The sequence below is a fragment of the Nomascus leucogenys genome, chromosome 22a (assembly GCF_006542625.1).
Source record: "Nomascus leucogenys isolate Asia chromosome 22a, Asia_NLE_v1, whole genome shotgun sequence".
In the NCBI taxonomy this organism is placed as follows: Eukaryota; Metazoa; Chordata; class Mammalia; order Primates; family Hylobatidae; genus Nomascus; species Nomascus leucogenys.
Window position 1 is genome coordinate 49277214 of NC_044402.1, and position 287986 is coordinate 49565199.

Consider the following 287986-nt stretch of genomic DNA (forward strand, 5'->3'; position numbering starts at 1 on the left):
TTTTTAAAATGGAGTCTTTAGGGTGTTCTCTATATAAGGCCATGCAATCAATTAATTGATTTTTGTATGTGAAGCATCTTTGCATCCAAAGGATAAATTCCACTTGTTCATAGTGTATGATTCTTTTAATGTGCTGTTGAATACAGTAATACAGTTTGTTAATATTCTGTTGAAGATTTTTGCATCTATGTTCACCAGGGATACTGGCTTGTAGTTTTCTTGCTAATGTATCTGTCTTTGATATCAGGGTATTTCTAGCCTCATAAAATGAGTTTGAGGCCGGGCGCAGTGGCTCACGCCTGTAATCCCAGCAATTTGGGAGGCCTAGGCGGTTGGATCACCTGAGGTCAGGAGTTGGAGACCAGCCTGACCAATATAGTGAAACCCGGTCTCTACTAAAAATACAAATATTAGCCAGGCGTGCTGGCGGGCGCCTGTAGTCCCAGCTACTCGGGAGGCCGAGACAGGAGAATTGCTTGAATCCTGGAGGCAGAGGTTGCAGTGAGCCGAGATCATGCCACTGCACTCCAGCCTGGTGACAGAGAATGACTCTGTCTCAAAAAAAAAAAAAGTTTATTATTTCCTCCCTTCTGCTAATTTTGGACTTAATTTGTTCTTCTACTTCTTTGAGGTATAAAAATTAGATTGTTTAGCCGGGCACAGTGGCTCATGCCTGTAATCCCAGCACTTTGGGAGGCCGAGGCGGGCGGATCACCTGAGGTTGGGAGTTCAAGACTAGCCTGACCAACATAGAGAAACCCTGTCTCTACTAACAATACAGTATTAGCTGGGCGTGGTGGCGGGCGCCTGTAATCCCAGCAACTTGGGAGGCTGAGGCAAGAGAATTGCTTGAACCTGGGAGGCAGAGGTTGCGGTGAGCCGAGATTGTGCCATTGTACTCCAGCCTGGGCAACAAGAGTCAAACTCCGTCTCAGAAAAAAAAAAAAAAAAATTAGCCGGGTGTGGTGGTGCACACCTGTAATCCCAACTACTGGAGAGGCTGAAGCATGAGAATTGTTTGAACCTGGGAGGTTGCAGTGAGCTGAGATTGTGCCACTGCACTCTAGCCTGGATGACAGAGCGAGACCTTGTATCCAAAAAAAAAAAAAAAAGAAAGGAAGAAAAAGAAACTTGGTATAATTTTGATCTTCTTAATTTTTTAAAGACATGCTTTGTAACCTAATGTGATCTATCCTGGAAAATGTTCTGTGTACACTTGAGAAGAATGTATGTTCTGCTGCTATTGGGTGGAATGTTCCGAATAGGTCTGTTAGGGCCATTTAATTTTCTTCTGATTTTTAACATATGGCTAGTATATGGGGACTATGACCTCCCTAGACAGGTAATTCAGGGAATTTTTTCTACTTTTAATTATCATGACCTCTAGTGTTTATTTCAGTTAACATCCGTAACTTTAGTTAAAAAGGACAAATCTCAAAACACCAAGGGGGCAACAGAGACTTGAAATTCCAGTAGGACTGTAGTTTTTGTTCCTAGTGGACCAAGAGGACTTACATGATTCTTCTGATTTTATGAATTCTCTCAGATTCTTGGAAGTAAATGTAATAGGCTGTCCCTTAGATAAAATCAGACCATATTGCAGATTCTGTATATTCTGAGATGATAAAGGGTAGAGGAGGCCATTATTAAAATGGCCTGAAATGTCATGCATGCTAGACCTTTAACTACTTCTCTAGTCTTATTTAAAATCATACCTTTTTTTGCTTTACGCTTTCTACACTGGCCCTAGTGTATTAATTCCTCTTATTTATAAGGTTATCTCCCACCACAGGGCCTTTTTACATGCCATTTCCTATTCTTGGAAAACTCTTCTTTCTCCAATGCATTCTCTAGACTCCAAAACAATAATTTTCTAGGGACTTTCCTAAACATTTAAGTGTGTGACACCTGCATTACTCATAGCAAAATGTATCTCTCCTCGTAGCAAGTTTTACATTAGTTTGTAAGGCAACTTGATTAATGTGTTTCTCCCTCAATGGAATGTAAGTTCTATTAAGGCAGGTACAATGTCTGTTCTTGTTCACCAATGAAGCCCTACTGTCTAACATATAGCCTAGTTTATAATAGGCACTCAATAAATATTAGTGAAAGAAATGTGTCACCTTTGCGCGGTGGCTCATGCCTGTAATCCCAGCACTTTGGGAGGCCGAGGTGGGCGGATCAGCTCAGGTCAGGGGTTCCAGACCAGCCTGGCCCATATAAGAAGCAGCTACCACCCCTAGGGCTGAGGGCTGAGATCGAGGACACAAAGAAGTATTCTCTTCCCCACCAGGGCTGAGATCTAGACCTGCATCCAGGTTGGGAGGGTAGAAAAAAAGTGCTCCAGCGGAAGGTGCAGGTCATGTGCCATCTAGAGTACCAAGGAAAACTGTTCATGGGGAAGTCTGTTACCAGAGATGCTCTAAAGGAGGTTCCCATGCACTGCAGGAGGTTCCTACTAGGGAAACTGCTCAGGCTGTGGGAGCCAGGCCACTGTGCACAGTAACGCGAGAGATTATTTCCTCCAGCAATGTCTCTCCATCGCCCTCTATTGACAAAACTTAACATTGAGCTAAACTGGGAAAGAAAATACTTAAAGGGCCCAGCTCCGTTCCATTGTTATGGAGCAAGGAAAAGTGATTTTGGAGCTGAGAGGTAATAAATAGATAACCGGACAGAAGAGAAAAATGCTGAATTTCTTTTGATTGGTTCGAATTCAAACACACTTTTATATCCTTGTTCAAGTGCACAATCCATGGTGAAAGTTTAAGAGCTGTCAAAAATTCTGTTTTGGCTGGGCGCGGAGGCTCACACCTGTAATCCCAGCACTTTGGGAGGCCGAAGGGGGTGGATCACCTGAGGTCAGGAGTTCGAGACAAGCCTGGCCAACACGGCGAAACCCCATCTCTACTAAAAATACAAAAATTAGCCGAGCGTGGTGGTAATCCCAGCTACTCGGGAGGCTGAGGCAGGAGAATCGCTTGAACCAGGGAGGCGGGGGTTGCAGTGAGCCGAGATCGTGCCACTGCACTCCAGCCTGGGCAACAAGAGCGAAAATCTGTCTCAAAAAAAAAAAAAGTGTTTCCTCTCTGTGCTTCAGCAAAAAAAGAGCAAGTCCAATTCCCCGAAGGGCTCAAAGCGAAGCGCTGTTCCTTAGAAATCCCCGAGGAAACTCCCTCCACGAAAAACCCGCAAGTGCTGCTCTCTGGATTCCAAGAAAGCCAGTCTCACCTGCGAGGTGCAGGCGGGTGGAGTTCTGGGACCGCGGTGCCTATTGGGATTGACACCACCGGGGCCACTCAGATGGAGATCAGAAAAGGAGGATGAGGGTGAGGATTCGGCGTGGGGTAGAGAAAGGTGTGACGCGCGATTCAGCGCCACGTCGCTGGGTGACGGAAGGAGTACAGAAGTTGAGGGTTCACGTGCTCGGCAAAACGCAAAGATTCTATTGGTTCAAATGAAAATACTCAAAAGCACAACTAGCGGTGGAATAAAAAGCTACACCCCTTGTTTCCGCCCGGTTTCGAACCGGGGACCTTTCGCGTGTTAGGCGAACGTGATAACCACTACACTACGGAAACCGCCTGTGGCAGCCGCTGTTCTTTCTCACTTAAAAGACTAGTCATGAATTCTCCCCCCCTTCCCTCCACCCACCCCCCCAATAATTTTTTTTGATTATGGTGAATTGCACACTTTTACATTTGCTATTTATAATATAAAAACTCGATGTCCTAATTTAAGTTGAGGAACATTTGATAAATAATTGGTTTGTACTTTTTTGTATAATAAACTATTTCCTAGTAGTTACTTATATAAAGAAGAGGCATAGAATTAATTTTGGAAAGGTAATTTGTTAAGATTTATGCATCTATGAATCTATGAACTAATTTTTAAACCTATTTCTAGTATTTAGATGTTCTTCTCAATGTTTTATACTTTAAAAAATACTGATTGCGAAGCATTTGGATGGTAGTATAGAGAGGAGGCATCTCCTTAGTCCTTATGAACTGGCAGGGCAGATCTGGCAGGGATCTTTGGAGCCAAAATATCTGAGTACAGTTCCTTCCTCTGCCACTTTCTCATCATGTGTAGGGTTTCAGGCAAGTTATTTGGCTTCTTCATGACTCTGTCTGTGCTAGTAAAATGGATATGGATACAGTATCTACCTCATAGAATTATCATAAACTCAATTAAGAAAAACTCCCTGAAATGTTTCAGACAGTGCTCAACTTACAGAAGTAGCTACTGCTTTTATTTTTAGTATTACTTTTAGCCTTGTCAAGCCTCCTGAGTCAAGATCTATCCTTGTCATTTCGGGTTTACATTTGAGCAAGTTAAGGCTTGAACAATGTGCTGAGGTTATGCTAGCTGGGAAGGGACACCACCAGGTGTGTTTGTCTCCAGAACTGGTGTTCTTGACCACCATGCTATACTAGGTAGTTTTATAAACCCCTGTTTATGACAAAAAAGGATTATAGAGAATATTATGGACCTCCTTATTTCCACGATCCTACTTCAACAATTAGTCTCTCCTCCCTCTGCCAAGCCCCCATGATAATCTAAAGCAAATTTTGACATTTTCATCTAGCAACAGCTTTTTGTGGCATTTTCATAGCATATGCTTCCATTTAACTTTGCAGTTAATGAGGAAATGTGTTGAGCTGTTCTCCACTGGGTGGGAGAGATGCCATGCAGGGAGTCCTAAGCTTCCCATTGTCCCTCAGAGCAGTAAAGAAGACCAGCCCTAAGCTGCTGACCACAGGTTCATGGGACTCTTCTGAGGGAATGTGAGGCCCAGAACTTATGCTAGTGATTCTCCAGGTGGACTATTCCTAAGATTCCCTGCCATACCCCCTTCTAGTGCAGAGGGTCTCTGGTATGGCCCACAAGTCTTAATTTTTAGAAGCTTCCAGGTGATTCAGAAGCTGAGGACCTTTGAGAAGTAAGATTTTGACAATGCTTTCATTAATGACAAATTTGTTTCATCTTAAAAAACAAAACTTCACCCTGGTATGTGTGGAGGAGGACACTATAGTGAAATTAAAGAAAAAAAAAGTCAAATGATCTGCTCCCTCCATCTACCTGAGGTTTTCTTGCTTGGCATTTGCAAAGAAATTGGGCGCATGGGTGAATACTTTGATTGCTATAAATAGTAGAGTTTGGCCGTTGATTTTAGTACAATAAAAGTGCAAGGGCAAGAAACATACCACCACCTTGACAGTTTCTGGGAAGAAACTTAACGGCACCTTCTGGACCCAATCTGCGTGGCGCAGTGGCCTAAAGAGGCGACCGAACCTGCATCCCCAGCTCCGCCTTTCCGGTCCCTGCACACCCCGGCAGCCTCCGCGCGATTCTTCCCTCCCCAGACACCCGCCGCCACACAAAGGCGCTGCGTCCTGGCGGCCAGCGGTGGCTTAGTCTAGGCCCGGCAGGGTTTTCTGGAAGACCAGACGGCCACCAGGTCACGAGGTGGGAAGGGAAGAGAGGTTCGACGCTGCCTCAGGCCTGGGCCTGGCCGGTGGGAGACACAGCAAGGACTCTGGGAGCCTGCAGAGCAGAGGCCGCCGCGGGGCCGGGCCCGCGCCTCCTCCTCAGGTCCAGGATCAGAGGGTCTGCAGGGCCCCAGAGCAGCTGGCCGCGCTCCGCTTCCCGCTGCGCTCTCTGCCGGAACTCATGTGGTTGTTTATCATTGTTTAGCTGAATTTATTTGCTGTAACAGTGTGTGTGTGTGTGTGTGTGTGTGGTGTGTGTGTAATTTTCAGGGTTTTCTATATATAAAAATCGTGTCACGGCTGGGCTTGGTGGCTCACACCGGTAATCCCAGCACTTTGGGAGGCCAAGGCAGGAGGATCGCCTGAGTCCAGGAGTTCGAGACCAGCCTGGGCAACATAGCGAGACCCTAGTCTCTAAAATTTTTTTTATTAGCCGGGCGTGGTGGCAGGCCCCTGTGGTCCCAGCTACTCCGGAGGATGATGCAGGGTAATCGCTTGAACCAGGGAAGTCGAGGCTGCAGCGAGGCATAATTGCTCTGCTGCACCCCAGCCTGGGTGACAAAAAGAGATCCCATCTCTCAAAAAAAAGTCATGTTATCTGTGAACATAGATAATTTTACTTTTTCCTTGCCAATATTGTGCTAAATAACATGGTGAAAGTGGGCACCCATTATTCCTGATTGTAGGAGAAAAATTTTCAGTCTTTCGCTGTTGAGAATGATATTAGTTGTATGTTTTTCATAATTGGGCATTATCATGTTGAGGAAGTTTCCTTCTATTCCTGGTTTAAATTGTGTGTGTGTGTGTGTGTGTGTGTGTGTGTGTGTGTGTGTGTGTGTGTTTTGTTTGTTTTGACAGGGTCTTGCTCTTGTCACCCAAGCTGGAGTGCAGTGGCCGCGATCTCGGCTCACTACAGCTTGGACCTCCAGGGCTCAAGCAATCCTTCGACTTCATCCTGCCAAGTAGCGAGGATCATAGGCGTACAACACCACATTTAGAAGTCCCTGAGAAAATTATCTTGGAGGAAAACTTGCAAGTCCGACTATTGGTTTTCCAAGGAAGCCAGTCTCGCCTGTGAGGGGGATCCTGCTCGCCCTGGGCGCCTACTCAGACACCATGGGGAATGGGGGGTGGGGCTCAGAGTGGGCAGGCTTGGTTTTTTTCCCCCTCCGAACTCCTGAGTTCCAGTGATCTGCCTGACTCAGCCTCCCACAGTGCTGGGATTACAGGTGTGAGCCACTGCACCTGGCAAAAACGTGCTGAATTTTGTCAAGTACTTTTTCTGTATCAGTTAAGATTATTATAGTTTTTTTTTTCCCTTCATTCAGTTAATGTGGTATATATTTCATTGACTTTTGTATGCTGAATCATCCTCACATTCCAGGAACAAATCCTACTTGGTTATGGTGTATAAACCTTTCAATATTTTGCTAAATTCAGTTTGCTAGTATTTTGTTGAGGAATTTTGCGTGAATATTCATAAGGGATATTGGTCAGTAGTTTTCATTTTCTGTAATGTCTCTGTCTAGCTTTAGTATCAGGATAATGCTAGCCTCATAAAATGAGTTGGAAATATTCCCTCCTCTTTGATTTTGTGGAAGAATGTGAGAAAGATGGGTGTTAATTCTTTAAATTTGAAAGATGGGTGTTAATTCTTTAAATTTGGTAGAATTCAATAGTGAAGCCATCTGGTTCTGGACTTTTCTTTGTTGGGATATTACAGATTACTTCTTCAATATTTTTACCAGTTATAGGTCTATGCAGATTTCTGCTTATTTATGATTAAATTTTGGTAGATTGTGTGCTTTTAGAAGGTTGTCCACTTCATCTAGGTTATCCAATTTGCTGGCATATAATTGTCCATAGTATTCTTTAATAATCCTTTCTTATTTCTGCAAAATTGGTAGTAATGTCTCCACTTTAATTTCTGAGTTTAGTAATCTGAGTCTTCTTTTCCCCTTAGTCAATCTTGCTAAATGTTTGTCAATTTCAGTGAACTTTTCAAAGAGCCAACTTTTGGTTTCATTGGTTTTCTTTATTGTTTCCAGTCTGTCCTTCCTGATGGCCTGCCTTTTCTAACAGCCTGTCCTATGGATTTAGCACTTACTAGGCAGCCCACAGTTGCATAAGCCAATTCCTTGTTCAAAAAATCAATCTCTCCCTCATATAAATATCTATCTTGATGATTCTACTTAAACTGAACATACCCACCTAACCAGCACATGGCTCAACAGCATCTCCAGTTCTTTTCTAGTCACTACCCACTCTTCCCAGAGGGAACCACTGTTCTGACTTCTAACAGCTGAAGGGAGTCTTGCTAGCTTTGTAATTTAAATCAATGGAACCACAGAGTGCGTCCCTTTTTGTGTCTGTTTTATTTTTGTCAAGTTTGTGAGGTTCATACATATAGCTGTAGATTGTTCTTTCTTATTGGAACTGATTATTCTGTGCAAACTTATTCATGTGATGGCTGGCACTTGGGATGTCTCTAGTTCTTTTGGGTGTGATGAATAGGTTGCCGGGCAATCTAGCAAATATATTTGGTGAACACAGCTACTCATTTGTGGTAGGCAAATATCAATCAGGATGTGATATTGTTGATTTTAATAAGTGAAAAGTCTGAGAGATATGAAAGGATTACAGGCAAATAAAAAAAATGTGAACAGGAAATGTTTCCAAACATGGATTATCCAGACATACACATACCATCCTCCACTTGGAGGGAATTCTACCCACATGTTTCCTTGGTATAGTAGTTATTACACTTGCCTAACACACAAAAGGCCCTTAGTTCAGAACTGGGTGGAAACATTGTACTTTTTTCTCACTCCTAGATATCAAACACATAAAACAACTTATATTCTCCCTCCTTCGTCCAGAGCCATCTCAAGAACCTCTGTTCTCCTTCCTTTGTCCTGAGCAAGCTGAAGCACTCATCATCAGCGTCCTCCTCTCCGGCCATGCTCTGCAATTGCCTGCCTGCTCTGAGCCCCACCCCACTTTCCCATGGTGTCTATCTAAGTAGGCACCTGGGGCATGCAGGACCCCGCCTCGCCAATGAGACTGGCTTCCTTAAAACACCAAAAGTTGGACTTGTGAGTTTTCGTCCAAGATAATTTTCTCAGGGATTTCTAAGAAGGAAGAGGGTTCCGCTTTCAGCAAAGCAGAGAATTGGATAATCTATTGTCTGCTCTTTACCCCTAAGCACAGAGAGGATTTTCATAAAATAGGTGAGTGGACACTTAGAAACAAATCAATTTCTCTTCTCTTTCACAATTTAAGATTGTGTCATTTAAAATTTGTCATTTAAAGTTTCACTGTAGGAAAGAAGACAATTCTGTAACTTTCTTTTTCCCTCTATAATCAACATGTAACTCCTCACCCAATTGTTTCAATAAACTCTCCATCCAAATTATTGTCGTTTCTGTATGTACTTATGAAAGAATGAATGAATGAATGAGAAAGAGCCTTGCTTGGTCACCCAGGTTGGAGTGCAGTGGCACGATCTTAGCTCACTGTAGCCTCGAACTCCTGGACTCAGTCTTCTTGCCTCAGCTTCCCAAGTAGCTGGGGCTTCAGGCATGCACAACCATGAGTACCACCACGCTGGTCTCTATTTTTTTGTAGTAGAGATGAGGTCTCACTATGTTGCCCAGGCTCTGATGACTTTTTTTTTTTTTTTTTTGAGATGATGTCTCACTCTGTTGCCCAGCTTGGAGTGCAGCTGTGTGATCTCGGCTCACTGCAACCTCTGCCTCCCGCATTCAAGCAATTCTTCTGCCCCAGCCTCCCAAGTAGCTGGGATCACAGGAGCCCACTACCATGCCTGGCTAATTTTTTTGTATTTTTAGTAGAGACGGAGTTTCAGGCCAGGCTGGTTTCGAACTCCTGACCTCAGGTGATCCGCCCTCCTTGGCCTCCCAAAGTGCTAGGATTACAGGTGTGATCCACTGTGCCTGGCCTATTACTTGTTTTAATAATAACAAAAAACAGCAAAATCTTGCAGAAGGTTGGAATGTAACCAAGCAGCTTAGCTTCAAACCACGTTTTAAAAACTTTGTTTCTTTCCTTCTTTCTCCCCAGTTTCTAGACATAGCTTTGAGACAAACTGCAGATGTGTTTTCTTTTGTCTTGAATTACTGCCTTGGAATGGGCATTAAAACTGCCTTCCCTTTCACATCTTATGCCTCCATGCCTTATGCTCATTTATTTACCTGGATGCTTGTTAAGCTCATACCATGCCCACTTATCTGGTCATATATTTCCTTAGAAGCTTCAGGGGCTGAATCCTGATGCAGACCAGGCTTCTCCAGAATTCTCTCTCCAGTAGGAGATTAATTCAAGGACAATATTCACTCTTGGCTAGAGATTATCTGCAAGATTGACCGTCATTAATTTGTAACTTGATTGGGCCTACAATGTCACTGGCCCCTTCACCAGGTGAAACAATAAGATAAGCCATCAGAATGAGACACCCACTGGGCACCTCCTGCCTCTTGCCCCTCTGCATTACAAGCTCCTCTTCTTGAAATGCTTGGCCTCTCTCCAGAAATTGGAGAGTGGCAAATTTTGGCCGGCCACTCTCCCCATTGCTAGCATGGATAATGAAACTCACTCTATTTTTAATTACACCTCATTCTTTTTTTTTTTCTTTTTTTTTGAGACGGAGTCTCACTCTGTCGCCCAGGCTAGAGTGCAGTGGCATGATCTCAGTTCACTGCAGCCCCGCCTCCTGGGTTCAAGCGATTCTTCTGCCTCAGCCTCCCGAGTAGCTGGGTGTACAGGCGCACGCCTGCACACCCAGCTAGTTTTTGTATTTTTAGTAGAGACAGGGTTTCACCATATAGGCCAGGCTGGTCTCGAACTCCTGAGTTCGTGATCCATCCGCCTCAGCCTCCCAAAGTCCTGGGATTACAGGCATGAGCCACCACACCCGGCCTCATTCTTGTTCTTTTGGCTTTTTTCTACAAGTGACAATCAGCCAGACCCTCTTTCAGCTACAGGAAGAGTTTGATAAAGAGAATGCCTGAGCTCAATCTTGTGTGTTTTAAGGAAACAGAAAAAAAAGGGAAAAGAAAAAGTCTTTTCCTGCCTCGTACCTCTGTCTAAATAAAAAGAGAGGCAGCTTCCTCACAGAAAAATATCACTGATCTTAAAACTGAATTCAAAGAACTGAAGAAGGAAGTTTCTGGTGTTTCACTTCTGTGGATTTGGCCCAGAAAAATCCACAGAGAAGGTGTTAAAGTCAGAGAATTTATCCTGCATCCCTTAGGAAGCCCTAGAGCCAATCAAAACTCTCCCCAAAGGGCTGAAATCAGGCCATGAGGGTTGTGGGAGTGACAGAGCCATGTAAGCTCTCTGGATTCACAGGTTTAGGTCACTGCTGACAGATTCAATTACTAAGGGAGGACATTTCATGCATGTCTAATTTTCATTCATTTGGATGATTCTCCCAAATCCTTCATTCTTTACCATAAGTTTACTCATTATTTTAGATTTACCTCAAGGCACTTTCCCCTGGGAATTTTTCTGAGACCAGTGTGAGTTAGGTGTACTTCCTGTGTTTTGATTTGTCATACTAAAAATCTTACAAGTATGAATTTCTACATGAAATAAACGTACGATCTTAATCTTAACAATCTAGGTCTTAGATTTCACTGTATGGGCATTAAACAAGTGTTTATTTCTGTATAGCCTTTTTGATGAGTACCCAGCAATCCCACTTCTACGAATGTCTCTGAATGAAATTCCAGCTTAGCTCTGTAGTGGCTTCATAGAATCTAGTCATTGCAGCAATTTCAGGAAGCAGAGAGTTGGGGCAACCTGCATGTCCATCACCAGAATGAGTAAGTACTGCAGTGAATAAAAGTTTGTGTGAAGTTTCATGCTCTGCAGGAGTCACAACTAATGAAGCAGAGATATATATATACCAAAAACAGGTGGATTTTTCAGTGCAAAGTAAAATCTAAGAAACAAAATGTATATCAGGATGTATAGTACAATACCAAAATTAAAATTGCAGAGTTACACAAAATAAGTGGGTGAGGCAGTAGCTGAATGACTAACGCCAGAGGGAATGGTGGCAAATTGTGTGAGGAGGGGAAGAAACTAAGTTAAATTATATGATTGGCACACTTGCCACCTCTTGGAAGACACCTGATTACACTCAGTCCCCTGCCCTCTTGCTGGCCAGGAAGATAATGATCACAGGTGGCCCCCTCGCCCCACCTCACTCCACAGTCTCTTATGGCAAAGCGTCTCCTTGACAGAAAATGCTAAAGGTCTCCAAAGCCCCTCCCTTGGGGTCCTGGTTTCTAAAAAGTCTTTTTTTCTATAATCAAGAGGTTAATGTTTGAGTGTGTTGGAAGGATACAGAAAAAGGCATAGCACAGAATGGATAATGGTCTTGAAATAAAATTCCTCCTTATTCTGCCTGAAGTTTCTTGACGTGATGACACGGTATTTGTGAGGATGTGGGTCACTGGGTGAAAGCCCTCCTTGGTTTTGAATCATGGATTTTGGGTATTGTTGGTTTTGGTGGATGGAATATATAAGGAAAGAAAAAAAGGGCCACAAATATGAAAATGCTCTAAAAGAAAAAATAATTTCACAATACTGAACGTGAGCCATTCAGGAAATGTCCATTTTAAATTTTAAAGATAGCTCTTGGGTGAATGGTGGTTTTTGTAATGCAGTGGTTGTCACGTGTGCCACCCACGCGAAATGGAAACTGGGCAGAAATATCTGCTTACGGGTCTCTCTCTCTCCCTCTCTCGCTCTCTACTTCAGCTTGGGTAATTTGTTTCACTAAACTCAACTCAAGGTCTCTTAAACCCAGGTCTGGTGCTTAAAACAATATGTCTTTATTCCCTTACAGGTCTAGGGGTCAGAAATCTGCAATCAGTTTCGGTGGAAATGAAAATGTCAAACGGTGTCTGACACCCTCCAGAAGCACCAGAGGAGAAGCAGCTTTCCTTGGACTTTCCAGGTTCTACAGGGACATTCCTTGGCTCATAGTTCTCCCTCCCATTTTCTTTCTTTTCTTTTCTTTTCTATTTTTTTTTTTTTTTGAGACGGAGTCTCGCTCTGTCGCCCAGGCTGGAGTGCAGTGGCGCGATCTCGGCTCACTGCAAGCTCCGCCTCCCGAGTTCACCCCATTCTCCTGCCTCAGCCTCCCGTAGCTGGGATTACAGGCACCCGCCACCACGCCCGGCTAATTTTTTGTATTTTTAGTAGAGACGGGGTTTCACCGTGTTAGCCAGGATGGTCTCGATCTCCTGTCCTCGTGATCCGCCCGCCTCGGCCTCCCAAAGTGCTGGGATTACAGGCGTGAGGCACCGCGCCCGGCCTCCTCCTCCCATTTTCCAAGTCACCAGCCTAGCATCCTGAGTCAAGATCACATTGTCTTCTTTTTCTTTGTAGCCAAATCTCCCTCTGCCTCTCTCCCCCGGTGACGACAATGGCTGGGGTCTTGACTTGCCGAGGTAACTGTCGTTGGGGAGCAGAGAGTGGGATCCGCAGTGTTCTGGTGACTGTTGGGATCTGGGCGCGAGGAAGCAGAGTGGCTCTCATGATTCTCTGCATTCTCAGTGCCGCGTGGCCCCTGCTGGTCACCTGGATATAGCTTTACTGAATTTCGCAGATCTGGAAACGGAGAAGCGACTGGGTCTCCAAACTTGGACTGCCTTGGACTGCCCCGGCCTGGAAGGTCTGGGCTCAGGACTCCGAGCTCAAGTCAGTCTGTTCCTCCAACCCCTAACCCACTGCATCCGGGTGAGGAGTTGGGCCCAAGCGCCACAGCGCAGGTAGGGTTGTTAGGAGCGAAAGACTGGAGACCCAGGGACTGTGGGGCTGGGCTGGTGGGGCCACTGCTACCGACTAAGCAGTACTGGCTGCCTGGAAGACCGAAGGCGGAGTTCGCTGATGCGGAAGCCAAGGCACAAGGCAGTAAGGATCCGCGCCATTTCTTGTGACGTCACCTGAACCCTTGGCGGGTAGGTGCCTCTCATCCATTCGGAGGACAGGCAGCTCTGAAAGAGTTTGAAGAATGTATTGTTCATAGATGGTATTTAAATGGACTTATTTCTAAAAGTCACATTCCTTTATTACCTATTTGTTATTAGAAGTACCCATTTTCATATGTGTTTAAAACTATTTGTGTCTCAAATACTCAGGAGATTGATGCCTCCCAGTTTACTCTTTTTGGCATATGTTTTTACTCATAAATTAGTTTAAATTTCATACTTGTTTAATAAAATTTAGTTATTTGGTTACATTAAAATATTTGTATCCAGATAAGAAGTCTCTTCCTTCTCCTATGCTTTTTTGGAATTTAAAGCATATCTGAAATAAAATTAATTTACTTTTTATTACTAATTGGTTATATGCCATCAATTCATATTATTTCAACTGTCCATTACTGTAAGCCAATTAGATTATACCTTTTTTCTTTAGTGTTTTTTGATTTATTAGAATTGATTCATGGTGTTCTGTTGTGTTTTTTAAAGAAAAAATTATTCATGACACTAGCTAAACATGGTAAGGCAGATTTTATTCAAGGGGACTACTATAATGGAGTTTTGCAGTAGGGCAGATCGGGCTCAACTCCAAATACAAAAGAACAAGTGGAGATTCATAGCAAAGGATCAGCTCAGGGGTTAGTGGCTGAAAAATTACTAAGAAGTAGGGTAATTCTTTGCTAAACCGATCCAACAGTTTGTTTGTTTTTTTTTTTCTAAAGACAGGCCAGGAAGGCCGGGCACAGTGGCTCACGCCTGTAATCCCAGCACTTTGGGAGGCCGAGGTGGGTGGATCACCTGAGGTTGTGAGTTCGAAACCAGCCTGACCAACATGGAGAAACCGTTTCTCTACTAAAAATACAAAGTTAGCCAGGAGTGGTGGCGTATGCCTGTAATCCCAGCTCCTCGAGAGGCTGAGGCAGGAGAGTCACTTGAACCTGGGAGGCGGAGGTTGCGGTGAGCCGAGATTGCGCCATTGCACTCCAGCCTGGGCAACAAGAGCAAAACTCCATCTCAAAAACAAACAAGCAAACAACAACAACAACAACAACACACACACACACACACACACACACACACACACACACATACATACAAAAGACAGGCCAGGAGGCCAGGGTAATAAGATATCGAGGTGAGACATAAGGAATTTGATAAAATATCTAGGGTGATCAGACCAAGGGTGGAGAATTTTCACTAAACTTAGCAGGATTCTTGCTAAAACTGGAATAAGTGAATCAAAGAAAAAACCCAAGGTCTGGGCTTTCAATACTTATAAAGGAGGCTGACTAGAGTTGGGTCAAGAAGGTCTTTGTCACTTTAGGCAAGTAACTGAGTTTCCTTTAATGGTGGCAATCTCAACATTCCCTTGGAAAATAAATCCACGTCCGAAATGTGAGTGAATTTGGATAAATCATATTCAGATATCAGACACCCATCGACTCGCAGCTGCTCCAGTATGTGAGAGCTGTTCAACAAAGACATGTGAAAGTGGTGTTATCCCCTCCTCTTAGGCCTAATCTCCCAGTGAGGTTGGGGATGAACAGGGGCCCAGTCATCTGTTTGCAGAAATGAAACCCTAGGGTGCAGTCAGAGAGACTTTTCCTCCACTCTTTTGTGGTACTTTGCGCCATTATCATTCTGTGGGTTCGGTCCTCCAGGCTATGCCTGAATATAAGATTCTCACCTGCTTGGCCCTCATCTGATTAAGGACAGAAGTACAGGGTCCTTCTTCCTGATCCACCCAGGTCTTTAAAGTTCAAGCTAAAAACCCTTTCCCGGAGAAAGCCTCCAAGTGCCCCCCAGCATGGGGGCAAGGAGGATTTTAATGTACAAGGGGTGAGACAGAGGGGAGAGGAGAAATTGCCTCCCCCAATCTCTCCTTCCCCATGGGTCCCTTCTGCATCCTCACTCCTGGCATCGGAGACCAAGGGTACAGAAGCTGAGATAGGGCCCTGGATTGCCTTCCCTAAAAAGATGTCCTTCAAAGCTTTGCCCAGCATATCTTGTTGCCCCTGAGGTATATAACCCAGGGTGGGTTACCTTTCAGGGTCCCTTAGCTGTGGTGCAAATGGGGAGCACGCAGTGGAGACTCCATCCACCCTGGCAGTTTTCTTGAACCTTGGGGGACTGGCTTGCTGTGCATCTTAGGCTTCTGTTGTCTCTTACTGCCTATCTGTGAACAATAAACCTGATTCATATAATTTGTGGCAGGTGAATGTATTCTGTCTCATCTGACTGAGGCAATTAGTAAAACTGCAGCCCAGGATGCTGTGGGTGGAAATGTTCTGATTCCTGGTGGTTAGCATAATGATGATTTTTGCTATTCTTCACGCAGTGAGAGTTCTCCTTTGGGATTGGTAATTAGTGAACCTGCTTCATAAAATTGGCATAGCAGCATGGTCTGGTCTGACAGAACCACGACTTATGGGCTAAGAGGGAGGGGCAATGCCCTTCAGTACCCAGTCCAGGGAAGAGAGGTCAGTCTGGGGGTGCAGGAGCCAGACTTGCTGCAGGATATTTTATGGGGAAGGAGGAATGATAAGTGGGACATATGTCACCTCCCCACAGATGTGAATGCGCTGGCTGCATGGATTGAGGCAGAGAGAAAGGAATGTGGAAACAGAGGAGAGTGAAACTCTGTCCCCTAGCTTTGGGACACATATGTGATTGCTCATTCTCCAGGATGGAGATCTTGGGAAATGGATACTCAGATGCTAAGACACCCAAGAGGTTATAAGAAAAGTCTCTGAGGCACTTAAGAAGGAATGAATGGACATGATGCAGCCCGTCTTTACCCAGCAGTGCAAGAATGTTGGGGTAGCTCAGCAAGAAACCATCAAAATGCCCTCCTTCACAGAAAGACAAATTAGTGATCTCAAGGACAGCTATGGGCAAAAACCAAGAGAAGACATGTTTTCTTGGCTATCTCAGGTAGTTGATGAGGAGTGGCAGAACATTCTGCTGTCATGAAAAGAATGGCACAGCCTGGGTAGATTGGCTCACAACCCAGTGTTGCAGCAGAAGTTCAGGGTGATCCAACAAGCTACGGCTGTAGATCGCCACGCCCACAAGCTGGAATCTTTCCTTATTTGGTTGGTGTCTAGCATTCTAGGCTCTTTTCCCATCCAGGGTGGTTTGCCTAAGCTTCCATTGTGCCCTTGGCAATCAGGACATAAGGCTGTCACAGCCTTGTGCAGGGTGGCCCCAGGCTCATGGCTATCCAACCTCCGGAAGGGGGAATTGGATGATACAATACTGTTTAGATGCAATATTGATGATTTCATAGAGCAGGGCCCTTGGCCCTGGCATAACCAATTGATTTTACTTCTTCCCCTTGGAATAGCCTTTGGCGAGGCCATCGAAAAGCTTTATCATACTCTCCTAGCCTGGCAGCAGAATGGGGATCAAATTTGACAAATTTAATCTGACAATTAAATACAAAAGGCTAACTTGGTAGGGGGCAATCCAAGGGCTGGTAGTGGGGCAGCCTCCAAGTGCCCCCACTCCACAGACTGTGGATCTGACCGATGCAGCAGGGGGTTCCTAAATAAGAGATTGATGGCCTCCCCCCATCTGATACATGCTATCAGAACCAATCAGAGGGAGGCCCTTGCAGTTCACAGAATCAACAGGTGCCAACCATGCAGGAGAAGCACTGGGAAAGGGAAGTCTATAGACAAGTGGAAACACTGGCACCCCCTTTAGCCTCTCTGGGAGAGTCATCTTCCCAGGCCCTAACACAAGTTCTCTGTACCCACACATTTTTAAACTGAAACAGGTGTGGAACCAAGGTCTCCACTGGCCTCAGCCTGGCCCTCTGACCCTGCCCTGAGACTGGAGGCATTATGTACCTGTTAGAGTGGACATGGAGGCAGATTTTAATTTACATGGAACTGCTAGACACTGAGGCCCAAGCCATTGTAGTTCCTAACCCTGAAGAATGGCATGAATTCCAGATGGCTTCTGGAATTTTGTGGGGTGGGGAATTAAGGAAATGCTAGGTAGGGAGGTGCTTTCTCACTTATGAGTGTGGCCATTTAGCAGATATGACAGGCTGGTGGTTGGGTTTCCATTAGCTGAGCATATTATAGGGATTGACCTAATGCAGTGCACAACCTCATGGTGCTTACTGGGCTATGCCCCAACTAAAAGAAACATTTTAGCCATCACAGTAAGGTAAGTCCATAGGCAAGCACCACCATGTCGCCCCAAACCTTAGAAGAGGGTACAACAAAGACAATATAATATCCCTGAGGGAAAGAAGGACATCAAACTCCTCATCCAATATTTAGTTCAAGCAGAAGTGTGTGGGCAACCAGTTCCACTTTTAACAGTCTGGTTTAGCCTGTTAAGAAAGCCAGTGGAGCCTAGAGTCTGACAATTAACTATTGAGAGCTAAATGCTGTAGTAGACATATTGACACTCATGGCCCAGATATCATCACAGTAACTGAACACAACATGGAGGCTTCCAACAAGTGGTATGATGCAGTTATTGATCTGGCTACTGGATTCTTCTCAATCCCTTTGAGGGATGAGGGCAGAGATCAATTTGTATTCACATGGCAAAGTATACAATATACATTTATAGTGCTGCCACAGGAGTATTTGAACTCCCCTGCCGTATGCCACCAGTGGGTGGGATGGGATTTCGCCGCTGTGCTTTTGCCTAAAGCGGTCAGGTGCATTCATTACATAGATGACATTGTTATTGTGGCCCTTGATGATCAGATCACACAAGAGGCCTGGGACTTGATGGTCACAGGGATGTGACAAGCAGGCTGGGAAGTTAACCCTAACAGTCCAGGGATCAGCCAAACTGGTGACCTTTTTAGGATCTACCTGGGCTAGAGCTCAGCACTAGATTCCAGATCTGTCCATCAAAATCTGTTAGCATTAACTGGCCAACTATGAAAAAGGAGGCCCAACACCTGATTGGTGGACTTTCTGGGTATTGGAGACAGCACATAACTTACCTGTTCATTCTGTTGGCTTCACTCCACCAGATACCTAGGAAATCTGCTACTTTGCATTGAGGGCCCAGGGAGGATGAAGCAGTCTAGGTTTTACAACAAGCTGTTAGGCAGGCCATGGCCCTGGGGCAGTTAGAGCACACCTCTCCATTTGAATTGCAAGTCTCTGTGTTAGGAAATGATGCAGACTGCAGCTTTTGGCAAAAAGAAGAGGCCACTGTGGTTTAAAGGCCTTTAGGGTTCTGGATTAACCACTCCCTACACCCCATTTGAAAAGCAGTTTTTAGCTTATTGGACCTTAGTGAAAACTGAAAGGCTGACCCAGTACACTAAGGTTGTACTCCAACCAGAAATCTCCATCTTGTCCTGGGTTAACAGGCAGCCTAGATATTAGAACAGGGTTAGCCTAGCACAGAGGCATCATCGGTTGGAAGTGGTATATTCAAGACTGAGCCTGATTAGGAGAAGAGGTAGTAAGTAAGCTACAAGTAAAGATGGCCAGCTATCTGGCAGGTGGAATGGTGCCTACACCACCTAGGAATCCCCATAGCCAAATGGGGACCATGATTACAGGATGCAGACTCTGACACCTTTTGCTAGTTCACAGATGGCTCAGCAAAGCTGAAGCCTTGAGGGGTAAAATGGGCTGCAGCCACTCAACATGAAAACAGGGGACATTATCACTGACTGTGGAGGAGGTCACAGTGCCCAATGGGCTGAGTTACTCACCATTTGGCTGACAGTGTTCTGGAGATGGGGAGTGAGGCACCAATCTGTCACTTTGTTCTTTCTGTGGAGCATGGCAGCAGAGGCCTGGAAGCATAATGCCTTTGCTAGGCTTTCTCAAGCTGTGTCCGCTGTGGGAAACCTGGTGAAAAGTTGGATTGCCATCCTGGACCTCAATCTGTGAACAACCAGAGTGACCCCCTGTCCTACCAGTCGTCAAGTATGCCAGCATTTCTAATGGCACAGTGTACACTAACAGAACTCTGACCCTGGCTTACCATGTGAGGATCTGGTACCCATCACATTGGAGGGAGCTGAAAGTGCCCTGCTTTAGTTTAATTGATTTAAGGTTGCAAAATGTCACAACCAGAACTAACAAAGCCATAGAGAGCTGGTATTTGGGTGCACCAGACTCCTTTCATTACTTGGATGAGAAGTGCCCTGCCAGTGATCCAGTTTTTCCCCTCTCCTTGTCTGTAGTTCTCAGAATACTGTAGGATGTGCTAGAAATGCAATATACTGAGATAGGGAAGAACTGTCCTGGACAGTCCTGACTTTGTTCCTTTCTCCTTTACAAGGATGTCCTTCAAACCTTTGCCCGATGCATTCCATTGCTCCTCAGGTATATAATCCACGGTGGGCTACCTTTCAGGGATTCTAGCTGCAGTATAAGTGGGGAATGTGCAGTTAAGACTCCATCCTCCTCAGAAGCTTTCTTAAGCCTTGGGGGACTAGCTTGTTATGAATCTTAGGCTTCTGTTGTCTCTTACTGCCTATCTGTAAGTAACAAACTGATTTATATAACTTGTGGTGTGTGAGTATGTGCTGTCTCACCTGACTCAAGCAATTGGTAGGACTGTAGCCCAGGATGCAGTGGGTGGAAGCGTTCTGACTCCTATTCCTGATGGTCCACATAGTGATGATTTTTGCTAATGACCTCATTTTTGAATCCTTTTGATATCCTTTGGTCTTCATTTTACTTGCCTTCTTGATATTTACACTTCGTAAAACACTTCCCGTGGCATCAATAACACCAAATCCTTTTTTCCTTATAAATTCCCTCCTGTGAGGCCAACCCCAAGCTTTAAAAGATGACATTTTTGGCCAGGCGCGGTGGCTCCCGCCTGTAATCCCAGCACTTTAGGAGGCCGAGGTGGGCGGATCACGAGGTCAGGAGATCGAGACCATCCTGGCTAACATGGTGAAACCCCGTCACTACTAAAAATACAAAAATTCGCCAGGCATGGTGGCGGGCGCCTGTAGTCCCAGTTACTCGGGAGGCTGAGGCAGGAGAATGGCGGGAACGCAGGAGGTGGAGCTTGCAGTGAGCGGAGATCGCGCCACTGCACTCCAGCCTGGGCGACAGAGCGAGACTCCGTCTCAAAATAAATAAATAAATAAATAAATAATAAACGATGCCATTTTTCAGGGCTGGGCATGGTGGCTCATGCCTGTAATCCCAGCTTTGGGAGCCTGAGGTGGGCAGATGACGGGGTCAGGAGTTCGAGACCAGCCTAGCCAATGTAGTGAAACCCCATCTGTATTAAAAATACAAAAATTAGCCCCATTGCACTCCAGCCTAGGCGACAGAGTGAGACTCCGTCTCAAAAAAAAAAAAAAAAAAAAAAGCCATTTTTCAAGTGTTAGTCTTGGCCCTCTAGCCCCTCTCAGTTTCCTATATAATACCTCAATATAATAATTCCTTATTGGCCTTTCAGTTTTATACTATCTCCTCTCATATCTGCAGAACTTGCCTGAGGCTATTCCTTATATTGTTATACCCAAGCGAGTTAGAGAAAACGCCACACTTTGAGACGAATTAAGAGTACTTTATTTAAGCCGGCGGCCGAGAGAGGGCTTGACGCTCCAAAATTCTCTCAGCCCCGAGGAAGGGGCTTGATTTATTTTTATACTTTGGTTTAGGAAGGGGAGGGGAGCTCAAATGCAATAATTCTACAGAAGTAAAAACATGCAAGAATCAAAAAAAACAAATGGTTACAGGGAAATAAACAATTTAAAAGACAAATGGTCACAAAAAAAGCAACGGAACCAGGTGCGGGGCTCTAAATCCTTCATAAGAGTTAGATATGGATGCTATGCCGGACACAGACTCAAGGTTTTATGTTGTTTTTTTTTTTTTTGAGCAAAATCCTGGGAACTTCATACATTGTTCCAGTACCTTATCAGTTAATTGGGCTCCTTTGAAATGCTGAGGATCTGCTTACACAGGTTAACTCCCTGAGGAAGGGGGTTGGGTAAGGAGCCATTAATGTCTTGTAAATCAAGGGGCCAGATGGAGTTCCTCCGGCTTTCCCAGCTAGGGGAGAGTCTATTCATATGGGAAACAAGGCTAGGTAATTAAAGAGACAAAAAGGGAAAATCTAAAAATAGGGTTAGTAAATACAAGGTTAGGCATTACAATATCCTATTATCCTACTCAAGCATCCCTACTTGAGCATATTTGAAACTGAGTACTTAATTCCCCTACCCCCAAAAAGGATGGAAAAAATGTTGCCCTCTCACTATTGTTTTTTATTTCTCCACTTATATATTGCTGCGTTACAAACCACCAAGACCATAGTGGCTTAAAACAATAATAACATCATTTTGCTCCCCGATTTGCAGTTTGGGCAGAGTCGGCTTGTCTTTTCTCCACAGGGTGTCAGCTGGGGAATCCACTTTTAAGCTGGCTCACTTGTGTGGTGGGCAAAGTGGAAGTGGCTTTTGCATGGGAGCTCAGCCAGTGCCACGTACTAAGGGCTTTGGTTCTTTTCTGTGGAGGTGGATGACCTGACGGTACACAACCTAGGCTGCTGCACTGGTGTTTATTACGGTCATTCACTATGAAGGAACAGTGGGAGGCGTGCATATCTTTCAGAACTGCACATTGATGCCTGGAGAGGGATCTTGGGTTGTGGGACTTCTAGCTACATGATTAGGGAAACACAAGCCACAGTGTAATGGGGCATGAAAAAAGGCATATTATGCTAACATTAGTCAAAAGAAAGCTTGGAGTAATTTTAATTTCAGACAATGTAGACTTCAGAGCAAGGAAAATTACCAGGAATAAAGAGTGGCATTATATAATAATAAAAGGGTCAATTCTTCAGGAAGATATAACAATCCTTAAAGCGTATACGTTTGTGATGGGCTAAACTGTGTGTCCCCCTGCCCTGGCCCCCGTAAATTCGTATGTTGAAGTTCTAACCCCCAATATATCAGAATGTGAACATGTTTGGTGACAGAGTCTTTATAGGGGTGATTAAATTAAAATGAGGTCATAAGAGTAGGCTCCTTCCTCCGTCTCCCCCTCTCCCATCCTTTTGGATTGGGGTCTCACCGTTTTGACCTCATTTAACCTTAATCACCTCCTTAAATGCCCTATCTCCAAATACAGTCACTTTGAGATTAGGGGTTTGGCACAGGAATTTTGATGGACACAGTTCAGTCCACAACAACCTCCATCCCTAAATTTACTTAGCTTTAGAACAGATACAACCGGCAAGACAACACAACATGAAGTGATTAGCTGACAATGTGGTGCAACCTCTGGATGCTTAAGGTGATGAAAATATAATTAAGCCTGTCTGCATAGGTTCGAACCTGCCGGCTACAATCCTGTCCCACGTATTGACAGTTGTGAATCGCCCGCGGTGCATTTTCAGACGAGATCAGGCGCGTTCAGAGTGGTATGACCGTAGACCCGCAGTGCATTTTCAGCCTCCCTCTTGGCCTATACCCGTCATGCAGACAACTAAGCAATCCTTAACCAACCTCATCCTGGCCTCTTGATTTGTAGAATCTTCGCTGAGGGGAGGAGGGCCTTACTCGTGATGTGTAGGAAGAGCAGCAACCAAAGGCTAACGCGAGAGTCACTTTTTTTTTTAATTAATTTTTTGCACACAAAAACAATAAACATTTTCTAAAAATACATACAAACAAAAAGATGCGTATCAAACATATTAGGAAGGTTGCACATGGGAAGTCGGGGAATAGAAATGGGGGGTGGGAGTTAAAATAAGGTAGAGAGGGACATTATGTGGATCAGTGATAATAACTCAATCCTCTATTTGACAAAGAAGACGGAGAAGGAAGAGGAAGAAAAAGAAAGTGGGATAAAGGATCAGAAAGGGAGGAAAATAGAAAAAATTAGAGTATGACTCCAGGGTAGACCTGTTTTGTTGTCACTGAGTTGGTTGGTTGGTTTGTCTGTTGTATTTTTCATGTTTCGCCAAGTTGGCCAGACTGGTCTCGAACTCCTAGCCCGAAGTGATCAACCCGCCTCGCCCCCCAGAGTGCCGGGACCACAGGCGTGAGCCACCACGTCCAGCCCCCACATTGCTTCTGGCCTCCATGGTAGACCTCCCAGACGGAGCGGCCGGGCAGAGGCGCTCCTCACTTCTTCCCAGACACGTGGCGGCCGGGCAGAGGCGCTCCTCACTTCCCAGACGGGGCGGCCAGGCAGAGACGCTCCTCACTTCTTCCCAGACGATAGGTGGCCGGGCAGAGGCACCCCTCACTTCCCAGACAATGGGTGGCCGGGCAGAGGCGCCCCTCACTTCCCAGACGATGGGTGGCCGGGCAGAGGTGCTCCTCACTTCCCAGACGGGGCGGCCAGGCAGAGGCGCTCCTCACTTCTTCCCAGATGGGGCGGCCAGGCAGAGGCGCTCCTCACTTCCCAGACGATGGGTGGCCAGACAGAAGCGCTCCTCACCTCCCAGACGATGGGTGGCCGGGCAGAGGCGCTCCTCATCTCCCAGACGGTGGGTGGCCGTGCAGCCAAACGAGAAAAAGCAGGCAGCGGCGGCGCGCGGCGGCAGTCCCAGGTCGCCTGCCTGCCTGCCTGCCTGCCTGCCTGCCTGCCTGCCTGCCTTCCTTCCTTCCTTCTTTCCTTCCTTTTCTTTCTTTCTTTCTTTTTCCCTCTGTGGCCCAGGCTGCAATCTACTCAGCTCGCTGCTGCCCGCGCCGAGAGTCACTTTTCAAAGCCATTTTCAAAGCACCTTTTCAGCAAACGAGAACCAGCTGTCGAGTTACCAGCTCATGTGGCTCCTTCCCCGCAGTCTCCACCAGGCGGCGCGCCCCAGAAAGCCGAACGACTGCTACCGCGGGTCGCGTTTCTTTGTGCAAACTCAGCAAGGCCTGGCAGCCTTGGATAGCAGGACCTTAGCAAGCCGCGAAAACGCAATTGGGTGCCAGGGTTACTCGTTGCATTTGTGGTGGGCAGAGCTTTCTCTAAGCAGTCAGAGGAAAGCTCTCCGAAGGTGTGTAATTTCGTTTGGTAATTAGCATATAATTAGGTCTTGGGTAGGGCATGGGTCCAATCCAGCGCCATGTTGGACTCAGACGGTTTCAGACAGCTTAGCCCCCATCCTGTTTATTAGGGTCTTATCAGCCCAAGCTCTTCCTTGTCCTTGTAGCTAATTTTAACAGCTCCTTTAGGAGCTGTTAGGAGCTTAGGAAAGCTCTCTACCTGCTTGGAGGAAAGGTCTGCCCATGAGACTGCTCGGAGGAAAGCTCTGTCCACCACTACAGCGCTAAGGATATCGCCCAAGCTCTTTGCTAAATATCTCTTGGGAAAAACCTCCTCATGAAGCAGGTAAGACTGATTTGTAGTTTAATGACCTGCGGGTCCCCACATGAACACGAGGAAAGGGACGTGCAAGGCAGTGGTGAAGAAACATCAGCAGGTCCATTTGAGATTCTCACCAGGTATCTTTCCTGATGGTGGGATGGGAACTTGGGGCCCTGTTGTAATTCCAGATCTGGGAAACTACTGATTCCTCTCTCCCCCCAACTCTCCATACCATCTCCTCACCACTCTCGTTATGATAATTGTCCCATGGTGCATTAATTCTTTTCCAGCCTTGTCATTCAAACACTTATGTTTCCTGTAAGTACCATTAAGAGCTTCTCTTGAACTGGTTTCTCTAAAAATTCCTCCTTTACCTTTCTTCTAAAGTGTCGGATCCTTTACCTTTTAAAAACGAGGGCTGGCCGGGCGCGGTGGCTCACGCCTGTAATCCCAGCACTTTGGGAGGCCGAGGCGGGCGGATCACGAGGTCAGGAGATTGAGACCATCCTGGCTAACACGGTGAAACCCCGTCTCTACTAAAAAAAAATACAAAAAATTAGCCGGGCGAGGTGGCGGGCGCCTGTAGTCCCAGGTACTCGGGAGGCTGAGGCAGGAGAATGGCGTGAACCCCGGGGGGCAGAGCCTGCAGTGAGCGGAGATCGAGCTACTGCACTCCAACCTGGGCGACAGCGAAACTTTGTCTCGAAAAAAAAAACAAACAAACGAGGGCTAGGTCTGGTGGCTCATGCCTAGCAAGACCTCATCTCTACAAAAAATAATAATAATAAAAATTAGCCAGGTGTGATGGTGTGGGCCTGTAGTCCTAGTTACTGGGGAGGCTGAGGTGGGAGGATCACTTAAGCCCAGGAGGTCAAGGTTATAGTGAATTATGATCGTGCCACTGCACTGCAGCCTGGGTGGCAGAGCAAGACCCTGTTCCCCACCCTCTGCAAAAAAAAAAAAAAAAAAAGCATCCTGATAAACATAGACATGAAATTGAAACATATGGGTGAAGGATCACAGATTTATGCCTCAGTCTTCTCATCTGTAAGACAAAGACAGCCTCATCACTTTTAATGAGGTGAGCAAATGAGGGAGGAGACCACCCCCATATTGTCTTATGCCCAATTTCTGCCTCCAAAGAAAGAAGTAAAAACTAAAAGGCAGAAATGAAATCCACAGGCAGACAGCCCAGCACCATGTCCTGGGCCTGGTAGTTAAAGATCAACCCCTGACCTAACTGGTTATGTTATCTATAGGTTCCAGACATTGTATGGAAAAGCATTGTAAAAATCCCTGTCCTGTTCTGTTCCGTTCTGATTACCGGTGCATGCAGCCCCCAAACATGCACCCCTTGCTTGCTCAATTGATCACGACCCTTTCATGCGGACCCCCTTAGAGTTGTGAGCCCTTAAAAGGGACAGGAATTGCTCACTCAGGGAGCTTGGTTCTTGAGACAGGAGTCTTGCCGATGCTCCGGGCCAAATAAACCCCTTCCTTCTTTAACTCTGTGTCTGAGGGGTTTTGTCTGCGGCTCTTCCTGCTACACAATAAGTGAGGTACACCACTGCATATTACATGGCAGGTGCTCAGTCTCCTCCTTCCACTTCTTCACTGGTTTTCCAGTGAAGAGAAGAGGCCCATGCAACACAGACCTAAACCCCTTTGAGAGGAAAAGTGGGCATTTGGTGGAGGGGAGGGGAGGAGTCCTGGCTTGTGGGTATAAAAATGTTTTTCCACTCAGATTATTTTCTGAAAGAGGCTGAGATCAGGCACCTAGTTTGCAGCCTCCTGAGTTACTGGAGGGTTCATGCTAGTGAAGTGAGAGGGCCAGGGGAACAAGGAAGGTGATAAATCTCATCTCTATTTGATAGGAATGCTGGGTGGTCACAGGAGAAACATCAAGCAGTAATTTCACATAACAGCAAAAAAGGAGCTGTTAAAATTAGCTACAAGGACAAGGAAGAACTTGGGCTGATAAGACCCTAACAAACAGGATGGCAGCTAAGCTGTCTGAAACCGTCTGGGTGCGACATGGCGCTGGATTTGACCCATGCCCTACCCAAGACCTAATTATATGCTAATTACCATACGAAATTACACAGCCACCAGTGCTCTGACAGATCAAGCATGCCCGTATTTAATATAAAAATGGGTGGCATCTCAATTTTATGAAATCTTCGCCTTTCCCCCAGAAAACCTCATGATTAGTCCACCCTCTAATTACAAGAGCCCATAAAAATAGAAAACTCAAACTCTGTTGGGCACGACTCATTCTCATGAGCTCACCCGCACTTCCCTAAGTGTGTACTTTTGCTTAACAATAAAAGCTTCTTGCTTTTGGCTTCATTCTGACTCCTCCCTGAATTCTTTCTTATGAAGGTGTCAAGAACCTGGAAACTGGGGCTGGGGTCTCACTGGCTTCTGGAAACCCTTCTGAGCCCTCTGGCAACACCTGCAGTGTAAGCAGAAATTCAGTGCTGTGATGCCTTGGTCCCAGACCTTTTTGGTACCAGGGACTGGTTTCATGGAAGACAGTTTTTCCATGGACAGGGGTTGGGGGAGAGGGGAATGGTTTCAGGATTATTCAAATACATAACATTTATTGTGCACTTTATTTCTATTATTACATTGTGATATATAATAATTATACAACTCACCATAATGTAGAATCAGAGGGAGCCCTGAGCTTGTTTTCCTGCAACTAGATGGTCCCATCAGGGGGATATGGGAAACAGTGACAGATCATCAGGCATTAGATTTTCGTAAAGAGTGGGCAACGGCCAGGCGTGGTGGCTCACGCCTGTAATCCCAGCACTTTGGGAGTCTGAGGCCGGTGGATCACGACGTCAGGAGATCGAGACCATCCTGGCTAACACGGTGAAACCCCCATCTCTACTAAAAATGCAAAAAATTAGCTGGGCATGGTGGCGGGCGCCTCTAGTCCCAGCTACTCAGGAGGCTGAGGCAGGAGAATCGCTTGAACCCGGGAGGCGGAGCTTGCAGTGAGCCGAGATCGTGCCACTGCACTCCAGCCTGGGCGACAGAGCGAGACTCTGTCTCAAAAAAAAAAAAAAAAAAAAAAAAGAGTGGGCAACATAGATCCCTCAAATGGGCAGTTTACAATTGGGTTAGAACTCCTATAAGAATCTAATGCCTCAGATGATCTGACAGGAGGTGGAGTTCAGGCGGTAATGACAGTGATGGGGAGCAGCTGTAAATACAGATGAAGCTTCACTGGCTGTCCTGCTGCTCACTTTCTGCCGTGTGGTCCGGTTTCTAACAGGCTACCAGTACCACTGACCAGTACCGGGTCAGTGGCCCAGGGGTTGGGGCTCCCTGCTGTGATAGTTAATACCCATGCCTCCAAATCTAGTGGCCCCAGGTCAGGTCCTGGTGGGACCTGGTTCAGTTTTGCTTAGGACTCATCTTGTCCACATGAACCATTCCAGCCTGCTTTCTCATGCTCTTATTCTGGGACATCTTCCTAACCCCAGTATATCTGCCTCAGTGTCTCAGCCTGTCTTTTTAGAAAAGAAAAAAAAAAAAAAAAAGAAAGAAAACATAAATGAAATTGCTGGAGAGTAATGGCCACCAATCCTATGCCTGACCTGGAACTGGAAACACAAGGCTTTCCTGAAGACAGAGAAACTCTGAAAAAACGGGAAAAGCAAGTTGGTGAAAAGAGCAAAATAAAAGTTTCAGAAGGGACTTTGTTGACATAGCACAGGATGAAGGAGCATCAAAGGTCTCTGTTTGGGCCCTTGGCTGGGAAAGCCCAGATTCGCTGAGAGTGAAAGCTGTCCGCAAACATAACACCAAAGGGTTGGGGTAGGAAGCCCCTTTTCATGAATTCAACGGCAGGGATAGGGGTGGGGGTAAGGTGGGGCTGCGCTGGTACACCAGGTGCCCGGAAAGCTGCAAAGGGCGTTAGGTCAATATGCAAAAATACTTATAGTGTTGGGAAAGAAATTTTATTGGGGACAGGAAACAAGCGAACTGGCTAATATACTTTCTCTCTAAGGAGAGTAAGCCTGACTTAATGTCTTCTTCGATTCTAAGGGCTTCTGAGGGCTTTGTTCGACTTTCTCCTGTTTCTGCTCCTGAGCCCGAAGCAGCTCTTGAAGAAAGAAATGTCAGGTTTTGAAGCATGTTTGGTAGATTTGGGAAGACCAACTCGCAACTTGAAGGGGATTGTTGGAATCAACTGGTTCTAGAGTGAGCTGATCTTAAGAGGCCAAGAAGAAAAAAGAAAAACCGGGAAAGAAACAGTGAAAGAAAAACAGAAAGATGTAAAGCGGTGTAACAAAAATGGCTGATCACTTACATGATAAATACGAAGAGTGAGAACTCCTTTTCGCCAGCAGAGTGGCGCAGCGGAAGCGTGCTGGGCCCATAACCCAGAGGTCGATGGATCGAAACCATCCTCTGCTAACGAGGTGTGCTTTACTTTTTCTTGAGGAATTATCTTCCACAGTTGTGGGGAGAAGATGGCCTCTAAATATGTATTATATATATTATCTCTCTCCCTCTGTTAAAAGTCTTTTCAGGGGCTGTATCTCACTTTTAGATATGTCTTCAGCATTTTCCTTCTCCTTTCTCCAAATGTTTGCATAATTCCTTTCTCACTCATTTCAGAGGAAAGGCATATCTTACTTAGGAAGAGGAGGTGACAATTCCCATGTTTACTCCCAACAAATTACCTATCTTCCAGTGAAGAGAAAATACACTGAGGTTGAATATAATTTTATATTTTCTTGCACTCGAAGGCAAAACACTGTTACTGACTTTTGCCTGAGACCATTGGTTATTGTAAATCGTTATTGTCTTTTTGCTTCTATGGGAGCCCTCCTGCTTCTTTCGCTCTTTTGTTCATTTCTATGCATGATTTATTAAATTCATTTAGTGTACTGTGAATTCTTCTCTAAAGCTGTCTGTTACAATGGCCAAAAGACATCTTTTATACCCTCCTCCTTCCATACTTATGGAAACTAGACACATGGAATATTATAAGAAAGAGAAGCAACAATGAAGTTAAATGTAAAATGGTTGATTCTACTTGGATAGATTTTTTAAAAAAATGTAAATGGTGGAAAACATAGGGGTACATTTAAAGCATTTTGTGAATCAGAATTCCATGGGCAAACTCAGAAGACCAATAATCTTTATTTTGTCTGCTTACCTTCTAGAAGCATTTTAACTAACTTTAAATGTCCAGGCATAAGAGATTGGTTGAATAAACTGTAACATGGACTCAAAGAGGAAGCGCTATGGGGCTGCAAAAAAGATATAATTTCTAGGAGATAGAGTTAAGTAAAGAAAGTGCAAATGAATGTTATAGTAGGCTACCTTTTTTCAAGAAGGAAGGGGAATTAAGAAAACATACACATACCTGTTTTTCTTTCTGAAAAGAAAACATAGTGAAGATAAACCAGAAAACAGTGAATCTGGTTACCTAAAATGGTGGTAAGAGACTTGAGGGAAATGGAGTGTAAGGGATATGGGAGGCCACGTCTCTGAGTTTACCTTTTGTTATACCTTTAAGTTTTTAAACCATATGAATGTTTTACATTTTTTTTTAACAGAAGAGGTTCTCTGTGTGAACATGCTGACTAAATTCAAAAGGGTTATAAAAGGTTTTTCCTTCTTTAAAATTTCTGAGTCATCATTTTGGCAAAATAAATAACTTATGGTAATCTGGAATCCCCAAAATCAAACATCGGTTTCAAAAATCTCTTCCCTGGAACCTGGCTTTTTGAATACTTCAGCGGGCCCCTAAAGTGTCCAGAAAAGAGAGGTAAACAGGATTATTTGACATGTTTAGGTACATGGGATTGCCAAAATGATGCTCAATCTTCTTTAGGCTATATTTTTGTGAATAATACTAATATATATTTCATAATTGTATGGGATTTCTAAAATAGTATAAGCTATTAATTATAGTTATGTTAAGTTATTGTAAACTGCAGAAACAACCAAATTTTCTTGTATAAAGCTACTAACCCAAGTAAAACAAACAATTAAATATCAAGAAAATAATTTCATGTTAAACCAGCTAATACTGAAATTGTTTAAAATAGTTTATAACCAATGCTTGATGCCATATTCCTGGGAAAACAAAGCTTCAGATACATTTGGTCACGTGGTCACCCATTTAAACATTTTATAAAGGAATTTTATTCATTTGTTATTTTCTTTTTCTGTTTATTTTTTCTTTTTAAACGGTTTTATTTTATGTGCAAATAATGAACAGATGTTATACCCATAAATTCTACTTTCCAAAAACAGGAGCTTTTTAAAAGAAAACCATATAATAACTTTTAAAAGGCACTGGGATTCCTCTGCTTCTAGAACATTGCTAGGCTAGAAAAATAAAGTTTGTTCTACCGGGAATCACAAGTTAGAACTGAGTATTCTCCAAAATGGAAATTCTAGAGTGTAGTGTCACTCCAGGCAAAGATTATTCAGTTCTCATCCCCAACATCCACAACTACCTATCAGAAGGGTTAAACCAGGTCAAAACAGTCCAGAATAATTAGGCTTCATCAAACAATGTCATTATGCTCTTCTAAGATGCAAATAAACCAAAACAGGAAATCCTAAAATCAAAATAACATTTGACACTGTCATACAAATTGTTAGTTCCTTGTTGTATCCCCCCTGCTATAACATTAATAAAGGGAATATTTTATTGCAAAGAATATTTTATTTTATATGTCACTAGCCATGAATTTTTGCCATTAGTTGTTATACAAATGCTGCCTAGTGCCATTATCCAAATAGCATAACCATTTTACATTCACAATTCACTTCTATACTTAGAAGTAGAATTTTCATGATTTACATACGTACATCTATCAGTGAAGATTTAACACTGAGATGCAATCTAACATTTGTAATATCTGATGTTTTTCAGATGGCAATGTAGGAAAGATATGTTTTAATCACTTTTCATTTAAGTGACCTTATGTAAAAAATAAGCTAATAATTTAGCAGTTCCAAGTCTGTAAAGGACATTTTCAAATGTACATAAAAGAAATGGTTACAGAGATTTTTAAGAAGCATTTTCCATGTCTACATCCTCTTGTAACTGCTGTACCATTTTCTCTTCCAACTACTTCTCTTTGCCTGCAAGAGGGGCTTGAATAAGACGGATGTTTTGCTTGACTTATTTGGTATCCTGAACTTTCTGTAGCTCTTTATTTTTATTCAATCTGTTCATTATAAATTTAGCTTGGCATTTCTGTTTCATTTCTTCAATTTGCTTCATTGCATCAATAGTTTTATTCCATAGCTTCGCTGGTATTTGCTAGGTTCATTTCTACGTTTTTCAAATTCAAATGAATTATCCACTATAAGCTCTTTACCAGCTGCATTCTGGAATGCTTTGATCCACCTAGCTTTGCGAGGACTGCACTTCTGTTTAAAGTTTTTATGACATTTAGATTTACAAAATCTGAACACCTTGCAATTGTTGTGGACGAACATCATGCTGTGACCAGAGTAGATGGGCCCTGAACAGAAATAACACTTTCCGATACACATGTTGAACCTACGTGGTCCCCACCAACCAAACACCAAGCTTGAGAGCTCATTTGTTATTTTCATTGCATGTTTTCTGGTTGTATAAAAGGTTTCCTATGCAAGAGGGCTGATGTTATAACAGTAGATTACTACAGTGTATTTTCAACAGGCAAAGAAAGCTTTTTATGATTTGAATCTTCTAGAAGCATCAGAGAAAGACTGTTCTTGCCATTCACACTACAACAAAACTTTGGGACCTTGAACTTTGAGTTCATAATCTCACAACTGAGAAGGGTCCCTCCAAGCTCTTAGAGCTGTGTACCCACTGGAACCCTTAAGGTAAAACTAACCAGAGAAATTTCTCCCAAGAAGAGAATGGCATCCTTACTGTGAACAGCTTTTCTCAAGTTCACAGATTAAGACTTCTACTGTCGTGAAACTTATTTTTGAATATTTTTTCTTGCTTATGCCTCTACAAAAAAATAGAAGTGGAAAAGGTGTCTGTTATGTGCACTTATGGTGTATACTCTTACTTGTGAAGGAGTTTGTAACCAGCTTTTTAAATGGGTAAACTTATACTTTGATAGATAAAAGATGAAGGCCCAATGTAGGTAAGAAACTTTAAAGGTACATGCTTTGCCTCATAATCAAAAACAAAACATTGGTTCACTCCTCTTAACCCACATCATGGGTTAAAGAGAACATTGCCAGAAGGCCTTCATTCTTCTAAAAAGGCATCATTTGTTAGGTCCTTTTTCCATGGTTTAAAGAAAAAGAAACAATGATTAGAAATATATCCCTCACAATAGGTTCTATAGAAAATTGTACTGTAAAGGCTATAGTTACACAATAGACTCTAAATTCTCTTGTGAAAGTTATGATAGAATTGGCTAAACAGAGAAGTATCTGTGCAGCTGCTGGCACTTGTGGCCTGTGGAGAAATACATCAAATGAAGATTACAGAAATTCAGTGGTAGAGGATTGACAAAGAAATTGCTAAATGAGTAAATTCTTTATCTAGCTTATCCTTTGATGTGTTTCATTTTAAGAGGTTTGGTTTATGGGGACCTTGGGTAAGGAGCACACTCCAAACTCTTGGTATCATCCTCCCAATAGTCATAATAATAGTCTCCCTGGTGCACTGCACTCCCTCAAAAGTTTTAAATGCTTACACGTAGCCATCTCTAGAATGTCAAATGGTCTCTCTTCAGCTGGAATAACAAGAGCTGAAGGAAATGTGCAACCATGAGGACCCCTTAACCTATGAATGATGTGCTGAGACCAGAAGCCCAAAATGATGGTAACTGAGAGTGGCACTAAGGCCCTAATTTTGGTTACACTCTCACCTAACTGAGACCCTGACCAAAAAGGGGAAATTTTTTAACAAAATTCTGGAAGGCCATTGTTTTGGACTAGGCTCATGCACTAGGCCCCAGCAAACCAAGCCAAACCAAAATGGAGTCACTTCTGCTAAGACTTTTAGGAAACACATAGATTCTAGAACAAACCAGGTTTTGTTTTTTCTCCTGCAAATCTCTATAACAAACATTCCTGAGAGCATAGGCATCCCCCCCCCGAAGTTCCCATTAAATCTTTTAACCAAATTCATTTCCTCTTGCTTAGAAACCATCAAGCTTCAGATGATCATGAAACAAAGGTTCCAGCCACCTCCATGTGAAGACACCACCCCTGGCCATCAAGAAGCTACCTTGCCTCCACTAGACAGAACAGAGAGAGAGTTCCATGATCCACAATAGGTAGGGACTACGCCCCAAGGTAGCATGAAGCAGTTACAGAAAAAAGACCATCAGTCCCTCTGCCTCCCATAAAGATTTACGAGGATCACATCTCTCAAGGAGGAAATGAGACAGGAAAATAAGGTCTGGAGGCAGGGAACATAAGGCCAATTCCTACTTCAGCTATAACAGGAAATATCCTCTCCATAGGGCATATGCTGTAAATGACTTTGTAACTTTACCTCATCCTCTCCGTTTACATAGGGTCTTCTGAAGTAACAAATAGAATTCTCTAGGGGTTAAACTCCCTAAAATTCTGTAATGGGGTCTTTGAGCCCCTAGGTTCAGGCCCACTCCCACACTGTGGAGTGTACTTTCATTTTCAATAAAACCCTTAATTCCTTCATTGCTTTGTTTGCGAGTTTTGTCCAATTCTTCGGTTAAGACGCCAGAACCTGCACACCCTCCACCGTTAACAGTTACCTAAAATGGTGGTGGTGGTAGAAGACTTGGGGGAAACAGAGTGCAAGGGATATGGGAGGCCACTTCCCTGAGTTTACCTTTTGTTAGGCCTTTAACTTTTGAAAGCGTGTGAATGTTTTACTTTTTCTTTTTCTTTTTTTTGAGACAGAGTCTGACTGTGTCACCCATGCTGGAGTGCAGTGGAGTGATACGGGCTCACTGCAAACTCCGCCTCTCAGGTTCAAATGATTCTCTTGCCTCAGCCTCCAGAGCAGCTGGGATCACAGGCACGTGCCACCTCACCCGGCTAGTTTTTGTATTTTTAATACAGATGAGGTGTCACCATATTGGCCAGGCTGGTCTTGAACTCCTGACCTCAGGTGATCCACCCACCTCAGCCTCCCAAAGTGCTGGGATTACAGGCATGAGCCACCGTGCCCGGCCAACCTACATTTTCAAAAACTAATGTTAAGTAAGGATGGGGAGTGGAGAAAACTAAGGTTGAAAGCAAGTTAAAGCAAATGAACTCAATTTTATTCCATAGTATGACTACATGGAACGGAAAAGAACATAATTTGTGGACAGGGCATTTGACAGTACACCTTCACTCTTTGGCCAAGAGAGTGAGGATGGTAAGGAGACAGGGGTGTGTGTATGGAGAAATGCAAACAAATCTTTAACTCTATTTATTTATTTGGTTAGTTGTTACAACCACCTACTGAACCTCTTTTAACGGATAGTTTTTGTTAGTAGACGGGCAAAGCAATTCCAAAACTATTGTACATGTATTATATGATAAAGCAGGTGAGTAAATATGCTAATCTTGTTGGAATTAGGGGTCTCAATGTGGAAAAAGGGACACATACAAATATAGAATGGGAGAATGTAAGAAAGAATCCTGAAGAGATGAATGGATTGAAATGGGAGGTATGGATGTGAGCTCATGATTTTTTTATTTTTATTTTTTTAAATTATTTTATTATTATTATTATTTTTTTTTGGAGACAGAGTCTCTGTCCCCCAGGCTGGAGTGCAATGGCGCGATCTCGGCTCACTGCAACCCCCGCCTCCCAGGTTCAAGCGATTATCCTGCCTCAGCCTCCCGAGTAGCTGGAATTACAGGCACATGCCACCGTGCTCACCTAATTTTTTGTATTTTAGTAGAGGCGAGGTTTCACCGTGTTGCCTAGGCTGGTCTTGAGCTCCTGAGCTCAGGTGATCCATCTGCCTTGGCTTCCCAAAGTGCTGAGATTAAAGGCGTAAGCCACCTCGCCCAGCCGAGCTCATGATTTCTAAAATATGTATATGTATTTGTATGGGCATGAATACATGCACATATGTATATATATGCACATGCACATGTGTAAGTACATATGATTATATGTGTACACATGCACATGTATTTCCTAGGTGTTTCCATTAAAAGGACCAAGAAGCAGATATCATAGAAGCAGTTAGTACACTATGCCACCGGATATTCCTCTCTAATACTCTTCCCCACTGAAAGAAATCAGGAAATTACTGAGAAATGGCTGAATTTTGGGCTGGGGCAGGGTAGATGCAAATTAAGTCTGGAACAACTTGTTATGCAGAAAATAAGAACATGTTCAAAAGAATGATTGTGGCACTTTGGGGGACCGAGGCAGGTGGATCACAAGGTCAGGAGATCGTGACCATCCTGGTCAACATGGTGAAAACCCACCTCAACTAAAAATACAAAAAAAATTAGCTGGGTGTGGTGGCATGCGCCTGTAATCCCAGCTACTCAAGAGGCTGAGGCAGGAGAATCCCTTGAACCAGGGAGGCGGAGATTGTAGTGAGCCAAGATGGCACCACTGCACTCCAGCCTGGCGACAGAGTGAGACTCCGTCTCAATAAAAAATAAAAAAATAAAAAAAAAATAAAAAAAGTAAAATGATGGTAGCAAGCTACAAGGATCCAGAAGCCACTCGAATGGTTTTCCACTATGAGCAGGTATAGGCAAAGCAACCTCCAAAGGCCCAGGGAGCTGAGAGGCCAAAGTTTGACAAATCCAATTTCTCAGAAAGAAACATTTAATAAAGACTTACAAACAGAAACCACATCTTGGGCTGCAGCCTGAGAGGGTGGATCCCTGCAATCACCCTGCAGAAAGTATCCTTTCTATAGCAAGCTTTTAGGGTAAAATATGAACAGCTGATCACACCTCAGACTGTCTTGCAAAACCCATGGCCACTGGGGAAGTTAGATAAGCATCCTTATGAGGGGTTATTCATGCTACACACATTGTTTTTGACCTTGCTGCAGAATGCCTCGGTATGCGGGAGTCAAATATTAGTCATTATGATTGTTTTGCTTCAAGATGGCTTTGCTCCTGCAAGGCAAGAGGCTATTTTCCCAAAAAGGGGCTCTCCCTAATTAAATATGGGTAAAGTTGAACATCAATATAATTAAGGACAATAATGAGTTATAAACCACTGGGGGAAAAAGATTCCATGAGTCCATATCAATGATAGACAATTTAAGTAAAATGGAGAAAAGGGAGGACTCTTGCTTAAAATAGAATGTTGTGTGCAGACTAGTAAATAAGTGGGGAAGGCTCCAGGGAGCACTTTATGCTTTGATGATGCTCCCCTAACCTGCTGCATCTCCACCCTCAGTCCTCACACTTGACTTCCAAGCATGAGCTATGGTGAATTTTTTTTTTCTGCCCAAACTCCACTTCCCACAACACTCTTTAGCCCTCTCCTCTGCCCTCACTTTATTTGCTTTAGTTCAGTACTCATTCCTCTGATCTCAACTTGACTTTACTGAGGCTTCTCTGGTTTCCATTATCTCAGCTTAGCTGCCTCCATCTATGATTTCTCAGCACCCAAACTGCCCTCATCATAACACCACATGTTTTAGTTTCTTTTTAATATCTCCCTCTTACCCTCTAGCAAGCTCCCCCAGTGCAGGGACCAGTCTTGAGATCTTGTTCCCTTTAGAGTCCACATTGCTTAACACAGTGCCTAGATCAGGATAAGAGTTCATCAACACTTTGCTGGGGGTAAGACTTTCACCCAGTTATGATCTTCACCAGAACCCAGGATGGCTCAGTTTTACATTTTGTCCCAAGGCTGTCTGCGGTGGTTGTTCCCAAATTTCTTCTCTCCACTCTTCCTTCTTCACTAATCCCAACCCTGCTTGCTTTTAAAGGGCGTGTGTTTAACCATGATTAAAATAGAAGAGCTTGTGGAGTCACTGAAAGATGGGAACCTGTTTGCATGGTAAGGATTGAATTCATGATGGAAAAAGGTTCTCGTTCACATCATTTTTGGCCAGTGGCCTCTGGAGAAAGTGATCCACACGTGTGATTCTATATTTAGTTGTATACATTTAGTCGTTAATTGCAGAGGCCTCATCTTCTGCTTCAGTGACCAGCACCTGGAGGAGTTATCAAAAGTTTGTAGAAATGAATGGAACATTTTGAGGCCTCACCCACAGTAAGCAAAGACTTGCAAGGAACCTGTTTTCCATTCTCCAGCCATTTCATTCCCAAGGCTTCACAAAGGAGAGCTTGTCCTCTCAGTAATCCTGGCTCCTTTCCACTTCTCAGAAAGACTACATTCTGCTGCCCGCATCGCTGCTTTGCTCAAGGGAAAGTCTGGCCAGGGGCTGGTTGGTGCAAGGCCCTGGTAGCGCAAGTAGACATCTCTCTGAAAAGCTGTCATTGTCACATTGCAGGTCATGCGTTCTCGCATGCGCTGCAGTTGGGAAACTGACCTTTACTTCCCCAGGTCACACCAGCTGGGATGATTTTCACCTTTGGTGTTGGAAAAGATTTTTCGTGTCTTGTTAGTTTTAGATGAGAAATATAATGAAGTCTCCCCATAAAAGTCTGAAATCTTCCCATTTGTTAGGGTCATTCCCTTGCCACCTCCAGGGTTTTAGTTTGGAATTCCAGGAGGAGAAATTCAGTCTCTCTCCTGCCTCCGTGCTTGCAAGTCATGAACAATTCTTAGCCACCCTCGTTCTGGGTTTGTTTTGCAGAGAAACTCAATGACGGAAGCAAATTCTCACCTGTGCTGTTCAGAGGAGGCTAAAATCAAAGACTTTCTCAAGTGTGTGTTTCTATTTAGGGCAAACTTCACGCAGAAAGTCTGAATTCTGCAGGGAGTGTTTTTGTTTTGTTTTGTTTTTGCCTGCTAACCATCTGAGTTCACGAGGCGGTGAGCCTTCTTACAAATGAACTGCATTTCCCAGCATCCAGGTTTTACGTTTAGTTTTTAATGAGAAAGCAGAGGTAATATAAAATCAGAAAAAACTCTCTCTTTAGGAAATAAATCAGCTTATAATTAAATGTAAACCATGATGCAACCTCAAAAGACCTAAATGCTTTTGAAAACCAGTTATGGTGGTGTCAATTTCATTTGAATGCTTATAAGCAAAAGGAATGTAGGAACTAGAAAACTGATTAGCAAATTACTAATACTGTTGAAATAGCCGTCCCAAGTAAAGTTACTTTGATTGAGCTCGGTGATAATTTTTTTTTTTTTTTGATACGGAATCTCGCTCTGTCACTCAGGCTGGAGTGCAGTGGCGCGAGTTCGGCTCACTGCAAGTTCCGCCTCCCGGGTTCACCCCATTCTCCTGCCTCAGCCTCCCGAGTAGCTGGGACTACAGGCTTCCGCCACCACGCTCGGCTAATTTTTTGTATTTTTAGTAGAGACGGGGGTTTCACGGTGTTAGCCAGGATGGTCTCTATCTCCTGATCTCGTGATCCGCCCCCCTTAGCCTCCTAAAGTGCTGGGATTACAGGCGTGAGCCACCTCGTCCGGCCGTCGGTGATAATTTTTTCTGCTGCGTTTTCTTGCCATTCATTGTAAAGTTAGAGGAATTATCTTGTCAAATTGTTTCTGTGAGATTGTTTTATCAATCAGAATCATATAGGTTTCCTTTTTTTTTTTTTTTTTTTTTTTGACAGATTCTCACTCTGTTGCCCAGGCTGGAGTGCAGTGGTGCGATCTTGGCTCACTGCAAGCTCGGCCTCCCGGGTTCAAGCTATCCTCCTGTCTCAGCCTCCTGAGTAGATGGGATTACAGGTGCCTGCCACCACACCTGGCTAATTTTTGTATTTTGGCAGAGACAGGGTTTTGCCACGTAGCCCAGGCTGGTCTTGAATTCCTGAGCTGAGGTGATCCACCTGCCTCAACCTCCCAAAGTGTTAGGGCATGAGCCACTGCTCCTGGCCTCACAATCATATAGGTTTCCAAATGGCATCAAGATTTATAAAACTTGGGCCGAGCGCGGCGGCTCACGCCTATAGTCCCAGCACTTTGGGAAGCTGAGGCGGGCCGATCACGAGGTCAAGAGATCGAGACTATCCTGGCCAATATGGTAAAACCCCATTTCTACTAAAAATACAAAAATTAGCTGGGCATGGTGGCACGCGTCTGTAGTCCCAGCTACTCGGGAGTCTGTGGCAGGAGAATCGCTTGAACCCGGGAGGCAGAGGTTGCAGTGAGCCGAGATCGAGCCACTGCACTCCAGCCGGGTGACAGAGCGAGACTCTGTCTCAAACAAACAAACTTGTCTGATAACTGTGCATAATTATAAAATTGGTGGTGTTCAGCTTTGGCTCTGGCTGAAAATTTTTTTAAAAAACACAGTAGTGAAAGCAATGGGTATCATTAATTGATTAATTTTACTTGTCATCCTTTCAGATGTATCACTGCTTAGAATGAAATTTACCCACACAAATTCTTAGATTCATGCATAGTATAAACACATCCATGTAACTTTAGGATTTGAAACTGCCATTTAATCTTTAGGTCTTTAGCTACAAGTTATAAACTAACTTGCTGTAATTCTAGTGCTTCTGACAGTTTCAAACCTTAAATGTAGTCCTCAATATATCTTAAAAAGAGCACAGAGACAATATTTTATCATTGGTTTAGTTTGTGCATAGGCGGGAAAGGAAATAAAGAAAACAAAACAGGGCTAATGGAAGAAATAGAGAAGGAAAAGGGAATAGTGGGATAAGGAAGAAGAAAAATAGGAAGGCCAGACTGCTCTTGAGGTGTGGATCATGAAAATCAAAAGATGCCATTGAGAGATTAACCCTTGTTTTCAAATTAACCATTGTTTTCAAAATTAACCTTTGTTATACAAACTTGAGCTTTATCATGTTTCAAAATACCTGTTTTTCTTTTAAGAAAATTTTTATCTTTTAGCTTGGCCCAACTTTGGGACATATTCCAAATATCTCAAATGAATGCCAAAGTCACCAAGGTCTGTTTGTGACCTGTTGTTGTTTTCTGGATGTCTTCAAAGCCTGCAGGGTTCCCAAGGAAACTCTGCTGTGCTTAATGGCACCAACATCTTCATTATGAATAAGGTAACTAACCACTGGGCCAAAGCACTGGAATCCGACTCCTAGGGTTTCTGCACTCCAGACTACTGGTTCATATGTAAGCTCATCAACAGCCTAATGGGTTCTTACTTCTTTACCAGCAGCTGGAAACTACAAAACGGAATATTTGAGTCTTCAACCTCTACCTCTTTATCTCTTTATTCCCACGTGCCTGAAAATGTTGAATACCATAGAGGAAGAATGTTTTGGGGATATAAAATGAATTAAAAAAACTAATCAAAAGATCCCAGGCTGCAGTGCATTGGCAAGATGTTGGCTCACTGCAGCCTTCGCCTCCCAGGTTCAAGCGATTCTCCCGCCTCAGCCTCCCGAGTAGCTGGGATTACAGGTGCTTGCACCACACCCGGCTAATTTTTTTTTTTTATTTTTAGTAGAGACGGTGTTTCACCGTGTTAGCCAGGGTGGTCTCGGTGTACTGACCTCGTGATCCGCCCGCCTTGGCCTCCCAAAGAGCTGAGATTACAGGCTTGAGCCACCGCGCCCGGCCCAAAGGTGATTTTAAAATAAATTGTGATGGTGCAGCTAACTTTACCTATGAAGGAAAACAAAGGTAGACCTCTCAAGTGTGTAAGAAATTAAGTTTCAGATAGATTACTGATTTAAATACAAAACGTAAAACAACAACACATGCAGAGGAAATTAATAAGAGAACTCAGAAGAAAAAAATATTGACTTGGAAACTGTTACACAAGACATATTTGAGCAAGAATGGCTTAATAAAAATATGCTTCTATGAATGCCTTCAAAATCATGATAAAAATACAAACCATCTTAAATCAAATGTACACAAATAGGAAATTTACAGGAAAAAAATGCACTTGAAAAATAGAAATGAAAGAGTCTGAGCATGGGATGACAAGGGAGTTGCTTTGTCCTATTATGGTATTATTTTCATCAAAACACTGTCTTCAAGCTATTTTAATCCCTTGGAATCTTTAAGAATTGTAAAAATATTTTTGTGCTTTCACACATTGTTTTCCAGTGGTGTTCTAAAATGTTTCTTTACAAATTTAAATCATTCTAAAGAATGTAATTGCCAGCATCTGATGAAATACAAATTAGAAGTGTTTAATGACTCAGTGAATTTTGTGTATTGGAACCTAAAAGCTAACAACTTGGCATGTACTAGAATTCTTTAAAAATATACTTAGCATAATTAAATTTAACAGTTGAAAACGTGCATAAATTATTTTTCTATCTTTAAAAGATATTTCTATTCCATATCTGCCATAGAATTTTAAGCCCACTATATTACACGTTTATGCTTAAAGGCTATGACTGACTGATCACTCCATCATAGCATTCTGAAACAGATTTAAAATTGATATATAATTTTTAGTCACTACCAGTAGTTATCTGTATTTTAAGTGTTTTTCCTCTGGCTTTAGTTGTTTTTAAATTTAATGGTGGTAGTATGCAATCAATAAAAATTAAGTATATAATATTTGATAAGTACTTATAAATATATAAAAAATAGGCCGGGCGCGGTGGCTCACACTTGGAATCCCAGCACTTTGGGAGGCCGAGGCGGGTGGATCACGAGGTCAGGAGATCGAGACCACGGTGAAACCCCGTCTCTACTAAAAATACAAAAAAATTAGCCGGGCGTGGTGGCGGGCGCCTGTAGTCCCAGCTACTCGGAGAGGCTGAGGCAGGAGAATGGCGTGAACCCGGGAGGCGGAGCTTGCAGTGAGCCGAGATTGAGCCATTGCACTCCAGCCTGGGTGACAGAGCGAGACTCTGTCTCAAAATAAATAAATAAATAAAATAAAATAAAATTGTGTTGAAAATATATCATTAATGATGCCTTACAAAAAAAGAAAGGAAAGAAAATATATCACTTAACAAAAGGGATAAAACTTCCCACACTGCATTTAACTCGTGTGTTTGTGAATAAAAGCTCCAAGATGGAATGAGAATGGTGTGTAGAAATTGCATGATTGCCTGTATATCACAGGGAAGTCGTAGGACTGAAACTTAAAGCTTCAGATGAGGTCCCACCGAGATTTGGACTCGGATCGCTGGATTCAGTGTCCAGAGTGCTGACCATTACACCATGGGGCCAAGGTGTTAACAACTCTCCCTGAAGTCTTTCATGACCTAGTTCTTCCTTTCTAAGGTCTGATGTGGTTTTCCAATGTCAGCACACCCCACCCTTCGCACCCGAGACCTTTTCTTCCAAGGGATTCAGAAACTTGGCGCTCCCTCGGGCCTCTGTTTCTTCACTGGAAAAAAAGTGAAGTCGTCGAACAAAACCGAGCCCTTATCGTGTGCCAGGTTTTGTGACTAGTGTTCTGTATTGTTACCTCATCGAACGCTCACAGTAACCTGGTGAGATGCGAACTATTGTCTTTATTTTACAGGTGAGGAGCCTGTGAGAGACCTGAGATCTTTCATTCTGCTTTGTTATCAGATCCTATTGCTTTCACAAAAAACGTCGTTTATTAGGGTGGTGTATGGCGCGTTTGAGGACGTGCGTAGAAAGATTTTCCCAAGTTGCAGAGGAGACGTTGGTGTTTACGGAAAACTGAAATAAGTGAACTTACAAGACTAGACTGGAGGAAAATCCCAGCATTCCTGGGAGCTCAACTGAGGGGGCGAAGGGAAGGGGGAAAGGAAAGCCCCTCGGGAGATTCCCGGGACAGCGCGTGGCCCCACGGGCTTCCTACTGCCGGCTCACCAACGGGAAATATGCGCAGGGGAGACTCCCAAACGGACACAAAAAAGATTCCCCATCCCTGCTTCGCATACCCCCTTTTTCGCACATACACAGGAGCCCATACTGTGAAAATCCACCCCCTACACCACAGCTGATTGCTGTGATGGGTCTCTGGGGATGTTCTCAGTCGGCCCTACCCTAGCATCTTTATAAACGCCTCCTGGTGGGTTTTAGCTGACTAGGAGCGACATGATATTCAGTACACATTTAGAAGCGAGCGCTTCAGCAATTTCCTTAGTGGTAGAGAGGAATGCAGCTCTGCTCCAAGTAGTTTAACCTGGATTCGACGCCTGTTCATGGACAGCGTGCTTAGTGCAAATTGAATGTAATAGTTTGCAGGTTGGGGTTGGTTTCCGGGATTTCAGATTTTTCAGCGGACACACGGACATTCTGGAAGTGGTCTTCGAGGACCGCACGCGCCCTCTTGTGGATGACAACAGTCCCCAACGCCAAACAAACAAGAAAACCACAACCCAGTAACTCTCCCTGCAAATACAGGGTTCTTTTTATCAGGATTCCTGCTGGATTTTTTTGCAACGGAATTTTTGCAACTGGCTGTCATTAGGCAAAATCTTTAAATTCAGTGTTTTCTGGAAAGCTGGGTTGGGAGTGTTCCTCAATCCTAGACTAGGTCTATGAGAAACAAATTCACTGTCCAAACCCAAAGAATGGACTCAGAGACCCGGAGAACAGCAAAAGCGAGAGTTTGACGACGGTCTTGCAAGATCGGTTGTCTGATGAGCAGGCACACCCAGCACACTTTGAACAACCGATTTATCCCCTGGTGCGCAGGTCCCTCCCCGGCTTCCTCACAGGGTGAGTACTATGGGGTCACAACCTTCCCGGATGTCGCCTATTGATTGTTGGTTAGAGGCTTTAGGTGTTTCTTTAGGGTTGTCTTGCTGCATTTTGTTGCAGCCCACAATGCATTGCCATCCTAGTTAGCTCGGGGGCTCTTCAAGTATTTGACTTATGACCTAAGTAGCTGGGCAGGCTGATAAGAACAGACAAAACGAGCTATTTCGCAGGCTAGTAAACTTTCATCTTAGGCTGAACTTTGGTTCGGATGAGGGCAATTAAGGGGCGGGGAAAGAGAGGGGAGCCGACAAGCAGGCATCGCTATCCAAGCAGGGGCCTAGTATATCCTGTTTCTTCTGTAATTTGCTTACCTAAGACGATTTAAGGCACTTTGTCTTGGAAATGGACCACTGTATACATGATTTCCTTTAGGTCGAAGATGGTCAAGGACAGTCCCGTTTGCACAGAGGTGGCAGAAAACTCTCAGGAGAGAGGGTAAAAATCCTCCAAGGGAGATTCCAAACTTTCAAACCGTGGTGGACACAAGAAAAGTTCCTTAAAAAAAAAAAAGTCCTTACAAAAAGGACGATTTCAAACCTGAGTGGAGAAAGCCACATAGATTTCTTGTCTCTGGGCGTAACCAGCCAGACATGAATATACTAGTTCAATCACATTTTCCAATGCCAAAGAGGAAAATAGTTCCTTTTTTATTTTGAGACAATCTCCCTCTGTCAGCCAGGCTGGAGTGCAGTGGCGCGATCTCGGCTCACTGCACTACAACCTCCATCTCCTGGGTTCAAGCTATTCTTGTGCCTCAGCTTCCCAAGTAGCTGGAATTACAGCTACCACACTCAGCTAATTTTTGTATTTTTAGTAGAGACAGGGTTTCATCATGTTGGCCAGGCTGGTCTCGAACTCCTGACCTCAAGTGATCCACTGGCCTTGGCCTCCCAAAATGTTGGGATTACAGGTATGAGCCACTGCACCCCGCCCCAATGTTCTTGACCGTGTGGGGTACCTGATAGGTTTTAAAAAAAAAAAGTGCACCACGTGTACAACAGTGCCTGTGTCATGAGCAGCGACTTCTGGGTTAGCATAAAGAATACATCTGTGCTTTTCCTGGGCCATCTCCTATATCCTCAGACGCTCATTCTCAGGCCAACTGTGATGAGAGCAGCAAGTTGAAACTCTATTGACCATGGTGAGAGTAAGTGCTGGGTTCAGAGCTTACAGTCTCCTCCCTGTATTCTCAGAAAGCACACAGGATTTATTAGCTTAAATCTTTGCTTATAGGTAGCAATTAAAAATCTTCAATTTAACCCAGAATGTTTAGTTACTACCTTCCAGAGGCTAGGCTGGTGTCAGGCCCTGGGCTCCCTACAACGGATAAGAACCCAAACTAGGCATGTATGGACTTCTGGACCACTGGCCAAGAATGTAATGAAAGGAACCTTTCTTCCAAGGTGAATTCTCTTCCAAAAATGTGGAAAATATAGTGATCTAATCACATACCTCCCATCCCTACTTTAACTATTAACTGAAAGCCCTCATTAAGATACTGTCATAATTGAAATTCATCCCCAGGGAGACCTCTGCTCCAGTCTTGGGCGAAGACTTGTTCTTAGAGTGGATGTAGACTTGGGATCAGTGAAGGAAAAAGAGTGAAAAGAAACTTGTGAAGAAGCAGAGCAGAAAGATATGCAACCAAATGGAGACAGGCTACCCTGGGTTCCAGGATAATCAAATCATATTAGATAAAAGTTTATGCACTCAGCAAGTATTTTTGAACTAACATGAGCCAGGCAAAATGAAACTGAAAAATGAAAGGTGAAAAAGACCACAGTACTGGTCTCTCCCCTAGGGGAACCTGCTGTCCAGAGTAAGAGGGAGAGCTTATTAAATGAGAATTAAATTGTGAAGTGGTGTGAGAAGGAGATTTAGGGTGTTGAGGAGACATAGATGGGGCAACTAAGCTCCTATAAAGGGAGCCCAGTGAAGGCCTCAGTAAGAAGGTCTGGAAGGTCTAACTTAATATTTGAAGAATGAGTAAAAGAACTAGCTCTCATAACGTGAGGGTAGAGGGGAAGACAAAAATGTTTTGCAAGTAGAAAATGAGAAGAGAGGGAAAAATTGAAGAATAGAAATAATTTTACCGTGGCCGGTGACTAGAAGCTAATTTTGGGCTCTGTGTGTGGCAGGAATGGTGACGGATGAGGCTGGAGATGTGTGCAAGTTAGGGTAGCAATCACTAAAATGTAAAAAATCTGTCTCAAGCAAAAGGGAAAGGACTTGTGTGAGAGTCTCTAAGACGACAGCAAGGCCTGTGCACTGATGAGCTGCTACCAGCAGTTTGACAGTACCATGCCTATCAACTTAATCAAAGTGCAGAGGCTTTACCAAAAATAAGTCTAAGAAAGAACTTGAGAAATTTGCAACCAGGATAGGATGAGGTGGCCTGACCATTTTCTAATCCAGTACACTTTTCATGTGTGGGCTTGAATCCCATCCTCACTGAAAAGTGTTCCATGGAAAGAGTGAAGCCTGGAGGGAGAACAGTACCACTACAAGTTTCTTGACCTCAAATCAGATATTTATCACTTCTCACGTTAGACACTTTTTTTCTCCAGTGATAGAGTAATGTGGTCATTCTTTTAAAAACCGGCATTTCTGTATTATGCACACATACATTCCTTTCTAGGAATCAAGACATGGGGAGACATTTCAGACAGGCGCCTCTCTCCCATCCGTGTCTGGGCACAGGTTACAGAATTAGGGAGTTGTTCCTGGTAGTGTTGATTGTGCGCATGGGCTTGCTTTCACAGGTGGTCTCACACTTCTGAGGACTGACATAGATACTACTGCTAAGCAGATACTGTGATGTATGGTGGACTGGGTTACGAGGAATCACTCTAGTTTTAAGAGACAAGATAACTGGGAGAAGTGAAAAAAGAAGAAGGGCCAAGAAGGTCCCACCGAGACTTGAACTCGGATCGCTGGATTCAAAGTCCAGAGTGCTAACCATTACACCATGGGGCCACGTATAAGCCTTCCTATGAAGCGTTTCTTCTGACAAATATTTATCCCTGAGTCACTAGCTCTTAACTGTTGAATATAAAACAATGTGTTTTTAAACAAAACTGTACTGCCCTCTACAGGAGTATTTTGGAAATGCCTGAGTGTTTTGCTTGTTTCAATGACTGGGGCACAACTGGCTTTCACAGGTCAGAACCAGAGATACTGGAAATCTTGCAATGCTCAGGACAATACCGCATAAAGAATTAACCGTAGGAGTGCACAATTTTTGCAAAACGACCTTGGATCTTTCATCTAGGTTTTCTGGGGCCTTTTCTAACAGTAAAATCCGTGCTCCCATCCTTGTTTGTACTCTCCCACCGAATCATCCTCTCACATACAATTGCAATGCTGTGTAGGACCTTGTTAGGATTTTGACTTTTATTCCGAAATGAGAAGTCACAGCTTCTGGTTGGATGTCCTGAGAGACTCACCTTCAGAATCTTGAGCTACTCTATGTCAAGTCTGACCATCTGAAGCCACCATACTGTTAGGTAGTTCAGGCCACACATGTAGATGCTCTGGCTGGTAGTCCCATGCCACAGCCAGCATCATTTACCAGCTATGTGAGTGAAGAGGCTTCCAAATGATCCCAGCCCTCAGCGGTTATCCCAAGAATCACCCTAAGCTGGTGAGTTTACACCTGATGCTCCAGACATCTTGGAGCAGAGGTAGCAATCCCTGCTGTGCTCTGTCCTATTTCCTGACGACAGAATCCATGAATATAATAATATGCTTGTTTTATGCCATCAAGTTTGCGGCTAGCTTGTTATGCGGTAATAATAACCAGAATAACTCCAGAAACAGGAATTGTATCTATCTACTGTGAAAAGAAAATAAATCTCAGGACCCCAAATCACTAAGATAAAGGGAAAAGTCAAGCTGGGAACTGTGACAGGCAAAGCTGCCTCCCATTTTACTCCTAAATAAGATAGCTACAGCCGGGCGCGGTGGCTCAAGCCTGTAATCCCAGAACTTTGGGAGGCCGAGGCGGGCGGATCACGAGGTCAGGAGATCGAGACCATCCAGGCTAACACGGTGAAACCCCGTCTCTACTAAAAATACAAAAAATTAGCCGGGCGTGTTGGCGGGCGCCTGTAGTCCCAGCTACTTGGGAGGCTGAGGCAGGAGAATGGCTTGAACCTGGGAGGCGGAGCTTGCAGTGAGCCGAGATCGCGCCACTGCACTCCACCCTGGGGGACAGAGCAAGACTCCGTCTCAAAAAAAAAAAAAAAAAAAAAAAAAAAAAAAAAAAAAGATAGCTACAAAGTTTTGTTTTGTTTTATCTTATTTTATTTTATTTTATTTAAAGCTACATACCTCCCTCACAATTTGCCCACGACGAAATTCTTTGTGGACCTCAAGATCTTTACCCTAAAACAGTTCTGTTGAATTTCACCCTGGTAATGTAAGTTGATAGCTTATCTTCACAGAGGCGGGACAGAAAGTCATCTTTCTGTTCACCTGAGACAAATGCATATCTGATTGCTTCTTCTGCCCTATTGTTTATGTAAAAATGCAGATTCACTAAGTGGACTAAGGAATAAGTGATTATTTCTCTATCCATCCTCACATGTAAATTGTGTATTAAGGGAAAGGCTAATCGGAGACTTGAAAGAATGCAACCTTTTGTCTCTTATCTACCTATGACCTGGAACCTTCCCCCTACCCCACATTTTGAGTTGTCCCTTTCCAGACCGAACCAATGTACCTCTTACACATACTGATTGAAGTCTCATGTCTCCCTGTATAAAACCAAGCTGTGCCCCTACCACCTTGGGCACATGTCATCAGGAGCCCCTGAGGCTGTGTCATGGATACGTCCTTAACCTTGGCAAAATAAACTTTCTAAATTGATTGAGACCTGTTTCAGATACTTTAGGTTCACACTACTCTCTCACTGTTGCCCAACAAGCCTATCTTGAATTTTTTGCCACCATAAATAATGCCTTAGTGAATATCAGTGTTCATGTTTCCTTTGTTATGTATCTTCAAAAATGGTGTTTACAAAATTGTTGGCCTGGGAGTCTGAAAGAATGGGATAAAATGTGGAAAAGTAAAAAACTGTAAGTCAATGATTAAAGAAAATACCCCCAAAGATACTCTCTATATGCTATGTACTGTTATTATATGAAGCAATAAGAAGACATTTTTTGGGTATCCTTCACTCAGTATGCATTTCAGGCACTGGTCTTGGTGATGGGGTACAGCTGAGACCAAGACTCCTTTGTTAGCATTTATCCCTTTATGCATCATTGTACAAGAATATCATTTGCTTTCCTAGATCTAGATCTTAGCAGGGGCAGAGCCATTTTCTCTTTCTTATTTTGTGGTGCATTTTTTCAGCAGCTATTTAGAAAACGTGCAGATTTTTGAGGCTCTATGCAGCAATCATTTTGGGCTAAGAGCCAAAAAGGTGGACGACGAAGCTCAAAACTTCTTACCCACCCCATGGCTGTCTTTGCTCCAACCACTATGGCCTAACCTGCTGTTTCCAGAACATGCTAAGCAGAGGCCTGCCTCTGGTACTTTGTGCTCATAGTTCCTTCTGCCCCAAACAGCTTCGCCCAGGTAGCAATATACTCTCTCACCAGTTGATGCCAATGACAGTTCAATGAGACCTCATTTGTATGCCCTCCTTAAATATGCAATCTCCAGTTCCCTATCCCCTTTCCTGCTGTATTTTTATCTAAACCACTTATCAAGGTGATGACATGTTATGGAATTTAATCCCACCTCAAAGTACCATAAGAACTTTAGCAGGCTATTTTCAGCATATATTCTCAATGCTAATATATTGTCTCTCATATATTAAGTGCTCAATAAATGTTTTTTGGTTAAGTAAGTTAATTTCCTTTAAGCTGGCTGATGGGGTCATATAGAGGTAAAATTACTGGCTCTAAGTGATTTTCCTCACTTATAAATATAATTTGTAGTAATTTCTATATTATTCTTTTCCTCTTAATGCATGGTGATAATTATTTCCCTGTTACATATGTCTTTTTTGTTTGTTTGTTTGAGACAGAGCCTCATTCTGTTGCCCAGGCTGGAGTTCAGTGGCACAGTCTTGGCTCACTGCAACCTCTCCCTCCCAGGTTCAAGTGATTCTCCTGCCTTAGCCTTCTGAGTAGCTGGGATTACAGGCATGTGCCACCATGCCCAGCTAATTTTTGTAATTTTAGTAGAGACGGGGTTTCACCATGTTGGCCAGGCTGGTCCTGAACTCTTGACCTCAAGTGATCTGCCCACCTCGGCCTCCCAAAGTATTGGGATTACGGGCATGAGCCACCATGCCTGGCCTACATATATCTTATTCATTGTCTTATTCAATCATACAACTTCCTGATAAAATGAGGCTGATTTTCACCCCTATTTTGCTGTTAAGGAAACTGGTATAATGAATGTCACTGACTTGTTTGTGATCACACAGTGGCCAAAATGGCATTTGTTTCTTTGTGGTGATCTCACAAAGGTCAAGATGACCTTAGATCCTCAGTTTTGGCTGTTTTTTTTTTTAAACCAAGGAACCAGGTTCTAGCTCCTGTTTGTTCATTGCATGGAGAGGAACAGGAAGATCTGGGGGCCACTGAATGGAAGTTTAGATCCATTTTCTTGGTTAAGCTTGTAGGTTTTCTCATCTCTTTTCCTTCCTGCAGCACCACTCTTATGAATGGCAAAATCTTCTTTTAAAATTCTCAGTCTGTAGTCTTCTTGTCCATACAGAAAATAGATTCCAGGTCAACACATTTGATAGTTTGGATGGTGCTAACTGCTCCAATATTTGAGTACATCTTTTGGGGATGTGGGAATTTAGTGTTGTAGGCCTCAAGTGGGGTTCGTTCCCAGAATTTGGAGAGACTATAGAAATATAACCTGGTTGGCCAGGTACGGTGACTCATGCCTGTAACCCCATCAATGTGGGAGGCCGAGGCAGGTGGATCACCTGAGGTCAGGAGTTCGAGACCAGCCTGGCCAACATGGAGACACTCTGTCTTTACTAAAAACTTTTAAAAAATTAGGCAGGCATGGTGGTATGTGCCTGTAATCCCAGCTACTTGGGAGGCTGAAGTAGGAGAATCACTTGAATCCAGGAGGTGGAGGTTGCAATGAGCCGAGATCACACCATTGCACTCCAGGGCGACAGAGTGAGACTCCATCTCGAAAAAAAAAGAAATATAACCTGGCCATAATATAAGCATAAATAAAATAGATGACATTCTTTCAAAGCTTTTCTTAGCCTCTTATGTTTCTCAGATATTAAATAATCGGGCCAGGTGCAGTGGTTCACACATGTAATCCTAGCACTTTGGGAGGCCGAGGCAGGCGGATTAAAAGAGGTCAGGAGTTCAAGACCAGCCTGGCCAACATGGTGAAACTCCATCTCTACTAAAAATACAAAAAATTAGCCGAGTGCAGTGGCACGCGCCTGTAATCCCAGCTACTCGGGAGGCTGAGGCAGAAGAATCTCTTGAATGTGGGAGGCGGAGGTTGTGGTGAGCAGAGATTGTGCCACTGCACTCCAGCGTGGGCGACAGAACGAGACGTCATCTCAAAAAAAAAAAAAAAAGTCGAATGCAAAATAATACAAAATAAAGTAAAATTCCAGCAATTTAATGATAGATATTGAAGCCACCTTTGCAAAATTATGACTGAGACAGTGAAAGAGATGGAATTTAACCAACTCCATCTTGCTTCTAACCTCCAAGCCGTCCTTGTTCATTCCTGGGTGTAGGCTGAACTAATTTAGGGAGAAACTTAGTTTGTAGTTTATAGTTTAAACAAAGATGGTAACAGCCCTTTCCCAAAGCAGACCTCCTTCTTGCCTTGGGACTGGATTGCCTTTGTAGGACTAACATTAGCCACAAGATTAAAAATTATGGCAGCTGGAGGCTACAAGATTCTAACCCTCCCTAACTGCTCCTAAGATCAGTGCTTGAGATATTTTGCAGATGCTGCACTCAAGATGGGTCAGATAGCACCACCCAGATCTATTAACTGGCTCATCTGATCCTGTGGCCCCCACCCAGGAACTGACTCAGCACAAGAAGAGAGCTTCAACTCCCTAAGATTTAATCTCTGACCATTCAGCACTCCTGGCTCACTGGCTTCCCCCCATCCACCAAGTTATCCTTAAAAACTCTGCTCCCCAAATGCCCGGGGAAACTGATTTGAGTAATAAAACTCCAGTCTCCTGCACAGCCAGCTCTGTGTGAATTACTCTTTCTCTATTGCAATTCCCCTGTCTTGGTGAATCAACTCTGTCTAGGCAGCGGTCAAAGTTAACCCCTTGGGCGGTTACAATATGTACATGGGAAAGTGGTTGGCCTGCTTGGAATTAGAACAAAGGCAAACTAAGCATGATGATTATCAATGAGTTGTAGCCCAAAAGCAACCAAGGAAGGACTATTAGTTCATGCTAGATTACCTGTGTGGCTGTTTAAGACAGGATTCCACCAACAGTAAGAGAGACAAGTTTTAATCCCATTCAAAATTATGAAACTATTCCTTAGTAAGCAGGCTGTTTCATTTACTTTGATTTGTTACTTACTAAAGCAATTTCTGATTAACAATTTGTGGTCAGTTCTAAGGCACATCTTCCACTATAATTAACACAATGAGTTCTAGTTTTACTATTTTCTTATAAGTTTTGTTATTGTGAATATATCCTTCAGATGCAAACATCCCAATAAAATCTCTGCTTGAAAAGGCCGGGTGCAATGGCTCACGCCTGTAATCCCATCACTTTGGGAAGCCGAGGCAGGCAGATCACCTGAGCTCAGGAGTTTGAGATCAGGCCTGGCCAACATGGTGGAACCCCGTCTCTACTAAAAATACAAAAATTAGCTGGGTGTGGTGGTGTGCACCTGTAGTCCCAGCTACTTGGGAGAATGAGGCATGAGAATTGCTTGAACCTGGGAGGCGGAGGTTGCAGTGAGCGGAGATTGCACCACTGCACTCCAGCCTGGGTGACAGAGCGAGACTCCCTCTCAAATAAATGAATGAATGAATGAATAAATAAATAAATAAATAAAATCCCTGCTTGAAGCATTCCATCAGTACATCCAGGTTATAACAACCGAGGCTCATGGAAACATTGCAGAGGAAGACAGGCTAGGGGAGAATGTCAGGTTTGCAGGACCTTGTTTGGTATGGTACGAATGTGTCCCCCAAAATTAATGTGTTGGAAACTTAAGCCCCAGTGCAACAAGGTTGGGAGGTGGAATCTTTTGGAAAATGTTTAAGTCATGAGGGCTCTGCTTTCAGGAATGAATTAACGCTGTTATAAAAGGGCTTGACAGAGGAAGGGAGTTCATCCCTTTTTGTCCTTCTGCCATAGGAAGACATAGTATTACTCCCCACAACCTTCCCCCAAAGACACAGGACTCAAGGTGCCAATTTGGAAGCAGAGACCTGGCCTTCACCAGCCATGGAACCTTCTGGGACCTGAATCTTGTACTCCCAGCCTCCAGAACTCTGAGAAAAATAAATTTCTTTATAAATTACTCAGTCTCAGATATTCCGTTATAGCAGCACAAATGAACTGATGTTGCTTAAGGTTTTCTAGCCTTAAATGCTATCATTATTCAATTATAGCTCATATCTTGTAAATATGTTGTGAGACAGACTGAAGAGTAAGTTCTTATAGGGGAACATGAGGTTGTAATGAAAAAAATCAATTTAGAAACAAGCTTTTATGAAAGAAATTGAGGACCGTACCTACGTTAAGCATGAAAATAACAAAAACAAAAAAATACCCTTATTCCTGACAATAAGCCAAAATGTTCATTTGAAAGAAGGATCACCTAGAGGCTAGACAATAAAGCCCTGTTGAAGGATACGTATGCTCTCTTATTCTCCTGTTATGAAATAAAATCCTCTTCCAGTGTTTTTATATTTCTTCATGTCAAATATCCATTCAAGCCTACTACTTCTTATAATTTAATACCTACTAATAAAATTTCAGAACATGGCCTTGCAAATAATTTTTTTTTTTTTTTGAGACAGGATCTCACTCTGTCGCCCAGGCTAGAGTACAGTGGCTCGATTTCAGCCCACTGCAACCTCCACCTCCCGGGTTCAAGCAATTCTCCTGCCTCAGCCTCCCAAGTAGCTGGGATTATAGGCTCACGCCACCATGCCTGCCTAATTAAAAAAAATCTTTTAGTAGAGACGGGGTTTTACCATGTTGTGTTGAGCAAGCTGGTCTCGAACTCCTAGCCTCAAGTGATCTGCCTGCCTCGGCCTCCCAAAGTGCTGGGAATACAGACATGAGCCACCGCGCCTGGCTATAAATTTTTTTTTTTTTTTTTGAGATGGACTTTCACTCTTGTTGCCCAGGCTGGAGTGCAATGGCGCCATCTCGGCTCACTGCAACCTCCACCTCCCTGGTTCAAGGGATTCTCCTGACTTAGCCTCCCGAGTAGCTGGGATTACAGGCATGCGCCACCACGCCCAGCTAATTTTGCATTTTAAGTAGAGACAGGGTTTCCCATGTTGGTCAGGCTGGTTTCAGACTCCCAACCTCAGGTGATCTGCCCGCCTTGGCCTCCCAAAATGCTGGGATTACAGGCAGGAGCCACCATGCTTGGCCCTGTAAAATCCTAAATAACAAAATCATACACACACACACACACATACACACAAATGTAAGGGCATGGTCTCTCTCCCTTGAAGCTAGGGAATTACAATTCTCCTTCACAAAGATAGTCAAAGGATGTGATCTGATGTGTTAGATTTTCTCTCTCCTGTTCAATATGGAGTTTTGCATCTTAGTTTGTTTGGGCCACTGTAAAAAAATACACTAAACTAGGTGACTAACAAATAACAGGATTTTACTTCTTACAGTTCTAAAGGCTAGGAAGTCTAAGATCAAGGAGACACCATATTCTATGTCTAATGAGGCTCACTCTCTGCTTCATAGATAGCATCTTCTTGCTGCAACTTCATATGGTATAGGGGGTGAACAAGCTCCCTCTTTTATAGGGGTACTAATCCCATTCATGAGGACGCCATCCTTACGACCTATTCACCTCCCAAAGGCCCCACCTCTTAATACCACCACATTGGGGATTATGCTTCAACACAAGTATTTGTTTTTTGTTTTTGTTTTCAACATAAATATTTAGAGGGTAACCATTCAGATCATAGTAGTACCAGTATCCAAAACTGCCACCAAATAGTTTGTTCTAAGTTAATTGCAGAGCATTACTTAACTTGAAAAGCGTTTTCTAAAATGTCCAAATATTAGACACTGTTGAATATCCCATAGATATATATCTATTCACTGTGCAATTTTGATTCATTGGCTTATTTAGTTATATATTGTGATGGTAACAATGCTCTACTTGGGCCGGGCGCCATGGATCACGCCTGTAATCCCAGCATTTTGGGAGGCTGAGGTGGGCAGATCACCTGAGGTCAGGAGTTCAAGACGAGCCTGGCCAACATGACGAAACCTTGTCTCTACTAAAAGTATAAAAATTAGCCGGGTGTGGTGGGGCGTGCCTGTAATCCCAGCTACTCAGGAGGCTGAGGCAGGAGAATTGCTTGAACCCAGCGGAGCTTGCAATGAGCCCAGATCACGCCATTGCACTCCAGCCTAGGCAACAAGAGTGAGACTCTGTCTCAAAAAAACAAAACAAAACAAACAACAATGCTCTATTTGACATATCTCTTTTTAACTGGTGATAAATACTTGTAAGAGTCTAAAAGAGACTAATAGTATTTTCTTTTGCTTTTTCTCCCACATGGTCTGACCAACAGAGAAAACTCTATGACTGCTAGATTAACAAATAACTTTAGAGTCTGCTCATTTAAATAAATGTTATTTAAGTAACATTTAAATAAATAGTGTTAAATTGGCATCTGGAATTATGTGTATAGTATTTCAGAATCTCACTTAGTAAGACCTTCTCAGATTGTATCTAGTTAGTTTTATCCTGAAGTCCTCATTTTAAGAAGCCTGCCGTGATACAGAAGGAGGCCACTGGTGTAGCACAGTCACAGACTACTTGCTCAGCCCCGTGGGTGCTCCCTTCTGCCTACCCCTGACTTTAGCCACACCACAATATTTCTGCTTTTTTGAAGGTGACACCCATTTTCTTATTGCCTAGCATGCTATTTGGCACTCTTCCCACTCCCACCCATAATATTATTTATTCTGTGCTCCTTAGGCTTTTTATTCATATCTCTACTGTAGCATTTATCATCTTATAATGTGGATTTTACTGATAATCAAGTGAAGTGATTCTTTACACTATTTTTTTTTTTATGGATGGACAATACACACCTGGGATTAAAAATTCAAAGACCGTAAGAAGGTTACAATGAAAAGATCCTCCATCCATCCCTGTCGGTAGGACATCCAACTTTCTGTTTCCTCAGAGGCCACCACTGTTAGCAATTTATCCAGTATCATTCCAAAAATATTTTACATTTATACACACACACAAACACACACAAAATTCTACTGCACATTATCCTGTATCTTGCTTTTTTTGCATTTGACAGCAAATTTTGGAGATCATTCCATTATTAGTACCTGGAGAAGCTGTATAGTATACACTGGTTATAAATAGGGATTCTGAAACCAGACTCTGGTTTTGAATCATGTTTTCACTACTCATTACCTGTTACCAACCTAAGTAACAAACATACAGGCTCTCTAAAGAAAAATACATTTATTTGGGAATAAAGCATTGTAATGGGAATCCATATGCTATAAAGTACATGTGTATTCAAGGAGGTAAAGGAAGACAAAGATTTTTAAAGAAAAAAACGAGGAGGGTTACAATAATAAGGGCAATGCCAGTCCAAGGTTGGGAAGGCAGTTGTTGGGCAAATGGTCTTGTAGAAGTATTTTTTTTGTGTAAGGTTTTGATGGCCTGTGTTTATGGTTGTGGCTCTTACCATCTTTTGTGATACTTTTTGTTATTAGGCATACAAGCATGAGAACCTTCTCTTTATGGCCTTTCTTGGCTCTATGTGTCAGGATTTTCTTAACATTAGTGATTTCATTTTGATTGATAACTTTCCCACTGTACAATTTCACACTTTAGGCAATTTACTCAAGCTCTCTGAACCCCCATTTTATGATCTGTAAAACAGGTATAAAAATAGTAATTTATCACAAAGTTGTTATGAAAGCTAAATGATTTAACGTATGTAGAGAGCTTTTTAGGACATTATCTGGCACATAATAAGCAGTAAATAATTATGAAAAAGAGCCTTCTTATTTTTTACTAAATAGAATGATGTACTGTAATTTATTGCTAATCAAATTGCTTCAGTCTTATACTACAAACAGTGCTGCTGAAAACCCCTGCATATATTATTTTGCATATTTTCAAAAATAGTAAATTCCTAGGGGTGAAATTTCTGATGTAAAGATAGGTGCATTTTAAAATTTTGACAAGTATTACCAAATTTTCCTTTATGAAAGCACTACCAATTTGTGGGGCCACCAGCAGTGATTGAGAATTAAGGTCTGGCAGGCTTATTCAGGATTTTCCATTCCTATAGCAGAATACTATGACTGGCCTATGGTGAATAGTAGATGCTTAATAAACGTTAGTAAATTGGATGATAAATAGTACACGAAAAACAGTTGGGTTTGGGTGAAAGCAAGAAAAACTTTAAAAAATCTGCTTTGGCATCTTTTGCTGGCAGGCATTGACAATTAGAAGAAGGCAAGGTGTTAACTTTTACTGATCCCCCACTTTTTTTTTTCTGAGACAAGGCCTGGCTTTATCGCCCAGGCTGGAGTGCAGTGGTGCGATCTCAGCTCACTGTAACCTCCACCTACCAGGCTCAAGCCATCCTCCAACATCAGCCTCCTAAGTAGCTGGGACAACAGGGGCGCGCCACTACTCCTGGCTAATTTTTGTACTTTTTGCAGAGACGGGGTTTTGCTATGCTGCCCAGGCTGGTTGCGAACTCCTGGGCTCAAGGGATCCGCCCGCCTCCACCTCCCAAAGTGCTGGGATTACAGGCATGAGCCACCGTGCCCAGCCCTCTAGTTTCCAATTTAGTCAGAAAGATTAAAAACGCCAGCCTTGTTTCCCTAGTGCTGTTTTTGGTTTTTACCTCGGGTCTTTTTCGTGCCTTAAAATCATGTCTGGTTGCGCAAGTGAGGGAAAGGATTGGGTAAAGGGGGCGCCACCGCAAGTTGCTGTGCAACATCCAGGCATCACCAAACCCACCATCTGGAGCCTGGCCCGGCGGTGTCAAACGCGTCTCTGGTCTCATCTTTTTAGAAACCCGTGGATGCTCAAGGAATTTCCGGATAACGTGATCCCGGATGCACTTGACATACACGGAACGAACAAAGCGCAAGGCAGTCCCTGCTAAGGACTTAGTTTATGCCCTCAAGCGCAAAGGTGGGACCCTCTATGGTGTTGGCAGCTATATGCACATACCTCGTACATTTCACCCTTAAAGGCTTTCAAAGAGCTAGATTAATTTAGTGGATAGATCAACAAAATGATTTATGACCCCTCCCCCCAGTGATAGGAAGAGCGAACCAACTCTTCTTTAGATAATAGTGAGTGGCTCTGAAAAGAGCCTTTGGGTTTGACAAAAGAGCTTGAGAATTTACTTGGAGCTGGTGTACTTGGTGACGGCCTTGGTGCCCTCCGACACCGCGTGCTTGGCCAGCTCCCCCGGAAGCAGCAGGCGCACGGCGGTCTGGATCTCCCTAGAGGTGATGGTCGAGCGCTTGTTGTAGTGCGCCAGGCGGGAAGCCTCGCTTGCGATGCGCTCGAAGATGTCGTTGACGAAGGAATTCATGATTCCCATGGCCTTAGAAGAGATGCCGGTGTCGGGGTGGACCTGCTTCAGCACCTTGTACACGTACACGGAGTAGCTCTCCTTGCGGCTGCGCTTACGCTTCTTGCTGTCCTTCTTCTGGGCCTTTGTCACTGCCTTCTTAGAGCCCTTCTTCGGGGCGGGAGCAGACTTGGCCGGCTCGGGCATAATGAAACAATACTGGCAAAACCAAAACAAGAGCTTGGTCTCCTGTTTTTATATAGTTTATGCGGCCGAGGTAGGGGGAAGGTCTCTGCTGATTGGTGATTATCCGTGGATGACGTCAGATGGCAGTTTTGCCCAATCAAAATAAGTATCCTGCATAATCGAGTCCTATTGGTCTAAATAAAAATACAACGTTAGCCAATCGCACAGCTTTCTTTTCGCGCCCGGTAGAGGCTATAAAATGTACGTTTTTCTACTTTCCTCTCAGTCTTTCTTGACTGTATAGATACAGTCCTTTTGTCATGTCTGGGCGTGGTAAGCAGGGAGGGAAAGCTCGCGCCAAGGCCAAGACCCGCTCTTCTCGGGCCGGGCTTCAGTTTCCCGTAGGCCGAGTGCACCGCCTGCTCCGCAAGGGCAACTATGCCGAACGGGTCGGGGCTGGAGCGCCGGTGTACCTGGCGGCGGTGCTGGAGTACCTGACCGCTGAGATCCTGGAGCTGGCTGGCAACGCGGCCCGCGACAACAAGAAGACTCGCATCATCCCGCGTCATCTCCAGCTGGCCATCCGCAACGACGAGGAGCTCAACAAGCTTCTGGGCAAAGTGACCATCGCACAGGGTGGCGTCCTGCCCAACATCCAGGCCGTGCTACTGCCCAAAAAGACCGAGAGCCACCACAAGGCGAAGGGCAAGTAGAAGCCTGGATTAGTTTGCAGCAACTCAATTCCAAAGGAACCAAAGGCTCTTTTCAGAGCCACCTACAATTTCGTGGAAGAACTGAGCACTATGTTTCACATGATTTCTCGTCTTTGCCTACTTCTAAACCACTCCAAAGGCTACGTAGATCAGTCTTCGGTGTCTTGGTTAGGTAGTGACAATCTCGTTAGCTTTTTAAAAAGCCTGGATAACATTAAAAGTATTAAACAGCCTTCATCTTAAGCTTAGTGGAAGAAAATTTAGTTTTTCTTAAGTTGGCATTATCTAAGTATGTTGAATTCTATATGGTTCACTGTCGGGTTTTACTTTTAGTCTGTTGAGAAGCAAACATGTCTGCTTTGGGGCCAGATGTTTTCTGGGTCTTGGTAAATGACAAACCGAGTATTCGACGTTCAATCCAAATCTAGATCAACGACTTGGATTCTTCATTTCTGAGAAATATCTCTCGAATCAGTATAATTAATTGCATTTGAACATTAATGATTGAGTTGAGAATAATTATTAGATTTTTTTTGTTATACTTTAGGTTTTAGGGTACATGTGCACAATGTGCAGGTTTGTTACATATGTATCCATGTGCCATGTTGATTTCCTGCACCCATTAACTCGTCATTTAGCATTAGGTATATCTCCTAATGCTGTCCCTCCCCCCTCACCCCACTCCACAACAGTCCCGGGAATGTGATGTTCCCCTTCCTGTGTCCATGAGTTATTGTTCAATTCCCACCTATGAGTGAGAACATGCGGTGTTTGGTTTTTTGTCCTTGCGATAGTTTACTGAGAATGATGTTTTCCAGTTTCATCCATGTCCCTACAAAGGACACGAACTCATCATTTTTTATGGCTGCATAGTATTCCATGGTGTAGGTGTGCCACATTTTCTTAATCCAGTCTATCGTTGTTGGACATTTGGGTTGGTTCCAACTCTTTGCTATTGTGAATAGTGCCGCAATAAACATACGTGTGCATGTGTCTTTATAGCAGCATGATTTATAGTCCTTTGGGTATATACCCAGTAATGGGATGGCTGGGTCAAATGGTATTTCTAGTTCTAGATCCCTGAGGAATCGCCACACTGACTTCCACAATGGTTGAACTAGTTTACAGTCCCACCAACAGTGTAAATGTGTTCCTATTTCTCCACATCCTCTCCAGCACCTGTTGTTTCCTGCTTTTTTAATGATGGCCATTCTAACTGGTGTGAGATGGTATCTCATTGTGGTTTTGATTTGCATTTCTCTGATGGCCAGTGATGATGAGCATTTCTTCATGTGTTTTTTGGCTGCATAAATGTCTTCTTTTGAGAAGTGTCTGTTCATGTCCTTTGAGAATAATTATTAGATTAATTAGAACAGTTACTTTATGGTGCCAGGTAGTTAGTTCTCTTTGAAGCATTTTCTGGAAATTCATTGACATTAGGATTTCCCGAGCTTTCTCACCCCCAGCCACACAAATTGATTTCTCAGTATAGAGATGACTGTTTGAGCATGGTAAATTCCACTTTTAAAATATCTGACTTAATGTTTTTAATCCGACTTAATCAGATCTGGATGTACGAATGGAATAGATTCTTAAGAGAAAATGGATTACGTTTCTAGAGTATTAGAAAAATAAGCTGCAATGGAATTACTTTAATCTGAAAGTGAAAAGTTCACATAAGGTTGTTTCTTTGACATTTTTAGGCCTTGAATTTCTCATGCGAACCAGTTTTCTTGGTTATAAAAATACAAGTTTTTAAAATTTAAGTGGTCAAAAGATAGGAAATTGAGGGGACAGTAGTATATGGCTGTCCTGTCCAGTATTGTAGCCACTAGCCAATCGTGGATAGTGATCATTGGAAATTCCATAACATGAATTTTATATAAAATACACATTGCATTTGGAAAAGTCAGTGCCAAAAGGTGTAAAATACCTAACAATTTTAATTTCGATAACATATTGAAATATGTTTGCTATATTGGATTAAGCAAAATATTAAAAATTAAGTTTTTCTTGTTTTGTTACAATGTTGCTCCTAGAGAAGTGTAAATTACTTATATTGCTGTCATTTATTTCCACTGGAAATCGCTAGTATAGTGAACAACTGTATAGCGAAAATAGAAAGTAAAATATGGAGACCATGAACTGCTAAGACTGTCAGAGGAATTGGTGAGCAACAAAAATTTGAGTCCTTGGCCAATCCGGTTACTGTTGGGTAGGCCTTCAGCATACTTTTGTCCAATCAGCTTCAGACTCTAACTATAAATAAGCGGCTAGCTTTCTCTTTCTCCTTAAGCAAATCTAGCTCTGGAGGCATGGCGCGTACGAAGCAGACTGCTCGCAAGTCCACCGGCGGCAAGGCTCCGCGCAAGCAGCTGGCCACCAAGGCGGCTCGGAAGAGCGCTCCGGCCACCGGCGGTGTCAAGAAGCCCCATCGCTATCGGCCTGGTACAGTGGCTCTCCGCGAGATTCGCCGCTACCAGAAGTCCACCGAGCTGCTGATCAGAAAACTGCCTTTTCAGCGTCTGGTGCGTGAGATCGCGCAGGACTTCAAGACCGACCTGCGCTTCCAGAGCTCCGCGGTGATGGCGCTGCAAGAGGCGTGCGAGGCCTACCTGGTGGGGCTCTTTGAGGACACCAACCTGTGCGCCATCCACGCCAAGCGGGTGACTATCATGCCCAAGGACATCCAGCTCGCACGTCGTATCCGCGGCGAGAGGGCTTGAGACTCAAGGAGTCACCTATTACATACCCAAAGGCTCTTTTCAGAGCCACCCACGTGCGCGCTCAAAAGATCTGTTTCTCTGAGAAATTCTTCTTGGTACTTGTTTTGCCTGTAGTAGATAGGTCCATTTCCAGACGTTGTACAATCTGTTCGTAAAACAGCCTATCGCTGTTTAAATGCTAATTTTGGGAGTCTTAACATCTAATAATATCCGGCATTTTTCCGTAAGCATTGGGTGTAGCCAAAAGTTCCTTCGTGTATTGCCCGCCCATGTCCGCAGCCCGGTTTTGACCGGATGGTGCTTCTAATTTTCTGCTAACCTGTACTGTGGTGTGTGTATATTTCTTGCCAACATGCCAGGAATAAAACTAAGGTTGTATTGAAGTTGGAAAAATTCAGGTTAATGTAGCTTATTGCTGGCTAAAGTGAAAACATTCTCCCCCTGCCCCCCGTTCCTAAGCAGTGTTAAGTGTTCTTTGAATTTTTTCAAGCCGGATTTTGGGCCTGCTTAAACCACTTAAATGTAGTTAATGATAGATGGTTTGGGGATTAAAAGTCGTCTGGAGAAAGCCCACCAGAGAAAATTCCCTTTGAAGCCCTATGTAAAAATACGTGTGTGTGAGAGAAAGTTTTCTCTGACGTCTGCTGACAGTGGCTAAAACTTTAAACTGTCAGGAGTATTCAAAATAAGACTGCCTTGTAGGTAAGCCTGTGGTAGATTTTTTGAGCACAGGATAAAATACTTGAGTCTTTGCTTAAATGTTACCATCTCATTGAGGCTTTGTATGACTAAATAAAATCTGTATAATCCCCACCTATTTTTTTCACCCTAGAATTTGTCACTATATGCTGTACCATAGTTTGCTGATGTATTGCTTGTGTGTTCCTAAATACAGGCTCATGAGAGGAGGAGCTTTTGTTTACTCGCATATCTACAGTAACGTAGGAGCTTTTGATCAGTATTTGTTGGATAAATGAATGAATGCATGGGTATATAATAGTAAGGAAACATACCTACATGGAAAATCTCAAATGAAAGAAATACATCAGCTTGGTAGATGTGCTCAAATCAGCTTCTTGTGGGCCATGAAAGCCCTTACCTCATCCATTCTTGTATTCAGAATGCTAGGTTTCTATAACTTTTCTTCTGTGAGCTCTCTAGCATTCTTATAAATATTCAAGATTTTCCCTGGCAAATTGGCTTGTGTATGTGTGTTATCATCTCTGTCTTTCCTTAGCTTAGCTTCTAAGGATGTAAGTGGAAAGATCATAGTAGTTTTACAGTGAGTTTTAAAAAGCAGTTTTAATTCTCTATCTTGTTTCAGTTGGCTATTTATGTATCTTCAGTTATTAGAATTGGTTACATTCTTTTTTTTTTTTTTTGAGACGGAGTCTCCCTCTGTCGCCCAGGCTGGAGTGCAGTGGCAGGATCTCGGCTCACTGCAAGCTCCGCCTCCCGGGTTCATGCCATTCTCTCTTGCCTCAGCCTCTCGAGTAGCTGGGACTACAGGCTCCCGCCACCATGTCCGGCCAATTTTGTTTTATATTTTTAGTAGAGATGGGGTTTCGCCATGTTGGCCAGGCTTGTCTCGATCTCTTGACCTCGTGATCCGCCCGCCTTGGCCTCCCAAAGTGCTGGGATTACAGGCGTGAGCCACTGCGCCAGGCCTGGTTACATTCTTAATACACTTTTTTGGAAATTTGATATCAAGATCACTACTGCAACATTCACAATCTGCTCATCTTCATATTCTTGTGTGTGGGTTCATGACTTCATTATTTCCACATATATGGAATTTAGGAATATAAATAATTTATGATTAATATTTTACAAATTAAAATAATGCTTTAATACTTTTAATTGGAATCAACACCCTAAGCAAAACAAAACAGAGTTTTTCCCCTCTCAGAAATTAGCTTTCTTCTGGAAAGGAAGATACACTATTTTGGAGGGAAGCAATGCCTCTAGGACACTTAGGGGCCCAAATGCTAAACCTATGGGTATTGTTGAGTGCCTAAGTAGTGCATTCCTTCTTTCTGTGCTGGAAAACTAAAAGCTAGTAATAAATCAGGAAGGGCTCACACAGAGACTGCCTGGTATGTACTAATCAATACTCTTGCTGTCTGGGTAGGGCATCCTCTCCCAGAGATATGCAGCCAATATACTCCCAGTTAAATTTCCAGTTATGATTACATGAGGAATTATTTATTTAGGGGACAGTGAGTAGTTCTAGTTATGTGGAAATGAATACTCTATGTCTTTTCAAAACACTCCATGTACTGAATTACAATTGTCTGGTAACCATCCAACTCAGCTCATTTGTCAGGAGTTCATGACCAGCCTGACCAACATGGTAAAACCCCGTCTTTACTAAAAATACAAAAAATTTAACCAGGTGTGGTGGCATGTGCCTGTAGTCCCAGCTGCTCGGGTGGCTGAGGCAGGAGAATCGCTTGAACTCGGGAGGTGGAGGTTGCTGTGAGCCGAGATCGCGCCACTGCAGTTCAGCCTGGGTGACAGAGGGAGACTCCATCTCAAAAACACAAAACAAACAAAAAATAAATTTTTAAAAAAGGACATAATTCTTGTGTCTGAATTTCCTGAGATGGCAAAACTCATAAGTGGCATAATAATCCTTTTCAAGGCCCAAAATAAAAGGACCTTGACATGCCCATACAGAAATATGGACAACAGGCCGGGCGCGGTGGCTCATGCCTGTAATCCAAGCACTTTGGGAGGCCGAGGTGGTTGAGTCCAGGAGTTGGAAACCAGCCTGGGCAATGTGGCGAAACCCCATCTCTCCAAAAAATAAAAAAAAATTAGCCAAACGTGGTGGCATGCGCCTGTGGTCCCAGATAGTCAGGAGGCTGCGTTGGGAGAATCGCTTGTGTCTAGAAGTTGGAGGTTGCAATGAGCCGAGATCGTACCAGTGTCCTCCAGCCTGGGTGACAAAGCGAGATCCTGTCTCAAAAAAAAAAAGGATAACATGAGGAACTGACCTCACTATTCTCAAAATAGCCTTTGGATTTTTTCAGAAGAGATATTTTTTTTTCCGACTGTAGGTATTCACCCATTAGTGCTCTTGGAATCAACTTAATAAATATTCAGAACCATCCTTACCATCGAATATCACCAGCTTGGACTACTATGCTTGGCCATCTACTTATCCAGCAGTTACTAGGTATTTAACTCACTTACTAATTGTGTTTACAGGATACATTTGTAACATAACACCCAGGTATAAAAAGGTTAATTACACACAGAATTAAACAGAAAAATATCAGAACACATACAATGAAGTTAACTATTATTAACATATGATTTCAGCAGTACACTAACATATATACATGTGATTATTGGGTCACTGCAGAACATGTATGTGTTTGAAAGACCCTTAACTGGAAGACTTCCAAGGCCAATTTTCTTTTTTATTCCAAACTCTTGTAAGTGCAAAAATTAAAAATAGAAAACAACACATGACCAATGTATACATTGGTAAACATGAAACTGCCTGGTTTTGTGGGGGTTTTTTTGTTGTTGTTTTTTTGAGACGTAGTCTCCCTCTCTCACCCAGGCTGGAGTGCAGTGGCGCGATCTCGGCTCGCTGCAAGCTCCGCCTCCCGGGTTCACGCCATTCTCCTGCCTCAGCCTCTCCGAGTAGCTGGGACTACAGGCGCCCACCACCACGCCCGGCCAATTTTTTGTATTTTTAGTAGAGACGAGGTTTCACCGTGGTCTCGATCTCCTGACCTCGTGATTCGCCCGCCTTGGCCTCCCAAAGTGCTGGGATTACAAGCGTGATCCACCGCACACGGCCTTCTGGTTTTGTTTAAACATACCCATTGAGCAGCTCCTTTCCTACAGGCCAGGAAATAGGGCTGAGGACTCTACCCTCAGTTTTCAATCCAGAGACTGTAAAACTGTAGAGAAATATACTGTCTAGTAGCAATCCATATACTTTTTCTAGTAAGCATATTAAAAACCGAATACTATGCTATATTCCTTACAGCCCAGTGAGTTTCCTAGAATCATAAACAAAACCCACCAGTATCTATGTAACTCCCAGTAAGATGCTTTAACTTTTGTCAAAGTTGTGTCCCAGTAAAATGCCTTCAAGATACCAGACTGGCCTGGCGCAGTGGCTCACGCCTATAATCCCAGCACTTTGGGAGGCCTAGTGTGAAACCAGCCTGGCCACCAAGGGAAAACCCCTGAAAATACGCGTTACCAAACGTACCTTGTTAATATCTACATTAAGAACTTAAAAAAAAAAAAAAAACCTTAAAATTCTGGCAACGTACGCAGGTTGAAGACTAAAACCGAAACATCCTGAGTGTATTGTGGAGTGGTGAAGCAGCTGAATACGGACTCGTGTCATCTTTTTATGATTGTTGAAGTGGCTCTGAAAAGAGCCTTTGTTTTTATGCGCTTATCAACTCGGTCTTTACTTAGTCTTGTGGTGGCTCTCAGTTTTCTTTGGCAGCAGCACGGCCTGGATGTTGGGCAGGACGCCACCCTGTGCGATGGTCACTTTGCCCAGAAGCTTGTTGAGCTCCTCATCGTTGCGGATGGCTAGTTGGAGGTGACGCGGGATGATGCGAGTCTTCTTGTTGTCGCGGGCCGCGTTGCCAGCCAGCTCCAGGATCTCAGCGGTCAGGTACTCCAGCACCGCCGCCAGATACACCGGCGCTCCAGCCCCGACCCGTTCGGCATAGTTGCCCTTGCGGAGCAGGCGGTGCACTCGGCCTACGGGAAACTGAAGGCCGGCCCGAGAAGAGCGGGTCTTGGCCTTGGCGCGAGCTTTGCCTCCCTGCTTACCACGCCCAGACATGGCAAAACGCCTGTATCTATACAGCCAAGAAGAACTGAGAGGAAAGTGGAATAAACGTACTTTTTATAGCCTCTACTGGGCGCGAAACGGAAGCTGTGCGATTGGCTAACATTTTACTTTTATTTAGACCAATAGGACTCGATTATGCAGGATACCTATTTTGACTGGGCAAAACTGGCGTCTGACGTCATCCAAGGATAACCACCAATAAGCACTGACCTATTCTACTCCTAATTTGCATAATAGCGCTTAAATAAAGAGGACGAAACAGCTACAGGGTTGTTATCTTTCATTTCGTTTTTCACTATGCCTGAACCAGTCAAATCTGCTCCAGTCCCTAAAAAGGGCTCCAAGAAGGCCATTAACAAGGCTCAGAAGAAGGATGGAAAGAAGCGCAAACGCAGCCGCAAGGAGAGCTACTCTGTGTATGTGTACAAGGTGCTGAAGCAGGTCCACCCCGACACCGGCATCTCCTCCAAGGCTATGGGGATCATGAACTCCTTCGTCAACGACATCTTTGAGCGTATCGCTGGAGAAGCGTCACGCCTGGCGCATTACAACAAACGCTCGACCATCACTTCGAGGGAGATCCAGACGGCCGTGCGCCTACTACTGCCCGGGGAATTGGCCAAACATGCCGTGTCCGAGGGCACCAAGGCTGTCACCAAGTATACCAGCTCCAAGTGAGCCTCTGGCTGCAGTCACAGGTCCGCTCTGACCCACACCCCAAAGGCTCTTTTCAGAGCCGTCCACGTTTCTCAAGAAAGAGCCAGTTCACTGTTAAGTTTGTCTCCCGTTAGGTACCCTTTGGGACTCGCTTCGTACATAAAAATGTACGTAGACATGTGTTTTGTTTGTTTTTTCTTTGAGGTGTAGTCTCACTTTGTTGCCCACCCTGGAGTGCAATGGCACGATCTCGGTTCCCTGCAATCTCCACCTTCCGGGTTCAAGCGATTCTTCTGCCTCAGCCTCTCGAGTAGCTGGGACCACAGGCGTGTGGCACCAGGCCCTGCTAATTTTTGTATTTTTAGTAGATACGGGGTTTCACCATGTTGGCCAGACTGGTCTCGAACTCCTGACCTTAGGTGATCCACTTGCCTTGGCCTCCCAAAGTGTTGGGATCACAGGTGTGAGCCACTGCGCCCGGCCCAAAATATTTTAAAGAGAATTATTAGCAAGTATGAGTGACCGTAGCTTAGGGAAGATAAAACCCCCGAGACCATGAGGAAGTGGTTCTAAGGCAGTCAGAATGCAATTGTTCCATACATTTTAGGGAAGCAGAAGTTATAGGTAAAGTCATAAATAAATATATGGAGGGTTAGGCCAGGTGCGGTGGCTCACGCCTGTAATCCCAGCACTTTAGGAGTCAGAGGCGGGCGGATCACTTGAGATCAGGAGTTTGAGACCAGCCTGGCCAACGTGGTGAAACCCCGTCTGTACTAAAAATACAAAAAATTAAACGGATGCAGTGGCACGTGCCTGTAACACCAGCTTCTCAGGAGGCTGAGGCAGGAGAATCGCTTGAACCTGGGAGGCAGAGGTTGCAGTGGGTGAAAATGAACTGGAAAAAATAATTGCTCTTAATATCACTGTAAATACCTAGAGAGTGTTCTCTAGATGTGTTATAGTTAAATTGCCAGAAATATTCTAGTTATGTTTAAATCAATTTTTAAAATTGTGAGAAAACTCAGATACCTGGAAGGATTCAAAAGGCATCTGCACTGAGATTGCTTTTCCAGAGCCTTTGAATCCTCACACTTCTATAAAGAAACCCAACCTGAAAAATATTTTCTAAAACGTGTGTGATTTATGTTAGGAATTTCCAATTTAGGATTCCATTCAATAAATTATAATGTTAGCAAAGATTTAATAGATGTTAAATAGATTTAACATGTTAATAGATTAAGTAAGAATAACACATTCAAAGAGTGAAGCATATTTAAATAATTCCCAACTTTAACTTTAACTTTTTGTTGTCTATTGAAACTGTAGAATCCAAAGGAAAACTTCCCCTTTGTCCTCTGAAGGTTTGGTGAAAAATCAACTCACAAAAGGCAGATTAACAGGAGAAAAGGCATACAAATGTATTAATGTGCATGGGGGAGAAATAGTGATTACTGCCTCTCCCTCCCCCACCACGCCCCATGCAATAGAATACAGAGGATTACATACCCTTCTTCTTAGGGAAAAGGGAGTTGGGGAAGTATGGATGATTTTAGAGGGGTATTAAGTGATTTTTAGGGGAATTCAATAGGCTTGAATAACATAACAGCCTAGGACAAAGTCTGTTTGGCCCACAGACCAGACAATGGTTTGTGACAAAGGTTTGTCTCAGTGTGTTGACAGACTTCAGTCTTCTTGCGATATGAGTTTTCAGTTAATGAAGACTCAGAGAAGGGACCAGAGGTAATTGTTTTCTTCTTTGGCAGGTCTACACTTTAGAGAGATAAGGGAATTTCAGAGAACAACTTCATTCTGTGCTTTCAGATAGAGAAATGAGAGACAGGAATGGGGGAAGGTCCGAAAGACCTTGAGTATTCTTCTTCAGTATGTCAAAGCTCCATATTTTGGGGAATCGGTTTCTGAGCCCGAACAATACAATCTCATTAGATGAAGCATCTATTCTTGATACATGAGTATCATGTTAGAAACAAATTAAAACTCAAAAAAATTTTTTAAAAAATTAGGCTGACTGCGGTGGCTCATGCCTGTAATCCCAGAAATTTGGGAGGCCAAGGCAAGTGGATTACTTGAGGTCAGAAGTTTGAGACTAGCTTGGCTAACATGGTGAAACCTCATCTCTACAAAAATACAAAAATTACCGGGGTGTGGTGGCGTGCGCCTGTAATCCCAGCTTCTTGGGAGGCTGAGGCAGGAGAATTGCTTTAATCCAGGAGGCAGAGGTTGCAGTGAGCTGAGATCACACCACCACACTCCAACCTGGTGACAGAGCAAGACTACATCTAAAAGAAAAAAAATTAGGAAAATACTATCCAGAAATCTTGGCAAAATTGTTTATGATTATTATTTTGAGACAAGGTCTCACTCTGTTGCCCAGGCTGGAGTGCAGTGGCACAATCTCGGCTCACTGCACCTTGGCTTCCCCAAGCTCAAACAATCCTCCCACCTTAGCCTCCTGGGTTGCTTGGACTACAGGCACAGGCCACCACACCGGGCTAATTTTTGTATTTTTTGGTGGAGACAGTGTTTCACCATGTTGCCCAGGCTGTCCTCAAATTTCTGTGCTCAAGTGATCCTCCTGCCTTGGCCTTCCAAAATGTTGGGATTACAGGTGTGAACCACTGTGCCCTGCCCATTTTTAATTTTTAATAGAACAAAACAGAATTTTGGAGTTGACACAGTCTTTATATGTATGTACAGTCATTTTAGAAGAGATAAAATTCACATTTTGGTCACAGAATACTTAGCAAAACAATATTTAAAAGTTCTTTCTTGAGTTGTTTTACCCATACACTAATTGATTTTGCTTTCACCATACACTTGGAGAACTCTAACCCACTGTTACAGCATGAAACTCTATAAGCCAATATTGGATGTGTTGATGACTATATCTTGTTTTTACAAGTCATGTGGAGTGCAGACTGGGTTTCATTCTTTTTTTTTCCCCTGTAGTGCCTAGATCAATGGTGACCCTACAAAATAAGGTGGATATAATGTGTCAATGTAATGTAACATATATCTTTATGAGGGAAATTAAAAAATGGATATAAAAATGAAAAAAGAAGCTTTAATTAATTAATTAATTACTTTTTGAGACAAAGTCTTGCTCTGTTGCCCAAGCTGGAGTGCAGTGGTATGATCTTGGCTCACTGCAACCTCCGCCTCCTGGGTTCAAGCAATTCTCTTGCCTCAGCTTCCCAAGTAGCTGAGATTACAGGTGCCTGCCACCACGTCCGGCTAATTTTTTCATATTTTTAGCAGAGACAGGGTTTCACCATGTTGACCAGGCTGGTTTTGAGCTTCTGACCTCAAGTGATCTACCTGCCTCGACTTCCCAAACTGCTAGGATTGCAGGCGTGAGCCACTGCACCTGGCCAAGAAGCTTAAAATTTAAATGAGACAGAAATAGCACAGAGGCCTTTGGGCTTTTGGAGAAAAAGTAGAGGCCGTTCAATGCAATGGGTGCATTCAAGCTATGACTTGGAGGTTCATGGTCATGTTTGGGTGGATTCTTCCCAGGAGTGCTATGTTTGTTAGCAACTTCACACTTAAATCCAAATGTCACAGCTGATTATTATTGAGCAAGGGTTAAATTCTTTGAAAAGAAAAAAAAATCTAGTTTTCTGTCTTTAGGCTTGTAAGTACAGTGAAGTGTCTCAAAAAGACTAATTCCTACCAGAGATGGTTATGGGCTTGGATTTATTGTGAGACAATAAAAGAGTAACACTCGAATAAGTTTTGAGTCTCACGTTTTGAATAAAGGCAGGCACACTAGGCAAGGGGTAAGAGCAGATACTTAGGGTCTCCTTTTAGGGGAAGGATTCTGTCTCTCTCTTTTTTTTTTTTTTTTCTTGAGACGGAATCTTGCTCTGTCAGCCAGGCTGGAGCACAGTGGCACGATCTTGGCTCATTGCAAGCTTCACCTCCTGAGTTCAAGCCATTCTCCTGCCTCAGCCTCCCAAGTAGCTGGGACTACAGGGGCCCGCCACCATGCCCGGCTAATTTTTTGTATTTTTAGTAGAGACAGGGTTTCACCGTGTTAGTCAGGATGGTCTCGATCTCCTGACCTCGTGATCCGCCCGCCTCAGCCTCCCAAAGTACTGGGATTACAGGTGTGAGCCACCGCCGGATTCTCTTTTTGGGTAGAGATTAGCTTTTTTTGAGTGAAGGGTGGCATGACACACCACCCCAAAATATACCACATTGACATAAAGAATATTTGAGTTGAGGGCAACTAACAAGAAGCAGATACAAGAAAACTCTCTGCCCTCTCCCTATTTGCCTAAAAGCAGGACATAAATGTACAGAGGTGTCTCTCCTCCCCTCTCTACCAGAAAGGACAAAAATTAATCACCAAAGATGACATCAGACTCTCATCAGCCTGGAGAGGGTACCAGAGCAATCTGCATAACAACTTTACTAACCAGCCTTTAATACCATTAGTTTCCTATATATTTGCCTTCTCACAATTTGTTACTCCTGGAAACTCAAAATCCTTTTCCTTTGTCTTCTAATTTCTCTAAAAACTTATTGATCTTATTAAAGATGCTGTATATAAACTGGAGTTTTAAGTCGCATTTTTTAGTTACTCTTTTCTGGGTACTCCCACCTGTGACATGTGCTGTACACATGTTAATAAACTTGTTTGTTTTTCTCTTCTTAATCTGTCTTTTGTCACAAGTGCTCTAGCTGAGAACTCAGAAGTGTAGAGGGAAAATATTTTTTTTCCTCCCCTACATGAGGCTTCCAGGAAAACCAGGTTTTCCTGACAAAATTAATGACAAACTTTGACAAACTTTCTACTCTCTTAGGTAGCTTCTTGGTTTTCCAATGTTTTTCTTTCATATCTTAAATCTATTTACTATGTATGTCTTGATTTTAACTGTATGTATAAACATATTCTCTTTATTGATATTGTGATGATGTTTGAAGTGGAAAATGAAGAACAGGCCTCAAAAAGAGTCTTCAGCTGGGCTCAGTGGCTCACGCTTGTAATCCTAGCACTTTGGGAAGCCGAGGTGGGTGGATCACGAGGTCAGGAGTTTGAGACCAACCTGACCAACATGGTGAAACACCATCTCTACTAAAAATCCAAAAAATTAGCCAGGCCTGGTGGCACAGCTACTTAGGAGGCTGAGGCAGGAAAATCGCTTGCACCAAGGAGGTGGAGGTTGCAGTGAGCTGAGATTGAGCCACTGCACACCAGCCTGGGTGACAGAGCGAGACTCTGTCTCAAAAAAAAAAAAACAGTCTTCATTTGATTATATTTGATTTTTATTTTAGCTATTAATATATTCTAATAGCTGTTTAGAAGTTATATCAAAACATAAAACTCCAAGCATTTATTCAAATATATTAGAAATTTAAATGACATAAAAATTGTTAAGTACTTTATTTTGACTAGTGCAAATAGCATAAATGTGAATTTAAATCTATACAAAAAGTTAAGTAATTGAATATCAATAAAATATTAATAGTAAATATAAATTTTATATATATGACTAGTGAGATCTACTAAGCTAGTCTAGCCAGTTTTCTCAATTATCTCCATTATTTCCTAAAGTATCCTGTGGAGTAACTCTTATTGCCTTCACTTTCATTAAAAAGATGAGGAAATTAAGACAAAAACAGCAAAAGTGTCTGCAACAAAGCCGCAATTTAAGTCTAGGTTTGTTTGATTGCAGAGGCTCAGCTCCTCACTATTCTCCAAAGTAAATATTTACACGGAAACACTGAAAAACAAAGAAATTACATTTTAAATTGTGTCAAGATTACACTTTGTTTAGAGTTAAAAGAATTTCACAGTGTATCCATGCATGTAAAAAATATTAAATGTACGAAAAGATAACTATTGCAATAGATAGATATCATAAAGTTAATAGGATAATCTTTGGACTGTGATTTATAGATATTTTTTCAGTTTGCCTAATCTGAATTTCCTAGATTTTTAACTACATACATGAATTGCTTTGTAGTTATTTGGCCACCAACTGATGTACCTCAATTCAGTTCAGGCACTGATTATTTGGAGTTAGCCGAACCTCACCAGTTAAAGGGCACATTTCCTAACAAGACTGTCCCAACTTCAGACGCCAGCTGCAAGTAGGGTTCCCAGACCACTTGCTCTTCTGAGCAACTGGCTTCAAATCCAGGGATTCCCACTACCCCTTCATGTTCAATAATTTGCTAGAATGACTCATAGAATATAGAAAGTGCTATCCTTATGATTATAGTTTTATCATAAGGAATACAAATCAGGACTAGTCAGATGAAGAGACACATAGGGCAAGGCTTGGAAGGGTCCTCAAAGCAAAGCTTCTGTGCCATCTCTATGTGGAACCAGGAGTCACCTCCCTAGGATATCTATGTGTTCACAAACCAATAAACTCCCTGACCTTGGTATCCAGAGCTTTAATGAGGGTTTTATTATGTAGGCAGGATTGATTGAATCATTGACCATATGACTGAACTTGTTGGGGCCCAGGGAAAGCTTCCCCTTTGCACTCTGAAGCTTCACTGAAAATCACTGTCAAGAGGCAGATTAATAGAAGAAAAGGCATACACATTTATTTAACATGTACACAGGAGCCTTCAGAATGAAGACCTAAAGATACAGGGGAAATTGTCCATTTTTATGCTTAGGTTCAACAAAGTATGGACAGCTATGTAGAAATATGATTGGACATAGGAGTATGTTCTAATGCTAACAGACTGAGTGGGGAAACCCAATCAGGCCTGTCTAGATTCTTCTTGGGCACTCTGTATAGTATTTCTTTTGTGTATGGGGCAGGGCCCTCTCTGGAACGGCGGTCTTACACCTTATAGTCAAACAAGGTAAGTCAAATAATTTCTTTGTGGCTGGTTTTTACAGGAAAAAATAAAGTTTTTAGGTTTCTTGTTTTTTTCTTTTCTTTTTTTTTCTTTTTCTTTTTGAGATGGAGTCTCACTCAGTTGTCCAGCCTGGAGTGCCGTGGTGTGATTTCGGCTCACTGTAACCGCCGCTTCCCAGGTTCAAGAGATTCTCCTGCCTCAGCCTCCTGAGTAGCTGATATTACAGGCGTGTGACACCACACCCAGTTAATTTTTTGTATTTTTAGTAAAGACGGGGTTTCACCATGTTGGCCAGGTTAGTCTCCAAGTCCTGACCTTATTAAGTGACGTGCCTGCCTCAGCCTCCCTAAGTGCTGGGATTACAGGCATGAGCCACTGAGCCTGGCCTAAATAAGCTTATATTAAAGATGACAATTTATTACTTATAAACAAATTAATAAATCTTGCTGGGAAACTAGTTCATTAACTCAAGACTCAATCAACAAAACTAAAAGTAAATTCTGAATGTAACATTGAATTTAAAAACCATAATACTCAATGCTGGTAAACATACATAGCAGTTACTGCTGGCAAAAGTGAATGGAATAAAACTTTTGAGGAAAATGTAACAGTCCTCAAAATACCTTAAAATCTGCATCTTTTGTGACAAAGCGCTTCAATTCTACATTTTCCTCAGGAAGTAAATTTTGTATGGTTCTCCTTTTAATTAGGAAAAGAAAATTAGAAAGCACATTATTGCTAAATACTAGAAGTACTGTGAAAGTGGACCTAGAAAATTCTTATGATGGAATATTAAGCAGATATAAATTACTGCTTTTAAAATTTTTCCTAATGTGAATTTTCTAAATTTTTAACCGTAAACATAGATTCCCTTTGGCAAGCCACCTTGATTAAATTATAGACAGAATAGAATTTTGGTAATAGTTCTGAGTATGTACAATGTTAAAGGTGGTACTTAATTAGCAGGGAAAAGATGAATTATTTAAAAAATCTGGTTGATTAATAAATTCCTAAGGAATTGGTTAACACTGTAGTAGGGAGAATTCAGGAGAAGAAATAATAAGCAGACATTAAAAACACTTTTTGTAAACTCTTTAAATAAGGGAAATTGATTAAAACAGCGCGAAGTTGTAAAATGCCATATACTGCATACATTTTGTAGGAAAAAATGTGTATTTTTCTGCTCACCAAATTATCTTATTAGCTAGCAGTAGAGCTCTTTGTGTGATGGGAAAATGGGATAACAGGCTGTTGTTACTCTACTGGTTTTTTTTTTTTTTAATATATTTTAAAAAAGAGTGTCTCCTAAAGTGTAAGCGCTATCATGCTGGACTAATGTTTTAATTTAATTGAGTTGTTTTCTTGGTAGAGATGGGGTCTCGCTATTTTGCTCACACAGATCTCAAACTCCTGACGCCCAGGTACACTCCCACCTCGGCCTCCTAAAATGGTGGGATCACAGACGTAAGCCACCGAGCCCGGTCACTTTTTGGTATTCCCCACAGTATTGATGTATATCTTCTGCATTCAAAAGCAATTTTTTAAAGCCTTATAACGTGGTAACAAAATACTTTGCGCATTACAAAATTCAGCACACGGAAACAAGAAGCTCGCTTTTTTTTTCCCCTATTTCGGTTTGACCCTTTAGATTTCCCCTCCCCCACCGGGGCGGGACTTCTCGCCGACTTCTTTCAGGTTCTCAGTTCGGTCCGCCAACTGTCGTATAAAGGCGCTGCCTCAGGCCAGAGTCCTCACAAGGCGTTGTGTGAGGCTCGTTTTGCTCATCATGTCTGGCCGCGGCAAAGGCGGGAAGGGTCTCGGCAAAGGCGGCGCTAAGCGCCACCGTAAGGTGCTGCGCGACAATATCCAGGGCATCACCAAGCCGGCCATCCGGCGCCTTGCTCGCCGTGGCGGCGTGAAGCGTATCTCCGGCCTCATCTACGAGGAGACCCGCGGGGTGCTGAAGGTGTTCCTGGAGAACGTGATCCGGGACGCCGTCACCTATACAGAGCACGCCAAGCGCAAGACGGTCACCGCCATGGATGTGGTCTACGCGCTCAAGCGCCAGGGCCGCACCCTCTACGGTTTCGGCGGCTGAACGTCTTTTTCTATCAATAAAAGGCCCTTTTCAGGGCCACCCTACTTGCTCAGTTGAGGAGTGGTAACACTGGTTTTCGTAGGTCCGGAATTTTGCTTGCTTCTGAGTCAGTTTTGGGGCGAGCAGTTTTCTGAACACAGCGGCACACATGTGGCCATTCACCCGCGGTCACTATTGGCAGGACTAATTACGAGATGTAATGTGGTCTAAACTTGCTCCAAATTCGTAAGCTTGTTTACGTAATGGGGAAAATACACAAAATGTGCAGTACCGGAAACATTCTTGTAACCCCCGTAGCGAGCTTGACAGTGGTAATAGGAAATCGTTTTTGAAAAGCCCCCAAATCCATAAGTATTTGGTTTTTTTGTTTTGTCTTTGCGAGTTGGAGTGCAGTGTCGCGATCTCGGCTCACTGCAACCTCCATCTCCTGGGTTCAAGCGATTCTCCTGCCTCAGCCTGCGGAGTAGCTGGTATTACAGGTTTGCGCCACTACACTCAGCTAATTTTTATACTTAGAGATGGGGTTTCATCATGTTGGCCAGGATGGTCTCGATCTGACCTCGCGATCCGCCCGCCTTGGCCTCAAAATGCGGCCTCTTAAAGGATTTTAAGAGAATTTTTTTACTTTCCTCCACCCTCATTAAGGTATGACAAATTACAACATGTACAATCTGATCTGACATATATTCATTGCGGAATGATTACATCGAACTTAACATCCACCTCACTTTCTGTGGTGAGAACATTTAAGGCCTATCAGCAATTTTCCAGTATAAAGTACATTAACTATTGTCACCATGCTTTAAAATAGATCTCCAGTATTTATACCTCCCGAGTCCCATTATACCTCCATCCTTGTTCTCTGGCAATGATCATTTTACTCTGAGTTCAACATTTTTAGATTCCTCATGTAAGTGAGATCATGCAGTTTTTTTCTGTGCCTAGTTTGTTTTACTTTGCATAATGGTCTCCAGTTTCATCTGTGTCAAAAGAAATGACAAGATTCATTTTAAGGCTGAGTAGTATTTCATTGTATATAAGCCCCATTTTCTGTATCCATTCATCTGGCATTGGACACTTGATTTGAGTTTAGATTCATAAATGGAATCTAGTGAGTAAAGCTATTTTTTGTTTTTTTTTGGTGAGGCTCAGTCACTCGTTATGATGATGAAAATGAGGGATGTGTGTCATTGGTGATATCAAAAGATCTGGAAGGACAATAATAGTCGCATTGATTCAGTTGAAGCAAAAGTACAAAACTCTGTTGTCCAAGTAATTACCACAAAGGAATTGTAATCATACCTTTTATTTGAATTTTTGTTAAGGGAAAAACATTGTATTTTACATGAAAAACAGTTTTAAATCCTCAAAAGTTGTCAGATCTGGAATTGCTAAGTGGGCCTAAATAAAATTTTTTGGATATAAATGATAATGTTTCTCTTTAAGATGTAAAAAATAATATATATATTTTAACTATGTATATCTGTATATGTGTGCATATTTTTTTTTTCTTCTTCTTTTTTTTTTTTTTTTTTTTTGAGACAGAGCCTTACTCTGTCACCCAGGCTGGAGAGCAGTGGTGGGATCTCGGCTCATTGCAACCTCTGCCTCCTGGGTTCTCGTGCCTCAGCCTCCCAAGTAGCTGAGATTATATACGCAGGCCACCAGGTCCAGCTAATTTTTGTGTATTTTTAGTAGAGAAGGGGTCTCACCATGTTGTCCAGACTGGTCTCAAAGTCCTGGCCTTAAGCAATCTGACTGCCTCATCCTCCCAAAGTGCTAGGATTATGGGTGTGAGACATCGCGCCAGGCCAAAAACACATTTTTAAAGTTAAGATGTAAATATTGTTTTATAATTTTACACCACCAAAGTGATGTGACATGGTGAAAAATTTAAGCACAATCATAAGAAGCAGATTATTTGCAATCAAATCTATAACAATAATATTCTAGTTGTGGGATCTTGGGTTGAGGTGCATATGCTCTCTAAGCCTCTATTTATTTTTTGTAAACAATTATGTGATGACGATAAAAATAGTTCCCAGCTCTAAGGGTTGTTGTAAGGATTAAATGAGTAGGGCCGGGTGGCTCATGCCTGTAATCTCAGCTTTTGGGGAGGCAGAAGTGGGAGGACAGCTTGAGCCCAGGAGCTGGAGACCTCAAAAAAAAAAAGACAAACAACAAGTGTAAATGAATTGGTAAATAAAAAACACTTAGAACACTGACAACAGTATGTGCAGTGTGAAACACTTAGCATTACTCATTTATGCCAGGCTCATAACCTGTGATTGCATCTGACCATCATCACTGGGTAAGAGCAATCTTTTTTTTTTTTAGAGCAGAGGCGTGATCTCGGCTTACTGGAACCTGTGTCCCAGGTTTAAGCGATTCTCAGCCTCAGCCTCTGGAGTAACGGGGATTACAGGTGTGTGCCCGGCTAATTTTTTGTATTCCTAGTAGAGAGGGAGTTTCACCATATAGGCCACAATGGTCTCCAACTCCTGGCCTAAAGCTGTCTGCCAGCCTTGCCCTCCCAAAGTGCTGAGATATTACAGGCATGAGCTACTGCACCAGGCCCGGAGAGCAACCTTTCCTAACAGCCACATTTTAGTACTCTAGATTCAGCCAGGAGTTGTGTAATTAAATCTTTGTCCATTATGAAACCATAGAAGATACCTGTGTTAAGTGCATTTTTCACACAATTTTTGCAAATGGAGACATCTTCATTATTCCTATAGTATCATATCTTTTTAAAGTTTGTACTCACACTTTGGATGGTAAATGAAGGGCAAGATCCTTCCCTATCCTTGTGAGGATGACTACAGCATGACTGGATAGGATTGCTATGATTTTTATCTTTCCCTGTGTTCTCACTACCGTTTTATTAATCTCAGTTCTTTTTCACAGGGTAGCACAGAATTTAACTAGCAGAAAGAGATCCAGCCATGTAGACCAGAGATTTGTCTAAGTGGCAGCATGTAAGAATCAGGAAGGAAAGTTTTTTGTTTAAATACCAACAGGTTCTTTCCTTAAAGCAATTATTTTTTAAATCTAACCTACAAGGTGATAGTATCCTTAAACCAATTAAATCAGAATCTCGGGTTGGATAACCTCAAATATGACTTATTAGCACTTCCCATTAATCACTGGTACTTCAGGCCTTTAAGTTTATTTACTAGGAATCTCACTTTTAATACCATCTTATCAACTTCAGTTGTAAATAAGAGAACACTCAAAGGCCGAGGAATCCTCAGCGGTAAAGCTCTGCCCACGTTAAGTAACAAAGGATGAGTTAGTCTTTGTCGTGATCATTCTTTGTTGTACTGATAAGCTACATAGTTCTACTCAAGGATTCAGATTCTCACCTTTCTGAAAAATTGGGCCAAAACCGATAAACTAAACTTATTTATGACCCGCGGATTAAAGGTTGTTGCATAAGAAGTTCTTGCTATGATCAGCAGTTGGATTCAGTGCCAGAAACCTTTAACTGCTTGACTTTCCTCCCCAGCTACACTGCGAAAATTGCCCCTTAAGTGTAACTAACTCTAAAACCTCAACAAGAGTATCGTGGCCAGGCGTGGTGGCTCACTCCTGTAATGCCAACATTAGGTATAGGCAAGATTATTTGAGGCCAGGATATCGAAACTAGCCTGAGAAAGCTACGGAGACCCGGTCTTTGGAAAAACAATTAGCCTTGCGTGGTGGCGCGCCCGAGGTTCCAGCTAATCCGGAGACTAGTGAGCCATGATGACACTGCACAACAGTCTGCGCGACAGCCCATGTCAGTAAGCCCTGGAGCACCTGAAACAAGCTGTATTGGGTATTTTGTTTACTGGAGAGCGATTAGTGACTAACGCCTACTTACAGCGACTAGAGACGCATGCTCCGATAGCAGCACAAACTCAGCAGGCGCGAACAAATGGTAAAGAGCTCCTGGGCAAACATGCGTCACGGCTCCTCAGCTGAGAAAGTGGGGGTCCTGAAAAGGGCCTTTTATTGATAGAAAAGGACGTTCAACCGCCGAGATCCTGGGCAAACATGCGTCACGGCTCCTCAGCTGAGGAAGTAGGGGCCCTGAAAAGGGCCTTTTATTGATAGAAAAGGACGTTCAACCGCCGAAACCGTAGAGGGTGCGGCCCTGACGCTTGAGCGCGTAGACCACATCCATGGCGGTGACCGTCTTGCGCTTGGCGTGCTCTGTATAGGTGACGGCGTCCCGGATCACGTTCTCCAGGAACACCTTCAGCACCCCGCGGGTCTCCTCGTAGATGAGGCCGGAAATGCGCTTCACGCCGCCACGGCGAGCAAGGCGCCGGATGGCCGGCTTGGTGATGCCCTGGATATTGTCGCGCAGCACCTTACGGTGGCGCTTAGCGCCGCCTTTGCCGAGACCCTTCCCGCCTTTGCCGCGGCCAGACATAATGAGCAAAACGAGCCTCACACAACGCCTTGTGAGGACTCTGGCCTGGGGCAGCGCCTTTATACGACAGTTGACGGACCGAACTGAGAACCTGAAAGAAGTCGGCGAGAAGTCCCGCCCCGGTGGGGGAGGGGAAATCTAAAGGGTCAAACCGAAATAGGGAAAAAAAAAAGCAAGCTTCTTGTTTCCGTGTTCTGAATTTTGTAATGCGCAAAGTATTTTGTTACCACGTTATAAGGCTTTAAAAAATTGCTTTTGAATGCAGAAGATATACATCAGTACTGTGGGAAATACAAGAAAGGACAAGAAATTAAGAAACTACAATCTGTTATCCCATCACACAGGCTAGTTAATAACGTATTTTGCAGAGCACTTGCACATATTTTTCCAAGAAAATGTATACAATGTTGTATATGGAGTTTTGTAACCTCCTTGTATTGATTATAGTTTAATCAATTTCTATTAAAGAGATAGAAGTGATTTTTTAGTGTCTATGTTTCTTAGGAATTATCAATAGTTTTAATCAGTTCCCCAGCAATTTTTTAATCGGCTGTATTTTAAAAATAATGTTTTCCACATTCAACATAAATTTACTTTTTCTCTATACTTGGGACCAATATTGAAATTTATGATTTTTTATTACACCAAAATTTAAATTTTTATTAATATTTAAAATTGTATTAGAGGTCTCATGATTTGGTACTGCGGGTCTCCTCATTATTTCCTTTCCAAATTTCCTAATCTGTTTCACCAAGGTTTCTGGACAACTTTAGAGACCTTTTGTGAAGTTTGAATAAAATCTCTTCGAGATTTTGATAATTGCGTTAGCCTTAGAACTTAATTGGAATAGAATTAAAATCCTTAAAACAAGTTCTTATAACTAGAAAATTGGTGTTTGTAGGTTTTGTGTGTGGGTGTTTTTTTTTTTTTGGATGGAGTCTCGCTGTGTCGTCAGGCTGGAGTGCAGTGGTGCAATCTCGGCTCACTGCAACTTCCGCCTCCCGGGTTCAAGCCATTCTCATGCCTCAACCTCCGAATTAGCGCGGACTACAGGCATGCGCCACCACGCCCAGCTAATTTTTTGTATTTTTCGTAGAGACCAGGTTTCACCATGTTGGACAGGATGGTCTTGATCTCTTGACATCGTGATCTGCCCGCCTCAGCCTCCCAAACTGCTGGGATTACAGGTGTGAGCCACTTCGCTTGGACGCTTGTAGGTTTTTAAAAAGACACTTTTATATGATCCAACTAAAGATTTGTTATCAACCATTATGGAGCAACTTTGATTCCGTATATTTGATTTTCTTTCTTATTAATAAATACAGGGTTATACTCTGAATTTTTTTTTGGTGGAGACGGTGTCTCGCCCTTTCGCTCAGGCTGGAGTGCAATGGCCTGATCTTGGCTCACTGCAACCTCCACCTCCCAGGTTCAAGCGATTCTCCCACCTCGGCCTCCCCCGAGCAGCTGGGATTACAGGCACTCACCACCACGCCCAGCTAATTTTTTTGTATCTTCACTAGAGACGGGGTTTCACCGTGTTGGCCAGGCTAGTCTCCAACTCCTGACCTCGTGATCCACATGCCTCCCAAAGTGCTGGGATTACAGGCTTGAGCCACTGCGCCCGGCCACTCTGAAATTGTTTTAACATCAATAAAAATTATAAAACTCCTGTAACTATTCCAATATAATCTCTTAGTATTCAATTCTTTGTTTAGAAAGTGGTTAAGAGCTGAAACTCTGGAATTAGAAAACTTTGGTTTTAGATTAAATGTTTACCTATCACACTCGAGCTGACTTGTTACCGACCAGACACGAGGTGACTTGTTTATTCTTTTTAAATCTTTGCTCATCTACAAAGTTAGAATAGGATAGTGACGGTACTGTTGGGGTGCAGAATGATTCCCCAGAATGTGGTTCTTGGGCATGCTGAGTGCTTTTGAACATTGAAAGGCCTCAGAAATAAGCTTCAGAATCAAAGCCCCTCTAACCTCGTCTTCTCTTTCCCATACATGCGAAGGGACTCTGACATTTCCTAATCGGACCAAGAAAATTTCTTACCAAAAGTAACAGAATTGCCTTCTGTCCCCTCCCTGTTATTTCATTATTGCAGAAAAGAAGACTGAATATAGATTTTTCAAGATAATGTCTGCCTCTGGGTCTCATTTAAATTACCAAGACATACTAGGTGCTGTGGCTCCTCCCTGTAATCCCAGCACTGTGGGAGGTCGAGGCAGGTGGATCCCTTGAGCTCAGGAGTTCGAGACCAGCCTGGCCAACACGGTGAATCCCCGACTCTACAAAATATATAAAAAATTAGCCAGTTGGTGTCGCATGCCTGTAATCCCAGCTACTTGGAAGGCTGAGGCAGGAGAATCACTTGAACCTGGGAGGCGAAGGTTGCAGTGAGCTGAGATTGCACCATTGCACTCCAATCTGGGCAACAAGAGTGAAACTCCGTCTCAAAAAAAAAAAAAATTAGCCAGGTGTAGTGGTGCATGCCTGTGGTCGAAGCTACTAGGGAGCCTGAGGTAGGAGGATCACTTGAATCCCAGAGGTGGAGGTTACAGTGAGTGGAGACTGTGCCACTGCACTCCAGCCTGGGTGACAGCCTTGGTGATGGAGTAAGACCCCATCTCAAAAAATCAATAAATAATGAAGACAGTTATTTACAAGCTAATTTCTTTCTGTGGTCCATTTATTCTCCATAACAATCCTTTATTGCCCCTCAAAGGAATTGTCTACCTTTCCCATCTCCTCCTAACCCTATGAAAAAAGTTACATAAGCTTCTGTACGCCTTTAGGGACTGGGGTAATCACTTTGTAATTCTCCCTTGTGCACATTATTAAATTTCTATGCCATTTCTCCCATTATTCTGCCTTTTGTCAGTTGATTATCTGTGAAACTTCCCTTAGCCCCTACAGTATTTACCTCTTTGAGGTAGTTTAAGAATTAATGGAGGCCAGTCTCAGTGGCCTGCCTGTAGTCCCAGCTACTCTGGAGGCTGAGGTGGGGGGATTGCATGAGTTCAGGAGTGAGAGGACTGTGCAAGCTCAGGAGTCAGAGATCAGCCTGGGCAACATCACAAGACCTTCATCTAAAAAATAAAAAAATTAAAAAAAAAACAATGGAGATAATGTACATAAAATATCGAGCAGAATGCCAACCTGTATTTAATATAAGTAATTTTTTTCTTTACAACTAATTTACAAATATTTTATGTTTATATTATACTTCAGATATGTTAATACATCATAAATTAATCTAATTATGCATAACACATTAAGTAGCTAATTTAAATAACAAATATTTATTTTTAGTACATATTGTCAATGTCAGGGCTCAGAAACCAATACCCCAAACTATGGCATGGTGACAAGCTGAACTGCAGAAGCCTCAAAGTCTCTTTGACCTTCTCCCGCTCCCCAACCTTTGTCTGCCTGTTATCTGGACTCACCAAAAATGAGTCCCTGTATGACAAATGTAATCACACCTGAACAGCTCATTTCACAAGATAAGGTACAAGTTTAATTTCTTTTCCCTGATCCATTCATTCTTCCTAGTAATCCCCTCAAATGAATTCCTCTTCTCCCTCCCTCAAACTGTTTTTTAAGGATGGTATATAAACTCTGAACCACATTCTGGGGTGGGCAATCACTCTGATTCTCCCCATGCACATTGTAAATTTGTCTGCCTTTTTTTCTATTAATCTACCTCATGTCTGATTTTTCAACAAACCTTCAGAGGGCATCAAATCAGTAAGGACATTCATTTAATTCAATATTTCACAGATGATATAATACCATGAAGTGATAAGGCACTATAAATCTTCCTAATTGCTCCTCGCCCTTTGGATCCCTCTGATCTTTAGGTTGCCTCCTCTAGTTTACTTACTTTGAAGCTACTCATTTAACAGCTGCTCCATTTTCCTTTATATGTGTATGTGGAATTATAAACAATGATATATCACACTTGTATATTTTATTTTGCTTAATACATAAGTTTGCATTTGTCAGTGTTTTGATTATGAGTACATTGATTTGAGTTTGCATAAATAACACCAAAAATTATCATAATTATAAAGCAAAAGTTACTTTACAAGCTGTTTAGCTTAAAGAATTTTACTTCTGGAACTCATGAACTGTGAAAAATATTACTTAGCTAGCTTTCATGATTAGATGGTGGTTCTTGGGAGAAACAGAAACAATGGAATAATTTTATCATCAACTTCAATGATCGTACAGCATATTTTATTTAAAAACTTATTTTAATTTCAAAAATCTGACAGGCCTTCTATGGAGCTGTATCATTTACTTTATATTGATGGTTGTAACAGAAACAATTATTGAAAATTTATACACATAAATAACGCAGATGACATTTTAAAAGGGAACAAATGAATTAATTCATTGAAATCAGGATGGAGTCCTCAACATCAAATAATCATAAATTTTTTTAAACAATGTAATATTAATGATTTTTTTGATTGCTGTTTTATTCCAAAAAATACTAGTTGTATGTGACTGCAATTAAGACTTAAATCTAGGAAATAAAAATGTGTGGAGACTCAAAAATTAATGTATTTCAATGGACTAGAGATCCTGTAGAAATTCATTTTCATTAACATGTCTTTAAGAGGAAAACAGTAGCTTATATAAGTTTAGATGGAGAGCAATAGAAGGCCCTCTCTAGCTAGGAGGACTTGGTGATCTGAGAAGGAAAGGAGTGATCTTGGTGAAAGAAAGGAAGCAGGAAAAACTGACAGGAACAGGACTATATGACCATGATATATAAGAAAACCTGACTTACAATGTCCTTGATTCATACTGTTTTTAAATAACACGTTCTAAAGTAATCTCACACCCTAACCCCAAGGCTTTCCCATCATTTATATAAACAGTCCATTACGACATGTATTCTTTGACCAAGCCAACTTGAAGCTCCTTTTGGATATAGACTTTATGTATCTGGATTAATATTGTATTCCCATTTAGGAGAGTGCCTGGCACACCACAGATGCTCAGAAAGATTCAATTGAACTCGAATAGGTAGGCCAAACACACACGGGACGGGGTCCTAAATTCTGCAGAAGGGTCAGATACCCAAATTTTGCCTCCATGGTCTTATGAAGTATAAACTAAAAGCCCAAGCAAGGAGCAAAGGTTAGTTTACCAATTATATCTCTGGAACCCAGGTACACTGAAAAGTATTATTTAGCTAGCTTTCAGTCCTCTGTAATACAGAAAGTAAGTATCTGACACTAGGTTCATTTGAAACAGTCTTGCTCTGTCACACAAGCTGGACTGCAGTGGTGCAATCATAGCTCATTGCAGCCTCGAACTCCTGGGCTCAAGTGATCCTTCTGGTCTCAGCCTCCCGAGTAGCTAGGACTACAGGCTATGAGACGCCAGGCACGGTTAGTTATTTTACTTTTGTAAAGATCAGCCTGGCTTCGAACTTCAAGGCTCTAGCGGTCCTTCCGCCTCGGCTTCTCAAAGCCGTTGTGTTACCGGATGGTGCCAAGCAGTTCCAGGCTCTTGGTGCCCGGTACAAATTGGACGACACACATACAGATAGCAAAGCAAAGCAGCAAAAGTTTAGTAAGCAGAGTATTACACTCTCGGGGGCAGGGGTGGGGGGGAGAGCGGACTGACCTCTGCGAGATGAGATCAGCGTCAGCTTGCTGTAGTTTGAGTCATTTTATGTGTGTGCGTGTTTTTTTTTTCTGTTCCCAGTGCTGCCTAATCCATAGCCAGCATTTGCCCTTTTATTGATAGGTTTGTTGCTTACTTTGTCCTCTGTGGCTTGTGCCTCTATCTCATAATCTTAAATATATGCATGATATGTAGCCCATATGCATGAACCTTATGTAGCTGATTATCATACGGGCTTTTGTTAAGGATACTTTTCCTCTCTAATACGCATGCCCATCTCTGAAGAGCTGCCTCTTAAACTGGTTTTTTCCAGATCTTGCCGGCCACGACGTCCTTGCTCACATTATCTCTTTTGTTTCGGCTGCAAAAGGTTCACTGCTTGTTATCTCGCTTCTTGTTCACCCGCGCATCTACCTTACTTCTGCCCTTTGCTTTTACTTATTCTGCCCTCTAACCAACTTTCAGCTCCCTTTGTTATTCTGTTGCCTCACTTTTCCTTATTGTCTCAGCTGTATTGCAGGCGCGAGCTGCCGCGCCTAAATTTCTTGATGTACCGTGAACATTTCAATGTCTACTTTCTATCTCAAAACAATGTGGTGTAAAAGCCGTTTGGTTTTGCTTCATCTCTATACAGCATGCCAGTGCCATTGCAAAATGACTCGCCTATCGGATAAAACTGTTGAACACAGCTCTACTTGGTGAAAAAATTGGTGGCTCTGAAAAGAACCTCTTTGGTTTGGACCGAGGTATGAATAATGAACTGCTCCAGACCCGCTACTTGCCCTTGGCCTTGTGGTGGCTCTCAGTTTTCTTAGGCAGCAGCACGGCCTGGATATTGGGCAGGACACCACCCTGGGCGATGGTCACTTTACCAAGCAGCTTGTTGAGCTCCTCGTCGTTGCGGATGGCCAGCTGCAAGTGGCGAGGGATGATGCGGGTCTTCTTGTTGTCGCGGGCCGCATTGCCAGCCAGTTCCAGGATCTCGGCGGTTAGGTACTCCAGCACCGCTGCCAGGTACACCGGCGTTATGGCACCGACCCGCTCAGCATAGTTGCCCTTGCGGAGGAGTCGGTGCACTCGGCCCACTGGGAACTGAAGATCCGCCCTAGAAGAGCGGGTCTTAGCCTTGGCGCGAGCTTTGCCGCGCTGCTTGCCACGTCCCGACATGACGAAAAAATCTCAATCAGTAGCATTCCTGAGACTGACGTAACGCTAAAGCTCCGCTACTTATAGTCAACACAGGCATGAAAACTAAGCCGTGCTATTGGCTAACATTACAGTTTCCTTTAGCCAATGGGATTGCGGTTTTTAAAAACACTTATTTTGATTGGACAAAGTTAATACACGTTTCCAGGACTCACCACTAGTTAAACGCACAACTTCATTCTCTGCCCCATTTGCGTTAAGAAGCAGTGAATAAGCGGTAGGTTGACAGAGATACCGTCTTTCTTCCAGTTTTTTTCTCCAATTTTCCGGCAGTTACTCCCAGCCATGCCTGAGCCCTCAAAGTCCGCTCCTGCCCCGAAGAAAGGCTCCAAGAAGGCAGTGACAAAGGCCCAGAAGAAGGACGGCAAGAAGCGCAAGCGCAGCCGCAAGGAGAGCTACTCTGTGTACGTGTACAAGGTGCTGAAGCAGGTCCACCCCGACACCGGTATCTCGTCCAAGGCCATGGGCATCATGAACTCCTTCGTCAATGACATCTTCGAGCGCATCGCCGGCGAGGCTTCCCGCCTGGCGCATTACAACAAACGCTCGACCATCACCTCCAGGGAGATCCAGACGGCCGTGCGCCTGCTGCTCCCCGGGGAGCTGGCCAAGCACGCGGTGTCGGAGGGCACCAAGGCCGTCACCAAGTACACCAGCTCCAAGTGAGCCCACCCACCGCCGAACGTTCGGTCAGTCTCGGCCCACACCCCAAAGGCTCTTTTCAGAGCCACCCAGTCTTCCCAAAGAGAACTGGCACTCACTGTTCTTACAGCAGGTATTTCTTAATTGCTACAAAGACGATTTCCAAGATTCTTTACTTTAGCCTTGTTAGAAACTAATTTTGGCTCAAGCCTCTAATCCCAGCACTCTGGGAAGCCGAAGCGGGTGGCTCACCTGAGGTTAGAAGTTCGAGACGAGCCTGGCCAACATGGTGAAACCCCGTCTCTACTAAAAATACAAAAAAATTAGCTGGGCGTGGTGGCGGACGCCTGTAATCCCAGCTACTCGGGAAGCTGAGGCAGGAGAGTCGCTTGAACCCGGGAGGTGGAGGTTGCAGTGAGCCGAGATCGGGCCATTGCACTCCATCCTGGGCAATAAGAGCGAAACTGTCTCAAAATAGAAAGAAAAAGAAAAGAAATTAATTAGCACTGCAGTGTACTGCATATTGCAGCAACGCTTGAGACAATTTTATATCTGAAGAAGGATCAGGTTTATCATCAGACAAACCTAGTAAAGGGAAAATTCAATTCCTGTTGACCCCAAAGAAAATATAATATTTAAGTGTCAACTGGTAAAATATCCACAGTGCTTCCGGTGCTCTGTCCCTAAACTTCATGTGTACTCTAGTAATGAAGCAGTTGGCACACACAGAAACGTACAAATCGACTTAACTTGTTTGTTTTGAGAGTGGTGCTGTTACTCCTCCCTTGTCCCCCGTTTGGATTTGCTAAATATTAAGATAGAAATGCAGTAGAAAAAAATTTGAACCCAGTTTACAGCACCGTACACGTCAATCGGGCCGAGTTGATGTCAATGGCCAATCCCGACACTGCGCGGGCAGTTTGAAACTTGGCCACCTTTTTCTCTGGTGAGTGTTCTAATTGGGAAAATTCTTGGCAGTGCGGGTTTTTTGGAGGAATCTTGCTGTTTTACTCATTCCCATAATTCTCTTGTGTGGAATTCCTATTTTTTTTTTTTTTTTTTTTTTTTTTTTTTTTTTTTTTTTTTTTTTTAGTGAAAAATTTTAAAAAAAAAAAATAGAGAAACTGTTTCCATTGTTTTATCTCATGTTTTTTTTTTTATTTTTTTTTTTTGGATTTGGATTTTTATCTTTTTTGCTTTTTTATTTTTTTTCCAGTAATTCCCAGTGAATTTGATTCCTACTTTCGTGAGAGAATATTTTGCACACATGCAACAGGAGACATATGAGAATGGAAAAAATGCTATTTTTAATAGATAAAAACACTAGAGGTAACTACATGTTCATGGTCAAAATAATGCATTTATTGAGGTACACACAGTACCTGGTTGAATTTTAGAAACATAAGCCTCAGAAGGTTCATATATAATAACATTTTTTTAAAACTCAGAAGTAAAACCATGGCTGGGCATGGTGGCTCATGCCTGTAATCCTAGCACTTTGGGAAGCTGAGATGGGAGGATTGCTTAAGCTCAGGAGTTCAAGACCAGCCTGGGCAATACGGTGAGACCCTACCTCTTTAAATAAATAAATAAATAAATAAATAAATAAATAAATAAATTAAATTAAATTAAAATAAAACCAACTTATACATTGTTGAAGTGTATATAGACAGAATAAGTATACAGAAGTGTGTGATAATGAAAACTTTTAAGAGAGTTTTTTAAATACCTGGCAGTGGCTATCTTAGTGATAAAGGCAAGACATGGGATGGGGAAAAACACAAAGGTAAATACAAGTTGTCGTCAATATTCCAGTTTTGGGTTAGATGTTTTATCATGGGTTTTGATATAATTTGATTTAAACTTTATTTTTATTTTTATTTTTATTTTTTTGAGATGGAGTGTCACCGTGTCACCCAGGCTGGAGTGCAGTGGCACGATCTCGGCTTACTACAACCCTCGCCTCCCAGGTTTAAGCGATTCTCCTGCCTCAGCCTCCCGAGTAGCTGGGTTTACAGGAGCCCGCCACCACGCCCAGCTAATTTTTTGTATCTTTAGTAGAGATGGGGTTTCACCATGTTGGTCAGGCTGGTCTCGAACTCCTGACCTCATGATCCACCCGCCTGGGCCTCCCAAAGTGCTAGTATTACAGGCATGAGCCACCATGCCCAGCCTGATTTACACTTTAAGTATATGTTACATATATTAAATTTGTGTATCAAATACTATACTGGAAAATATAATAGGAAAAAAACCCCTGTGTAAAAACAAGTTACAAGTATCACATGGTTTGTCATAAAGGAAAACTTATAGGTGAGAAACTCAAACTGAATAGTGTTTCTGTAAATATTATTCATTTTCTAAATATTATTCATTCCTTCTCCTCTCTTAAGAAAGAGAAAAAGAAGATTCACAGAGATATTAAGAAGGCCCATGAATTCAGAAAGCTCAAGATTTTGGCTAAAATTAAAAGAGTCAGCAACCAATCTCCAGGTACCCTTGCTTCTTAATCTGTAGGCTAAAGACCCTAGACCAAAAATCCTGATTCCTAGGAAGTGCTTGGAGGATCTTGATGGTGCTTCATTACAGTTGGTTTCTTTACATTATTTGATGTATTGAATCTGCATTTGGCACAGAATTGATACAATTCAGACTTCACGAAACCCATTTAATTAAATGTTCTTTCTCCCTGCTTCTCCATCTATCTAAATCCTAACTTATCCTCCAAAGTTCACACAAGTCTCACAGAGACTCACTCACAGAGTGCCACAAGTCTCACTCTCTGAAGCCCTCTCTATTAGAGCCTAGCTGATCTCTGTCTTCCTTTAGCTCTTCTAGCTCTTATAAATCTCTACTTAACTTCCCACAAAATCTTTGTAACATCTCTCTGGAGGCTGTGTGTGTGTAGCTATATGTGTATTTTGTATATATGTTATGTATGTGTATGTGTGTATACTCCTCTCTCTGTTAGAACAGAGATTATACTTTTTGCATTTATGTATCTCCTCTCCTCCCACCATTTCACACCAAAATACTTGAGGACAGTAAATTCATCATACATTTGAGTTTTTTCATCACAACTTTTCATAGCACAGGTGCCTTTGAGCCTCTCCATTAATACAGATAATCAGCAGGAAATTCTGATATTGGTTTGTTTTATGGAATGGAGGAATCTGTAGTTAAAATCCAGAAGAGAAAGTGAGAAGCGGATTTAGAAGGATTAAGGTACCTAAACACATTCTCCAGGCCAGAATAAAGAATAGTGAAGTGACTCCTTATTAAACATACAGAGAATATAGATAGATGTCTATATTTCTGCATCTATATGTCTATATGAAGTTTGGGCCATCAGGGACTACTTGAATAACTTGGAATTGTCAGCAGGGAAGAAGATGTCTAGAAGAATATTGTGTGTGGGGTGGCTAAAATCTGTGTGGAGAATGGAGAGAAGCATTCAGAAAAAAATCGAACACTTCCTTACGAAGTTCACATATCAGGCCCATTACTCTCAGTTATTAAGAAGGTTAAAATTTCTAAAACAGAGAGATAAAGAGAAATTAGGACTCAAAGATAGATCTTTTAAGTTATTTGCACCTGGTAGCCAAGCATGGTACCCTCTGTTGCTGAAACAATCTTGATTAATTTATGACATTGCTAATCAGCCTTGGGGAATTGATTAGAGCTAATCCAAACCAGGATGTCACGTTAGTGCTTTACACTGGAACTTTTATATGGTAGCTTCAAGAAAGCACATGATTCATGTTTTGCCCCAAATAACTTTTTGTCTATATATATATATGTTTTTGTTTTTTTTTTCTGAAGAACAATTTATAGGGCAAAAAGGAACAGATTGGAACATAGAATTATATGAGAGTATCTGGTCCTAAAGGACTTTTTTTTTTTTTTTTTACAGCTATGTCTTGAAAAAACAACTATTTACCTGAATAAATGGTCTTTGGCCAGACTAGAAAAATTTATATTTTCCTCATTGGAAACAGAGCACTCCCTTCCATGGAGATTGCAAGAAACATACTGACAAAGCCTAATTCTTTTTCACTCATTTATAGATTTCATGCAGTTTACCATTCTTCAGTTATGACATAGTACTGGACATGCTCCCTATTTTATTTATTTTTATTTTTATTTTTTTGTTTATTTCATTACAGCAAACATTGCCTGATAAAGGGCATGTTAAATTAATGTGATCACAACTTATCTGAGGTCCATTTCCTATTACATGATGTGGAAAACATGGTGTGAATTTAATCATCCATCCATTTCTAAACCATCTCAAATATCTGTTACTTCTGCAGATGGCCAAGTTATTCATTTCCCAATTCCTTTTAACTTGTATTTCAGAGCCTCTCCTTTTCTGATACTGTCACCATATCATAAAGGTTGGGAGACTGCATGAGGTAAAGCAGATGCGTGGTACTAAAAAACAGGAGAAAATTTTTCCATACTTGAATAATGATAAAAATGTCTGTCCAGGTGTGGCGGCTCATGCCTGTAATCCCAGCACTGTGGGAGGCTGAGGTGGGTGGATCACCTGAGGTCAGGAGTTCAAGACCAGCCTGGCCAACATGGTGAAACCCCATCTCTACTAAAAATACAAAAATTAGCCAGGCATTGTGGCATGCACCTGTAATCCCAGGTACTCGGGAGGTTGAGGCAGGAGAATCGCTTGAACCCGGGAGGTGGAGGTTGCAGTGAGCCAAGATTGCACCACTGCACTCCAGCCTGGGTGGCAGAGCAAGATTCCATCTAGGAAGGAAAAAAAACTTCTATCAATTTCCAGAGTTGAACACGCACATAAGTATCTCTAGGGGGTTGGTAAATGTGAGTGACGAAACTTAACAAGGTTTTATTGAGGGTCAGAAAATGGAAAGAACAATAGGGATAGACTGTGAGAACAAATAACCTCATCCCCTGACAGTAAGAATTCCCACTGATATAAGGAAAAATAAAAGAAGTGCCTCAGCCATAGTTCTATAATTATACTAGAGAAAAGGAATTATTTTTGATGGAGACATTAAGAAAAACTGTAAGAAAACACTGGGATTCTAAGCATATTAATTTGGGAAGAGCCTTAAAATCCCAAGGCACAAGGGCAGCAACTCAGGCTTTGAAATCATATAGTCAGGTCCTGGTGCAACCATCTGGAGTAGCAGTGAGGGTTGTGACCTCTATTTATTGACCTTCTGTGAGGTTGGTGCTTGTGTAGCTCATTAAACAGGGCTTACAAATGAGAATATATAAAAAGCAGTGGTTCTCACACCTGTCAGGCCTAGGCTCCCTTTTTATGTCTAATATTTTTATGGTCCTTTTTACAGCCTGAAATTAAATTCTTAGGTAGTACTATTTAACTTAATTTTTCAAAAATTGCTAAAGCAACTTAATATGATTTAAAAGCTAAATAAGGGATGGTCTTTTAATAATAAAGATGATACTTTCAACCTATAAATGCTTGGGCCCTATACTAGAAAACAAAATGAAGTAGTTGGATATTCTAGCTCTGTATGGAACTATCCTGAATGCAACAGGACCAAACCAGCTGACTCAGGTAACTCAAATACCGCAAGGGACATTACTCTCAGTAATGTGATTTTTTTCTTTTTGAAAAGGTCAGTAATGCTGAGTGACATTTGAACACAATAAAATGAAGTCTTCTCTTAATTTGTAAAGTGATTGCATTCTTGGAAAATTCGGTGCACATTAAACTATGCACACACACAGACATTTCATGCTTATGTGTAAAAGGAATTCTGTTTTAGCCTCAAATAATCAGGTTTTTCACCTTCGGATTGATTTTGAGATACCTGGAAGTCATGCATGAGTTGAGGCTTCTGCACAGGACATCTAGCATCTCTGGTCCTTCCCTAAATGTCAGTAGTGTGCCCTTTCCCAATCACTGGGACAGCAAAAAAAAAAAAAACAAAAAAAAAACCAGCAACAAAAACAATAAAGTCCCAACTTATTTAATTTCCCAAATGCTCCCTAAGAACCAGTACTGCTCTACGAGAACCCTCATAAGCAGAGGGTCTTGATGCTGAGAAGAGGTGGACAGCCTGTGATGGCAAAGGATCATTAACTCGGAAGTCCTCCACATTGATTATCATTGAATGTGTCCTTGGAGAAACAGTCAATACAAAAGAACATGGTCACTGTCCTAAAGGACATACATCCTAAAGGACAACTAAAGAAGCCTTAATGATATATACAATTTATATATCAGGATTTAGTGTGGTGTGTCCTAAGTCAGAGAGATGGGACAGAATGGGCAAATTCTTCAACAAAACAGATACCATCTTCCAGGGCTCAAGAAACACAGTGCCCAGGCTGATTAGTTTAGATTCATTTGTGTGGAAAGGAAAGCATTGTTTTGAAAAATGTTTTTGCTGGGCGCGGTGGCTCACGCCTGTAATCCCAACGCTTTGGGAGGCCGAGGTGGGCAGATCACGAGGTCAGGAGATTGAGGCCATCCTGGCTAACAAAGTGAAACCCTGTATCTACTAAAAATACAAAAAATTAGCTGGGTGTGGTGGTGGGCACCTGTAGTCCCAGCTACTCGGGAGGCTGAGGCAGGAGAATGGTGTGAACCCGGAAGGCGGAACTTGCAGTGAGCTGAGATTGCGCCACTGCACTCCAGCCTGGGCAGCAGAGCGAGATTCGTCTCAAAAAAAAAAAAAAAAGAAAAGTGTTTTTAACAAGAAAAAAAAGTTACATTTGGAGGTTTTAATTGGGCAGAAATGAACAGAGTAATAAGACTAGGAAAGAAGACTCCTTTGGCAGTAATCTAGGGATAAGTAATCCATACTGGGAGCCCTTTACTTTCCATTGCCAGTGCTGACCTACTCTGCACCCACCTTCTCTCTCCTGGTTATTACATAGCTTCTACCTGGTGTACCTGCTCCTATCTCTGTGCCTCTCCAGTCTGTGCTCCCCTCAGCATCCTGAAAGCCTTCTAAAAGTTTCAGTCAGATTACCTGCTCCTTGACTCAGAAACTTCCAAAGCCCTTACCTTGCCCTATGAGGTTTTGCATACTCTGGCCCCAGTGATGTATTTGGCCTCAACTCCTAGGGCTGTCTCACTTGTTTCCTCTACTCTAGCTACCCTGGCCCCCTTGATGTTCCTCAAACTGCTGAGCATTGTGTCCCTGTGAGCCCCTCTACTTTATTTTACCTCTGACTGGAACACACTTCCATCATTTGTCCCTCACTTGCTGCAAGTTGCTGTCTAAAGGTGACTCTTCCACAATTTTGTTATGATAGGGGGTCCTTATGGGTACCATGTGAGAAATTACCTTGATGCCCTGGTAGGCTCCAAGTATGGTCCCATGCAAGCTCTCCCAGAGGACACAGCACAAATAGGTTTGCAGACTATACAGTGAAATGCTCAAATCACAGCTTCATTAAAAAACATAACAAGCAGCAAGGGGAAAAAGAAGACCAAGTTAACGGTTTAGTGTGTAAGTGAATTGGAAGAACCACACTATCTGAATCAAGTGTGAGCAGTTTCCATATATCTGATCTCTCTTACATCGCTGAATCAGCCTGTAGGATAGACAAAGAGATATATATGCCTGGACCCAACCAATTAGTTGGTTGAAGAGCCATGGATTTTATTTTTGTTTCTGAAGTAGAGGACTTATGGTGTCTCCAATGTGTGGCTGACTCAAGGCCTCATGAATAATGAGTTAGTGCTTTGATGTCTCATATTATCTGTGAATTCTGAATGTGTGGCTCCTTTTGTATATTTTGTTCCTCATGAACATTAGGTATCTTTTGACCCTTCCATCCCTTATATCTATATTTAACAACATATGCTCTATTTACTAACTACTTATGTCTACTTAAAACATCTTAAACATTTTTGCCTACATTTTACTAACTAAAAGCATATTTATCTTTTATAATAGAATTGCTCATTTACAAAAGTAAATATGTGTTACAATCCATATCATTTATTGGTGTATCCCTGACATATAGTAGGCACTCAATACATATATGGAATGAGAGAATTGTGCTTTCTCTTTCCCTTTTCTCCTTCCCCTCCTCCTGCTTTTTCTCCTACTCTCTCTGTCTTTCACACACACACACACACACACACACACACACACAGAAACACACACACACACAGACACACGTTGGACAGGAATCCCAGCAATCTGGGTTCTGGTGTGACAACATGCTTTTCACAAATACTTCTTGGTTTCCATTCCTTCAAGTGTAAATAAAGGTAGGGTTTAGTAAGATGATCTTTGAGTTTCCTTCCAGGATTCAGAGTTTCATCAATAATTTCTTTATTCCTTTGCTCTACAAGGTTTCTTTGTGCTGTGGCTTTAATGTAGCCTATCAAACACATTTCAACAAAATCAAAAGCCTTTTGTTTTTGCCCATCACCATTGCTAGGAGGATCACTGCCAAGATCCCAAAGTAGAGGAAATTTTTCCTATAGAACATAATTGAATTTTGTATTAAGCAAGCTAAAACCAGAGAAAGATTAGATTTTAAAACCTTTAAAAGTGAAGCTAGGAGAGGTGCCTCATGTCTATAGTCCCAGCTACTTGGGAGGCTGGAGTAGGAAGATAGCTTGAGCCCAGAAGTTCAAGGCTGCAGTAAGCTAGGATGGCCCCACTGCATTTCAGCCTGGGTGACTAGCTGGACCACATTACTTAAAAAAACAAAATGTACACAATCTTTAAAAGTGATATGAAATCAAAACAATAACAGATTTATAGGTAAGTCTATGGAAGTTTTCAGAGCTCTCTTTTCAATTACCAGAAAAACTAGAATAACATTCTTATGAAAGGATTAAACGACAATTAAATAACATTATGGATTGCCATCATTGTAAAAAACAAGAATTAAAAGGCAATATAGGCTGGACACAGTGGCTCACACCTGTAATCGCAGCACTTTGTGAGGCCAAGGCGGGCGGATCACCTGAGGTCGGGAGTTTGAGACCAGCTTGACCAACATGGAGAAACCATGTCTCTACTAAAAATACAAAATTAGCCAAGTGTGGTGGCGCATGCCTGTAACCCCACCTACTCGGGAGGCTGAGGCAAGAGAATCACTTGAACCCGGGAGGTGGAGCTTGCAGTGAGCTGAGATCGCGCCATTGCACTCCAGCCTGGGGTACAAAGCGAGACTCCGTCTCAAAAAAAAAAAAGGGGGTGGGGGCAATATATAGTTGTTTATGTATTTCTTATCTATTTAGTTACTAAACTTCTGAAAAACATCTTATTACTCACGAACAAAAAAATACACTATTTGACCAATTAACCACTTACTGCAGTATTTGCCTTTTGTTCAAATTGCATATGAAGATACATATTGGTGACCTAATTTGTTTAATTTGCAATATTCCTAAGATAAAAACTAGTGGTTGCCCATTAAAAGTGTCTCAGGCTGTGGTCTTGAGATATGGAAAGGAGAGACACTTTGAATTTTTGCTTAAAGCCTCGCATTCAAAGCTAAATAGGTATGGACTATATATTTCTGGAAGCCATATTATATTAGACACTACTTTAAAAATAATAATTTTAGTTTAATATGTTATACTAAAACATAGATACAAACTATTTCCCAGAGGATTTCTTCAGATGCTCAGAATGAAGAAAAGTATCCATTAATATATTACGGGATTTTTTTGTGTGTGTTTTAATTTCTTAAGGCTATGTTTTATATCATGTTTGCTTTAATAGTAGAATTAATACAGAATATAAAACTGAGAGTATAGACATGGCCTATTCATGCAGAAATTCAAGTTTTACATAGAACTAGGATGTCCTGAAATTATAACTTCTAAAGTCTCTGCACTTTTCAAAGAAAAAAAAACCTGTAAATTTACATCTCAATTACCTTAATTAATATTAGAAGTTTGTACATGTGATGTGAATATATATGTGGAGTTGCACCTAAAATACATTATAACCCAAGTATACTAGTATCGTTTACTAGTTGGTTCTTGTGAAATGATGTTTCAAGAATATTGAACTATATAAACAATTGCACTAAAATTTTGGAGATAGCATTGTAAATATTACACTGGACTTTAAAAAATAATTCTAGATATTAATTTTAGTGCTTCGTAGCTTGATCATAATTTAATTATTTTTTCCAGCATTTTAAATTGACATCTTGAAAATAAACTGTAGAATATCAAGAAATTCTGTATATATTAAGGTATTTATATGTGGCCACATTATTGTGTGCTCATGAAGCGCATCTCAGCAGCGAGATGGAGAATACAGATATGTCCAATCTTTTGATGCTTTAGCTACATATTCCATGAGCCAAATGACACACTTTATACATACATACACTCAATATATTATTCATATTATATTTAATGGAGTTAATGGAATAATAATAAACTGAACATCAATGATACCTTTGTAATTTTGTTGTTCTCTTGGAGTAAGAGTGTTAGAAATTTAAAATCCCATTTCATTTTCTTTGTAAACAACTGCTATACACATAATAAAAACTGGGAGAACTTTAGAACTATAAAGTACAAAAGAAAAACACCGTAACTACATGCATTCATTAGCTGTGGAGTATATTAATTGTCCTAAAAGCTCAATGTAGAATGTTAAAGTCACTACTGTGACTTTAATAATACGTGGATAAAAGTCCATTGTGTGCGTTCTAAAATTTTAAATAATATTGTTCTTTAAACACATTATTTAAATTAACAACGCACAATATAGTAAATTAACCTTGGTAAGGGAATTTTTTTTTATGACAGAGAAGAATGAAGCTTTTTGATCGTGAAGAAAAGTGAGTTAGATTTAAAAAGGAAAACTTTTTAGGAAGGATAAAGGACATTCAGTGAAAGGAGTAACACGCACTCATCCTCTAAAAACAGTGTTCTTTGATATGTGAGAGAGGAGGAAATAAAAGAAAAAAAGTCAGTGTTTTAAATCTGTCACTAAATATCATCTAAAAGTCCCACAAGTCAACCAGGTGCATCAATGCACACAGAAAACAATCTAACATAAACCGTAGTGTAGAGATTTTTAGTGTCTAGTCAAGAACCCAAAGTTCTTGAAGAGGATCCAATTACAAGTTTTGGGGAATAGGAAATCCTAATGAGTGTAGGACATCATGCTGATGGAAGGTGAGGATAATCTCAGATGTCTGGAGAAGCAATAAAAAGTAAGTTAGGGCAGGAGAGAGGCAAGAAAGCCTGAAAGAATCACCACTAATAATTAGTATTGCTAACTCAAGAATTTTAGTTAAACAGAACAGTTACAGTTGTCAATTGGAATAGATTCAGCATGTAAAATGCCAGCAATCCATGATGATAATCAATTGGAACAAACAGTATGATGAGCTGAATAAGAAGCTTACACTGTGGTCTAGGATTTGTCTTCTCCTAGGTCATTGTGCCCTACATGTCTGAGATGAGCATCATGCTCTCCAGGAGGGTCCCATCCTTCCATTTGTAAGGTTCTATTGTATTTACCTTGGGGAAAACTCCACCTCCTACCAAGCTGTAGATCCAGGTTCAAAAGAGAGCTCCCTGGAAAACTCCTTGGTGCTTTTTTCACTGAAATGTTATGTTAGGAGAGCATATTTCATCTTAGTGGCTGTCATTGCTGGGAATCCAAACTGTAATTCCCAAGGCATTCTCAAATTATCATCTGCATCAGCATCTGCCACCAGTGTCACCAACAATATTGTTACTAAGAAAATGATTTTCAAAAAATGTTTGCTTTTTTTTTGTCCTAAGGACAGTGATTTCTATGATGGCAACAATTGCAGTTATTTTCAAAATGTGGTCTGGGGACCCCTGAGAACCTTTTAGTGGGTCTGTGGGCTAATATTATTTCATACTAATTCTGACACTAATTTTCCTTTTTCATTATTATTTTCAGATGACATTTATATTGCAAGAGATTGAGTGCAGAAAGAATTCAGCTTTCTTTTATTAAACAAGACATTAGAGAGATTTGCAAAAATGTAAAACAGTGTCACTCTTTTTATTTTAAAAATATAGCTATTTTTCATAAAATATGTATGCTAACATAAAATGGGTTTATTACTATTATTTTTAAATAAATTAACCAAATTTTTTTGTTTTACTATATAATATGGTAAATGTCAATTGTTATAACCTACAGAAACACAAATTCTTTGGATTGCAAAACTCCACCACCTAACATGCTATAGATCAAGGTTCAAAAGAGAGCTCCCTGGAAAACCCCTTGGTGTTTTGTTCACTGAAATGTTATTTAAGGAGAGCATATTTTATTTTAATGACTGTCATTGCTGGCATCTGAACTCTAATTCCCAAGGCATCCTCAAATTATCATCTGCATCACTTCATTACTTTTTAAGAGTGTTACCGGGTCATGAGAAAAGAAGGTTCAAGAACTGCTGCCTTAGGGTATATACCACACTAGTAATATTCATTTATGTTCAAATGACTATTTTTCAAAGTATTTGGAGTATTCCTTCCTGCACGTTTATGTTATGATCTAGATATACAGATCCATTTACTTCATTTTGCTGTTGATGTCTAGGGATTGGACTTTTTAATATTTGGTTCTACCGTTACATAAAATATTTTTACATAGTCCCAAAGTCAAATCAAATTATATCCAAAGAAATCTTTCTCCTTCATCCTGATAGCCTCTCTTACCATAGAGTAATAATTTTAAATGTTATGATATATCCTTCTGTTGTTTATTATAAGCATATATGTATGTATTCTTAATATCCTTCTATTAAACAATAATGTATTACATAACAGTTTTCTCTATCTTGCTTATTTCACATATATATCTTAAAGATCATTTATAATATGTGGAGATTTCCTTCCTTTATTATTTCCCAGCTGCAAAATACTCTGGGTTTTCTTCCTTTTCAGATTCTTGCTCTGTAGTTCTTCCTTGTCTTCATAGCTGCCTGACAGTTTTGAAGAAGTTTACAAAACGCCACCTCAAAATATGTCACTGGGGGCACTTAGGGAACAGCAAATGCAAGGTGGGGCTTTCTCTGAATTCCTCGTATTTGCCTATAGACTGTCCCTCTAAAAGGAACTCAAGTGTCATCAGTCCCCTCCCCATCAATCTCATCACCTAGGGAAGATTAACTCGTATCACAGGAGAGGAGACTGGAAGTTGATACTATGCAAGATAAATTTCGTCACAGACAGTCACCTCTTCTTTGGAGGGCCCATTCATCTTTCCCAAAAATAATTTCCTCTCCCCTACATTGCCTACATCCCCCTTCCTGTCTTCCCTATGAAGACAGTATATAAGCTTCTAGATCTCACTGGGTTTGGGGGCATTCACTTCTTTTTCATGTGATACCTCCATGCACAAAATAAATTTCTTTTTTTTTTGAGACGGAGTCTTGCTGTGTCTCCCAGGCTGGAGTGCAGTGGCGTGATCTCGGGTCACTGCAAGCTCTGCCTCCCGGGTTCAGGCCATTCTCCTGCCCCAGCCTCCTGAGTAGCTGTGAATACAGGCGCCTGCCACCACGCCCGGCTAATTTTTTTGTATTTTCAGTTCAGACGGGGTTTCACTGTGTTAGCTAGGATAGTCTCGATCTCCTGACCTCGTGATCTGCCTGCCTTGGCCTCCCAAAGTGCTGGGATTACAGGCGTGAGCCACCACGCCTGGCCACAAAATAAATTTTTATATCTTTCTCTTATTAATCTGCCTGCTGTCAATTTATTTCATATACTTAATTATCAAACCCTCAGAGGGCAGAGGGAGTCTTCCCTCCCCTACAGTTCCAATCAGATTGTTTTCTAGTTAAGCATGAGGGTTGATCTAAGATGTCTGGTCTACCATTACTGAAAATAATTACTAAAAATAGAATCAGTAGTATAGTATTTGTTAACATGTTTTAAAATATCAATAAATTATTCTAGGACTTCCAATTCTTAAAATCTTCAAAATGCAGTTGTATAAAATGATATAGATCAGTGCCATCATACTCTCTGGTCCAGGGATGGATTTCCCATATAATAATTCAAATTCTCACTAACGATGTTTAAGTTAGCAAATTAGTTGCCATGTTGGTTCAGTTGTGTATCACCACCAAAGAAGTGAGTTGCTAAATTAAATATAAATAAATACTTAGCCATAGAACTAGAGGAAGAGATTAAATAATGTATTGTTGGATCAAGAAATCATGTTTCAAAATTTAAACAAATCAATGACTTTTATAGTTCAAGTGTCTGTGAAGTCCAAAATAAATATACAGACATTAATTGCACTACCTTATTGGTAGAAGAAATAGCAAGTACCTTAAAAAGTGCATGTCATATTGGGATCAAATCTCTTGAAGGCTAGGCTAGTGGTAAAAGAAATAGTAGGTACCTTAGAAACTACATGTCATATTTCAATCAAATCTCTTGAAGGCTAGGCAATTCATCTTGACTATATTTCTCTCACCAAAGAGCTTAACATTGAACCATCAAAATATATTCACTTTACCATCTGGGACATTTTAATCAAACCTCTCATCTGTTCAATCACATCTTTCACTTCAGAAATAACTTTCACTTCTGCCTTGTTTTTCAGAACTATCTATAGCCACCACTTTTCACATTAAGATGATCCTTCTCAAGCCATCAGAGAACTAAGTGACATCTGCAATGAAATGGCTCCACCACCTCTGTCCTCGGGTAATTCTGCGATCTATTTTTGCTGGATCCAATCCCTGAAGACCATCTTGCCTTTCTAAGGGATTCTTCTCTCTTTCAGCTACCTTCATGTTTTTTAATGCAATTGTTGCTTCTTTCTGTCCTGGTGTTGTACTTTGGCAGTGGTCGCACCCATGGAACATAGACTTCTACAAGGCACAAGGCATGACTTTGATTTTTCTGTTGTAATTTGATGGAACTGGCCAGGCGTGGTGGCTCACGCCTGTAATCCCAGCACTTTGGGAAGCCAAGGCAGGCGGATCACCTGAGGTCAGGGGTTCGAGACTAGCCTGGCCACATGGCAAAACCCTGTCTCTACTAAAAATACAAAAATTAGCCGGGCATGGTGGTGGGCACCTGTAATCTCAGCTATTCGGGAGGCTGAGGCAGGAGAATCACTTGAACCAGGAGGTGGAGGTTGCAATGAGCCGAGATTGTGCCATTGCACTCCAGCCTGGGTGGCAGAATGAGACTCTGTCTCAAAAAAAAAAAAAAAAAAAAAGATGGAATTAAGAAATATTGAAAAATATATACCATTCACTGTGAGAAAAAAGTTCGACTCCTCAAACTGGGAATCTCAGTCCATTTTATGTATGAAGGTGATGGCCTGCAATAACTTTTCGAGGCGGCTATCATCCCGTGCCTATTTTATGGGTGAAAAAATTGATGGACAGAGAAAGGGAGTATTTTCAGTATATCACCTAGAGAATCAGTGAGTCAGTCTATGACGCTTGTGGTGGTGGGTGGCCTTCACTGTAGAAAGGATAGATTCCATGATCTTTTGTACCATCAAATAAAATACTTACAAACAAATGAGAATTAGCCATTTGTATTTGTTTTGATTTAATAGCGCAAATAAGATGTCATTCTAGACCTAAAAAAATGTTTTTCTCCCTTTTGTTTCCAAATTTTAGGACAAAAGGCAAATAGAAATCTGTTCTTAGAGAACGCTGGACAAATTCTTTTTGTGAGGGAGGCTCAAGCAATTTCACCATATCATCATCACACAATAACTTTTGCCTTTCCTGTGGGAAACAAGCATGTATAGCAGTCTGCCTATTGAGTATTGTACTGAAATTAAGACACATTAAAATCTGTATGAAACTTTTTCAAAAGAGACTATTGAAAAATTGCAACTTATAAGTCACATAATGCCTGCAGACGCCCTCTATGTCATTTGTTTAAAATGTCTGCCAACTTGCAGCTGACCATTATCGCTGTCTTGAAAGCAGTTTTGAAGTAACATGAAGTAACTTTAGATAGGGAATTATGAGCACTCTCTGTCTAAAGTAGTAGCCCCAGTAGAAAGAACCCCTTTGCTCACTCTCCTAGAGGGTGGACAGTTTAGATCTGCCCAAGTAAAGAGCTGAAAAATCTCATTGTGGAAAAGACATAAATGTTTAATTATTTGCAATAAATGTTTTTTAAATGTAGCAGTTTAAACATTAACATATCCTCATTCTTAGTTTTTGTTTGTTTTGTTTTGTTTTGTTTTTGTCTGCCTTATTGCTTATTATCAAATAACCAAACTTAGGCCTAGCCCAAAGAAGGGAGTCACCCATCTCTGACTCTTGTGGACTGTTGTCCATGTAGGAAGGCAGTTATTAAGGGCTAAATTGTGTGCCTCCCCATCCCCAATAAATGAAGTCCTAATCCCCAGTACCTCAGAATGTAGTCGTAATTGTTGAGAGAGTCTTTTTTTTTTTTTTTTTGAGACGGAGTCTCGCTCTGTTGCCCAGGCTGGAGTGCAGTGGCGCGATCTCGGCTCACTGCAAGCTCCACCTCCTGGGTTCACGCTATTCTCCTGCCTCAGCCTCCTGAGTAGCTGGGATTACAGGCGCCCGCCACCATGCCCGGCTAATTTTTTGTATTTTTAGTAGAGACGGGGTTTCATCGTGTTAGCCAGGATGGTCTCAATCTCCCGACTTCGTGATCCGCCCGCCTCGGACTCTCAAAGTGTTGGGATTACAGGCGTAAACCACCGCGTGTTGATAGAATCTTTAAAGAGGCAATTAAATGAAAACGAGGTAATTAGAGTAGGCCCTAATCCAGTATGACTGGTTTCCTTTTAAGAAGAGGAAATTTGGGGCCAGGCATGGTGACTGAGGCCTGTAATCCCAATACTCTGGAATGGTGAGGTGGGAGGATAGCTTGAGACCAGGAGTTAAGACTCCATCTCTTAAAAAAAATTTAAAAACTATAAAATAAGAAGAGGAAATTTGAACACAGACATGCACAGAGGAAAGATGTCCTGGAGACACAGGGAGAAGATGCCATCTACAAGCTAAGGAGAGAAGAAAGAAGGAGGAGGAGGAGGAAAAGGAGGAGAAGAAGGAGAAGAAGAGAAGAAGGAAGGAGAAGAAGAAGAAACCAACACTGCTATGTCTCAAAAAACAAAGAAACCAACACCTTGATCTCAGACTTCCAGCCTCCAGAACTGTGAAAAAATTAATTTCTGTTGTTTAAGCCACCCAGTCTGTGGTACCTTGTTATGGCAGTCCTAGCAAACTAATACAATATAATGCTACATGTCCAATCCTTTGTCTCCTTATCCTTAGATCATAGATACCACTAGCACTTACCTCCCAGGCCTGGAAAAATAAATTAAGCAATGCATGATATCTAGAAGATAGTACACACTCAATAAATGGCAGCTGATGACTAATGTTATTTTTTTCCCCAATATGGCAAAAGCAAGATGTAAGTATCATATGGTTTAATCCTTGTGGGCAGATCATTAAATGCAGAGCCATAATGTAAATTCTGACATTCAGGAGTCCCTAACAGAGTATTAGAGCAAACTAAATCATGAATTTTCAGATGTACAGGGAAATAAGTGAGATAAATATGTGAATAACAAAATACTGAAAATAGAAAAAGTGGATGTGGCACCGAAGCAGATTGTTCTGATATTCGACATTAGTGAAGAACCTACCAAGCTGCCTAAACAGAGGGAAGGAGCATAGCCCTGGAAGCCCCTTGGAGATTGATATCCTATTCCATATTTGCTAGCCTGGTAACTTAAATACCTCAATGAGTGTGTAATTCTCTTGATTGTCTGCAAAATGGAGATAATAATAAAATCCCACTTTTCTTACAAGGACTTTATGAGATGATGTCTCTGCTTCCAAGCACGTTCTTGGAACCTGGATGAGGTGTATACATGAAAGTTACTGTGAAACAGTCATTACAATTTACTTTTCCTTTCAACAAAATAAGCTTGGGAAATAAAAGTAAGTATAATTTTGTAAATGTTCCACCACAATGTAAGCTTCTCCAGGTCATATATTTTTATATTTCTTGAGTTGGGCATACAATAGTGGCTCAAATAAATAATACATTAGTGAAACCAGTGTTTTCTCAGATCTGTATCAAGTACCACTAAGTTATGGAAAATGTTTATAAGTAGTTTATGAACTTTGCTTTTTTAAATGTTGGAACAGAGAATAAGAATATCATTCTCTTTTCTATTCTCTTTAAATCTTTCTGATTAAGTGGCTGGAAAAGTGTCAATTTGGTGCTAGTAGATGTTTAAGGCCTCTCTAACACTTGTTAATCTTTCCTCTCTCTCTTTTTTATTTTTCAATTTTATAACAAAGAACAGTTTTTAGGCTCCAAGTAGTAGATAGCAAACAGCATATAACTATAATTGAATATTATTGTTTTATTTTATGCTGTTTTATAGTTACCTTCTCTTTATGATCAGAGGTAGAAATTTTCCACTAGAATAGTGATGTAAAGCTTTTAAAATAAATTGATTTCATTTTCTACATAGTGTAGCTTGTATCCAAATACAGGGAAAAGAAAAAAATTTTTAAAGTGGTACTCACATAACTGAAGTTTGAACAATACTAAATAAAATAATATAACCAATGTCATAAAACAGGAAATGGCAAAAGATACTATGGTTATACATCCAGCCTTCTGTATATGTGCATTCTGCTTCCATGGTTTCAACCAACCAAGGATCCAAATATTTAGGGGAATACATCAAAAATAACAACAATAAAAAAGTGATATGAAAAAACCACAATATAACAACTATTTATATATTATTTGCATGTTTTAAGTATTATACGTAATCTAGAGATGATTTAAAATATAGGGAAGATATATGTAGGTTATATGCAAATACTACACCATTTTATACAAAGGATTTGAATATCCAGGGCTTTTGGCATGCTAGAAGAACCAATTCCCCATGACGCTAAAGACTACAGTATTTTATATTATCTTTATAAATTATATGTCTATTTATGTTATATGAAATATAAATTATACTGTAATATTAACTGTAACTGCTATAGGAATTCAGAAAGGGTAAATATTCTGGAATGCTGTAATTTGGGAAAATTTTTTGGAAGAGATATAACAAGGTTCAACCTTGAAAGAAAGGGTTGTATTATCCATTACAGTGTAACACATTATCCCCCAAATATAGCAGCTTATGACAGTAAAAAGTTATTACCTCTCAGAGCTTCTGAGGGTCAGGAATCTGGGAGCAGCTTAGCTGGATGGTTTTTACTCAGTGTCTGTCTCTCATGAGGTTTCAGTCAACGACTGTGATTACCTAAAAGCTTGACTGGGACTGTAGCTTCCAAGTTGCAAGAAGAGGTTCACTTATGTCACTGTTGGCTAGAGGACTCATTTTCTTCCCACACGTCTCTAGAGGGCTACTCTTAAGAAGGGCTGGCTTCCTTCCTCTGGAGTGAGTGATCCAAGAGAGATGGGCAATGATGAAGATGGAAATCTTTTATCTAATCTTGGATGTGACATACCATCGCTTCTGCCATATTCTGTTGACCAACCCTGGTGCAATGTGGAAAGGGCTACACAAAGGTGCAAATATCAGAAACCATCTTTTAGGCTGTTTCCACAGCACACACTGAAAAATGTGTCTCTCAGCCCTTACAGGCATAATATCACCCGGGGAGTTTCAAATATACCAGATGCGGGCAGGTGCGGTGGCTCACGCCTGTAATGCCGGCACTTTGGGAGGCTAAGGCAGGCGGATCACTTGAGGCCAGGAGTTCAAGACCAGCCTGACCAACATAGTGAAACCCCGTCTCTACTAAAAAAAAAAAAAAGTTAGCTGGGCATGGTGGTGGACGCTTGTAATTCCAGCTACTCGGGAGGCTGAGGCAGGAGAATTGCTTGAACCTGGGAGATGGAGGTTGTTATCAGCCAAGATTGGGCCACTGCACTCCAGCCTGGGCAATAGAGCAAGACTCCGTCTCGAAAAAGAAATGTGTGCATGTACCCGATACTCAGGCCCCTCTCCTGATCAGTTAAATCAGAATCACTGCAGTAGGGTCTAGTTAATGGTATTTTTCCCCCACAAAGTTCTACCAACGATTGTGATGTATGATTAAAGTTGAGGGCCATTTGGTGAAAGAAGAATGAGAAATTGGCAATATAAAACTGATACATAGGCTGGGCATGGTGGCTCACACCTGCAATCCCAGAGTTTGGGAGGTCCAGGCAGGTGGACACCTGAGGTCGGGAGTTCTCAAGACCAGCCTGACCAACATGGAGAAGCCCCATTTTGACTAAAAATATGAAATTAGCTGGGCGTGGTGGTGCATGCCTATAATCCCAGCTACTTTGGAGGCTGAGGCAGGAGAATCGCTTGAACCCAGGAGGCAGAGGTTGCAATGAGCCGAGATTGCGCCATTGCACTTCAGCCTGGGCAACAAGAGCTAAACTCCATCTCAAACAAACAAACAACAACAAAAGACAAAAACAAAAAAACTGATGTATAATTGAAAGGGCCATTTGATTATTACCTAATTATGTGGATAATGTACTACATACACAAGGAAATATGAGAGATTTTGCTGTCTTGCTCTGAGACAGGTAGAAATAAGGTACTGATCTAAAGAAGTTGCAGAACACTGAAATTCAGAAGTAGGGACATGTATCACATGGCGGGCATGGCTTTAATGTTTGAAACAGTCTTATTTGTCACAGGCCCATGTTTGTGGTGTTTCTGATGCTCCCAAACTGGACACAGATTCAAAATTCATGATTCTCCCACCAGCATTTGTTTAGTGCAGGAAGCTGTGAGGAAAGGGTACTATTACGGGGAAAAAAAGGCAACTGTTGAGAGTGAAAGACCTTGAGTTCCCATATCTTTAGGGAAGGGTCTGGCACTTATTTGGGATTCTTCATACCCCGACTCACCCTGGGAGGTTTTCCGTCCTTATATCCTTTCTGAGAGGTTGAACAAAGAAGTAATGACATATGTGGAGTGCCTTGCATGTTGTCCCTTTAAAGTCCAGGATCAGGGGGTTAAGATGAGTACAGCTGGTCACACAAAACCCACAGCTTCTACAGCTATTAAAAATTTGAAATGTAGGACAATACTATCCAAAGATACTATAGTGTCATATAAGTTCCTACACATTCTTGAAGTTGCTTCCCCATTTCTGTTACTCCACTTCCAGCCACTTTTCTCCTTGTTCCCTCTGTTCCAGCCACATCGACCACTTTGCTGTTCCTTGACTAATACCAAGTATCTCTCCTTCCCACAAACACCTCAGGGCCTCTTTACTTATTCATTTTTTATTCTGCCTACAGTCCCCAAAGGCCCACTCCCTCATCTCCTCATCTTTTTAAAAATTTCACCTTCTTGATGAACATTCTGTGATTATGTTATTTAAAATGAGAAATACAAAGCCTATCTTTCTTTTCTGCTTTATTTTCCTCCCCAACATTTAATATTATCTTACATCATAAAAGATATATATATTTTTTTGTTCCCTTATTAGAAAATAAACTGTGAGTGCATAAGTTTTTGTCTGTTTAGTTCACTATAATATTTCTGGTCTAGAAGAATTTCTGGCACACAGCATGTGCTCAAAAAGTATCTACTGAAAGTAAAAAAAGAACTGGAAAGCAGCACTGCCTGGGTGGAGTTTTGTGATTCAGTTTGATAGATAGGTGAGGGTGCCCTAAGCCTTTCAAATGCTGAATAAATATATAAGATTCCTCTTTAATATATATGAAATATGTGTATAATCATAATTCACAAAGTATTCTCACTGATCCTTACAACAGTCACATGACTATGAATTGCTGTTATCTCCAACTTACAAATATAGAAGCTGGGTGTCAAAGAAACCAAAATCTTGACCTCTTGAAGTGGTCATTTGTTTTAGGAGTTGGTCTCCTAATTTCAAAACTGAGTACCAGTGTAAGTCCCATAGGCCAACCATAAAAGAGAAGACAGGTAGTGTGGGTTAGTAATAGATTACAAAAAATTAAAAAACAGAAAAAATGGATTACAAAACAAAAATGTTAAAGACAAATAGAAGACTATGTAGAAACAAATTGTATTTCTGAGATTATTGGTTCTAAAGGAACTGAAATTATAAAGATACAGGAAAGACAAGAAGGTCTCTGCTTGCTCATAGGCAGGGTGTATATGTGTGGGAATGGCTCGAACAGGAAGGAACTCTAGAGAAGCTTCAAGACAGAAAAACAATGCAAATTTTAATAGACATAAAAAAGGTTTCAGGGGAAGTCAGACTTGGGATTGGCCTCAAAGTGTGGACAGAATTTGAATGGTGGACCAACAGTGACTACAGAAATGGAGGACAGCTATAAGAAACATTTTGGGAAATAATAATTGTACTTTGTGAGCCTAATATTATTTCATTCCTTGACTGTATCAGTAACAGTACTAATTTCAGATTGAATAATGTTGGTGGATCTAGTAGAGCAATAGACTTCTTTCTTTCTTTTTTTTTTTTTTAGTTGGAGTCTTGTTCTGTTGCCCAGGCTGGAGTAGAGTGGTGTCATCTTGGCCGACTACAACCTCCACCTCCCAGGTTCAAGTGATTGTCATGCCTCAGCCTCCCGAGTTTCTGGGATTACAGGTGCATGCCCACCAGGCCTGGCTAATGTTTTTGTATTTTTATTTTTATTTTTTTTGAGACGGAGTCTCGCTCTGTCACCCAGGCTGGAGTGCAGTGGCGCAATCTCGGCTCACTGCAAGCTCCGCCTCCCGGGTTCACGCCATTCTCCTGCCTCAGCCTCTCTGCGTAGCTGGGACTACAGGCGCCCGCCACCAGGCCCGGCTAATTTTTTGTATTTTTAGTAGAGACGGGGTTTCACCGTGGTCTCGATCTCCTGACCTCGTGATTCGCCCGCCTCGGCCTCCCAAAGTGCTGGGATTACAAGCGTGAGCCACCGCGCCCGGCCCTGTTTTTGTATTTTTAGTAGAGACGAGGTTTCACCATGTTGGTCAGGCTGGTCTTGAACTCCTGATCTGAAGTGATCTGCCCACGTTGGCTTCCCAGCAGGCTGGGATTACAGGCATGAGCCACAGCGCCGGCCTAGCAATAGACTTCTGCAAATGTTTCTAGCAACATTTTGGAAGTTGGAGAGAAGACAGTCACTGGCTTTGTCTGCAGACTTGGCTCCTTAACTGTCCTTGGCGCCTTAACTGTCCTTGGCTCTCTGAGCTCATAAATTCAGCCTAGATTTTGTGCTTTTCATTCACATAGGCCCTTCTAAGGCCTCCAGCTTTTTAATGAGAAAAGATTGACTAATACCTAGAAAAACAACAAAGGTGTTAGGTTTCATGATCCTGGTATCTGACAGTCTGTAGAACAATTGGGACTTGTATTTCCACACTAATTCCTGGAAAAGGCAAAATGGCTTTCCCAGCCTAAACACTGGGAGACTGCACTTCTCTCTTGGAGAAAAGGCCTTCCCAAGACTCTCCCACCTTCAGATTTCAAAAAGATTGCCTTTTTGTTTAGAATTTCCCCCTTATTACAGAAAAAAACAGTAAGGAGAATATAGAGTGAGATGAAATGTGGAGCTGACTCAGAAAAGAAACTGACCTACATTCTAAACTCTTAACCAAGAAAAATTTTGATCATGTTAAAATTATGGTAAACAAATGCCATTCCTTATAGTGGTGAGACATTAAAGGTGAGGAAAACATGAAGCATAATCAAGTTACATCTTAAATTAGAGGAACTTCATAGGACAGGTGTGAAAGTGGGGAGAAGCATGGAGTACTTTGGTCTACTTAGGACAAATGTAAAAAAAAGTAATTAGTAGAAAAATTCCATCTGCCAGCATGGCAACTGGATTAGCAAGGAAGGATCCAAACCTCATTTCTAACTGGTGGGAAGAGGTAATGTATATTGGTTCTAATTTCTTTCCTTCCTCTTTCTCCATTTTAATCTCAACACCTTTAGGTCATTTTGTGCAAATTAGGCCTAAAGTGGAGGTAGCAAGAAAGCACATTCCCAGCATTCATGTTACAAAGAAAAATTGAAAGAGAATGCCACCTGGATTACATGGTAGTCACTGAGTATCCTGCCAGGAGGCCTGAAAATTGTGGTGTAACCTGCAAAACGTCCAATATTTCAGTAAAGGTTGATAGGACATTTACTTTAAATACTTGGTTTTCTAGACAATAACTTACTCAACAGGGGTCCTCAGTGTTGAAATTGAGCCAGGATAAGTGAAATTCGCACAATAAAACTCCCGTTTTGTGTATTTGATGTTTGTAACATAAAATACTTAGTAGCAGATAATATTGGAAATATCATAAGGCCACAATGTATCTTTTGCATAAATTAAGAAGCATTTATGAAAGGCTTTAGGTTAAAGCTAACTGAACGTTTGAAAACTAGGGATAAACGAGCGTCAGTTCTATTTAGGAAGTGTGGATATCTCTGAAAAGAGTCCTTAGGGTGTGGGTCAGGAAGAACCTAGTGAAGTGTGGGTCAGGAAGAACCTAGTGGAGTTCCAAGTGGACAAACCAGCAAGGAGCTCACTTGGAGCTGGTGTACTTGGTTATCGCCTTGGTGCTCTCGGACACAGCATGCGTGACAGGCGAACAGCCGTCTGGATCTCCCTGGAGGTGATGGTCGAACGCTTGTTGTAACGCGCCAGGCGGGAAGCCTCGCCCGCAATACGCTGGAAGATGTCATAACGAAGGTGTTCAAGATCACCGTTGCTTTGGACGAGATGCCGGTGTTGGTGGACCTGCTTCAGCAAGTACACGGAGTAGCTCTCCTTGCGGCTGCTCTTTCGCTTCTTGCCTTAGTAATAGCCTTCTTGGAACCCTTTTTCGGGGCTGTGGCCGACTTGGTGGGGTCAGGCGTGTTGTAGTTTGACTGCAGAAAGGGTACAAGGCATAGGAAAAAGCGGCCGGGCGCAGCGGCGCACGCCTGTAATTCCAGTACTTTGGGAGGCGGAGGCGGGCGGATCACTTGAGGTTAGGAGTTCGAGAGCAGCCTGAACAACATGGCGATACCATGACTCTTCAAACAAATGTAAAAAATTAGCTGGGCGTGTGACGCACTCCTGTAATCCCAGCTACTGGGGAGGCTGAGGGAGGAGGATCGCTTCAGCCAGGAAGGCGGCGGAGGTTGCCAGGATCGCGCCACTGCGCTTCAACCTGGGCGGCAAAGCCAGACCCTGTCTCAAGGAAAAAAAAAAAAAAGTTGCCGGGCGCGGTGGCTCACGCCTATAATCCCAGCATTTGGGGAGGCTGAGGCAGGTGGCTCACCTGAGCTCAGGGGTTCGAGACCAGGATGACCAATATGGTGAAACCCCAGCTTTACTAAATAATACAAAAATTAGCCGGGCTGCCGTGGCTGGCGCTTGTAATCTCAGCTACTCAGGAGGCCGAGGCAGGAGAAACACTTGAACCCAGGAGCGGACGTTGCAGCGAGCGGAGATCGTACCACCGCACTCTAGCCCGGGCGACAGAGGGAGACCCTGTCTTAAAAAAACAAAAAAAGAAGAAGAAAAAGCTGTGTGTTGTAACATCCTGTATACGAATTCTTATGCAAATGAGGTGATTAATAAAATAGTGTGTAGGACTGGTGGCGATTCTAGATGACGTCATATACACTTTTGTCCAATCCAAAGAAGCATATTTCATAACAGCGATTCCATTGGTTGAAATAAAACTGTAATTTGAGCCAATGGCACAGCTTTATTTTCGCGCCCAGTATTGACTATAAGTAGTCGGAGCTCTGGCGAATTTCTCTAAGCTGTTCTCAGATCCTCCACTTATCGTTTCTTCGTCATGTCGGGGCGCGGCAAGCAGGGAGGCAAAGCTCGCGCCAAGGCCAAGACCCGCTCTTCTCGGGCCGGTCTCCAGTTCCCCGTGGGCCGAGTGCACCGACTGCTCCGTAAGGGCAACTATGCTGAGCGGGTCGGGGCCGGCGCGCCGGTGTACCTGGCGGCGGTACTGGAGTACCTGACTGCCGAGATCCTGGAGCTGGCGGGTAACGCCGCCCGCGACAACAAGAAGACCCGCATTATCCCGCGTCATCTGCAGCTGGCCATCCGCAACGACGAGGAGCTCAACAAGCTGCTGGGGAAAGTGACCATCGCTCAGGGTGGTGTCCTGCCCAACATCCAGGCCGTGCTATTGCCCAAGAAGACCGAGAGTCACCACAAGGCCAAAGGCAAATAATGCCTTCATGGAATCACTTTCCAATACAACGGCTCTTTTCAGAGCCAACTACTATTTCTGCGGGAGAGCTGGGCCACTGGTTAAACATTTGGAACGTTTGTTATGAAAAGCATTTTTCATCTAGAGATTAGGAATGACTTTTAGGAAAAACCTTACAGGATTCAGGTGACATGTTTAAGTCAGAATGTGAACAAGTCATTTAATGTAGGGCTTACAAGAATGTTCGCTGTGTTTATTCATTTCCTGTTATATGAACTAGAGCCAATAAAAAAAAAAATCGAGGGCCAGGCTCTGGCTCACGCCTGTAATCCCAGCACTTTTGGAAGCTGAGGCGGGAAGATCGCTGGAGCTCATGAATTCGAGATCTGCCTGGGCATTATAGCGAATACAAAAATTAGCCGGGCGGGGTGGTGCACGCCTTTAGTCCTAGCACTTCAGAGGCTGAAGTGGGACGATCGCTTGAGCCGGGGAGGCAGAGGCTGCAGTGAGCCGAGACCATACCACTGCACGCCAGCCTGGGTGACACAGCGAGAACCTGACTTGAGGAAAAAAAACATCCAGTACAGAATTAAACGGTCACATCAAATTTGCATGTAATAGACCCCATCTTGAAACTTGCTACTATCTTGTCTTGTGCGTTGATAGCGTATTATATTAATGCCGAACACATTAGTGACGCCGAAGTAGCTGGCGCCTAAATGGCTTAAACGCGGAAAAATCACGTACTGAGGATGGAACAAAAACTGGCCAACCAGATTATAGAGCGGGCTTTTTAAAACTTAAGAAGCTTTATAGCTAGGCGTCAGACAAAAAGCTTGGCACAAACTTCTCAAAAACCAACGGGTGTAATTCATACTTTAATAAAAAACTGCATACGTGGGGAGTCCAACACCCAGGACTCCTGATTGCCTTGCGATACTCGATTAGGGCTGAGGGAGAACTGCACGAGACTTTTCGAATGCAAGGAATCTTGCTGCCTGATGTAACGTGTTGTGCACAGCAATTTTTTAGAGATCTCTGGGTGGCTCTGAAAAGAGCCTTTGGGGCTTTGTTGCGGTTTTCACACGCCAGCTTCCTACTTCTTTTTGGCAGCCGCCTTCTTGGCCTTAGCAGCTTTAGGTTTTGCTGCTTTGGGCTTACCGGCTTTGGGCTTTGCCGCCTTCGGCTTAACTGCCTTGGGCTTGGCAGGACTCTTGGTTGCCTTTTTCGGTTTGGCAGCGGCCTTGGCCTTCTTAGGGCTCTTCGCGACCTTTTTGACGCCAGCCGCCGCGGGCTTCTTCGCCTTCTTCGGAGTCTTCTTCACTGCCTTTTTCGCCCCTGCAGCCTTCTTGGGCTTCTTAGGCGTGGCCCCCGCGGGCTTCTTAGCTTTAGCGGCGCCTGCCTTCTTGGCTTTGGGCTTGGCTTCCCCGGAGGCCGCCTTCTTGTTGAGTTTAAAGGAGCCAGAAGCACCAGTGCCCTTGGTCTGCACCAGGGTGCCTTTGCTTACCAAGCTCTTGAGGCCCAACTTAATGCGGCTGTTATTCTTCTCCACGTCGTAGCCACCGGCCGCTAAGGCCTTCTTAAGGGCTGCCAAAGAAAGGCCATTGCGCTCCTTAGAAGCAGCCACAGCCTTGGTGATCAGCTCTGAGACTGGGGGCCCAGTCGCTTTGCGCTTAGCCACGCCGGCGCCGGCTGCCTTCTTGGTTGCCTTCTTCTTAGCCGGGGATTTCTCCACCGGCGCTGGGGTGGCTGTCTCGGCAGGAGCGGTTTCCGACATGGTGGCAAGAAACTGCTAGAAGAGAATAAGCTCGAAATCCAAAGAGCAAGTTTTGCATTGCTGCTATGCTCGGGCCCCGGGCTTATATAAGCCGGCGCTGCCCTGTGATTGGTGGAGCGTCCAATCCGCCGCCCTCTGGCCGCCGCCGCTCGCGGTTGGACTCCCAAATTGTGTTTGTTAGTCCTCAAAATTTGATTAAATGCTTAAAACGATGATACAGAATTTGGCACTTTGAAGCTCCAAAGGAGGAAAACAGCCTCCAGGTTCACATACTTGTTTGTGTTTTCAAGAATCTCGTGCAATTGATGAAAGATATTTTTAAAAATCCCTTCAGCTTTTCATAAGAATCCATTGGGCTGAGGGCATCATGTTAGTTAGTAGCGTGTCGCGATAAATTTCTACTAAGTATCCGGTGAAAGTTATTTTTAAAAATTTGCCCATGAGTTCATGCTTAGATTTTTGCAAGAGAAAAGACACTGGGTTCCTTGGTTTGGGCATGAACTTTGTTTCTAACTGTAGCAAGTAACACAGGCACAGGGCAGCTGGTTTCCTACAGCCCCAACTTAACCACATAGACTTGACTTTACAAACTAGTTCTGTGTCCTATGAGTTTCCATGTGCTGATTTCTTTACAGAATGGGATTTTGCAGCTTGGAAGAGTTCCACTGTCAAGAGTGACTTCTGCATTGCAGCACCAGTAATACAAATCGCTTTGACTTAAGAATCTAACTACTCAGATTCACATTCAAACTTAAATGTGTTATGTTTTCTAATTAGAGTGTTTTCTCTTTTTAGTTCCTGGGCAAATCCATTAAAAAGGGGAAGAAAAATAATATAGATAATTCAGTTTAGAGAAAACTCAAACCTGTGGAAAATTATTCAAGAGCTCCCAGTGATCCTCAAATGCACAAACTGTTTAGGTGGCCCAGGACTTTGTCAGGTTTTCGAAATGTTCTCACTGCTCCCCCTGAATCTCCACCCACATTTAACAAGCTGCACCATCAGGAATACTCTCTTCTGTGAGCAGCCAGGATACATCAATATGGGTATTTTTGTGTGTTTAAGGGCTAATATTTTAGAAGACTATCTGGCTATTGACTGTGAAAAGTTTGGATTGGATACTGAGCGACTTCACTTTATAGAGGTTCAGAGGAACCCAGGAAAACATAGGCAAATACACTGAGGTTGAAATAAATGAAGTTTATGATTTATGGGAGGTGGAGGGGATTGGACAGTATGCCTGGATGATGAAAATGATCAAATAATGATTTGGATTCCTAATGAAATCAACAGTCACTTATTTCTCACCCTTGAAATGCTGTGCAAGAAAATTTAAAGTAGCCAACACACTTCATCTTCTAAGAACTCCCGGAGAAGTTGGCAGACTATAGCCAAATCTGGACAATGGCTTTTTTCTGCATGGCCCTCAAGCTAAGAAGTGTCTTTACATTTTAAAAGTATTGTTTAAAACAAAAACAAAGGCTGGGCACGGTGTTTCATGTCTGTAATCTCAGCACTTGGGGAGACTGGGATAGGTGGGTTGCTTCAGCTCAGGAGTTCGAGACCAGCCTGGGTAACATTGGTGAAACCCCATCTCTACTAAAAATACAAAATATTTTGCTGGTCGTGGTGGCACATGCCTGTAGTCTCAGCTACTCGGGAGGCTGAGGTGGGAGGATCACTTGAATTCAGGGTGTCAAGGCTGTAGTGAGCAGTGATAGCAGCACTGCACTCCAGCCGGGGTGATGCAGCAAGATCCTGTCTTGAACAAGTAAACTAACTAAAAACTAAAAAGAATGTGTGACAGAGACTATATATGGCCTTTAAACCCTAAGCTATTTGTTATCTAGCCCTTTTGCTGTGTTATAAATTTCTCCAGAGACACAGATATTGTATAGGCCTCTTATCGAACAATGCAAATTGAGAACTAAAGAAAAGGAGATCTTCACAAGAAAATGTTCTAACCAAGCTCTTTCCACTGTTCCAAACACAAAACTTAGAAGGTCCAGGAGAAAAAAAGCCCAAAACTCCATGTGTGATGGAGCAGGGGTATAATAATCAGAGCTGACACTCATTCAGCATTTACTACCTGCCTGGAAGTGATCTTAAATATGTTCTACAGGTTTCTATTAATTTGCTACATTTACAGCTATAAAGATGAGGCCCAGATAGAGAATGAATAACTTGCCAAAGCTTATATAGCTATGAAGTGGCAGCTCTAAATTTTAAACCTAGAAACATGGCCTCAGCTCCATTATGGAGGGAAAATCCTTGAAGAGGTGAGAAAAGAACTATCTTCAAAGCTTGGAAGAGGCAGTGTCAAGTTGTTCCTACACCTAGCAAACAGCCACTAAAAGAGCTCTAAGTTAATTGTGGGAAGAGGCTTCTGGCCCCATGGATCAAAAGTGTTTTTTGTTGTTGTTGTTTTTCTGAATCCAATCTTAAGTTTCTAAAAACTTTATAAGAGTATCCAGCCCTTTGAATGTGAGGACTTTTTTGCTCATCTGTGATGGTGGATATCACAAAAATTATGCACAGACTTTTCTTCTTTCTTTCCCTTCTTTCCTTTTTTTTTTTTTTTTTTTGAGACAGAGTCTCACTCTGTCACCAGGACTGGAGTGCAGTAGCGTGATCTCGGCTCACTGCAACTTCAGCCTCCCAAGGAGCTGGGATTTTTTTGAGACGGAGTCTTGCTCTGTAGCCCAGGCTGGAGTGCAGTGGCACGATCTTGGGTTCAAGCGATTCTCCTGCCTCAGCCTCTCGACGAGCTGGGATTACAGGCGCCTGCCACCATGTGTTTTTAGTAGAGACGTGGCTTCACCATGTTGGCCAGGCTTGTCTGGAACTGCTGACCTCGTGATTCGTCCGCGTCGGCCTCCCAAAGTGCAAAGTGCTGGGATTACAGATGTGAACCACTGCGCCCTCCCTTTTTCCTTCCTTCCTTCTTCCCTTCCTTCCTTCCTTCCTTCCTTCCTTCCTTCCTTCTTTCCTTCCTTTGTTTTCTTTTGTCAGCTATCCTTAGTGATCCTGTATTTTAGGTGTGGCCCAAGACAATTCTTCTTCTTCCAATGTGGCCCAGGGAAGCCAAAAGATTGGACACCGCTGCACCAGTTGCTGGGATACACGCCTCTTTGCAAGAGTGAATCCAATATGAGAAGGGAAGGCACAGATACGTGTCTGAGCTGGCTGAGAGCACTAGGGAGAAAAATTGCCTTCACATCTCTGCCAGATATCTCCTAGGTCAAGATGTGTACTTCGAAAAGTTTAAGAGCAAAATGAGGTCATGTTGTTAGTCACATATGTAGAGCACATGAGAAAACTCTAAACAGCTGGGAATACTGGACAAGTTTGGTTAGAAACCAGGAAGAGCTTTAAAATACCGCTTGAAGTTTAATACCCAGACTGATTCTCTCTGAAAAAGAAAGAAAGAAAATATCTCATGAAAATCCAACTCCACAATCTATGACAAGCATATGGTGAAATGACAAGAAAATATTTTTTAAGGTCCACTTACAGAGCTAGAAGTTCATTTCACAGATGACAGCATGCAGTGGGTTAAAGTATCCCTCTTCAGAGGCCCACTACCTAACACATGGCTTTCTAAACATTACGTTGAAAGAGAACAAAAGTGTCGAGCTTTTTGTCAAAACTGTTACTTGCATGGGGTACAATGGCAACTTTGTTACGTGCATATGCTCCATGGTGGTCAAGTTACATGGGCTATACAAGAGCTAAATAGCTTACATTGTACCAATTAAGTAACATCATTCATTCCTTCCTCCCTTCTGAGTCCTCATTGTCTATTGTTCCACTCTTATGCGTGCAGTTTTTAGAGCCTCTGTTTTTTGTTTTTTTTGAGGCGGAGTCTCGCTCTGTAGCCCAGGCTAGGGGTCAGTGGCGCGATCTTGGCTCACTGCAACCTGTGCCTCCCAGGTTCAAGCGAGCCTCCTGCCTCAGCCTCCCGAGTAGCTGGCACTACAGGGGCGTGCCACCACGGCCGGCAGTTTTTTTTTTTAGTAGACACGGGTTTTCACCGTGTTAGCCAGGATGGTCTTGATCTCCTGACCTTGTGATCCGCCCGCCTCGGCCTCACAAGAGCCTGTGGAAACATTGTACTACTTGTTGCCTTCCGTAGGGACAGGTAAACACGCAAGAGACATTCCACAAGGATAAAAACAGGAATACTTTTCAAAACTAAACTTCATCTATACAATTGTCCCTATGACATGTCTTTTTTGAGTGATAATACTTATCAATAGGAGCAGGTTCTGTATGTGGAATTGACTTAGCATACCAACAGCCTGTGACCTGACTCCTGCATTACAGTGTGTTGAGCCACTACCATGTTTTGTCCACAACTTGTATTTAACATGGAGCTAAGACACGTCTCAAAAGCTACAGCTTCCTTTTGGTGACAATTGAGGGGCTCTGAAAAGAGCCTTTTGAGGTTGGACAGACTTTTTGGGCTGATAAAATATTTATGCCCTCTCCCCTCGGATTCGGCGCGCAAGCTGGATGTCTTTAGGCATAATAGTGACGCGCTTGGCGTGAATGGCGCACAGGTTGGTGTCCTCAAATAGCCCCACTAGGTAGGCCTCGCAAGCCTCCTGCAGCGCCATCACCGCCGAGCTCTGGAAGCGCAGATCGGTCTTAAAGTCCTGTGCGATCTCCCGTACCAAGCGCTGAAAAGGTAGCTTCCGGATTAGCAACTCGGTCGACTTCTGGTAGCGGCGGATCTCGCGCAGGGCCACGGTGCCGGGGCGGTAGCGGTGGGGCTTCTTGACACCACCGGTGGCCGGAGCGCTCTTGCGAGCCGCCTTGGTGGCCAGCTGCTTGCGCGGTGCTTTGCCGCCAGTGGACTTGCGAGCTGTCTGCTTTGTTCGTGCCATGGCTAAGTAGACCTAACTACTCAACACAAATGAGAGAAAAAAAACTGATCATCCCGTTATTTATAGCTGCCCTCGCGTTCTGATTGGACACTAGACTGTGCCATGCCACGCCTCACACACGGAATTGGCTCCCAGTTTAATCTGCTAGTGGAAGGGAGACATTCCGCCTGTTTTGGGTCAAGAAACGTAAAATGGTTTTACTAGCTAGAGAAAAACAAAAACGGAAACAAAAAAAAAAATCCCCCAAAACTCTAGGATTTTTCATGCATCAAAATCCTGTTTAAATATAAGCTTGATAAATCTAAACTTGCCTTGCACTATTTTAATTATGAGGTGTCATTACTGATTTGACAAAAAAAGAACGTGAAGGAAAAGTGAAACTAGAGTAAATTTGTAAATGGAGGCATTGAAGGGGATATGAAATTCGAGCGTTGCGGTATGCCAGTATTTCTCAATTTAAACGTACCTAATGTTTTAGAAGTTGGCCGACTTTTTCTGTAAAGGGCGATATTAAAGCATTTTGGGCGTTGCGGACCAGTGTCATAGTTACACAGCCCTCGCATTTGTAGCGGGAGAGACCGGCCGTTTCACTATTACTTTTCCAAAAACCAGAGGCGTTATAGATTTGGCCGTCTATCAGAGAATCCGGCACTTTTAACCACCAAGTAATGCTGAAAGGGGCACCGAACCTCAACCTTTAGCGACTGCTTATGTGGAATCGCTAATTTGCCAAAACTGCCATACGTTTAGATGTTCTTAGGAAATTAAGGGTCTTTAGTCTACAGCTCTTTCACAGACTTCATGGGTGGCCCTGAGAAGGGCCTTTGAGGAACCGTGTAAGTAAAACACTCAGCCGCCAAAGCCATAGAGGGTGCGGCCCTGGCGCTTGAGCGCATAAACCACGTCCATGGCCGTGACTGTCTTGCGTTTGGCGTGCTCCGTGTAGGTAACTGCATCGCGGATTACATTCTCCAAAAATACTTTAAGAACTCCGCGCGTTTCCTCGTATATAAGGCCTGAGATGCGCTTAACGCCTCCACGCCGTGCCAGGCGTCGGATGGCGGGCTTGGTGATGCCCTGAATGTTGTCGCGCAGAACTTTGCGGTGGCGCTTAGCGCCTCCTTTGCCCAGACCCTTCCCGCCTTTGCCGCGCCCGGACATGGCTCGTACTAAACAAAATGCAGCAGGGCAAGTCTCGCAGCAGTACTTTTTATAGTAATAAATCGGACCTGATTGAGAACCCTCCACACCAGCTGCATCCGGTCAGCCAATTCACAGACCTTGCGCCCTGCCCACGACTTCAGGAAAAAATGGAAAGGGGGGTGCTTAAACTCCAGATTCTAAAAATGATGCCCAGTTAAAAATTACTCAGCTCATCTTGCCCTTCTGCAGTGTTTTAGGCTGACCACCGCTGCATTCCGTTGTCTGGGTCTTTGCAACCTGTTTTTCCTGTCACCTCTTAGCATCGATTGTTCTAGTGCTTTGTGGCTGCTGGAATCAAGTGGCGCCGTCTCTAGAGGGGTAATCACAGTCGTTTCGGGCATTTGTGAAATAGCGTGTAGAAACCGCTTCCGTACAAACTCGAAGTGATCAGCCTATGGAGTGGCTGACTGCAAAAGACAACGCCTGATAGTAGCTCCAAGGTGGGATTCCTCACCTTTCTCAAATTTGGTTCTCTATTCTTTTCCTTACCTTTTACTCTTTCTGTAGCTGTCCTTTCTGTTCCTTTCCGTCCCTCGCCTACCACATTTTTGGGGCAAGAACTGACTTTCTATTTTTTTTCCCTCATTCCACCTAGAAACACTTCAGGAAGCTGTTTGAGAAAGAAAGGTGGCTTTTACCCTGTATTTCCTTAGAGTGGTGAAGGTGCCGCCTGAGCTCCTCCTGTTCCTCTTTTCTGTTGAACTAGGAAATCAGCTGTGCCCAGAAACCCTGTCTTTTACATTTACAAATAAAGTGCAGGAGGGAAAGACCAAGGATGACTTTATTCCAAGAAAAAGAGTTTCAAATGGCCGGACGCGGTGGCTCTCGCCTGTAATCCCAGCCCTAAGGGAGGCCGATGCAGGTGGATCACGCGGTCAGGAGTTCGAGAACAGTCTGGCTAAGATGGCGAAACCCCTTCTCTACTAAAAATAAAGAAAATTGGCCGGGTGTGGTGGAGGGCGCCCATAATCCCAGCTACTCAGGAGGTTGAGGCAGGAAAATCGCTTGAACCCAGGAGGCGGAGGTTGCAGTGAGCCAAGATCGAGCCCCTGCACTCCATGCACTCCAGCCTGGGTGACAGAGTGAGGGTCCGTCTCAAAAAAAAAAAAAAAGTTACAAATAAATGCTGGATGACCTTCCTGACCTAGGCTGGCCCTGCCTTGCCCTGCCTTGCCCTGCCTTCCAGCTATCAGATTTCATTTCTCAGTAATGTTTACCTTTTATGTTTCAAATGTGTGTGATTATTTACCCCTTTAGCAAATATCTAATTTTATTCTAAAAATCAGTCTCTCCAAGTACATTGTGAACTACTCTATGATTACTGTATGTGCAAAACATTACATACTCATGTTGTGTTAGTTAATTTCTCACTGAGGTAGGCTGGCTTCTTTTTCCTTTTTTTTTTTTTTTTTTTGACAGAGTTTCGCTCTTGTCACCCCAGGCTGGAGTGCAATGGCGAGTTCTCTGTTCACTGCAATCTCCCCCTCACGGGTTCAAGCGGTTCTCCACCTCCTGGATTCAAGCGATTCTCCAGCCTTAGCCTCCTAAATAGCTGGGATTAGAGGCACCCGCCACTACGGTAGGCTAATTTTTGTATTTTTAGTAGAGACGGGGTTTTGCCGTGTTGGCCAGGCTGGTCTCGAACTCCTGACCTCAGGTGATCCGCCCACCTTGGCCTCCCAAAGTGCTGGGATTATAGGCGTGAGCCACTGCCCCCAGCCTTTTTCCCTCTCTTTTAACAACAGAACCTAAGTGCTTAACCTTGAAGGTTTAAACCCTGTATCTCAATGTGGTGCATTAATCTTAGCAATCCTCTTTTCCAACTACAGAAAAACTAGGCAGCATTTTGCGTCATAAAACATGTTCTTGAATATGTTATTTTATAATTAACTTTTTCAAGATGAAATCTGGAAGCACTGAAAACCCTTATAAGTGCCCCTTTATCTGGTGAAGAAAACTGTAGAATAAGAAACTTTTATTTTACCCTGTTAGGCTTTGTAGTTGGGCCCTACAAATTAAACTGACAAAAGGCAGATTAACAGGGGAAAAGATTTCTTATTGTACATATGCATATGGGAGCCTTCACAGAAAGGGAGTAAAAGCCCATGGAGGCAGACAGACCTGGGGGGTTGTATAGCATTTTGAAGAGGTGGTGGTTTCCTAGGGGAGTAAATTGTGGGAAGGAAAATACAGGGAGTAAACTAATGGAAGATAAGGATTAACTAATAAAGTCTTGTATGCAGGTTCAAATAATCTCAGGTGGTAAGAATTGCCTCTGGGGGCCATTTTCCTCTTCTGATATAACCAAGGAGGAGATCTTTACCAAGGGAAATATCTTTTATATATGAAAGGAGTTGTGTTTGTTTTTGTTGTTTTATAAAAGAGAAACTTTTACCGTTTTCAGTGCTTTTTCTGTGTCAGCTGTTTCTCAAAATAATCCTTATAGCCAAGTGCTATATTTTGGGGGAGGAATATTCTGGTTGTCTATATAACATCCTGTAAACCAAAAGGTATCTGAGGCAGGTCTCAATCAATTTAGAAAGTTTATTTTGCCAAGGTTAAGGATGGGCCCTTGACACAGCCTCAGGAGGTCCTGACAACATGTGCCCAAGGTAGCTGGGGTATGGCTTGCTTTTACACATTTTAGGGAGACATAAGATATCAATCAACATGTTTAAGATGTACTAAGACGTACGTTGGTTCGGTCCGGTAAAGTGGGGGCTTCCAGGTTAGCAGTAGATTCGAGACAAAAGACTGCAGTTTTTGTTTTTGTTTTTTTTTTCTTGATGGGGAGTCTCACTCTGTCGCCCAGGCTGGAGTGCAGTTGCGCGATCTGGGCTCACTGCAAGCTCCGCCTCCCGGGTTCACGCCATTCTCCTGCCTCAGCCTCCCGAGTGGCTGGGACTACAGGAGCCTGCAACCACGCCCGGCTAATTTTTTGTATTTTTTTAGTACAGATGGGGTTTCACCGTGTTAGCCCGGACGGTCTCGATTTCCTGACCTCATGATCTGCCCGCCTCCGCCTCCCAAAGTGCTGGGATTACAGGCGTGAGCCACCGCGCCCGGCCAAGACTGCATTCTTTTGCGTCAAAGATCAGCCTCCCGTTGAATATACAATTTACTCTTCTGGTTCAGTGAATCTGCATTTTTACATAAATAATAGGGCAGAGGAAGCAATCAGATAGATACACATGTGTCTCAGGTGAGCCTCAGAAGGATGGTTTTGAGTTCTCTGTATCCGTTGTCCACAAGGAATTTCCTTATGGGAAAATTGTAAGGGAGGTATGTAGCTTTTTATTGTAGCTATCTTATTTAGGAATAAAATGGAAGGCAGGTTTGCCTGACATAGTTCCCAGCTTGACTTTTTCCATGGCTTAGTGGTTTTGGGGTACTGAGATTTATTTTCCTTTCACAATCCTGTGAAAGATCTCTGGTTTACTGATTGCCTTGAAAACATTTTGCCCTTGGGCTGGGCGCGGTGGCTCACTCCTGTAATCCCAGCACTGGAGGCTGAGGCGGTTGGATCACCTGAAGTCAGGAGTTGGTGACCAGCCTGGCCAACATGGTGAAACCCTGTCTTTACTAAAAACACATACAAAAATTAGCTGGGCATAGTGGCGCATACCTGTAATCCCAGCTACTCAGGAGGCTGAGGCAGGAGAATTACTTGAACCTAGGAGGCGGAGGTTGCAGTGAGCCGAGATCACACCACTGGACTCCAGCCTGGGCAACAAAGCAATACTCCATCTCTAAATAAATATATATAAATAAATAAATAAATAAATAAATAAATAAATAGTTTGCCCTGGGAATATTTACATTGTTGGGGCTCAGAACATAATTCCCCAAAGTATGGCATCTTGACATGCTGTAGCTTCTCAGGAGGCTGAGGCAGGAGAATTGGTTGAACCTGAGAGGGGGAGGTTGCAGTGAGCCGAGATCACACCACATTTTGGCATGCTGAGTACTTTGAACTAAAGGAGATTGGAGGAACCTCAGAAGCAAGGGCTTTCCGACCTCCTCCTGTTCTCCCCTGGAGGCGAGTCATACAAACCAGAAGGTCTCTTCTCCAAAGCAGGTCACAGAAACTACAACTCCTCTCCCTCAAAGCAAGCCTTAAAACCTAGAAAGTCACTCTCCCTTTTCCCTTGAAGACTGTCATTCCAAAGGGGTCCTACCATACCTAGAAGGACGGAATGCTACACAGAGAGGCCAAGAAGAATCTGGACAAGCCGTGCTAAGTTTCTTCAATACTGTCTTTGTCTAATCAGATTTCTAAATGTTTGTCTATTCTTCATTGAAGGTACATATGAAAATAGAGTTTTCCCTGGGTCTTTGGAGCTTCATTGCTGAAGCCTCCAGTGTCAGATAAAACTTTGATTAAATACATTTGTTATGCTTTTCGTTTGTTAACCTCTTTTTTTTTTTTGAGACGGAGTCTCGCTCTGTCCCCCAGGCTGGAGTGCAGTAGCGCGATCTGGTCTCACTGCAAGCTCCGCCTCCCGGGTTCACGCCATTCTCCTGCCTCAGCCTCCGGAGTAGCTGGGACTACAGGCGCCCGTCAACACGCCTGGCTAATTTTTTTGTGTTTTTAGTAGAGATGGGGTCTCATCGTGTTAGCCAGGATGGTCTCGATCTCCTGACCTCGTGATCCGCCCGCCTCGGCCTCCCAAAGTGCTGGGATTACAGGTGTGAGCCACTGCTCCCGGCCTTATTTTTTGTATTTTTAGTAGAGACGGGGTTTCACTGTGTTAGCCTGGATGGTCTCGATCTCCTGACCTGGTGATCCACCCGTCTCGGCCTCCCAAAGTGCTGGGATTACAGGCGTGAGCCACCGCGCCCGGCGGTTAACCTCGTTTTTGTTATAGTTCAGGCTGTGACCCTTATGCTTATGGTCTCACAACTTCTGTACCCTACAGCATTGACATCTGTGTTTTTCAGAGGTGTAAATTCTTTTTTTTTTTTTTTTTTGAGGCAGGCTCTTGCTCTGTCACCAAGGCTGGAGTGCAATCTTCCCACCTCAGCCTCCCCAGATCCTGGGACTTCAGGTGTGAGCCACCATCCATTCCCGGCTAATTTTTGTATTTCTTATAGAGATGGGGTTCTACCATGTTGTCCAGGCTGGTCTCAAACTCCTGGGCTCAAGCAATCCACCTGCCTCGGCCTTCTGACATGCTGGGATTACAGGTGTGAGCCAGCACACCCGGCCCCTTGTAAATTCTCTATGTTAAATCGTTAAATCAGATACTTTGTTAGTTCTCTTCTCCTATCAGCATGCAAACAAATAGAAGATTTCTTAATTTAAAAAGAAAGTTTGTTTCATTTAAATTAAGTACTTTTTAAATGACTCCTTTGTGTTTTCCTTACTTATGATAATGTTAATTGAAATGACAGTTGCTCAGTATATCCTTGTTGTTTAATTGGGATAAATTGTGTATTCTCTTCACCTTAAAAAAGAGTGGTACTGCCCCAGGCAGGTGGATCACTTGAGGCCAGAAGAGTGAGACTAGCCTGCCCAACATGATGAAACCTCGTCTCTACTAAAAACACACAAAAAATTAACTGGGCATGGTGGCCTGTGCTTGTAATCTCAGTTACTCGTGAGGTTGAGGCACAAGAATCAGTTGAACCCAGGAGGCAGAGGTTACAGTGAGCCAATATTGCACCATTGCCCTCCAGCCTGAGTGACAGAGCAAGAAGCTGTCTGAAAAAAAAAAAAATTGTACTTCTACCATGCTTCAAGATTGACTAGAAAAAAAGAAAACAAAAGAAATAAATAATAGAAATTAAAAAGATATTTTAAAAAGAGATTTAAAAGATTTACTTTTCCTGGCCAGGTGCAGTGGCTCACGCCTGTAATCCCAGCACTTTGGGAGGCTGAGGCGGGCGGATCACCAGGTCAGGAGATCGATACCATCCTGGCTAACAGAGTGAAACCGTGTCTCTACTAAAAATACAAAAAATTAGCCGGGCGTGGTGGCATGCGCCTGTAGTCCCATCTACTCCGGTGGCTGAGGCAGGAGAATCGCTTGAACCCTGAAGGCGGAGGTTGCAGTGAGCTGAGATCATGTCACTGCACTCCAGCCTGGCCGACAGAGCAAGACTCTGTCTCAAAAAAAAAAAAAAAAAAAACTTTTACTTTTCCAAGAGAAATGTTGCCAGTGTTTTCATTTCCATATAATTCTTTCTATGCTTAAGCAAATGAATGAATGAAGTGTGCTTATCTTTTCAATGTTCTGAGGGATGCTTGCTGAGCTGAAGTTGTCTCTGACAATTTCTTAATGTCCTTACTTTAGAGTATTTTAACCGCCCAAGTTTGCCCCTGCCTAGACAGATTTATCAAGACAGGGGAATTGGAATAGAGAAAGAGTAACTCACGCAGAGCCGGGCATTCGGGGAGTATAGTTTTGTTTGTTTTTTTTTTTGTTTGTTTTTTGTTTTTTTTTAGCAGTAGCAAGGTTTATTGTGAAGAGCGAAAGGACAAAGCTTCCACAGCGTAGAAGCGGACCCGAGGGGGTTGCCTGGGGAGTACAATTTTTTTTTTTTTAGGTTTTTTAAACCCACTTTTATTAATTAATTGTAAGTAATACAAATATTCCAAAAATATAAACAGACACTTAATGGCGTCCTGCATTTCAAGTTTTTGAATACAACAAATTTATCAAACCATGAATTTGTAAGCAAGGTAGTCAGAATCCCATAGCCCAGTCACAGTGGGAAGCAGATCCCCTACCCTCCAAGTAGCATCTTGAAGGTGGAAATCGGCACGAAATGGAACATGATAAGCAAAAAAGCTCACGAGGCCCAAAGAGGAGGGTCCGCTCCAGGGGCAGGCCCGACAACGTTAAAAGAATGGGGCAGCTGGCCTGACCTCTGGCCTCCTCTTCCCTTGCTGAATGTAGATATTTACCAGCATTTAGAAAAAAGGAGAAAAAGACAGAACTAAAACCCCTGTTTAGGAAAAAGGGACCGAGGGACAGCAGTGGTTAAGTAATCCACTGAGGACCTGAAAGGGAAAATGGACTTATCTTTCTCATATACTTGGCCTGGCGAGGACACTGGGTGCCAGACAGCCTTCTGAGGGGATTTTCTTTCTAAACAAGGCCTCAGGAACAGGTAGGGGCAGCAGAATAGAATAGCATCCATTTCCCAGGGAAAGACTGCCTTTACGTTTCCCATGCTTTTAGCACAAAGCAGCATCTGGGCCACTGTTACCAGAGGTGAGTTTATACATTTACAAAATGCTTAAAATCTTTGGGAAGTAGGAGGAAGCTCAACAGAAGTTCCCAGGTTAACTTAAGGCAAATTCACTCAACCTCTCTGGTAAGGGACCCATGGACCTACAGAGTGTCCCCTCTACAATGTGCAGAGTGGAAACCCTTACCTGACCCTTTTCCAAACTGGTCCTGTGTCCAAAGCTCCCCCTATGAGAGGGACATGAACATCAGGCTTTTGATTTAGAAGCCCAATCAGAGAGACACACTGTGTCCCTGAAGAGGCACCTTAAAAGAACTGAACCTGGCAGGTAGGCAGATTCCTGGCATGGCTTGAATTGGTGCTGACCAGGCATGGTGGCCTATTGCCTTCCAAAGACCAGTCTCAAGTGGGAGGGGCTGATGGTGGGAAGCCCTAGAAGAGAGTCTGGGATGAAGCGGCCCCCTCCCTGTCTTGCCCTCCAAAATTGAGTCTGGCCTGATTCCTTTGAGGAGCAAATTTTACAATCATCCCTCGCCCTAACACACGGTGAAACTGGAAACCCGACAGCAAATAATGACTAGGCTGGCTCTGGTCCACATGAATGGACCCTGGCTAGGTTTGACTGAGTAGTTTCTCTGGGGCAAGTGCGAATGGCATTGCTGTGGGGGAGTTGCAGGTGGGCAGGCAGGGTTCTGATGGGAGTGAGGCCTAGAAAGCAGGGGCTTCATGCAGATGCAGCAGGGACACTCCCACCAAGCCATCTTGGGCTTTGGTCATGGGTCCCACACCAAGCCCTTGCACAAGCCTGTTAGGAATGGGGGTGGCACATGCTCTTCCTCCATGTGGAAAAACATGGAGATACAAGGGAGGGCGGAAAGGGTCCTTGCAACTCAGTCAGCTTAGAGCCACTTATTGCTTATTTAGTCAGAAAAGCCTGGCTGGGCCCAGACGGCAAAAGATTTGGCCAAGGGCTAACCCTTAGGGTGGGGCTTGGAAGATAGGCCCCTCCTGCAATATTAGGATAGCAGCCTAGGTCAGGCCTTGGGTCCGAAGCCACAGCTGGCTCTAAGAGTCTGAGCTGCTTTCCTTCAAGAGACGGTATATTTCTGGCTAGCACATGGGGTCCTTCTCCCTTTAGGTACACCGGGACCCCACAAGCACTGGGGAGTGATGCTGGCAGAAATGGCCACACGAGTTCTGGGGACTCTGTTCCACTTTATGATTCCAAAGAAAAAGACAAGGCCTTATAACCTTGGGACAAGGAGGGAAGGTGGCACCACAATGCTAGAGAAAAATGCCAGCCAGCCACCGCTGAGAGCACCAAGCTGCTGCTCTACCACCTGCTTTTCTCAAAACTTGTTAGTTCCTGAGGCTGGATCTAGGGTGTGGCAATGGAAGGGATGATGGGGAAGAGTCCTGAGTGGGTGGTGTCCCCGAACCTAAAGCAATTCACAAATGCTTTGTGATACCTGCCTCCAGGGAACACAGAGATGGGAATAGGAGCACCCTCCCACCCCAGGAGGAGGGAGGGAGGGAGGAGAGAACCTCACCCACCCCAGGGAGGCCACGATTAAGGCAGTGATGCTGAGGTGGGGCTCCTTTTTGGGAGGCCCCTTGTGCTCCCAATTACAGCAGCACTTCCTCTTGTTTTCCACCCTGGGAAAACTTCCATTTCGTGTTGACTTTAATTTTAAAGCATTCACTATTAAGAATCTTTGAAAGCAGGAGACATCCAGAGTGCAGGTCTGAGGGGCTCACTCACTGCTGTTACCAGAGGCAGAAAGCATGCGCATTAGGCTGGCAAATGGCAAGAACACTCATTCCCCCTCAGCCCAGGAAGAGCGAGAGTTCTGAGGCCCTTAAGAGGAAAAGCAACAGCCAGGAAGGATGAAGGCTGGAACAGACAGCTCGGTACAGGACAGGCCCCAGCGGAAGACACAACAGGAAAGAGCCCTGCCCAAGAAATGGGAGGGGCTGGGGCAGCTTAGTTCTTCCCAGCCTTTGGAACAGAAGTACAATTTTTAAGGATAACTTGGTGGATGGGGAGAAGCCAGTGAGCCAGGAGTCCTGACTGGTCAGGGATGAAAGCATAGGGAGCCAAAGCTGCCTTCTGGCACTGAGTGGGTTCCTGGGTGGGGTCCACAAGATCAGATGAACCAGTTTATCGATCTGGGTGGTGCCAGCTGATTCATCAAGTGCAGGGTCTGCAAAACATCTCAAGTGCTGATCTTAAAAGCAGTTTAGGGAGGGTCTGAATCTTGTAGCCTCCAGCTGCATGTCTCCTAAACCATAATTTCTAATCTTGTGGCTCATGTTTGTGTCTAGTCCCCAAGCAAGAAGGAGGTCTGCCCTGGGAAAGGGCTGTTATGGTCTTTGGTTTTTTGTTTTTTGAGACGGAGTCTCACTCTGTCACCCAGGCTGAAGTGGAGTGGCGCGATCTCGGCTCACTGCAAACTCTGCCGCCCAGGTTCATGTGATTCTCCTGCTTCAGCCTCCTAAGTAGCTGGGATTACAGGCTCCTGCCACTGCATCTGGCTAATTTTTGTAGTTTTACTAGAGATGGGATTTCACCATCTTGGCCAGGCTGGTCTTGAACTCCTGACCTCGTGATCCACCCACCTAGGCCTCCCAAAGTGCTGGGCTTACTATAAACTATGTTTCTCCCAAAGTTAGTTCAGCCTATGCCCAGGAATGAACAAGGACAGCCAGGAGGTTAGAAGCAAGATGGAGTTTATTAAGTTAGATCTCTTTCACTGTCATAATTTTGCAAAGGTGGTTTCAGTGTTGGCCTCAATCCTTTTTAATATAGTTAAAAATTTCCATCTGATATGCCACCTATTTATCTCATTGACACCCAGTTTTGTTTGTTTTGCTTAAGGCTTTAGAATTGGTTGATAGGTTGTGTTTTACATGGCTTTTTCCCCCTCTTTGGTCTTCATCCACAGTAGTTTATTTATTAGTATTTCTAGTTCTCACTTCTCCTGTCCCCCATACACACACATAAACACACCACACACACAAAGACACACACACACACACACACACATATATATAAAACACAGTGAGACCCTGTCTCAAACAAAACAAAACACCATTTGCTATTCAGCCTTTTCCTGTTCATTAGTTTATTTTCTAAAATCTTGTATTCTACTTCATTAGCCTTTGCCAGATCAGAACCTTAAACATGAGACATGGAAACATCAAGTTTTCCTTCTTCCTTGGCCCTGCCTCAGAGAAATCACCATCCCTGCTCTCATCCTCAAAGCATCTTTAAGTGCTTTTTTTTGTTTGTTTTGTTTTGTTTTTGTTTTGTTTTTTGAAACAGGGTCTCACTGTTGCCCAGGCTGGAGGGCAGTGGTGCGATCTATGGCTCACTGCAACCTCCGCCTCCTGGGTTCAAGTGATTCTCCTGCCTTAGCCTCCCAAGTAGCTGGGACGTGCACCACCATGCTCGGCTAATTTTTGTATTTTTTGGTAGAGAGGGGGTTTCACCACGTTGGCCACGCTGGCCTCCAGCTCCTGACCTCAAGAGATCAGCCCACCTCATCCTCCCAAAGTGCTGGGTTTACAGGCATGAGCCACCTCGCTCCGCCTGCATCTTTAAGCTTATAATGCCTCCATGTGGTATTAAGACCAATTAAGACGCCAGGTACTGTGGTTTGGCCTATAGTCCCAGCAACTCCAGAGGCTGAGGGGGTAGTATTACTTGAGCCCAGGACTTTGATGTGTCAGTGAGCTACAATGGCACCACTGCACGTCATCGTGGGTGACAGAGTGAGACCCTGTCTCTAAAAAAGCAAAACAAAAATACCAATTAAAGAACTTTGAATATACAGAATCCACTGCCCTTCTTGACTTCTCTTCGTCTTACCGTGCCCCTTTATTATTATTATTATTATTATTATTATTATTATTATTATTATTATTTGAGACGGAGCTTTGCTCTTGTTGCCTAGGCTCCAGTGCAATGGTGGATCTCAAGGGATTTTCCTGCTTCAGCCTCCCGAGTAGCTGGGATTACAGGCATGTGCCACTACGCCTGGCTAATTTTGTATTTTTAGTAGAGACGTGGTTTCTCCGTGTTGGTCGGGCTGGACTCCAACTCCCGACCTCAGGTGATCCACCTGCCTCAGCCTCCCAAAGTGCCAGGATCTCAGGAGTGAGCCACCGTGACTGCCCTCCGCCCTCTTGCCTGACGTTTACTATGCCATATGTTCCATATTCTTTGAGTGCTTATGGTTTGGGTTTCTTTGGAGACGGAGTCTCGCTCTGTTACCCAAGCTAGAGTGCAGTGGTGCGATCTCGGCTCCCTGCAACCTCCGCCTCCCAGGTTCAAGCAATTCTCCTGCCTCAGACTCCCGAGTAGCTGGGACTGCAGTCGCAGGCCGCCACGCTCTGCTAATTTTTTGTATTTTTAGTAGAGACGGGGTTTCACTGTGTTGCCCAGGCTGGTCTCGAACTCCTGAGCTCAGTCAACCCACCCGCCTCAGTCTCCCAAGGTGCTAGAATTACAGGCGTGAGCCACCACGTCTGGCTGAGTGCTTATGGTTTTAAACCTGACTTGCAAAACTCTTTATCAGGTAACCTCTTAGTTTCTCCTGAAAGTCTTTCAACCTATCATTGAAAGGTCAGAATTTAGTTGTAAAGAATTTATTTGGCTGGGCGTGGTGGCTCACACCTGTAATCCCATCACATTGGGAGGCAAAGGTGGGAATGTCAGAGGCGTGTGAACCAGAGCAACTTCATCTTAAATAGGAGCTGGTAAAATAAGGCTGAAACCTCCTGGGCTGCATTCCTAGACGGTTAAAGCATTCTAAGTCACAGCATGAGATAGGAAGTCAGCACAAAATACAGGCCATAAAGACCTTGCTGATAAAGCAGATTGCAGTAAAGGAGCCAGCCAAAACCAAAATGGTGATGAGAGTGACCTCTGGTTGTCCTCACTGCTACGCTCCCACTAGGGCCATGACAATTTACAAATGCCATGGTAACGTCAGAAAGTTACCCTATATGGTCTAAAGAGGGGAGGCATGAATAATTCACCCCTCGTTTAAAATATCATCAAGAAATAACCATAAAAATGGGCAACCAGCAGCCCTCAGGGCTGCTCTGTGGAGTAGCCATTCTTTTATTCCTTTACTTTCTTAATAAACTTGCTTTCACTTTGCACTGCGGACTTGTCCTTAATTTTTTCTTGCAAGAGATCCAAGAATCCGCTCTTGGGGTCTGTATTGGGAACCCTTTCTTAAACAGGAGGATCGCTTGAGCCCAGGAATTCAGACCAGCCTACCAGCCTGGGCAACATAGCAAGACCCCTGTCTCTATTAAGAATTTTTTTTTTAAGTTTATTCAAATGAAAGCTGGGAATAGCCATTTGGAAAACAGACTCCAGGATCAACGGAATCAATCAGCGCTCCAAAGATAAAACTAAAGATCTTGCTTCTATCGATAGAAAACAAAGACATTTAGTAGAATTTTAAGTTTCTGTACAAAGGTGGCTTACGTGTTACAATTTGATTAGTTACAGCTTGTTTTTATTTTCTTTCGCATTTAAAAGAGTATATTTAAAATTCCATCTTATACAATAGGATAGTGACGAAGTCTTTGTGTAAGAGAGCAAAGAGGGAAGTTCATCTATAATAAGAATCAATAGTGAAGAGGTAAGGGGTCTTCCCTGGTGTCCTGTAGTCATTTACAACATTTTATCACAAAAGGCAGATTTATAAGAGAAAAGCCTTACAAATGTGTTAACATGCACATGGGAAACAACCACAGAGTGTTTACCCACTTCCCAACAGTATACAAAAGTTTACAAACATTCTTAAGCTAGAAAAAGGTTACAGAAAGAATGAAGACTTGGGTCATAGCTAAACAAGTTACCGGAGGGTTGTGAGAAGAGGGATTCTGTTGAGGAGCAATAAATGATTACTAGGTAGAATGAGTGGATTGGGGAAAAGAGATTAACTTGTAAATAGTTCTTTTTGGAATTTGAATGCTCCTGGGAGGCAACATTGTCTTGTGAAAGGGTCTGTTCAGGTATGGTTACATTTTTTTTTTTTTTTTTTTGAATCCAAGTTTCACTCTTGTCACCCAGGCTGGAGTGCAATGGCACGATCTCGGCTCACCACAACCTCTGCCTCCCGGGTTCAAGCGATTTTCCTGCCTCAGTCTCCTGAGTAGCTGAGATTACAGGCATGAGCCACCACGCCCAGCTAATTTTTTGTATTTTTAGTAGAGACGGGGTTTCTGCATGTTGGTCAGGCTTGTCTCGAACTCCTGGCCTCAGGTGATCCGCCCACCTCGGCCTCCCAAAGTGCTGGGATTACAGGCATGAGCCACCGCACCCGGTCAGTGGTTACATTCTTGATCTTTTTTTTCTATAGTAGGTAGTGAGATTACAGGGAAGAGAATAAAAAACAATTGTTCTCGTTGGTGGATTGGGACTTTAGGCAGATAAAGGAACTTCAGAGAACAACTTCATCCAGTGCTTTGAGATAGAGGATTTAGAGATTTTGGAAGCCATGGTCAGAGAGAACTTGAAGCTTCTTCAGTTCAGCATGTCAACCCACCATATTTTTGGTTATTAGTTTCTGAGCCTCAAGAAGATGTAGCTGTCATGAGGTCTTGAGCATCATCTGGTCTGAGTTAGGTAAAGGACAGTGAAGAAGGCAGATAATGCATAACTAAGATCAGTGATTAGAAGGGGGGAGGTCTGATCTCTGCTAGACTTTTACAGAACAAGAACAATGAGGAAAAGAGTTAAACTATAATCTAAGAGGCAGAATTGAAAATATGCTACATGAATCAGTCTTCAGGGCTTAAGTTCCCCTTTGGCATAATAAATTTAGAAGTCCCTCAAATTTTATTTTATTTATTTATTTTTCATTTTTGAGATGGAGTCTCGCTGTCACTAGGCTGGAGTACAATGGCGCGGTCTCGGCTCACTGCAACCTCCGCCCCTCAGGTTCAAGCGATTCTCCTGCTTTAGCCCGCCAAGTAGCTGGGACTACAGGCGCGTGCCACCACGCGCAGCTAATTTTTTGTATTTTTAGTAGAGACGGGGTTTCACCATGTTGGCCAGGGTGGCCTCCATCTCTTGACCTTGTGATCTGCCCGCCTCTGCCTCCCAAAGTGCTGGGCTCACAAGCGTGAGCCGCCGCGCCCAGTCCTTTTCTTTTACGGTATGAATTGAGTGGCAGTATGGTTGATGGGGTCTTGAGTTCAGCTCTTGTTTTTGACATTTGCTTATATCTTGAGCTCAGAAAAGAGAGCATTTGCTAGTGTTCATCCACTATATTTTACTTATTCGTTCACTTAAATTACCTCTACTTTCATGTTATTACAGATATCACTTTGATGAATATTCTTGGTATGTCCTCATATGGGTCTATAGGAGAGTTTTCTTGGAGCATAGGCCTGGGCACAGAAGGAATGGTTCTCCAAAATGTCTTTTGCAAAGCCACCATCAGTAAACCACCACATGAGAGTGTGAGTTTCTCCGTCTCCCATCCAACACTAAGTTATACCCAGTGCTATAAACTGAAAGTTTGTGTCCTCACAAAATTCACTGTTGAAGCCTAGTCTCCAATGTGGTGATATTAGATGCGGCCTTTGGGAGGCGATTAGGTCAATTTCCCAAGAGAATTATTTACATTTAATCTCTGTTCCCCAAGCCATTCATTCTCCCTGTTATTTATTGCCCGTAAACAAAATTACCTATATTTCCCATCTTTCCTCTCCCTTCTGAAATAAGGCTATATAAGTATTTGGGCCTTATTGGGATATTGGATGATCACTCAGTGATTCTCTCGCATGCATACATCATAAATTTGTTTGCCATTTCTCTTATTAATTTGCACTTTGTGAGTTGATTTTTCAGTGAAACTTCAGAGGGCAAAGGGGAAGTTTTTCTCTTGGTTCTCTACACTACTTATGTATATTAAAAATTTAATGTGGCTTGTACTAGTTTCCGTCTCAGAAAATTCAGTATTTCTAATCTCGTGCAGATAAGAAACCTTATTATTATCAGCAGATATATAGAAAAACATGTTTTTTACATTTTGAAATCTTTTTTTTTTTTTTTTGAAACGGAGTCTCTCTCTGTTGCCCAGGCTGGAGTGCAGTGGTGCAATCTTGGCTCACTGCAACCACTGCCTCGTGTTTTCAAGTGATTCTCTCGCCTCAGCCTCCTGAGTAGCTGGGATTACAGGTGCGCACCCCATCCGGCTAATTTTTGTATTTTTAGTGGAGACAGGGTTTTATCCTCATATTGGCTAGGCTGGTCTCGAACTCCTGACCTCAGGTGATCCACTCATCTTGGCCTCCCAAAGTGCTGGGATTACACGCCTGAGCCACCGGGTCAGGCCTAGAATCTCTTTCATATTGAGAACCATATTTTTGGGAAACAGTTTTTGTAGCAGATTTCGTTTGAGTGGAAATCTACAGAAGCTTTATTTATAATATATTTTCGGTGACTTTGCTTGCTCTCTTGTTTAATACCCTTTCAGGGCTTCAACACTTCTGGGGAGGAGGGAGTGGTTCTGAAGCATTTGTTCTCATCTTTTCTGCCTCCTAAAGAAAAATGTTTCCTGTTTTGCCACACAAGATTGGAAAATGTTGCTTTGCGAAGCAGAAGCTAACAGAAATCATAAAAATAAATAAATAGAAAATAAAAAATAAAAATGACTGGCCATTAGCAGAAGTGACATCATTAAAGTGATTTGTTCTGTGTTACTGATCAAACTGGATTATTTCCCAAATCTTGACCAGTTACAAGAGTGACTTCTCAATCCAATCTTGTCAGAGAATTTAGTTGTATTTCTCCATTTCTGAGGGTGGAGGTCGTTTTAAACTTCTGCTTTGATTTCTGAAGTTTCAATAATTTGAGTCTCTGGAATTAACCAACAGTAGAAAGATAAACAGGAAAAAAAAAGGCATACAAATTTATTACCTGCATATGCACAGGAGCCTCACAAAATACAATACTCCAAGAAATGATACCGGTGGGCTAGGGGAGGTACCCAAACGCGGTTAGGATGTTGATCTCAGCCAGTGTCCAGGCCCTTGCCACTGCTGTCAGAAAGAATCCAAGGACAAGTCAGAAAATAGTGAAAGTACAGAGGTTTATTGCAAAATGAAAAATACATGCTCAAGGAAGGGAAGTGCAGGCTTACTCAAGAGAGTCAGTCTTGCCCAGGAGTGATTGGGGCTTCTATCTTTATGGGTTTCTTTAACCAGTGGGTGGAATATTCATGAAGATTTCTGGAAAAGGGTAATAATTTCTCAGAACTGTGGGGCCATCCATTTTTCCATGAAATATGGGTGTTCTCAGAACTGTCATGGTGTTAGTGGGTGTCTAATTTGTATGTTAATAAGTGTATAATAAGGTCCCAGGTGAAAGCTAGGTCAAATCCAGTGCCATTTGGGTCAAGTAGGACTTAGCCAACTTGGCAAACATTTCGGTTTTCAGGGTCTTTTTGGCTCCTAGCTTGTGCAGCTATTTCAACAGTTTCCTTTTTGCTAGTCACGTGAACTACTGCCTGGAATTTTCTATTCTCTTGTGATCACCCTATATTATTTCTCTCTCAGAAGGGCCAAATAATTGACATTTTAATACCATTCTGAGACTACAGAAAGAAAAAAGGTCTTGAGACTTCTGGGGGTTTGGAGGAGGTGGTGACACAAGTTGTAGGAGGGTGAGGGAGGAAAGGCAAAGGCACCAGGTGAGGAAAGGCAAAGGCTTTCTTGTTATGTAGATAAAGTCTCTCAGGTAATCGCAGAATAGCTGACAGCCTGTGACAAAGTAGTTTTCTCTCCTTTGAGTCAGTCTTAGATTCCTCTTTAGGCAGGAAAGGGGGCCTCAGAGAAAGCCAGTACTTGCATCCACTGTTTACTAATGTAGATTTCCTTGATAGGTATACATTTCTTTTACAAAAGAGTTTTTCAGGGCTATTCCTATGTCTGCAGTTTCTCTGAATAGCCATCTTGAAATATGACAAAGTATACTTCGGGGTGGCATATTTTAGTCTCCCACAAGAGCCACTCCAAACTAAGATTCAGAGATAAAATCAGGTTCAATGAATATTTTTTGTGTACCTAATGTGTTTTCTGGGGCACTGTCCTAGGCCCTAGAATTTATTACTGCATTTAACCTTTAAAGCAATCTCTTGGGGAAAGTAAAGTGAAGGAAATAAAAATATTTTGCCCCAAAAGATATTTCTTTTTTTTTTTTTTTTTTTTTTTTTTGAGACGGAGTCTCGCTCTGTCACCCAGGCTGGAGTGCAGTGGCGCAATCTCGGCTCACTGCAAGCTCTGCCTCCCGGGTTCCCGCCATTCTCCTGCCTCAGCCTCTCCAAGTAGCTGGGACTACAGGCGCCCGCCACCACGCCCGGCTAATTTTTTTGTATTTTTAGTAGAGACGGGGTTTCACCGTGGTCTCGATCTCCTGACCTCCTGATTCGCCCGCCTCGGCCTCCCAAAGTGCTGGGATTACAAGCGTGAGCCACCGCGCCCGGCCAAAAGATATTTCTTTGCCCTATTTTAAAATGGCTGCCTCAGGGCCCGGAGACCGATGAGGCCCTGCAGATCAGTCTTTTGTGGGGGAAATTTCCATTTGTTGCCAGGCTTTCCCTTTCTTGTCCTTTCCTGGATTTAGGAGAGATTAACTGAGAGTCTGATCCTTTTTTTATTTTTATTTTTTAAGAGACCGTCTTGCTCTGTCAGCCAGGCTGGAGTGCAATGGTGCAATCATAGTTCACTGCATCCTTGAACTCATGGGTTCAAGCAATCTTCCTGCCTCAGCCTTCTGAGCAGCTAGAACTATAGGTGTGCACTGCAACACCCATCTTTCTTTTTATTTGTTTTTTGTAGAGACAGGATTTTGCTGTTACCCAGGCTGACCTCAAACTCCTGGGCTCAGGGAATCCTCCTTCCACTGCCTCCCAAAGTGGAGGGCATGAGCCACCACGCCCACCCTGACAAGAGACATTTACCATCTATTTTTTCTGAGGACTGCTAGCTGTGTGTTTTCATCTACATAACAAGACCCGCCCCCCTTGCTAGCCAAGTCTCTTCCTTTCTCCCTGTTTTGCCAGGACCCAAGCTTGCACTTTCTATAACCTCAAGGTGATATATAAACTTCTATATCTCATTGGTGGGTGGGTCTTCATTTTGAAGTCTCCCGTGTCTATGTGCTAAATCAACCGGCCTCATGTCAGTGATTTTCAGCGAGCTTCCAGGGGCCCAAGGCCAGTGCCCGTTTCAGTTAAAAATGGCGTCTCATGCAACCTGTAATCTAATTGTTAGTTATGGGGTTCAGGAGATGCTATCCCCAAAGGACAGCATGTGCAGGAAGGACTTTGGCTTTCCCCTTGAAGCTGATTGACCTTGGATATACAGATTTGCCGACTTTCCTCGGAGAAAGTGAGACCCTTGTGAGATGGTTCACTGAGGACCAGAGAAAAGGACCATCTTAGAAGACAAAGGACACAGGAAAGAATCAGAATGAACAAGCCTTGACGACTTTCCCCCAGTTTACCCCTGCTTTAAAGTTGATTTAAGACAGTCAACCAATGGTGTGACAGCTATCCTCAGTGAGAACGTAAGTGGCTCTGAAAAGAGCCTTTGGAAGCTTGGAAGCAGGTAGGAAACCGAAGCTAGAGCAGGGGATTATGCTCGCTCGCCACGGATACGACGAGCAAGCTGGATGTCCTTAGGCATAATAGTGACGCGCTTGGCGTGAATAGCACAGAGGTTGGTGTCCTCAAAGAGCCCCACCAGATAGGCCTCGCACGCCTCTTGCAGCGCCATCACCGCCGAGCTCTGGAAACGTAGGTCGGTTTTGAAATCCTGCGCGATTTCTCGCACCAGGCGCTGAAATGGCAGTTTGCGGATGAGCAGTTCAGTTGACTTCTGATAACGGCGGATCTCGCGCAAGGCCACCGTGCCTGGCCGATAGCGATGGGGCTTCTTCACACCGCCAGTCGCGGGAGCGCTTTTTCGCGCTGCCTTGGTGGCCAGCTGCTTCCGCGGTGCCTTGCCGCCGGTAGACTTGCGAGCTGTCTGCTTCGTCCGGGCCATAGTTGAGAAAGCTATGCTCTGAAAGCAAGCAGCTGAATGAGCAGTGGTTTCTACCAGAATTTATAACGATGATCTGATCCTGATTGGTCAGAACTGTTGTAGGAAAAACCTGATTGGTTCTTAATACTATCTTCATTTGGTTCCTGCCCCACCCCCCCACCCCCCCTTTTTTTTTTTTAACCAAACGGAGTCTCCTTCTGTTGCCCAGGCTGGAGTGCGGTGGCGCGATCTCAGCTCACTGCAACCTCCGCCTCCCGGGTTCAAGCGATTCTGCCTCAGCCTCCTGAGTAGCTGAGACTACAGGCACTCGCCACGACGCCCTGCTAATTTTTTTTAGTAGAGAAGGGGTTTCACCATGTTGGCCAGGCTGGCCTCAAACTCCTGACCTCAAGTTATCCGCCTGCCTCGGACTCCCAAAGTGCTTGGACTACAGGCGTGAGCCACCGCGCCCGTCCTCCGCGCCAATTTTATTTATTGTTTTCAACCAATCATGTTGATTCCCCCAATAAAAAGATAATCTGAGCTAGAATTTGTGTAGGTCAGTCGTAGTCTTAAACTCATTTCCAATGGGTCATTTTTCCTATTTCGGATCGTGTAAAAATACATACAGTAGAACAACGTATTTGCTAGTATTTTCAAAAAGTAGTTCCGTTTTGTAACAGCTTAATTAAATCTTTTAATGACTGTACCAAGACCCAGAACAAAAACAATTTAAACTTAGGCTGGCACATTCTCCCCTAAAACACCAAAACTTTAGTTTTGTCCAGTGTGGTGTGGGGAAGGAGTTTGATAGGTGCTTGACTAAATGATACCAATAAATGGTATCTGACCTCTTCATGAACTGAGTTTAACGCAATCCAATGGCTGATTGGATTAATTATGTAAATCATTGTTTAATTTCATTAGCATGCGCGGAATTACAGGTTTGGGTCAGTGATTAGATTTTTGCCAGTGAATCTGGGTAGTTCTGACAACAGCATTTTATTAGGTTGGAGATTTTAGTTGATCAAAGGACTACCAGGTTCTGGTATTGATAAAGACCCATAAAAACAACAAAAAGGTTGGTTTAACATTTATTATATTCACAGGAGCAAATGATCACCAGAAATACTTTTGTTTGGGTTTTGTTTTTCTTTGAGACAGGGTCTCGCTCTGTCGCCCAGGCTGGAGTGCAGTGGCGAGGTCATGGCTCACTGAAATCTCAAACTCCTGGGACTCAAGTGTTCCTTCTGCTGTCAGTCCGCCAAGTACAGGCGAGGGCCGCTGGGCCCGGTATTTTTTTTTTTAAAGATGGAGTCTCGCTCTGTCGCCCAGGCTTGAGTGCAGTGGCGTGATCTCGGCTCACTGCAACCTCTGCCTCCTGGGTTCAAGCGATTCTCCTACCTCAGCCTCCCTAGTAGCGCTCGCTACCACGCCTGGCTAATTTTTGTGTTTTTAGTAGGGACGGGGTTTCACCATGTTGGCCAGGGTGGTCTCGATCTCTTGACCTTGTGATACACCCTCCTCGGCCTCCCAAAGTGCTGGGATTACAGGTGTGAGCCACCGCGCACAGCCTTTTTTTTTTTTTTTTTTAAGAGGCAGGGGTCTAGTTATCAGGGTGGTCTCGAAATCCAGGTCCCAAGAGATTTCTCCCCTCCCAACCCACCTGCCTCAGTTTCCGAAAACGCTGAGCACGTGTAAACTACCGCGCCCGTCCCCAAGTTTTTTAAAGACCCAGGACAGTGTTTGTGGGGAGGGGACAATGAAGGAGGGTGCTTTCATGTTATAATGTAGCAGTTGGATAGTATTTACTAGGCCTGATTCAATATCTGTATTTTACCCAGTAGGAAACTAATGACCTCAGTGCGTGAACTTGTCCACAAATTTCTGATAGGTTTGGAGAACAGAGTGCTCAGTTCTTTCGTAGAAATGGTGGGTGGCTCTGAAAAGAGCCTTTTGTTTTATAAGCTTACGTTTTTAAAGTTCAGCCCTTACTTGCCCTTAGCTTTGTGGTGGCTCTCAGTCTTCTTGGGGAGCAGTACGGCCTGGATATTAGGCAGAACACCGCCCTGAGCGATGGTAACTTTACCAAGCAGCTTGTTGAGTTCCTCGTCGTTGCGGATGGCCAGCTGCAAGTGGCGCGGGATGATGCGGGTCTTTTTGTTGTCGCGGGCTGCGTTGCCCGCCAGCTCCAGGATCTCGGCAGTCAGGTACTCCAGCACGGCCGCCAGGTACACCGGCGCGCCGGCCCCGACCCGCTCAGCATAGTTGCCTTTGCGGAGGAGACGGTGCACTCGCCCTACGGGAAATTGGAGCCCGGCTCTAGAGGAGCGGGTTTTGGCCTTGGCGCGAGCCTTGCCGCCCTGCTTGCCACGTCCAGACATGGTAAAACGACCTGTGGCCTAAGGCAGAAAGTGAGTGGAAGGAAACTACAGGGACGCGCATTTTATAGCAGCTGCTGGGCGCGAAAAAGAAGCTGGGCCATTGGCTAAGCTTGCAGCTCCCTCTTAATGCAAATGAGGTTTCTGAATATACGTGTTTTGATTGGACTATATTGATATTGACGTCATCTGAGTAACTTCCAATCAGACAGAAGAGTTTCTCAATCTCCTCTGCATATAGACTTGTAAATAAATAGGGCATAACCCAGCTTGTCCTCATTCTTATTTTTTGAGTGCTCTTTCACTCTCCTCCGCCATGCCCGACCCGGCTAAATCCGCTCCAGCCCCCAAAAAGGGCTCCAAGAAAGCCGTAACCAAGGCCCAGAAAAAGGATGGCAAGAAGCGCAAGCGCAGCCGCAAAGAGAGTTACTCTATCTACGTGTACAAGGTGCTGAAGCAGGTCCACCCCGACACCGGCATCTCATCGAAGGCTATGGGTATCATGAACTCCTTCGTCAATGACATCTTTGAGCGAATCGCTGGCGAGGCTTCCCGCCTGGCGCATTACAACAAGCGCTCGACCATCACCTCCAGGGAGATCCAGACGGCCGTGCGCCTGCTGCTGCCCGGGGAGCTGGCTAAGCACGCCGTGTCCGAGGGCACAAAGGCCGTCACCAAGTACACCAGCTCCAAGTGAGCTCTCGCAGCTGCCGACAATCCAAAGGCTCTTTTCAGAGCCACTCACGCTTCCAGAGAAAGAGCCGGTGCATTTCGCTTGTAGTCTTTTGGGTGGGCTCCGGCCGGCCTCCATTAGGAGGGAAGATGGCGGGAAAAGGTAAGCTAAGCTCCCTAGGCTTTTTGCGTGTGAGTATAGACGCTCCATCAGACAAATTTAGCTTGGGTTCTTAGATACCCTTGGGGAAAAATGCTTGCAGTTGTGCTTTAAGCTACAATTACAAGTTTGCTTCCGGTTTTCGGTTACTCTTTTGAAGGGGTGGCCTGCCCCTCCACACCTGTGGGTATTTCTAGTCGGGTGGGACGAGAGACTGAGAAAAGAAGTAAGACACAGAGACGAAAGTATAGAGACAAAGTATAGAGAAACAACAGTGGGTCCAGGGGACCGGTATTCAGCACAGCAAGGACCGGCACCGGCCTGAGTTCCCTCAGTTTTTATTGATTATTATTTTCATTGTTTCAGCAAAAAGGAATGTAGTAGGAGAGCGAGGTGATGATAAGGAGGTCAGCAAAAAACATGTGAGCAAAAGAATCTATGTCATAATTAAGTTTAAGGGAAGATACTATGCCTGGATGTGCACGTAAGCCAGATTTATGTTTCTCTCCACCCAACATCTCAGTGAAGTAAAGAATAACAAAGTAGCATTACTGCAAACATGTCTCACCTCCCACCATATACGGCAGTTTTTCTCCTATCTCAGAATTGAACAAATGTACAATCGGGTTTTATACCGAGCATTCAGTTCCCAGGGGCAGGCAGGAGACAGTGGCCTTCCTCTATCTCAACTGCAAGAGGCTTTCCTCTTTTACTAATCCACCTCATCACAGACCCTTAACGGGTGTCGGGCTGGGGGACAGTCAGGTCTTTCTCATCCCACGAGGCCATATTTCAGACTATCACATGGGGAGAAACCTTGGACAACACCCCGCTTTCAAGGGCAGAGGTCCCTGCGGCTTTCTGCAGTGCATTGTGCCCCTGGTTTATTGAGACTAGAGAATGGTGATGACTTTTACCAAGTATACTGCTTGTAAACATTTTGTTAACAAGGCACGTCCTGCACAGCCCTAGATCCCTTAAACCTTGATTCCACACAACACATGTTTTTGTGAGCTCCAGGTTGGGTCAAAGTGGCCGGGGCAAAGCTACAAATTAACATTTCAGCAAAGCAATTGTTTAAACTACCGGTCTTTTTCCAAATGGAGTCTCTTATGTCTTTCCTTTCTACATAGACACAGTAACAGTCTGATCTCTCTTTTTTTTCCCTACACTCTTTCCTTTTTTTTTTTTTTGAGATGGAGTCTTGCTCTGTCGCCCAGGATAGAGTGCAGTGGCGCGATCTCGGATCACTGCAAGCTCCGCCTCCCGGGTTCAACCAATTCTCCTGCCTCGGCCTCCTAAGTAGCTGGGATTACAGGCGCCCGCCACCGTGCCCGACTAATTATTGCATTTTTAGTAGAGACGGAGTTTTACCGTCTTGGCCAGGCTAGATTCGAACTCCTGACCTCGTGATCTACCCATCTCGGCCTCCCAAAATGTTGGGATGACAGGCGTGAGCCATCGCGCCCGGCCCGGTTATTCTTTCAGTGCCTGTAACGTCCCCCTTCTTTGATTGGTCAACGCTCTATTTGAAAAGCCCGCCAAGGGCTGCAATTTGCCAGATAGTCTCATCCGGGTTGTGTTTTTCGAAGAGGTTCTCCCGGAACGGAAATGAATTTTCCGTTATCTGCAGGAGTGCATCGGACTCTGGCGCCAAGAGCCGGAAGCTGTGAATTAACCGTCCCGCTTTCTGCAGTTGTACGGATAATGGGTGACATTGACTTACCGGTGTCCATTTTCCATACACTCTAGAGAATAGGCATTGTAGCATCACGTCTGCCATCGCCGCAGATATGTTAGGGTGGGTTGAAATTATTGGTGTCAAAGCGGAACGGGAAACGTTAAAGACTAAGGAAGCTCCTTTAGGATAAAATGTTGAACAAAGAACCCGTCAACTTGGGAAAACCGCTTTTTTTGCAATGTTAATCAGTTGGCCTTGGGGAGGGAGGTATGCCAGGATTAGCTGGGGCGGGGGCAGCTTTCAGGCTGGGATTTTAAAGTTCATGGTCAGGAATCCTGAGACGGAAGTTGGAGAACCCCGCGTTTAAAGAGAAGCGGACCCCAGAAGAGATCACAGAAATAGGAGGTAAACCAAGAGCGTGCGAGTACAAGGGAGTGGAGACTTTTCAAGGCATGATCCCCTCTTCTCAACGGTGCCTGAATTCTCATAGCATTGCATCCTCTGCCACTGCGTTATCCCCCCTTCAATAAATTACTTCTATTGTAAATCTTTCCTTTAGCAGCAAAATAGCAAGCCCCTCCACAATTCCACTCCAGGCTTTAAAATCACCCCTTAACTTTTCCTTTATTTTCCTGACGTCACTACCTTTGCAGCTATGGGTGGAAGGTTATCTCGGACGAATAGTCTCGTCTCTGTCACAGGTGACAAACAGCCCCGAATTATGCCAATTGGTTAGAGGGTCGTGCAAACTACATTGTAGGATTTGCCATTCACTTCCCTAAAATATTCTCTTCCCCAGTTCCTGTACCTTGTCATTAACGTTTGGCGCCTCGGGCTTGGCGACAGAGCTTATCGGCAAGCTAAGCTACTTGGAGAGCAGTCCCCTGATTTCATCATGTTCTTTAACTTGGCATCACATTTGTCCCCTCCTTTCATTCCTCTTCGCTCTCTTTTTCGAGATTGGTTTCTCCCTGCCCATCCCGCGTCCTTGAGAGAACATCTGAGGGATGATTCGCCTCCGAGTGGGTGAGAGAGTACGTGTGGACTTCTCCTGCCATCTTGTGGCAAAAAAGCAAAAGTACAAGTTCAAGGCGTTGTGTTTTCCAGCCCCAGTTAAAATGCTTTCTTCTTAACTTTCTACTGAGTCAGTAGGCTAGGGTAGGGTTTCCATTTTTCACTCCTTTTAATTGCGGGATTCAAGCTTCTTCAAGAGTCGTTAGTGCGGAGGTTAAAAGGGAGCGGGAGGGGGGCGGGGGAGGTAAATAGGAAGAACGAGGAGTGGGTAAGGGAGAAAGTCCTTTTGAGTTTTGTGATCTCGTTAGAGCTGTCCAAAAGAAATAAACAAATAAAATAAGTCAAAAGCCAAAATGCTTTATACCCTAAAATAAATAATAATAGGATCATGCTTTCTAGTTCTGTTAGATTAAGTCCCCACGCTTACAACTCAATTTAACCTTAATTATCTGTTTAAAGGCCCCGTCTTCAAATACCAACCACACTGAGAGTTGGGACTTCAACATGAAGTTGTTTTGTTTTGTTTTTTGAGACAGAGTCTCACTCTGACGCCCAGGCTGGAGTGCAGTGGCACAATCTCGGCTCACTGCAACTTCCACCTCCTGGGTTCAAGCGATTCTTTTGCCTCAACCTCCCGAGTAGCTGAACTACAGACAGGCACCTGCCACCACGCCCAGCTAATTTTTTTGTGTGTTTTTAGTACAGACAGGGTTTCACCATGTTGTCCAGGCTGGTCGTGGACTCCCAAAGTGCTGGGATTACAGGCGCGAGTCACTGCACCTGGTCTAAGTTTTGGGGGAACACAATGAAGTCCATAACAGCACTTAAGACCATTTTCCATGCTTTCATCCCAACTTTCTATTCCAAGTTCTCCTTTAAATGTAGATAAAATATCTACATTTAGCTTAATTTGCAGATAAGTTGACAGTTATGATATTCCTTAAACCAGAAGTTAAAAGTCAGTTGCTCACAAAGGCCCAGCACATTACAGCAAAAACAGCTGGATATTAAAAATCATGCCTTATCTCTATAAAGAGAGGTGCTATTTGCCATTTTTCTTGAAGCACACAGACTTCTGACATCATATTTCATTTTTCCAGTTTTGATAGAGATAATTGACCAAGATCTATTTCACTGTTTTCTTAATTCTGCTGTAAGAACAACCATAGCACAAGCATATTGATAAATGCCAAGTAATATGGAAACTAACAGGACCAGTGGGAACTTGAGAACTGAAGACAAAACCTGTGCAATTTAGTTTCACTGATTTCTCCCTTCTAGCAATGCAAGCGCAAGGACAGTGTAACTTCCAATTTTTCAAGAGTATATGCGGCTTAATATGAAATATTATAAATTTTCAATACTGACAGCTAACAAAAAATTTATATCACGGTACAGACTATTAAAAAAAAAAGTTTGTTGACTTCATCAAGTCCTTCACCTCTAAAGTAGAGCTCTCATGAAGCCCTTCATCCTTGAAGTTGAGATCTCTGGACATGAACAAAGATTCCTGTATCCATGACAAGCTTTTCACCAAGCTGCTCTTTCTGCCATGAGGGCCCAGATCAAATGCCCCAGCCTTCCCAACTTTCTAAATCCTCAGCTGAAAATAATTCATTCTTACTTGGCCCCTCTGGATAAAGCACCAGGCCTCACATACATCAGGCATTCAAGAGTTATTTTCTGCCAGTTAAGTAAACAGATAAAGTGAACTAAAAGACAAAACAAAAAATTCAGTTCTCACAGCTATGAGGTAAAAGTGGTGAAGGATGTTCAGAGTTGTTCATTGTGGATTGAGTAGTTACCTGGGTAAATAAACCTGTTCTTTTCTATTTATGTTACATTTGTCTTATTTTCTTATTAATGTTATTCTTTGTGGGGGTGGGGACTTCCCAACGAAAACCAGAAGGCCTGCTAGACAAATTCTAAAAGAGCTGTAACACTGTTTTTTATTATTAATATTATTCATAATTGACAAATCATAATTGTATACATTTTTGACAGAGAGTGTGATGTTTTGATATACTGTTGGGGCTCAGAAAACTATATCTCAAAATGAAGGCCTCAGCAGCAGCCTCAGAAGCAGAAGCTATTCCCTGAGCTCCTGCCCTTCTGTCTCTGATCTATCATTCTGCCTCAAGGTTAGCCACAGAAACTAGAATCTCTCTTCCCCAAGGCAGGTCATAAAAACCAGAATCCATTTTCCCCAAAGCCAGCCGTAAAACCTACAAATATTACTCTAGCTCCCCTCACTCACCCCATTCCCCAAGGCTTTTTGTATGAAAACTGGCCATTTATGGTCAGAAATTATCTGCCCTACCTCGTTTGACTGTAGGTCATAAGACCCCTATTCCAGAGAGGGACCTGACCTACGCCCAGAAGGAAGGAATGCTGCTCAGAGAAGCCAAGAAGAATCTGGACAGACAGGCCTTGCTGGGTTTCCCTACTCTGTTTACTATCATTAGATCCTACCCTTCATGTCCAATCATTTCTACAAGGCTGTCCATACTTATGGAACCTTAAAAACAATGGACAATTTCCCCTGTATCTTTAGGCCTTCATTTTGAAGGGCTCCCATGTCACATACAACTATGATCAAATAATTTTTTTTTCTCCTCTTAATCTGCCTTCAGTCAGTGATTTTCAGCAAACCTTCAGAGGGTGAAGGGAAAGCTTTCCTTTACTCTAATGTAATTCAAGGAGTTTTTCTTTTTCTTTTTTTGCCTTCACTCTGTTGCTGAGGCTGGAATGCAGTGGCATAATCCTGGCTCACTGCAATCTCCACCTCCCAAGCTTAAGCCTCATGTCTCAGCCTCCCAAGTAGCTAGGACCACAGGTATGCACCACCATGCCCAGATAATTTTTGTACTTTTCGTAGAAGGGGTTTCACTATGTTGGCCAGGCTGGTCTGGAACTCCTGGACTCGAGTGATCTGCCCACTTTGGCCTCTGAAAGCTGGGATTTTCGTGTGTGAGCCACCGTGCCTGGCCCCTTGCCTCTATAATGCATACTGAAGGAGTCCAGGAAATATCCCAAAGTATGCCGCATTGTTATGCTGATTACTTCACACTAAAGTTATTTGGGAAATAGCAAATGCACAGAGAGGGGCTTTTTCTGAATCTCCTTTATTTAACTAAATGCAAATTCTCCAGGAGAAGGAAGTCAATTAATCATGAAAATCCTTCCTAGGAATTTTTATCTATCTTGGGAAGATTAACAGCAACAGAATTGGAACTGAGAAGAGACTAGAAATTGGCTCCTCCTCCAGATAGGCCACTATCTATTCTGAAAGTCCATTCCTGTTTTCATTATCGTACTCTTCCTAGGTCGCTCCAACTCCCCTTTCTCCTTACTCCTCTATTTAAATAGAGAAAGAATTTAAGTTGTAGAGAGTTGATAAAAAGGCTGAATGATTCCGAGTGAAGAATGTGGAAAGGAGGTGGGAAAAGAGGAAAGCTAGTCTCAGTACCCTTTTCCTCCAAACCTGACCAGTTCTTGGCCAGAGAAATAGCCTCCCACACAAGGAGTTTCCAGGCGTCTCTAAGAAATTCTGAGGTTTGAAAATCTCTGTAGTTGGCATCCAAAAGAATAAAATGGGCAACCGAGGACTAATAATTTGAGGAATTAGAAAGTTTAAGTTCTATCCACTACTCACCCTGGCTGCCATCACCTCATTTTATGTAATTTACTGGATTGTCTGTTCTTCCTGGTCTCTTTTTCCTCAACTAAAAGTGATTTCCAAAGTCTCTTCCGGAAGAAATAGTTGGCTTCTGAAAATAGATCTCCTCCATGTGGATCACATGCAGCTGTCACTAACAAATGTGACATATGATAAGATTTGTTTCAATCATGGAAAGAGTAGTTCTACACTGCCAACCTAAATAACAGAGGGAGGCTCTCGAAAAGAAAATATATTTTGGGGGAATAGAGCATTGTAATGGGAATATGTATGCCAGAGGAAACAAGGTGAGTATATAGGAAGGTAAAAAAAGACAAGGTTAAAAAATCAACTATTTACATAATTGTTTAGAAAGAATTATCCTTAACTATAAAAATTGAGGACTAAACTCTGATTTTTATCTTGCCCAAATTCCCATCTAAGGGGTCTGGGGAGTCATGCCCTACCAATCACAAATTCTCATCAGATGGGTTTTATTTAACCCTATATATCATGACTTACTTCCCAACCTGACTCTGGCATAAAACGTTATGAGACAAGCAAGAAAATCAAAATATTTTACACCAAAAAACATGTTTCTTTGCCATATTTTGAAATGGCCCTGCAAAGTTGTTTTTTTGTGTGGGGGAAAATTTGTGTCTGTAAAGAATCTCTATTAACATAGCTAGATCTGTTTCTTCCAGACCTCCCAATCCTAAAGAGATTAAGATCTGAATAGGAAACATTTGTTGTCATCTATTGTCTCTAAGGGTAGCCACTGTAAGACTTCAAAAGAACTTGGTCTCCACAATCTTTTTCTTAACCTGAACACTCCCTTTCTATCAATCCCAGGTCTTTAGACAAATTCAACCAATTGTCAACCAGAAAATGTTTAAATTCACCTGTAGCGTGGAAGCACCCCACCCCGACCCCCCACCCCAACACTCCTGCACCGCCTGGGCGTCCTGCCTTTCTGGACCAAACCAATGTATTTCTTAAATGTATTTGATTGATGTCTCCTGCCTCCCTAAAATGTATAAAATCAAGCTGCGCCCCGACCACCTTGGGCACATGTTCTTAGGACCTCATGAGGGGTGTGTCACAGATCACGGTCATATTTGGCTCAGAATAAATCTGCTCAAATATTTTACAAGGTTTGACTCTTTTCATCGACAAGATCAATAACAAAGGTAACACCAGTTCAAGGTTAGACAGAGAGTTACTGGAGGGATGTCCTTATAAAAATATTTTTGTGTAAATTTGCAAGGGCCTTTATACAAGGTTATGGTTTTTACAATGTTTTGTAATAGTTTTTATGATCAGACATACCAATATAAAAACCCACTCCTCATGGCCTTCCTGGGCTCTACTTGTCAGAGTTTTTGTAACATTAGTGATTACATTTTGATTCTGACAACTTTCACAATACAGTGACAGTGTGCTCTGAGGCCCCAAAGTGTCTGTCTTTACAAAATGACTAGCTTTATATAGCTGCTCTCTTTTCAGTTTCATGCTTGCTAATAGGAAACTATATACAGAAAGAAGAATGGCAGCCTTGTACAAGATTAGGAGGTAAATTGAATTCACTACTTTGCAAGGAGGCTCTGTCTACAGTCACAATATCCAAGAACAAACTTGGATAAATCATTTCTTAAATAGGATCCAGGAGAAAATAGAAAGTAAAATTCCATTTTTCTTGGCTTTTTTTTTCTTTTAGATATATCACATATGCCTCTGATTATCTGTGCAATTAGAAAGTTTCTTATCGAGAACAGTGTTGGAGTTTGAGACCACCCTGGCCAACATGGTGAAACCCCGTCTTTACTAAAAATAAAAAAAATTAGCTGGGAGTGGTGGTGCGCACCTGTAATCCCATCTACTTAGGAGGCTGAGGCAGGAGAATTGCTTGAACCCGGGAAGTGGAGGTTGCAGTGAGCTGAGATGGTGCCATGGCACTCCAGCCTGGGCGACAGAGCAAGACCGTCTCAGAAAAAAAATTGTATTGCCATGGGCCTATATATAAGCAAGAGTGAAAATGAAACGGGACAGATGAACATCAAAGTCATAATAGACTTGCCCTGAGAAAGTCGGTAACAGGTCTGGGGATGGAGTTGAAGAATACTTAAATTTCATGAGTGTTTTCCTCTTTTCTCTAAATATAAAAGAGACTTGTAGTTTATATGTCATGATGTTAAGTAATAGATCAAATCCGTGTGGTCACTTTTGAACTCTTCTTTACTTTTTTAAAAGGTAAAATAAGATGATGAGTAATGAGGAATACTGATGTTTCGGTTTGGTGAATTGGAAATTGTGGCTATTAACTAATATCTACCAATTCACCAGTATCTAAGATGTACCAGGCCTTGTTCTAGGTATGATGGCAACCACAATGCCAAAACACAAAAATCTGTCCTTGTAAATTTACTTCCCATGAGAGAGAAAATACTAAATGAATAAAGACACAATATGCTGCATAGTAATAAGTGCTAAGGAAGAAAACAGACTAGGAGCAAGACATTTTTTGGAAGAGTTGTTATTCAAAATAACTTCATGGTCTGGCGAGAGGGTTCATGCCTGTAATCCCAATACTTCGGGAAGCCGAGGCAGGATAATCATCTGAGCGCAGGAGTTTGAGACTAGACTGGGCAAAAAAAGTGAGACACCTTCCTCCCACCCCCCATCTCTCCAAAAAAAAAAATTCAGCTGGGCTAGGTGGGGAGCACCTGTAGTTCCAGCTACTCAGAAGGCTGCTTAAGCCCATGAGTTCGAAGTTGCAGTGAGCTATGATCGCACCACTTGCACTCCAGCCTGAGTGACAGAATGAGGCCCTGTCTCAAATAAAATATAAAATAAAATATAATATAAAATAATAAAAATAAAATAAATACTTCCAATCCTCTTTAACTGAATCTCTAAAAATTAACTACGTATAAACTTGGAACTCCAAACTTAAATTATAGTTTACAAAATGGTAGTATGCTGAGGTGGAGATATTTCAGCTGATGGACTTAGTATCAATTCCCGCTCTGTAAGATGGGGTATCTCTGATTTCTTAACTGAAAGCTGCTTCCTGATTTTCTCCTCGAAGGAATGTCAATACTTCCATTTGCTGTCACTTTTCCTTTGATTGAGCTAGCAAGGAAAGGAAGGTTGGTGAGAGTACGTCCTAAGTACCTTTTTACAAAAAGAAAACGAGTAAATAGCAGAGGATGGTTTCAATCCGTCGACTTCTGGGTTATGGGCCCAGCACGCTTTCGCTGCGCCACTCTGTTCTGTGGGACACTGGGGATTTGCAGTGAATTCTTTTTGATGTTTTCCTCAAAAGTTGGTGGGGATTTTAGTTTTTTGGTACGGTTAAATCTGATTTCCACACCCCACCAAGGTCCACTAGTTCTATTTATGCTGCAAACATGAGGATGAGTTCAGCGTGTATTGGTATCAAACATTCTGAAAGCAGAAAAAAAAAACCTCGATGTGTCTGTAAGAAAACAGCCTGTCGCTGGCCTGCCTGCTTTATCATGTAGTCAGGATGTAAGAGTAAGGCAAAAACAAGTATAGGGAAAATGTCCAACTCCTGAAATACAATACGTAGTTGTCAAAAAGAGTAAAAAGGTCATCGCTGCATTGGCCGGGAATCGAACCCGGGCCTCCCGCGTGGCAGGCGAGAATTCTACCACTGAACCACCAATGCCTCACGTACAAGAAGGCCTTGTCGTCCCTAGGAATGCTTTGCCATCTTTCAGGAATCCAACTAATACCATAGGCTATGTTTTCAAAAAGATACTTAGGCAGCTTTCCGTTCTTATTGAATAGAGCCTCTTAATAGAGCCTTCTTCCCTTTTTTTCAGGAAGAAAAAAATCCCTTTCACTGTAACTTCAAAGCGTCTCCTGCAATACTGGAGGCTGGCCCATGTGTGGGCGGCCCGGCTCTCGCACGGTCTCCGCGGCGAGGTTGGACTGCTCTGGCTGGGCCAGCACCTCCGCCCCACGGGTCGGGGGCGCCTGCGCTGACTCTGTCCGCTGCTGCGTGGCCCTGGGTATCCGCCTGCGGAGTGCTCCCAAGCTCCTGACTCTTAAGTTTCCGGAAGCGCTATGGAAGATGCCAAATTCCTTAGTTTGCTTGGGAGACAGAAGACATTTTATGACCATGGGGAGGCTCAAAGTCCAGGTGGGTTCTGGAGGGAACGGGAGAGGTAGAAAAGGGGTACATGAGCACGAAGAATAAAGAAAATGAAGTGGAGGACCAAGGAGGAAGAGAACCCGAGCAAAGGATAAAGGAGGCAGGGGAGCCAAAACAGGAGGGAGGAGGGGAGGAGCCAGAGGGAAGAGGAGGCAAACAGGAACCTAGTGTTGCTCTCCACTGGTCTCCCCAAGGAAAAGGGAGGCAGTGGGGGATTTAAGAATTGTATGGGTTTACCTTATGCTTCAGTTGTCATGGTTATGGGGGTGGCACTGGAAACTCCTTCCTGGCAAACTGAGCGCAAAGGTCTCATTGAAGAGTAATTTCCACAACGGGCGCAATGATGACTCTAATACAAATATAAAAATGAGCCCGGGTAAAAAAATTTATGTAACTCATTAATGAGATAATTGGTGAGGTGTTGATACCTGTTCAAAGGAGAATCCAAAGAGTGCTGTCTTCGGCAGCACATATACACAAAGGAGAATCCAAAGAACCGACGCTATTTATAGATCAAGAATATTGAAATAGGTGTGTAAATGAGGCCAAAACTGTTTTGATGAGATGTTCCCCAAACGTGTTTAAAGAAGATGTCCATCCATTTTGTCCCTACCGCGGTACAGAATTAATTTGCATGTCCATAGATACGAAGAATTTTGTATTGCCATCATTATCTACAATTTGCAGAGTTGTAAAATAACTCCCATACAATCGGAATCAGATGACACAGAAAGATGTGCTATAGTTTTCCTTTGAAGCACAAATTTTTCCAGTAATCTTTTCCTTTTTAAGGTAGATTGCTGCTCAACCTTACCTGAGTACAAATGTAAGGGCCAAACTCAGAAGTTAAAATTGCTTTTGAAAACTCATCATTACTCAATGCCGAAAGCACTGGTCTAATATTCCTGACTATATTCTGGGGAAACTCTTGGGTGGGGATTCCTGTCCTGTCCTGTCCTCTTTCCTTTCCTTTCCTTCTTTCCTTTCCTTTCCTTTCCTTTCCTTTCCTTTCCTTTCCTTTCCTTTCTCCTTTCCTTTCCTTTCTCCTTACCTTTCCTTTCCTTTCCTTTCCTTTCCTTTCCTTTCCTTTCCTTTCCTTTCTTCCTTCTTTCTTTCTTTCGTTTGTTTTGGTATCTTTCTGTCGCCTAGGCTGCAATGCAGGGGTGGGGATTCTTAAGACCTCGGTTCACAGAATGTGAATGTTTGTGTCTCTCCAAAATTCATATGTTGAAGCCCCAGTTCCCCATGTGACATATTTGGAGGTAATTAGGTCATGAGGGTTGAGTCCTCATGAATGGAATTAGTGCCCTTATAAGAAGATACAGGAAAGACGTTACCTCTTCTGCCACGTGAGGACACATCATGGAGGTAACTGTCTGCAAACCATGAAAAATACCCCCTTCAGAACCAGGCTATGCTGGCACCTTGATCTTTCCAGCCTCAGAACTGTGAGAAATAAATGTCTGTTTAAGCTACCCAGTCTATGGTGGTGGTTTTTTTGTTGTTTGTTGTTTTTTTTTTTTTTGAGATGGAGTCTCGCTCTGTCACCCAGGCTGGAATGCAGTGGGGTGATCTCGGCCCACTGCAACCTCTGCCTCCTGGGTTCAAGCAATTCTCCTGCCTCAGCCTCCTGAGTAGCTCGGATTACAGGTGCGTGCCACCAAGTCGGGCTAATTTTTGTATTTTTGGTAGAGACAGGGTTTCACCATGTTGGTCAGGCTGGTCTCGAACTCCTGACCTCGTGATCCACCCACCTTGGCCTCCCAAAGTGCTGGGATTACAAGCGTGAGCCACTGCGCCCGGCTTATGTTTTTTATGGCAGCCCAAGCTGATTAAGACAGTAGTGAAAGATCTGGACTCGCTCCCTAGAAGCCTGTGCATGCACACATATATCTGCATTCAATTTCAGATATGGAGCCTAGTTTAAATGTGGTAGGTTAGATACGGTGGTCATAGCTTCCCTTAAAGGAGAACAAACTTGCTAAATAAATGGAGAGGACAAATTGCCTGACAGTGCACAAACCAGCCGCATCCTGGACTTAGGGTTGGAACATTCTGCAGCAAAGAAGTAGAAGAGCAAAAGGGGGAAAAAGAAATCCTCCAATATGCTCAAGCACAGAAACCCATGGTGTGTGTCCTTAAGTTGACCTATGCTGATTATACTAGTAAAAAATACACCCCAGGGGGAGATTTAACATGCTAATGAGACATGCGATGTATGTGCTAGCATGTACAACCACAGTGCAGGCATGCCCAAGAGACCACCCAGAACATGTTTGATAGCAATGTCCTCCTACCCCTTCATGAATAATCATGTAAGACTCCCATGAGGCGAGTTTGCCCAGTGTCAGCCAGTACTGTCTCACTTTTGAGCAGCACTCTGATCAGCTATCAGAGTGTACTTTTGCTTTGCAATAAACTTGCTTACTTTTACTTAGGACTCACTTTCAAATTATTTTGTGCAGTGAAGTCAAGAACCTGAACTGGCCCACCAGCAACATTAGAAACTGTACTCTAGTAGTTCTAGGTCCTCTGCTCTCCCTCTTTTAACCTGAAAGGTGGTTTTCGGCCGGGCGCAGTGGCTCACGCCTGTAATCCCAGCACTTTGGGAGGCCAAGGCGGGCGGATCACCTGAGGTCGGGAGTTCGAAACCAGTCTGACCAACATGGAGAAACCCCGTCTCTACTAAAAATACAAAGTTAGCCGAGCGCAGTGGTGCATGCCTGTAATCCCAGCTGCTCGGGAAGCTGAGGCAGGAGAATTGCTGAAACCCAGGAGGCGGAGATTGCAGTGAGCCAAGATCGCACCATTGCACTCCAGCCTGGGCAGCAAGAGCAAAACTCCGTCTCAAAAAAAAAAAAAAAAAAAAGGTAGTTTTCATCAGTACCATCTCTCTGATGCTGCTCATTCATTCATTCTCACCCCTACTCTTCAGGAACAGCAGCCTCTCCTTTGTGAAGGCCCCCCTTGGGGAAACAGCTTAGATGGGAGGGGGATGGGGATCAGACAATGTGTAAGTAGGTACAGACCAAGCTATATTCCTGAAAATCACCCACGAGGCCCTACTTGCCTGCCTCCTCCCACACATACCTCGTCTCCTCCCACGCCAGGCCTTGTTCATTGTGCCTCAACCAATGAAGAGCCAGGTAATTCTTTAGAGCTTTCCAACCACAGTGTATTAGCCTACCCTCATGCTGCTATAAAGAACTGCCCAAGGCCGGGTACTTTATAAAGGAAAGAGGGTTAATTGAGGAATGGAGAGGCCTCAGGAAACTCTCAATCATGGTGGAAAGGGAAGCAAACACGTCTCTCTTCACATGCTGACAGGAGAGAGAAACGAGAGCCCAGCGAAGAGGGAAGCCCCTTATAAAAACCATCAGATCTCATGAGAACTTACTATCACAAAAATAGCATGGGGGAAACTGCCCCCATGATTCAATTACCTCCCACTGGGTCCCTCCCATGGCACATGGGGATTATGGGAGCTACAATTTAAGTTGAGATCTGGGTGGGGACACAGCCAAACCATATCACACAGGCTCAATACAGGCTTTGCAGTTTCTCTTCCCTATGCCCATAAACCTCTTCCCCAAGAAATTCCTGCAGGTCTTTCACCTTTGTCAATTTTACTCCTTTAAGTGTCCTTCTGTGAATCATGTGTCATCACTGAGGGCTTGCCTGATCACTATCTGACACAACAACATCTGCCTTCAAACAGAGATGTACACACCCTACCCATCTTTCTTGCTTTGCATTTTTCTTCCTAGCAGTTAGTTCCTTCTGACATACCATAAATTTCACTTCATTTCCTGTCCACCAGATTAAGTGTCCCCAAAAGAAATGGATTTTTGTCAGTTTCGTTTACTGCTGCTGTACCTTCCATTTCTGAAAATATGCAGGCACCTAGTAGATGCTCAGTAAGTACTTATCAGTAAAGTAATACCTTTTCCTCACCCATCTCAAGGTTCATGGCTGAAGCCCCTGTAACAAAAGACAGATTAACAACAGAAACTTATTTATTCTAGGTTTATGTGACACAGAAGCCTTCAGAAACAAATTTCAAAGATACCTCTGTATTTCTATGCTAAGTTTGATGAAGAAGTGGATAGCTGGGGAGAAATACCATTGTAGGACAGAAGGGGTATGATCTAATGGTAATAAACTGGGGGAATCTTAGCAGACCTGTTTAGATTCTTCTGTATTCCTATGTCTTCAGAGATAAGGACATTTCTTTTTTTTTTTTTTTTTTTTTTTGAGACGGAGTCTCTCTTTGTTGCCCAGGCTGGAGTGCAGTTGCACCATCTCGGCTCACTGCAAGCTCCACCTCCTGGGTTCATGTCATTCTCCTGCCTCAGCCTCCCGAGTAGCTGGGACTGCAGGCACCCGCCACAACGCCCGGCTAATTTTTTGTATTTTTAGTAGAGACGGGGTTTCACCATGTTAGCCAGGATGGTCTCAATCTCCAGACCTTGTAATCTGCCCACCTTGGCCTCCCAAAGTGCTGGGATTACAGGCGTGAGCCACCATGCCTGGCCAAGATAAGGACATTTCTTTCCTCCAGGTTTAGGGAGGGTACCTCTGGAATGAAAGTGAGAGTTAATGCTTCATTAATTCACTTTATGACCTACTTTAAAGGAACGTTAAAGAGTGACCTTCCTGCTTCTGATGTTTTCTCAAATGCCAAGGTGCCATATTTTGGGGTGGCATGTCCTGAATCCCATCAAATGAATGAATAAATTTGTACCCCTTAGCATGGTGTTGTTCACCTGGTAGACACTTGAAGGGCACAGCGTTGGTTGGTTCCTCAGCATTCAATTTGACAACAGCTCAATTTTCAAGTAGTTTAAACCAATGGTACTCAAACTTTGGCGTGCATCAGAATCAACTGGAGGGCTTATTACACACAGATACTTGGGCCACAAACTCTAGGGTTTCTAATGCAGTATGTCAGGATAGAATGCAAGAATTTGCATTTGTGACAAGTTCTCAGGTGATGCCATCAAGGCATTGCCATGCCTTGCTGGCTGTGGTACTAGCAGTGTCAAATCAGTACAGGTCTATAGCAATCTCAACTCCTGCCTCCTCAGAAGAAAGAATTAGACTGAGAGTCATAAGGCAGAGGGAGAGATAGAGGCAAGGTTTCGAGCAAGAGTGAAAGTTTTATTATTATTATTGTTATTATTATTTTGAAATGGAGTCTCACCTGTCGCCCAGGCTGGAGTGCAGTGGGCACGATCTTGGCTCACTGCAATCTCTGCCTCCTGGGTTCAAGCAATTCTCCTGCCTCAGCCTCCCAAGTAGCTGGACTACAGGCACATACCACCAAGCCCAGCTGATTTTTGTATTTTTAGTAGAGATGGGGTTTCACCATATTGGTTATGCTGGTCTCGAACTCCTGACCTCAGGTGGTCCACCTGCCCTGGCCTCCCAAAGTGCTTGGATTACAGGCATGAGCCATTGCGCCCTGGGAGAGAACGTTTATTAAAACGTTTTAGAGAGGAATTAAAGGAAGTAAAGTACACTTGGAAAAGGGCCAAGTGGGTGACTCGAGAGATTCAAGTGCACTGTTTGATGTTTGACTTCCAGTTTTATATGTTGACATGCTTTCGGGGAGTTGCATTCCTTTTCCCGGATTCTTCCCTTGGGGTGGGCTGTCCTCATGCACAGTGGCCCTGCCAGCTCTTGGAGGGGCTGCATGCACAATGTGTTTACTGAAGTTGTACACATGCTTACTTGAGGCTTTCTTCTTCTTCTTTTTTTTTTTTGAGACGGAGTTTCGCCCTTGTCACCCAGGCTGGAGTGCAGTGGCACGATCTTGACTCACTGCAACCTCCACCTCCCTGATTCAAGCGATTCTTCTGCCTCAGCCTCCCAAGTAGCTGGGACTACAGGCACGTGCCACCATGCCCAGCTAATTTTTGAATTTTTAGGAGAGACGGAGTTTCACCATACTGGCCAGGCTGGTCTCAAACTCCTGACCTCGTGACCTGCCCTCCTTGCCCTCCAGAAGTGCTGGGATTACAGGCATGAGCGACTCTCATTTTTATCAACTTTTGTTTCTTGTTTTTAGAATTTTCGTCATGCTTAACAATCCTGATATTTTTATTTTTTTGCTCAAGTGTTCCTGTGAAAAACCAAGTTAACCTATAGTGTTTCTCTAGTGAAAAGGACATTTCTCTGTTAGATTGGCTGGAAAACCTTGACTAGATAATCGTCATGTTTCAATTTCTGCCGGTGTACAATGGAAATAAGAACGTCTGTTCAAAGAGATAAGAAATGTGATTTATTTGAAAAGAATAAGTTGTTTCTTAAATAGAAGATGTAATTCAATTACACTTTTAACACATATGAAAAGAGTGGTTTAGTGGCAAACAACTGGAATTTGGAGGTACTGGCCAGAATTCAAATTTTGGAACTCCCTGTTCCAAAGTGTGTGTCGATGTGAGCCTCAGTTTTTACCTGCTACTGAGGGACAATAATATTTGAAACATTATTATAGCAGATACTCAGTGAGAACTATGTTCCAAGAATTGTGCTGAACCATTAAATTTCTGAACCCTTACAATATTCCCTGTAATCCAGTAATAGTTACTATACCTGTTCTGCAAATACAAACGCTGTTGCATTCTTGAGCTTACCAGAAAGTATTGTGAACCCCCCAACTTTGAGACAGGTCTCAGTGAATTTAGAAAGTTTATTTTGCCAAGGTTGAGGACACACACCCATGACACAGCCTCAGGAAGTCCTGACGACACGTGCTGAAGGTGGTTGGGGCACAACTTTGTTTTATACATTTTAGGGAGACATGAGACATCAATCAATATATGTAAGAAGAACACTGGTTCCGTCCAGATAGGCGGGGACAACTCAAAGCAGGGAGGGGCTTCCAGGTCACAGGTAGGTGAGAGATAAATTGTTGCATTCTTTTGAGTTTCTGATAAGCCTTGCCAAAGGAGGCAATCAGAATATGCATCTATCTCAGCGAGTAGAGGGATGACATTAAATAAAATGAGGGGGGGAAGTTTGCCCTGAGCAGTTCCCAGCTTGACTTTTCCCTTTAGTTTAGTAATTTTGATTTTTCTTTCACAGAATCAACAAAGTTTTCATGATACAACCCAGACTCATAGTCCTTTCATAAATGGTCCTAAAATCATTTGTTGACTGAAACATGGAGGATTCCAGTTAGCCAGCTAGGCTATCAGGAGTAACAATGAACTTCACACGCTGCAATTCATAATTGAAATAGCAACTATGTTGTGACTGTCACCTGGCCAACATGATTGTAAAAGTTATAGATTATAGATGAACAGCAATTTTTAAGAGAAGTTAAATGTGAAAAAATATACATCTTAGAATTTATGAAATTTGGAATATAAACTGTGGGGCATAGAAGCAAACATCTATAACTGAACTAAAATTCTCTCAGGCTTGCAACAAAACCTGTTGTCAGGGAACATATGTTGCTATGATTTGAATCCTTTTAACTATTTTGATAGATGTTTTATACTCTAGAACATGGGAAATGTTCTGTGTGCACTTGAGAAGAATGCATATTCTGCTGATGCTATGTAGAGCCTTCTATAAATGTCAAATAGATCACTTAGGTTGATAATGTTCAAGTCTTCTATATGCCTACTGATTTTCTGTCTATTTGTTCTATCTATTATTGAAGAAGGGGTGCTGAAATCACCTATAATCATGGCATGCCTACCTCTTTCATCTCTACCAGATTTCTCTGTATGTATTTTGAAGTTTAGTTATCATATGTATAAATGTTTAAAATTCCCATGTCCTTTTGATGGATTGGTTTATTATTATTAAATGATTATATTCTTGGTAATATTTTTTACTCTGAAATCTACTTTTTCTTATAATAATATAGCTAATTCTTTTGATTAATGTTATTGTGGCTAACTTTTCCAACCTTTTACTATTTACTCATGTGTGTCATTATATATACTTATATATACACATACACACACACACATATATATTTTTTTATTTTATTTTATTTTATATATTTTTTGAAACAGAGTCTCCCTCTGTCGCCCAGGCTGGAGTGCAGTGGCACATTTCATGGCTCACTGCAACCTCCACCTCCCGGGTTCAAGCAATTCTAGTGCCTCAGCCTCCCAAGTAGCTGGGAATACAGGTGTGCTGCTACTGTGTCCTGCTAATTTTCATATTTTTAGTAGAGATGGAGTTTCCCCATGTTAGCCAGGCTGGTCTCAAACTCCTGACCTCAAGTGATCCACTCACCTCAGCCTCCCAAAGTGCTGGGATTACAGGCATGAGCCACCGCGCCCAGCCCAAAGGAAGAAATTTTTTATTTCATGTGTAAAATCTCTAAGATGCGATCCAAGATCATGTTCCCAAACCTTTGATTTCTATTTCAGAAAATAAGCTACCATTTATCTCAAGAAAATATTGTATTAATTTATGTTATATTTTATATAAAATGGCTTTTAAAAAACGTAATGTACAGCAATATATGTAGTATAGTGTCATTATATTTAAAGCACCTTTCTTATAGACAGCATATAGTGGGCCTTGCTTTTTTATCAGTCTGATGATCTGTGTCTTTTTATTGGAGCATAATGTGGGACACATTTTGGTACAGGAAATGATGTTTAAAAAAAAAACCTGTGACATATTTATGGGAATATGATTGTTACTCTTAATGTAAATAATTTAGAAAAGTAAAAATGATAAATATGACAGTGTATTTTGTGTCTATATTTAAATTATACACAGAGAGACAGATGGTATTATCTTCCTAATAATTCCACTATCCATATGGTGCTAATACTCATGCACCTTTTAAAAACTATATCGATTTCTTATATCTGCACAAAAGATTTTATTTTTTCACCAATTTTTGCCCTGTGGTCAATTCAGTGTATGTACTTAAAAATGATATAATCTATGTGTTTGTTGTTTTAAACAGGAAAATGTATACAGTTTACAAATTCTCATGATATTAAGATAGTAATTATACTACAAGTAGAAATAAAGTTAGATTCTTGCTAATTTCCTTCAGAATCTAAAATTTAAAAAATTTGATCCTTCAAAAGTAAATTTTATGCTCTTTTCTTTGGAAGATGATGGACTACATAGCCCTGAATGATACAGATGGTGCAGTACCATGAATGATGGCCCTTCCCAAAAGATAGGTCTACGTGATAATCACTGGAATCTGCAAATGTTACCTTATATGGAGAAAGATATGATTAAGAATCTTGGGAGGAGGCATTTATTCTAGCTTATCTGAGTGAATTCTAAACGCCATCATGAATCCCTGTAAGAGACAGGTAAAGAGGGATTCGACTGAGGCTCACACAGAAAAGAAAGAGATGAAAATGAAGCCAGAGCTGAGAGTGATGTGGCCACAAGACAAGGACGAGCAGGGCATGCCAATAGTCACTAGAAACCAAAAAAAGCAGAAACAAGTTCATCACCACCACCACACCTCCTCTGCCCACCCGCCCACCACCCTCCAGAGAGAACATGGCCTTGCTAGTACCTTGATTTCGGACTTCTGGCTTCCAGAACTGTGAGATAATAACTTTCTATTGTTTTAAGCCGTCAAGCACATGGCAGTTGGTTATGATAGCCCTAGGAAACTGATACAGTTGATTACTTCATTGTATCCTTTATTTAAATATTCCATTATAACCCATCTTTTATCTTCAGGAAGTTTTTTTAAAATCTAACCAAATTTCTCCTATATTGTAATTGACAGAGCCATACACTTTTTGGATGGAAAGGGATCTTGAAAGGGATCTTATAAGTCACATAGTCCAACTTCCCTTGGACTACTTCTCATATTTGAAAATTATCTCCACAGATATTTACCCATTCAAGCCATTTCATGTTTTCTAGCGTTGACTTCTGTATGCTAAATCAGAATAGCTTCCATCCAGTTCTTTCCTCGGAATCAACTCAATTTCTTTTACATGACATTATTCCAAAGGTTTAGTTATATCTATCACTTTCTCTGCTGCTTTTGTTTCTTTGGTCATTAACAGAAATTGTTATCACAAATGTTATTTCACAAAAGGAAATTCCTAAAACAGAATTTAAAGAGGAAAGGCATTAGGTAGATTGTTTAATTCAATCGCTATTTTATATAGAATTCTATTTTCCCTCATTGCCAGAAATGGTCAGCTATTTCATCATGGTATAACATCAATTTGTGTGTGTGTGTGTGTGTGTCCTTATATCATGCTCAAATCTACTTTTTAATTTTTATGCATTAGTAGAATTTCTAACCTTTATGAAACAAACTAAGCTATGCATGATTTCCCTTTAAATACCTGAAGAAAGCTACTGCTTCATGATTTGACAAAGCATTTTCTACCCAGCATTGAAAAAATCAATGCCTTCAATAATTCAAGCAGCATCATGTTCTGATTTTTCAATTCTCTAGTCATTATTTTGTGTAGGCATTTTAGTTTTATAATGTATCTCTTAAGATATAAATCCTCAAACTAAAGCCAATAATCTACCTGTTTTATTATCCATATGTCTTAGCTTGGCTTCTATGGGATTCACTGCCAATCATATTTCTATTAATACTATTGTGTAGTATATAATTGAAGTAAATGTGTTTGTCTTGATTTATGTTAAATTTCATCCTTTTATTTATTGCTTTTATTTTTAAATTTTATTTCTGACTTCTTTAGAATTGTTAATTTCCCAGAGTTTAGTGTCATTTTTAACTTATGAAGTCTATTCTCTTTAAATTCATGCAAGTTATTTATAAGTGCCTATTCCAGTAGGACAAAACACTTAAGTCTTATAATAATAATATTTTCATGGTGATAGTGTTTTATTAATCACCTTCTGAGTGAGGTTTTACAAAAAGATAGGGACAAATGGAACTTCTTTAACATTTTGGTCATTATTGCTCCATATTGTACAGAAGTAGAATAAGAATTGTTTGCAAATTCTATTCAGAAATCAAGATTTATGGGAGTCCTAGCCAGAGCAATCAGGCGAGAGAAAGAAGTAAAACACATCCAAATAGAAAAAGAAGTGCAACTATCTCTGTTCACTGAGGATATAATTCTATCCCTAGAAACCCTGAAGACTTTGCCAAAAGGCTCCTGGAACTGATAAACTACTTCAGTAAAGTTTCAGGATCCAAATTTACATACAAAAATTAGTAGCATTTCTATACACAAATAATGTTCAATCTGAGGCCAAATCAAGAAGGCAATCTCATGTACAATAGGTACACACACACAAAATTACCTAGGAAGACATCTAATGAAGGAGGTGAAAGACCTCTATTAGGCCGATCACAGTGGCTCACGCCTGTAATCCCAGCACTTTGGGAGGCCGAGGTGGGCGGATCACGAGGTTAGGAGATTGAGACCATGCTGGCTAACACGGTGAAACCCTGCCTCTACTAAAAGTACAAAAAAATTAGCCGGGCGTGATGGCAGGCGCCTGTAGTCCCAGTTACTCGGGAGGCTGAGGCAGGAGAATGACGTGAACCCGGGAGGCGGAGCTTGCAGTGAGCCGGGATCGCATTACTGCACTCCAGCCTGGGAGACAGAGCGAGACTCCGTTTCAAAAAAAAAAAAAAAAAAAAAAAAAAAAACTCTATTAGGAGAACTACAAAACACTGCTGAAGAAATAATAGATGACACAAACAAATGGAAAAACATTCCATGCTCATGGATTGGAAGAATCAATGTTGTGAAAACGGCCATATTACCCAAAGCAATCTACAGATTCAGGGCTATTCCTATCAAACTACAAACGTCATTTTTCACAGAAGTAGAAAAACTATTCTAAAATGCATATGGAACCAAAAAAGAGCCCCACTGCCCAAAGCAATCCTAAGAAAAAAGAACAAAGCCAGAATCATCACATTACCCGACTTCAAACTATCCTGTAAGGCTACAGTAACCAAAACAACATGGTACTGGTACAAAAAGAGACACATAGACCAATGGAACAGAATAGAGAACTCAGAAATAAAGTCACAAACATATAGCCATCTGATCGTTGACAAAAATAAGCAATGGAGAAAGGACTTCCTATTTAATAAATCGTGCTGGAATAGCTGGCTAGCCATATGCAGAAGAATGAAACTGATGAATCTGGACCCTTATCTGTCACCATACACAAAGATTAACTAAAGATGGATTCAAGTTTTAAATGTAAGACCTCAAACTACAAGAATCGAAGAAGAAAACCTTGGAAACACCATTCTGAACATGGGCCTTGGGAAATAATTTATGACTAAGTCCTCAAAAGCAATTGCAACAAATACAAAAATTGACAACTGGGACCTAATTAAACTCAAGAGCTTCTGCATAGCAAAAGAAACTGTCAACAGAGTAAACAGACAACCTACAGAATTGGAGAAAATATTTGCAAACTATGCATCCAACAAAGGCATAATGTCCAGAATCTCTAAGGAACTTAAACAATTAAACAAGCAAAAAGCAAATAACACCCATTAAAAATGGGCAAAAGAAATGAACAGACTCTTCTTGAAAGAAGACATACAAGCAGCCAACAAACATATGAAAAAATGTTAATCATCACTAATCACCAGAGAAATGCAAATCAAAACCACAGTGAGATATTATCTCACACCAGTTGGAATGGCTATTATTAAAAAGTCAAGAAACAACAGATGCTGGCAAGGCTGTGGAGAAAAGCGAATACTTATACACTGTTGGTGGGAAAGTAAATTAGTTCAGCCATTGTGGAAAGCAGTTTGGGGATTTCTCAAACAACTTAAAACTATTCCACTCAGCAATTCCATTACTGGGTATATATCCAAAGGAAAACAAATCCTACCAAAAAAGCACATGAACTCGTGTGTTTATCACAGCACTATTCACAGTAGCAGAGACATGGAATGAACCTAGGTGCCCACCAACAGTGAATTAGATAAAGGTATACGTGGTATGCATATATACCACAGAATACTATGAGTCATAAAAAAGAAAAAATCATGTCAATTGCAGCAACATGCGCTACAGGCCATTAACCAAAGTGAATTAACACAGGAATAGAAAACCAAATACCATATGTTCTCACTTATAAGTAGGAGCTAACCATTAGGTACTCATGGACATCAAGATGGCAACAGTAGACACTAGGGACTACTAGAGCAGGTAGGCGGGGTGGGGGACAAGAGTTGAAAATCTAACTATTGGTACTGTGCTGAGTACCTGGGTGACAAGATCAATCATACCCGAAACCTCAGTATCACAAAATATACCCAGGTAACAAACCTGCAAATGTACCCCCTGAATCTAAAATAAAAGTTGAATTAAAAAAAAAAAGAAATCAAGAATTGTAGGCTGGATGCAGTGGCTCACACCTGTAATCCCAGCACTTTGGGAGGCCAAGGCAAGTGGATCACCTGAGGTCAGGAGTTCAAGACCAGCCTGGCCAACATGATGAAACCCTGTCTCTACCAAAAACACAAAAATTAGCCAGGTGTGGTGGCGCTTGCCTGTAATCCCAGCTACTCTCCATAGGCTGAGGCAGGAGAATGGCTTGAACCCAGGAGGCGGAGGTTGCAGTGAACCAAAATCACGCCACCATACTCCAGCCTGGGCCACCATACTCCAGTACTCCAGCCTGGGTGACAGAGTGAGACTCCATCTAAAAAAAAAAAAAAATTATTATACATACCTCTATAAAATAGTTTAGTAATTGTTGTTCTAAATGAAGTCAGAATATATGTGTATATAGTCACAAGTAACTGATGGCAAAATATATATAAAATTTTGTCATATGGCTTTAGAACTTACCAATATGCAATTTATTAGCTCAACTGATGGCTCATTTTAAAAAATGTAAAATACTTCAATCTCCATCACTCTGGTTTCTCTACTATTTTCTCATAATTCTTTAAAGGACCCTGACATTGCCTTTAAGCTGACATCAAAATTTGTCTCTGGAAATCTGGTATATCATTTAGTTGGACTTTAAGATATGAATGCATTTTTATTAAGGAATGTCCCCTCATATTTCAATATACTCTGTTACTGTTTTGCTCCTATTTTCCTTTAAGTTATAACTCATTTCTAAAAATAAAGGATAGAAACTCAACAAGCAACATACCTTTATTTATTTTAACTGTTAGCACAGCTGTTGCTAAAGCGTGGTCTCCTGACAGGCAACATAAGTATTACCTGGAAATTTGTAGAAATGCAAATTATCAGGCCCCACCCCAGACTTACTGCATTAGAAGGTCTGGGGGTAGGTGACCCCCACCAATCTGAATTTTAAAAGCTCTACAGATGATTCTGATGCAAGTTAAAGTTTTAAGATCCACCATGTTGGGTTAGAATTATGCTGAAATTTATGTTGTTACTATAAAGTTTTCAAGTAAAACATTCTAATTGTATTTCTTAGTTATTGCATTTTATACTTTTATGACAAGAAAAAATTGGAAAAAGAATAATAATGAAGAAGCAGTTAATATAATTATAGTGTAACTCACAAAATCAACCAAATAACAAACTTATAGTGTTTATTTTCTTTAGCACTTTTATGGGCTCTGAAGGCCATATGGAAGAAGTTGAAATTACGATCTATGCTACCTCAAGGGAACTAACATGAAATTAATCAGCATTTCTTTTTGTACAAGAAATGTGCATTAAACAAGCTGTGGACATCATTATATAATGTGCTTTTTTATGACTTAACCTATAAGTGCTTTCTCTTTTTTTTTTTCTGAGAGGGAGTCTCGCTCTGTTGCCCAGGCTGGAGTGCAGTGGCGTGATCTCGGCTCACTGCAACCTCCGCCTCCTAGGTTCAAGCAATTCTCCTGCCTCAGTCTCTCGAGTAGCTAGGACTACAGGCGCACGCCACCATACCTGGCTAATTTTTGTATTTTAGTAGAGACGGGGTTTCACCATTGTTGCCCAGGCTGGTCTTGAACTCCTAACCTCAGGCAATCTGCCCGCCTCGGCCTCCCAAAGTGCTAGGATTACAGGCATGAGCCACCATGCCCAGCCCCTATAAGTGCTTTCGAGGTTAAAAGGAGATAGATAATATATACAGTAGACGAATCATTTTAAAAGGTCAAAAGCAGGCATTTGATTTCAGTCTAAAATGTAGCTACAACTTTATTTGGTAGATGGAATAGGACACTTCAACTTAGGAGAAGTGGGAAGTACAGAAACAACAGAAGATTGAAGTAAAACTGGGGAGTGGAGAATCGTTGTGGATTTTAGTATTAAATAGTGTTAAAGTTTAAGCTAGGGCTGTTAACCTTATAGTGATAATTAAGACAAGGTTTTGGATACTTCTGTTAGATCTACAATTGTCTGAAAAATAATTTGTGCCATGGAGCTTGTGTGTGTGTGTGTGTGTAAGGATAAGGGCATCTGTATATATATCAAAATGTTTTGTTTCTGGGGAAAGAATTTCTAGCTTTTATTCTGGTTTCAGAGAAGTCTAAGACTCTTCCCGATGTATACAGACTAGTGCTAAGATGTTTGAGGCCTTAAAGATTTCAAGGCTATGCTATTTTGAGAGTTCATAAAAGATCAGTTCTCAAGACTTGTGCAATGAATATATTTAGGCAGTAGAAAACAGATATAGTTCTCTGTCGACATTTTATTGAAGATCACTATAATAGTTTTTCTAAGAATAGTAATAATAAAGCAATTTGGAGAGAATTAAATTATAAGCTATGTAAAATTGAAGTCTTTAAAAGGCCTATAATTTGGAAATTCCTTATTTTTTTATTAACACCCTTGCAAGCAACCTCTCAAAAGCTCCCTTTACATTTTTGTTTCTAAGTGTGTGTGTGTGTGTGTGTGTATTATTGAAGAAATGATTTCTGGATCAGAAAGGTCTAGTTTACACTGAATTATACAAACATTGATGTAAAGTTTGACAAACCTTGAAAATGTTGTGATTACAGTTTTTGGTGCATTGGAAGGCCAATTCTGGGGGCTTGTTCAATGAAAATGTTTAGGCAACAGAAACAAATATAGCTTTTTGTCAAGGAAATTTTCTTTTCTTTTTTTTTTTTTTTTTTTTTTTGAGAGGGAGTCTCGCTCTTTCGGCCAGGCTGGAGTGCAGTGGCGCTATCTCGGCTCACTACAAGCTCCGCCTCCTGGGTTCACGCCATTCTCCTGCCTCAGCCTCCCGAGTAGCTGGGACTACAGGTGCCCGCCACCGCACCCGGCTAATTTTTTGTATTTTTTTAGTAGAGACGGGTTTTCACTGTGTTAGCCAGGATGGTCTCGATCTCCTGACCTCGTGATCTGCCCGCCTTGGCCTCCCAAAGTGCTGGGATTACAGGCGTGAGCCACGGTGGAAATTTTCTTTGAGGGAGATTACAATAGTTCTCTATAGTAATGACAAAAATAGGACAACTTGCAGAGAAGTTAGTAAGCTAAGTAAGCACTGTGTCTTTAGTAAAGCTTATCATTTGCATATTTCTTATTTCTTGATTAAGAAGACTCTTGCAACCAACCTTTTAAAGGCTTCCTTTACCTCTTTGTTCCTAAGTGTATATATAAGGGGATTCAGCATGGGTGCAATGATTCCATAGAAGAGAGAAACCATCTTTCCCCGGTCTTTGGAGCTGGGTGAAGGTGGTTGCAGGTACATAGAGATAGCTGTACCATAAAAAAGTGACACCACAATTAGATGGGAGCCACATGTCCCAAATGCCTTTTGTCGACCTTCAGCAGACTGGATTCTCAACACTGCTTGGACAATAAAAGCATACGATATAAGGACGAGTGTCACGGGTATTAGAAGGAATAGCACACTGATGAAGAATAGTTCAGCCTCATTTGCTGTTGTGTCAACACAGGACAACTTGAGCAGAGCAGGGACTTCACAGAAGAAGTGATCCACTTCTTTGTGACCACACAGTGGCATCTTAAGTGTCCAGGTGGACTGTAATACTGAATTGCTAAAGCCACTAATCCAGGATGCAGCTGCCAACTGGAAGCAGAGCCTCTGGTGCATGATAATTGAGTAATGGAGAGGCCGACAAATAGCTACAAACCTATCAAAGGACATGACGGCCAGGAGAAGACATTCCGTGGAACCCAAGGCCAGGAAAATGAAAAGCTGGGCCACACAGCCACCATAACTGATTACCTTCCTGGTGTTGCATATGTTTACCAGCATTTGTGGAACTGTACTTGTGGTATAGCAAAGGTCCAGGAGTGAGAGATTGCTAAGAAAAAAGTACATAGGGGTGTGGAGTTTGAAATCCAAATGTGACACAAGAATTATTGTCAGATTGCCAAAGATTGTCAAGATATAGGAAAACAGAAACATCACAAAGAGTGGAATCTCTAGCCATGGTTGATCTGAGAAACCTAACAGAACGAACTCCTGTGGGACACTCTTATTTACCCAATTCATGTTAAGTGGTTCAACTCTTCACTCTGAAATATAAGAAGTCAGGATGTTAACAACATACTTACTGATTTTGTCAGCTACAATCATTTTGCTAACAATTTACATGAAATTACAGACTGATCCGATTAATAATGTGAAAAAAGTATTAATAAAAATATAAATATTTATCCATCCAAGTATTTAAAAAGTGTTTATATATTTGTAACAGCATATTAGCAAATTGAATGTCAAGAATCTTTTTTTTTTTGAGGTGGAGTCTTGCTCTTTTGCCCAGGCTGGAGTGCAATGGTGCCATCTCGGCTCACCACAACCTCTGCCTCCCAGGTTCAAGCGATTCTCCTGCCTCAGCCTCCCCAGTAGGTGGGATCACAGGCATGCACCACCACCCCGACTAATTTTGTATTTTTAGTAGCAATGGGGTTTCTCCATGTTGGTCAGGCTGGTCTCAAACCCCTACCTCAGGTGATCTGCCTGCCTCAGCCTCCCAAAGTGCTGGGTTGCAGGTGTGAGCCACTGTGCCCGGCCTAATTTCAAAAATCTTAAGCCGTATTTTCAGTTTCCAAATTCACATAATGTATCCTTTGATATTTTACTGTTTGTAAATGTATTTTTCACATTCTTCCTACCTAGATATCTACTGTGAGGTAGATATAGATACAGTTTCTGTCATTTGAACTCATTCTAATTTCTCTTCAAGGCCAGCGAGATTCCCTGATTGTAGAAATCGGTTAAAATTAGTTAAAGCCACCTCCCATTATTCCCTTTCCCTCAAAAAAGCCATGTAGACAGTATCTAGTAAGTTATCAGACACAATTTAAGGAGACATATCCTTTTCGTTTTAGAAGCTCATAGAATTTGTATAGATTCCTTAATAATATGATATTTGAAGGTGACGGGCTGGTCTCATATCCCTACCCTCTCTAATTGGTTACATTCATTATATTGGAATGCTTGTAACCCTTTGATCTCCACACTTCTCATTTGTAAAATGAAGATGATAGAGTGGTCCCCCTTTATCCATGCGGGATACATTCCAAGACCACCGGTGGATAGAAACTTGAAACTGCGGGTAGTACCAAACCCTATATATACTATGTTTTTTTAATACATACACAACTATAATAAGGTTTAATTTATAAATTAGGCACAGTAAGAGATTAAGAACAATAATTAATAAAATGGAGCAAGTATAACAGCTCCACACCCCCATTTATTGTAATAAATGTTATGTGAATGTGGTGTCCCTTTCTTTTTTTCTCTTCAAAACACCTTATTCTAGTGTACTCACCCCTCTGTGTTCTGACGATCTGATAACCGAAATGGTTACTCAGTGACTAACAGGCAGGTGGATGCTCTAAATCAAGCTTGTCCAACCTGAGGCCCACGGGCTGCATGCAGCCCAGGATGGCTTTGAACGCAGCCCAGGATGGCTTTGAACGTGGCCTAACACAAATTTGTAAACTTTCTTAAAACATCATGACATTCACTGATGATTAAAAAAAAACTCATCAGCTATTGTTAGTGTTGCTGTATTTTATGTGAGACCCAAGACAATTCTTCTTCCAAGGTGGCCCAGGGAAGCCAAAAGATTGGGCACCCCTGCTCTAAACAGAGGGATGATTCCCGTGACTGGGCGGGACAACACAAGACTTCATCAGGCTATTCAGAATGGCGTGTGTTTAAAACTTATCAATTGTTGACTTCTGTAATTTTCCTTTTAATATTTGCAGACCACGGTTGATTGTGGGTAACTGAAATTGTTCAAAGCAAAACCGCAGATAAGGAAGGACTACTGTAATGTTTTTCTAAGTTGTCTTGATGTGAAGTATAAATGATGTGAGATATTAATGCACACACCTACCCTAGACTCACGCCTTTACAAATGGAGAAGAGTGGATGAAAGGAACTATAGTGATCCAAGGTCTGAGGTGCTCAGAAAGGAATTACTTAAGATTTTTAGAACTTTAAATTTCCTAGGGTTACCAATGGAAATGACTATGCCTGTTAAAACTCAACATCTGATTTCCTTCTTAACCCACAAACCATCAACTCCAACAAGAAGGGGTCATAGTAAGCATATGATGTGAGTGTAAATGTGATCTTCAGTGTAAATTGCCTATCAGAGTGCCTGGCACATAGATGCACAGCTGTGTCACAGAAAGTACAACAGTTCTGCAGGAACTCTGAGATGCTTTGAGTAGAAGCTATTCAGTCCCATAAATTTCCTGGAGGGACTAAAATGCCAACTCTACCAGCTAAACATGTATTCATCCCCCACAAAAGCTTAATGGGACACTTAATTATTTTATTACATTATCAATATCAGAATATTTGTTTTTCAATTTCATTCATGTTCAGCAAAATGTTAGCAATGTGAATTTTAATTTTTCTACTTATTTTAGAACCATTAATTCCCTAAAAAATGTCTCCTTGACTCTCACCTGAAAAGAAATTTGAGATTTGTAGTCACAGATGTGGATATGAAATGATATTCAAAGGTATTTTTAAGTGAAAAAAGGAAGTTACTGAACACAAATTTGTATAGCATGATTCCATCAGTTTATACAAAGACTATAATATTAGTATAATATATATACTAATATATAAATTAAAAGCTACCTTGAATAATATAGAAGAAAGTATTACTCCTAGGAAATCAAAATGGGGGTGAGCAAAGCAGACTTATAAATTTACCTATTTTTTGTTCAAGTTTTTAATAAGCAGGCATTACTTTTGTAATATATTTTTTTCAAATGACCCTGCTGACCAATTTATTCTCTGTATTCTACTTTCAGACAAGCATTGCTTTAGTTAAGACTTTGATCTCCATGAGGGTGAAAATATTATAAGATATGTAATTTTTTTAGCTCTTGATAATTCCTTAAAATTTAGTCTGAATGTACAAAGAGTTTTTTAAGGGATGGATTGTAGGAGCATTTTGTATCTTACTAGTAATTTTATATATATATATATATACATATATATATAAAACCAAGGAATGCAGGAATCAGATAAAACAAGGCAAATGGCATCAGTAAAGAGAGATTTCATACACTTCACAATTTCTTTGAGTTGCCCAAGTGTTGAAGAGATCCCCTCAAACCCATAATGTTGGGATGGCTGAAATGCCCCAGTTTATTCAGGACTGCTGAATGTACTCCTGCTATCCTGACATAGTCACTAACAGAGTCACTCCTATTCTCAGACGCGTTCCTGTTTGGATAAATTATAACGTCTCCCTTCATTTATTGCTCAGGAGATATCTCACTATGAAGGACACTGCATGTGCTTTCTCCTTTAACATGGGTCAATGGCCCTTCCTTCCTGACCAGGCCCTCTGTCTGACTTTTCTCCTTAGAACTCAGCTAAGAGGCTGCCTCACCAAAAAGCCCTCTCACTGAGGATTATAGAAGAAGGAGAGAATCCGTTAACTCTTTTTGAATTAATTGACTGCCTCACTCTGAGATTCAGTCCTTACAAAATAAATAAACTGCTTTCTCATCAATATAATATATTAGTGTATCCTGTTATGTAATATCCCCTCACATTCTGTAGTAAGGGCACAAGGAGGGGGGAAATATTTATCACTCTAGTAGGAAGCCCTGGAGCTGAATAACAATGATGCAGCCAGAAAGCAGTGAGGGGAGGAAGCTGGAGATTTCAGAGCACTGAATTCTAATATTCTGTCTTACTCATCTTTGCATACTTTCTCATCTTCTAAACACACAGTTACTTCAAATATTTATCCACTCTTAAAAGGATATCTTTAAATAGCTGTGGTATCCTTTTGTATTTCAGATATTTTATGTAATTTAAATTCTGATTCATATCCCTAATTTTAGGATTAAAGTGTTTGTTAACAACTAAAAAGCAAAACAAAACAAAACTAGGAAGTCCTTATCTGCATCTTTAAGATTATATCAAATAGGCTACTGAGTGCTTACCTGTTAACGTCTGCTCCAATTGCTTGCAATTGTGGCTAATGTCTTAAAGGTGGTAGATTTCTCTGCTTTCCAATAAAATCACATTGCCAGCATCTCCCGATACAATTATTCTCATTTTGAATAGCAAACATTCCATTGACTAGCAAAATAAAACATTTGAATCATGTGAGATATCTAGCAGATCAGAAAGAGAACACAGCAATTGGATTAAAACAGAAGTTAATGGAAGAGAATTTTAGAAAGCTGTTGAGAGGATCTTTGTAGTTTTTATCTGTGATCACTTTAGAATGTTTTAACGTCTAGCTTAGAATACCTACCTAAATGAATACCCATCCTTACCTCCTTTCTTACCTGTGTATTTGTTGACCTTATGTTTGTCATCTCCCTCTTGAATTTTCTCATTATATATTTTTTAATATTAAAAAAGGTGAGGTTCAACAGAGTCTTAGAAGCATCTTTTTAAATTGCACTGTGGAAAAAAAATCGAGACAAGAGAGGCAACAAGATTTTTAGTCCCAATCTGCCATCCGAAGTCTCTGTATAATTGGGCGAGCTAGTTAATAGCTTTGGCCGTCAGTTTTATTTTCTGTAACATTATAGGGTGCTATTTTCCTTACAGCATAAAAACTGTTTACTTCTATGTTTTCTTAAAGTTTCTCATATCCCTGTGAGATAGATTTCCAGATACTGTCTTTTTGCTGGAGTATGAAGATGAATCATAGGACCATTTTTTCCACACAGTGGATACATTGCACAAGGAAGTTTGTAAAAGAAAAAAATTCCTGTTTATAAAAGATTAATTTTGTAGGTAGAAACCTGAATTTATATACTCAAAGAAATTACTTTCCCAAAGTCCTAGGTCTTGTAAGCAGCAAACTGAAAATTAGAACCAAAGACTGACTTTCTCTAAAGTTCTTATTTCCCATAGAGATTAAAAATATGCTCAAAATAACATTATGTATAACAATAAAGCACATAAAAGATGAAGCTAAGTCAGATTTTTCCAGCAGATAATTTGGTCTTTGCTGAGATTTGAATTACAGACTATAACATGAGTGCTTACTTAGAACACTCAAATTTTAATGTAATTTTATTTCATAATTTTTAGAAATTATTCTACTTACCTCCATTTTAAGCATTAGAAGTAGATCAATTTTTTTTTTCTTTGTCTAAGAAGCCTTGAGTTCAAATAGGACTAATGTAAAGTGCACAGATACAACATCTTCATACACTTAATTGTATAATTGATTTCATGAAGTTTTTTGACTTATTTTAATTCCACTACATATGCATCAAGTCATGAAGTTTCTACTCAGAGTTAACTAGAGAATAAGGATGAAATATTGCAGACGACCAGAATGTGGTGTGCACCATCACATCACTTGGAATTTAGGGTGTCAACTGCTATTTTGGGAGACTCTTTAGAGTCAGTTTTGCAAAATGGATAAAAGAATTTTCTCTATTGATTTTAGTGTTTGTTTTGGTCTCTGGCAGAAATCTCAATCACTGAATTGCAAAACTCTTCCCCGCCCAGTTTATAGTAGTTAACAGCATACCCAGTGGGAAGAGAGAGGGAGGAGATCTCTATGAAGTGATGTTCCTATTTCAAAACTGATTTGCTAAGCAAAATCCTTTCTCTAGGGACTGAATCCTCAACTTTTTCTAATGCAAAAGGAATGACAATGGGGACTAAAATACTTTATCAAAGAAAACTGGAATTTTATGCTATTGAATTGGAGTTAGTTTTCTTCTGTAAACTATTTCATGAGTTCTTTAAAGCCAATTAATTACTTCTATCAGGAAAGAAGTCTTTATTTTTATTATTATTATTTTTTAAAATCACAGCTGCACATGCCAAGGGAATAATTTTTTCTTTTTCTTTTTTTTTTTTTTTTTGAGACAGAGTCTCACTCTGTCACCCAGGCTGGAGTGCAGTGGCACGATCTCAGCTCACTGCAACCTCTGCCTCCCGGATTCAAGCAATTCTCCTGCCTCAGCCTTCCAAGTAGCTGAGACTACAGGTGCGTGCCACCATGCCTGGCTGATTTTTTGTATTTTTAGTAGAGACGGGGTTTCACTATGTTGGCCAGGCTGGTCTCGATCTCCTGACCTCATGATCCGCCCACCTTGGCTTCCCAAAGTGCTGGGATTACAGGCGTGAGCCACCGCGCCCAGCCCAAAGGAAGAAATTTTTTATTTCATGTGTAAAATCTCTAAGATGCGATCCGAGGTCATGTTCCCAAACCTTTGATTTTTATTTCAGAAAATAAGCTACCATATTGTATTAATTTATGTTATATTTTATATAAAATGGCTTTTAAAAAACGTAATGTACAGCAATATATCTAGTATATATTTTCTTTCATGGATTTTGAGTTTTCAGTCTCAGTTTCTAAGGTCTTCTACAGTTCAGAATTGTATCAGGCCCCTTAAATTGCCTGGTTTAAAGTTTATTTATAGTAGAGTATTTAATCCAAATATAATACTTTTATTTTTTATATGCTGTAATGTGCAGATTCATTTAAATTTCTTTTCTAGATTAATAAAATTAGAAGACATGTATTTATAATTCTAGAAAAAATATTTGGTATCTATTAAATAGAAAAAAACTTTTAACAATTTTGAAAAAATACTACAAATAGCTCAATAGGAAAATAAATTACATAGGCAGTTTAGAGAACAGCACATTGAAATGACCAATAGATATAAGGAAATGTGATCAAGTTATCAAATACAGAAAGATATATATTTTTAGTTCAACATCTCCTTCTGAGAGGATATATTAAAGTAATGATGATAAAGTTCCCCATTTTCACCAGATCAGAAACAAAAGGATAAATGAATTTTATTGCTAAAGTGGATGAAGGAAGACAGTTACTCACAGATTACTGGTGGATATTTAAAGTGTTATGGGCTTTCTGGTGAGAAATATGGCAATAGTTGCTTAAAAACTATATATATTGTCAATCTAGCACTGTTACTACTGGGAATCTTTCCCAGGGAAAGGAAACTAACAGTATGTAAGGACATATGGACAATGACGTTTATTGTAGAGTTATTTTAATGACCAAAGATAGAGAAAAATGTGGTTTTTTGGTAGATAACTTTCTAAATAATTAATACATTCACTGAACAGAATAATATGCATCCATCTAAAATAAGGAACTATAGGTCTAACAGGTGGCTTGGAGATATTTTCCTGGGGTATCGCTGGGTGAGCAAATAAAGAAGCAAAAAAGGTACAAAACACGGTCCCAATTTTATAAAATAATTATTTAAGGCACCCTAAATATGATTTTCTGTATTGTGTGTCTGTGTGAGATTACATAACAAAATACCTTTGTTTTTGTTTTTTTTCCAGAATAATAAGAAAGGCTACTTCTTAGATAATTAACAAGAGGAAACTTGGAGAGAGGCAGACAGCAGTATCAGGAGGAGAAGGAGGGTGAGGAGGAGAAAGAGGTAGATGGAATATGAAGTAAAACCGGAAAGAGAAAGAAATTAAGATTTCACATACATTTGATTTTTTAAAAATGTAACTGCAATGGTTACCCCTGAATAGAAGACCAGGAATAAGGGTGAGGATGGTGAGGGGGAAAATTGTACTGGTGTGTGAATTTTGTTTTTTTACAATATTTTCAAAAAAGGTTTTATTTATTTATTTATTTATTGAGACTAGTTTTGTTGTCTTGCTTTGTTGCCCAGGCTGGAGTGCAGTGGCGCGATCTTGGCTTACTGCAATCTCCACCTCCTGAGTTCATGCAATTCTCCTGCCTCAACCTCTCAAATAGCTGGGACTACAGGCATGCAACACCATGCCCAACTAATTTTTTTGTGTTTTTAGTAGAGATGGGGTTTCACCATGTTGGCCAGGTTGGTCTCGAACTTCTGACCTCAAGTGATTCACCTGCCTTGGCCTCTCAAAGTGCTGGGGTTACTGGTGTGAGCCACCGGGCCTGGCCAAGAGGTTGTAATTTAAATAAACAAAAGTATAGTTTGAAAAGAAAGTAAACAAAACTAAACAAGAAAATATGAATAAATATAAATATTCTGTAGAATGAACCAATTATGCATAAATGGTGATTATTTCAAAAGTTCTTAAACTTAGAAATTATCAAGTGCTGCCCACTTATGCAAGTTCTGGAAGTAGGGAAAAGGATCTGCTGAATTTATTATTATTAGCCAGACACGTGCCATCCTTTCAAAGGATTATCTCACTCAGTCCTCATAAGTGCCCTCTGAGAAAGCAATTCACGATTTCCATGCTATAGATGTAGAAACTGAGGCTTAGGTGATTAAAAGAGAATGTGTCAAGAAACTGGTGACATAATTTGGCTGTTCCACTTTTATTCATTTTTTTTTGTATTTTGTATTTTTGTTGTTCTTTTTTCTTCATGCCTTCCTTCTTACCACTAGGACTTATTTTTCAGAAATTTACTTATTAGCATTTTAAAATAGAAAATATATCGAATATTAGATCAAAATTCTGTAAGTAGCAAGGTGGGCAAAGTGTTTTCTGTCAGGTAAATATTACAGAAGCATGAAAGACTGGATATAATAACTTTCCCGGGAGAAATGGAGATGGGATAAGGACCAAATTTTACTAACGTTTAAAATGAACCCTTTAGGCCGGGCGCGGTGGCTCACGCTTGTAATCCCAGCACTTTGGGAGGCCGAGGCGGGCGGATCACGAGGTCAGGAGATCGAGACCACGGTGAAACCCCGTCTCTACTAACAATACAAAAAAAAAAAAATTATCCGGGCGTAGTGGCGGACGCCTGTAGTCCCAGCTACTCAGAGAGGCTGAGGCAGGAGAATGGCGTGAACCCGGGAGGCGGAGCTTGCAGTGTGCCGAGATTGCGCCACTGCACTCCAGCCTGGGCGACAGAGCGAGACTCCGTCTCAAAAAAAAAAAAAAATAAATAAAATGAACCCTTAGTACTGGAGTCCAAAGAGAGTGGGTAGTATTCTAAGAAATCAAAGGGAATGCTGAAGCTTTCTCCAAACATGGGTAGTCCAACAATAATTTGCTCAACTAATTCCATGTTGCCATAAGAAATCCAAAAAAGCAAAGCCTTCAATACAAAGAATCAAGCCCTGTTTGATAGTTCTCTCTCTCTCTATATATATATATATACACACACACACACATATACATATATATGTATATGTATATGTGTGTATGCATGTGTAAATTTTTCGAAGCATTTGTGTGTGTTTTGGACCTGATGCCCATGGCCCCTGAAGTTTTCAGAGTGTATATCCTCCAAACAAGAATATTGTCCATTTCCGGCATAACCATCACAATTAGGAAATTCACACTATTGCAATACAGCCATCCAGTCTACACACCACATTTAAATTTTGTCAGTTGCCTTAGCTGTGTCCTTCATAATCAATCTTTTCCTTTTGGTCCAGGATCTAACTCAGTTATGTGTTGTATTTACTTGTGATGTCTCTTTAGTTTCCCTATATCAGGAGCAGTTCTTCAGCTTTTCCTCATCTTTCACGACATGATATTTTTCAAGAATGTTGGCCTGTCACTTAGTTGTCTCTCAATTTGGGGCATTTGACTTTTCTTCATTATTGATTTTTGGCAGGAATACAAGAGAAATACTGTTATCTTCTCATTCTTCATATTAAGAGGCATCTGATGTCCATGTGTCTCATTATTTGAGATTTTTTTACTTTTATTACCTGGTTTATGAAGTGTCTGCTAAGTTTGTCTGCTATAAAATTAATAAGTATTTTGCATTTATTAACTGAGATGTATCTTGTAGAGAGTTACTTTAAAACTATATAGACATCACACTTGTTATTGAAATTTTATCCCCAGATTTAGCATTTCATTGATTCTTATCTGAGTCAATTATTATGATTATGAAATGATGATGATTTTCTAATCCCACCATTCCTCTGTATTTATTAGTTTATATTCTACCAAATGCTGACTTACTTACTCACAACTTTAAAGCAGTATGGAGTAATGGATTTCAATTAAATTCAGTTGGTTGTAATCTATTGCTATCTTTATTTTTATGCTCAAGTTTTCCCAAGTTAGGCTAGTGGGAACCTCTGCAAGCCGGCTCCTATATCATTTTGTCATTTTCCCTTGTTTCTATAGGCACTTTCTTACTTTAAGCACAAGAGGTGCCTGAAATCAGCTGTTTATCCAAAGAGCCCTAATTTCTTTCAGTGGAGAAGGGTAATTAGAAACCCGATCTAGGAACATGGTGGGCTCATTACTATTTTATACCCACACATACTCACAGACACACCGTATCTCTTTTTATGCACACTCATCTACATATGTTAAATATCATGGGTCCACAGTGATACTTTCAATTTCAATTTAATTCACTAGGCTTATGCAATTCTTACTTTCCCTACTTACACCTTCTTTCTCTAGAAGAAACCTAGCTTCTCAATATATTTGCTTATTTTCTCAGTCCTGTGTGTGTAATCAATCTCTCTACCATGCAGGCCATCTCATTTGAGTCCTGATATCTTCACACATGTTGGGTACTCAGTATGAGCACCACAGTCTTCCCCTACACTGGAACTTCTTATGAATGAAGTCGTATACTATGTAAACTTTTTTCTCTGTATTCTTCAACTGAGTATAATGTTTCTGAAATTCATCCACATTATTGCATCTATCAGTAGTTTTTTCTTTTTATTGCCAAGAATAATTACATTGTATTAATACATCATAATTTGTTTATCAATTCTTTTGCTGATCGATATTTTTATTTTTTCCTGTTTGGGGTTATTATTAATGGGGCTAGTGTGAACATTCCTGTATAATATCTATTGTGGACATGTGTTTTCCTTCTTCTTGGGTAGATATCAAGGTGTATAATTGCTATATTAGAATCTTCCAAGTAATTTCCCAACTAGAGATACCATTTTACACTTACACCAACTGTGGTTCGAGAGTTCTGGTTGCTTCATATCTTTGCCAACATTTGATGTTGTCAGTCTTTTTAATTTTATCCAATCTAGTGGGTGCATAGATATTTCTCATTATGGTTTAACATGCATTCCACTATTGGCTAATAATGGTGAGCCCTATTTTATGTGCTTATTGACCATATAACTTCTCTTGTGTCAATTTAAGCCTTTTGCTCATTTAAAAAATAGGATTGTTTGTCTTTTGATCATTTATTTGTAAGAGTAATTTTATACATATAATCTGGTTACAAGTCCTTTGTCAGATGTGCAAGTTATTTTCTCCCAATCTGTGGCTTGCCTACTTATTTTACTAATAGTATCTTTTGATGAGCAAAAAAGTTTAATGTTTATGAGATTTGTTATGGCTGTCCACTGCCTTCACAGTGCAGAAGCATGGCAACTGACATCATCAGGCCTCTTCATATTCTGGCTCTGTGCCTTACATCATGATCCTGCTGAGTTGGCAATGTCAGTAGGCAGTGTCAAAAGTCTGAGCATTCCTAGAAACCATTCCTACACCAGGAGGGCTAACAACAACTTACCTATCTGTATACATGACTTTAACCCCGTAATTATATCTCTAATACACTTTCTCCTAGCCAGATGATGAAAATTCTCACGGCCATTTAATTGTCAATTGACATGAGAACTATGATAGAGAGAAGTTGGAATGGAAAAGTGAGTGCCCCTAATGAATTAAGGATAAAATGTATTTTTCCAAATTTTACATAAACATATGTTTATATGAACACATTGCTAGGATCTCTCCCAGGGTCTTGGAAGGGGCCTATGCATGTGATACGCTATGAAATTACGCTACATTGATTTCATTGTAAATCTATCTGTGACATTGCCTATGAAGCCACCCACACCAGCAAAATCTGCAGTGTTTATTACAAATTTAGCTTAAACCCAGATTATGAATTCCTCTCTTAGGCAAAAAAGAATAGTTTTTGGAAGCCTAATCATCCTTCAAGAGCTAGAAAAGTGAAAATAAATATAAAAATAATTTGCATAAACAGATCACAGAACCATTGAAGCAAAAAACCAAAAAAGTTCATATTCTATGCAGTGAAGAACTATGAAGTTGAGCTGAAGTTGCTTTTTCTCTGGGGAAATTTGCTGATTCTGAGGGGAGTTACACTTGTTTTTTGTTTTTTCCCCCAATATACACTTTTTATGGAGAATGGCGTCTCACTATATTGCACAGGTAGGTCTCGAACTCCTGGGCTCAAGCTATCCTCTCACCTCTGCCTCCCTGAGAGCTGGGATTACAGGCATGAGCCACCATACCCTGTGGAATTTGCTGATTCTGGATGCAAGCATGAAGCTGGTAAAAGGACCACTAATATGGAATAAACGGGAGAAGCCCAGAAATGTGTTATTTTTGCAAAGCTAAAGTCACACAGCATCAATTGAGAGCCTGATACAAGGCAGTTTTCCCTTAGGCATTTGAAACATTTTTGTGTAAGAAAGAACATTTAACAAGCTATGTCAAAAACCTCTGAAAAACACAGCTGAATTTTCAACTGTCTTAAGGTACTGAGGAATTAAAGTTTAGAATTTATGACTAACCCAGAGAATGAACCCTGGCAAATATACTAGTCTCTCAGTCGAAAGCCCTAGAGGACTAAAAAGAGATCTGCCACGCCTTTCCAATATAGCAACCGAGTACTGCCTCACCTCTGGCGTTGCCTGTGTAAATTCCTCTCTGCCTAGCAAAGGAAAAGGTGAACACCCTGAATCAGAGGAAATGACCACAGACTGGATTTTTGGACTCCCAGGGCCCACATGAAATGAATTTAGGTGAAAACAGTATTTATCATTTGACTGCCATGAATCTCCACACTCAATAGTTGACCAAGTAGAATCTCGCTTCTCGGGAGATTTCAGAGAATAATATTTCTGTTAAAGACTTGAAAGATGTATTGAACTCCAGTTGCATTATCTCTTTAGCCTGTGCATAAAACAAAATGAGACTGGCGAATGAAATGGATTATTATAAGCTTCATAAGGTGGCAATTTTAATTGATTGTCACCTTCAGTTTGGCTTGCTGTCCTATTTGACCACCTTGACACCTAGCAGCCTCTCACTGACACCTTGATTTTAGCCCACTGAAATAGATTTTTCTCTTTTGATCTCCAAAACTGCAGGCTAGTACATTTATGTTGTTTTAATTCACCAAGTATGTGGCAATTTGTAAAAGCTGCCATAGGGATATAATAAACTAAGTGAGCTAAATTTCAACTTTAGAGAAGAAATTAACTGTATTTGAATGTTCTGCTTCTATCTATTTCTGAATCAACTCATGAGACTGTTAGCTTTGTGTGTGGCTGAAAGCAAGAGAAAGACTTTGAACCTGTCCATCTATAGGTGAGCAATTGTGGCTTTTAGCTGTCATACCCAAGAAAATCCAAAAGTGCTTGATCTGTCTGAAGCAGATTTGAATGCTATATGGAGGCCATACATGCCTTGACAGAAGTATCTTAGCAGAGGCTACCAGATTTCTGCAGCAAAGCCAAGCCTTTAGCAAAAAATGATCAACTGAGGGAAATAGAAAGGTAGAGAATCCTAAATTACTGCTTTAAAAACAAGACATTCAGATCTTCAGGCTCACGGCTGAAAAAAATAAAATAAAATAAAAGGGCACCTCACATTCTTAATTGTCTTAAGAAATATAGATTATAGATATATGTATATGGATATATTCACATATATCTGTGCATATTTAAATGCAAAGCTCTTTTAATGAATTGCTCTGAGTGTATTTTATTGATTCTGTTAGCTTTTTATTTTGAAATAATTTTAGACTTACAATAAAGTTACAAAAATAGTTTAGAGAACTCACGTATACCCTTCAACTAGACATCTTATATAATCATAGCATAATTCTCAAAGTACAGGAAATTACCATTGATAAAATACTGTTAAAATTTTGCAAACTGGACCAGCCGCAGAGGCTAACACCTGTAATCCCAGCACTTTGGAAGGCCAAGGCGGGAGGATCACCCAAGATCAGGAGTTCGAGACCAGCCTGGCCAACATGGTGAAACCCTGTTCTCTACCAAAAACACAAAAATTAGCCAGTTGCAGCGGTGCACTCCTGTAATCCTAGCTACTCAGGAGGCTGAGGCAGGAGAATCACTTGAACCCAGGAGGTGGAGGTTTCAGGGAGCCAAGATCAAGCCATTGCACTCCAGCCTGGGTGACAGAGCAAGACTCCGTCTCAAAAAAAGAAAACAAAAAGCAAACTGTTTCACAAATGTCCTTTTACTATTCCAGGATCTCATCCAGGACCCCACATTGCATTTAGTTGCTGTATCTCAGTCTCCTGCTCCAACCTGGGACAGTTCCTCTGTCTGTCTTTCATGACCTTGACACTTCTGAAGATTATTAGCCAATTATTTTATAGAAGTACCTTCAGTTTGAGTTTGTCTGATGTTCTCTTATGGTGTATATCAAGGTTATACATGTTTGGCAAGAATATCACAGGAATGTTGAGGTGCCCCTTTTAGTACATCATATCAAGATGTTCACGATGTTTTATTGTATTACTATGACGATAACTTTGAACACTTGGTTAAGATAATTTCCTCCAGGTTTCTCCACTGTAAAGTTACCATTTTTCCTTTTTACATTAATAATTATCTTGAGAGGGAATATTTTGAGATTATGCAAATATTCTGTTTCTCATCATATTTTTGCTACTTACGTTGATGTTCATCAGCGATTGTTGCCTGCGACAACTATTTCCATAGCATCTATTTTCTATTTCTATTGCTAATTCTACATTTATTAATTGGAATTCTACTATAAAGAAGAGCTGTTATTTTTCCCCCATTTGTTATTTGTTCAGTCATTTATTTAAACTCATATAGACTTATAGGTATTTGTTTTATTCTATTGTCTGTAGTCCCAATACTATCATTATTTAATTTACTGCTAAAATTGTCCTAGATTTGGCCTTTGGGAACTCCTTCAAGTTGACTCGTATCTTTTTAACATGCCCCATCACTATTTGAGAACTTCTATACTCTGTGTCACCACCAGCTGTTCTAGGGTCATCTTGGACTTTTACTTCCCCAACCCTGGAATCGATAATTTTTCTAAGGATCCTTGGTTCCTTTTAGTGGAAAATATATTTAGAAATCAAAATCTAGGCACTAGGTGTGCTCATTGCTACTGATTCATTATTGCTTCCAGACTCTGTCAGTGAACAGAGCTTAGAAATAGTGTGTGTGTGTGTATATATGTATAATATATATATATAAAATATATATGTAAATATATATGTGCTGACATATACATACACATACATTTTTATTTCTATACCTAGCTGTGTGTGTGTGTGTCACCACAGTTCATACTAATGCCTCTGATTCCAATCCAAATACCACAGAGTTTATTTGCATAAACTCCCTCCATTCCTTATTTGTACCTTCTTTGTTGAACAGGGGGAAATTTGGCTCTCATTATCCATAATATATTTACTTATTTGCTCAATTCTAATACACAAATAGCTTTAGAATTGCTAATCCACACTCTTGGGAATAACAATTTTACTAACTAGAGTACAATATTTGTGTACAGTTCTTTTTACTTTTATCCTTAGATGAGTCTATCCTCAGCAAAATAGTCAAGATACTCTTTTTTCCCAAAGTTAATTAGGTTAGTTTTTTTTCCTTCCTTACCCTCTTTAACTTGGTTTTGTTGCTCATTTGTAATGCAGGTGGGTTAATTTATTGTTCTCTGTATTTCTTTTGGGTACCTCCCATTCTGGTTGACTTTAATTATTTATTTAAATTTGAATATGTGAAGCATTACTATGGCTATAAAAGTTAGAACACACAAAATGTTGTATGTACTTAGAAAAGTGTCACTCCCCCTCAGCCTTTCCATTCCACTAATTCTCCCATTTTTTATACTCTATTCCAAATCACTACCTCCTCCAACCCTGTGGGTAACTAATCTCATTAGTTTCTGGTTTATCATTCCTGTATTTCTTTTTGTATAAAGGGGCAGATATGTGTATAGTTCATTACATGTCCTTCTTTCTTATATGAAAGAACTGTAAGATAGTACATTATATGAAAGGTAGTATAGGCTGGGTATAGTGGCTCATGCCTGTAATCCCAGCACTTTGGGAGGCCCAGGCAGGTGGATCACTTGAGGTCAGGAGTTTGAGAATAGCCTGACCAACATGGCAAAACCCTGTCTAATATTATTATATTAAAAATATAAAAATTAGCTGGGAGTGGTGGCGTGCACCTATAATCCCAGCTACTTTGGAGACTGAGGTGGGAGAATCGCTTGAACCTGGGAGGCAGAGGTGGAACATCTTACATAATAATAGTAAAATAACCAGGAAATTGGCTTTTGTACAATCTGTAGGTTTTACTCATTTAACTAGTTTTACAAGCGTGTGTATGTATAGTTCTATGTAACTTGTCACATGTAGATTTGTGTAACTATTGCCACAATCAAGATACACCATTGTTCCATTTCTACAAGTATCTCTTGTGTTACTCCTTTCTAATTACACCTGTCTCTTTCTGTTCTCGATGCCCCATCCCTAACTCTTGGCAGCCACTAATTTGTTCACTGTCTCCATTACTTTGTCATTTTTGAGAATGTTTATTCATAAATGAAATCATATAGCATGTAACCTTTTAAGATGAAGTTCTTTCACTCAGCTTAATTCCTTTGACATTCATTCAAGCTGTTGCATGTATTAATAGTTTGTTCCTTTTATTGTTGAGTAATATTTCATGACATGAATGTACCATAGTTTGTTTAACTATTCACTCAAAGGACATTTAGGTTGTGTCTGTGTTTTGGTATTACCAATAAAACTACTATAAACAGCAATGTCTAGAATTTTCTGTGAGCATAAGTTTTCATTTTTCTGGGATAACTGTCAAGAAATGTGATTGCTGGGTTATATGGTAAGTGTATGTTTAATTTTTTAAGCAGTTATTTTCTAGAGTGGTTGTACTATTTACATTTCTATCAGCAATGTATTACAGCTCATTTCTCTGCATTCTTGTCAGCTTTGGTGTTATCAGTATTTTTAAAAATTCTTCTATTAAGTATGTAACGATATCTCTTTGTGATTTTAATTTGTGTTTCCCTAATAGGTAACGATGTTGAACATATTTTCATGTGCTTATTGCTGTCAGTGGTAAACATCAGCTCTGTGGTAAACATCAGCTCCTGTCTTTTGTCCATTTTCTAGTTGGATTGTTTGTGTTTTCACTGTTGAGTTTTGACAGTTTTTAAAAATATATTCTAGTTAGGAGTCTTGTCAGATATATGGTTTGCAAATACTTTCTCCCTGTCTATAGCTGTTTTTTTAATGCTCTTAACAGGACCTTTCACAGAAAAAACATTTTCAATTTTGGTGAAGTCAACTTATTTGTTTTCCTTTTATGGATCACGCTTTTGCTGTCATGTGTTAGCATTTACTGAGATTCTTGAATATGTTGGCTGACGTTTTTCACCGGTTTTGAAAAATTCTTAGCCATTATCTCTTCAAATTTTGTTTCTGCCTTACATTTTCTCACTTCTCCTTCTGGTACTCTAATTATTTGTATCTTAAATTATTTGTGTACATCTATACAAATAATTATGTTCATAATTTGTTTCTATTCTTTTTTCTTTCTTGTTGTCAGTTTGGGATTTCTTCCACTTATTTGTCTTCCAGTCACAATTTGTGTATTATAAGGTTAAACTAAGACTACAGGGTTTGGTGGTTTTTTGTTTTGTTTTGTTTCGGGGGGGGGCTTGCCTTGAAAAATGAATTACATTTATATATTTTTAAAAACAATTTCAACTTTTATCTTAGATTCAGGGGATACATGTGTAAGTTTGTTACATGGGCATATTTTGTAATGCTGAGGTTTGGGGTCTGATTGATCTCGTCATCCAGGTATTGAGTATAGTATCCAATAGTTAGTTTTTTAACCTTGCCTTCATCCCTCCTCCCTTATAATCCCCAGTGTCTATCTTTATATCTGTGTGTACCCAACGAACATGCTGTATTTGATTTTCTGTTCCTGCATTAATGTGCTTAGGATAATGCCATCCAGCTGCATCCGTGTTGCTGCAAAGGACATGATTTTGATTTTTTTAATGGCTGCATACAATTCCATGGTGTGTATGTATTACACTTTCTTTATCCAATCTACTCTTGATTGGCACCTAGGTTGAGTCCATGTCTCTGCTATTGTGAACAGTGCTGCAAAGAACTTATGAGTGCAAGTGTCTTTTTGGTAGAATGATTTTCCTTTGGATATATATCCAGTAATGGGATTGCTGGGTTTAATGTTAGTTCTGTTTTAAGTTCTTTGAGAAATCTCCAAACTGCTTTCCACAATGGCTGAACTAATTTACATTCCCAACAATGGTGTATAAGCCAGACTAAAATTGTAATTTGTTATTATTTTACTTTTTATTTCTAGAATGCATATGTTATTCTTGTTTGTGTATTTCAATTCTCTGGTGAAAATTCTATAAGTTTATGTATCTTATCTATATTTTTCTCTAACAAAATAATCATAGTTATGATCAAATATTTGTTTGCTCACCTTAAGATCTGGTTCATCTAGAGATCCCTTTCTTTTTTTTTTTTTTTTTTTTGAGACGGAGTCTCACTCTGTCCCCCAGGCTGGAGTGCAGTGGAGGGATCTCAGCTCACTGCAAGCTCCGCCTCCTCCTCCGCCTCTGCAAGGGTTCATGCCATTGTCCTGCCTCAGCCTCCCGAGTAGCTGGGACTACAGGCACCTGCCACCATGCCCGGCTAATTTTTTGTATTTTTAATAGAGATGGGGTTTCACCGTGCTAGCCAGGATGGTCTCAAACTCCTGACCTCGTGATCCACCCTCCTCGGCCTCCCAAAGTGCTGGGATTACAGGTGTGAGCCGTCGCGCCTGGCTTAGGGATCTCTTTCTAAGGCCTCTTTAAAATTTTTTGATTATTGATTATATGGTCTTCTTGCTCTTCTCATGTCTAGTAACTTTTTATTATATACTAGACATTGTGTAAGTGGACAATAGGAGCACTAGATGATGTTATTTTCCACCAAAGGGGTTCCTCCTTTAGGTAGATCAAGTAAGCAGATTTTCTTCCACTTCACTGTCTTTCACCCCTACTTTCATATCTCTTCACATACTAACCACAGTAAGCATTTTGATTCTTTCATTTTGGTAAATTCTTCTAAAATTTCCCTTTTCCTCTCTCTCCATGTACATTTTGTTCTTTTTATCAAGAATTCACCCCTTAATCATCCATCTCTCTAAATTTTCTTCAAAATAAACTAAAATCGATGTAGAGTAAAATAAGTGCTAAAGTCAAACTGCAAATAAAGAGCTTCTGGAATCCTACCAAATGCAACAGGGAGGAATAGCTGTATTAGTCCATTTTCATGCTGCTGATAAAGACATACCCAAGAGTGGGAAAGGAAAAAAAAAAGGTTTAGGTCAGGTGCAGTGGCTCACACCTGTAATCCCAGCACTTTGGGAGGCCGAGGCGGGCGGATCACGAGGTCAGGAGTTTGAGACCATCCTGGCTAACACGGTGAAACCCCATCTCTACTAAAAATACAAAAAATTAGCTGGGCATGGTGGCAGGTGCCTGTAATTCCAGCTTAGGAGGCTGAGCCAGGAGAATCACTTGAACCTGGGAGGCAGAGGTTGCAGTGAGCCAAGATCGCACCACTGCACTCCAGCCCAGGTGACAGTGTGAGACTCTGTCCCACCCCTGCCAAAAAAAAAAAAAAAGGAAAAGAAGAAAATGGACTTACAGTTCCATATGGCTGAGGAAGCCTCACATTATGGTAGAAGGCAAGGAGGAGCAAGTCACATTTTACATGGATGGCAGCAGGCAAAAAGAGAGCTTATGCAGGAAAACTCCCATTTTTAAAACCATCCCATCTCAGGAGAGTTACTCACTATCATGAGAACAGCACAGGAAAGACCTGGCCCCATGATTCAATTACCTCCCACCGGGTCCCTCCCACAACACATGGGAATTCAAGATGAGATTTGGGTAGAAACATAGTCAAACTGTATCATTCTGCCCCTGGCCCCTACCAAATCTCATGTCCTCACATTTCAAAACCAATCATGCCTTCCCAACAGTCCCCCAAAGTCTTAACTCATTTCAGCATTAACTCAAAAGTCCACAGTCCAAAGTCTCATCTGAGATAAGGAAAGTCCCTTCTACCTGTGAGCCTGTAAAATCAAAAGCAAGTTAGTTACTTCCTAGATACTATGTGGGTACAGGCATTGGATAAATACAGCTGTTCCAAATGGGAGAAATTGGCCAAAACAAAGGGGCTGTAGGCCCCAGGCAAGTCCAAAATTTAGTGGGACAGTCAAATCTTAAAGCTCCAAAATGATCTACTTTGATTCATGTCTCTCATCCAGGTCATGCTGATGTAAGAGGTCAGTACCCTTGGTCTTGGGCAGCTCCACCCTTGTAGCTCTGCAGGGTACAGCCTCCCTCCTAGCTGCTTTCATGGGCTGGTGTTGAGTGTCTGTGGTGTTTCCAGTCACACAGTGCAAGCTGTTGGTGTATCTACCATTCTGGGGCCTGGAGGACAGTGACTCTCTTCTCATAGCTCTGCTAGGCAGTACCCCAGTAGGGACTCTGTGTGGGGGCTCCAACTCCACATTTCCTTTCCACACTGTCCTAGCAGAGGTTCTCCATGAGAGCCTTTCCCCTGCAGCAAACTTCTGCCTCGATAGCCAGGCATTTCCATATATCCTCTGAAATCTAGGCGGAGGTTTACAAACCTCAATTCTTGACTTCTGTCCACCCACAGGCTCAACACCACAAGGAAGCTGTCAAGGATTGGGGCTTGCACCCTCTGAAGCCATGGCCCAAGCTGTACATTGGCCCCTTTTAGTCACAGCTGGAGTGGCTGGCATACAGGGCACCAAGTCCCTAGACTGCACACAGCATGGGGACCCTGGGCCTGGCCCATGAAACTATTTTTTCCTCCTGGGTCTCCAGGCCTGTGATGGGAGGGGCTACTGCAAAGTTCTCTAACATGCCCTAAGGACATTTTCCCCATTGTCTTGGTGATTAACATGTGGCTTCTTGTTACTTATGCAAATTTCTGCAGCCAGCTTGAATTTTTCCTCAGAAAATGGGATTTTCTTTTCTATTGCATTGTCAGGCTGTAAATTTTCCAAATTTTTATGCTCTGTTTCCCTTTCGAAACTGAATGCCTTTAACAGCACCCAAGTCACCTCTTCAATGTTTTGCTGCTTAGAAATTTCTTCCACTAGATACCCTAAATCATCTCTCTCAAGTTCAAAGTTCCACAAATCTCTAGGGCCTGGGCAAAATGATGCCAGTCTCTGCTAAAACATAACAAGAATCACCTTTGCTCCAGTTCCCAGCAAGTTCCTCATCTCCATCTGAGACCACCACACCTGGATTTCATTGTCCATATCATTATCAGCATTTTGGTCAAAGCTATTCAACAAGTCTGTAGGGAGCTACAAACTTTCCCACATTTTCTTGTCTTCTTCTGAGCACTCCAAACTGTTCCAACCTCTGCCTGTTACCCAGTTCCAAAGTTGCTTCCGCATTTTCAGGTATCTTTTCAGCAGCATCCCACTCTCCTGATACCAATTTACTGTATTAGTCTATTTTCATGCTGCTGATACAGACATACCTGAGACTGGGAAGAAAAAGAGGTTTAATGGACTTATAGTTCCACATGGCTGAGGAGGCTTTACAATCATGGTGGAAAGCAAGGAGGAGCAAGTCATGTCTTACATGGATGGTGGCAGGCAAAAAGAGAGCTTGTGGAGAAAAACTCCCGTTTTTAAAACCATCAGATCTTGTGAGACTTATTCACTATCACAAGAACACCATGGGAGAGACCTGCCTCCATGATTCAGTTACCTCTTACTGGGTCCCTCCCACAACACATGGGAATTCAAGATGAGATTTGGGTGGAGACACAGCCAAACCATATCAATAGCCAAATGCAACAGGAAGAATTTTTCACCTGGGCCTTGATTCTTTCAGTATTATTTTTATAAGATGAACATCCTCATCTGAAAGAACATCATAAGGAAGGAGATATAGTTAAAGGAGTAATTACAATTATCAAAGAGCTACTGTACATCAGGGACAATGCTAAATATTTAGTATTTCTTACCTTATTTAACTTTCACAACAACTCTTCAAAGCAATTTTTCTCTCTAATGATAGTAAATGAGCCTTCCTAATTTTCAAGCCTGCAGTAATTGTTTCTGAGCTGGAGTTTGAGCCATTCTCCAAAGGCTATTCTTTCTCTTTATTTCAGAGGTGATTTAAATTCTTATTCTTTATGAAAAATGATCAGTAGTTTAATGCATTTGGAGCATAAAACAAACAGGCACTCTTTAGATAGAGTTGGAAATGTGAAGTTGGTACAAAACCACATCAATATTAAAGAATATATATGTATTTCTCTAGACAGAGTCACTTCAGGACTTTAAGTATGGGCATAACAAAGCCTATATTTTAGGAAGGCTCCTTTTGTAGCAAAGCGAAAGATGGTTTGAGGTAGCAAGATACTAGAGATTAACAAAGGAACAGGCTAGTGTAACAAATCATGCAAGAGTTAATGAGCTACTGAGCTAGGGCAAGAGAAGTAAAAACAAAAAAGTTAGTTGGAGGTATGAAAGACAGATGTTATAGGTAAACCTAGAAACTTATTGAATATGACCATTCAGGGAAAGAGATGACTTAAGAAAATGGTGGTGTTTCAAGACTTGTTGACTGGACAAATCACAAAGGGATGAAAATCAAAAACAGCAGGTTTGAAAAATAAAGTTTGAAGAAATAATGGACAGTTGATATCAAATTTTATAAATACTTGTGATATAACTATTGTAAGTAATCTGTTCTTCACTTCCACAAAATCTACGATGATAACAATTAAATTGCAATAAAAAAGATTGAATTAAATGTAATTGCATCTGATGGAAAAGATGACTGATGTAGCTTTCATTTCTTTTCCTGAAGACATTCTATGATGTCATATTACAGAATGTTAAGTCATATGGTAACACGTCGGGAAGCACTTCTTGCATCACACATAACCCTTTGATTGTATTATTTTATTTCACAAAATTAGCTTTCCATGACTATAATAGTTCCTTCAGTTACAAGTTTAAATGTACTTGTAATGAGTTAGGAATGGTGGTGGGCCAAGAGTGAATAAAAGCGGTAGAAGTGAGATGGCAAAAAATAAATTTAAATATTGCTTCTAAATTTTCTTCTTTGTTTAATAACTTAATATCCCTTCTTGAGTTAAGTGCCCCATAAGGACCTCATCTCCTTCACTTCTCAGAGGGACTCATTGTCTCAGATAGGAAATTCTTGAGAGCATCAAATTCTCTAGGTATTTTCCCCTAGTTTCCAGGAGAAAATATTAGCTAACAGTAATACGAGCTAATAACTGAATCTAAGCATAGAAAGTAATTATCAGGAAGAATAGTCATCTGACCATGCCAAGAAGTTTGTTGGCATACAGAATTAATATTGATTAATTTTGACTGCACATCTATGTGTTTCAGTATTCCTGTTTAAAGAAAAAAAAGTTGTATGTCATTTGTTTGTAAGTTAATGCAGATGATTATATTATCATTGTTTCTAGCTAATATATTGTATCCCCACTTGTATAGTTAATGGTATTAAGATTACATGACTTTAATAATGTTTATATTGAAAACAGTATTTGACATGGTAATGACCAGATATTTTCTGTTCTATTGACAAAAGTACCTGGAAATAGTCACTGAGGTTAGTAGACCATAGCATATTATTAAAATTTAAATAACATTTTAAATGTACAAAGTGCATTTATATGTTGTATCTCATGTGTATCATCAATTAAAACCTTTGGCTGCAGAGGTAAAATGTAAAATTTATCTCCCTTAGAAGTCTTTGATAGGTAAACATAGAACATATGCTTTTGAGATGCAGTTGTTTCTATATTGTTTACCTTATGACTATAACAGATAATCAAGTGATCTGAAACAATTGCATACTGTTATTTACTGCCTTTTTAACAAACCAAAACTTGTTAATTTATTGACTTAGCTGATGTCATTTGTCAGTCAGATTGATAGTAACTCTCTTGAAATAATTTTATACTGAATTTGGCAATTTTGAAATAAAATTGTTTTAATATTTTTGGCCTATTTTTAATATTAATTTTAAATGTCAAAAATCAGTCTTTTTCTTTTCTTAATTCACCCTCCTCTTGATATACCTCTATTTGTTTTAAATAGAAAACATTCAAGTTAAACTTTATTGTTAAGGATCTCAAAACTGCATAGAAAATTCATCTTAAGTAAACAAAATGGTAAAAGCACTTTAATAATAGCACTTCTTTGCACTGCATGCCCTAAGCAAGTGGTAGAGGATACGTAACACAAAAAGAAACCAAAGCACACGTATATCCTGGTACATCTTTTCCATAACTGTAGGTTCTGCTCTGAACTAAGTATAAGGTGGCCACTTTTGGTACCTTAATGCTTATTACTATGTACTGGTCTTGATGATGAAAATAGACTCTTGAAGATTTGGTGCTGTCTCTTGTCTCTCTCTCGGGTGAATCTGCAGTGTGTGTGTGCACGTCTATGTGTGTGCTGGGAAGAGTGATATTTCCTCTGAGGCCATACAATCCCCCAAACCTTGTTAGGGATAATTAGGGACGGGAGTTTTTGAAAAGGAAGTTTTACTCCATAGGGTGATCAGAAAAGGAAGTATCCAATCCCATATCAACTCTGAACCCTATAAGGAGAGCTTCCTTCTCAGACTTGAATTTTTAATAAGTGTTTCCTGTGCTGAGTGTACATTGGAGACCCCCCAACTTCCCTCATGCTGCTCCTTATCTGGCTCCTTATCTGGTGCTGGGAGGTGGAGTATGTGGCTGTACCTCATAGTTATATCTCAAGTGGTGTAACTATTGTGTGCTCATCAACATTCTGTCTTCATTCACTCAGATTTAGCTCTGCTAGGTACTGTTGCCCCTTTGTCTTTTTCCCATTCTTTTGGATTTCCTAAATGTCATCTTTCTCCTCTCCTTGTCTGCACTCTGGTCATCCCATTTGGACTTCCAAGTGAAATCCCAAAAAGAGAAGCAACACGGACATGGCGTTTCTGAGGTTGCAGTCAAATTTGGTAAGTTAATGGTATAGCAAGAAATGTGACCTAGGCCTCTAAACTACCCAAGGATCTGGTTTCCCTAGAACCTTAGGCTGTGGCCAAAATCACAGAAAATTAAATGTATTATGCCAATATCTCACAGTCTGACTGTGTATGCACTTTATTTACACAGATTTGGTCAAATTTTAAAGATTGTGGTGTAATATCATTAATGTTGGGAAGAGGCTAGAGTGAGATCTTTGAGCTTATTAGTGGAGTTCTTACCAAAAACTTAATTTAGAAAGTAGAACCTAGTGTATTGGAAAGCCTTAAGAATAAAATTATGAACTGTAGTTCTGCATTGCATGAGAGTATGTTGAATAATGAGCTCTCAGAAACTGTGAGGGGTAAGTATTGATACTGGGACTTTGAACATGGAGAGTCAATGAAAGAAACATAAAATGTTCTTCTAGGTTTCTTATGACTTTGAATTTATCTCATTTTCCATTTGGCACAGAATGAGCAGCTTATCTAGCTATGAAGTGTGCCCACATGTTTCTTAACCCTGGGACTTGATAATCCATTCCTCCAAACTATCTAAGCAGTAAATCCCCATTCTGGTTCTTTATAAGCTTATTAGCTAATAGGTGGTGTTGGAGTATTATTTGGTTCAGTTTTTAAAAAATATTGTGACATTTAAATTACCTGGTCATGGTTACAGAAGTCACTCAAGAAAACAAGTTTGTCTTGTTTTCCAAAACAATAGTAACACGTTTAAATGCCAGAATCGATCAGCTGCTTCACTATAATTAAATAGTTAATGTGTATGGCTCTTGTGAGAAAACTGTCATGCCACTGTGTTTAGAAGCCATTCTATTGAATTCAAATAAGGATAGACATACACATATCATTTAAAATAATATTCTTGGCACACAAAGAAATTATACATTAGTTATTTAAAGTCCATAAACACAGGAATGCAATCCTCACAAAGGGAAGGCTCAATAAGGAAGAGTAACAACTGAATTGATATGACCATATAAGGAGAAAGGCAGTGAACAGATGGCTTAACCACTTTGAATGGGAATGAAAAATTGATGAGGATAATCCTAGTTGAGTAATCCCTGGTTGATTTGAGAAAGAAGAAAAAAAATAAAACAACTTGGGTTTATTATATTCCACTTTATGGTCAATAAACATTCATACACATACATACAAGTCATAGGGAAAATGATGATTATGATAACTATGGAATGAGACAGTCACTGCCAATCACTGCCTTGCACTTTCTTCCAGTAGGTACAGATGATGCCAGGCCTAGGCTTATTTTGGCAAGAGTTTCTGTGCCCAGTGACTTAGTGTTAACCCATCCTAGCAGGCAAATTTTGACTGTATTTCTCATTTTCTGAATAAAAATGTGATTTGTTTCTCTACATCTTTGCCGGTAATACCAAGACAGCTACCTACCTACCTTATTCAATTTACAACCAATAAGTCTTTTTATATTGAACTTTGTGCAACAAGTCAAAGGACATGAATTTTAGTCCAATTTTACAACTTATTTAGTCTCTTTATATGCAGATTTAGTATAATTACTGCGCTGCTCAACTCTGCAGTGAGAATTGTGATTGATGAAGTGATCTTTGGAATGAAATCACAGGGGATCTAGTTGGCTCCATGACCCAGCCCTGTGATCTGGGGCAAGTTATTTCATCACTCTCAATAGCTTAATGTTGACAAATAAAACTGCTGACCTCCTGGGACTTCTCTGAGAATGAGGTAAACTCTATCACATAGTTAACATTGGTGCCTTAGCTCATAAGAGGTACATATCAGTTACATTAATATTTAAATAACTTGTGATTTATATTTTTAAAACATTTTGAGATATTTAAAACATAGAAATTTACAAAGACTAATAGAAAAAATATGTATATTCTGACATTCAGAATTAATAGCTATTCCTTTATGGTCATATTTTCTTCCAGAAATTTTTAAAGAAATAAAACATTTTAGATAAAGAGAAAGCCCCAGTCCTTAATCCAATTTTCTCTCCAGAGGTGTCCACTATCATCAGTTTGGTATATACCTTTCCAGTTCATTTATAGGTACCTATATGTTCTTCTTTAACCATTATATAACATCATCTTTTAAAATTCCCATTTTACGAGAGGTGGAGGGAACGCCCTTACTAACAATGCTGGCTCAATTATAAGTATTATTTCTTAGTTATCAAATCAAAGATTTGTTTATCCAGGTAGATATTATCACATCCATCCTTCACTACTGTAGAAACTTGTTGCAGCCTCTGGAGTGATGATTTTGACAATCCTTTAATTTCCAATGTCAACATTTGTGTGTGAGTGTGTGTTGCTGCAAAGATTATGGTGACTTAAATTAGGTGTCAAAGTTTTAATGTATAAAATCTTAAAGCTGTTGCTGGGACATGTCACAATGTGATTTAATTATAGCAAAGCATTCTTATAACAGTGGATTTGAACCCTATTTTGTGCCTGTATGTACCTGAGAGATATAAAAGATTCCCTTTTAAGAGTCACAATGCTATTACTTTTTACTAACTGCTTAGTTAGAAAAATATTCAAAAATATTAGTAAGTGGGACTCTGCCTTTAGTTAATTAACATTATATAGTACATTCACCTTAAGAAGTAAAATCACCACCAAATAATTAAAAATGTAAAGAATGAAATCTTTTTGATCTATGAGATCATAAGAATCAGCTAAATACAATATTCAATTAGGCTTCTCAGAAGTGGATTCTTTGTGAGAATAAAATGCAGAATATTAGTTCCACTGGAATTGAGTTTGGGGAATTGCCTTATTTCTGTCTTTCTATCTGTATGGAAAAGCATTCCCAATATCAGAAAAGTCACCCAATCCCAGGGTTTAAATACACCTCAGTGGTATAAAACATAATTGGTCACAGAGGCTTTGAATAGGCTGAGAATATTGAGGCGATGATGTAAGCTTTTCATTGCTGTCTTGTCTGACACATCTATGTCGGAGTCATGCCCAGTAAATAAAATGAATAGGATCAGAGATGTAGATATAAGTAATAATGAAGTAATCTTCTTCCTAAAATTTTGCTTGATCACTTGCACCTTGTTGAATTTAGATATGACTCTAGGTTTTCCAGTATTTATGAGACAGTATTTAGAATGAGATTTCACCTAATAGCAAGTCCGGTTCTCTGATCCAGAGATACAAACCACTATTTCTTTCTTTCTTTTTTTGAGATGATGTCTGGCTCTGTCACTCAGGCTGGAGTGCAATGGTGCGATCTCAGCTCCCTGCAACCTCCACCTCCCGGGTTCAAGCAATTCTCCTGCCTCAGCCTCCCAAGTAGCTGGGATTACAAGCTCCTGCCACCACACCTGGCTAATTTTTTTTTTTTGTATTTTTAGTAGAGATGGGGTTTTACCATGTTGGCCAGGCTGCTTTTGAACCCCTGACCTCGAGTAATCCACCTGCCTTGCCCTCCCAAAGTGCTAGGATTACAGGCGTAAACTGCCACCATGCCTGGCCCAATCCACTTTGTCTATCCAAGGGTCATGTATGGCTAGAAAAATTTGCTACTTCTCCATTTTTAAAACAGTTGGAAAATTTTGAGTGTTAATTCCCTCAGCTTTTGAAAGTAATTTTTTACATCCTGCCCAATTGAAAAAAAGTGATGCAAAATGTTAGTAAATCATCACAGCTAGGAGCCAAAAAAAAAAAAAAAAGGAACTCTCCCAAATACTGTGTGCTCCTCAGACCAAATAATGATTTAATCCATACCTATTAAAATTTTGGGTCAAGCATCCCACATATCCAAGGAAGTTTCCATTCTACTATTTTACCAATCATGCAATTTTGAAGGACTATATCTCTGCTATTCACAGGCACTCACCTTTCTCTCAACAGGTGATATGTAGCCACAGGTGATGGAAAAGGATAATACAAGTTCTTTCGAAGGCTTCATCCTGGTGGGCTTCTCTGATCGTCCCCACCTAGAGTTGATCCTCTTTGTGGTTGTCCTCATCTTTTATCTGCTAACTCTTCTTGGCAACGTGACCATTGTCTTGCTTTCAGCTCTGGATTCCCAGCTGCACACACCAATGTATTTCTTTTTGACAAACCTCTCATTCCTGGACATGTATTTCACCACAGGTTCCATCCCTCAGATGCTCTACAACCTTTGGGGTCCAGATAAGACCATCAGCTATGTGGGTTGTGCCATCCAGCTGTACTTTGTCCTGGCCCTGGGAGGGGTGGAGTGTGTCCTCCTGGCTGTCATGGCATATGACCGCTATGCTGCAGTCTGCAAACCCCTGCACTACACCGTCATCATGCACCCCCGTCTCTGTGGACAGCTGGCTTCAGTGGCATGGCTGAGTGGCTTTGGCAATTCTCTCATAATGGCACCCCAGACATTGTTGCTACCCCGCTGTGGGCACAGACGGGTTGACCACTTTCTCTGTGAGATGCCAGCACTAATTGGTATGGCCTGTGTAGACACCATGATGCCTGAGGCACTGGCTTTTGCCCTGGCAATCTTTATCATCCTGGCACCATTCATCCTCATTCTCATTTCTTATGGTTATATTGCAGGAACAGTGCTTAGGATCAAGTCAGCTGCTGGGCGAAAGAAAGCCTTCAACACTTGCAGCTCCCATCTAATTGTTGTCTCTCTCTTCTATGGTACAATCATATACATGTACCTCCAGCCAGCAAATACTTATTCCCAGGACCAGGGCAAGTTTCTTACCCTTTTCTACACAATCGTCACTCCCAGTGTTAACCCCCTGATCTATACACTAAGAAACAAAGACGTTAAAGAGGCCGTGAAGAAGGTACTAGGGAAGGGGAGTGCAGAAATATAGTAAGGGGTGATTAAATTTTGGGATTGTCTTTTGACCCATCTTCTATATACGTTGTTAGACCTAGCAAATATAGGAATGTTTTGGCATTGCAGACTGAAGAGGCATTTAATGAGATGGGGGAATTCAATGGTTTACCTAGGTCAAGAAAATAGGGGCTGGGAGCAGTGGCTCACGCCTGTAATCCCAGCGCTTTGGGAAGTGGGAGTATTGCTTGAGTCCAAGAGTTTGAGACTAGCCTGAGCAACATAGTGAGACCCCCATCTCTACAAAAAATTTAAAAAGTTAGCCGGGCATGGTGGTGCATGCCTACAGTCCCAGCTACTCAGGAGGCTGAGATGGGAGGATTGCTTGAGCCTGGGAATTTGAAGCCACAGTGAGCCACGTTTGTGCCACTGCACTCAGTCTGGGTGACAGAGCAAGACCCTGTCAGAGAGAGAGAGAGAGAGAAGAAAGAGGAAAGAAAGAAAAGAAAAAGAAAGAAAGAAAGAGAAAGAAAGAAAGAAAGAAAAAAATGTAATATTCCTCCTGAGTTGACAATCACTTGTATTCCTTTCAAGTCCTTCTAAATCAAGCATTCATCACCAGAAGCCTCCAAAATATTGGCCGTGAATGTAGACACTAGGCATTTTTGTTCTCATACCAGTTTCTATCACAATTATTTCATAGGTCCTCAACGATATATGAAAAGAAAGATCTTAGAAGGACTTAGTAGGTCCTCAGCAATATATGAAAAGAAAGATCTTCGAAGTCATGCTGAAGAAGCACTTATTTTTTTCTAGAAAGTTCAAATATGCTTTTATAGTGCCAAATGCTTGAATGAGAGCCAAAATAAATTAATTATCCAGCTCTAGTATATCCAACACCATAATCAACCGTGGATTCTGCACATTTTGAATCATTTATATAATTGAGCTTAACGGCATTCATGTTTGATTTTCTGAGATGATAGAAAATCAAGAAGAAAGGAGATAAAGCAAGACCATGAGGTGTTTGCTTTATATGGAAGGAAGAATTTCTTGTTACTACTTGATCCTTGTTATTACTTGTTAATGGCAAAAGAAAGCTAAGGAGTCTTTTTGATTAAAATGTTTGAAGATTATTCAGTCTCCACTTTTCCCATATGTTATCAGGATAAACTTGAATAGAGGCAGAGAGAAATGAGATTAATTCTGGGGGACTGTTAGAATCTTTATGATTGGGTATTCCCCAAGTGTTGATTTCTTCACATTTACATTAATGATAGCAGTACCTCAATAGTCATCAGGGAAATTGATTTGAATGGTTTGTGTCAAATGAATGGATGTCCACCTTAAAGGTAAGTATGTTTCTTCAGATCTGACATATCATTTGAATTAATCTTATCTCAAAACTTGGGAAAACATCTATTATGTTAAAATTTCTGCAAATGAATAAGGGATTCCAAAATTTGGGAGTATTGCCAGCAGCATCATTAGGAACTGGATACAAAATGAGTTTAGCAATTTCTCATTTAAGCTCCCTCAAAAATTTTAAGGTCAGGTTAATCTAGAAGCCTTAGAAAATATACCACATAGCTAATGTATTTTCCTCAAAATATATAACTGTCAGATATAATGTGCATATTTACCACTTTTTGAGCCCTAACTCATATTTTATCCTGTGGATTATATTATATTTTATTTAGATTAGTTAGGGTTTATGAGAATGGGGTTTTGGTTTGGTTTTGATTGTGGAAGATATTCTGTTATTTCCATAAGAAGGCAGAAAAATTAGAATATATTTGATTTTTCCTACTTTATTACACTGAGTGAAATATGATATTTGTCCATGATGGTGTTTATTAAAGGGATCAATTCAGCCAATAGAATTTGGAGACCCACAGCTTAGCATTTTCCATCTCTTCTACTAGAAAACAACTTATGATATGTGTCTTACTAGCATGTGTATACTATACATTTCTAAATAAATAAAAATCCTCTTAGAATCATTCTCTAAAAACAATGATTACATTAACTTTTTATAATCTCCATACTGTTTAGACATGCATTACTTTAGAATTAATAGGTAGGACAGAAGATTAAAAAAACAGAGTATAAATCGCTATAGATACATTGATTTTGGAAGCACCCTGTGGAATTTCTGACTCATTTTCTTCAAAACTTTATTTTTTCTCCACAAGCTTTATGTTAATTACACTCTCCTCTAAAAAACTTAGAACCATTATTATAGGTTTTAGGGAATAATGAGTGTCAGATCTCAGGGGAAAATGTCACTATGTCCTTAATAACATCATCATGGCCCAGCATCACCTTTTACTTAATTTGTAGGATAGTTTATAAAGTTGATATAGTTTACTTAGGCATAAAGTGGGATGAATCAAATATATTCTAATAGTTCTGCCTTCTCATGGGAATCACATCATACTGCCCATAACTTAAAAAAGTATCAGAAACATTTCATTTTTATCCTCTACAGATTCTTCCTTTTGCTAATCTATGACTCATTCTTACAGTCTGGTCTTTTACAGAGACAGAGCAGATGGAGGTTTAGATAGAAGAGCATCAGGATCCTACTCAGTGTGCACAATTGCATATCTCTTAGCCATGGTGCTGAAACTAACTCCAGGAGAAATAAATATTACATATATGCCTCTGTGCATGTTTTTCTACTCACTGTGATTTTAAATTATGATCTATAAGAGGACAGCTCAATAAGTGCCTATTAATCAGATTAGCACATCACTTTCCATCTTGTTATCTTGATGGGTAGTACAACAGCCATGAAGACAACTTTCACCTATTTCATATTTTATCTATTTTCAAGGTTTTCTTCCTAATTTATCCATTCAGCAAATATACACTAAGCACCCACTATGCCCCAGGCATCGTTCTAGGTACTGGAACAAAATACACAAAAATACACACCCACAAAATCATCATAGCATCAAGCTTGCATTCTAGTGGAGAAGAAAGAAAACTGACAAATAAAAGAAACATGATAGTAATACCTTTGTAAGTGTTATGACGATAAGTATAACAGGGAAGGGTGGAAGGAATTACAGAAGGGCTGCAATTTCAAATGGAGAAAGTCAGGGAAGACCTTAGAAAGTATGTTCAAGCAAAGACCTGATGGAGATAAGAAAGCAAAGAAAGCACATCTGTGGGAGAGTGATCCCAGCAGAGGAAGTAGCGAGCACAGTATTTTTTATCTCAGTAAAATGAAGAACCAGAGAAAGGGGTTGAGTGAGCAGGAGGAAGATCAAGACCAGGTGTATCCTGAAAGAGCAGAAAGTGTTTCCAGGAGGAAGGAGTGATCAACTGTCTAATATGTGACTAGTAGGTCAATTGAGATTAGAAGTTTCATGCTGTAAATGGGAATCATGTATATGCAATTCCTAGGAGAAAGATTTGTAAAGCCCCCTTCACATGATGTGTGATTTCATAAGCTCCTCCTAGTTAATTCCACTCCTATCATCATAATACACTCCATCCAATAATAAGCAGTCAGGCCTGGTATCGGAAGTCAATATCTCAAGTTTGTCCTCAGGGTTTTTCACTAGTTACCTTATGGTCTCCACCTGACCCTTTGGTGTGGTTATTGCATACAGCTCCAGCCTATCAACACTCAGAGAGTTCTCACCTGGAGCTAGACGTACAGAGTCTAAGGAAAATCATGCTGCTCCAAGCCACTCTGCCTTCCCCCAAATCTGATACATATATGTCAAAGATAAAGTTAGCTTTGAGGTTATATAGGTCCGCAGAGAGAAGGGCCAAGTGTTTAAGAACATGGGCTTCCTTGCATAATTGGAATTCCATCTCTATTTTAGATTTAACTTCTCCATACTTCAGTTTCTTCATTTAAAAATGTGAATAATAATATTGCCATTCTCCAAGGGCTATTTTGATGTTTAAATGAGTTAATTTATGAAAGCATTTAGAATGGTTCCTGGCATGTTTTAAGCACAATGTACATGTTTGTAGTGTTGTCACAATAGATAAAACATGGTAGAGATAAAGACCGTTAGAACAGTATTAGCCTGAAACAAGTTGATAATAAGTTCAGATGGAAAAACAAAAAATGAAAGAATAGCTAAGAAGACACTGAAAAGTAAAAACCATGAAGGAGCACTGGCCCTTCCAAACATTACCATTAAGCTCTATAGTTAAAATAACGTGGTGCTAGTGTATGTAGAATAGAGTAGAATAGAATAAAAAGTCCAGAATTAGACCCAAATATATATGGCAATTCAGTATATGACAAAGATGGCATCTGAAATGACTAGGTAAAAATAGAATTATTTTTATTGGTGCAGGATCATCTAGATGATCATTAAAAAATATAAGATCCTTTCCTTACACCCCATACAAGAATAAACTCCAAATGAATTGGGGATCTATATAAAATCGAAAGTATCAAAAGGAAATGGATGAATTCCTCTTGATGATTGGCTTATTTGTCTACACATTAAAAAAATGGCAAAAATATTGTAAACAAAGTCAAAATGCAACTGACAAAAATAGGAGAAAATATTCACAATGTATAGCACAAAGGGCTAATATCTCTAATATGTAAAGAACCACTGAAGGAAGAAGAGCCAAATATCAGATAGAAAAATGGAAAAATGAAGCAATAAACAAACCGGACAAAAAATTATTCTCAGCATATGAAAAAATTTAAATGCACGTATAATTAGACAGGCACAAATTAAAACAATATTGAGATACTATTTCTCACTTATTAGACTGGCATTAAAAATATTGGCATGTTCTTTTAGTGAAGCTCTGTGGAAACAGGAGTTCTCATGGCCAGCAAGAGCTGAACTGAGCCGCCAGTTGTGGGAGAAGTCAATTAACAGCCAAAACAAAAGAAGCAATCACGCCTTTAATCACTTACCCTGATAATATTGTAAAGCAGCTAAACTGGAGTAAGTGCTCCCCACACTTCCATTACACCCTGTGAACTAGCACAAATCTGGGGAATCTTCTCAAATGCTGAAAGCCCCAAACAAAAGGCTGCTGCAGTTCTGTCAGAGGCTTCCTAACCAGAGTGACTCCATCTTGAATAAAGGCTGGATAAAGCCAAACCTGCTGGGTTACCTTCCCAGGGAGTTGGACCCTCTTGGTTACAAGATGTTTATGATTGAGGGACTGAGTTAATGATGTTAACTAACTAAAGACCCAGAACTTATTGAAATGTCCCAATACTTTAAGAATGAAAAGCATTCTTAAGGATAGATTTTGCTTTAAAAGAACTTTCATAAATTCTTACTGAAATCAGTAGTAACATAGGAAAGTAACAATACTAGTAGCCTGTCAGAAGCTGATCATAGCCTTTCAATAAAGTACACTATTCTCAATACCCTATATAAGCAAGCACTATGTTTAAGGTGGTGTGTTCCTCCTCTTGCTTTCAGAGGATGCTCTACTTTGTAATTGAAGTCTCTAATAAGCCATCTTAACTTCACTATACTCTGCGACTTGCCCTGAATTCTGTCCCATGCAAGATCCAAGAACCTGCTCTTGGAGTCTGGGACAAGACCCCTTTTTCAGTGACAGTTTTATGGACCCAGTGGTTGAAGGGAGGGAGAGGAAGAAAGGCTGCAAGTAGAAAAGTACTTAATATTGAGTAAAAGTGAATAAAAATGCCTTTAAGTTTACCATCCCCTTCTTCCAGTATAGAAGTATTGGCAGAGGCACCTGAGGAAGATGTTGGCAAAAGGCCCCAGATAAAGAGGCCTCTAAAAGGAGATGCCTGGGCCAGGAGTGCCGAGACACCAAAGAACATAGCAGGCCAGTGGGGGGCCTGAGTTCTTGGCCGCAGCTCTCCTAGGATTGCAATACATTGGCTGTACATCCAGTCTGGTGTGAGGAGGCAGTTTTCCCCTTGGGTTCTGCCAGGTAAAATCTTTGTAATTGCCTGTGACCAGATTTGAAACATCACACATAGATTTCTAGACAGGAGTCAGAATTCTCCTAGTGTACATTGCTGTTGGGAATGCAAACGAGTTCAACCCTTCTGGAAGAAAATTTGGGAATATCTAACAAAATCACATATGCTCTTATCTTTCTACCCAACAATCCTATGTCTAAGAACTTACCCTGAAGATACATCTCCTTCAATACAACAACACATATGTACAAAGTTTTATGTGCAGCACTTCTTATAATTTAAGAATATTGAAAACAACATAAATGCCTATACATAGGAGTGATCATATAAACTATGATATTGTTACGCAATAGACTATTATGGAACAAGGAAGATCTTTAGGAACCAATATGCAGTAATTTCCAGGACATACTGTTAGGTGTAAAAAGCAAAGCACAAAAAAGTATCTATAGCATGTGACTTTTGATGAAAGAAAGTAGAGGACATAAAAAAATACACGGATGTATGCTCATAAGAAAAAATAAAAAGATAAGCGAAAAAGTGAAGAAATTTACTTCTGAAAAGAGACAAGTAGAAAGAGGGTACAGAAAAAAATGGTTCAGTGAGAATGATGATGGAGCATCAGATTTATTCTTAAAAATTTCATATTTTTGATGCTAGCATAAAAAGTATTTTTAGTTTTAATTTCTATTTATCTGTTGCTACTAGATAGAAATGCAATTGAATGTTTGAGTATTTATCTTGTATATTGCAAACTTGCTGAATTCACTTAGTTCCAGAAGCTTTACTGTATACTCAGGTTTTTTACATAGGCAATCATGTCATCTGTGAGTAAAACTACTTTACATCTTCTTTACCGTTCTAGATGCCTTTGCTTTGCTTTGCCTTAATGCATTGGCTATAACTTCCAGAACAGTGTTCAATAGAAGAGATAAGAGTGGACATCCCTGCCATGCTTCTTATCTTAGGAGAAAAGCATTCGGTTTTTCTTCATTAAGTATGCTGTTAGTTATACATTTTTCATAGATGCTCTTTAGTAATTTGAGGAAGTTCCCTTCTATTAGACTACTATCAAAATAGATGTTGCATTTTGTCTGACACTCTTCCCTCATCTACTAAGATGGCCATATGGCTTTTCTTTTATATTTTCTATCTTGATGAGTAGCAGAATATTCTATGAGATGCCAAAATATGCCACTTTGGCATAAGGATTGTTTTGAGCTAAAGGCACATGAGAAACACAGATACAAGAAAGGCACTCTGACCTTTCTTTTTCTTCCTAAAATCAGTAGATAAAATTTCCATGGGAAATAAATGTTCTTATCACCATAGATGGGAAGTTGAGTCCAAAAGAATTCTGTACAAACAGGCCTTGTTAAAGTAACTCATATCTTCCTTTGCTCTCCCCCATTCATTTTATTTACTTTTCTACAAATTGTCTCTCTTTCTTCAGCCTAGTGTAGAAGCACTTGGGTTGCGCCACTTCTTTGGGTCTTCATTTTCCTATGAGGCCTCCCATGTGTATGTAAAAAATCTGTGTGCTTTTCTACTGTTAATCTGTCTTGTATAAATTTAATTCTCAGACTTAGCCAGAGAGCCTGAGAGTTTTGCCTCCCCTACAATGTTTTATACCCATACTGAAATTTGGTCACCTCTTCCTCTGTACTATTTAGAAAGGTACGTTGAAGTATCCCAATATGATTGTGGAATTGTTTCTATCTCTTTTTAACTGTCTATTTATCTTGTACATATTTTGAATAATTGTTATTGGCTACATACAAAAATTAAAATTATTTCTTCCTGGTGAATTGAATCTTCTTCCATTCCAAAATATTGTGTCTTGCCTTAGCATGTACTTTTTAAAAATAATAATAGAGCAACATAAGCTTTGTTTTCATTCACATTTACATGTTTTTTACTATCCTTTTACATTCAATTATTGCATCCTTATATTTAAGTCTTATTTTGTAAGCAGCTTATGGTTGGATTTTTTTTCCTCCAGTCCCATAATTTTAGACTTTTAGTTTAATGTATTTGTATTCAATATAATCATTGATATATTTGGATTTATAGCTATTATGTTACTATTTCTATTTGATTCACGTGTTTTACATTCTCTCTTTTTTCTGTCTTTCTCTTGGATTTATCAATTTTTAAATTTCATTTTACCCTATATTAGCTAATTAGTTTTACATTCTTTAACATTCTTTCAGTGGTTGCCGTGGATCTTGTATGTGCATATTTGGGACCAATTATAGATTAACACAGCTTATGACATTTATTATTTTTTAAAATCTTAGACAACTTTAGTACCATTTGCCTCATCCTGCCTTCTGTGTTATTCTCTTTATGCTTTTTTAGTCTATGTATACTGTTAATCCTATAAGATATTACTATTAATGTTTTGCACAATCAACATTCATTTATAGTTACCCATATGTTTACTTTTCCTGTTGCTCTGTATCTTCTTGTATTTCTAGCATTTTCACTTGGGTTAATTTTACTTCTTTTTCAAAAACTTATTTTAGTATTTATTGTCATTTCTGTCAACTGGCAATGAATTCTCTTGGTTTTGGGTTTTTTTCTAAATATGCTTTTATCTTGAATTGTACTGGTGCAGGTTAGGTTCCTGGCAAGAAGACTCTGAGATGGAGATTGGTGTGCAGGAATTTATTAGGAGATACTCTGTAAAACACTTGGAAAAGAGAAACAAGCTTGGCAGAGGGAAAAGTTGAGCTTTAATGCATTCACAAAGAAGACCTCAGCAGATCCCATAGGAAACTCTGAAACTAGGTTGGCTCTTAAAAATTGTCCCTATTTGAGGCAAGAGTGGCTTTTATGCCACCATTTTGATCGGTCATTGTATGTGGGCTGCTTCTGGAAGAAGGAATGACCTCTGGCAGGTCAGTTTTCTTTAGCTAAGGCAATCTCTAAAGAAAGTTGACAGCTGGGAAATATGTCTTTTATTTCTGAATAAGGACCGGCTAGCATGTTGCAGTGTCTACCATAGTCCACTCTTTGTGTTTTGATACATTTCCTTGTATGTATTCTTAGATATGTCTTCTCTTTTAAAATTCCATGGAGCTTCTCTTTCTAAGGAAAACTAGTGAAGGTTAGCGAGATGATCTACAGCTTCCATCACTCCAGCTGGCTTAGAGGCCACAGCTGATGTTTATCATAGCCTTTCTCTGTTATCTATTCCAGACTTTCCTCATCTTCAGCAGATCCTGGTGACTTAAACTGGTGAAGTGACTCAAATCTTCATTCCTGACTCTTGATTCCTGACTCTAGTCACTATGTCCCTGTAAAATTGGGCTTGCTTCACTTGTATGTTTGCTCTGAAAATTGGACAAGGATTTGCCTAGAGTTGACAAAGATATTACTTCCTGTCTCCCCATGTAACAGTAGCTCAAGCTTCCCCTGATGATCAGGGTAAATTGTCCCTGCTTAAGGTGATGACTCCACTTCTTACCTGCTGGTCCCTTAGCCTGAGAAGCCTGATAAGTTAGATTCTTGCTTTGGTCTTTGGTGGAAGTTTTCTCCCTTTGGGAACAAGGACCTCTGAACCCACAAACCCCAAAACTGTGGGGATGGGCTGCAAAAATTCCTCAAGTGGATCACTGACAGTGATGAAAAGTACAGCCATTCCTGCTTCCACTCCTTGGTTCCCAGACCCATGTATTCTGTATACTAGACACAAAGTACCATGTAAAGGTGTTTGATTTAGAATGTACACTGAATCCTGGAGCACACCTCCTAGTCTAGTAAAGTTCTGCCTCCACAGTGATACTTTAGCCTTACCATTAAAAAGACATTTTGTTGTTTTTTCAGGATAGCAGCTTCTGTGTGGTGTAATATATGACACAACCAATGCAGTCATAATCATTTACCCACTGCCATACTTTCTTCACTGAAAAGTTCTTCGCTGCATTATTCTTTACAAAATGTTACATGAAATCTCATGCCACTCTAATATAAACCACCAGATAGTAAAGAAGGTTGAAGCCTTATAGGCAAGAAAGATAGGCTCATACCCAGCATATTCTTCTCTATACTTTTCAAAATAAATTGCTGCCTCTTCTGATTTGGAAAGGGTCTAAGGTGGTAAACTTGTCTCCAATTTGGTCACCAACTTGCTAGATCAGTTTTAATAAGAGGGAGCCAATGATGTTGGGTCCACACATTGCCTCCATCTCTTTTATCAGAACTACTGCATTTACAACTCTGTTGTGCCAGGACTGGGATGGTTAATGATAGAGGCTGGCTGATGCCAGCTAGCTTAGGCAACTACCCAGATGTTGAGTCCATCTTCCATAATGAATATTCCCTGGCAGACATTAAGGTGTAATGCAAAGTTCTTCGCACTTATACTAACTTCCATGTAACCATCTACATATCCCTGTTTCAGACAAATTGGTCTCAGATCTTCCATTCTTGCTCCTTAATTAATCAGCCAGCCCATTTTGTACCTCCCCTTATATTCTTTCTTGGGTCACTTCTTTTTTCACACACAAAAATAGATGGCCAAGTTCACTTCCCAGAGTTCTGCCCATTGGGAAGATTTCTCACCAGTGTCTTTAGGACCACTCATGAGTGGTGTTGTAGCGTAACAGCAATCCATTTTCAGCTCCTGTTAACACGTTGGGCTGGCTGACTCATCTACGAGCTATGTATGAGCTTTCTTCTCTACTGCAGACTAGTTATTGGCCACCCCCAATCTCTGCCACAGACAGACATAGAAATAAACTGAAGGAGAGGTCCCGATGCAAAAAAAGATGACATATAAGACCAGGCTACCTGCTCGTGAAGCTTACTCAGACTGCCAGCCTTGCTTGTGCCCTGTCCAAGATATACCATTTCCATCTAATATTGCATTGCCAACGGCCCACCCAACCTTATGATTTGATGAAACTGGACACAACCCAGCTCATGATGGGCAGTTCTTGCCTCATAGTTACTTGACATCATGTGGTCAGACTCTGTAACTCTACAAGTGCCTAATAGCATGCCACAAACTGGTTTTACAAACATTTATAGTTCTCTATTTCAGATAACTTTAAGAACCCTAGGGGTCTGCACTGCAATTCTACTATTGGAGTTTAACCTGTGGCTTCACATGGTGCCTAGATTTGTGGAATACCATAATTATGTTGCAGTCTGGAATTTCTAAAGAGCCTTTTCCTGTTCTGGGGCCCACTCAGAGATGGAAACCTTCCCTATTGGTAAATAGGTTGGAGGAGTATCCAAAATGTATTTACAGCTGAGGCTGCAACTCAGAAAATCTTATGGGGAGCTTAGGAGCTAGGCTGGCCTTTCAGAGTTTTCCCAATAGAAGCAAAGAAGATGAGTCTTTGTAAACTGTGGAGGAGGTAAAACCTTGGCCAAGGCATTTCCCTATGGCCAAAGAAATTTCTAGGGATGATTCATCAGTCATCAGTATCTTAGGACCTTGGGGATGAGTGCCTTGGCCCTGAAGATGTTATCTGGGTGGAGCACCATGGTATCTATTAGAGTACGTCTGTGGATAAGAGGAGCTGCATCCAAATGCAATGCTGGTCATAGGATCCTGGACTTTGAGCATGATGCCATGATTGGACAGACTTTTGGGGATCTTGGAAAGAAGTAAGCATATTTCTTATATGAAAAGATTGTTAACTATGATAGATTGATTATAAAAATATTTCTAATTCTATAGCCCTCTCTGTGTTTATGCCACTTACAATGTAACTTTGTAGCATCTCCCGTCAAGAAGTAAAGTCTATTCCCTGAGCCCTTGAATCTGAGTTGTTTTGTGACTTCTTTGGTCCACAGAATATGCCAGAGGCTTTGCATGCTTCCAACTCTCTTTCATGCTTCTCCAATTTTATCTTGAGAACATGCTCAGGATAGCAAAGTGAAAAATGACATACACTGAGTAGAGCTATTTTAGCCCAGTTTTCTTTCTCAACTGATGCTTCAGCCAAGGCTAGTAAAATTATTGTGTCAAACTGTATTGTCCACAGACATATGAATGAGACTTGAGGAGCTGAACCACTTGTCTAAACCAGGGACTTCTAAGCAAAAATAAGTATTTTTGGATGTCCCAGGGATTTCGTGGTTATTTCTTCCATAGTATTATATTGAAAATAGATAGCAGATACAATTTATGACTCCTTTTGTAGGGCCACCATAATTTAAATACCAAATCTGATAAGGACATTGCAAGAAAGGAAAACTAGGGACCAATCTCCTGTGAGCCTAGATAGAAAAATCCTAAACAATTTTGTTAACCAATTTTATCTAGTGTTATACAAGAAGTATAACATATTGCACTCGTGTTGCTTATTGCAGGATAGAGTGGTGTAACATCTGAAAATCATTTCGTACTATTTATCAATTTTTTAAAAACATTTGGCAAATCTCTACAGATTTGGACAAAGCATTTGATAAAATCAAACCCCTACTTAAATCTTAGCAAACTAGGAATACAGTGAAAACTCCCTTAAGCTGATGAAGAATACTTACAACAAACCTGCAGCAGACATCATACACAATTATAAAGTATTGAATGAGACACAGAGGCCCACTATCATCACTTCTTTTTGGCATTATACTGATGGTCCTACCTTGTGTAATAAGACAAGAAAAATAAATAAAATACACTAGAAATGGAAAGAAGTATAATTATCATTTTTTTCCCAATGACATGATTGTATGTGTTCAAATGCAAAAGAGTCTACATAGAAACTATTAGACTAATTAAATGCGTTTATGAAAGTCACTGGAAAACAGATTAATGCACAAAAATCAATTGTATCTATACGTATCAGCAACAGACAAATAGTAAAATGAAATGGGGAGACAATTTGATCAAGATTTTGTGACAATAAAAATGACAGATTTTACTACTGGAGGTATTTTTAAAAGGAAGCCTCAAAAGAACACTTTTTATCTTTGTACTCAAATAACTTGTTTTTGATAATTGCAGCATCAAAAGAGTGAATCACTCTTTTGACTGTCCTTTTTTGAAGGAAACCTTATTGTTGTCTTCAGTTACTCCAGACATTTCTCTTATCACATGATCTTACTATTCACTGCTTTAAAATCATTATTCTTATGAATTTCAGTATGGAAGGTTTTTATAATTGTAGTAGAATTTCAGCATCTCCCCACACCACCCTCATTTCCTCTTAATATGAGCCAACATCTTCAGCCTTTTCTGCTGTTATAGAATTTCTTTTACAGAAAATACAACTGGCTCACCTGCCTTATTGATATAGAATTTGATTCTAATTTTCAGCAAATTTGCAAGACAGAGCATTTTATATAAAACATGATGTTCTCCCTCATTACTTTTCCTTTTCACAGTGCATTCATCATATATATACATGAAAGAACTTATTTCCACTCAATAATTTTTGCAAAACATTCAGTGCAAAGAATAATATAAAGTATATTTCAACCAAATACAGGCATCAAAATGAGATAAATATTGCTAAGGATTTATTCAGCTCTCCCACTAAAACATTCACACATTCCTATGATTTCACAAACTAGAATACTATTTCTAAGGCCACTGAGATCTGTAAAGTTCTCAATCTCACACCTTTCCAAATTTTCCTATGCATTTGTGTCTAGCTTCCATTCTTGCATCCTTGCTTTTTGGGGGCCTAGATAGACCCTGCCCTGAACCCTACATATACCCAATATACAGGTATAAGATACCAAGATTACATTTATGAAAAGGCCTAAATTCTTCCAGAATCATGCCCACTCTAATTTTGGGGGCAGTAATTAAAATTGGTTGAGTCATAATATCAGTTCATGGAAACCCATCTAATCCAAGAATGCTCCAAGTTTTATCTGAGCTTCTGCATACTAAACATAATGATGTTGCTGAACTTAAAAGGGAAAATGTAAACTAAGAATGAGGTTTGGGTATCCTACTTTAATTTATACTGCAAATCAGCCTTGCCTGATTTGCAGTATAAATTAATTAAATTAAAAAATGTTAAATTTTAATTAAATTAAATTTAAATTTAAATGTTAAATTTTAATTAAATTTTAAAAATGTTAAATTTTTACTTAGTCTCTCAGATATTTAATACTTGGTGTTTCCTAAAGTACTATTAAAAGTTTGTCTTTCTCAATGCTCAGTTCCCCCTTGTATACAAAGTTCCTCCTGAGAGCTAAGCCTGAGTGACCCAACCCCCAAGGCTAGTCACTAAAATATTACTGTAGCCAAGCCTATTTCATTCTGCTATAAGGAGAGGTAATTGATTAGATGGTCATAAATTAATACACAAAATTATAATTATATTGTTTCAAGAGATCTTTCACTACTAATCAAGTAAGTGGTCCTCTGGGAAATTAGAGTAAGCGGGGAGTGTTGAGTTTGGCAAGAATCACCCTTAAGCATTAGTCAAAGAGGAGAAATTAAACTTAAACCAAAATGTAGATTCATAGTATATCTAGGTTTTCTAACAAATTATGTTAATTTTGGAAAGTTTGTTTAACCTCTCTAAGCCTCCATTTCCACATTAAGAAAATAAAGTGTAGCAATTTTATAGGACATTGTAAGCATAGTAAACATTGATATTATTATTATTAAACTGCAGATTCTTCCCTGTTTCCAGTCTGTTGATAACTGAGCATTATTTCTTAATTTTTCACTTTAAGGACTACTGAAATTTTTTAGTTTATTTACCTTGGTTCATTCTGCAAACTAAAGATTTGTCTTTATTTTCTTATTTGTTTAGCCCTCTGTTTTTTTTTTTCTTTAAATACTATTGCCTTTATTTAAATTATCTATTGTAAGCATTTATGAGAAAAAAGAAAATCCAACATTATAAACATTTTCCCCTGACTAATCCCACCCTCATGCTCACCCTTACTTTCAGAGATAAGCACTGTTATTAGTTTGGGAACGTTTTAAATGGTATACATTATTTTTTGCGGATTACATATTAGTCTTTTTCCCTGGTTTACTTGATGCCCCTTCCTTCTCCCTTCACGGCTGTCAGCCTCTGCCCTCCAGATTGCCCACATGAAGGAGATAACAAGTGTTCTTTATTCTTCTTCACTCTCATGTAATTCCGTGCAGGCGCACAATACATACAGTTATATTGAGAGCGTTTTAGTCATTGTTTATATAATTAAGATCATGTTAGTTATTCTTTTTTACATCTTCATTTTCTCACTCAGCAACATCACAGGCAAATACTTCTGGATTAGGTTAATTACTAGTCAATTTCCTATTGAGAAACTATTTTTTTCTCTACTTTGGCCACCACAAACATTGCTACAATAAAAATTATTTTTTCTATGATTTGTGTACCGGTAAATTTTATTCCATAGGATAGATTTCCATGAATGGCATTGCTATATTGATGAATAGAGTATTTTTTTCAAGATTAACTGCCCTATATATTTCTAAAATGTCAGTGACACTTTGAATTTCTAACCATAATTTATGAGAGCCTTTTCCCTTCAGCAACATTTAGGAGTTACTGCTAGTTACATTGTTTTTTCAATCTGATAAGTGACTCATCATTACTACTTTAATATATTTGTCTGAATATTTGGTAATTTAAAATCTTATATGGATTTGCTATTCTGAGTTCACAGTATGTATATGGTCATATTATTTAGCATTTTTTCAATTGTGTTATTTGTGTTTTTCTTGGGCTTTATAAAAACTCTTTTATATAATAGATACCAACATTTTTCATAACCACAAATATATTTTCTCATATCTACTCATCCTTGAAAGCTGATAAAACTACATATTATAATGTATAAAAACAAATCCTGTATAGAAAAACTATAGAAAAATATAAATCTTTTTTTAATCTTGGAAAAAATCTAGGAAATTACATTGAACTGAAGAAGAGCTTTTCAACTAAGGCTAGAAATTCAAAATCTATGAAAGAAAATAAACCTATTTGGATACATAATGAAGAAAACTACTTTATGTAAATCAAGGTAAAAATATTTCTACATCAAATTAACTGGAAGCTTATTTTATTGCAGAGATATTGACCTCAGGATTTCAGAGTAAATGAACAGTTTTCTGTGGCTTGACAGAACTTGCTTAGTAAAAAGGAAAAGAACACTCAGTTTAATGGCACAAAATCCAGACTTTATTTGATAAAGGATTTTAGTCCCTGCTGTCATTCCCTTTTGTCTCAGAAACAATTGAGGAGACAATCCCCAGAGAAAGGGTATTAGGGAGCAAATCTAAACTAAAATGAAGTATCACATCACAGAGATCTCCTCCTTCTCTCTTCCCATCAGATATTATGGTCAATTACCATAAACCACAGGAGGATTGTTATCTTCCCCTGTAAGCCAGAGAACATCCGACATTCAAAAATAGTTTCCTATCTCTCTCATTTATTTTGTAAACCTGGTGAGGAGAATTCTGGAAAGACCAATAAACACCTTCATACTTGGTAATATAATATCAGAAAAACATGTCTGATCATCTGTAATGCTTTGTACCTATTCTCATATTTTCCAAATTAATCCTGAATGGAGATCTCATAATTTGCCACTTACAGAGTGAAACAAGGGAAAAATGAACAAACTTCACCATATCAGTTTTACAATTAATAGCTTACGAAGAGGTTATCGAATCCACATGCTTCCAGTTCATCCTATTTGAATTTAAAGCTTCTTGGACACACAAATCATCCTATCACTAACACTTAAAATAGAGGTAGGTAGAACACATTTAAGACATTTATTATATAAAACCTGCTAAAATTTGGGTGTTTTGAGCACTTATGGACGTTTATGATTATCTCACTTAGAAAAATTTGACTAAGGCTCCAGTTTCTTAATTCCATTTATTTGTTTTATACTGCTATTTGCAATGTTTTGTTATCTCTACTGGAAATTAAAACTTGAGAGCAGAGCAGTCTTAGATTTGAAGCTTCTGTCTGCTATGTACTAGCCTGTGAAAATAATCTCTCTGAACCTCTAAATTCAGACTTCTACCTGAATAATTAACCTTTTGTGAAACAGACAAAAAATATTGGCAAACTTTTCATCTATTCTAAGCCAAATTGCACTGTTGTGTGAAAAATTACTCCTAGTATTTATCCTTATACTCCAGCAGGAACATGGAGGTTCACTATAGTATTTTTAAAGCTTTTTATACATTCTCAGAGGTATGATAATTATAGAAAACTTAGAAGCAAACGATTTTTATGTCAAGTGGAAAACAGAAAACTCTGGTGTTACCATAGATTAAACTGCTTCCCAAAGCCATTGAGTAACTTGCCCAGTTGTGAAGTGACTTAGTAGCAGCATCTAAACTACAGCTGTTGTCGTATTTCTTATCTCAATGCTCATTCCATAGTAAACAGCTTAAAATAAAGTTTTCAGGACTTTGTTGAACCTCATCATTCAGAATCCTCTGTCAGCCATGTACTGAAAAACTTCAGTATGTAGCTGATGGATGCAATCCCAACTAATATACAAGCAAACAGGTGGTGATTGTATTTATTCGGACAATAAAATTGAAATATCCTGAGTTACGTATAGATAAAAGTTCTAAAGGTCCAAATAACCCTTTTCAACTCTTGCTTTTTACAATACTCACTTTTGTTTTTGCTTTGTTTGTTTTTGTTTTGTTTTGTTTTGAGACAGGGTCTCTGTTGCCCAAGCTGGAGTGCAGTGGTGCGATCATGTCTCACTGCAGCCTCAACCTCCTGGGCTCAAACAATCCTCCCACATCAGCCTCCTGAGTAGCTGAAACTACAGGCGCATGCCACCACACTCAGCTAATTTTGTATTTTTGGTAGAGACAGAGTTTTGCCATGTTGCCCAGGCTGAACCAGACTCAAGCGATCTGCCTCAGCTTCCCAAAAATGCTGGGAATTCCCGGACTCAAGCAATCAGCCCCAGCCTCCCGCCGGTATTACAGGCAGGAGCCACTGTGCCTGGCCCAATACTCACTTTTTCTTACCTGCAGTTATAAGATAGTTGCTATGCTATCTGATCCCTTTTGTCTCACATTATGAAAATATGTTCCTGTGTTGACCAAAGGAAAGCTTGTTAACTCAAAATGAGAATGATATCCTCTGAAGATGCTGTAAACAGAATTCTGTTCAGGACCAGAGAAATAGATTGTGTAGCCTTTTGCAATCTCAGCCATGACTGGGCACCACCATCAGCACAGGCGTAATCAGGTAAATAATTGGTTATGCTGTCTGCGAGGATTTCAGAGATACAAGTTTCCTACTTGTTTCCATTGTTAACAAGTCCTTCCAATCCAATGATAGTGATAAGAATAACAATTCAAACTACTTGAAACTTCTGTGTGCAAGGTAATATTTCAACCTTTTTTTTTTTTTTTTTTTGAGATGGAGTCTCTGTTGCCCAGGCTGGAGTGCAGTGGCACGATCTCAGCTCACTGCAACCTCCATCTCCCAGGTTCAAGTGATTCTCATGCCTCAGCCTCCTGAGTAGCTGGGATTATAGGTGTGTGCCACCATGCCCAGCTAATTTTTGTATTTTTAGTAGTGACAGGGTTTCACCATGTTGGCCAGGCTGGTCTTGAACTCCCGACCTCAGGTGATCCACCCACTTCAGCCTTCCAAAATGCTGGGATTACAGGCATGAGCCACCATGCCCAGCCAATTTTTCTTTTTTTATTATTATTATTATACTTTAGGTTTTAGGGTACATGTGCACAATGTGCAGGTTTGTTACATATGTATCCATGTGCCATGTTGTTTTGCTGCACCCATTAACTCGTCATTTAGCATTAGGTATATCTCCTAATGCTGTCCCTCCCCCCTCCCCCCACCCCACAACAGTCCCCGGAGTTTGATGTTCCCCTTCCTGTGTCCATGAGTTCTCATTGTTCAATTCCCACCTATGAGTGAGAACATGCGGTGTTTGGTTTTTTGTCCTTGCGATAGTTTACTGAGAATGATGTTTTCCAGTTTCATCCATGTCCCTACAAAGGACATGAACTCATCATTTTTTATGGCTGCATAGTATTCCATGGTGTATATGTGCCACATTTTCTTAATCCAGTCTATCGTTGCTGGACATTTGGGTTGGTTCCAACTCTTTGCTATTGTGAATAGTGCCGCAATAAACATACGTGTGCATGTGTCTTTATAGCAGCATGATTTATAGTCCTTTGGGTATATACCCAGTAATGGGATGGCTGGGTCAAATGGTATTTCTAGTTCTAGATCCCTGAGGAATCGCCACACTGACTTCCGCAATGGTTGAACTAGTTTAGAGTCCCACCAACAGTGTGAAAGTGTTCCTATTTCTCCACATCCTCTCCAGCACCTGTTGTTTCCTGACTTTTTAATGATGGCCATTCTAACTGGTGTGAGATGGTATCTCACTGTGGTTTTGATTTGCATTTCTCTGATGGCCAGTGATGATGAGCATTTTTTCATGTGTTTTTTGGCTGCATAAATGTCTTCTTTTGAGAAGTGTCTGTTCATGTCCTTTGCCCACTTTTTGATGGGGTTGTTTGTTTTTTTCTTGTAAATTTGTTTGAGTTCATTGTAGATTCTGGATATTAGCCCTTTGTTAGATGAGTAGGTTGCAAAAATTTTCTCCCATTCTGTAGGTTGCCTGTTCACTCTGATGGTAGTTTCTTTTGCTATGCAGAAGCTCTTTAGTTTAATTAGATCCCATTTGTCAATTTTGGCTTTTGTTGCCATTGCTTTTGGTGTTTTAGACATGAAGTCCTTGCCCACGCCTATGTCCTGAATGGTATTGCCTAGGTTTTCTTGTAGGATTTTAATGGTTTTAGGTCTAACATGTAAGTCTTTAATCCATCTTGAATTAATTTTTGTATAAGGTGTAAGGAAGGGATCCAGTTTCAGCTTTCTACATATGGCTAGCCAGTTTTCCCAGCACCATTTATTAAATAGGGAATCCTTTCCCCATTTCTTGTTTTTGCCAGGTTTGTCAAAGATCAGATAGTTGTAGATATGCGGCATCATTTCTGAGGACTCTGTTCTGTTCCATTGATCTATGTCTCTGTTGTGGTACCAGTACCATGCTGTTTTGGTTACTGTAGCCTTGTAGTATAGTTTGAAGTAAGGTAGCGTGGTGCCTCCAGCTTTGTTCTTTTGGCTTAGGATTGACTTGGCGATGCGGGCTCTTTTTTGGTTCCATATGAACTTTAAAGTAGTTTTTTCCAATTCTGTGAAGAAAGTCATTGGTAGCTTGATGAGGATGGCATTGAATCTATAAATTACCTTGGGCAGTATGGCCATTTTCATGATATTGATTCTTCCAACCCATGAGCATGGAATGTTCTTCCATTTGTTTGTATCCTCTTTTATTTCATTGAGCAGTGGTTTGTAGTTCTCCTTGAAGAGGTCCTTCACATCCCTTGTAAGTTGGATTCCTAGGTATTTTATTCTCTTTGAAGCAATTGTGAATGGGAGTTCACTCATGATTTGGCTCTCTGTCCTGATACCAAAGCCTGGCAGAGACATAACCAAAAAAGAGAATTTCAGACCAATATCCTTGATGAACATTGATGCAAAAATCCTCAATAAAATACTGGCAAACCGAATCCAGCAGCACATCAAAAAGCTTATACACCATGATCAAGTGGGCTTCATCCCTGGGATGCAAGGCTGCTTCAACATACGCAAATCAATAAATGTAATCCAGCACATAAACAGAACCAAAGACAAACACCACATGATTATCTCAATAGATGCAGAAAAGGCCTTTGACAAAATTCAACAACCCTTCATGCTAAAAACTCTCAATAAATTAGGTATTGATGGGACGTATCTCAAAATAATAAGAGCTATCTATGACAAACCCACAGCCAATATCATACTGAATGGGCAAAAACTGGAAGCATTCCCTTTGAAAACCGGCACAAGACAGGGATGCCCTCTCTCACCACTCCTATTCAACATAGTGCTGGAAGTTCTGGCCAGAGCAATCAGGCAGGAGAAGGAAATAAAGGGTATTCAATTAGGAAAAGAGGAAGTCAAATTGTCCCTGTTTGCAGATGACATGATTGTATATCTAGAAAACCCCATCGTCTCAGCCCAAAATCTTCTTAAGCTGATTAGCAACTTCAGCAAAGTCTCAGGATACAAAATCAATGTACAAAAATCACAAGCATTCTTGTACACCAATCACAGACAAACAGAGAGCCAATTTTTCAACTTTTTAACAAAAGTTCTCTCTTTTAGAATGGATATGTATTGAGATTACTGGATATTTGAAAGATGGGGAAATTTTGCCCCAAAAGTTAGCAAAGCAGAATATAAGAATGAGTTGTACTACAGTCTTCCCAGTACTTTTGTTCTCGTGCAGGAGAAATTTGGGTCAAAATTTCCCTCACTGCTGTGGATCATGGACATTACCAATAACAGAAGTGCATTTAATACTTTTGTAATTGCTGAACATCAGTGAGAAAGAGTGAGAAGTTAATTGAATTCCTCCCTTCTAGAATATTCATTAGTCAGGGATTCTTGGAGAGTTTGTTTTTGGCTGAATTCTAGCAGAGAAATGCCAGATACAGGGCTGGTCAGGGAAAGCCACTGGCCCAAGTAAGGAGAAAGCATATGCAGTGTCCTCAGTGATGAGGTATCTCTTGAACAATAATTTGAAAATTATTTTAGTCTCCAATATTACAGCTAGAGAGACCTTATAACTTATCACCCAAACACGAACCCTTTTGAAGATTGAGGGGTTCTATTAGTAATTGTGTCAGAACAGCAGGAGTAAACTTGCACTCCTGGGCAAACTGAGGTATGCAGTCACCCTAATTATATAGACTGAGGGTATTTTCCAACACTTGTTAATTCAAGGAAATTGTGAACTTGTGAAATCTTTTTATGGATTCCATTTGTTCTGCTTTTCAGAATTCCTATAATAAGTGGCAACTCTTTTTGATTTTTTTTGTCAATAAGATGCCGAATGCCCAATACCTCTGCATTCCAGTCTTTAGAAAATGTCCTTGTAGATTAATGTAGATCCTGTTTTAAAAATCTGTTAAGAGATAAAAGTCTAAATTCATATAAGATTGTTTCAGTTATAAAGTCTAAAGCAATGCTTGTCTTTATAGTAAAACGTATAGTACGAATGTGTCCTCACTTACAGTTATTATATAATACATAACTTTTATTAATAATAAAAAGCATTATAATATTTATTAAAAACTAGAAAGAGCAAGGATAAAGTTAAATATCAAAATCTGATTTTTCTCCCTCTTTCCATTTCCATTCCCCAGAAGTAACAACTTTTAACACTTCTGTATACTTCCAGGTAATTTTATACATATGTGAATACTGACCAATATGATTATATTCCCTTATGTAAACACATGGAAGCATGCTAAATACATGTTCAGAAACTTGTTTTTTTCTTAGGGATTTGAGTATTTTTGTACATGTCTATCTATATCTGAATTTATATCTATACCACATTCCTAATTTTATTGACAGCTGCATAGCATTGGGACTCATTTGAGAGGCTATAAAAGCTTTCCCTGCCGTTTTATACTGAGAACTGTAGAATAAGTGAGCAAAATTGAAATACATATTGAATAATAATTTAAAATTTACGATCCTATCCTTAAATTGACATTTTTACACTAACAAAATTATAATAAAACAATAGAGGGTGGCGTTAGCAAGATAGATGATTTGGAAATTTTTAACTGGCAGCTTTGACTTACGTTAGTACTTAGCAAATTTAGGGCTCTGAACAGCCTCTGCCCCGAATGTCTCAGAGTTCCTGTATCATATGATACTTTCATTCACATTGCTGTGTGCCGTTATGCCAGGTAATTTACGTTAAAGATCACATTTATACTTCACATCAGATAGTTATTATTATCTCTGTTGTTAAAGTTGATGGCATTGGAGTTGTGGAGAGAATAAGATAAATTTTAACTCACAGAGTCATTTTTTATTGGCAACCCTAGGACATTTAAGGTTCTGAAAATCATACACAATTTTTCTCTGAGCATCAGAAGGTGACTACAGTTCGTTTTGTCTACACTTTGTACCACTATCCCAGGAAGGCATTATTATACTCATTTTACAGATGAGGAGCTTGAAGCTCACAAAGAGTAAGAAATATTCCCAGGAGGATGTAACTAATGACTTATGTAGTAGGGACATGGACCCAGACTTGTCTGCCTCCAAATTCCATGCTACTAATATCTTTTTATTCTGATTTGATAAGGTCTTAGAAGGCAAAAGATGTTTCCTTGAGATGTGTCTAATAGCTTGCTAGAGCCTATATGCATAGTTTTTGAGGTGGTCTAAGTAATTTTAATTGTTTCACATCGTATGTTCCCATTCATAAGTGGGAACTAAACTATGAGGAATGACACAGTGGACTTTGGGGACTGGGGGGAAAGGGCTGGAGGGAGCTGAAGTATAAAAGACTACACATTGGGTACAGTGTACACTGCTCAGGTGGTGGGTGCACCAAAATCTCAGAAATCACCACTAGAGAACTTATTCATGTAACCAAACACCTCCTGTTCCCTAAAAACGCATTGAAATAAAAAAAAATTAAGAAACTAACAAATTGTTTGTTTCAGATGACAAGGCAGTTTCCTTAACATTGAGAAATTAGAGTGAAAAAATTAATGTATTAGGGATTATGACTGAATCTAATAATAGCTATCTGTGGACAGTATTACAAAGATTAACCAAACGACAAAAAATCAAAGAAGAAATTTTGTGAAAGTTGTTTAAATCAGGAATCTACTTTTTACATTTTAGCTTTCACTTTTGCAGTGATGATACAGATATAGAAAGATTAAATTTTAGAAATACTTTGGTAATTGTGAGCATTTTCAACTGTATATTTTTCATGTAATAAAACAAGCAATATCAATTCTTTAAATATCTTCAAACAGGTAGTAAAATGCATATAAGTAACTGAAATAGTTAACAAATATGTGTTAATTGACTTACTGAATTTTTCTGTTTCAGGAAACCAAGAGTTGAAACATTAATCATGAATTGGGTAAATGAGAGCATCATACAGGAGTTTATTCTGCTGGGTTTCTCAGATCGACCTTGGCTGGAGTTTCCACTCTTTGTGGTCTTCTTGATTTCTTACATCGTGACCATCTTCGGCAATCTGACCATTATTCTAGTGTCACACCTGGACTCCAAACTCCACACCCCCATGTATTTTTTTCTTTCCAATCTATCACTCCTGGATCTTTGTTACACCACATGTACAGTCCCACAAATGCTAGTAAATTTATGCAGCATCAGGAAAGTTATCAGTTATGGTGGCTGTGTAGCCCAGCTTTTCATATTTCTGGCCTTGGGGGCTACTGAATGTCTTCTCCTGGCCATCATGTCCTTTGATAGGTTTGTAGCTATTTGTCGGCCTCTCCATTACTCAGTTATCATGCACCAGAGACTCTGCCTCCAGTTGGCAGCTGCATCCTGGATTACTGGTTTTGGTAACTCAGCGTGGTTGTCCACCCTGACTCTCCAGCTGCCACTCTGTGACCCCTATGTGATAGATCACTTTCTCTGTGAAGTCCCTGCACTGCTCAAGTTATCTTGTGTTGAGACAACAGCAAATGAGGCTGAACTATTCCTTGTCAGTGTGCTCTTCCATCTAATACCCCTGACACTCATCCTTATATCATATGCTTTCATTGTCCGAGCAGTGTTGAGGATACAGTCTGGTGAAGGTCAACAAAAAGCATTTGGGACATGTGGTTCCCATCTAATTGTGGTGTCACTTTTTTATGGTACAGCTATCTCCGTGTACCTGCAACCACCTTCGCCCAGCTCCAAGGACCGAGGAAAGATGGTTTCTCTCTTCTATGGAATCATTGCACCCATGCTGAATCCCCTTATATATACACTTAGGAACAAAGAGGTAAAGGAAGCCTTTAAAAGGTTGGTTGCAAGAGTCTTCTTAATCAAGAAATAAGAAATATGCAAATGATAAGCTTTGCTAAAGACAAAATGTTTACTTAGCTTACTAACTTCTCTGCAAGTTGCCCTATTTTTCTTGTTACTGCAAAGAACAACTGTAATCTCCCTCAAATAAAATGTCCTTGATGAAGAACTATATTTACTTCTGTTGCCTAAACGTTTTCATTGAACAAGCCCCCAGAATTGAACTTCCAATTCACCAAAAATTGTAATCACAACATCTTCAAGGTTTGTCAAACATCCCATCAATGCTTGTACAATTCAATGTAACTTAGATCCTTAGAAAAGCCAGAAATTCTTTCTCCAATATCACACACACACACACACACACACACACACACACACTAGTTAAAGGAGGCTCACTGAAACTCTCAAACCCCACCACTTCAAATTTGGAACTGAAGTTAACAATTCTAATTTTAAATTTTCCACTCCCACATCAGCATAATAAGGAAATCTATAATAATTTTTATTCTAAAATTATAACCAGATTTTCCATTTTCTTACCATATTTCTGTACTCATGTTTTTCCTACTAAATGAAAGCATTCTTTTTACTTCCTTTGCAAATCAAACCCTAGATATTTATCAGGTCCAGCTAATTTTCTTTTACATGAATTTTTCTTCATAATTCTCCCAACTATCAATATTATCTACCGTTCTCTTAAACCCTAAAGCACTTACAGTTTAGATTCCAAAATAGCACATTATGTAATGATTTCCAAAGATTTCTTGTTTAGTACTTTTGTCTTGCGTAATAATTGTCTAATTATATTTTATTCTTGAGGGTACAAAAACTATACCATACATTTTACCACATCACCTTTAGAAGTCATCGTAGTGCTGAAGAAGTAGCATGCATTTACATTATTAGTTGATTCTTTTGGTTGTTGAGTGATTCATTTACATGATAATAATTTAACAACCTTGCTACCCTTCTATATCCATTGTTTTCTTCTACTAATGCATTATACATGTAGAAAATACAATAGCTTAAAATGTATTTATCATGTTTCTTATTAAAACCTACAGTAACTCCATGTACTTTTGCCATAATAAAATGTTAACAGAGAAATAAATCTGGTTTGCCAAGTTCTGACTTCAGTTTTCTCTCCTAACGAGGATAATTATCATAAAAAGCTTAAATGGAAGCAAAATACTGATAAAGCATATTTAAAGCTTAAGACAATAATTGTCTCACTGAAAATTAATTCATTGCTAAAGGTCCAAATAAATGACAGACCAGATTACTGGAGACAAATGCGTATCTCAAAGCCAATGTCAGTGTAGTTTGGTGAATTATGAGGACATAGAAGAGAAAACAGAATTCCAGAAATTGAAATAGTTAATTTTTTAAATGAGAGGTTAATTGATTTAATTAATTTTATAATTGTAGATTTGGTTTTTAACTAGTATTTATACTGGTATGCTGGTGTATAATTTTATACTGGTAACTTCTGTAACTAAGCTATTATCAGTTACCTTGAGAATATCAAAAATATATTAATGATTCGTATAGAACAAGACATATTAAACTAACTGTATCTCTCCTTTTTTGCAATTCTGAGAAATTTATTTTTCTAATACAAACCACTTTTAAGGAGAATGTATTTTGGATTTTTTTTATACTTGTAGTAAAATATACATAAAATTTGCTAGTTTAACCATTTTTAAGTGTACAGCCAGTGGCATTAAGTGCATTCACATTGAGCGTCAATCTCCAGAATTTTTTCATCTCCTAAAACCAAAACTCAGTACCCATTAAACAATAACTACCCATATTCCATATTCTGTCCCCACCAGCCCCTGGTAACCACTATTCTATTTTCCATCTATGATTTTGAATACTCTAGATACCTCATATGAATGAAATCATAGAGTGTTTTTGCTTTGTGGCTAACTTACTTCACTTAGCATAATGTCTTTAAGGTTCATCCATGTTGTAGCATGTGTCAGAATTTCTTCCCTTTTTAAGACTGAATAATATTCTGTTGTATGTATATACCACATTTGGTTTATCTATTCATCAGTTGATAGGTACTTGAGTTGCTTTCACCTTTTGGCTATGTTGAATAATGCTGCCATGAATGTGGGTGTATAAATATCTGTCTGAGTTCCTGCTTTCAGTTCTTTAGGGTATATACCCAGAAGTGGAATTGCTAGATCATACGGTAATTCTACTTTTAATTTTTTGACAAACTGCTACACTGTTTTCTGTAATGGTGGCACCATTTTTCTTTCTCACCAACTGTCCACAAGGGCTATAATTTCTCCACATAGCTCATTTTAATAAAGTTAATTTTTATAAAGTGTTTTGTGATATCTATTTTATGACATAGAGAATAACCAGAAAATAGTAGAATTCTATTTGTTCATATCTATTTCTATATTCTCACTCAAAAGTTGATTAATGGAAATTACTCAAGAAGAGAGTTTTTATTGTAATAGGACATAAATATTCAAATATAAGAGCAATCAGGTCCAACCAGGAATGGTAAACTAAGTCCAGGGAATAAAACTGAACATCATATTTTAGAGGCTGAGGCAGGAGAATCGCTGGAGCCCAAGAGTCAAGGCCAGCCTGGGCAATATAGCAAGACCCATCTCTAAAAAAATAAAAAATAAAATTGAACATCAATGCAAAAGCTTTTACTACATGTTATATTCTATGTAATAGTAGAAATAAGATTGGCAGTGACTCTCATAAAGATTGAAATAAGGACATATATTCATGGTACCACATGTAGATATTTGAATTCAGTTCAACTCATAATAATACTTATAACAGATATACCTATCCTAATAGGGAGTTTTCATAATAAATTGCATCCATGATAACTATTTCCACTGAGGTCCAGGGAAACAAAATGTGAAAAAGAAATGACAGATACATTGAAAAATTTGGGAAAATGTCATATAGAAAAGGAGTTAGACTTTATTTGTTGGTTTCTAAAATAGAACTTGTAAGAAGTACGTGGAGACAATATTGGTTGTATGGACGGACTTGCTCACAGTCAGTAAAAGACAGAAATTGAATGATTTGATTTCATGAATAATAAAATTTCCTGGCCAGGCACAGTGGCTCACGCCTGTTATCCCAGCACTTTGGGAGGCCAAGGCAGGCAGATTACTTGAGGTCAGGAGTTTGAGACCAGTCTAGACAACATGGTGAAATCCTATCTCTACTAAAAATACAAAAATTAGCCGAGCATGGTGGCGCACACCTGTAGTCTCAGCTACTTGGGAGGCTGTGGCAGGAGAATCACTTAAACCCAGGAGGCAGAGGTTGCAGTGAGCCAAGATCACGCCATTGCACTCCAGCCTAGGCAACAAGAGCGAGACTCCATCTCAAAACAATAAATAAATAAAAATTTAAAAAATAAAATAAAATTTCCTTAGCAACAGTTATTCAAGTATATCACTTTGTGGAAATATTTCATATGGTATTCAAATACTGGAAGGATGGTTGGATTACATGACTTATAAGATGATTTCTAACCCAGAGATTCTGTGAGTCTGTGAGTATAAATAAAGAAGGAATTTAACTTAGGAACAAAATAACTGTCTAGAGCCAAAAGTTCTGATGTTTTGGAATATTTAATGAAAGATTAGGATGAATAGCTAGCTATCTGTAGACATTCATAGGCTGAAGCCATGTAGCCTATTATCCTCTGATTAAGCAGCATAACATTAACTTGCTTTTTATTGTTTTATGACTTTTAGTAAATTTATACAGTTGTTCACCAGCTGTACTTTATGATTGTTTCCAGTTCAGGTTATTTTGAGTAATTTTTATGTGAAAATGCATAGACAATTTTTTATATAGATATGTTTTCATTTTTCATGAGCAAACATCTAGGAGTAGAAATGCTAGGTTGTATGGAAAATCCATGTATACATTTTTCACAAACTGCTAAGCTGTTTTCTAAAGTGATTATACCATTTTATATTTTCTCCAGCAAGACATGAAGGTTTTAATTTCTCCCCATCCTAACTGACACATGTTTTCAGCCTTTTGGATTATAGCCATTCTAGAGTATGTGTAGCAATATCTCATTGTGTATTTAATTAGCATTTGCTAAGTGATTAATGATGTTAAGCATATTTTCATGCACTTATTATCCATTTATATAGCTCCTTTTATAAAATATACATTAAAATATTTTGCCCATTTATGAAATGAATTGTCTTATTATTATCAAGAGTTTTCTATATATTGTAGACACAGTCTTTTATCAGATACATATTTAGCAATTATTTTCTCCTAATCTGTAGCTTTTTTGTTTCTTTTTTATTTTTGACAGAGTCTCACTCTGTTGCCCAGGCTGGAATGCAGTGGCGCAATCTGGGCTCACTGCAACCTCTGGCGGCTGAGTTCAAGCTTGTTTCATTTTTAACACCTTCATTGAGATATAATTTGCATACCATAAAACTTTCTCATTTAGAAGTACTGTTCAGGCCCTGCCAGGTTCAAGCTTGTTTCATTTTTAACATGTTTATTGAGATATAATTTACACACCATAAAACTTATTCAAAAGTACAGTTCAGGCCAGGTGGGGTGGCTCATGCCCGTAATCCCAGCACTTTGAGAGGCCGAGGTGGGAGGATCACTTGAGTCCAGGAAGGTGGAAGCTGCAGTGAGCCCTGATTGCGCCACTGGACTCCAACCTGGGTGACAGAGCAAGACCCTCTCTCAAAATAAAATAAATAAGAAGTACAGTTCAGTGGTTTTCAAGTACATTCACAGAATTCTGTAATGATCATCACAGTCAAATTTTAGAAATTATAATTATCCCCCAAAGAAACCTTGTGTACCTTCGCAGTCACTTTCCATTTCACCTGCTCTTCACTTCCAACCCAAGCCATTGGCAACCATTAATCTACTTTTCATATGTATACATTAGCCTATTCTAGACATTTCATATACATGGAGTCATAATACACAGTCTTTTGTGACTGGCTCCTTTCACTTAACATAATGTTTTCAAGGCCCATTCATGTTGTAACATGTTTCAGTACTTCCTTCTTTTTTATTGCCAAATAATATTCCATTGCATGGATATACTTAATTTCATTTATCCATTCATCAGTTGATGAAAATTTCAGTTGTTTCCACTTTTTGGTCTTTATGAATAATGTCACTATGAACATTTAAGTATAAGTTTGTGTAGACATATGTTTTCATTTCTGTTGGGTATATATTCTACATAGGAGTGAAATTGCTGGGCCATATAGTAACACTATGTTTAACTTTTTTGTTTGTTTGTTTGTTTTAGACAGAGTCTCACTCTTGCCCAGGCTGGAGTACAGTGGCGCAATCTCAGCTCACTGCAACCTCTGCCTCCTGGGTTCAAGCGATTCTCTTGCATCAGCCTCCTGAGTAGCTGGAATTACAGGCACCCGCCACCACCACGCCTGGATAATTTTTGTGTTTTTAGTAGAGACAGGGTTTTGCCATGTTGGCCAGGCTGGTCTCAAACTCCTCACCTCAAGTGATCTGCCTGCCTCGGCTTCCTAAAGTGCTGGGATTACAGACGTGAGCCACTGCACCCAGCCGCTATAGCTACTCTATTTTAATTCCCACCAACAACATAAGAGGATACTAAGTTTCCACTTTATTGAAAACACTTTGGTATTGCCATTCTTCTTTATTATAGACAGCCTGTTGGTTGCAAAGCAGTATCTTGTGGTTTTGTTTTTATTTCCCTAATGACTAGTGATATTGAACATCTTTTCATGTGTTTATTGGCCATTTGTATATCTTCTTTGGAGAAATGTGTAGTCAAATCATTTGCCCACTTTTTAAGTTGAGTTATTTGTCTTTTTATTATTGAGATATAGAAGTTCTTTACATATTCTGGGTACAAGCACTTTGTTGGAGATATAATTTGCAAAGATATTCTCCTATTCTGTATTTTCAATTTCTTAATGGTGTTCCTTGAAGCACAAAGTTTTTAAATTTTGATGAAGCCCAATTTAAGTATTAAGAAACCACTGTGTAAATGAAGTCCATAAAGATTTTTACCTGGGTTTTCTTCTAGGGTCTTATAGTTCAGCCTCTACATACATTTAGGTCTATGATCCATTTTGAGTTAATTTTTATGTATGGTGTGAGGAAGGAGTCCAACATCATCTTTTTAGATGTGCATATCTATTTGATGCTTGTTCCAGCATCATTTGTTGAACAGACTATTCTTTCCTCAATAAATTTTCTTGGCACCCTTGTCAAAAATCCATTGACTGTAAATCTGAAAGTTTATTTCTGGACTCTCAATTTATTCCATTGATCCATATGTTTACCTTTATGCCTGTATCATTCTTTCTTTATAACTGTTGTTTTGTAGTAAGTTTGGAAATTAGGAAGCGTGAGTCCTTCAACTTTGTTCTTCATTATTAACATTGCTTTGACTATTTTGTGTCTCTTGCATTTCTGTATTAGTTTTAAGATCAGCTTGTTAACTTCTGCAAAAAAACAAAACAAAACAAACAAGAAAGCCAGCTGTGATTTTGTTAGAGATTGCTTTGGATCTATAGATCAATTTGGGGAGTTTTGTCATCTTAATAATATTGTTTTCCAACCCATGAACATGGGATGACTTTCCATTTATTTAAATCTTTCATTTCTTTCTACAATGTTTTATAGTTTTCAGTGAACATGACTTTTACTTCTTTTAACAGAGCTCCAAAAGAGGTCAAACCTCTCTATTGACTGCAAGGCTGCCAGAGTTTGAATACGATGCCACTGAGCTTGGGATCCCCAAGTTAAAATATCACAGACCCCCAACTAGCTTACTAAGATTCAGCAGTTTCTCTTGGATAGACCATTTAAGTTTGTTTGTTCTGTGCCTTAGCTTTATTTCCAAAGTTGCAGAAAAGACAAGTCACAGATTGGGAGAAAATATTTGCAAAACATATATACCATGACCCATGAGGCCCCTCCTCTGCCACTGCCACTGCCACTGAGATGCTCTATCTCACTTCCTACCTATTACCTTCCCTCATGAGCAACACCTCCCTTAGTGCCAAGGACATCAAGAAGATGCTGGACAGAGTAGGCATGGAGGCAACTGATGACTGGCTAAACAAGGTTATCAGTGAGCTGAATGGAAAAAATATTGAAGATATCATTGCCCAAGGTATTGGTGAGCTTGCCAGTGTGCCTGCTGGTGGGGCTGTGGCCATCTCTGCTTCTCTGGGCTCTGCAGCTCTTGCTGCTGATTCTACCCCTGCTGCAGAAGAAAGATGAGAAGAAGGAGGAGTCATCTGAAGAGTTGGCCTGTTCAATTAAATTCCTGCTGTCCTACAAACAAAGCCTTTTCACGTTAAAAAAAAAAAAAAAACCACTGTGTGTGTGTGTGTGTGTGTGTGGTGTGTGTGTAATAGAGGCTTTGTATTCAAAATATACAAAGAACTCCCAAAGTTCAACAATAAGAAAACATGTAAACCAATTAAAAATGGGCAAAATATCTGAACAGACACCTTAACAAAGAAGACATGCAAATGGCAAATAAGCATGTAAAAAGATAGTCAATGTCATTTTGCATTATGAAATTGCAAATCAAAAAACAGGGAGATACCACTACATTCTTATTAGAATGGACTAAAATCTAAAAAATCGACAATACCAATTGCTAGCAAGGATGCAGAGTGGCAGAAAGTCTCATTTATTTCTTGTGAGATGCAGAATAGTACATCCATTTCCTGATCACTGCAATTCATTCCATGACCTACATAGATATTTTTCTCCTCATATGTTAGGGAAGCAGATCTCCCATGGTCTTCACGGACTTCTCTTTCTGAATGGAAATTCACAAGGGTATCTTCTAGTTATCTATTCCAATCTCCCCCACCCTCATCTAGCATCTTGAAGGGTCTTGGTTGCTGACCTGGGATTGTGACCCAAACCTTCATTTCTAAAGGTCTGAACCCTTGGTAATCATGATCTCTTCAGTCTGAAGTTGCTGCACTATTCATAGTTATGACAGAACACAGGAGGTAGCCAAGTAGATCTCCTGTGCTCCACATGAATTATTCTGTGGCCCCATTGTCTAAAATCAGCCCTGCTTCCTCCTGCTGATCAGAGTCAATTTCCCCTGACAGTATGGTATGGTAGTTATCTATTGCTGCATAACAAATCACCCCGAAACTTACCAGCTTAAAACAATAAACATTTATTACTTCACCATTTCTTTTAGGTTAGGAATCAAGGCACAGCTTAGTGGGGTCCTCTGGCTCAGGGTTGGTCTCACACAAGGATACAAAGTGTTGGCTGGAGCTACAGGCATCTCAGGTCTTAATGGGGCTTCCAATCTCACCCACTGCCAGTTGGCTGGTCTCAGAAGACCTACTTGCAGGGTTACTCATTTAGGCCTATTCATACGGCTGCTCCATGACGTGGAAGCTATCTTTCTCCACCATGAGTAATCCATCAGAAAGAGTGAGAGAGAGTGCACCTAACATGAAAGCCAGTCGTTTTAGAACCTAACATCTTGGAAGTGACATCACATCACTTCTGCTTTGTTCTAATTGTTAGAAGTGAGTCAATAATGTCACAGGATTCTTCAGGTGTCACTTCGCCAGCCAGAAACCTCTGTGGCCGTTGGCGCCTCTGCTTGAGTTTAGCTCATGCCCACTGGGCTCATTTTGCCCACTTGGCTCATTTTGCCCACTTGGCTCAGCAGGCTGCACTATGTTTGCACTACCGGCCCAGATCCCATGCCCACCGAGGGTGAGCCACGCACAGAGCAGTGAGGGGTGTGTGAGTGAGCGTGGGGTCTGGCCACTGTACACAGCCAGGTGCACCGTCTGCTGTGGCGGAGCAGGCAGCTCCTGGTGCCGGCTCCATGCAAGGCTGTGGCTGGACCAGGTATACGGCAAGCAGCTTCTCCTGCAGGCACTGGCGCCTGGACGAGGGGAATGCGGTGGCGCCTGAAAATTTGACGATGCCACAACGTCAGAGCCCCAAGGGGCGTTGGGCGGGTCACGTGCTACATCTCTCTCATTCCCGCCACCTGCAGCTTGGTGAATGGATGCAGGGTGGGTTTCAGCCCGTTTGTGTTATAGCTCGTTCAGTCCCACCACCCCACTCCAGCCCACAGTTCTCAGGCTGGCCCAGCCACACCGCTGCTTCCCATTGCATGGGGCAGCCACCCCACACCAGTGAAGGTGGGTAGGGCTATAGTGTTACAACTCTGGCAGGGGAAATCCCGAGGTCTGGGCCCTCAGAAGAGTCACCAGTCACCAGGCTTCACTCCCACAGTTTGACAAACAGGAGTGTGTCACTGCCCATAGCTCAGCGAGCCAGCCAGGAAAGTGTTACAGTCCTTTTCACGCCTGCCATTCCATGGGTCTCGAGTTCTTGACCTGTGTCCAGGAAGAATGAGGTTACGTGGACAACTGGAGGGTGTGCAAGGTGAAGAAGAGATTTATTAAGCAACAGAACAGTTCTCAGCAGAGAGGAGACCTGAAGTGGGTAGCTCCTATTCGCAGGCAGGGTTGGACTGAATCTGGGGTTATTATGAGCCCATCCTTGAAAAGGAGAAGTACATGCTGATTGGTCCATGGGCAGGAGAATTGGTCCATGGAGAAAGTGCACATTGATTGGTCAATGGGTGGGCCCGGAAAATGCATCACCTGATTGGCCAAAAGGCATCAAGGAAGTTCTTACTCTATATCTTGGACTCCATCTGGAACTGGCAGCCCAACCCCCAGGCTTCAGGCCATCCTTGGCTTGAAGGTCAGGCCTCACTGCAGACCTGCCCCTTCCCACCTAGGAACCTATCTGCCTCCTGCCATCATCAATAAGACTAACTCATACTTAATAGAAGGGATTACACATAGGGGAATATAGCAGTAAACACAATACTTAATGGAAATGAAAATATCAAAGAATGGAAAAATAATAAGCAGTTAACAAACATAATAGAATAAATAATCCAATGTTTATCTTTTTCACTGTCTTGGATAAGATAGTAATCGTGACACAATATTGTAACTTCCTCATGCTTACCTTTCTCTGGATTGTGAGATCCTTGAGGGCACATATGTAACATTTATTTACATTCCAAGTGTCTTTCACAGTGCCTGAAAATGTTTAATGAATAGAAATATATTGCATATCCCAGAGTCATTCTGCATTATAAGATTTTATGGGAATTATTCCTGAAGGATAAGCATAGAACAAAAAAGTCAGTGATAGAGAATAGCTCTCCTAGATACTCTCACTAAATCTCTAGTCATCAAAATGCCGTCCAGAAGTGAGGGGATGATTATTTGAGTTATACTGGGAAAATTTCAGATTTGATGGTGTGAATAATAATATTGGGTAAATCCCCAGGGCTGCTGAATAGCTCTAAGATGCAACTGTAAAGCAAAGGGAAGACAACAGTGACAGCAGCTGACTCACTTTAGCTCTCCACTGTAATCAGTCCTTAATTGACTGTTTCTCTTCTAAGGCAGATAACCCCAGAGAGTGTTCTATTTTACGAATTATAACAAAACTCATTTGAAACTTTTTAATAGTTGCATGCAGCATAGGAAGAACATGTTAATCAGTTCTACTCTCCCAAGAGCTGGATCCCTGTGGACATGGAGAAAACAAGATCATTGCTGTTGTTAGCTTAATTCTAATAGTTATTATAATGAGATCTCTAGGGTCTTGTTCTTCCTTCCAACTTTTATAAAGAACTGCAGAAGTTGAAAATCAATTTCCCACTTGCTGTAGTTTTAAATATTACCCATTGATGTCATCACTCAGAATCCCTTAAGATTTTTCTGTTATGCAGAGAGAATCACATAAGTAAATGTAGCCATCTTTCAATTTTACCAGGAAAAAATGGCCTAAGAAAAACTTCTTTTATCAATAAATCCAAACATTTCTCATTCTTTAGTCTCTCCAATCTATAATTCCATCTTTCTTTTCTCAACTCCTTAACTATCAGGGACAGTAAGTCAATTGTTAAATGAGTTAGTGGGTTAAGTATCTTTTCTTTTTACTTAGAAGACAGAGAAAACATGAAAAAACAAATGACATTAAACTGAAGCTTAATTTTTAAAATTTACTTCCAAAATTTATTTAACCCTTTTAAATGTTAAAGTAACATATAGTCATAATTATAAATTACATTTTCATATGGTTATATGTTAACTTTTTTATTTTTACAAGACTAAACAGGGAAAATTAAAAATTCACTTCTTTGAAACTCCCATTATCTTTGCATATTTATGTAAATCATAGTATTTTAGAAATTGAAGAGGAAGAAATTCTTCCAAACTCATTCTACAAGGCCATTGTTACTCTTATACCAAAAATCAGACAAAATGCAACAAAACCAGAAAACTCCAGGCCAATATCCCTAATGAACATAGATACAAAAACTCTTAAAAATATAGCAAACCAAATTCAATAGCACATTAAAAAGATCATTCACTATGATCAAGTGAAATTTGTCCTAGGTTTGCAAGGATGGTTCAACATACACAAATCAATAAACATGACATATCATGTTAGCAGAATCAAGGACAAAAACTACATGACAAACAAAAGGCATTTGATAAAATTCAACAGGGTTTATGATAAAAACTCTTGAACCAGGTGTACAAGGAACATACCTCAAAACAATAAAGTCCATATATGACAAGCTGACAGCTAACATCATACTGAATAGGGAAAAGTTGAAAGCTTCATCTCTAAGATTTGGAAAAATATAAGAATGCCCATTTTTAGCACATTTATTCAACATAGTAGTGAAGAGCTAATCAGAGCAAGTAGGCAAGACAAAGAAATAGAAGACATACAAATTGGAAAGGAGAAAGCCACATTGTCCCTGTTCACAGATGACATGATCTTATATATAGAAAACCCTGGCCGGGCGCGGTGGCTCATGCTTGTAATCCCAGCACTTTGGGAGGCCCAGGCGGGCGGATCACGAGGTCAGGAAATCGAGACCACGGTAAAACCCGGTCTCTACTAAAAATACAAAAAAATTAGCCGGGCGCAGTGGCGGGCGCCTGTAGTCCCAGCTACTCGGAGAGGCTAAGGCAGGAGAATGGCGTGAACCCGGGAGGCGGAGCTTGCAGTGAGCCGAGATTGCACCTGGGCGACAGAGCCAGACTCCGACTCAAAAAAAAAAAAAGAAAACCCTAAAGACACCACCAAAAAAACTGTCAGAACCAATAAACTAATTCAGTAAAGTTGCAATATACAAAATCAGCATCCAAAAATCAGTAGTATATCTATATGCCAATAGCAAACTATCTGAAAAAAATCAAAGCAATCCCATTTATAATCACTACAAAAAAAGATACCTAGGAATAAATTTAACCAAGGAGGTGAAAGATCACTACAATAAAAACTATAAAACATCATTGAAATATATTAAAAAGTACACAAATAAATGGAAAGATATCCATGTTCGTGAATTGAAAGAATTAACATTGTTTAAAAGTCTATGATATCCAAAGCAATCTATAGATTCAATGCAATCAAAATACCAATGATATGCTTCACATAGAAAAAATAATTCCTAAATTCATGTGAAACCACACACACACACAAAAACCCCAAATAGCTAAAGCCACTTTGGAGTGTGCTTTTGTGGTCTTTGAACAAGAAGAATAAAAGAAAAAAGAATAAACCTGGTGGCACCATACTACCTGACTTAAAAATATACTACAAAGCTATAGTAACCAAAACCACATGGTACTGGCTTAAAAATTCATATAGACCAATGGAACAAAATAGAGAACCCAGAAATAAATCTACACAATTACAGCCAATTGGTTTTCTACAAATGTGCCAAAAACACACACTGGGGAAAGGCCAGTCTCTTTAATAAATGGTGCTGGGAAAACTGGATATCCACATGCAGAAAAATGAAGCTGGATAGACCCTATCTTTTCACCATATACAAAAATCAACTCAGAATGGATTCAAGATTTAAATGTAAGACCCAAGATGACAAAACTACTAGAAGAAAGCATAGAGGAAATGCTTTATAACATTGGTGTAGGCAAGGATCTTTGGATAAGACCTCAAAAGCACAGAATACCAAAACAGACAAATGAGATTACATCAAACGAAAGAGCCTCTGCACAGCAAAGGAAACCATCAAAAGAGTAAAGAGACAACCCACAGAATGGGAGAAAATATTTGCAAACTATTCATCTGATAAGGGGTTAATATCCAGAATGTATAAGGAACTCAAACCACTCCATAGTAATAATAATAATTAATTATTATTAATTATCTGATTTAATGAAAAAATGCTCAACATCACTAATCATCGTGGAAATACAAATTGAAGCCACAAGGAGCTATCCCCCCACCCCAATTAGAATGGCTACTATGTAAAAAATAACAAATAACAAATGCTAGCATGGATGTGGAGAAAGGGGAACTCTTATACACTGTTAGTGAGAATATAATTAGTACAGCAATTACTGAAAACAGTATGAAGCTTCCTCAAAAAAATGAAAATAGATTAAAATTAATTAAATCAAATTAAATTAGATTAAATTAAAATGTGATCCAGCAATCCCACTATTGCATATGTATCCAAAGAAATTAAAATCAGTATGTCTAAGAGATATCTTCACTCCCATGTTTATTGCAGCACTATTCACAATAGCCAAGATATCTAATCAACCTAAGTATCCATCAATGGATGAATGGATAAAGGAATGTGCATATATACACAATGGAATACTATTCAGTCATAAAAAATGAAATCCTGTCATTTGTGGCAACAAATGACATGCATTTGTTGGACTTGGAGGACACGCATTAAGTGAAATAAACAGGCACAGATAGACAAATACCACATTTCACTCATATGTGGAATCTAAAGAAGTCTATCTCATAGGAATAAAGAGTAGAATATTAGTTACCAGAAACTCCTGGAAACCAGTAGTTACCAGGAGAGGGGAGTATGAGGAGAATTCAGTCAACTGATACAAAGTTACAATAAGATAGAGTAGTAAATTCTAATGTTCTTTTGCACAGTAGGGTGACTTATAGTTAATAAGATCGTATTGTATATTTCAAAATATTCTATATTAAATATTACTTTATATTATATGCTAAAACATTACTCTATATTGTGTATTAAAATATGTATATTTTTCTACAGCTAGAAGAGAGAATTTTGAATGTTCTCACCACAAAGAAATGATAAATGTGTAAGGTGATGGCATGCTAAATACCCTGATTTTTTTTTTTTTCTGAGACGAGTCTCACTCTGTCGCCCAGGCTAGAGTGCATTGGTGCAATCTCAGCTCACTGCAACCTCCACCTCCTGGGTTCAAGCGATTCTCCTGCCTCAGCCTCCTGAGTAGCTGGTACTACAGGCACGTGCCACCATGCCTGGCTAATTTTTGTATTTTTTTAGTAGAGATGGGGTTTCACCATATTGGACAGGCTGATCTTGAACTTCTGACTTCGTGATCCACACCTCAGCCTCCCAAAGTGCTGGGATTACGGGCGTGAGCCACCATTCCCGGCCTAAATGCCCTGATTCGATCATTATATAATGCATACATTGCAAAATATGACACTATACACCATAAATATGCATCAATTTAAAAAATATTTTTAACATAAAAAAATTTTGAAAGAATAAAAAGCATAAATTGAAAATCCACTTCCTTCAAACTCCAGTTATCTTGGCATATTCATGTAAATTATAATATTTTAGAAATGGGGATGCATTACAGCTGAACTTTTGAAACACAATTTTTCAAAAGTTAATGTATTTTATTTAATATATAACTATATTTTAATAATTTCAATTTTAATATAGTATTTAACAATTTCTACTTACTCTCTATTTAATACATTTTAATATGTTTAAACATATATTTGAAATATTTACTATGTAATACACTCAAAATATGTTTAAAATATTTTTGTTTAGCTTCCATATCAACACACACACACACACACACGCACACCAAACACACACACAGACTACATTTTTCCGTGAGTTTGTACTTTTTGTTTATGAATGTACATTTACTTAACCATTTTTCAGTCAATGAACATTTAGTCTGTTCTCTTTTTTTTATCCACAGTATAACTGTGCTATGTATATATCTTTTTGCACTTATGTAAGTATTTCTAACAATAAATTCCTGAAAGTGGAATTAATGGGTTAAAGACTTATGCATTTACCAAATTTCCAAAAATCTGGCAAAACTATCCTCCAAAAATTTAAAACTGATTTACATTCTCACACACAGTTTATGAGAGTGCCATTTTCTATTATCATAGACTGAATATGACCCAACTGAAAAGTATGTGCAATATGACACAAGAAAAATAATTACTGATTGTTAATTTGTACTTATTTAATTATGCATTAGGTTGAAAAAATATTACATGTTTTAGGACCATATGAATTACAATTTCAGTAAATTGTATCTCACTATCCTTTACCCATTTGCCTTGTCCAGGTAAGCATAATCCTTTTGATTTGAAAAAGCTTACAAATTGGAAAAAGCTCTTTGATCACTAAAAATATTTGCTGTCTGTTCCACAAATGTGTTGTAAATATTTTTCTCTGTTTTCAAAAACAGAGCAGGATTTATCTGGAAATGTATTGAGCCATCGTGATTTGTTCACTGGCCATAATACTTGATTCTTACATTCCTTTTTACTTCACTCTATTTTGATAACAATTATGAAATGATACAATTTTAAACCCAGATAACATATATATGTTCTGCTTCTGAAATAATTTTTTTTTTTTTGAGACAGAGTATCGCTCTGTCACCCAGGCTGGAATGCAATGACATGATCTTGGCTCACTGTAACCTCCACCTCCTGGGTTCAAGCAATTCTCCTGCCTCAGCCTCCTGAGTAGCTGGGACTACAGGCACCCGCCACCACGCCTGGCGAATTTTTGTATTTTTAGTACAGACGGGGTTTCACCGTGTTAGCCAGGATGGTCTCAATCTCCTGACCTCATGATCCACCCGCCTTGGCCTCCCAAAGTGCTGGGATTACAGGCGTGAGCCACCACGCCCGGCCCGAAATAATTTTTTTAGGGTCAGTCATGAGTTTCAAATAACATCAATTTGATGAAAACGCAAGCTTTCATCTCTCACAGCAATGAATGTGCTCAATGTTTCTTCTTAAGCTATGCGCCTTCCTAAAGAAATCTCTCTAATCCTTAACTTCTCTTAGAGACAATATTATCATTTTGGAGGTTCTTGGGGGCCAATTTTACCTTCTCCAAAAGGTAATCAGTGTGACTTCAGTTTTTTGTTTGAATACAATTTAATGAGCATCAGCCAACCAAATTTCATGTGTTTATTTTGTATGTCATACATTCCAGTAACTTTACCAATCAAACCTGTATATAAAAGTTACAAATGAAGTGACAATGGCAAAAAAAAAAGATACTCTTTGGATTTAATATAATTTTCAATTGAAAATTATATTCAAATATAAATAAATTACACTTTAATATTCTTTCCTAAGAAAACTGACAAAATCTCAATTTTGGACAAAGAAGTGTTCAAATACTGTTCATATTTGTGCTATGTTGCCAAATTTACTTTTTTGCCCCACCAAACACCAAAAATATTTGACCATAGAAATAAAAAGTCAAATTTTAAGGATATGAACAGCTATGGCCCAGACTAAAACCTAAAAATGGACCTAAGAGTTTTGATTCCCAATCATCTGGTGATTTCCCTGATGACTCCATGATTTCCCATAAGAATTTACTCTTCTATTTCCTTCTGCAGCACTAGTTAATTACCCAAAGGAGCATGCAACCCCCATGATCTTTGCAAGAAAATACGTTATGCCAACTTTCAGATACCACTTTGTCCTAAGAAATTAGCCCTCCATTTTTTTCCCCATCTGGGTCTATAAGACCTTTCAAATCTGCCTTGGTTATTTTCTGGAGTCAGCAGGACATCCTTGTCTTGGAGCTTTGGTTGACAACTCCAGAAAGCCTGCTGAACAACAGGTATTTGTCCCAAATGGCAGTTAGACAGAGGAAGACTGTGAACACTATTTTCTATTACAATCGCCTCTTTTCTCTATAATTTAATTACCCCATTGCAATTACTCCATTTTACCTTTTTCTGAAGTAGTGCAACATCATTACTCTACCACTTACATCAAATTGTAAGAAAAGGAATCACGTGGCTTTGTTCCTCTTTTATCTTCAGAAAAAAACTAGAATCTAATGCAGAGAAGAGAGTCTGGGGCTTGTCACCTTGTTTCTTGACAAGTTGAGATCATTGTAATCGCTTCTATATGATTTCTGGTGCATTCGTGTCATAATCATACTGTTACTTTCTATTTCTATTAACCTCATAATCTTCCACAAAATCCTAGATAACAATCCAAGCCAGAGGAAATAACATGAACATTTCTTCTTCCTGTATACTTTGGGAAAGTTGAAACCAGGTAAGCCTAAATGACCAGAGAAAATAGGGAAATTTTTCTTTTACTTTGGTATACTGTATTTGACTATGGAAAATAAATTTACTATAAGAACGTCAACGTCAAAATGTTTTCACCAAAGACAAGTTTTTCATTTGAAAATCAAAATATCTGTGATAAAAATTTAAGTCCCACTCTGTATTTATTTTTTCTCATTTCCTAATTGAATATACTAATTAGAAGCAGCCCTTAATTCTGTAGATTGCATTCTAGTGTGAGGTATATTTCACACCCATATTGTACCTGCTGTTGTGCTATTTTCACACTTCTCCTTTCCTCTGTTATTTCACTTTTCTCCTAGTATCCTTTAATCCCGTTATGAGTGTGTGTCTTTATGAATCGATCTGACTTTATTCTTCTTAGCCATGTTAGGGTCATTTTTTAAATTTATGTTTTTAAATGATGCTTTTTAAATTCCTTTTTATTTACCACATTCTCCTTCCCTTTGTCTCTACTCATCCCTATTGCCATGCACCTCTCCTCTGTAAGCTAATCATACTGTTTTTTAACATTTGCAAAAGGCTAACTGAAGATAAAATATATTCAAAATTGCCATTTTATTAATGGACAGAATATGCTCCCTGACTTTGGCAATCTTGGTTGCAAAATTCTGTTGCTTACAAAGACATGAATTATAGAGATCCAAGTTGACAGTAAGTATTTCATAGGAATAAAGAACTGGGATATTTAGTAGATACAGTTATAACCTAAGTGAAAAGATAACATTAACACTGTAAAGTAAATGCATACTTATGCCACAGTAATTAGATTATAATAGTCCAGCTCATGGTGGGCAGTAATTTCCCTGTGTCTTGTGTTTTTCAAAAATGCAAGTAGTGAGCTCAGCCATGATGTCACATTTTCAGGTCATTGTCAACATTGAGGGCATGTAGAAGACAGCTATTAGGGTGATAATACACCTGATAACCTTGTTTATAAGAGTTGAAGGAAAGTGAATGTCTTAGACTGCAGAAAATTTAGTCAAGATGTAGTAAATGCCTATAATATGTTAATGGATATTGGCCGGGTGCGGTGGCTCACGCCTGGCCAACATCCATTCGGTTCAGCACTTTGGGAGGCCAAGGCAAGAGGATCGCTTGAGGCCAGGAGTTTGACACCAGCCTGGGCAAGATAGTGAGGCCTTATCTCTACAAAAACATGAACAAAATTAGCCGGGCATGGTGGTGTGTGCCTGTAGTCCCAGCTACTCAGGAGGCTGAGGTGGGAGGATTGTTTGGGCCTGAGAGGCAGAGGCTGCAGTGAGCTGAGGTTGTATCATTGCACACCAGCCTGGGCTACAGAGCAAGACCCTGTCTCAAAAACAAACAAACAAACAAAAAAACAGTTAATGATGTAATATGAAGAGGTATTCAATTGATGTGTATTCAGTAAAGTTAAAATAGTTTGTCTCGTGCATCATAGGGAGAAAATGTCTTCTTAATAAAAAGAGGATTATAAATAAGAATTTCCCAACAATGAAACACTTTGCCTTATGTGTTTGAACAAATGATAAACAGCTTATATAGCTAGCTGGGCAGAAGATATGCTACAATTATTGAGTGGGTTGTTAGGCTTGATAGTTATATGTCCCCCCCAAATCCTGACATTCAATGGTATTCAGATATTGCAGATTAAATATTCTTCATTTTGTCCCTACTAGCTATACAGATGATGTGAAAGGAAGGCAATGGAAAAATCCAGTGACAGCTCAGCGTATGGTTTTATCTTGGTGGGTTTCTCTGATTGTCCCAAGCTGGAGATGGTGCTCTTTATAGTAAATTTTATTCTGTATTCAGTGGCTGTGCTGGGAAATTCAACCATAATCCTTGTGTGTATATTAGACTCTCAACTTCATACCCCAATGTACTTCTTTCTGGCAAATCTTTCCTTTCTAGATCTCTGCTTCAGTACTAGTTGCATCCCACAAATGCTGGTAAACCTCTGGGGCCCTGACAAAACTCAGCTGTGCTGGCTGTGTTGTCCAGCTTTTCTCTTTCCTTTCCTTTTTTTCATTTTATTTTATTATTATTATACTTTAAGTTTTAGAGTACATGTGCACAATGTGCAGGTTTGTTACATATGTATACATGTGCCATGTTGGTGTACTGCACCCATTAACTCATCATTTAGCATTAGGTGTATCTCCTAATGCTGTCCCTCCCCCCTTTCCCCACCCCACAACAGTCCCCAGAGTGTGATGTTCCCCCTCCCATGTCCATGTGTTCTCGTTGTTCAATTCCCACCTATGAGTGAGAACATGTGGTGTTTGATTTTTTGTCCTTGCAATAGTTTGCTGAGAATGATGACTTCCAGTTTCATCCATGTCCTTACAAAGGACATGAACTCATCATTTCTTATGGCTGCATAGTATTCCATGGTGTATATGTGCCACATTTTCTTAATCCAGTCTATCCTTGTTGGACGTTTGGGTTGGTTCCAAGTCTTTGCTATTGTGAATAGTGCCGCAATAAACATACGTGTGCATGTGTCTTTATAGCAGCATGATTTATAGTCTGTTGGGTATATACCCGGTAATGGGATAGCTGGGTCAAATGGTATTTCTGGTTCTAAATCCCTGAGGAATCGCCACACTGACTTCCACAATGCTTGAACTAGTTTAGAGTCCCACCAACAGTGTAAAAGTGTTCCTATTTCTCCACATCCTCTCCAGCACCTGTTGTTTCCTGACTTTTAATGATGGCCATTCTAACTGGTGTGAGATGGTATCTCATTGTGGTTTTGATTTGCATTTCTCTGATGGCTAGTGATGATGACCATTTTTTCATGTGTTTTTTGGCTGCATAAATGTCTTCTTTTGAGAAGTGTCTGTTCATACGCTTTGCCCACTTTTTGATGAGGTTGTTTATTTTTTTCTTGTAAATTTGTTTGAGTTCATTGTAGATTCTGGATATTAGCCCTTTGTCAGATGAGTAGGTTGCAAAAATTTTCTCCCATTTTGTAGGTTGCCTGTTCACTCTGATGGTAGTTTCTTTTGCTGTGCAGAAGCTCTTTAGTTTAATTAGATCCCATTTGTCAATTTTGGCTTTTGTTGTCATTGCTTTTGGTGTTTTAGACATGAAGTCCTTGCCCATGCCTATGTCCTGAATGGTGTTGCCTAGGTTTTCTTCTAGGGTTTTTATGGTTTTAGGTCTAACATTCACCACTCCTATTCAACATAGTGTTGGAAGTTCTGGCCAGGGCAATCAGGCAGGAGAAGGAAATAAAGGATATTCAATTAGGAAAAGAGGAAGTCAAATTGTCCCTGTTTGTAGATGACATGATTGTATATCTAGAAAACCCCATTGTCTCAGCCCAAAATCTCCTTAAGCTGATAAGCAACTTCAGCAAAGTCTCAGGATACAAAATCAATGCACAAAAATCACAATCATTCTTATACACCAATAACAGACAAACAGAGAGCCAAATCATGAGTGAACTCCCATTCACAATTGCTTCAAAGAGAATAAAATACCTAGGAATCCAACTTACAAGGGATGTGAAGGACCTCTTCAAGGAGAACTACAAACCACTGCTCAATGAAATAAAAGAGGATGCAAACAAATGGAAGAACATTCCATGCTCATGGGCTGGAAGAATCAATATCATGAAAATGGCCATACTGCCCAAGGTAATTTATAGATTCAATGCCATCCTCATCAAGCTACCAATGACTTTCTTCACAGAATTAGAAAAAACTACTTTAAAGTTCATATGGGACCAAAAAAGAGCCCGCATCGCCAAGTCAATCCTAAGCCAAAAGAACAAAGCCGGAGGCATCACACTGCCTAACTTCAAACTATACTACAAGGCTACAGTAACCAAAACAGCATGGTAGTGGTACCAAAACAGCATGGTAGTGGTACCAAAACAGAGATATAGATCAATGGAACAGAACAGAGCCCTCAGAAATAATGCCACATATCTACAACTATCTGATCTTTGACAAACCTGACAAAAACAAGCAATGGGGAAAGGATCCCCTATTTAATAAATGGTGCTGGGAAAAGTGGCTAGCCATATGTAGAAAGCTGAAACTGGATCCCTTCCTTACACCTTATACAAAAATTAATTCAAGATGGATTAAAGACTTACATGTTAGACCTCTTCCCTTTCTGTTAGGGGAATTAAGTGCATCCTTCTGGCTGTCACAGCCTATGACAGCTATGCTGCAGTCTGCAAACCGTTGCACTATCTGGTCATTATGCACCTCCAGCTGTGTCTAGGACTGGTGGCTGCAGCCTGGGGGAGTGGACTGGTCAATGCCATTGTCATGTCACCACTAACAATGATCCTCTCCAGATGTGGCCGCCGCTGAGTTAACCATTTCCTCTGTGAAATGCCAGCACTGATCAAGATGCCTTGTTTGGATGTTTGTGCAGTGGAAATGCTGGCTTTTGCTTTTGCCATTCTCATTGTCCTACTGCCCCTCACTCTTATTCTTGTCTCCTACAGCTACATTGCTGCCGTTGTGCTAAGCATCAAGTCAGCTGCCAGGCAATGGAAGGCCTTCAATACCTGTAGCTCTCACCTCACAATGGTCTCCCTGTTTTATGGAAGCATCATCTATATGTATATGCAGCCAGGAAACAGCTCTTCCCAAGACCAAGGCAAGTTTCTAACTCTCTTCTACAACCTGGTGACTCCTATGTTGAATCTGCTCATCTATACTTTAAGGAATAAGGAGGTGAAAGGAGCACTGAAGAAGGTTTTAGGGAGGCAATAATGAACCAGAGAAGTATGATAAGTTGTGAAGTCTTAGGCAAAATATCTTTTCCAAATACATTTATTTTGTGCTTATAAGAAATCTAGCCAATGTGTCAAACATTCTTGGATTTTTAAAATATGAATAAATACACTGAAGTATATCCAAAATCAATATGAATCAACCATAGCTACACTTGATATGAATAAGTCTTAGCCTAATAATATTTAGTAAAAAGAATTAAGTCCCAGAAGAAAGGTGAAATGACTCTCATATAGATATAAAATAAATGTATTAAAGATTTTTATTCAACTCAATCAATGAGGGACCCACACAGATATAATAACTGGTTCAAAAAAAAGTCAAAGAAGCACAAATTTATAAGGAGTAAATCAATGTGGAAATGCATGTGCAAATAGAGGCTAAATTTGCTTCTTCCACTGTGGGAGAGGGAAGTCAATTCAATCTCTACCCAACAGGACTGAATTTGTATGTCATAGACAAGAATTATTTTACATTGCTATCAGTTAATAATTTACAAAATTGTAAAATATCTACCACAGAATCAGAATCAGATTGTTCAAAGAGATGTCCTCTAGAATCTGGACAATGCATAATTTTTCATTGAAGCATAAATTTTTCCCTATAAGTTAAATCCTGTATCTTATTCATGTTACAACACTAAGTATATAGTCGCAGGCCTCTTAATTAACCTGGGTCACACAGAGAATAAGTGGGATTTGAAAATGGTGTATATGATGCCTGAACCTTTGCTGTTAACCACTGAATAATATTGTCTTTGTTATAGAGTGTTGGTGCATAGATCACTCAATAATCAGCCCCAGGCTGTTTGTTTCATCAGTTTGTACAATCCTTCAAGGATGAGGGATATCCTAATAGACTCTCTGAGAGAATTCTCACCACTTATTAATATCAGCCGTTTCCACATTGCCCCATGCAAACTCCCCATCCAAATCTTTTCCATGTTATGGTGGTCAGCTCAATGCAACATACTTATAAAATTGTCTGAGAATCTTTGATTTAAAAATGTTCTAGCACTCCTTTTAACATATGGCATTTTTATACACTGAAATGACGGGTTTTCTACTCCATATTATACTTATGTATTTCTCATGTCTCCTGCTAGATTGTAAGTTCCTTGATTGTAGGGCTATTTATTCTCTTAATCTCTCTTAGCATCATTCCAGGTATTAAGTTGATATTAAAGTGCCTTGTAGATAGTAAGTAATCAATAGTAGCTTGGGGTGATTATTAATTTTAACTGATTAATTATTTTTTCCATAAATCATTTCTTCTTTTTTAATTGATGCCACTATCTATTTCTGTCTCTGTTCTTCAAAATTACAAATAAATCTATAACAATATAATGTCTCAGTTTAAAGCTATTGTCAAAAGTTTTATACTTTTCTTTCTTAATTCAATGTAAACTCTATAATAAGAGAAAAAAATAGTCATTAAGGAATTTCTTACCATGGGTATCAAAAGTCATCCCCATATTTTTGTAATAAAAATCTTTTTTTTAAAAATATGCATTATAAACTCAAGAGAAATTATGATGAATTCTGCCACAGTCTAGAGGAGGTTGGATGACAACAACAGTGCAGCATTCTGTTCCAGAAGAAAGGTGAATTGGCTGTCATATAGATACAAAATTACTGCTAAAATCCCCGCTATGCTGCAGTCTGCAGACCTTTGTGCTATGTGGTCATTATGCACTCCCAGCTGTGTCTACAACAGTGCAGCGTTGACATGCATGTGACAACAGTGCATCCAATCCTCTTTGGATTGGCATAAGAAGGATATCTCTCCCCTCATTAAAATGGTTTTCTCTCATGCAATTTCTTTATAGTCTCAAGTTCATTATTCCCTATTTGTTACACATTTCCCATTGCTAAACATTAAAACCAGCAAAAATATTTTTTTAAAAAGTTTCTGTAAATATAAGTGGGAAAATGTATGTTTGCAATTCATAGATGTGCTGGAAAGTTATGAAGGCCAGTGGGAGTGATTATATTTACATAATACCAAATTTTACACTGAAAACTACTTTTAATGAAGGTACTGCAATGAGCAGGTGGAAAAAATGCTTTAAATGGGCTTACTTTTGTCTCTGGTGCAGAGTTGCATATACCTTTTTTTTTTTTTTTTTTTTTTGAGACAGAGTCTCGCTCTGTCGCCCAGGCTGGAGAGCAGTGGCGCAATCTCGGCTCACTGCAAGCTCCGCCTCCCAGGTTCACGCCATTCTCCTGCCTCAGCCTCTCCGAGTAGCTGGGACTACAGGCGCCCGCCAGCACGCCCGGCTAATTTTTTGTATTTTTAGTAGAGACGGGGTTTCACCGTGGTCTCGATCTCCTGACCTCGTGATCCGCCCGCCTCGGCCTCCCAAAGTGCTGGGATTACAAGCGTGAGCCACCGCGCCCGGCCTAGAATTTCTATTCTTGTGATAAATGTATAAACCCCCATAATACATGTTATAGATTTGGTGATTTCCAAACAGCTTCTACTTCTCTGCTTTTTGTATTTGTTTAAGAAAACATCAATAGTAATTTAATATCTTAAAAAGGCATGTTCATTTTTCATAGTCTGTGTTTTACAGAGTATTTATCTTAAAATAACATATTGGGAGTATTCTTAAGACTGAGAATTTAAAAAAAAATGTTTTGCTATTTGAGGCCTAAAATCTAACTAAAATAATTTGTAAAGGTGTAACAGAAGAAATATGAATATGGAATGAGTGCCATGTATCAGTTCTAAAATAAATTTTGTAGATTGTTGATCCTGTAAGATCTCCCTTTTATTCATGGTATATATACTCCCTGTAAATGTGTTCAGAATTTTTCACAACAGAACTATCTACTGCATCTCTACTGCATTGCCAAAGAAATTCTTCTGTTGGATCTCAGAAGTTTTTAATATCTTTAGTAGTTTTTTTAAAAGGATAAACTAATTCAAACCTCTTTCTACTAGAGTATTTTATCGTATGACGAGATCATTTTTGTGGAAGTAGTCACTAAAATGAATAAATCCAAAATGTGAGAATATCATTCATCATTATGAGACTTATTAAAAATAATAGTTATCAGCCTGAGAAGAGAGGATGGCTCACAAACCTCCACAAAGACACAGCTGTTCACATTCATTCTGTGTAAAAATAAATATCACAATTATAACTGATAAGAACATTTAAATAATATTTACTTTTTTTAAGACAGTCTCACTTTGTCACCCAGGCTGGAGTGCAGTGGCACAATCCAGCTCACTGCAGCTCAAGTGATCCTCCCACCTCAGCCTCCCTAGTAGCTGGGACTACAGGTGTGCACCACTATGCCCAGCTAATTTTTCTATTTTTTGTAGAGATGCGGTCTCACCACATTGCCCAGGCTGGTCTCAAACTCCCGGGCTCAAGCAATCTGCCTGCCTCAGCCTCCCAAAGTGTTGGGATTACAGGAGTGAGCCATCACGCCCAGGAAATATTTACTTTTTAAGTATAAAAAGTGGCTTCTTTCTTCTGGTTTCTTGTTAAAAGTGCCAATATTTTCTTCTTCACGATTATGAAGAAAAATAAAAAATTCTGTTTCACCTTGTATGGTAATCGTTTCTAAAATTCCAGAATTGATTGGTTCTCTGAAAAACAAAAATCTATGTTGACTATAATTCGTAATGCCCTCAGCTAGTGTCTCTGCCATATATACCTCTATGTTACAAGAGTATGGGAACATTCTTCAAAAATATTATCTAAAGAGCCCCTGTAAAGATTATCATAGAATAATACAATGAGGAAATTTAATTATTCTGTGACATCAAATATATGCTTGCCTAAGAAACCTAAAAAAAGTTAAATTATTTTTGAAATTTTCGGTCAGATATTTCTATTGCACAGATGATATATTTATTTTTGTGCAAGTGAATAAAATGTTACTTGACATATTTTGGCAAAATAACTTGAAAATTTATTGCACTTACTTGCCAATGAATGTGTTATGTCTGCAAATCACAAATGTTTGTAATGTTTAACACTAGTAGGATTTTCAGTCTCACATAAAAAGTTACCTCTGGCCCTAATTCTTTCCAGACTGACCAAATTAATTGCATTAAGGGAGTGATTACCTATTTATTTGGATACATTGGGGCATATTGAGGCAGACACTCTTTAAGAACAAATACTATCAAGATTTTATCTTTATAAAATTGACTGAGAGGTATAATCAGATTTAGAGGTATAAGCAACATGTTGTGGCCAAAACTAACTTTCAAATCACTGAAAATGATCTGTCCAGAGGTGTTAACTCTTAGTTGATTCAAACATGTGTGATCAAACTAATTCTTAAACACTCCAGCTCAATACTTCATTTGTAGATTATAATCTTTTCATAGGGTAGATGCAAGTTTTCATGAAATTATTATTATTTTTTGAGACAGGATTTCACTCCTGTAGCCCAGGCTGGAGGGCAATAGCGTGATCTCAACTCACTGTAACCTCTGGCTCCCGGGCTCAAGTGATCCTCCCACCTCAGCCTTCTGGGTAGCTGGGACTACAGGCACATGCCACTATGCCCAACTGATTTTTTAATTTTTTGGTAGAGATGGGGTTTCACCATGTTGCCCAGGCTGGTCTTGAACTTCTGAGCTCAGACAATACGCCAGCCTCAGCCTCTCAAAGTGCTGGGATTACAGGCGTGAACCACCGCGCCCGGCCTACTGGTTTTCATGAAATTATAAAATGACCCAGAAATTTAAAAAAACCTTTTCTCCTGTGGATAGACTTTTGTCATTAATTTTTTACAGTGGATATAATTATTGTTTACATTCAGATTTAGCCCTAGGTTTTAGAAAACATCCTCCTTCTTCCTTTCTGGTCTTCAACAATATGTATTTTATTTCAAAAAAGAGTGGAAGAAGAAAGAGCAGAGATATTTTAGTTACTGAACATTAGAGTTGGATCCCAGCTCTGCCATATTTAAATTTACATCTTTCCCCAAGCTACCTAATTTCTCTCATTCATGAGTTATTTAGCTGCAAAATCTGAATTATTATATAAATTTCATGGGGTTATTTTTATAGTAATTAATACTATATTGCCATCAATGTAAAAATTTTCTTTAACTATAAAAAGACAAGACAATCTGTGTAGGTGTCTGAAAGCAAATGTGGTTGAGAACAGGTAGCTATTGAGGCAGGCTCCCCTGAGGTGGGAATTGGGAATGGCAGGAGGGATGACTGCAGACCCACTGTCACCCTGGCTGTACTACTGCTCAGCCTCACCTATCAGAATGTATCATTAGACTAAGGAAACAACCAACTTCCTCCAACTGAACAGGAATAACTCCCAGATTTTTACTCTTCCTCCTTAAGTCACCGCAACTCTAAACAAATGGTTAAATTGCCCTAAATGGTTCCAGAAATATTCACCTGCATTGTTAAGTTGTTTCAACTTTCAATCTGTACCTAAGTCTATAAACTTCATTGGTATTATTAGGAATGACAATTTAATTTTCCTGTTTTAAATCTCAACATAAAACTTCTGTGAGCCTAGCTATGATAAATTCTGGTGATAGCAAACATTCTGACGTGATCATATTACGATATGATAATTTCAGAAAAACTGGTTCTCTGTTAGTAGAAGGAATACAATCAAACAAAATTAGTCATTAGTTACACTTGAACCATAAAAACTTCTTGAATTATTTGGGGAATAATAAGTATTTCCTTTGTTTGAAGAACTGCATATTTTGGGCTTCTGAAAACTCATACTACACTATCTTTATTAGTATGTTTCTTTTTTTTTTTTTGAGACAGAGTCTCGCTCTGTCGCCCAGGCTGGAGAGCAGTGGCGCAATCTCGGCTCACTGCAAGCTCCGCCTCCCGGGTTCACGCCATTCTCCTGCCTCAGCCTCTCCGAGTAGCTGGGACTACAAGCGCCCGCCAGCACGCCCGGCTAATTTTTTGTATTTTTAATAGAGATGGGGTTTCACCGTGGTCTCGATCTCCTGACCTCGTGATCCGCCCGCCTCGGCCTCCCAAAGTGCTGGGATTACAAGCTTGAGCCACCGCGCCCGGCCTATTTTATTAGTATGTTATCAGCTCTTTGAGAGGGATGGAAAGAGCAGATCTATAAGTCCTGTGAGAGAGACACAATAAGCCCTGCCTTAATTTTCCCTCAGGTTCAACAGAGAATAGAGTAACCAACATTAAAGGTGATGCCACTAATAATCCACTCTACATGCAGCACCACTGGAGATGAGCCTTGGGGCCAGAGGCACTTGTTTGTTTGACTCAGGGAGGTGATTTCCAGGAATTTGGGTCCTGGGTGACATCTTCAAGCAAATAACACAAATATGACATGACCATTTGGTTACCTCCTGGTTTCTGGAGTCTTAATAAGATTCCCTGCTACTCAGTTCCCTCAATTAGTCATTGTGACGACTGCAGAAATACCTTTCTTATTGAAGATAGCATAGCACCAGTACCTTTGTTGCCTCCCCTGGGTTACCTTCATCATAGTTCATTGTGTTCTTGATTGTCAGGTTCTTGATAGTTCTCCTTTTTTGACTAAATAATTCTGTTTTATCTTCTCCCAAGACCACATTAAATATCTTCAGAAGTATGGCATATATATATTGCCGTAGTTTATGGTTCCAGACAGACCCTTTTTCCCAGCAGCAGAGGGGTTGGGAGGGTGAGAGAATGATCCATGGACTGCTGGTTTTTCCTTCTTAAACTGAAAAGTGATCCTACAGCTCTAGTAACTGTATGAATCTGAATTGATAAGGGTAGATAATTATAGACCATACTTCAAATCCTACATACACACATTGCCATACTATTTAATTTAGTGGCAAGAAAATGATAGAAAAATTTTCCAAGCTTTAATCACTTATCTTGTACTCAAACTTTGAATAATTCTTAAAGAAAAAGTAGAATGAGGTTGATGGGTATTTTGTCTGTTGAAGTCAAGTTTGAGGATCTATTGATCTTTTTTTTTTTTTTTTTGAGATGGAGTCTCACTCTGCCGCCCAGGCAGGCTGGAGAGCAGTGGCATGATCTTGGCTCACTGCAACCTCTGCCTCCCGGGTTCAAGCAATCCTCTGCCTCAGCCTCCCGAGTAGCTGGGATTACAAACGCCCATCACCATGCCTGGCTTTTTTTTTTTTTTTTTTTTTTTTTTTTGTATTTTTAGTAGAGACAGGGTTTCACCATGTTGTCCAGGCTGGTCTTGAGCTCCTGACCTCGTGATCCACCCGCCTTGGCCTCCCAAAGTGCTGGGATTACAGGCGTGAGCCACCACGCCCGGCCAATCTATTTTCAAAACAATTTATCTTTGTTCCACTAAACAGGCAAAAGGCAGACATAAATACCAATGTCTGACTTTGGAAAGGTTTGGCCTTAAATGTCAAATGCAACTTCAATTTAAAAACTCCCTTTTTCCAGACTGAAACACATTTTGTTTAGAGCAATAGATGATTACTAACTAGCAACATAAGCTAGCTCAAAGAAAGACACTTTGGTTCGAAGCATCTTAGTTTTTATTAGTTGTACAAGCATAGAGAGCTTCTGTGATTAACTTTCATTCCACAGCCAGCTGCTTTCCAGATATTCATAAATTCCAGGTTTCTTTATAATAGCCTAGAGAGATAAATTATCTCCTGCTAAAAATAGTCTTAGATTAGAACTTTCTCAGTTATCTCCCTACTAATTAAATCCCATCATAATATTTAGAAGAAGGTCTTGTAAAGGCCAGTACTGCTTAGGGTGTCCAGAGGAGGGAGGGGATTGGACCTGCTGTTAACTCTTTCCTTCACAATTCACCCTTGCTGCTGGAAGTATTTATTGGCACAATCATACTGGATAACAGTTTGGCATTATCTAGTAATGCTGACCAGCAATTACATTCCAAAGTTAAATATTCCTTAAAGTGATACTTGGTCATATGCCCCAGGAGACATGTATAAGAATGCTCATAGCAGCATTGTTTGTATTAGTGAAAAACTGGAAGCAATCCAAATGCCCATCAATAGTAAAATGGGTAAATTGTGGCATATTCATGCAACAGAGTACTATACAACAGTATTAGTAAACTAGCTACACAAATTGAAACAGATGTTCTTCACACAAAAATGCTCAGCAAAAGGCGCAAGTCTCTTGATATAAGTTCAAAAATCGGTAAAACAATGTTTTAATAAATGCAAACATGGGTGAAAAAATTATATTCAAAAGCAAAAAGAAGGGCCAGGCTCACACCTGTAATCCCAACACTTTGAGAGGCAGAGGTGGGCAGATCACTTCAGCTCAAGAGCTCCAGACCAGCCTGGGCAACATGGCAAAACCCTGTCTCTACAAAAAATACAAAAATTATCTGAGCCTGGTGGTACATACCTATAGTCCCAGCTGCACAGGAGGCTGAGGTGGGAGGATCACTTGAGCCTGGAAGGTGAAGGTTGCAGTGAGCCCGAGATCACACCATTGCGCTCCAGCCTGGGGACTGAGTCAAACTTTGTCAAAAAGAAAGAAGGAAGGGGAGGGGAGGGGAGGGGACCGAAGGGGAGGGGAGAAGGAAGGAAGCAGAGTTTTCACAGACTGGAGCTGGATGCTCCTTGCCCTTGTGAGGGTCTTGAAAACTCTTTCCAAAACTATTTTGTCTCTGGAAATTTGCTGAAACCTAAAAATGATTACATATAGTCTCATGGAGTAATGACTGTGAACTCTAAAAGCCTAAAACATGTGGAAAGATTCCATAGACCACATGCTACATTTCTATCATCCCCACCTAACACACAGGTTCAAATATCCACATGCACAAAACAAGTACGTAAGAAAGCTCCCGGGCCGGCGCGGTGGCTCACGCCTGTAATCCCTACACTTTGGGAGCCCGAGGCGGGCGGATCACGAGGTCAGGAGATCAAGACCATCCTGGCTAACACAGGTGAAACCCCGTCTCTACTAAAAATACAAAAAAAATTAGCCGGGCGTGGGGGCGAGCGCCTGTAGTCCCAGCTACTCGGGAGGCTGAGTCAGGAGAATGGCGTGAACCTGGGAGGTGGAGCTTGCAGTGAGCCGAGACTGCGCCACTGTACTCCAGACTGGGCGACAGAGAAACGTCTCAAACAAAAAAAAAAAAAAAAGCTCCCAAAATTTGGTTTACTATATGTTATTTGACCAATGAATGGCTGTGTTTAGGTTGCAAGAAACCTTAAAACAGTTAATTTTTTTTTTTTTTTTTTGAGACAGAGTCTCACTCTGTCACCCAGGCTGGAATGGCAGTGGTGCTATCTCAGCTCACTGCAACGACCACCTCCCAGGCTCAAGCAATTCTCCCTCCTCAGCCTCCTGAGTAGCTGGGATTACAGGTGAACGCTTCACAGGTGACATTCTTCACCTCCAACATGGCTAATTTTTGTCTTTTTGTAGAGACGGGGCTTCACCATGTTGGCCAGGCTGGTCTCAAACTCCTGACCTCAGGTGATCCACCTGCCTCAGCCTCCCAAAGGGCTGGGATTACAGGCATGAGCCACCACACCCAGCTCAGTTAGCTAATTTCTATTTTAACATATTAAAATTTTTAATGTTGGTCATTTTGAGACCAATGCTATAATTCTTATATAATTATGAAAATTAATCACATCTAAAATTAAAAATTGTAAACATGAAACTGACAACCACAATGAGAAACTCTTTAAATGGACAGCAAGCTGACTAAAACATAAAGAAAAGTTGATTGCCACATTTTGCTGATCATGAGTCTCTAGTAAGCCAGAGTGGGGGCTTATTCAAAGGAATTGTAAAAGATATGCCATAGTTCTAAGGAAAGAGCTTAACACTGGAGTCTGCATATCTAGGTTCATATCTTGGCCCCATTGTTTAGAAGCTATGCCACTGCAATCAATAATTTAACCTCCCTATTTCAGAGTATTCACAATTGTAAAATAAGAATAATATTGTCCTTCAGTGTTGTGGTAAGTAAGATAAAGAATGTGGAAATGCACTATAAATTGTAAAGCATTATGTAAATGCAAAGAACTATGAGCATGTCTGGCTAAAGTCACACCTTTTCTTCATTTTCCTAGATCACCGTCAATCATGGCATGCTATTAGCCACTCCCTCCTTCAAGGTGTCAGCAGGGCTATGCTTTCTGAAGGCTCTAGGGGAGTATCTGTTCTACACCTTTCTTTTAGCTTTTGGTGCTGCCAGAAATCTTTAGTATTCCTTGGCTTGTAGATGCAGAATTCTAATCTCCGCCTCTCTTGTCATATAGTGCTCTCCCTGTGTATCTGTGTCTGTCTCTGTTTTCTTGTCTGATCGTTTATAAAAAGTTGGGCTGGCCGGTGCAGTGGGTTACGACTATAATCCCAGCACTTTGGGAAGCCAAGGTGGGCAGATGGCTTGAGCTCAGCAGTTAAAGACCAGCCTGGGCGTTACAGTGAAAACCCATCTCTACTAAAAATACAAAAATTAGCCAGGCATGGTGGTGCGTGCCTGTAGTCCCAGCTACTTGGGAGGCTGAGGTGGGAGGATCCCTTGAGCCCAGGAGGTTGAGGCTGCAGTGAGCTGAGATTATGCCACTGCACTCCAGCCTAGGTGACACAGTGAGATCCTGTCTAAAAAAAAAAAAAAAAAAAAAGTTGGGCTATAACTTCTTTGATCTTTCCCAATATAGCTCTTAAGCAACCACCCTACATGAATCCTTCTCCTCCAGTAAAGCATACTCTGTGCTTACACTTTTTCTTTTGCTTGAAAATGTCTCCCTACTCTTCTCCATCTAGGTAAAGATTCACATCCTGCAATGCTCAGCTCAAGTTCTATTATTTGGAAGCTTACCAAACCAATTGATTTGTTCTCATGTTTCTCTGAGCTCAAACATGATGGCCTACTGCATTAATTTGGCAATTAATCATGCATCATATTTTTTAGTTTCTTGTATTCTCATTTACAACTTATTTAACTTATTTGCTTTTTGTTTTTAGTTGCCAATTACATTGTAAATCTTGTTAGGGTAAGGCATATAGTGATTTATTTATATTTCCTGTAGCATTTAGCAGACACAGGTTCTTAAAAGTATTTATTTAATACAATGTGGTCTAGCAGTCTCTTTTAACAGGTATAACTGGATATAAAATTAGAAGCTATCTTTATTCTCAATTTTCTATCAGTTCATTCTACACAAAAAGGAAACCCTTGTCATCTGACATTCTTCACCTCCAACAATATAATACCAGCTTACAATCTCCTGTAGATTTAAATTAAACATCTCCTCTTGCATTATTGTGCTCATGGATCCTAAAAACTCAAATCTCTGACCCCTCCACAATTCCAAGCTCTCCCTTCCCTTCTGCTGTCTCAGCTCATCAAATTCTCTTTCATTCTACCAATGGACCAACCACCTTCTCCCTGTTTTCTGGAAGTAGTTCTCAAAACCAGCTCTGCAGTTCCCTCATCAGGATGGTTAGCAATTGCTCCAACATCAGAAGCTCCAAGCTCTGCTCCTGGTGTGCATATCAGACCATGGCCACCTACAGGAAACCTTCCAAAGACCCTAGAAGAGGACTCATCAAATTGCCTAAAGCACCAGCACAAGATCTCTTGCCCAGAAAAGCTCCACTTCAAATTATATTAATATTCCCAGGTGTTCTCTTCCTTTATCTTTACTATTGGAAGTCTCTCTTATTTGGAAGAAAAGTGGAATCCAGCATTGCTGTGCTCGTTGATTCTAATGCCATTTATAAAATGGCTCCTGGAATATGGAATCTAGATTTCTGGGATATTCCTTCATGCACTGTTGTTGAGGGACATTCCTAAGGCAAGAAATATCATTGTTAATATTGAAAAATCACAAAAATTCCTACTGAATTTAAAATAAAATTAAGGTAATTTACTGTAAATGAAATGTGCTATAAAAAACAAAGGAGAGGTGAGATTGACAGGGAAAATGAAGTTAGGGAAAAAAACAATCAACTCTCCCCTCAAAAAAGAGCACTTGTTATCCAACTACAATTTTTAAAAAATGACTCTAGTTATCCAACTGTCAAAAAAGTAAAAAACACAGACTAAGAATGAACTGGAGTCCTGAACAGACATAAGCCCAGCAAGGGTTTCAAAGAATAACAAGGGAAAAAAGTACATAGTTAATATTTGATAATTTTTTTTTTTGAGACAGAGTCCCACTCTGTCACCTAGGCTGGAGTGAAGTGGCACGATGTCGGTTCACTTCAACCTCCATCTCCTGGGTTCAAGTGATTATCTTGCCTCAGCCTCCTGAGTAGCTGGGACACAGCCATGCACCACCACGCCAGGCTAACTTTTTGTATTTTTAGTAGAGACGGGGTTTCACCATGTTGCCCAGGCTGGTCTTGAACTCCTGAGCTCAGGCAATCTGCCCGCCTTGGCCTCCCAAAGTGCTGGGATTACAGGTGTGAGCTACTGCACCCAGCCTAATATTTGATAATTAAATGAGAATCTAAGAGGGTCAAAACAATATTCTGGCAAGAAGTGGTAGTTTCTAATAAACAGCAAGCACAACACAGCCTTACCAGAGTACAAATGTACAGAGAAAGAATGTGACGTATTAACTAGACCTGACTCCAGAACCTTGTTGACTTGATAAACCAAGACCATTAAAAAAATGACAGAGCAGTGCCAGACTCAGGGAATACCTGCGTTAAGCAAGTGGAAGGAGATGGAAGGAAGTTGTTTTAATTGAAAGCATTTTGATAACAGTGAATGAAGGTCTTTGGGGAAGATACTAATTTATCTAGTATTTGTGGTGCCAGGTTTCTCTACCCCCCCCAATAAAACCTGAATAATTAATGGCAACAGATTAAACTCAGGAAGCTCTGGATTTTACTGGGAGAAGGAAAGAGAGGTAAGACATCTTTGCCTTTATCTTTCCATAGCTTACTACAGTGCCTGGCATATCATATGTATTTCAATACAAACAGGTATTCAATACATATTTCTTTAAGTAGTTAATTTATTACACAATAAAATATCAAAAATTGATAGCTGGTTGTCACAGCTAAAGAAGAAAGGTAATTTGAATACTATTGAAGAAATGGAGGTTTTCATCAGGGACAAAATAAATGTTTGTATATGATATGGTTTGGCTCTATGTCCCCACCCAACCCTCATCTCGAATTGTAATTCCCATGAGGGAGGGACCTGGTGGGAGATGGCCTTGCTAACACTTGGATGCAAATATTAGATTATTCAATAGGAGAGCCTTTTAATTCCTGTTAGGGATCATCTCCAAAAGCGCAAAATATGTGCTTTGAAAAAGTACAGCTAAAAATCTAGGAAACTGTATATAAAACAAACATAAGAATACTCTAAAAGATGGAGAGAAGAAGGCAGACTGGCTAGAGATATCAGGACTCAAGGAACAACACTGTGGTGATTTCCTTTTCTTTTTGTCTTTTACATGACTGGACTGAGTGCTGAAGAAGCCAGGATCCAGGAAATGTCAATGGCTACAGACCAAACAAAGCACCAAGAAAGAAAGCACCAAGGATTCCCTTGACCAAGAAAGACTTTCTCTAGCCAAAGGACCAGGAAAGGAGTAGCCTAGAAAAACAGTCAACTTTTAGATAATCCTTTGTAGAACCTTCAGACCATTTAATTCCTTGAATCTCCCCAAGGAATTGTTTGCCAGATACGTTATCCTTACAGTCACAACTGGGGAAACCACAAGGGAATGAAGTAATTTTTACAGGAGTTGAGGGAGCTTATCAAGATTGAGTTCCCAGGAGCTGCAAAGAAGCTATAAATTTTAATGTGAGGGAGTCCTTTGATCACTCTAGCTCTCACTGCACTAGATATACCCTGCCCAAGAATCATTCCATCCCTCACCCTTGTGCATCCCAGGGGGAAGGGCAACATTCTCCCCTTTTTGTATTTTCCATTCCCTCTGAGTGAGACTTGGAAACTAACATCCCTGCCTGAAAGCCCTGATATGAGCATCTGGTAAGTATAATGGGAAGTGAGCAGGCTTGGAGAAACAAAGAGAAAGCATGTCTTAAACAAGTTTAGGCTTCACTCAAGGTCAATAGGCATTGCCTAAAATATAGTAGGTACCTAATAACTACTCATGGGATGAATGAATGAACTGATTAATAGCAGCCAACTCTGTGAAGGTGTGAAATCCTAGATGCTGTGGTAGCTTAGTGAAGAGTGGGCTAGATTTCAAATCAAGAAGGCTTAATTCAGATTCTGGCTTTGCTAAATCTCTGTTTCAGCAAACTAATGAAGATATGTGATATATATATATTAGAGTTGTGAGGATTAACAAACTGAAAATATTTATTTAGTGTGGCATAGAGTACTTGATAGTGCTAACTCTTGTCTTTACATTTTTTATATCTTTGTAAAAAATATACAGTCATAGAATTTATTCAGCTGATTTCATGTACTTTAAATTGTTGTATCATGTTTCCAACAGAGAAAATATTGCTTTATGGAAAACTGAGAAAGAGGGGTAATGTCTTTACTCTCATCAGTACTGCCACTACCTTCCTGCACTAATGAGATCAATAAATATTCATGATTCTGCACCAAAAGTATTTCTATATACGTGTCTATACTCCTTTTTAATGTGCCCTATAAATTACTGAAAAGCTTTTTAATTCTTCCAGGATATTTGTTTTCCAGAGTAGCCCTTTATACATTCTCAATATTTGATAAGTTCTGCAACCTAATCATACAAAGAATTAGGATGAGATGATAATAGGCATGGGTGAGGAAAAAAAAAAAACCTGTAGTTGAAAAAGCTGAGTAAATGAAGCCTGAAATGCCAATGAGTATGAACTTGGCTCAAGGTTATGAACAAAAAGGAAGGTACTTGTGTCTTCAGAACTGAGATTAGAAAGAATCCAATTTGGTAGAGAAGAAAGTCAAAGTGCAAAGGTGGGAGGAAAAATAAATAAGTGAAAATCGCTTTAGATGGTCAAAGATATTAAGCAAGGAGTCATAGTTGAAGGAGCATTCTGTGACTCTTTTCCCTTTTTCTAAAAATCTACTTATTCTTCACTCCCTGCAGGCAGGTTTCCTCTATTATTCAGTCTACAGAGCATAAAGTGACCACAGCTCAAGTCTTTAAATTTCATGCCTCCACTGTTCAAGAGATAACCCCATTTTACTTGGCTATTCCCCATCTCCCTCAAAGTCCCCTGAGTGAAAGGGCAGAGACTTTTATGAAAGTAGGGAGAAGACTACAGGAGCTGTTTTCTGTTGGAAATCTGTCTTTTAAGCAGAAGTGAGGGATCCGCACACTAAAAGTGGTTACTGTCAAGGTAGAGAGGAATTCCACAACCTATATGCAAAATGGAAAAAGGTATTGGCACTTTGGGCTCCAGAGAACAAAGGGCTGACTGTCAAAAGCAGCTCTGACAGGATCAATGCCCTGACCTTAGCATCTCTTTCATTAAAATAGGCACTGGCAGAGCAGTAGTAATGAGTAGTCTAGATCAGAAAATCTCCATTCACCAGGGAGAGGGCAGAAAGTTCATTTGAAAACTTTCTGGGGACTCTAAATAGAAATTATGGAAAATAATAAAAGCAGAGATTTCTGTGGTACCCCACATGAGATATAAAGGTAAAGGAGGACACAGTGAGAAAAAAAACCTTCCAGAAATAACTTTCAATATTTTAATTCCTTTGCTTCCTGCAAAACTCATAGTTTGTCCTCCTCTTCGTCTATGTCCCCTTGATATTCCATAATGAAAATCCTGTCTCCTGCCATCTCCATAGTTGTTAAAGAACATTGATTAAACTAATACTATGTGGCTGGAGTTGTGCCAAGTGGTATGACACAACTATAACTCGTGTTTCCTGAAACTAGTCAGCCTGAAGACCAGGTATAAACAGGAGGCTGTTATTTTATCTACCATGATACGTACTGCAGCCTATGAAAAACTGCTTTAATTATTTCTGGGAGTTCCCAGGAAATTCCCACATGAGCTCCATATTCACCAGAGTCTAAAATGTCAAAGCCTTCCTCCATTTTGCATAGAAGTGTATAGAATGCCTCTCTTTCATTCTTTTATTTTCACGCTTTATTATTCAATGGAAAAGTCATCCAATGGAGTCCTAGAATTCTCACCACCAGACTCTCCAACCCTTTGGCTTAGACACATAACAGTGGGGCTGGATAGAGAAACAGTCATAGAATTGTATGTGGTGTTGTCTTGCATCCTTTGGCATGCAGCTCATTCTATCCAAAAAATCGGTCGGACTTCATAGGCAACTATACATCATTGTTCATAAAACTGGGTTTTCCTACATGACTATGAATAAGATTCAATACATGTGCTTTCCAAAACACTACAAGAAAGAAAGAATCATGAAAAAAAGCCAAAACAACTATATACTATATGGCCTAGGATAAAAATTATTATAAAATGTACATTGAGAGTACATATTTCAGAAGACATTTTGAGTCTTTAATAAGTATATTCATTCATTCATTCATTTATTCCACAAATACATACCGAGTACCCGCTGTATGCCAGACATTATTCTACACATGCAGTAATTTTTTTAAAAGACAAATTTTCTGTTCTTATGAACTTTACATTTTACTGATTACAAATTAAAACTTAAAAAATATATTTGTGGGGGAGGACAAGAAAATTTCAGATAAGGATTAGTGATATGAAGACAAAAACGGAGCAATGTTATAAAGAATGTCTTGAGGGAAGCTTTAGATAGGGTGGTCAGAGAATTCCAAAATGAGAAAAAACATGTAGACATAAAATTTCAGTGTGTCAGAAAATTCTAAGGGTTACAAATTAATCATAGCAAGAGATGGCTAGAGAGGTAAGAAAGAGATCTTGGGGCCAAGCATGGTGGTTCACGCCTGTAATCCCAACATTTTGGGAGGCCAAGGCAGGTGGATCACCTGAGGTCAGGAGTTCGAGACCAGCCTGGCCAATATGGAGAAATCGTGTCTCTATTAAAAATACAAAAATTAGCTGGGCATGGTGGCATGCACCTGTAGCAGGGGGAATCATGAACAACCTTGTATGCCATGATAAGGGATTTGGAATTTGGTTTGAAGGCAATTAAAAACTATTAGAATGTTTTAAGAAATAAAGTGGAGAAATTTTTGTTGTAGAAGGATAATTCTGGATTGTAAGGGAAAAATCTGTGGGAAGGAAAACCAATTAGAAATTCACTGCAATTTGTGGGGCAGGTGGCTCATGCCTGTAATCCCACCACTTTGGGAGGCTGAGGCAGGAGAAACACATGAGGCCAGGAGTTCCAGCCTGGCCAACGTGGCAAAACCCCATCTCTGCTAAAAATACAAAAATTAGCTGGGCGTGGTAGCACATGCCTGTAATCCCATCTACTTGGGAGGCTGAGGCAGGAGAATCGCTTGAACCCAGGAGGCCAAGGTTGCAGTAAGCAGAGATTGCACCACTGCACTCCAGCTTGGGTGACAGAACAAGACTCTGTCTCAAAAAAAGAAAAAGAAAAAAAGAAAGAAATTCATTGCAAGTATCTAGGTAAGAGATGGTGGTGAGAGTTTAACTTGATCACTCAGCCCACGAGTGATGAGGTCTGGTTTCAATGTAGGCTAACTTCAGAGTTCACATTCTCCAGCATCTTTTCTCACATTCTCCAGCATCTTTTCTCCCTTTTACAGAGTCCTCCGTTCTTCTGAAACTATCCCCTTTGTGTACACGAATGTCTTCTTAATTATTTTCCATGACAATATTTTTCCTCTACAACCTGATTCCAAGATTCTCAGGTCAAGAACTCTGTATTCTATTACTTTGTGTTTTCTGCAACTCCCAGAAATGCAAGACTCAAAGTAATAATACTTTATATACATGAACCCCTTCTTTGTAGTTATAGTTAAAATATTACGAAAATATTAAAAGAGAATTTTTTTTTTTTTTTGAGGCGGAGTCTTGCTCTTTCACCCATGCTGGAGTGCAGTGGCGCAATCTCGGCTCACTGCAGGCTCCGACCCCCGGGGTTCACGCCATTCTCCTGCCTCAGCCTCCCGCATAGCTGGGACTACAGGCGCCCGCCACCTCGCCCGGCTAATTTTTTGTATTTTTAGTACAGACGGGGTTTCACCGTGTTAGCCAGGATGGTCTCGATCTCCTGACCTCATGATCTGCCAAAGAGAATCTTTTAAATCTGCCTCCCTGTTTGACATACTTTTTCTCTGTGTTCTTCTTTAGTTTTATCTACATGTATTATGTAACTTAGGGTGTTACATAGCTTGTTAACTTATTTATAAATATTTTCCTATGTTGCTCACAGTTAAACTACTTTTGGAGGCTTAACTTTTTATACTTGTCAAGCAAATTAACATTTTTCTTTTGAATCTTGAATAAATAATATCATTTATTTTCATTTTATTAATCCTAAATGGTAGGTGTCTAACTGGTTTTCAAGCAGGTGGGGTTCATATAGTATTGGAAAAATATTTGGAAAAATTCTTCATTTAAATCTCATTTTATGACATAAAGTCATTTAGTATGTCAGACTCATTGATGCATTTCAACACACAGCAGTCAGACAGTCATATACAAAGCAGAACATGCAAGAGTTGGTAACAACATCACAAGTAGGAAAAGAATCTCTGCTTACTGAGGGGAGATATATACAGATTGCATGGACATCTTGGATAAGGCGAGGTTCCAGTAAGAGAGGATAGATATAAAGACAACTGATGAGGTAGGACATACCTAAGGTTCAGTGAGGTTTGAGAGACAGCATCAGAGAGAAGGTAGGATGGCCTAAAGAAAGAACATTTAGTAAGTGGTACTAGACTAGGTGAATATATAAAAAATAACAAGGAACATTTTTTTTACTGGCAAAAATATATCATCTTCTGGGTCTTCATGCAGATATATTCAAGCAATAGAAAAGAAAAATCAAACCAATATCTCTGAATTTCTCCTCCTGGGCTTCTCAAGTTGGCAACAACAGCAGGTTCTACTCTTTGCACTTTTCCTGTGCTCTATTTAACAGGGCTGTTTGGAAACTTACTCATCTTGCTGTCCATTGGCTCAGATCATTGCCTCCACACACCCATGTATTTCTTCCTTGCCAATCTGTCCTTGGTAGACCTCTGCCTTCCCTCAGCCACAGTCCCCAAGATGCTACTGAACATCCAAACCCAAACCCAAACCATCTCCTATCCTGGCTGCCTGGCTCAGATGTATTTCTGTATGATGTTTGCCAGTATGGACAATTTTCTTCTCACAGTGATGGCATATGACCGTTATGTGGCCATCTGTCACCCTTTACATTACTCCACCATTATGGCCCCACGCCTCTGTGCCTGTCTGGTAGCTGTACCTTGGGTCGTTGCCATTTTGAACCCTCTCTTGCACACTCTTATGATGGTCCATCTGCACTTCTGCTCTGATAATGTTATCCACCATTTCTTCTGTGATATCAACTCTCTCCTCCCTCTGTCCTGTTCTGACACCAGTCTTAATCAGTTGAGTGTTCTGGCTACGGTGGGGCTGATCTTTGTGGTACCTTCAGTGTGTATCCTGGTATCCTATATCCTCATTGTGATGAAAGTCCCTTCTGCCCAAGGAAAACTCAAGGCTTTCTCTACCTGTGGATCTCACCTTGCCTTGGTCATTCTTTTCTGTGGAGCAATCACAGGGGTCTATATGAGCCCATTATCCAATCACTCTACTGAAAAAGACTCAGCCGCATCAGTCATTTTTATGGTTGTAGTGCCTGTGTTGAATCCATTCACTTACAGTTTAAGAAACCATGAACTGAAGGGGACTTTAAAAAAGACCGGGCGCGGTGGCTCACGCTTGTAATCCCAGCACTTTGGGAGGCCGAGGCGGGCGGATCACGAGCTCAGGAGATCGAGACCACGGTGAAACCCCGTCTCTACTAAAAAATACAAAAAAAAAAAAAATTAGCCGGGCGTGGTGGCGGGCGCCTGTAGTCCCAGCTACTCGGAGAGGCTGAGGCAGAAGAATGGCGTGAACCCGGGAGGCGGAGCTTGCAGTGAGCCGAGATTGCGCCACTGCACTCCAGCCTGGGTGACAGAGCAAGACTCCGTCTCGAAAAAAAAAAAAAAAAAAAAAAAGACCCTAAGCCAAAGAAAAATCTTCTCCCAATGATTTATACAGGCTGAAAGGAGTTCAACAGGAGTCATATTTTAATATCACTTTCATTCTCATCATAATTGCAAAGCTGTTATTAAATATCTAATTAGACTTATTACTAACCTAAGTTTACTACGAACTCTAGGAATAACATAATCTTATTATTAATTTGAGCACCCTACGATATTATTGATGTGGGCAACTATTTATATATAAAGTCCCTAAAAATCACAATAAAAATATAAAATAAACATTTGAATGTATCACTAAGACATCACATACAGCTCAGATAAATATGTGAATATACCACAGGGAGCACAAAATGGAGCATTTTCCCAGAACTGCTCTCCTCCCAGAGTGGACTTGAGTAGGTAGCCATGTTGTTGTGCATAAAAAACATGGTAGAATAAAATTACTATGTAATGAAAGATTCGAATCATAGCTGCAATGTGAGGTCAAAGAGAGAGGATATTGGTGAGGGCTTACGAGGTCAAATACAGCCTCGGGAAAAAGACAACAGTTAATCTGGGTCCTCAAAATGGGTACGTTTTACATAGGAATGATGACAATATTCGAAACACACAAGGAAGGTTTGTGGGTAAGAGGTAGCATGGTATATTAGTGTGAATAAACAATCAAAAAAATTAACCTGAATGTAGTAGAGTCTATATTAGAGACTGATGAGAGTGAGGGATAGAGTTATTTCTCACTCTGATGTTTTGCACCTATGCACGTTTTATGATTATATTGTATATCTTTCCTATAATTTGTCTGTATTCCCATGTGTAAAAAGTGAAATTTACGTCTACATCTATATCTATACAAATCTTCATGCTAGTCTTCCAAGAATTGTCTGGCATGCTATTAATGTCATTTTAATGCTTAAAATTCTGCATTTGTCATTTACTCTGGACTATGCATAAAGTTATCTATATGTAGACTATATCTGTAATGAAAGCTTATGCCTTTGTGGCTTTTGATTTGGAGCTCATATCTGATTTAACTGGCTGTTTTCTGTGTCTACAATGTCGCCCAGAGCCCTGAAAAAGTGCATTTTTTCATATGCTATATATCCCAATTTTAAGTCACACAATCCAAAATATCTCTTCAAACTTGGTAAAAATATATTCAACCATTTTATATGATATAATAATTTACAGGGAGAAGCAGAGATTTAAAAGATAAAGAGTTGGGTAGTTGAAAAATTGCTGGAAGGGTTGGAGGACTAGACTGAGAGGCCCACAGCCAAAACAACATATAGAACCATCTCAGGGGCTGACCACCAAAGTTATTGTCACTGAACACTGGGCCTCACAGCTTGTGCCACTGACACTGCCTGCCCTGGATGTTGGATGCCTATGCTAGCTTGATGCCACTGCTGATCCATAAACTGGACATTTTTGCCACTGCCACCACTACTAGAGAGATTTTCCACTGCTTCTAGTTCTTTGTACCACCTATCCTTGATTCAAATTGCAGGAAGGCTGTATTTGATTAGTCAAACAGAACACATGCCCTTGCCCTAAGTACAAGGAAGACCAAGAAAGAGAATATCTCCAATTTTCATCTGTACTGAACACCATGCTGTGCCTCCCAGATCCCCTTTCAGGGCTGAAGAATGCATTTCTCCAGTTGCTGGGAGTGTTGTGGCTAGTAGCCTTTTCAGACAGTCCTCACTCTCAGCCCCTCTCCAGAAACTGCCCTCAGCTGGAAAGAACAACTTGGCCCAAGGTCATGACCCCACCGTAGGATAAGCTGCAACCAGATACTGGTCTCTTGAGGCAGTATAAAGTCCTAACCTCCTCAGGACAACTCTGAAAGACCATGTTAGTTCTATGGGAGCAGCCAAAGCTTTTGTTGTAATTGCATCACAGCCCACCTTCTCCCTTCTGCCCAATGCTGCTGCCTTTACTGTCTCACAGGTGTTCATCCTGAGATCACTACCTATAAACTTCCTGTGTGTCAACTGTAACAGCACCTATAATGAAACAGTTAAGACATTCTCTGAATATAATTCAGTAAAACTAAAAATTAATGACATAATCAGAAAGAGAAAGTCCCCCATTTGAAATGTTTTTAATTCTCTCCTAAGTATTGCTTCAAGAAGAAAATATAAACACTTAAGGATATCTGGAAAAATGACAACAATCAAAACACTACATAAGAGAAGTATGAGAAGAGCTACAGCAGTGTGCAAAGGGGAATTCATAGCCATAAGCACATAAAATATAGATTTTCTAATTAATTAAGGATCCAACTGAAAGGTTAGAAAAAGACAACAAAATAAACCAAAGGGATGCAGAAGAAATTAAGAGAAAATAAGAAATTAATGAATCAGAAAACAGAAAACTAAGTAAATAAATAAATCCAAGAGATTGATATTTTAAAAACAATTAAGAAAATAGAGAGGCTGGGTGCAGTGGCTCACGCCTGTAATCCCAGCACTTTGGGAGGCCGAGGCGGGTGGATCACGAGGTCGGGAGATTGAGACCATCCTGGCTAACACAGTGAAACCCTGTCTCTACTAAAAAAAAAATACAAAAATAATTAGCCAGGCGTGGTGGCGGGCGCCTGTAGTCCCAGCTACTTGGGAGACTGAGGCAGGAGAATGGCGTGAACCCGGGAGGCGGAGCTTGCAGTGAGCCGAGATGGCACCACTGCACTCCAGCCTGGGAGACAGAGCGAGACTCCATCTCAAAAAAAAAAAAAGAAAAGAAAATAGAGAAACTACTACCTAAACTAACAAAAAAAGAGCAGAGCACAAATATACACAACCATAAACAGAGGAAATATCTACAGAAACAGAAAATGTGAAGAAACATAAAACTAAGGTGCTTTACTACTTTAGTTTAAACTATGCAAAAAAGTTTGGAAATCTAAACAAAATAATTTTCTACGAAAACAAATTTATCAAAACCGACAGATACAAAATCTGGACAGACTGATTTCCATAGAATGCATAAACTTTTCAAAGGACTAACATCCAAAAAGAACCAAACCTGGAAGAGTTCATAAGGTATTTCTACCAAACCTTAAATAATTACCAGAACATTTTTTAAAACTTATAAAATGTATTCAAAATGAGCAATATTAATATCAAAATCTGGCAGAGATTAGGCAACATTGAACTAGACAAATCCCATTCATAATTACGAGGCCAAAAAAATACAAATATTAGCAAAAGGAATTCAGCAATGGAAAAAGGATCAATGGTCCATAAATGAAAGGCATTGTGGGGAGCACAACTATGGGCAGACATTTGGGACCAATTGCAACAAGCAAGAGCTGAAGTCACAGTGTTCCATGTAGCAGCTCAAACAATCATCCCCTAATGGAAATATGTAAGAGAATATTCTGGCCGGAGCCTAGTCAGTGATCACCTCTGAAGAAACAGATACAGCACACTGATACATCAGAAGAGAGGTCATAGGGGGCTGCATACTATGTGGAAACTAGCCCAACAAGTTGGCTTACCAGTGTCCAAACAACAGTAGAAAAGACAATAAAAAATTGTCCTATTTATTGCCAGGCCCATCGCCAGCAAGTGCCAATGACCACTAAAAACATAAAAAGAGGAGAGAAAGCCATTGACACATGGCAAATAGATTATACTGGCCCACTCCCTAAGAGAAGGGATACTGATATGCACTCACATCCATAGGCAATGTGAGTGGCCTTTTGCAAGCTTCTCCTTTGCTGTTATATCATTCCCACTGGCACCTGGAAATCCTTCCAAAATGTTTTCCTGGACTGGGGCCATCACACAGCCCATCTGCATGGCCAACCTAACTGCTGAGTGTTTGGTCTTATGCCCTTGAATAGTCATGTAGGAACTCCATGGTGGACTGAGCCACTACTGGGTAAAGACTGGATCTCTGTACAAACTTGCATAACTGGACAATACATATAAATACATACCCTAGATTTCTCTAACACCACACATGCAAATGTGAGTGATTGAGATATGACATTGAACAACTACAGACAAAATTCAAGTTTTTCCCTAAACATGTCCCATAGGAGGCAACCATCAAAGTGAAAACTGCCCTGAAGAGCACCAGGTTCTGGCAATGGAGATCATACTGGCAAATGTGGGATGGCTTTCTTTAGCTCATCCTTACAGCAAGGATGCTCTCTTGAGTTGCATAGATCTGTTGAGAACAACATAATTACTCTAAAGACATTCAGGTAATACCTAAGGTATTCTCCTAGTACCTAGGTTTCCTCCCAATTGCCCAATGCCAACACACCATTATCCTTAAGATCACAGATTGATGTGTCACACAGTCTTGTAAGACAGGAATATACTGAATTGCCCCAGATGGCACCCAGTGGCTCTCTGCTACTAACCTCTGGCCCTGGCTTCCCCTGGGGTGGCTTGGATGACTCCAGAATCTCTGGCACCATTCCTGTATCCCTCAATGAGTCCATCTGGAGAGGTCGGTGGAGTAGATCTGTTTTTTCTTGGTGGGATTACTTATTGACTATATTTGTGCCTCCAGGAGGTTCTTCCGATATCGTGTAGAAGCTGGAAGCCCTTCAGAGATTTGTCTCCACAGCTTTGAATGACACCAAACATGGTATGGAGGCCTTGAACACTGAAACAGCTGCAATGAAAAAAGTGGTCTACAAAACCAAATGGCCCTAGAGATGCTGACACCTGTGCAAGGGGGAACCTGCGCCCTTTACAAAAGTGAACATTGTGTGTATATTCCAAAGAAGCTGAAGTTAATCAATCCGTCCTTCACTCACGAAAGCAATTACAGCTTACTGAACACATACGGTATGCCTGGTGGTCTACACAGTCATGTTTTCCAGGATGGGGTCCTTGGTGGAAAGCTCTGCTAGGAAGCCTTTTGGAAAATGTGATTTTAGATCTTGTCAGGTGCACTTGTATTTACTATTAGTGTAGGTTTTGTTTGCAGTGTTTCATAAAGCCAGGGGAAAGAAATCGCCGATGATCCCACCCTTTCTGACCAGCTCAGGGAACATATAGGAAGAGACAGGCATGTGAGATTGTAAGAGCCAGTCAGGAAAATGGATTGCAGGATCTCTGACTGGAAATCACAGAGCCTTGACTATTCTGTGACTGCAAATCGGAGTGCCTTGACCTCTCTGTGACCTAGCCAGCTGCAGATTTTTCCCAGCATGCTTGAACCCAAACTTGGGTCTTGAACATTCCCAGGCACTGATAAAGGTATCTAAGTTGTCGCCGAAAACACTGAAAGAAACTAGCTCTGGCCCCAAGCCAAATTCTTTAAACCCTCATATAAACTCTATACTCTGACCCCCTCACTGCAGATGTATCTAGGTAGAACATCCCTTTTCTCTCACTATCCATGGGGAGGATTTCCGCAACACTATGTAAGTTCCCTTAATAAATGCTTTGGACTGAACACCTTGGCACAAGTGCTTTCTTTGGAATCTCAACCAGCCCCAACTAGGACGGTTTTGGGCACTCCCTCGTGTGAACTCCCCTGCCACCACTTTCAGGGACAAAATGGTTCATATCAAATAGAATCATCTTGTTAGAAAGCAAGAGAACAACAAATACAAAATTTGTGATAGTGTTTCCTCAGATGAGAGGTAGTACAGAGAGGGACTAGAAAAAGAGTAGTATTAAATCTAAGTTGTTGTCAATCTATAGTTCTTATAGACTAGGTAATGGATTAAAAAATGTTCACACTTTAAGGCCACGTATGGACCAATGACAGCCAGTGGTTATAATTAATACCATTTTGAATATCTGAGTTCCACTGGGGTAAGCGGATGAATCAAACAAGGCCTCAGAAGAAAAGTTGCCTGGGAATGCAGGAAAGTTTTGCAGAGGAGGTGAAGTTTCAGTTGCAACCCTGCTGTGTGGGCTTCAATTTCACCACCTGAGATTTAAATAGAGGCAGGAGTCACTCAGGCTAGAGTGCAGTGGTGCAATCACAGCTCACCATTGCAGCCACCACCTCCTGGGCTCAGGCGATCCTCCTGCCTCAGCCTCCTGAGTAGCTGGGAGTACAGGTGCACTCTACAACCCCCAGCTAATTTTTTTTTTTTTTAATTTTTGTAGAGACGAGGTCCCAGCTATGTTGCCCAGGCTGGTTTCCAACTCCTGAGTTCAATTAATCCTCCTGCCTTTGCCTCGCAAAGCGGGAAATTAGAAAAGTGAGCCAACACGCCCGGCCCACTAGTGTTAAAAAATAAAAACAAAAGCAATAATCCCACAGATAGAGCCAGGGAGGGCTATGAAGAGACACTTCTCAGGCTTGTATGCCTCATAAGAAAACTATCACATATGACTGCAAAACCCACCTTACACCAAAAATACTTCTGCAAGGACATCTGCCCAGCAACTGTTTGTCTAACCTCAGACTGGTGTCATCCTTGTTACCGATCTTTGTAGCCAAGGATAATTATTTCAAAACAATTACATAATCCTCCCCATTCTTCCTTTAAAAACCTTTGTCTTCCTTTACCTTCCTGAATAGAAACATAGTTTACTCTGGCACGTCTATTTTTATTGCAATTTCCTATTCCCGAATAAACTTTTTTTTTTTTTTCTTTTTGAGATGGATTCTTGCTCTGTCGCCCAGGCTGGAGTGCAATGGCATGATCTCAGCTCACTGTAACCTTCACCTCCTGGGTTCAAGCGATTCTCCTGTCTCAGCCTCCCAAGTAGCTGGGACTACAGGCGTCCACCACCACACCCAGCTACTCTTTATATTTTTAGTAGAGACGGGGATTCACCATGTTGGCCAGGCTGGCCTTGAACTCCTTGTTAAATACAGTGAGTTCTAAATTTCTCTTCAAAGAATCAGTACGTCAGTATGTTCAGTTCTTTGTTCTCCACTTTAAAGTTTAACTTCTTCCGTTTTCCTCGTCTCCTTGCCTCTAGTTTCAGTAAACAACCTTTTCCACCAGTTCTAATCAGTAGTTAACATCTATTCCCCTGGTGACCTGCTGCGTCCTGAGTCACCTGCTCTGACCTGAGTCACCTTTAGCCACCTGTTCCGTAACCGTCCTTCCCACTGAAACTGCTCACCCTACCACTCCGGCTCATACCCCTGCTCTCTTTAAAATAGCCAATCGGAATTAACTTAGACTGTGAGGTCCAACCCTAGCCAGTAGGGGAACGACACAGCACTAGGGACTACCTGCGTCAGGGATAAGAACCCCTTCCCCTCCCTTGTTCAGGTGTGCTCTCGCCATTGCTCCATCCGTGAGACGCACCCTTCTATAGAAGTAAATTGCTTTGCTGAGAAAATTTGTGCTCGAGTGTGTATTTTTTCTTCTTCTGAGACTGAGTCTCACTCTGTCACCCAAGCTGGAGTGCAGTGGCGCGGTCTCGGCTCACTGCAAGCTCCGCCTCCCGGGTTCAAGCGATTCTCCTGCCTCAGCCTCCCGAGCAGCTGGGACTACAAGTGCGTGCCACCACGCCCGGCAATGTTTTTTTTTTTTTTTTTTGTATTTTTAGTAGACACAGGGTGTCACCGCGTAAGCCAGGATAGTCTCGATCTCCTGACGTCGTGATCCGCCCGCCTCGGCCTCCCAAAGTGCTGGGACTACAGGCGTGAGACACCGCGCCCGGCCAACCTCATTTTCTTTTCGGGAGTCCCCTCTGTTATTTAGCGAGACACACTACTACAATGGAGAAAAAAGATACCCCCTCCTTCAAGCCGTGAGAACTTCAGGACTTTGGCGAAAAGTCTGCGCCTTAAGAGACCCAGGAAGGATTCTTGGAATCGTAGTCCACAGGCATCCCGTCTTCTGCGCAAACTCACAAGTCCCTGTGGACGGAATCCTTGAAGTGTAGCGCCGCTCAGTCCTTCCACCGGAAGTGTCCGATCGGAATCAGCCCTGTCCGAGAGGTGAGTCCGGGTTTGGGGACCCAGATGTCCAGCCCCATGTCCCCCTCCAAACATCCAGTCCCTCTCATATCGCCTTTGAAATTAGCAGCCTCTGGGTGAGCAGACCTTGGCCCTCAGAGGAATCCCGGAGAAAGGTGGAACCAGCTTCGGCGTTGGGAGGGCAGGCGCGCTTACGTATTGAGGGTTTGGCGGTCTCCATAGTTACCTCCGCCGCGCGTGACGTCATAGTGGAGCGCTGAGAGGGCGTGGTGGCGTGGGGTGGGGGCTGTCCTGCTGATCCTGAATTTGGGGTCACTGGTAAGAGGAGTTGCCCATTCCAGCCAGGTGGAACGGGGAGTGCCAAATGTCTCGGATCTGCCATTGTCTGCCAAAAGAAACTACTGCGAGGACCACCCCCAATCCCCTGCTTCCCTTGAGAAGAGTAACCGCCCTTTTGTAGGACACTTGGGGACAACCCCGGCTTGTCCTGAAATTTATTGACACGGTAAATAGTATTTCCTCTGTGCCGAGGATGCAGTGAAGCCAACACTGACCCCCTGCCCTTGAGAAACACAAGGTACTATGGGAGCCTTTACCAGCATTCCCCTTGAAGCCTCTGTTCTGCTTTGTGGTCTCTACCGGATTTCCCCTGACTGTCTCCCTCTCCACCAACAAAACTCTCACCCGTCTTCGCCTCCCCCAACATGCCCACCAAGGCATGTTCATCCATCAGGAGCCCTGCTCTTTAACCTCTAAGTTTCTCATCATAATTAATTACTCGTTCCTGTCTGCTCTCCTAGCGTTTGTTCACACATCTGCTTACGCATTTTTGTAAGTCCTCCTAACACAATATTATAAGGCACTAGATGCTCAATAAATATTTATTAGTTTAAAGCTACTAACTTTAGGCGGACTCGGTTTTAAGTAGATGAGAAGTGATAAAACACCTGGAGATAGGACTGTCAGCTGAGATAACATGTCGTAGAACCAGCTGCTCAGCATAACTGAAGTTTCATTCAGATTTTATGGGCCTACTTCACACCCGTCTTACTATGGTAAATGAGATCATGCTCATTAAGCATTAGGACACTACTTGGTTAGCGCATCTAGGAAACATAACAAGAAACATCAAAGGAATGGCCCAGTAAAGTATAAGGGATTGAGACTCTCTGGTTAATATACCATGGAACTAACCGCCCTTTTTTTTTCTTTATCACTGATAATTTTTGTTCTTACTTATACTCACTCAAATTGTTTTCCAAGGTTCAGTCTGAACCTTGTGATATTTATTTCATACTCTTGGAGAATTAATACTGATACATATCTTCAACTACCCTTTTCATGAATCTTGTCTGCCGAGACAAGCTCGGTCGTGGAGACCCTAACCCAGCGGCGCTAGAGGAATTAAAGACACACACACAGAAATATAGAGTGTGGAGTGGGAAATGAGGGGTCTCACAGCCTTCAGAGCTGAGAGCCTTGAACAGAGATTTACTCACTTATTTACTGACAGCCAGCCAGTCATAAGATTTACTGAAAGTATTCCTTACGGGAAATAAAGGGATGGGCCAAAATAAAGGGATGGTCTCTGGCTAGTTATCTGCAGCATGAACATTTCCTTAAGGCACAGATCGCTCATGCTATTGTTTGTGGTTTAAGAACGCCTTAAGCCGTTTTCTGCCCTGGGTGGGCCAGGTGTTCTTTGCCCTCATTCCGGTAAACTGAATCTTCCAGCGTGGGCATCAAGGCCATCATGAGCATGTCACAGTGCTGCAGAGATTTTGTTCATGGCCAGTTTTGGGGCCAGTTTATGGCCAGATTTGGGGGCCTGTTCCCAACACTTGTCGAAATCTGTCTTCCCATTCCAAGTTTTCTTTTTTTGAGTGAGTTGCTTGTGACCAGCTGAGTGCAGTGGCGATTGTACTGCAAGCTCCGTTCACATTCTTGTCAGTCCTGCTGGATCGGGAAAGTATTTTTATAAGACTTTCACTGTGTAGATGTCTCGATCTCTATCTGATCCCCCCTTCCTCCAAAGTGCTGGATTACAGCTTGACCCCCGCCCATTTTTTTTTTTATTTTTTTTTTTTTTTCCAGGTAGATGTCTTATTATCATCTTAAATACAGATTATCCAAAACAGAAGTCATCTGAAACTTTCCTGATTTTTCCTTTCAATCACAAATATGAAGCCTTAAGAACAATTAATAATGCATGATCCTTAACCTCATGGAACAGCAATCAGTTGATGAAAAAACAGCCAAACAACTAAAAATAATACAAGGACTTATATATTCATATATGTATGTGTTAGGAATTGTAAGAACTCAGACTAGAGTTGAGCAATTTCTTAACAGAGGCAGTAGAATTCTTAGTCACTCCAGCCATCACACCCTGCAAGCTGATCTCACCGTCAGCCTGCTGCTCATTCCCACTTCCTCAACTCTGTTCCTTTCCTTTCCTTTCTGAATCTTTCTCATTCTTTATTGTCCAATTTAAGCCACATGTTAAATAGAGTGAGTTCTAAGATTCTCTTCAAAGAATCAGTATGTCAGTATGTTCAGTTCTTTGTTCTCCACTTTAAAGTTTAACCTCGTCTCCTTGCCCCTAGTTTCAGTAAACAACCTTTTCCACCAGTTCCAATCAGTAGTTCACATCTATTCCCCTGGTCACCTGCTCTGTCCTGAGTCACCCCTGGTCACCTGCTGTGACCTGCATCACCTTTAGTCGCCTGTTCTGTAACTGTCCTTCCCACTGAAACTGCTCACCCCACCACTCTGGTTCATACCCCTGCTTTCTTTAAAATAGCCAGTCAGAATTAGCTTAGACTGTGCAGTCCAACCCTAGCCAATAGGGGAACAACACAGCAGTAGGGGCTACCTGCGTCAGAGATAAGAACCCCTTCCCCTCCCTTGATCAGGTGTGCACTCGCCGTTGCTCCATCTGCGAGATGCACCTTTGTATAGAAGCAAAATTGCCTTGATGAAAAAATTCATGTTCAAGTGCTATTTCTTTTGCTGCACCGAAAATTTATTTCTAACACCCACCACCTCTAGGAAATACCTTCTACCATTCACAGTCTCTTCCCACCTCAGGACAGTTAGAACATTCAGTATCTCCACCGTAAACTCATTTTATACTTCAACATTCAACATTTAACAAACATGTATGATGTATATGTCATGTGAAATGTTTTCTCATTTAAATCTTTTGTATCCATGTTTTATAATTTTTTCCCAACTAGTTCTTCCTGCTGAATTTATTTCTTTCTCTCCTGCATCCTAGTCAAATCTTTTCTATTCTTCAAACTCAAAGACTTTTTGTTTAATCCATTAAGCTGTATATTAGAATACAGATTTTCCAGGCATATGCCATACTGACCAAGTAACCATCTCTAGGAGCAGGGCCCAACTCAGCATCTCCAGAGGTAAGGCCCAAGAACCTGTTTCTACCAAAGATCCCATATGATGATTAGGCAGCAAGCCCAGTGTCATATTCAGACTTTCTTGTAAGCCATTGCTGTACAACTTCTAGCCCAATGCTTTGCTTGTGATGAGATTCTTAATAAAATGTATGTTATTGCATCAGTCAGTAGTCAACTTAGTGAAATGTTTAATAAAAGAACCTCAGGCCAGCCACAGTGGCTCACACCTGTAATCCCAGCAGTTTAGGAGGCTGAGATGGGCAGTGGGCAGATCACAAGGTCAGGAGTTTGAGACCAGCTTGGCCAACATGGTAAAACCCCATCTCTACTAAAAATACAAAAAATTAGCCAGGTGTGGTGGTGTGCATCTGAAATCCTAGCTACTCAGGAGGCTGAGGAAGGAGAATCACTTGAACCTGGGAGGCGGAGGTTGCAGTGAGCCGAGATCATGCCATTGCACTCCAGCCTGGGTGATAGAGTAAGACTCCCTCTCAAAAAACAAAAAAAAAGAACCTCATACTTGCATAAATACAGTGGCCTCTATCTTTTCATATTACCATCCACCCTAGAAATGAAGAACATATTCATCTCCACAGTGTTCAGCAGGTCATTCTGCTCAGAAGAATTGACTCCTCTTCAGTGACTCCTCAGTGCCTAAAAGATAAACTCCAAATTCATGAACTTGACAGTGGATGTTTTCTACAGTAACATCTCCAAGCTTTGCCTCTATAATTTTCTTATACAAACCTACTAAACGTTTTGCTTTCCCTCTTCTGTATTCCTACCCTTACCCAATTTTTCAGACTGTTTCTCTGTTTGTAATTTCCTATTTCTTTCTCTCCTGCCTGCTAGTCAAATCTTTTCTATTCTTCAGAATTTCATGTTTTCATTAAGCTTCCCTTGACCATTGCAACCATCTGCACTTTTCTCATCTCCTACTTTATGAAGCACTTCTACCGTTTTTCTTTTTTCATCCTTATTTTCTCTGTGACTTTTAAAATTTAATAACATGTACCTTGTTAATATTTAGCATTACATTTAAGTTTATTGTTTCTAATTTATCTTATTTTTAAATTTAAAAATTAAGCTATCTTGAAGTAGAAATCATTAACAGTTATATTCTAGAAACCAAGTATGTCAGTGCTTTTGCATACAATAAATGCCCAGTAAATTTTTGTGTAATGGAGAATGACGATTTTTATTATGTGGTCTTTCATCTTCTTAGTAATAGTAATTTTTGATCCCTCAGGAGGACTCTTGAAACTAAAGAAGACCCTTTCCAAAGCAGTTCTGATAATATATTCTATTCACAGATGGCTACAGAATCAAAGAAAGCTGCAGCCCAGAACTCTCCAGAGGATGAAGGACTTCTGATAGTGAAGATAGAAGAGGAAGAATTTATCCATAGGCAGGACGCTTGCTTACAGAGAAGTGAACTCCTTAAGCAGGAGCTCTGCAGGCAGATTTTTAGGCAGTTCTGCTACCAGGATTCTCCTGGACCTCGTGAGGCACTGAGCCGGCTCCGGGAGCTCTGCTGTCAGTGGCTGAAGCCAGAGATCCATACCAAGGAACAGATTCTGGAACTGCTGGTGCTAGAGCAGTTCCTGACCATCCTGCCGGGAGATTTGCAGGCCTGGGTGCATGAACATTACCCAGAGAGTGGAGAGGAGGCAGTGACCATACTGGAAGATTTGGAGAGAGGCACTGATAAAGCAGTACTCCAGGTACACAGGGGATGGGAGATCTAAGACCTCCATAATGGATAAAGTCCCACAGGGGGAGGAGAGGCCCGAGATTGCATATCTAGCTTGCAGGAGCTGTTGGTTCAGTGTGCATTTATGTCTCCTTTCCTGTCTGTTTGATTCCACACTACATTTTACAATTGACTCAGACTCGATTCTTCCTTCCCCAGTTTTGCATTTCTATGGGAGTTTCTCTTTGTTGTTAGAAGATGTTTAACACAGGGATTCTTTTATAAGCCCAAATGTACTTTATTTTTCTCAGATTCAAGCCCGTGAACATGGACAAGAAATATTCCAGAAAAAAGTGTCACCTCCTGGACCAGCACTTAGTGTCCAGTTACAACCAGTGGAAACCAAGGCCCATTTTGATTCATCAGAACCCCAGATCCTATGGGACTGTGGTAAGGGGCAGAATGCCATACAGTGCACATCACTAAAGAAACAGGGGAATGAATCTCTCTCCACAAACTAGTCTTGGTAACTATAGGTGGTCCTTTCCTTTATTACCCAGTGAAAAGAGAGAACTTGTGGCCAGGTGCGGTGGCTCACACCTGTAATCCCAGCACTTTGGGAGGCCAAGGCAGGTGGATCACGAGGTCAGGAGATCAAGACCATCCTGGCTAACATGGTGAAACCCCATCTCTACTAAAAATACAAAAAATTAGCCGTAGCACCTGTAGTCCCAGCTACTTGGGAGGCTGAGGCAGGAGAATGGCCTGAACCTGGAAGGTGGAGCTTGCAGTGAGCCGAGATCGCGCCACTGCACTCCAGCCTGGGCAACAGAGCGAGACTCCATCTCATAAAGGAAAAAAAAAAAGAGAGAGAGAGAGAACTTGTTTTCCTGTGAGTCTTTGGCCAATTGTGGGGGAAAAGATAATTTTGTTCCTTATCCAGAATATTTCCAAAACACAGAACATTTTTATGATAAGACCAAATTAAAGGAAATAAAAGTGAATGAGTTGAGAAAATATCATGAAAAGAGAAAAAAAGGAAAAGAAAAAGAAATACATGGACAGAAGCAAAACATGTTCATAGAGAAGTACATATAATGATCAAGAGAAAGAGATACATGATGATATACTGAGAAATAGTATATAATTCACAAGTAACATAGACCGTGATCCATATTTTTCCTCTTATGCTCTTGGTCTTATAAAGCTCTTTTACACTTTTTTAGAAAGTTAGCTATACTTCTAGAGACTACTTCCACAGAATACTCATCTCTGTTCTAAAACTCATCTATTTAAAAGATTCATAGATGCAGTATCACTTAAGGTGTGAATTGTTCCTATAGTAAACCCAAGAATAACTTACCGTTAATTTTTTGGTTTGTTTGTTTGTTTTGTTTTGTTTTTTCTGACACAGAGTCTTGCTCTGTCACCCAGGCTGGAGTGCAGTGGCGTGATCTCGGCTCACTGCAAGCTCCGCCTCCTGGGTTCAAGCAATTATCCTGCCTCAGCCTCCCGAGTAGCTGGAATTACATGTGCCTGCCACCATGCCTGGCTAATTTTTGTATTTTTAGTAGAGACAGGGTTTCACCATGTTGGCCAGGCTGGTCTCAAACTCCTGACCTCGTGATCCACCCGCCTTGGCCTCCCAGAGTGCTGGGATTACAGACATGAGCCACAGCGCCTGGCCACCATTAATTTTTAAGAAATTTCTACATATTCTGCCTTCAGGTTTGTTCTGGAAACATCTCCATCTATCCTATACAAAACTGTAAATTTCCCTCACCCCACGAACAGCATTCCCTAACCCTCTTTCCTGCCCTAGCGTATTGTAGACAAAGGACACCTTATAAAAAGAAGGGCAGTTCAATTCCAGCACAGTATAGAGTTGTGAGCCAAAAGGTGGGATTTGTGAAGACTGGATCATAAATGGATCTTGGAAACCAGGCTTGGGAATTTAGACTTGTAACAAAAAAAGAGAGAGAGAGATTCAAGGTTTTTGAGTAGGGTATGAAAGGATGGCAGTGTTTAGTGACCATTAGTCTAGTAAGGATCTTTAGGATAACTAGGAAGAAGAAAAGTGCAGAGTCAGAACAGCAAGGAGGCAGTTAAAGTCTAGATAGGAAATGGTAAGGTTCGAGACTATGGTGATGGTAGCAGAAATGTAAAGGAAGGGATTTATACAAGGGACACTTAGTGGACAGTGATGACAGAATTTAGAAGACTGATTAACCATGGAATATGAGGAAGAAATAGACAATAGGTGGATGGAAGTTTTCTCACACATACTTCACAGTCACCTATTAGAGCTTTACTTTTCTCTCTTATGATCTCATGTGCTTTCTTTGAGGTAGTGCCTCCATTTTCCCTCTAGAAATGTATCATAAACCCAAGGTTCCCAAGATCCACTTCAGTCAACATTGTAGAGTTCCTTGTCCGTACTCTATCTCCCCCTATCTCTTGAGTTCTTGCTGATAACAATCCTCTTCCCAATCTTTTCTAATATATATGCTTCACATGTCTGATTCCTCTCTCTGCCAACCACTGCAGGCATTACTTGCTCTTACCAATGTTTCTTTCATTCCTATCTTCGTCTTTCATTCTATCATTCGTCTCATGTGAAAGGTCATATATTAAAGTAGGCATATCAATATGTAACTATCTTGAGCATGCTACAAAATTTTCTTTTCGTCTAGTGCAGCAAACAGGTAATATTTCCCTCTTTCTTTTTTATTTTAGATAATGAGAGTGAAAACAGTAGATCCATGCCAAAGCTGGAAATTTTTGAAAAAATGGAATCACAGAGAATTATATCTGGAAGAATCTCAGGATACACATCGGAAGCATCTGGTGAATCTCAAGACATCTGTAAGTCTGCAGGCAGGGCAAAGAGGCAATGGGAAAAAGAATCAGGGGAGTCTCAGAGACTATCATCTGCCCACAATGAAGGTTTTGGTAAAATCCTCACCCACAAAAATGCAGTCAGAGGTGAAATAATAAGCCATGATGGATGTGAGAGGAGATTAAATCTGAACTCAAATGAATTCACACACCAGAAATCTTGTAAACATGGTACCTGTGACCAGAGCTTCAAATGGAACTCAGATTTTATTAACCATCAAATAATTTATGCTGGAGAAAAAAATCACCAATATGGAAAATCTTTCAAGAGCCCAAAACTTGCTAAACATGCAGCAGTTTTCAGTGAAGATAAAACTCATCAGTGTAATGAATGTGGAAAAGCTTTCAGGCACAGCTCAAAACTTGCTAGGCATCAGAGAATCCACACTGGAGAGAGACGCTATGAATGTAATGAATGTGGGAAAAGCTTTGCAGAGAGCTCAGATCTTACTAGACATCGGCGAATTCACACTGGGGAAAGACCCTTTGGTTGCAAAGAATGTGGGAGAGCATTCAACCTGAACTCACATCTTATCAGGCATCAGAGAATTCACACTAGAGAGAAACCCTACAAGTGTAGTGAATGTGGGAAAACCTTCCGAGTGAGCTCACATCTTATTCGACACTTTAGAATTCACACTGGAGAAAAACCCTATGAATGCAGTGAGTGTGGAAGAGCCTTCAGTCAGAGCTCAAACCTTAGTCAACACCAGAGAATTCACATGAGGGAAAACCTATTAATGTAAGGAACTTAAATTTGTATGTAAATGCTGAGGAAATGGCACAATATGAAAAATATTAAATAAAAAATAAATATTGGGCAAGATGGAAGACTGAAAGACCAGTTTCTGGTGTTCATCTGTGTTTATGTGCTTTCTGTGAGAATGGGGATGTACCCCTTCCTTCATTGACTACTAAAGTCAAACCAAAAGAGCTACATTTAGGGGGCTAATAAATAGGGTAGTCTATGGCAGTGCAATGTAGAGAAATAGAGACTGTCTGGGGAAATAATCATGATTACAGTGTGGGAAGAAAAGGAAGATTTAGGTTAAGAGACTGATAATCAGTCCTAGTTTATTTTCCTAGTTAGTTTTGCACAAGAAGAGGTCAGCTAAACCCAGGAGTGAAATAGCTTGCACAGTGCACTGAAGAACAGTGTTTTCAGAGCATCCCTTTAAAAACTGAAGACCACAAAACTAAGATGCTCATGTTAAGTTAGAGAGTAATATCAAATGAGGACATATGTAATGGTGGCATTCCTATATGAGGCCAAAATCTGTGTCCAGAGGTCATACCAGGAAGTAAAAAACCAGAAGAGCACCCCAGGAAGAGGCCAGAATCCAGATATTTAAGTAAGACAGGAAGAACACAGAATTGAATTAAGCAAAAACTGGGTTCTAGTGAGAAAAGGTGTTCAAATTGAACTAAACCTCAGAAGTTGGAGGATAGACACAGGATAACCAGGCTTTTACTGGTTTTTGGCACCTTTCTGGGGTAGTTTGATAGGAAATATAGGGAGTTCTCCTAACAGAAACTGACAGGATTCTCTGGCCACTA

At 40.8% G+C, this 287986-nt stretch overlaps 18 protein-coding genes, 1 long non-coding RNA gene, 5 other non-coding genes and 2 pseudogenes across 26 annotated transcripts; 14 read left to right on the forward strand and 12 right to left on the reverse strand.

Annotated features, from left to right (window-relative positions):
* Window positions 1-3508: 3508 nt before the first annotated feature.
* Window positions 3509-3581, reverse strand: TRNAV-AAC. Its single transcript has one exon. It is a non-coding gene; the product is annotated as a tRNA-Val (tRNA).
* An 8807-nt stretch (window positions 3582-12388) lies between these two features.
* On the forward strand, window positions 12389-13787 carry LOC101176825. Its single transcript, XR_177762.3, has 3 exons — window positions 12389-12480; window positions 12915-12976; window positions 13135-13787. It is a non-coding gene; the product is annotated as an uncharacterized LOC101176825 (long non-coding RNA).
* A 15358-nt stretch (window positions 13788-29145) lies between these two features.
* TRNAM-CAU lies at window positions 29146-29217 on the forward strand. The gene has a single exon. It is a non-coding gene; the product is annotated as a tRNA-Met (tRNA).
* A 2620-nt stretch (window positions 29218-31837) lies between these two features.
* Window positions 31838-32328, reverse strand: LOC100592461 (annotated as a pseudogene).
* Window positions 32329-47380: 15052 nt separating this feature from the next.
* TRNAQ-UUG lies at window positions 47381-47452 on the reverse strand. The gene has a single exon. It is a non-coding gene; the product is annotated as a tRNA-Gln (tRNA).
* Window positions 47453-59080: 11628 nt separating this feature from the next.
* LOC100593802 (histone H2B type 1-L) lies at window positions 59081-67710 on the reverse strand. Its single transcript, XM_003271956.4, has 2 exons — window positions 67347-67710; window positions 59081-59451 (listed from the first exon to the last, which is right to left on the reverse strand). The coding sequence occupies exons 1-2, from the start codon at window positions 67708-67710 to the stop codon at window positions 59081-59083; spliced, it is 735 nt and encodes a 244-aa protein (XP_003272004.2).
* LOC100593126 (histone H2A type 1) lies at window positions 59679-60212 on the forward strand. The gene has a single exon (XM_004087060.3). The coding sequence runs from the start codon at window positions 59761-59763 to the stop codon at window positions 60151-60153; it is 393 nt and encodes a 130-aa protein (XP_004087108.1). The 5' UTR covers window positions 59679-59760; the 3' UTR covers window positions 60154-60212.
* On the forward strand, window positions 61163-62925 carry LOC115832466 (histone H3.1). The gene is made up of 2 exons (XM_030803634.1): window positions 61163-61178; window positions 62467-62925. Exon 2 carries the CDS (start codon window positions 62469-62471, stop codon window positions 62877-62879), a length of 411 nt encoding a protein of 136 aa, XP_030659494.1. The 5' UTR covers window positions 61163-61178; window positions 62467-62468; the 3' UTR covers window positions 62880-62925.
* Window positions 67711-68016: 306 nt separating the features above from the next.
* LOC100594144 (histone H2B type 1-M) lies at window positions 68017-68456 on the forward strand. The gene has a single exon (XM_003271957.4). It carries the CDS (start codon window positions 68017-68019, stop codon window positions 68395-68397), a length of 381 nt encoding a protein of 126 aa, XP_003272005.1. The 3' UTR covers window positions 68398-68456.
* An 8415-nt stretch (window positions 68457-76871) lies between these two features.
* LOC100588092 (histone H4) lies at window positions 76872-77401 on the forward strand. Its single transcript, XM_030803636.1, has one exon. It carries the CDS (start codon window positions 77009-77011, stop codon window positions 77318-77320), a length of 312 nt encoding a protein of 103 aa, XP_030659496.1. The 5' UTR covers window positions 76872-77008; the 3' UTR covers window positions 77321-77401.
* Window positions 77402-81388: 3987 nt separating this feature from the next.
* LOC100596554 (histone H3.1) lies at window positions 81389-123296 on the reverse strand. 2 transcript variants are annotated; one of them, XM_003271959.3, is made up of 2 exons: window positions 121686-122014; window positions 81389-81756 (listed from the first exon to the last, which is right to left on the reverse strand). In XM_003271959.3, the coding sequence occupies exons 1-2, from the start codon at window positions 122012-122014 to the stop codon at window positions 81429-81431; spliced, it is 657 nt and encodes a 218-aa protein (XP_003272007.2). In that variant the 3' UTR covers window positions 81389-81428. The 2 variants fall into 2 exon arrangements, with proteins under 2 accessions (XP_003272007.2, XP_003272012.1); XM_003271964.4 differs by lacking the exon at window positions 81389-81756 and adding an exon at window positions 123283-123296 and having other exon boundaries at window positions 121551-122033.
* Window positions 85706-88592, reverse strand: LOC100595527 (histone H2A type 1-like). The gene has a single exon (XM_003271961.3). It carries the CDS (start codon window positions 88560-88562, stop codon window positions 88170-88172), a length of 393 nt encoding a protein of 130 aa, XP_003272009.1. The 5' UTR covers window positions 88563-88592; the 3' UTR covers window positions 85706-88169.
* LOC100595190 (histone H2B type 1-N) lies at window positions 87986-89708 on the forward strand. The gene has a single exon (XM_030802700.1). The coding sequence runs from the start codon at window positions 88887-88889 to the stop codon at window positions 89265-89267; it is 381 nt and encodes a 126-aa protein (XP_030658560.1). The 5' UTR covers window positions 87986-88886; the 3' UTR covers window positions 89268-89708.
* Window positions 114883-115444, forward strand: LOC100595867 (histone H2A type 1). Its single transcript, XM_003271962.4, has one exon. It carries the CDS (start codon window positions 114977-114979, stop codon window positions 115367-115369), a length of 393 nt encoding a protein of 130 aa, XP_003272010.1. The 5' UTR covers window positions 114883-114976; the 3' UTR covers window positions 115370-115444.
* Window positions 116394-117171, reverse strand: H1-5 (H1.5 linker histone, cluster member). The gene has a single exon (XM_003271963.4). The coding sequence runs from the start codon at window positions 117123-117125 to the stop codon at window positions 116445-116447; it is 681 nt and encodes a 226-aa protein (XP_003272011.1). The 5' UTR covers window positions 117126-117171; the 3' UTR covers window positions 116394-116444.
* LOC100596893 (histone H3.1-like) lies at window positions 122823-142492 on the reverse strand. Its single transcript, XM_003271965.3, has 2 exons — window positions 142166-142492; window positions 122823-123193 (listed from the first exon to the last, which is right to left on the reverse strand). The coding sequence occupies exons 1-2, from the start codon at window positions 142490-142492 to the stop codon at window positions 122864-122866; spliced, it is 657 nt and encodes a 218-aa protein (XP_003272013.2). The 3' UTR covers window positions 122823-122863.
* A 1918-nt stretch (window positions 142493-144410) lies between these two features.
* LOC100598019 (histone H2A type 1) lies at window positions 144411-144885 on the reverse strand. Its single transcript, XM_030802699.1, has one exon. It carries the CDS (start codon window positions 144853-144855, stop codon window positions 144463-144465), a length of 393 nt encoding a protein of 130 aa, XP_030658559.1. The 5' UTR covers window positions 144856-144885; the 3' UTR covers window positions 144411-144462.
* Window positions 144886-145136: 251 nt separating this feature from the next.
* LOC100598362 (histone H2B type 1-O) lies at window positions 145137-145591 on the forward strand. The gene has a single exon (XM_003271969.4). It carries the CDS (start codon window positions 145169-145171, stop codon window positions 145547-145549), a length of 381 nt encoding a protein of 126 aa, XP_003272017.1. The 5' UTR covers window positions 145137-145168; the 3' UTR covers window positions 145550-145591.
* A 4670-nt stretch (window positions 145592-150261) lies between these two features.
* On the reverse strand, window positions 150262-150324 carry LOC115832591. The gene has a single exon (XR_004028117.1). It is a non-coding gene; the product is annotated as a U7 small nuclear RNA (small nuclear RNA).
* A 5333-nt stretch (window positions 150325-155657) lies between these two features.
* TRNAG-GCC lies at window positions 155658-155728 on the reverse strand. Its single transcript has one exon. It is a non-coding gene; the product is annotated as a tRNA-Gly (tRNA).
* Window positions 155729-156108: 380 nt separating this feature from the next.
* On the forward strand, window positions 156109-229243 carry LOC100599389 (olfactory receptor 2B6). Its single transcript, XM_003271972.2, has 3 exons — window positions 156109-156205; window positions 163017-163114; window positions 227348-229243. The coding sequence occupies exon 3, from the start codon at window positions 227373-227375 to the stop codon at window positions 228312-228314; it is 942 nt and encodes a 313-aa protein (XP_003272020.2). The 5' UTR covers window positions 156109-156205; window positions 163017-163114; window positions 227348-227372; the 3' UTR covers window positions 228315-229243.
* Window positions 172655-173596, reverse strand: LOC100598710 (olfactory receptor 2B2). Its single transcript, XM_003271970.2, has one exon. The coding sequence runs from the start codon at window positions 173594-173596 to the stop codon at window positions 172655-172657; it is 942 nt and encodes a 313-aa protein (XP_003272018.2).
* On the forward strand, window positions 202079-203531 carry LOC100599046 (putative olfactory receptor 2W6). Of its 2 annotated transcripts, XM_012503103.1 has the most exons (2): window positions 202079-202127; window positions 202624-203531. In XM_012503103.1, exons 1-2 carry the CDS (start codon window positions 202079-202081, stop codon window positions 203529-203531), a joined length of 957 nt encoding a protein of 318 aa, XP_012358557.1. The 2 variants fall into 2 exon arrangements, with proteins under 2 accessions (XP_012358557.1, XP_003272019.2); XM_003271971.3 differs by lacking the exon at window positions 202079-202127 and having other exon boundaries at window positions 202578-203531.
* An 18220-nt stretch (window positions 229244-247463) lies between the features above and the next one.
* Window positions 247464-250499, forward strand: LOC100599728 (annotated as a pseudogene).
* An 18638-nt stretch (window positions 250500-269137) lies between these two features.
* Window positions 269138-270338, forward strand: LOC115832345 (olfactory receptor 1F12). The gene has a single exon (XM_030802774.1). It carries the CDS (start codon window positions 269535-269537, stop codon window positions 270285-270287), a length of 753 nt encoding a protein of 250 aa, XP_030658634.1. The 5' UTR covers window positions 269138-269534; the 3' UTR covers window positions 270288-270338.
* Window positions 270339-278037: 7699 nt separating this feature from the next.
* On the forward strand, window positions 278038-287268 carry ZNF165 (zinc finger protein 165). The gene is made up of 4 exons (XM_003271975.4): window positions 278038-278996; window positions 283152-283562; window positions 283843-283981; window positions 286268-287268. Exons 2-4 carry the CDS (start codon window positions 283152-283154, stop codon window positions 287173-287175), a joined length of 1458 nt encoding a protein of 485 aa, XP_003272023.2. The 5' UTR covers window positions 278038-278996; the 3' UTR covers window positions 287176-287268.
* Window positions 287269-287986: the final 718 nt, after the last annotated feature.

Coding starts and splice junctions, on each gene's coding strand:
- LOC100593126 (XM_004087060.3), top strand. CDS start 59,761: ATGTCTGGGCGTGGTAAGCAGGGAGGGAAAGCTCGCGCCAAGGCCAAG.
- LOC100593802 (XM_003271956.4), bottom strand. CDS start 67,710: ATGTCTGGGCGTGGTAAGCAGGGAGGCAAAGCTCGCGCCAAGGCCAAG. Junction 59,452..67,346: donor GCTGCTGCCAAAGAAAACTG/AGAGCCACCACA, acceptor TTATGCCCGAGC/CGGCCAAGTCTGCTCCCGCC.
- LOC100598019 (XM_030802699.1), bottom strand. CDS start 144,855: ATGTCTGGACGTGGCAAGCAGGGCGGCAAGGCTCGCGCCAAGGCCAAA.
- LOC100595867 (XM_003271962.4), top strand. CDS start 114,977: ATGTCGGGGCGCGGCAAGCAGGGAGGCAAAGCTCGCGCCAAGGCCAAG.
- LOC100588092 (XM_030803636.1), top strand. CDS start 77,009: ATGTCTGGCCGCGGCAAAGGCGGGAAGGGTCTCGGCAAAGGCGGCGCT.
- LOC115832466 (XM_030803634.1), top strand. CDS start 62,469: ATGGCGCGTACGAAGCAGACTGCTCGCAAGTCCACCGGCGGCAAGGCT.
- LOC100598710 (XM_003271970.2), bottom strand. CDS start 173,596: ATGAATTGGGTAAATAAGAGTGTCCCACAGGAGTTCGTTCTGTTAGGT.
- LOC100599046 (XM_012503103.1), top strand. CDS start 202,079: ATGGGGTTTTACCATGTTGGCCAGGCTGCTTTTGAACCCCTGACCTCG. Junction 202,128..202,623: donor TTTTGAACCCCTGACCTCGA/GTAATCCACCTG, acceptor GTTCTTTCGAAG/GCTTCATCCTGGTGGGCTTC.
- H1-5 (XM_003271963.4), bottom strand. CDS start 117,125: ATGTCGGAAACCGCTCCTGCCGAGACAGCCACCCCAGCGCCGGTGGAG.
- LOC100595190 (XM_030802700.1), top strand. CDS start 88,887: ATGCCTGAGCCCTCAAAGTCCGCTCCTGCCCCGAAGAAAGGCTCCAAG.
- LOC100599389 (XM_003271972.2), top strand. CDS start 227,373: ATGAATTGGGTAAATGAGAGCATCATACAGGAGTTTATTCTGCTGGGT.
- LOC115832345 (XM_030802774.1), top strand. CDS start 269,535: ATGTATTTCTTCCTTGCCAATCTGTCCTTGGTAGACCTCTGCCTTCCC.
- LOC100598362 (XM_003271969.4), top strand. CDS start 145,169: ATGCCCGACCCGGCTAAATCCGCTCCAGCCCCCAAAAAGGGCTCCAAG.
- LOC100594144 (XM_003271957.4), top strand. CDS start 68,017: ATGCCTGAACCAGTCAAATCTGCTCCAGTCCCTAAAAAGGGCTCCAAG.
- LOC100595527 (XM_003271961.3), bottom strand. CDS start 88,562: ATGTCGGGACGTGGCAAGCAGCGCGGCAAAGCTCGCGCCAAGGCTAAG.
- LOC100596893 (XM_003271965.3), bottom strand. CDS start 142,492: ATGGCCCGGACGAAGCAGACAGCTCGCAAGTCTACCGGCGGCAAGGCA. Junction 123,194..142,165: donor GGCTCTTTGAGGACACCAAC/CTCTGTGCTATT, acceptor TGCCCTGCTGCA/TTTTGTTTAGTACGAGCCAT.
- ZNF165 (XM_003271975.4), top strand. CDS start 283,152: ATGGCTACAGAATCAAAGAAAGCTGCAGCCCAGAACTCTCCAGAGGAT. Junction 283,563..283,842: donor CTGATAAAGCAGTACTCCAG/GTACACAGGGGA, acceptor TATTTTTCTCAG/ATTCAAGCCCGTGAACATGG. Junction 283,982..286,267: donor CCAGATCCTATGGGACTGTG/GTAAGGGGCAGA, acceptor TTTTTATTTTAG/ATAATGAGAGTGAAAACAGT.
- LOC100596554 (XM_003271959.3), bottom strand. CDS start 122,014: ATGGCACGAACAAAGCAGACAGCTCGCAAGTCCACTGGCGGCAAAGCA. Junction 81,757..121,685: donor CTATTTGAGGACACCAACCT/GTGCGCCATTCA, acceptor GCGTTGTGTGAG/GCTCGTTTTGCTCATTATGT.